This window comes from Cnephaeus nilssonii, assembly GCF_951640355.1.
Source record: "Cnephaeus nilssonii genome assembly, chromosome: 3".
NCBI classification, from domain to species: domain Eukaryota; kingdom Metazoa; phylum Chordata; class Mammalia; order Chiroptera; family Vespertilionidae; genus Cnephaeus; species Cnephaeus nilssonii.
The window spans coordinates 9,134,283-9,422,640 of NC_137074.1; the positions used below are offsets into that span (position 1 = coordinate 9,134,283).

A 288,358-nucleotide genomic window follows, 5' to 3' on the forward strand; every position below is an offset into this window, starting at 1 on the left:
TATTAAATGTGCTACAAAATACACATGAAAATGAGAACGGATGAGATAAAATGAAATAAGCAATATTTCAGAATGTTCATTTATCATTAAAAACATTTTGCACTCAATTTAACATTATTACTAATTTAAAATGAATAATTACAATACTATTTAGGGAGGCTGGTATGAGTGAATGTGCTTCCTTCCTCCCAACACCTGGTTTGGCCCACAAGGAAACGGCCATTTCCAGGGTCTAAGATGGGCTTGTTTCAATATGTGGCTGTCAGAGATCAAAAGAACCTCCGAATCAGATGTCCATTCAAATAAGAAGTGCGTTGCCAGCTGCACTTCCCAAATCATAATATTGTTTGTTTCAGTTCATTCATCAATTATGCAAAAGCTTTTGGTGAAATTCAGCTGGTACATGTTCATCTCCCCTGAAACTCACCATCACTGTTCTTGAAAACTCACTGGGAAGAGTTGCATTTGTGTAATTTTTAACCAATAGGTTAAAAACTCACTGAAACTTTTTATTTGGAAGACCTATTTTTTTTTTAACAGATTAGAGGAAATATGAGAATTGGTATAGACGGCACATATAACAGCTTTTGGCCAAAAGTCACATAAAATTAAAAGCAGTTCAAATATCTGTTTTCAGAGCACATGGCCTGTTTTTCTGGTTGTTTGTTTTTCTCACTGATTGTCCTCATTTACCTGGAAGGACAGATTCCATTGGGTCTTTTGCTTTCTGTGAGCGTATGCACTAACCTGATTAGAACATCATGATGGTTTAGCCTAATTTGTCCTCTGATGTGGCCTGTGAGCAGCTTGTGGGAACTGGCTAGGGTTGGCGATCTTGTCTGGCCGCCCCCTTGGGTTCATGCTAGCAATGCCATTTTCAGGCTGTGGGGTTTTGTGTGTGTGTGTGTGTGTGTGTGTGTGTGTGTGTGAGAGAGAGAGAGAGAGAGAGAGAGAGAGAGAGACGTGTGCATGTGCATGTATGCGTGCCTTTTAAAGCATCTACTTTGTGAAGAATAGTTATTAAAGTGAAGCAACACCACCTGTCAATCCAGGTACAGGTGACCTGGAATGCAGCCCTCAGACCTGAGGGCTACCCTCAGACCTCTCTGGCTCTACTCTGACTCTCCCTATAGAATCAGACATCGGGGGTCACTGAGGTGTTTCCACCTGGATCTCATGCCCCGCCTTTTTAGACTATATCCTGGGTCCCCAGACCCTGGAATTCCCTGCCCGACTTCCTAGGAGTGCTTCTAAGGTTTGTGTGGGCCTTTCCAGGCAGACCTAGTCACCAGCATGTGCCCAGGCCCATGGTGGGCTAATGGGTGGATGTTTTTAAAGTGTGGATAGGACTTGGCTGAATGAGCTGTGTCATCCACCCCCAGGGTGGGACAGGGCTGGGATGGGAAGAGAAGGTGGGGCTCCAGGCTGCTATGGGAGACTTAAAAGCCCTGTGGGCCTGCCACAAGAACTCACACTGCGAGGAGAAAGACGAGGGGAACAGAGCCACTAGTCTATCAGGCTCTTTGTGCAAAATAAGATGAGATGCCCCTCTGCTAGATGGAGCCTGTGGGGTGCTGCTTGCCGGTGAGGAGCAGCTGGGTTTGCTGCCTGCAGGTGGCTGTGGCCTAGGCCTGCAAAACAGCATGTGGTGTAGGGTGGCCGGTGGGAGAGGCCTCTGTCTACTTCTTCATGGCACGGAAGTTCCACTTGTTTCCATCCTGCGAGCGAAAGGGTGGCCTGGTGTGGGAGCTGTGCAGTCAGCACTACCATAGTGTCACATAGCTTGTCCTTATACGTTAAGTCAGGGGGTGACTGCCAAGCTCTGGTGTTTCTTCATCTACCTTCCCCTCCCCCTCCCCCGGGGTCATTTGGGGAAACCCAAAGGTTTATCTTAGTCCCACCTTACTTTCACATTTCCCCCGATCAATCAGTCACTATATTGTCTATTTTACATCCAAAGCTTATTTATAGCTGCTCACTGCTGCTTCTTGTATCCCTTGTCTTTCTTCTGGGTTCAGTCTCCCTCCTACTGAAGGCTCTTAGCAGCCGCCTCAGAGATAGTCTGTAATTCTCAGGCTTTGTTGATCTGAACTGCCTCCAGCTACCCTGCCGGCGGTGGTGTGAGGGGCATGCCTTCTTGTTGCCATGCAGCTTCTCTGGGTGTGGAGGTTCATTCCTTCCCTACACCCACGGTTGCTGATGATCGTCTGCGGACCGCATGTTGCCCTTTTCAGACATCAACTTTTTCTCTCTGGTTTCTCTTTTTATGGGGAATCTGTTTTAGTTTTGCTCAAGTCTCAGAGTGCTGCTTCCCTGTTTTTCAATCTTCAGGCATCTCTCTTGTGGGCTGAACTGTGTCCCCCAAAATTCATGTGGTTAGAGATTTTTTTAAAATGTATTTTTATTGATTTCAGAGAGGAAAGGAGAAGGAGAGAGTGATAGAAACAACAGTGATGAGAGAGAATCATCAATTGGTTGCCTCCTGCACGCTCCACAATGGGGACCGAGTCTGCAATCTGGGCATGTGCCCTGACCAGGAATTGAACCGTGACCTCCTGGTTCATAGGTTAACGCTCAACCACTAAACCAGGCCATTTGTGTGTGTGTGTGTGTGTGTGTGTGTGTGTGTATGTGTTGGAGTTTTAACCTCAGCACCTCAGAATGTGGAGACAGGGTCTTTAAGGAGGTGATTCAAGTAAAATGAGGTCACTAGAGTGGACCTAACCCAGCAGAATTGGTGTCTTTATAAGAAGAGGAGATCAGGACACAGACACACACAGAGCAACAACTATGTGAGGACACATGGAGCAACACTGTCTATACACCAAGGAGAGAGGCCTAAGGGGCAATCGGCCTGTGACACTGTGATCTCGGACTTCCAGCTTCCAGCTCGAGGAGTCTGTTGCTTGAGTCATCCCGTCTGTGGTACTTTGTTATGGCAGCCCCAGAAAACTACAGTACTACAGTTTCCATTCTGGAAAATTCTTAGTTATTCTCTCTTTGAACATTGCCTCCTTCTTATTCCCTCCTGAATGCGTAAGTTGGATAGTCTTATTCTATTTCTCATATCTCTTCATTGCTGGAGGCAAAGACCAACAGTAGTTAGCAAATTAATGCCAAAAGTCCCACTGGAAGGCCAATGGACTTTGCATAATATTGCCCTGCTGTTGGCCAAATGGCTCAAGGCAATTCCCTAACCTGATAATCCTTTTACTGTTTACCAAACTTTGCCTTTGATATGCTGTATGCATTCCTAAAGGGCAAATGTGTATTCAAGTGAAAAAAAGCAGGCGGGACCCAGAATTAGAGGAGCTTCTCCAGTAGAGGGAAGTTTCCACCTGGCTCCCCATGCCTTCTAAATTCATATTTCTTATCTAGTGTTTTCATTTGTGCGCAGCCCCTTCTTCAGATCCTGAACCCTAGCTGCAAATTGATGTGGCATTCATACTTCCTGGCCTGTATTTTAAGTAATTTTTAGTCTTTCTGTGATGTTTTTCTGAATGATATTCTTTTTTATTTTTCCAATATGTGCATTTATTTATTTTTGTAAAATATATTTTATTGATATTTTTTTACAGAGAGGAAGAGAGAGGGATAGAGAGTTAGAAACATCGATGAGAGAGAAACATCGATCAGCTGCCTCTTGCACACCCCCTACTGGGGATGTGCCCGCAACCAAGGTACATGCCCTTGACCAGAATCGAACTTGGGACCTTTCAGTCCGAAGGCTGACACTCTATCCACTGAGCCAAACCGGTTTCGGCTGCATTTATTTATTAACTAGAGGTCCAGCACGTGAAATCACGTGAGACCCAGACCCGCCGCGCCGCGAGACCCATCAATGCACCTCCTGGTGACTGGTCGTTTGGTTGTTATGGCGTTACAGCATTACAGTCACTGGCTTTTTATAATATAGATTCTTTAAAAGAAAAATGACCAAATGTCACCCACAAGGCCCCAGCCTGCATTGTACAGCCCAGAGGGGCAGGGGTGAGAACCCTGGAAACTTGCTCCGAGTTTTGGTGCTGAAAAGACAGGCTCCCTGGAGGTGAATTCCTGTGCGAGCAGCTCCTCAAATGTCTGAAGCAGGATTGGCGCAGGCCGGGTACGTCTTGTGCTCTCCGCATGTTTTGCTTGCACAGCGTGCTAGAATGTGGTTTTACAGGGAGAGCTGCAAAGCTGGTTCTGCACTTTCTCTATTTCTTCTATCCTTTGCCCCAGTGTTAACTCGCCTGGACTGAATGATATTCTTATCTCCACATTCTAGTTTGTTGAATCTTGTTTCCACCATGCATCATGTGTATTTAGCCTCTCCCCAGAGTTTTTTTATCTTTATAATTATATTTTTCATTTCTAGAATTTCTAAATGATTTGTTTCTTTAAAAATTTTGTTTTTTTCTTTGTTCATGTTGCTCTTGAACTTATTATTGTTTCCATTCTCTAATTTATCTTTAGTTCTGGGGGATACAAGTGGCTATTGCTTCTTACAGCTGTCAACTCTCTCATGCTGTTTCTGCCCCTTGTACAGCTTGAATATTTCATTGTAGGCTCATCTAGGTTGTAGAAGTGTCTTTACAGAAAAATATATGCTTTCTTCTTCCCAGGCACCAAGGATTTAAATCACTTAGACAAGTTTTTATTTAAGTTTCTTAGCTGGAGATCGATGCACCAAGAATGAGTAGAAATTTAGACCTCACACTGTCGCGTGTCATTTGCTCAGAGTTTTTATTTTTGGGGGAAGTCTTTTTCTTTTGCTATAAATCTGCTAATTTCATAGTGAAGTGGTTAGAATTTTTCTAATGTTTTTTCATGGGGGAGGAGGGAGCTTCAGGGCCCTAGTGTTGTATAGGAGGCTGCTATTCCACCTCATTCAGGCCCACGACCATATCTCTCATCTGACCTGCACATTAAAGCCCAAGTTGTCACCACTGCAGGGTCTGCCTCTGTCCCTGCTTCCCGAGGACTGCTCCAGCATCAGCTCCTGTGACAACTGTGGCTTTGACTTATCACTTATTTGAATAACATAAAAGTTCTCTTTCTTCCTTTTAACCACACTATGTAGTTAAAATTGTTATTATTGTTCTTGTCTATTCTTAGCCTAGTTTCCCTACAAAATAGAGCCTGAGGCAGTTTTATGTACTGACAGTTTCCTGGGACTGTGATCCCAGAGGAGTGAGGGAAGAGGGGGTGAGGCTGGAAGACAGAAATAAAAAGTATCAGGGAGGTTACCATGCATCACAGGCTGATACCTGCGTCTTCAGAGAGGCCACGTGGAGCCTCTGGAACTCTGACCTGTCTGAGCAGGGAAAGGAAGAGGGTGTTAGCTCTTATGGCTCACTAGTCAGTTTGCCTCAATAGATGTTTACTCTCTTTTACTTTCAGGTTACACATGCATGAGTGGTGTCATATCTTGATGTACTTCACTCCTCAGAGGCAACAAGAAAGTTCCAAGAAGGCAGGCAAGAGGCCTCCATCATGAACTTGGGAAAGGTGCCATTGGGTGTTTACCCATGGTATGAAGGATTGGCAACAGCCATCCTAGTAGATCCAATCATATGTACTGGGTACAGTGGCAACAATAGCAACCCAGCTCTGTGACTGCAGAAGCAAGGCCAGTATTGCCAGGGATGAGCTGGCCAAACAGCAAGGCAACTATACGAACCCTAAGTGATCCGCAAATGGAATCCATACAGTGCATCCCTTGCAATCTCACCTGAGAACAGATGCTCTTACATTTTTTCTGAGTGAGAGGGTAGGTCAAGTATGATTCTTCAAAATGTCTAGTCACAACTACTAAAAAGGTACAAAAAGGGTTAGCAAACAAGCTGTGGTCTCTGCTGCTGCTACTGCAACTGTCTCAGCGCTGAAAATGGTACTGACCGATCCTCTCCTTTCTCCACCCCTTTCTAGATCAGTCTCCCTCAGTCAGAACTTGGCAATTCTGAGTTGTTTGCTCTAAGGAATCAAGCCCTTGGTTGCCTTGCCTTTGCTGGACCATGGCTGCTGCAACTCCCCTTTTCTATTTATCACCCAGCACAGACACCAAGTGTCCCAGGGAGTCTGTCAGTTCCAGACATCGTCCTCCCTGACTGCACTGAGTGGCAGCAAACCTAACTCCTCCTGGGATTTGGGGTTGATTACCATCTGTACAACAAGTCCATTCTTTGCCTGCTTATCCAGTGGCATAAAACCCCAAAGTGGCCAAATGGTAGTTAGGCTTCCAGTCTAGTTGTAACTCTGACAGAAGCATTCCAACCCCTAACCAGGGAATCAGGACTTCTCACCCAGCGGAGCCCAAGACTGCAGCGACAGGACCACTAATCATGCAAGTGGTTCACCAAGAGTAATGTAAGAGGGGCAAAACCTGCCCCCGTGCCTTGGTTCCTGGAGCATGTATTCAAGGTACTAGGGACTCAGAGCCATTTACTGACTGCTGTTCCAGCACCAATCCTATGTTCCAGAGCACAGTGAGTGAGTCCTGCAGGATACTGACCCGGAGCTGGTGCCTTACCTGAGCCACTAACAAGCCTTTCTTAGTGGATTGGCTGCTTCTAGGTGATGGGGCACATGATAATACCAGCCAATGCCATCGTAATGCGCCAATTTTCATACCTTCTTTACTTTGAAATAGGTCTCGTGTAAGACAATGTTGTGTGAAATAGTTTTGTTATCTAAAGCAGCATAATTAACCATGTAAAAACGTAGTGACTTAAAACCATGATGTTAGCCCGGCTGGCATGGCTCAGTGGTTGAGCGTTGACCTATGGACCAGGAGGTCATGGTTCGATTCCCGGTCAGGGCACATGATTGGGTGGCATGTGCCCTGACCGAGAATCGAACTGTGACCTCCTAGTTCATAGGTCAACACTCAACCACTGAGCCATACCAGCTGGGCTCATCATTGATGTTTCTATCTCTCTCTCTCCCTATCCCTTCCTCTCTGAAATCAATAAAAATATATTTTAAAAATCCACACGACATCATTATCTCTAACCATTCTGGGGGTTGGCAGGTTAAGGGGAATGGTTCTCACTTTGGCCCCTCATATGGGTGTAGTCATCTGGTGGCTAAGGCTGGAACTATCTGAAGGCCTCTTCACTGGGCTGAAATGGCTGGAATTGCTGGGGCTGCAGGAGTGTCTCTCTTTCCATTTAACATCGACATGGGACAGTCTGGGTCTACTCGCAGCATGGCAGTGCCAGGGCAGCTAGACTTTCCTACATATTGGCTGGCTTCCCCCAGAGCAAGCATCTCAGGAAAAAAGAACTGAAAGCTACTTAAGGCCTAGCTGGAGAAACTGGCACATCACTCCTGTCATATTCTATTGGCCAAAGAACCCAACCAGTTTCAAGGAGAAGCATAAACTTCACCTTTGATAGGAGGAATATAAAATAATTTGTGGCCCTCTTTAATCTTCCATAGACAGCATGTCAATAAATTGGGAACTCTGTAAGTCATTGGATGGAGTGCTGGAAGACACATAGGAGAAGGAAGGAAAGCCTGTACAGAAGTACTGTATGTATCAATCGCTGTAAGGACAAATCACTCTCTCCTCCAAGGTCATTTGTCTTCCTCCAAGAAGTTAGCTGGCCTCCCTGAAGTATTGGCCATATCAGCATTGGTCTGCGCTGCTGGCAGGCTAGGTACTCAGCAGTGGCAGTCATTAGATCAGACTTGATGAGGGGAAGGCCATGCTGTCGGAGCCATGTATAGCCGTCATCCTTTTTCTCCTGGACACTCTGTTCATGGGACACTGGCATACACAGGGGAATAGCTGAGCACATGGGCTGGCTGGCATCCACTGATGAGTCATCTTGTCCACCGAGGTGTTTGGTCCTTCCTCTGGCTGGGGTGTATCAATATAAGGCACAAAGATCTTCATGCACTGAGTCTTCTTTGGCAGGGCCGTGCACATGCCTCTTCCCCCAAATTTCTTTTTTTCCAATTTCTGATCTTGTTTCCTGTTCCTTGTAGGTCCTTGATCCACAGCCCAAGTCATTTTGGTTGCTTGCCTGGGAGCCAGTGAATATCCTTACCTGTGACATTTATCACTCCATATAAATGGACTAATTAAGTGTTGTGCTCACAGTTTTTCTACTAGGAGGATTGCCCTTCACCACCTTTAGAGCCATTCAGAGGTTATCATGATGGGACAGTAGTCCATTTCTGCTGACAACAACATATTGTGCTGACCCATCTGTGTTTCAGGCTGGAATTTCTTCCTTGTCTATCATTTACCATAGAGAACCCCTAGTAGGTCATGGGTATAAGTGGAGGAAGAGGCACTGGTGTGATGGAGGTAGGTGATGTGGGGTCTAGACCACCAGGAACTTTCTTGTGCCTCAGATCCTGCTCAGACCCAATCCCCAATGCATTGTTTCCTTTATACGATCGATTGTGACTGCACTCACCCTGCCTATGGACTCAGTGGATTTGATAATACCAAGCTCAGGCTCCTGGCAGCTGCGTACCTGGAACTCAGGGTTGTAAAAGCAGAGCTGCTTCCACCTCCATCCTCAGTAACTGAGCTGGGACCCATGACAAAGATGGAAGAGGAGAGGCACCTGGCTGACAAGGGCTGAGGATTCTCCCCTGCAGGTGTGAGAGTGACAGGGAGAGGGACTACTGTCTATGTGTGAGTGGGATCACCAAGCTAGGCACAAAGGAAGGACAGACCTGAGGTGTCAGGGTGTCAGGCATGGGGAGGGAGAGAGCCTGCTTTTGCACTCTGCCCATTAGATTAATTTTAAAAAAAATATATATTTTTATTGATTTCAAAGAGGAAGGGAGAGGGAGAGAGAGATAGAAACATCAATGATGAGAGAGAATCATTGATCAGCTGCCTCCTGCATGCCCCCTACTGGGGATGGAGCCCTCAACACGGGCATGTGCTCTGACCCAAACCAAACCGTGACCTCCTGGTTCATAGGCCGATGCTCAACCCCTGAGCCACACTGGCCGGGCCCTCTAGATGAATTTTTCTGCTGCCAGCTTGGTCCAAAGGAATATGGGACCCTTGGCTCTGCATCTTGGGGAGTTTTTGACACACCACATTTGAGACCTTCTGAGGATTTGCTTTGTGGCCTTGCCTTTGTTCACAGGTTTGCAAACTCCTTAGCTCCCACTGGTGGAGGGGCTGTCATAATGCCTGGGCTGACCTGGCTCACAGATTCCCAGTTTGTGATCTCGGCTGTAGCAAAGGGGTTTTCCTCCTTGGTTTATATTTTAATGGTTTATTTATTAACATTTACATTTTTGCATTTTCACTTGAAGTCTCTCATCAGAGGTCTTTGATGGCAGGAATCAAAGACCAATAAAGTAAAAAGACAGTGCAATTAGGAACCAATGACATAGATAGAACCCTAAGAAAATAGGGGTTTCAAGTAAATAAGGTGTGAAAGATTGGGCCCAGCCTGTCCCCTCGCCCTCTTTCTCTGACAAGAGTGTTCTACTAGTCCCGTGGTCGGCAAACTGCGGCTCACGAGCCATATGCGGCTCTTTGGCCCCTTGAGTGTGGCTCTTCCACAAAATACCACGGCCTGGGCCATTCTATTTTGAAGAAGTGGTGTTAGAAGAAGTTTAAGTTTAAAAAATTTGGCTCTCAAAAGAAATTTCAATCGTTGTACTGTTGATATTTGGCTCTGTTGACTAATGAGTTTGCCGACCACTGTACTAGTCAGATCTATGTGTTTAAATCAGCTCCACTGATACTGACGGGAGATGCTTGTTTGTGTCAACAGAAACATTTCACATGACCCTAATAAAAACAGCAGCAAGTGAACAGAAGTCTGTTTTAGACCATTGGATAAGTGTAGACAAAGCCAGGGCCCCCACAGGGCCCCCACGTTCAGTCACACAACCTGGGGGCCCATTCTTCTCCAGATGTCAGAAGCCTTGCATTTCCCTCTTGGTCTTTATCTGCTGCCTGGAGTAGTGGGAGGGAGGGAGGGAGGGAGGGAGGGAGGGAGGGAGGGAGGAAGGGGAGTGTCTCGAACAAAGTTCTCACAGTAGAGCCTTAATGGTGCCCCTGAGGCACACAGTGGAGGGCTGGCATTTTGGCTGCCACTCTCACCCTGAAAGTCTTCTGAAAATAGAAGGAAAGTCCGGATGACACAAGTTATTGCTGCTACTGTGAGGTGCGAGCAGATGTGGTGGTTCTTCTCAGAGAGAAAAGAAGGCAGTACCTCTCTTGTTTAAGCAAAATATTAGAAACCTTGCATATTAAAGGAAAAAAAAAAAGATAAAAGCAGGGTGGGACCCAGAGCATGCTGGAAACAGTCCAGAGCCTGATAAGTGCTTGGGGGTACTGGGCTGACTGGACCAGTTTTCTCCCTCCCTCCTTCTCTGTTTTTTTTTTTTTTTCGTTGTCTCTCAATCTCCTTCTCTCTGTCTCTCTCTGCTACTCCGTCTCTGTCTTTGTGTCTCTGTGTGTCTCTCTCTCCCTCTGTCTCTGTCCTTCTTCCTGTGCCTCTCTCTCTCAGACTGTGTCCATGCTCACTGCTTATTCTGCAGCCCATTTCTGGCGACACCATCATGTGAGCAGGCACTGTAGAGGCCTGGTTGGCCCTGGCTTTGCTGTCTCTGGGACCTGCCCACAATTGTTTAGGAGGTGGGTTGGGGCATGGGAGGAGACCTATTGATTGCCCTGCCTAATAAAATTGCAATTGGATGCTTCGAAACCAGGTAAGACAAGTCAGGTGCTGTCTTTTGGCTCTGATGTCACAGGGAGGAACTACCTGCTTCCTGATTTTCCAGGCATCAGCATCACAGCATCATCCTGGCTACCTCAGAATCACCTCTGAGCTCAGCCTCCCCCAGGCAGCTTTTTGTGAGGACGGTGGTGGCAGTGCAGGGAGGAAGGGCAGGGTAGTGACACTTGAAGGATGGCCTGGGCGTGTGGTTCTAGAAAGAGGGCTTTCTGCCTCAGTGTTTTCTGAAGGGAAAATGCACCCTTTCCCCCCATTTCCCAGACGGTGCCCTGGGTTTCGGGGAGCATAAGGATGGTTGTGATGACAATGTGAGTTGTCACTGTGGCAGGCCCAGGGAGGTGGGATGGAGGTGGGGGTGGGGGTGGGGAGAGTTCCTGCTGAAAGCCATCAGGTGCCCAGCTCTCCACAGAAGACCTCTCCCCACAGCAGAGGAGAAGGGTCCCCTGAGGCTGCGGGTGCTGGGTACCCCATGCAAGGGCTCCTGGGGGAGATGACCACTGGGACTGTTTCTGGGAATATCTGTTTTCCCTCTACCCCTCCCCACACCTTTCTTGCCACCCGCCCTTTTAAGCCCTCTAACGTGGAGCCAAGAAGGCTCTCGTCCCCACCCCTCCAGATGCTCCAGCCTGTGATAACGTGGCCACCTCTGGCTCCCTGGTGGGATGGACGTGTGTAACAATCAGGAAGGCCGAGCGATGAGACCTCCCAGGGTTTGATCTGACATCATTCCAAGCGGATGATAATTATGTGGCTCCTTCCTTCCCCGCTTCCCGCGCCCCTCCACAAGACACGATGGAGTTATTTATAAACACGGGCCCCTGGGTGCACTTCTCCCGGGAAGGACCGCCGTGACGACGGGCGAAAGCGCACGCACGGCGCTAACGCCGGGGAGACGCTGCAACTCGGCGGTGGAGACCTGGAGGCGGCGGGTCCCGCTCGGGGGGCGGAGCCGAGCCCAGGCCCGCTCCGCCTGGCCCAGCTGCCACGGCGTGGGGGTGGGGGCAGCTCCGGCCGGCAGTTGGGCTTTCAGAGATCTGCTAATTTATGATAATATGCCCGCAGACACGGATTGTCTTGTGTGTCAAGGGCGGAGGCAGGAGATGAGCTGTTTTTTTTCCCCTCCCAGGAACTGGAAATAATTGAAAGTTGTTAGGGTCCTACATGCTGTCCTGAAAACACTATCATTACTTTCCTAATGACTAACTGTGTCTTTCAGGAGGCGAGGAAGGCAGCTGAGAGGCCGCGGGCTCCCGGAGAGGATGGGGAAGTGGGTGGCTGGCAGCCTGTAATCTGGGCGGGGGAGAGGCTGAGGATGCTCTGCCATTCCCTTCCCCCCTCCCCCCTCCCCCCTCCCCCTCCCCCGCTGTGCACTCTGGCCTTAGCAATAGGGTCTCCGGGGTTCCTCTGGCCCCTTTGCCGGCAGAGTCAACTGAAACCGACAGCCACGAAGTCGGGACGCTGCAAATCCTTGCAACCTTGATCTCATGGCCCAAGTCCTGGATGTGCTGCCATCATGCCTCCTTGTTTAATTCCCAGTGTCATGTCCCAGTGTTTCTACTGTGGGACAGCTAAACCAGGTCTCTGCCTCCCTCTGCTGCCACACCCTCCTTCCCACCCCCAGAGCGCACAGTGAAACCCGGCTCCCTGCTCTGAACATGACAGGGGCCACCCACACTGCTGGGAAACCCCTGCCTCCCCCCCCCCCCCCTTCTCAGGAAGTACGCATGGACCCTGCTGCTGCTGCCTTTCCAGGGGCCCCCATCCAGCCCCTTCTCACCCTCCAGCCAGTGCCCTTTCTTTACTAAAGGCTGTCTTTGAACTACACACGTGACACATGAGGACATGAGCACACAGCTCTTCCTGACCTTCCTCATACCCACCCGCCTCTGGTGTGGACCCTCCACCTCTCTGGGTGTTGCCCAGCCTTGCCTGCTTCTGGGTGCCAGCGGGGGGGGGGGGGGGGTCCCTTGTGTCCGGTAGTGAGTTTTCTAGTACTGGCCATTTCTAATGCTTCCACCAAAAACAGAGGTCATAATGGTGACCTCTGAGTGGGGCTGGCCTTCACCACCCACAAAGCAGTAGGGTTCACAGAGGGGAGGCCCGGGAAATGCCTGGTCTCGGGGGCAAATGGTGCCAACGGGGTCCTGAGCAGGGACACAGCCGTTCCCAGGCTCTTCCCCAAGCTTTGCTCTAGTGGCCCGCTGACCCCTCTCCTTGCTCCGGGGAGGAAGGAGGCCGAGCAAGACTGAGCACCGTCCAGGACTCCCGGGGTCCAGCGAGGGCGACGTACCAGGACTGTGCCTGGCCGGCTCCCCCAGCCCCTTGGTGATTCCCAGGGGTCCGAGGTCACCGCGATGCCTGTGATATGGCTCGTGCAGTGGATGCTGCGCTGGAAGAAATAATCCTTGCTGAGAACAGGCCACAATCCACCGATGGGGCACGAGGGTTCAGAGCCAACAGAATAGAAACAAGACAGCAGAACCCAGCCCAGGAGGTGTGGTGCAAGGGTAATGGCACGAAACACCAGGACATGCTCTGTCCCGGACAGGCTAGCTTTTCAGCCGGCTTCGGGCTTCGGGCTTCGTCCTTGGGCCACGTGCGGGCAGGTGTGCCGACCAGGCACCTGCGAACTTTCAAGCGCAAGCCCACCTGCTTTGGCCCCTGGGAGGGGTGGGGCAGACAGGCTCACTGCGGGACAAACGGACTCCGCGGCGTGGGAGGAAGAAGGGGGCACCTGCCGAGGCACTGGGGGGCGGAGGAGGGTCCCAGCGGGGTCTCGGGAACAGGCCAGGAGGCCGGGAGGACTTTGCTTTACTGACCACCAAGGGATCCCGGCCCACTGGATAGGAGGGAACGGGCACCAGCTGCGGGAGGGTCTAGGCCACCGGCGGTTTGCACGCCCGGGCCACCTAGGCCACGCCCTAGCCAGGGACCCGCCCCGGCCCCACCCCACCAAGGGGTTCCGCCCTTGCCCCGCCCCAGGCCCCCGTCCGGGCTAGTCACTGGCCAGCGCAAGTTCCAGCTCCGCTCCCATTATAGCCCCGCCCCGGCTCTGGCCACGCCCCCTTCCAGTGGGCCGCCCCCTGGACCAGTTTCGGCCAGTGACCGCCTCCCGTCCGCCCCAACTTTCTGTACCGCCCCCACCGCTATTGGTCCGGTTCAGCCCCCGCCCCCGCGACGCTGTAGGTTTCTTTCGGGGGAGCTTCACAAGCTCCAATTGGTTGCCCACTCGATGTTCCGTCGTTCGATTGGCCCGCGGCGCCCGCTTTCGCGGGACTCTGCTCTTGGGCTGGGGCGGGGCCAGCGGCGGCGCGCGGCGCAGGATTGGGTAGTCGCACAGAGGGGGCGGGCCCACGCCGCGCGCAGCACCGCGGCTGGAGCGCGAGGAACCGCTACCGCCGCCTCAGTCGCCTCAGTCGCCTCAGTGCCTCAGTCTCTTCAGTCTCCTCAGACTTCTCAGACTCGGTCGCCTCAGGCTCCGCCGCACCGCCTGGAACACCCTGTCCCCAACCCCCGACCCCGGCCCGGCCTCCCGCCAGCCCGTCCGCGGGCACGCCCTCTGGTGAGTGAGTGGTCGCGGGCGGGGCCGGGGGCGGGGTCCACAGGTGGAGCTGGGGACCCGGCCGGGAGTTGGGGTCAGGGCCAAGGGGTCAAACCCGGGTCGGGGTCCGGTCTTTGGTCGGGGTCCGGGCCAGGCGGTGATTGGGAGGCCGTGGCCGGGGCGGCGACCTCCCGCGGCCGCCAACTTTGGGTGGGGGCGCACGTCTCGGGCTGACCAAGTCCCGAGAGGCCGAGAGAGCGGAGGCCCCGCCCGGCCCGGCCAACTTGGGCGGCAGCTGCGGCGCCGGCGGGTGGGCCGGCGGGTGGATCGGGCCCCAGTCGTCCCTCTTCCCCGCGGCCTTCGGGGTTAGCGCCGCGCGGCCCACCTCTCTGAGGAGCCGGAGCTGGCCGGGGTCCGGGCGGGGGGTGGGTATTGGGACTTCGGGTGACGAGGTTCCGCCGGTCCCCCCTGCCCCCACTCCCCCAGAAGTTGTCGGCGAGACACCGCCTTCAGTAACGGCTGGATAGGCTCGCTTAGGGGTGAACAGCTGCCACGATTTGGTTCGTGAGGCTTAAGTTTCAAACGACCTAAACTTGCTCACATATGATTGGGAAAGATTGTTGGGGGCAGCGTCCCCGGCGCCCTGTGCGGCGGGACGCGGGAGCTGCCGCAGACGCGCAGGTACTGAGCGCCACGCAGGAGAGAGAGCAGGACCCGCGCGGTGCCCTCTGCGTCCCTCCCTCAGGCACCGCAGCCGCCCGCCCCGTAGCTGAGGTGTCTGCGTTGCTCCGTGGACCCTGTGTCAAAGCGAGGAGCACGCAGGTTACCTGGGGCAGTGCACGTTCCTCTTTTTCGGTCGCTGTATTTTCTTCTTTTATTTGCGGGTCCGTCAAAACCTGTTTCTTATTGTTCCCACAAGTGTTTTGCCCTGGAAGTATTGTTCAGTGAAAGTTTATTTTTTTTATTTTTGCCTGGTGGCTTTTCTAAATTTTCTCTCCCGACTCTGAAGTATATTACTCACATAACACATTTGAAAGTTAACAGAAAGTCACATCTTAAATCTTGTGTGTAGGGTTGGTTCTCTTCCTCCTGTCTTCCCTTGGAGGCAGCACGGACTCCAGGGCCTGTTCGCCCTGCCTGTCAGCGGACAGGACTCTCTGGGTTGATGAGGATTTATGGTGTGCGATTCACCAAAAGGAATACTAGGGCAAGTAGGCCTTGACCAGGTCTCTAGTTCGAGCCATTCTTCGGGCACAGGTCCTCACACGTCCTTCTGAAATTTAATTTGTTTTTAGGGGTGAGCTTTGTCCCTTTGCTGTTCTTTGAACTTGGCTTAGATGTGGGAACAAAAGAAGTGTGCAAGGCAGCTTTCCTATTGAAGATAGCTGATGGCCAGTCTCCTGCACAGGAACAACTCATCATCTTAAAATGTTTCAGAGAGGCCCATTTTGGTCCAAAGAGACTGAAGAACAGTGGCACTCTGCAGGGATTGTTGGCAAAATCCCCGCAGACCACATTGATCCTCACATTAGAGGAGTTGGAGAAGTTTTGGATGGTGTTATCAGACTTGGAGATCCGTGGGAAACCAAGGGGTCTTCAAATATAAATACAGTCACTGACCAATTGGTGTTGGTTACTTTTGAGTACTATTGTTTTCTCCTTGTATGTAGATGTTGCTGTTTATACACATGCAAGTTCATTACACGTGTTTTAAAATTTGTATAACTTCATGTATTTTCTTAGATAATACTCAATATTATAAAGTTATGAAAAGATTTGATAGTAAAAGGAGTATTTATAACTAAAAAGATTGGGTATCCTGTTTAGAATTCAGGGCTTTGTGACTAGTGTTGGCACAGGTGGTGCTGATTACTGGTGATATTGGACCTCGGAATGTCACTTTTTCAGATGTCATTATTAATACTCAGGTTTAGAGAAAATATACAGCTTTATTGTTACTGTTTTTAAGTACTTCTGAGAAAGTTTCAACACCTGTTAATTTTCTTAGATGTTTAAAAAGAAGCTATCTTTCTCTGCTGTTAGAGGGGAGCTTCGGAGCATGCTGCATTTATATTGGCAAAAGTCACATGAGGTCCTTGTAACAATCTAGCCATTCAAGACTGGGTGCTGTGTTTCAGTTTCAATAATTTCAGTTCCTTGACCTGTAGCCAATTTCTGGACTCATAGCCATGTGTCACAAAAATCTCAGTGCTCAACTGTAAAAATGATTACTGAATCAGACTTTGGTAGATAGAAATTGTTCCCTTTGGTGAAGAAGGCTGGTCCTTTGGGCCATAACAAAGAATAATACCTGCTAATGTGTTAGAATCACCCCCAAACTTAAACACTAGGATGAATACTGTGTATTTTGGGGGCGGGAGTTGGGGGTGGGGGGCTTTGATATCTCTTAGCCTTGGTGGCAAGGACTCTTACAGGCATAGGTGGATGTCCCTGTCCATGGTGCTGAATATGTGCTATCTGTTTTTTTCATCTTCAACGTTTCCAGTGTGAGAGTGGTTTTTGGAGTATGTTTCAAAATGAATTTCAGAATTCCCACTATTAAAGAAAAGTAGAACAAGGGAGTTTTATTGAACCTGAAAGGAATCGTGCATTTTAAAAACTCAAGCCATGTTATTGTCTCCTTTTTAAGTGGATAATTGCGCCGATTCAACAGTTCCATTCCCTTGCTTAATCTCCTCCCCAGGTGGAAATTTTCTTGCTAGCTATGGACATCAGGTAGCAAATCATTGAAATTAAACGAGAACCTGTTTGATTAAAACCACCCTCTTTAAACTGTACCTTTATTATAATATATACAGATATTTGTACATAGAGGAAATTTGTTCTTCCCTAACTGGGTTGATTATAGCATACCTCACACTCACTAACATGGTGCTTCTCACCCTTCCTTAAGAGCGAACGAGCCCTCTGAGTATGTGGTGGGGTTGTTGGGCAGTTGCCAAGCATCTCTGCTGTGTTGGAGCAACATCTACTCTCTCTTCTATAATTTTGAGAAATCTTTCTAAATTATTTAGATAAATTCGTCATTTCTCTTGAAATTGCTATACAGGTTAGCAATAGAAAATAATAGATGTTACTTGTGGTACAGAGATTCTTCCACACAATAGTAAATTGCGCATCAAACTAAGCAGTAGATTGTTGAGGTGTTTTTGTTGTGAGCATTTAAAAAATATTTCCTTTTATTGATTTCAGAGAAGAAGGGAGAGGGAGTCAGAGATAGAAACATCAATGTTATGAACATTTTAACTAGTTCTTTGGTCTGGTAGGTTGTACACTTAACCCAGGTTACTCTTTGCATCTGTTTTGTCGAAAGAAACCCAGGGCAGCTTTCTTCCTCCTCCTCCAAGGTTCAGAAATATTTTCTCTTTTTTTTATATATATATTTTATTGATTTTTTACAGAGAGGAAGGGAGAGGGATAGAGAGCTAGAAACATCGATGAGAGAGAAACATCGACCAGTTGCCTTCTGACACCCCCTACCGGGGATGTGCCCGCAACCAATGTACATGCCCTTGACCGGAATCGAACCTGGAACCTTTCAGTCCGCAGGCCGACGCTCTATCCACTGAGCCAAACCGGTTTCGGCAAGAAATATTTTCTGATGTCTACTCTTTGCCAGGCCCTGTGATATGATCTGGGAAACCACAGGGGAATGAGCCAGAGTTCTTATCATTGAAGGACTCACCACTTTGGACCTAAGAAAAGACATGTAAACAGATGGTTAAAGGGGGCCACGCCCAGTGCTGCAATTGGGATACACAGAAAGCTGGGTTAGTGTGTTGAAGAGGGGTGATTTATTTAGGCTGGGAATCTGAAAAGGCTTCAGAGTTGAAGTAGCCTTTGGGCTGACCTCTGGAAGATGACTTGTAATTGTTTGGGTGTGGATGGGTATAAATCGATTTGAAAAAGACAAGAAGGTTGATGTAATGGTAGAACAGGGTATGTGATGGTGCTGAGTCTGGAGGCATGAGGAGCATTTTGAAAGGGTTGGGACTCCACTAGAGGTGTGTGTGTAAGGAGAGTTGAGAAGAGTTTGTGTGGTAGACAGATAATGGCCTTCTAAAGCAGTCTACATCCTTATCCACAGAGCCTGTGAATGTGTTGTATTACCTGGCAAAGAGGATTTAAGATAGCAGATGGAATGAAGGTTGCTAATCAGCTGATTTTAAAATAAGGATGTTATCTGGGATTACACGGGTGGGCCCAAAGTAATCACAAGGGTCCTTAAATATGGAAGAGGGAGGCAGAGGAGTCAGTGTCGTAGTGATGTGAAATGAGGAAGATTACCTATCATTTCTGGCTTTGAAAATATGTAAAAGGGGTCATGGGCCAAGGAATGCTGAAGCTCCGAAAGCTGGAAAAGGAGAGAATATGGATTCTTCCCCAGAAGCTCCAGAAAGGAAAACAGTCCTGATGACTCCTTGATTCTAGCTCAGTGAGAACCATGTCTGACTTCAGATATCCAGAACTGTAAGGTAATTAATTTGTGTTAAGTCACTAACGTGGAAATTTGTTAGAGCATCCACAGGAAACTGATGCATGTTGGAACTCTGCTCTAGGAAGTTTTAGCTGGTGAAGTTTAAGGAGGAAATAACATGATCAGAGTGGCTGTAGAAGATAAACTGATTCAGCTGCTGTTTGGGAGGAGGTTGCCCCAAGTAAGAATGGTTCTGTTCCCGTTTCATCTCCTGGCAAGATTTGCATCTGATATTATCTCACCTGGCCTGTGTTCCACTTGAAGTTTTTCTCTTAGCAAGCTGCTGGGTCCTCCCCTCCTCCCCCCGCCCCCCGCCCCCCTCCCCCCCGCCCCAGCAGCTAATTCCATGTCCCACTGGCCTACCTTTCCTTTGTGCTGGGTACTCAGAAGAGAGTAGACTTGGTGTTCATCTGCAAGTGGGGTTGTAGGGTAGGCCCAATTCCAACCTCAGAGCTGTTGTTAAAGTACTTTCGAAGGGTTTGTTTCTTCACATCCTTGCTAATATTACTTTGTATGTTCAGATGTTTTAATTGTTGTCAGTCTAGTAGATATTAAATATTTCACTGTTTTAATTTACATTTCCTTGATTATTAGTGCATCTGAGGACTTCTTATTCATTTGGGTTTCCTCTTCTATATATTGTATTCATATAATGTTTGTCCGTTTGTTGCCAGGGTTGTTTTTTTTATAGCTTTTTAGAATTTCTTTATATGTTCTAGATTCTATTTGTGTCCTATTTTTATTTTTATCCTTTTAAAATGCTGCTTTGATGAACAGATGCTTAATTTTAATGTAGTCAAATTTATCAATTTTTTCCTAATGGTTTGTGGTTATTAAGTCTTATTTAAGAAATTATTTGTTACCACAAGGTCATAAGATATCCTGCTCTTTTAAAATCTTTTTTGAATATTTGCTTTTAATATTCTACTCTGAACTTATTTTTGTGTGAGGTGTGACATAGAGGCATAATTTTAGAATTTTTCCAGTACTTTTTATTTATTTATTTTTGTATATGTTTTTATTGTTGATAGTATTACAGCTGTCTCTCGTTTACCCCGCCCCCCCCCCCCCCCCAGCCTCTATCCCTCCCTCCAGGTCTTCACCACCCTACAGTATTATTTATTGAGTACCATCCTTTCCCCAGTGACCTGCAGTGCTACCTTTGAAACATACCAGATTTCATAAATGTGTGGATCTGTTTCTAATTTCTCCATGTAAATAATGATAATTTCATTTCTTCCTTCCTAGTCTTTAAATATACATTTTTTATTTTTTGTCTTATTCCCTTTGTTTGGACCACTAGGCAAAAGTTGTGATAAGGCTATCCTAATATTGTTTTCAACTTTAAACGGAGTGCTTTTAAAGCTTTCAATGTGGTTTGCTTTTTTAAATTTTTTATAGGTTCCTTATATTAGGTTAAGGATGGTCTCATATACTAAAAGTGTGATTTAATGTTTTTTTAAAATCATTACTAGATTTTGAATTTCATCCAATAGTTTTCTATACCTATTTAGATGATTTTATGTTATACTTTTCTTCTTTAAACTGTGACTGAGATGAAATATTTTAATCTTTGATTTCTTGGGATGTATATTGTCATGATGTACTACATTTAATAATTATTATGGGATCCAATATGGTAATATTTCATATAGTATTTTGGTACATATATTCTTTAGAAGTATTAACGAATAATAATTGTTTATTGTATTGCTCTTTTTTAGTTTGGTATCAAGGAGATACTTCATTATCTCTGTAATTGTTTCTGAGAAGGAGGGATTTTTATTTCCTAGAAGTTTGGCAAATTGCTTCTTAAATGTCCTAGATCTGGGTCCCTTTAGAACATGGAGATTCTTGTACCAGCAATTAATCACTTTATAAGGGTTGCTGGTTCATTCTGCTCACATTTTATTGGCCAGAAAGAGTCATTCTGGCCACACCTAGTTTCAAATGGGCCAGGGACATGGAGTCTTCCATGTCCTGGAAGTTTAGTACAACTGAATACTGGTAAATATTAGTAATATTTACCATACTGTGGAGGCTAATTGATGTCAGTGTTGTAAAGTTAGCCAAAACTCACATAGTGTTCCTCTCTAGGTCTTGTTTGTAGGTATTGCAAGTGTGTTGGTCATCCAGGGACCAATTAGAATGTGAAGTTAGATATCATATTGGTTTGTGTTCCTACTTACTCTCTCCAGAACCCACCTTAGGAATTCCTGCCTTTCTTCCTCTCCTTATTGCAGAGGAAAAATTTCCTTTTCTCATTCCTCCCCACTGATCTAAATCTTAACCATGCTTCAAGACTAGGTTAAGAGGTGAGCGGGGGCGCCAGACCAAGGCGGGGCGCCGGCTGCTGTCATTGGGGCAAGCCTCTGGTGGTTATTGAAAATTCTTTGCTCACACATGCCGCGGTCCCACCTGACACTCACACCTGCTGCCGGCACTGGACCTGCTGAAATTCTCTGTGTTAACTGTGACCCATGGTGAATTCTCCCTTCAATTCTTACAGTACTCTACTGCCTCAGCAATGTAGAGAGCAAGGTTCAGTTGTGTTTAGGGGTGGTTGGTTGATCAGAAGAGTCTTCACATCCAAGTGCAAGATTCCTCCCTTTGCTTGGGCTCTGTAGTGGGAGGCTACATATAGTGGACAGGTTCTATGAAGGTGGCCCCACCATGATCCCCACCTCTTAGTATTCATGCCCTTGTGTAATCAGCTCTGATTGAAGTGGGACTTGTGACTTGCTTCTAACAGGATATAGCAAGAGTGATGACATGTCACTTTCATGATTATGTTACGAATCCGTGCACCTTGAAAGGAACTGTGGGCTGTGAGGCTGCCGTAGGCACAGGGGCGGGTCTCGGCCCATCCTTCACACACACACACCCCCCCTCAGTCCCCTGTCTGCCGACAGCCTTGCTCCCGCCATGACCACTCCCACGCACTGACGGCGCTGACCCCACTTACACCCGCTGACAGCACAGAGCGATTGGGGCTGGCTTCAGCAGCGGGTGTGAGGGGGGCTGGTGCCATGAGCAGGTACAAGTGGCGGCTGCTGCCCCGATTGCCCCCTCAGGAGCAGGGGGAGGTGGAGAAGCCCTCAGGGGTGATCAGGGCTGGCAGCCACCACTTGCACCTGCTGATGGCACTGAGTGATCAGGACCAGCACTGGGCACCAGTAGTGGGTGTGAGCGGTAGCTCTGACACCGACTGCGGGTGCGAACGGGGCCAGCACTGGCAGTGGATGCGAGTGGTGGCTCCGGCAGCAGATGCAAGTGGGTCCAGTGCCGGCAGCAGGTGTGAGGGGCGACTAGGCCGGCAGGGGAGGGGAGTTAGAGACAATCAGGTGGGACCGCGGCACGTGTGAGCAAAGAATTTTCAGTAACCACCAGAGGCTTGCCCCAATGACAGCAGCCGGCGCCCCGCCTTGGTCTGGTGCCCCCGCTCACCTGCTCCACCATCCTGCCGGGGCCAGTGCCCGCCATGTTCCACACACTCCCCCTGGTGGTTAGCGCATGTCATAGTGACAGGTTGTTCTGGTTGTTCCACTGTTCGGTCTATTTGCATATTAGCCTTTTATTATATAGGACTAGAGGCCCAGTGCACGAAATTCATCCATGGGGGGGTGTCCCTCAGCCCAGCCTGCACCCTCTCCAATCTAGGACATCCCTCTCACAATCCAGGACTGCTGGCTCCCAACCACTCACCTGCCTGCCTGCCTGCCTGATTGCCCCTAACCGCTTCTGCCTGCCAGCCTGATCACCCCCTAACCACTCCCCTGACAGCCTGATTGACACCTAACTGCTCCCCTGCCAGCCTGATTGCCTCTAACTCCCCTCCCCTGCCGGCCTAGTCGCCCCTAACTGCCCTCCCCTGCAGGCCTGGTCACCCCCAACTGCCCTCCCCTGCAGGCCTGGTTGTCCCTAACTGTCCTCCCCTGCAGGCCTGGGTCCCCCCCAACTGCCCTCTCCTGCTGGCCCAGTCACCCCTAATTTCCCTCCCTTGCCAGCCTGGTCACGCCCAACTGCCCTCCCCTGCTGGCCTGATTGCCCCTAACTGCCCTCCCCTGCAGGCCTGGGTCACCCCTAACTGCCCTTTCCTATAGGCCTGGTCCCCCCCAACTGCCTTCCCCTGCAGGCCTGTGTCCCCCCCCCAACCGCCAACTGCCTTCCCCTGCTGGCCCAGTCACCCCTAACTTCCCTCCCTTGCTAGCCTGGTTGCCCCCAACTACCCTTCTCTGCTGGCCCGGTCACCCCTAACTGCCCTCACCTGCAGGCCTGATTGCCCCCAATTGCCCTCCCTTGCAGGCCTGATTCCTCCCAACTGCCTTCCCCTGCTGGCCTGATCGCCCACAACTGCCTTCCCTTGCCGGCCATCTTGGTCCACATGGGGGCGGCCATCTTTTGTGTTGGAGTGATGGTCAATTTGCATATTACCTCTTTATTTTATAGGATTATATACAACTAGGGTCCCGTTGCAGGAAGATTCCTGCAAGAACAGGGCTTCCCTCCCACCACCGCCACCTCTCCCGCCCCCCCCCCCGCGCTTTCCCTGCCACCTCTGCCCCCCACCCCCCACCCCACACTTTCCCTCCCGCAGCCGCCGCCCCCCCTGTGTGGCGGCGGCGGGGTGGGCGGCGACGGCGGCGGCACCTCCGCGCGCCCCGCCGCCGCTGCCGCCACCGCCTTTGCAGCTGCCGCAGCCACGCGTGCCGCCACCGCCGCCCGCCCGCCCCGCCAGCGCTTTCCCTCCCGCAGCCGCCTTGCTTTCAGCTTTCCCTCCATCTTCCTTCTATGCTGTCTTCAGTCTTCACTCCTCCCTCCCTCAGTGTATGCAAATTAATCGCCATCTTTGTTGGGTTAATTTTCATACCCACTCTGATTGGCTGTGGGCGTAGCAAAGGTACGGTCAATTAGCATTTTTGTCTTTTATTAGTGTAGATTCTGTCTTGTTAGAAACTTATTTAAAGACTCTCTTTGCTGGCTTGAGTAAGTGGCTATGTTGGGGAAGCCAAAATGGCAAGAAACGCAGGTGGCCTCCAGGAGCTGAGGGCAGCCTGCAGGGACAGCCAGTAGGAAGCAGGGGTCCTCAGTCCTACACAAGGAAACATCTGCCAATGGATTGAGTGAGCTTAGAAGTGGATTCTCCTGCAGTTGAGCCTTCAGATGAGAACATGGCCCAGCCAACAGCTTGATTCAGCCTTGTGAAACCCTAAGCAAACGAATCAGTTAAGCCTGCTCAGACTCCTGACCCACAGAAACTGAGATAATAAATGTGTATTGTCTTAAGTTTGTTATGCAGCCATAGAAAACTAATGTGTCCGATCTGTACTGACCTCCCAGTTATCTCCAGTAGAAGTGGGTTTGGGTTGATAAAGGGTGTTTGACTCTATTTGAGGGAGTCTGGTTTTTATTTTAAAAAATACTTTTTATATTTATAAAATTAATACAAATGTTTCTGTAGAAAAATTGGAGCAAGTAGAAAGTATGAAGGACAAAATGAACATTGTCCATAATCTCACTGCACAAAGATAGCCAATACTTTTTTTCGACTTTTATGTGTATATGGTATAATATCCTCTAAAAGTTGAAAGTAATTCCATAATGTGTTTTATGAACAACTTTTTTTCTTTGTACTATATAGTGACATTTCCTGTGTCATATTCTTTTAAAGTATGTTTTTGAATGGCTGCATACTATTTCAATGGGTGTCCCAATTTATTGAACCACTTTCCTATAGCTGGACATTCATGCTGCTTTAAAATATTTACCATCATAAATAATGCTTTGATAAATAGTCTATACAAAAATCATTGTGTGTATCACCAATTATTTATGAAGGATAAAATTTTAAAGATAGAATTATTAGGTCAGAGCTTGTAAATGGTTTTAAACCTTTTGATATTTAACCATCATCTTCCATTGTTTCTAAAAAAATAATATAAAACTCAAACGTCTGTTTCTGTAACTCACCAGGTTGGGATAGGACAGAACTATTGATTTTTGAGCATTTAGGTTTCTGTTTTCTTAACCCTGTTTGCAAAGTGCTTTTAAATTATTCATTAAAGTGCAGTATGGATTCTATTTATAGACATGTTTGTGTATGAGATTGCTCCCTTAATGTCTGGGCAAAAAGCCTATGAATTGCTATTATCACATCCCTATCTTTGTAAATCCTCTTCTACTCCTACTCACCCTTTCTTTGTTCTCAACCAGATAGACACTAGACACAAAAAATTCTGTGGCCTATGATTACTCAGATGAAATGGATATTTGGTGGTTAGTCCTTGTTCTTTTCTTCTTGTCATTCATTAAGTAGTTGACTTTGTAAAAATTAGAGATCTGCAGAATATTAATTCAGAAACATTTTTCTTGATTCATAAAACGAGTACTCATTTAGAAAATTTCTAAAGATTATTATAAAACACAGAATAAAAATCTTTAATTCTAACACCCCTAGATGACTTCTGTATAACATAACTTGTTCATTAGCTTATTCCTATAATATATTGATTAGATTCCAATGACTAATATTTTGTTTGGGATTTTTGCATCCAGACTGTGAGTGAAATTGCCCCATAATATTCTTTTCCTGTAGCTGTTCTCTCTCTAATTGGAGATGAATACTTAATTTGTTAATTTGCAATTTTTCTCTTTGACTAATACGTATCTGCATTTAAGGTGATACATTTCCTTATAAATAATGATTGACGTGCATTATACAGAGTTTGATTGAGGTTGTTTCATTATTGTTTACTAGGTACTATACACTGAATTGTGCCCCCCTCAAAGTCATATGTTGAAGTCCCAACCCCCAATGTGATGATCCTTGGAGATGGGGCCTTTAAGGGGTAATTAGGTTCAGATGAGGTCATGAGTGCGAAGTCCTTATGAGGTCATGAGTGCGAAGTCCTTATAGTGCGAAGTCCTTGTAAGAAGAGCCTAGAGAGCTTGCGTTCTCTCTCTCTCTCCCTGCCATGTGAGGATACAGTAAGAAGGCAGCCAGGAGGAGGCCCCTCACCAGAGCTTGACCATGCTGGCACCCTGATCTTGGACTTCCTAGTCTCTGAAACAGCAAGAAATAAATGTCTGTTGTTTAAGCGTCAATGCAGTGGTTGTTATAATAGCCCATGTAGACTGTGACAATGTAATTTTTAATTTCCATTATGAATTTTTCTTTGATTTGTAGGTCATTTAGAAGAATATTTTTAAATTTCCAAACATGTGTATTTTCTTATTTTATTCTTCTTCAGCATGATTGCATTGCCCAAAATTTTTAATCTTTATGATTTTAATCCTCTGAAATTTGCTGATGTGCCATATGCCCAGAATATGGATTGTAAGTTTTCTCAAATGTTCCTGTGTACTTGAAAAGAATTAGGTTCAATGTTCTATATCATCAGCTAACTTGATAAGCATATTACTCACATCTTCTTACTCCTATATTTTGTCTGTTTGTTATATGATATATATTACTAAGATAATTACACAGTTTCATTATGATTATGGATTTGTCTTATTTCTCTCTGTAGTTCTGTCAATTTCTATTTATATACTTTGAGACCACGTTTTTAGGGGCATGCAAATTTAAAATTGTTTTATCTTCTAAATGAATTGAGGCTTTAATTACTATAAGTGGTTTTCTTTATTTCTAGTAATAAATCTTTGCCTTTGTGGTATAATATGTCTGATGCTAATATAGCCATTCCAGAATCCTTTAGGCTCATATTTGCGTGATCTCTTTGTTATCTTTTTATCATTTTACTTTTAACCTTATTATATTCTTATACTTTAGATATGTCTCCTGCAAAGATTATGCAATTTTATTTTTTTCATCCAGTCTGATATCTTTTGTCTTCTAATTGGAACATTCAACTCATTTACATTGAATGTAAATACTCATCTATTTGAGTTTAAATCCACAATCTTATTATCTACTGGGTTGGGCAAAAGTAGGTTTATAGTTGTGAGTACATAGAAGTTTATTCTTGTAGTACAACTGCAAATATACTTTTGCCCACCCCTGTATTTCTCCTGTCCTATATTTTCTGTGTTATCTTTCTTGTATTATGTTAAACTACATGATTTTTAAAAATAATTCTGCTTTTCCACTCTCCCCAGTAAATTGAAGATTATATCCTATTTTTCTTTTGTGTGTATATGGTTACCATGTAAATTAGATAATGTGTTATTAACTTCTCCAGATAACGCAGTTATACCTTCCTCTGAGCCATGTAGAAATCATAGTTTCTTAAAATACTTGAACTCCATTCACCTCCTCAGATTTATATATGCTTGTTGTTGTGTATTTTAATTCCGTGTATCCTTTTTATTTTTTATTTTAAAACATCTGATGAAAGCCCAATGGGGTATACATTTGGGAAGATGCTCCAAATGTGGCTTGGAAAGTTCCTCTTGAGGGAGGTCAGTCCTCAACTCCCTGCTACTTCTGGGGTAAAAGGTCCAGAAATCGATGCAGGCTGGGTTACTGGGATACCCAAGCAAAGACAGGACAGATCCTTGCAGCCTAAACTGGGGCCTGGCCCGTTCTTGGGCTCACTCTCTGCTGTACCCTTTTTAAACTCAAGTAGCTGATATCAATATTAACAGTGTTATTACTTTTTTAAAAATAAATCTTTATTGTTCAGATTATAGATGTTCCTCTTTTTCCCCCCCATAGCTCCCCTCCACCTGATTCCCACCCCACCCCCACCCCATGCCCTTACCCCCCGCCACTGTCCTCATCCATAGCTGTAATTTTTTTGTCCAATCTCTTCTTGCACCCTCACTCCCCTTTCCCCCCCCCCCCCCCCCCCACACCAAGAATTGTCAGTCCACTCGCTTTCTATGCCCCTGGTTTTATTATATTCACCAGTTTATACTGTTCATCAGAAATTTTATTCACTTGATTTTTAGATTCACTTGTTGATATGTATTTGTTGTTCATAATTTTTATCTTTACCTTTTTCTTCTTCTTTCTCTTCTTAAAGAATACCCTTCAGCATTTCATATAATCCTGGTTTGGTGGTGATGAACTCTTTTAGCTTTTTCTGTCTGTGAAGCTCTTTATCTGACCTTCAATTCTAAATGATAGCTTTGCTGGGTAGAGTAATCTTGGTTGTAGGTTCTTGCTGTTCATCACTTTGGATATTTCTTGCCACTCCCTTCTGGCCTGCATAGTTTCTGTTGAGAAATCAGCTGACAATCGTCATATGGGTACTCCCTTGTAGGTAACTGTTTTTCTCTTGCTGCTTTTAAGATTCTCTCTTTGTCTTTTGCCCTTGGCATTTTAATTATGATGTGTCTTGGTGTGGTCTTCTTTGGATTCCTTTTGTTTGGGGTTCTGTGCGTTTCCTGGACTTGTAAGTCTATTTCTTTCACCAGGTAGGGAAAGTTTTCTGTCATTATTTCTTCTAATAGGTTTTCAATATTTTGCTCTCTCTCTTCTTCTGGTACCCCCATAATTCGGATGTTGGTACGCTTGAAGTTGTCCCAGAGGCTCCTTGCACTATCTTAATATTTTTGGATTCTTTTTTCTTTTTGTTTTTTTCTGGCTGGGTGTTTTTTGCTTCCTCATATTTCAAATCTTTGGTTTGATTCTTGGGGTCCTCTAGTCTACTGTTGGATTTCTGTATATTATTCTTTATTTCAGACAGTGTATGCTTAATTTCTGACTGGTCCTTTTCCATTTTTTTTTGGCATTCTCATTAAGATCCTTGAAGGTTTCACTAAGTTCCTCGGAGGTCTCACTAAGTTTCTCGGTGGTTTCTAGAAGATTCTTGAAAAACCTTATAACTGTGGTTTTGAACTCTATATCCAGTAGTTTGCTTTCTTCCATTTCTTTCATTCGTGACATGTTTCTTTGTCTCTGCATTTTGGTTGCTTCCCTTTGTTGATGGAGTGGCTTTGTGTGGTAGGTGACCTATAGGGCCCAATGGTTCAGCCTCCCCAATCACCTGAGGTGGACGCTCTTGGTGCACCCCTTTTTGGGCTGTGTGCACAGTCTTGTTGTAGTTAAACCTTGATTGCTGTTGTTACACTGGGAGGAATTGACCTCCAGGCCAATTGGCTGTGAGGATCAGCTGTGTCTATAATGGAAGAACTGCTGTGCTGGAGACACCTTTATGGGGCAGGACTTGTTTCAGTGGGGCTTTGGTGCTCACTGAGTCTGCCTCTTGAGTGTGTCACTTATGTATGTGAGGAGTTGAAATCTGGTGTCGTCTCACACTGACCTCTAGGTACTCTGGCTCCTGGATCTCCCAGGAGGTGCAGGTCAGCTACTGTCTGAGGCCACCCAGCAGGAGCTACAGCGAAATCTGCAGATTTCTCCTCTTTGTTTGGGGTTTGGAAGTTTTGGAGCTCTCTGACCCAGCTGCAGTTTGTTAGGTTAAGCTGCGAAATGGCAGGCCATTCATATGCAAAAACTGCTGTGCACAGCTCAGGTAGGTTTGTAAATTGGGTGGGGTGGGGTCTCAGGGAATCACTAGGGCGTGGCAAACAGCGATGGCTGCCAGTCAGAAGTCTCTGCGTCTCCGCATTTCCGTGTCTCTGCATTTCCGCATCCCCGCGTCCTGCACCCCAGCGCAGTAAACAACAATTCCTGCGCACACCTCTGTGAGAAAGCCACCCTCACTTTCCAACCCCATGCCAGACAGTCCAGTTTCTCCCCCTAAGAGTCTGGGTCCCTTGCCGAAACCGGTTTGGCTCAGTGGATAGAGTGTCGGCCTGCGGACTGGAGTGTCCTGGGTTCGATTCCAGTCAAGGGCATGTGCATTTGTTGCGGGCACATCCCCGGTGGGGGGTGTGCAGGAGGCAGCTGATCCATGTTTCTCTCTCATTGATGTTTCTGGCTCTCTGTCTCTCTCCCTTCCTCTCTGTAAAAAATCAATAAAATATATTTTTTAAAAAAAAGAGTCTGGGTCCCGAGAATCTCACCGGAAACGCGTTCAGAGCAGTTGGTAGCTTGTATCTCCCTTCCAATTGAAAAAAACACTGCACCCAGTCGCCAGCCCGATTCACGTGCCTCCGTACGTCTGCTTTTCCACACCTCTGCACCTCCTACACAGTCTCAATAAAACCTTTTTTCTTTCCTTCTAGTTATAGAACTTCTACTCTGCCAGCTTTCCCATGGTTCTGGGTGATAGTCGTTTTGTCTTTTAGTTGTAGTTTTGGTGTGGTTGTGAGAGGCAGCATGTACAGGTGTATACCTTATGCTGTCATCTTGGTTTCCAACAGTGTTATTATTTCACATGCTGTCAGTGATCATTTAGATTTATTCACATTTTTTTATTATTATTTTCATTGTTCTCTCTGACATTTCTGACCTTCATTCTGGGCATTTCTTCTTAGGTATTTTTTTATTGCAAGTTAGCTGCTGATAGACATTTCCAATTTTCTTTTCTAAAAATACTTTGATTTTACTTTTATTCTTTTAAAAATTCTTTTAATTCACTTAATTTACATGCCATATATTCACCCTTTAAAGTTTATGATTCAGTGTTTTTTGGTATATTTACAAGGTTGTGCCACTGTCACTACCTAAGTCTAGAACATTTTCATCACCTTAAAAATAACCTCATACCTGTTAACAGTAACTCCATATTCTTTCCTTTCTCCAGTGCCTGGCAAGCATTAATCTACTTTCTATGCCTAGGAATCTGCCTATAATGGACATTTCATATGAATAGAATCATAAATATGTGGCCTTTTGTGTCTGGCTTCTTTCCTTAGTAGTATAATATTTTCAAGATTCATTGATGTTGTAGCATGTGTCAGCACTTCATTGCTTTTTATGGCTGAATGATATTCCTCTGTATGGATACATCACATTTTCTTTATCCATTTATCAGTAGGAAGACGTTTGGGTTGTTTCCACTTGTTTTTGCCTATCTATATCATAAAAGCCTAAGCGACCATTATGGCAGAATGACTGGAATGACCAGTCGCTATGATACACACTGACCACCAGGGGGCAGACACTCAATGCAGGAGCTGCCCCTGGTGGTCAGTGCGCTCCCACAGGGGGAGCGCTGCTCAGCCAGAAGCTGGGCTCATGGCTGGTGAATGCAGCTGCCACAGCGTCGGGAGCCTCTCCTGACGCTGCGGCAGCATTACCGAGCCATGGCAGCAGGCTCAGCGGGCCAGGATGAGCACGAGCAGCATGGCGCCAGGCCCCAATTTGGACTCCTCCCTGGCCGCCTGCCGCTTGGCCCACTGCTACATCCTCAGGGGATATCCAACTGCCGGCTTAGGCCCAATCCCGGTGCCGTTCTCTGTAGGAGGCAGTCAGTCTGAAAAACTCAGTGACTCAGGGAAGCACAGGGAACTCAGGGTGAACCTGCCTCTATGCTTCACTCACCTACTCAATGGTGTTCGCCAGACAGACCGTGGTGGCCCAGCCTGTGCATGTGCAGCAGCTGCTCAAGCTCAAGCAGAAGGCCGTGCAGCAGCAGAAGGCCATCTAGCCACAAGCTGGCAGTTGGACATCCCCTGAGGGGTCCCAGACTGCAAGAGGGCACAGGACGGGCTGAGGGACCTCCTCTCCACCCCAGCACATGAATTTCATGCACCGGGCCTCTAGTTATGAATAAAGTGCCATGAAAAGTCATGTACAAGGTTTTTTAAGCATATGTGTTTTCAGTTCTTTGGGGCATTTACTTAAGAATGGAATTGCTGGGCCATATAGTAATTCTATGCTTAACCTTTTGAATAACTGGCAAACTGTTGATCGCAGAGGCTGCACCATTTCACATTCCCACCAGCAATGCATAAGAGTTCCAATTTCTTTACATCTTCACTTGGCATTTTTTGTTTTTTTTGACTCTAGGCATGTTATGAGTATCTCATTTTGGTATTGATTAGCACTTCCCTAATGACTGATGCCCTTGAGCACATTTTTGTGTGTTTATTGGCCATTTGTATATTTCTTTGGAGAAGCACCTATTTAGATCCTTTGGCCATTTTTAAATTGTGGGTTGTCTTTTTATTGTTGATTTGTAAGAGTTCTTGATAATATTTTTTACTAATCCCTTAATAATTTGCTATTATTTGCCAATATTTCTTCTCCAACTGTGAATTGTCTTTCCACTTTCTTGATAGTGTCTTATGAAGCACAAATGGTTTTAATTTTGATGATTCCAGTTTATTTATTTGTTTTGTTGCTTATGCTTAGGTGTCACATTTAAGATAAATTGCCTAATCTTAGGTCACAAAGATTCACATCTGTGTTTTATTTTAATGGTTTTATAGTTTTAGCTCTTACATTTAGTTATTTGATACATTGAGTTAAAATTTTTTTGTTGTTAATCCTTACCTGAGGATATTTTCCCATTGATTTTTAGAGAGAGTGGAAGGGAAGGGGAGAGACAAAGAGAGAGAAACATTGATGTGAGAGAGATACAACAAGTGGTTGCCTCCCACACTAGGGCTGGGGATTGAGCCTGCAACTGAGGTACGTGCCCTTGACTAGAATTCAACCAGGGACCCTTCAGTCCAAGGGCCGATGCTCTATCCACTGAATTAAACCGGCTAGGGTGAGTTAATTTTTATATATGGTGTAAAGGAGGAATTTTACTTTATTCTTCTGCATGTGGCTATCCAGTTGTCATAGCACTTTTGTTGAAAAGACCATTTCTTCATTGAACGGTCTTAGCACCTATGCTGAAAATCAGTTCACTATAAAATATGGAATTATTTCTGGACTCAATTCTATTCTGTTGATCTCTATATCTGTCTTTATGACAGAACTACACAGTCTTGATTAATGGAGCTTTGTGTTAAGTTTTAAAATTGGGAAGTCTGAGTCCTCCAACTTCGTTCTTATTTAAGGTTGTTTTAGCTATTCCTGGTTACATGAATTTTCATATGATTTTTAGGATTAGCTTTGCCAATTTCTGTATGAAAGGGATTTTTGATAGGGATTGCACTGAATATGCAGACCAATTTGGGAGTGTTGCCATTTTAACAATATTAAGTCTTCAAATCCATGAGCATGGGATTTATTAGCTGTTCCTGAGAATTTTCTATGAACTGTATAAGATTATGTCATCTGCATATATTGGTAATTATACTTCTTCCTTTCTAATGTGGATACCTATTATTTCTATTTCAAACCCCCGCTCCTCTTTTAAATCCTCACCTGAGGATATGTTTCTCATTGATTTTTTTTAGAGAGAGGAAGTGGGGGGAGGGAGAGAAAAAGAGAGAGAGAGAAGCATCAGTGTGAGAGAACCATAGATTGGCTATCCCCCAACCAGGGATCGAACCCACAACCTAGATATGTGCTCTGACTGGGAATCGAATCCACAACCCTTTGGTGTACAGGACAATGCTCCAATCAACTGAGACACCCAGCCAGGGCTGTTATTTCTATTTCTTGTGTAATTGCTATCCTTATGACCTTTAGTATAATGTTTAATTGTTCTGGCAAGGGTGGACATCCTTGTCTTGTTCCTATGACGGATAAGTTTTCAGTCTTTCATCGTTAAGTATGTGGTTAGCTATGGGTTTTTGTTAGGTTCAGGAAGTTCCCTTCAATTTTTTTTTTTTATTGAGTGTTTTTCTCTTATTAAAGGGTCTTTTCGTGGTCAGAATCTTTTTCTGCATCTATTGAGATGGCAATATGGTTTTATCTTTTATTTTATTAACTAGTGACCCAATGCACAAAATTCTGCAAGGGGCTCTGCCTGGTGGCCCCATGGCCCTTCCCCCCACCCACTGGTCATTCCAGAAAGTTGTTCCAGAAGGACCAATCTAATTAGCACATTAGCTCTTTATTGACTGGTTTTTGCATGTTGAACTAATCTTGCATTTCTTGAATGAATCCCAGTTGGTCATGGTGGATAATCCTTTTTATATATTGTTGGATTCAGTTTGTTAGTATTTTGTTGAGGATTTTTACATCTATATGTTTAAGACATATTAATTGGTCTATAGTTTTTTTTGTGTGTGTGATATCTTTGTCTGGCTTTGATATCAGGGTAATACTGGCCTTAGAATGAATAGGGAAGTATCCCTTTTTTTTCTTTTCAATTTTTGGGTAGAGTCTGTGAAGGATTGTGTTAATTCTTTAAATGTTTGGTAAAATTCACTAGTGAAGCCATCTAGTCTTGGACTTTTTCTTGTGGGAAGATTTTCAGTTATTATCTCAACTAGGGGCCTGGTGCATGAAATTCATACACTGGGGAGGGGTCCCTCAGCCCAGTCTGCCCCCTCACACATACTGGGAGCCCTCAGGGGATGTCCTACTGATGGCTTAGGCCCGCTCCCCATTGGGAGTGGACCTAAGCTGCAGTCTGGCCTCCCTTTGTGGGAGGCGACCGGGCTGATCAGGGGAAGGCACCAGCCCCATCACCCCCCTGCTGCAGCCACTGCCAGTCACCACAACCACCAAGGTATTTTCTTTTTTTAAAATATATTTTATTGATTTTTTACAGAGAGGAAGAGAGAGGGATAGAGAGTTAGAAACATCGATGATAGAGAAACATCACCTCTTGCACAACCCCTACTGGGGATGTGCCCGCAACCAAGGTACATGCCCTTGACCAGAATCGAACCTGGGACCTTTCAGTCCGCAGGCCCATGCTCTATCCACTGAGCCAAACCGGTTTCGGCGCCACCAAGGTATTTTCATCAACAAGGACTCCAGTCCCTTCACCAAGAAAAAATGGCAACTTTCTCTAAGCATTTTCAAGATGTGTCTTTCATAGGATATGACATTTCTTTCTTTATTTTTCTTTTTATCCTCACCTGAGGATATGTTTCCATTGATTTTTTTCCCCTTCCCTCCAATCCCAGGCTCGGCCCCTGCCCAAGCCTAAAGCCTCCAACCCAGGCTTTAGGCTTGGGAAGGGGTTCCCCCTGGCACCTCCGATCGCAGGCTCAGCCCCTTTCCCCCCGGCACCTCCAATCACAGGCTCGGCCCCTTCCCAAGCCTAAAGCCTCCGCCCGTTGGTCGGCTGGGAGTGACCTGGGTGCCGAGGAGGTTCCCGGGACTCAGGTATGTATGCAAATTAACTGCCATCTTTGTTGGGTTAATTTGCATACTCACTCTGATTGGCTGTGGGCATAGCGGAGGTATGGTCAATTTACATGTTTCTCTATTATTAGGTAAGATATCTTTGTTTATTTTAGGTATATGCAATATTTTTACTTATTGTTGGCTAAATTTTAAGTTAGTATCTTCCTAGGAATTAGTTTTTCACCTACTTACCTAATTTTTTGGCAAACAATTGTTCATAGTATTTATTTATAATCCTTTTTATTTTTGTAAGGTTGGTAGTTTTATTTCTGATTTAAGTCTTCTCTCTCTTGTTCAATCTAATAAAGATTTGTCACAAGAACCATCTTTTGGTTTCATTGTTTTTTATCTATTGTTTTCTATTCTGTTTCATTTACTTTTGCTCTAATATTTATTTCTTCCTTCTGCTTGCTTTGGGTTTAGTTTACTCTTCTCTCTGATTTCTTAATGTGGAAGGTTAGGTTATTTTTTTAAAAATATATATTTTATTGATTTTTTACAGAGAGGAAGAGAGAGGGATAGAGAGTTAGAAACATCGATGAGAGAGAAACATCTATCAGCTGCCTCTTGCACACCCCCTACTGGGGATGTGCCCGCAACCAAGGTACATGCCCTTGACCGGAATCGAACCTGGGACCCTTCAGTCTGCAGGCCGACGCTCTATCCATTGAGCCAAACCAGCTTTGGCAAAGGTTAGGTTATTAATTTGAGATATTTCTTCCTTTTTAATATTGGTGTTCACCGGTATAACTTTTTCTAATTAGTGCTTTTGCTGCCTCTCATAAGTTTTGGTATGTTATGTTTTTATTTTCAGTCGTCTGAAAGTATTTCCTCATTTTCCTTGTGATCTCTTGGCTGTTTAGAATTGTTTAATTTCCACAAACTTGTGAATTTCTTATGTTTCTGTATTGGCTTCAGTTTCTTACCCTTGTTGTCATAGAACATACCTTGTATGATTTCAGTTCTTTTAAATTTTGAGACTTGTTCTTCTGGCTGTACATTCGAAATCTCCTGGAGAATGTTCTATGTGTGGTTTAAAATAATGCATTTTCTATTTTATAAATTGTTTATAGGGTTGTTAAAGTCTTCTCTTTCCTTTGCAATCTTCTGTCTTGTTATTCAGACCTGTACAGAAAATAGTATATTGAAATCTCCAGCTGTTATTGTTTAATTGTCTAATTCCCCCTTCATTTTTGTTAATTTTTTGTTTCATGCATTTTGGGGGCTCAGCTGTTAGATACATATGTATATAATTGTTACATATTGTCTTTAGAAAAAAAAATTTTTAAGGCTGTTTTGCCTGATGTAAGTACTAGTATAGCCAGTAAAGCTCCTTTTGGTTACTCTTTACATGGTATACATTTTTTCATCCTTTCACTTTCAGTCTACCTATGTCTTTGAATTTAAAAGTGTCTCTTGCATATTGCATATAATTGGATCATGTTTTTTGTTTGTTTTTTCAAATCTAACACAATATCTGCCTTTAAATTGGGATGTTTAATCCATTTACATTTATTGCAATCCTAATAAGGTGGGATTTATTCCTGCCATTTGCTATTTGGTTTCTTTGTCATTTTTTAAAATTTTTATACTTTTCATTATTGCCTTATTTTGTGTTAAATAGTTTCTAGTGTGCATTTTAAATCTCCTAGTCATTTATTTTATTATTTTTTGTTTCTTATTTTCTCAGGTTTTCTTGGGGCTTCTTACTATTAACAACTTATAACAATTTAGTTTGGATTCCTACCAATTTAATTTCAATAATATATAAAAACTTTGCTTCTGTACATCTTGATTTTCTCCCTGTCCCTTGTGCTCTTATTGTCTTACAAAGTACATCTTTATCCATTCTGTGCACATCAACTCAGATTTATAAATATTGTCTCTTACAGTTATCTTATTTTAGGTAGGATAAAATAGTTACAAACAAACATTACACTTATATTGTCTTTTATAATTACTTCTATAATTACCTTTACTGGTGCTCTATTTTTTCACCTGGATTTGAGGTACTAGCTAGCATTCTTTCATTTTAGCCTGTAGGCATCATTTTAGTATTTCCCGTGGGGCAAGTTTTCTTGTAACACAGTCTGTCAGTTTTTGTTATCTGAAAATGTCTTAATTTCTCCTTCACCTTTTCCTCCTCTCCTTTGCTCTTGAAGGATAATTTTGCTGGATATAGAAATCTTGACAGTCTTTTTCTTTTATAATTTATATCTCTGCAAATATTTGTTGCACCCCTTTCTCTTCTCCTTCTGAGAGTTTCTTTATGCGTGGTATGCATAATGGTTTGCTTGATGGTGTCCCACAGGTGTACGAGGCTCTGTTCTTTTTATCTTTTATAAGGAAGACTTTATTCAAGGGGAGTATTATAATGGAGTTTTCTAGTTTTTCTTCCTACTTTTTAATTTCTGTTCCTTAGATGAAAATTTCAGTTGACCGGTCTTCAAGTTTACCAATTCTTTCTTGTCTGCTCAAATATACTTTTTAATTCCCCTAATGCAGTGGTCGGCAAACTCATTAGTCAACAGAGCCGAATATCAACAGTACAACGATTAAAATGTCTTTTGAGAGCCAAATTTTTTAAACTTCTTCTAACGCCACTTTTTCAAAATAGACTCGCCCAGGCTGTGGTATTTTGTGGAAGAGTCACACTCAAGGGGCCAAAGAGCCACATGTGGCTCGTGAGCTGCAGTTTGCCGACCACGGCCCTAATGGATTTGTCATTTCAATTACTGTACTTTTTAGCTCCAGGATTTTTATTTGGGTTCTTTTTATAATTTCTATATCTATGAATAGTCTCTATTTGTTGAGAAATAAGTCATATTTTCCTTTAATCCTTTAGACATGGGTTCATTTAGTCCTTTGAACATATTTAACATAGGTTATATATAGTCTTTGTCTTATAAGTCCACTAGAGGCCTGGTGCATGAAATTTGTGCACTGGGGGAGGGGGTCCCTCAGCCTGGCGTATGCCCTCTCGCAGTTGGACATCGCTCTTGCAGTCCAGGACCTCTTGCTCCTTACTGCCCACCTGCTTGCTGCTCCTTGCTGCTGAGCTCACTGCTCCTTAGCGCTTCCACGGAGGTGGGAAAGGCTTCTGCCACTGCTGCTGTGCTCACCAGCTGTGAGCCCAGCTTCTGGCTGAGCGGTGCTCCCCCTGTGGGAGCACACTGACCACCAGGGGGCAGCTCCTGCATTGAACGTCTGCCCCCTGTTGTCAGTGTGCATCATAGCGACCAGTCGTTCTGGTCATTCTGTCATAAAGGTCACTTAGGCTTTTATTATATAGATAGATTATTAGAGGTTCCTCAGGGACACTTTTTATTGCTTGCTTTTTTTTCTGTGTATGGGTCATACTCTTATTTTTTGTGTGTCTCATAATAATTTGTTGAAAAAAACATTTAAATAATATAGTGGTAACTCTGAAAATCCAATTCTCTCTCCCCTTGAATATTGTGTGCTGCTGCTTATTGTAGTAATTTTTGTTTTAGTTACTTTCTTGAACTAACTCTTTAAAGTTTGCATTATTTGTCATGTATTTCCACTGAAGTCTCTGATTGAATAGCTTAGTGGTCAGTTAATGACTGGACAGAGATTTCCTTAAATACCAGGAATCAATAAATCTAGTGTTTCCCAAGGGGCCTCTGTGTGTATATTGGGGCATACTTCAACATTTAATCAGGTAGTTTACAACTCTGCCTTTGTCTTCACTTCCTGCCTGTGCAGAACCTCAAAGTCAGCCTAGTGTGGATGGTTATAGGCATCTTGGGTCTTCCCTGGGCATTCATACATCCTTGGGTAGGTATACATCTCTGCATATACATACAGCCTTCTAGATTTTCAGGAATATATTGGAGCTTTTCAAATCCCCTGTAGACATCTCATTCCCCCGCTTTTTCTTTTAAGCTTTTGGGTTAATGTATTACACTGTTGTCCACTCTCTCAGGTAGTTTAAAAATTAAACAATTGCTTCTAACTGTTTTTACATATACCTCTTAGGAAAATGCTTTTTGGCACTGGGCAAGCTCTGACTCAGGTCAAATAAAAACAGTCTTGAAAGTGGAACCCATTATCCATGTCAAAAAATGACAGTTCTCTGGGCATAGGCTTTTCAGGGGTTCCAATCCTATTCTGTTCCCTACTGTGGCTGCCAGACTACTAGTTTTCACTATGATTGCAGGCTTTTGGTTTTTAAGACTACTATAGAGTTGAGGTGGCATTGGCGGGCGGGGGGGGGGGGGGGGGCGAGGATAGCAGTAGAGTAAGTTAAAACAGCACAGGTTTGTTCTTCTTACGGAGCTTCAACCATTTTTATTTAACAAATGCTCCCTAGATTACTGCAAGCCTTTGGTTAAATTCCAAGATTTCTAAAAATGTTGAGTCTGACAATTTTTGCTATATTTTTCATTGCTTTTATGGAAGGATGAATTTTTGGAAGTTGTTTATTTGCTATTTTCACTGACATCACCCTCTTACCTTTATTTTTAAAGTATTTTTCCCACATACTGAATTTTATGTCTGCATTATTTTCTTTCAGCACACAGAAGATACCTTTCCAATGTCTGGCTTTTATTTTTCATGTTCAGGAGTCAGTAGTCAATGTATCTGCTGCTCCTTTGGAAGTAATCTGTGTTGTTTCCTATTGCTTTTAAAAGATGTTCTCATTGTCCTCAGGTTTCTGTAGTTTCACTAGATTTCATGCATCTCTCCCCAAGGTATGTTGACTGATACCTAAGGTATGTTGTAAGGTATCTGTGGACTGATATCTTTCATAACCCTAGAAAATTTGCTGTCATTATCTTCATATATTGCTTCTACCTCATCTTCTCTCTTCTTTCAGGATGCTAATTAAATATGTTAGATCTTCTAACAATATATTCTCATACCCGCTCTTTTATATTTCCCAGATTTTGGTTTCTTCATAATTTAGTTTGAATATTTTCTTCTGACCTAGTTTCCAGTTTACCACTTCTCCCTTCAGTCCCACCTAATCTGCTCTGAAACCCGTCATGCCATTTCTACTTTTCAGTTCTAGATTTTTAAAAATTTAAAACTATGTTACTTTATTATTATTTTTTGTTAATGCTCACTTAGGATAGTTTTTCATTGATTTTAGGTAGAGTGGAAGGGAGGGAGGGCAGGAGAGAGGGGAGAAACATTGATTTGAGAGAGACACATCGATTGGTTGTCTCTTGCACGTGCTCCAGAAATCGAACCAGCAACCCTTTGGTGCGCATTTCGACACTCTAACCATTGATCGAGCACCACTGGCCAGGGCAAAACTATGTTACTTTTTAAAGCTTCTTATCTCTACTGGGGTGACACTGTCATTTATATTTTTGACCATAGCAAGTATAGTATATTTTGTTTTTTTTAATTGCTGTAAAATACATTTAATATCTTAACCATTTTAAAATGTACAGTGTAGTGGTATTATATACATTTATAATGTGCAACCATTACCACCATAATCTCCATAGCTCTCTCATCTTATAAAACTAAAACTCTATGCTTATTATTAAACAGTAATTCCCCACCCCACCTCTTTTCCCTGGCCCCTGGAAACTTATTTTACTTTCTTAATGATTTTGACTACTCTAAATACCTCACATAAATGAATTATACAGTATTTGTTCTTTTGTGGGCCAACTTATTTCATTTAGCATAGTGTTGCGGAGTTTCATCCATGTTGTAGCATATGTCAGAATTTCCTTCCGTTTTATTTATGAATAATATTCTACTGTATGGATATACCACAGTTTGTTTATCCATTCACCCATCAGTGGACACTGGGTTGCTTCCATGTTTTAGCCATTGTGAATAATGCTGCTGTGAATATGGATGTACAAGTATAAATTCAAGACTGTTTTCAATTCTTTTGGTATATCCAGAAGTGGAATTGCAGGATCATATGGTCATTTTATATGTAGATTTTTGAGGAACTGCCGTACTCTTTTCCACAGATCATAGTGTTTTTTTATTGTGGTAAAACATATATAACATAAAATTTACCATTTTAGGGTACACTTTAAATGTACAGTTATTTGGTATTAAGTATATTCACATCATTGTGCAAAACGATCACTACCATTTATCTCCGAGCTTTATCTTACAAAATTGAAACTGTTCCCATTAAACAATTTCCTTCTCCAGACCCCTGGCACCCACCATTTTACTTTCTGTCTCTATGAATACGACTACTCTAGGAGCCTCTCATAAGTGGAATCATACAGTATTTGTTCTTTTGTGACTGGTTTGTTTCATTTAGCATAATGTTCTCAAGGTTCTTCCATGTTGTGGTGTGTGTCAGAATTTCTTTTTTTTTTTTAAAGGCTGAATCGTATTCCATTGTAGCATAGAACACATTTTGTCTACCCATTCATCTGTTCATAGACACTTGGGTTGTTTACACCTGTTGGCTATTGTGAATAATGCCTCTGTGAACATGGGTGTATAAATATCTGTTTGAGTCTCTGCTTTCACTTTTTTGTATATATAATCAGAGGTGGAATTGCTAGATCATATGGTAATTATGTGTTTAACATTTTTGAGGAACCACCATACTATTTTCCATTGCAGTGGCACCATTCTACATTTCCACCAATAATGTATACAGATTCTAATTTCTCCACAATCTTGCCAACACTTTTATTTCCTAATGGATATGAAGTGATCTTTTATGTGGTTTTGATTAGCATTTCCCTTATTAGTAGTAATGTTGAGCATTTTTATGTGTTTATTGGCCATTGGTTTATCTTTAGAGAAATGTCTATTCAAGTCTTTTGCTCATTCTTAAAAAATGGAGATGTTTGTTTTTGTGTTATTACAAATGTGTGGTTTTTTTAATAGTCTATATTGGATAATTCTAACTTCTTATGTTTGTGGATCTGTTTTTGTTTTCTGTGACTTCTATTATTTCTTGCTTATGGAGTGTTATTTCTTTGTGTGTGCTAGACTTGTATTTGCAGAATTATTTTGAGGAACAATTTGAGATTTAGGATGATTATCTCTGCCTTTCTATTCAGGGTATTTGAAGGCATGGCTGTGGTTGGGAGAGAAACCCTGTAATCTAATCTGTGTGGACAGCTGCGCCCTTCCTACAGTCAAGGAGTCTTTGTGGGCCTTTGCTTCTCAGAATACTTTCAGTCGTTTATTGTATTCCTGTGGTGTAGACGGGGTGGCTTTTCCCACTAGGCGAATCCCTTGTTTCTGGACTATCTCTAGATACTATCCGGTCTCTCTGAAGTTGGCCAGTTTTTGCCTATGCTCATCTCTTTCTGTGATTCCTAGTTAAGTGGGTAACAGTCACCCAGACTGCTAGCACCCCCTTTCTTCTCTCCCTGAGCTGAGCACGGGTATGAGAGTGGTCTGCCTTCAAGTGATCACTGGAAACACTTAGCAGTGCTTAAAATAGTACTTCCGTATTATCAGCTGCCTGACAATGGCTTTATTATGGAATCACTCCTCTTCAAAGGATCCATTCTGTCTTAATTCATATCTGTTGAAATGTGTATTTAATGATAGGGAATTTTTAAAAGAGGACAGTTTTTTACCTAAACTCTTTCTTTGGGAATTATTTGACCCCATTTCCTATTTCTCTACCACTTAGAAATGAAGCTGTAAATTTGTGGCAGTTTCCCAGGCAGATATTACAAGGGCATGTCATGGTATTTCATCTTTCTTGTTTGTAATTATATTCACATTAGAAAAGCAAGTCTTTTCTGATTTCTTATAAGAAGAAAAAAATAAGACACTTCCATATTTTTTGGAATAAGTTGGTATATAAATATGATAAATAAAATTGATGAAGAAAACAATTTTGAGGCCCTGGTCTGGTAGCTTAGTTAGTTAGAGCAGTGGTTGGCAAACTCATTAGTCAACAGAGCCAAATATCAACAGTATGACGATTAAAATTTCTTTTGAGAGCCGAAAACCGACTTCTGCGCATGGGCCACGAAGTTTCAATCGCACTGTATGTGTGCGTCCGCACGTGGTATTTTGTGGAAGAGCCACATTCAAGGGGCCAAAGAACCGCATGTGGCTTGCGAGCTGCAGTTTGCCAACCACTGAGTTAGAGCATTCTCCTGATACTCCAAGATTGGTGGTTCCATCCCCAGTCAGGGCACATACAAGACTTAGCCAATGAATATATAAGTAAGTGGAGCAACAAATTGATGTTTCTTTCTGTCTTTCTCTCCCTCGCCCTCTCCCTCCCATCCCTTCCTCTCTCTCCCTCTTTCTAAAAAAAAAAAAAAAAAAAAAAAAAGGTAAGGAAAAACCATTTTGAATCCAAGTTGCTGTGATGTAAAAGACTCACAGGGTACCCCTCTTTGCCCAGAGGTAGCCAGGGCTGGGGGCCCATCCTTTGCTCTCCGTTTCTGTTTCTGCTTTGAAGGTAGGGGGTATGTATTTCTCTTGGGGCCATTGTGGAAGCGAAATGAGATGATAGACATGCAAACACATTCAATAGTAAAGTTCTCTGGTGGATAAGGCATTATTATTTCATCCTAAAGTACTTTTGGGGATTAATAATTTATGTAGCATGCTAAGTTCATCCTTTAAACCAACTCTGACAACTTATAGCTTCAGAGAGAGAAAAGGACCAGTGAACATGCCCCTTGGTTCTTATGGAGTTGGGTGCTTTTTCAGAGAGTTCTTAACTCTATTCATAATTATCCTTAAGCAAATAAGAAACAGTCCAAGGTGGTGACACTTGATAGAGAGTGCAGTTTATAGTTACCTATAGTTTGAGACAGATACTAATCATCTACAATACTTAGTTTCCCAGACTGGCAGTTTGAGTTTTGATGGAATTTTAAACACACATTTTATAATAGAACCATGTTTCTTAACTAATGTCTTCAACAACCCCTTTTGATTAAACTTGCTGAATTTTCTAGACCTGATTAGTTGCACCCTTATTAAACAGCTAATAATGAAGTAGATTGTTCTACTTTCTGAGAAATTGTTCATCTTGAGATAGTCTCTAGGTACACTTAGGAAGCTGAAAGTTTTGGTTTAATGGTCTTTTCAAATTCATGTATTATCCATGTGATTGGCATGGAGGCTGATATTGAGAAAAGATGTAATAACTGCATTTATCTCAGGGCATCAGAATGACATTGTGATATTCCTGAAAAGAGAATTAAATTCCAACCTGAGAGAGGAATATCTGATGAATAATCAAAAGGCACTTGGTTATGAACCAATTATGGTCAGGCTCAGGGCTAAGACATGTTAGACACGTTGCTTCACCTATGGAGGCAGACCTAGGTCTCCCAACCCTCTTCTTGGCTCTCCTAAGCATACCCATGAAATCTGTGACCTGTGGGCCTTTAGGGTGCTATGAAACCCTTTCAGGGGGTTGATGAGGTCACAACTGTTTTCCTAATGGTACTGAGACATTATTTTCCTTCTTACTGTGTTGATATTTGATCTGATGACAAAATCGATGGAGGGCAAAACCATGGGTGCCTGAGCACCGTCAAGGTTGGGCCCTAAACTCTGCTTACAGTGATGGTGTCCTTCACTGCCACCCCTTCGAATACAAAACGCCAACATCATTTAAGAATAATCTTGATGAGGCAATAAACATTATTAATTTTATTAAATCTTTGACCCTTGAGTGCCTGTCTTTTTAATATTCTGAAAGACAGAATAGGAAGTTTGCATAATGCATGTCTGCAGATGGAATTACAATTACTGTTTTGAGGGAAAGCACTTGTGTTTTTGTGTGGATTGGGAGCTGAACTAGCTTCTTATGAAGTACTGTTCTTACTTTAAAGAATAGCTGAGAAACCATAGTTAATCAGACTTGTGTTTTTGGCTGACACTTACCTGTCACTTCAAAAGTGAAGTAACTGCTTGTATTTGTTGTAACTGATAAAATTTGAGTTTTCAGTAAAAAATTAGAATTTTGGAAAAGTTGTATCTGCCAAGGTGAGCTTGTCAGCTTTTCAAACTTAAAGATGTTTCCAATAAACCCAGGTGGTGATATTAACAAATGTGATTTTTTGACCTTGTATATTGAAATGTGTTAGTATTTTGGAGATCTGTATAATTCAGTGAACCATTATTTTCCAGGTGACTAATGCGTGATGTTTAAACAGTTATACATGAGCAAAATATCTGTTTAGGGTACAAGACTGATAGATAATGGGTTTTAATGTGATACAGTCCTATAAGTTTATTGATAGGGTTTCAGATTCCGTCTTGCAACTAACCTTTAAGAAATGACCACTTGTCAAGTATTGATGTATTAATCTTTCAAAGAACAACATCCACAGTGATCTGATAAACCTATTAAAATATGCCTCCTATTTCCAACCTCACATCCATGTGAGGATGGATTTTCTTTACACACTTTAACCAGAACAACAGATCACAACAGATTGAATGCAGAAGCAGATATGAGAATCCAGCTGTCTTTTATTAACCCTGACATTAAAGAGTTCCAGAAATTCTTCTCACTAATTTATTTTTGTTTTGGAAAATAATTATTTATATTAAGCATTTTGCTTTTTATATTATGTCATGAATTTATTCATTGTGAATGAATTACTTAATAAATTTGAAATCTGTATTAATTTAAAGCACTGTAAATATCAATAGATAGAACCTATTTAAAAATAATTTGAGAAAATGGAAGGAGTCCTGAATTCAAAAAGTTTGAGAACTTCGGGTTTAGTGTCATAGTATACTGGCAGGGTAAGGAGGGCTTGAGTGGAAACACAGATGGCTTTGGTGAAGAGCCTCAGAGAACTGCCAATTTGATGAACTACACCAAACACTGAATCAGAGAGAAGACTGAGTTATTTGTTCGTTTATTTGTTTTTAGGTAAATGCTAATAGGAAAGTTGGTGGCACCGGTTCAACTGAAAGACTGACATTAGAAGGAAATTGAGTGCTTTAGTTCAACTTTAATATTGTAAATAATTTTAGAAATTGGTGTCAAAATTTGATTTTTAACGCAAAAGCCCTACAGGCGATTCTGCTCTGTGATGGAGCCTGACTCCAGACTGTTATTTCACATTTATCAATACCAACATTATTAGTGTGATATAGACCTCTGTGCTAAGCATTAAGATGAAGATCAAAGGTATTATAAATGGTTTTACTGATCCTAAGGTGGGTTTTTTTTGTTTGTTTGTTTTCATTTTTTAAATGAGGGAGAGAAGGTTGGTAGGACAAGCTCTCAACTGAAAAGCTGCCTAAGAAGATACAGTGGATCCTCCATATCCACGGATTCCGAATCCATGGGTTCAACCAACCTTGGATTGAAAATGTTTTTAAAAATGTTACTTTATTGCTGACATATACTGCCTAGATAGGCCTACGATGGTTGTGTCTATACTGAACATGTTCAGATTTTTTCTTGTCATTTCCTGAACAAAACAACTATTTACACAGCATTTACATTGTTTTAGATATTATAAATGATCAAGAGATGATTTAAGTATATGGGAGGATGTGAATAGATTATATGACAGTACTATACCATTTTAGATAAGGGACTAGAGCATCTGTGGATTTTGGTATCCTTGGTGGGTCTTGGAACCAATACCTCTTGTGGATACATAGGGATAATTGTATAAGACAGAGGAAACAGGAAAGTTGTCCCTCTGCACAGCAGCTGCAGAAGGGCTCTATCCTAGAGTGAGGTGGTGACTGAGGAGGAGTGAGTGACCCTCAAGGTTTGGGCCTATTGGCTGCTGGCTCACTTGAGTTTACTGGGTGCCAGTGGGGAAACAAAGGTAAAGAAGCATGCCTCTTAGGGATGTTATTGTCACTAGATGAGTTGCATTGCCCATTGGGGCATAGTCCCGTGTGTCTGCAGAGTGGTGGTGCTGTGTGCTCATCCCAACTCTGCCTCAGTACCTCTCCCTAGGTGGGAATTCAGCTGATTCCAGTGCTGTTTATGGAAAGAACAGCAAAGCTGCTTCTACCAGGAATCTGGGAGTAGGGAATTCTGATGAATTGTATTTCCCTTTCAGTTTCCAGATCATCATGAGAAGAAAATTTTAAACTATAAGATTTAGTTTCTAATTTATTACCTAAAATGTGTTAAACATGATTGAATCTTTCTAAAAAGAAGGGACTTGACAGGGCCATAGGGCATCAGAGATCATAGAATATTAGTAATCCAAGGCTCCTGAGAAATCCTGAGGTTTAGATCTCCTGTCACAGAGTACAAGCACATGTAGGGTAAACACTATCACTGTCATGAGTGGGTCTTGCCCCCAGTTCCTTGGGACTGGAAATGAAGTCAGAAACCTGGCTTCTTGTCTCCAATATGATAAGCTGTGTGTGCTTTTGGACTCTTTTAATGCCTGTGTCTCTTTCTGGAAACTGGTGTTAGTGACCAACAGGAAGAAGGGTGTGTGGGTGAGATCTGTGCCAGAGTGGAGTGAAGGGAGGGCAGACTGAACTTGGGCTTACCTTCTAAGTGCCACCATCAACTCGTGCTGATTAAGTCACTCACAGGAGTCTTACCTCCCCTTCTCCTCCAAGTCCCCCACCCCCAGGTCTCTAGAATGAAAGAATAATGAAAATGTGTGAAATAATGTGGGATTGTTAGCCTTTTCATCTGGGAGCCACCCCTCCTGGGGACTTATTTTCTGATGCCCTCAGTGGTGTGAATTAGGTGATATATGCCCTCTAACATCTTTCATTTCCTTGGTGTATGAAGATTCTTCTCCATTTGTGGCCCATATTTGAGTTGCTACATCAAGCACAGGGCTTTGGCAGTTGACGTTAATGAGCTAGCTGGTCTTTAAATAGCACAGCTCCTATAAACAGAATCACCTGTTTTATAGCCTGGTATTGAAGACGATTGCTCACAGAGGATTCTGAATGGCTGGTAGAACATTAGAAGGCAGTGAAATGCTCCTTACCCCCACCCCCCTTCCACTCCCCTGCCGTGAGACAAAACTGGCTGAGAACACCCCCCCCCCCACACACACACACACACATCAGAGCTGTTCCTTTGGGTTGGACTGGAATTATCCCTCACCATGCGTTAAACTCAGGTTGCATCAGAATGAAGAATGTCCAAGCCAGAATCTTCTCCTTGATTTATCAGAAACTTAATCATTTGTTCTCTGAGTCAGCTTAATGGCGGGTAATGCTCACATCACATTCTTTTGGGGCTGGGCCAAGAAACAGCATGCTTGCCAGCATTTCAGCGATGAGCTCATCAGCCTTTTGGCTCCCACATTCCTGGCCAAGAGCGCCGCTGGAATTAATACTATCACTGCAGCAGACTAGAGCCATCACAAAGATTGCTCTTTATTTTCCTGTGTCATGTGCTGGCCCTTGCTTTTATCAAGTGAGCCCTAAACCCCTTCTTCAGAAAGCTTTCCCAGGATGAGGCTCTAGGATGTGATGCTAGAAATTCAACCCAACACATTGTTTATAGAAAACCCTGTCATGATGGATGCTGAGGATACATTCACGTGAGCAATGGCCCACCCCTAAGGAGCATGTAATCCAGCGGGGGAGGGGATAATGCAAGAACACAAGTCTCAATGCCATCAAGTGTCAGCTATGTATGAGTCATCAGAGAAGAGCAAAGGAAGGACATGGAGCTTTGGAGAAGTAGGCACTTTGGATGGTTGGAAGAAGGCCTTGGAGAAGATGAGCATTTCAGTGTGATCTTGGAACCTGTACAGTGGGGCTGGCACATAGTAGTAAGTGTTGTTTACTGAAAAATAATATTGACTAGGTGTTTAGTTATGAAAAAGGATTTACTTGAGAAAACCTAAGTGTTGTAACCCAGGGCATGTAAACATGACAAGTCAATTGCACACTTTGGCCTGTGTGCCAAGGTAGAGGAGTGTTTATAAAAGGGATAAGGAAATAAAGGGAGGAGGGAGTATTAGAACCATAGAGCTTTATTATAAACAAAGTTCTTCTTATAGGGTTCTTGCAATTATGCAGAGTTCAAGAACTTCATAAGCTAGTTCCTCCCATAGACCCTCTCAACTGATTGTTTGCTTAAATTCTTGCCCAGCTGGTGGTTCAGTGGTTAAGTGTTGACCCGTGAACCAGGAGGTCATGGTTAGGTTCCTGGTCAGGGCACATACCCAGGTTTTGGGCTTGATCCCCAGTAGGGGGCATGCAGGAAGCTGATCAATGATTCTGGCAGAGAGCACAGGGAGCATTGAGTGGATGGGGTGACTGGTATCAAACATGGAGGATCCCTCAAGGGAGTCAATGGCAATGTGGAGTGGTCGTGACTGAGTAAAGGGCAGGTAAAGCCCAACCAGAGTTAGAGGAGAAGACAGCAACAATTGTTCACTTGTTTTTCTGCAAAAAGAATATGGTGGTGGTGGAGGTTGGTGGGGAAAGTGGTGATGGTTGGTGGGGGAAGTGAGACCAAGAGCAGGAATTTTAAAAATGCAAGCCATACTAGCTTACATTTGCTGTGGTCAGCCAGGTTGCTGCAAACCAGAGGCTGCAGTTGCCCTCCCCCTCCCCTTGTTCCCATCTACCCACACTCCCTCTGACACAGGCGCCCAGAGGGGCTCCGGGGAGAGCTGTCTGCAGCCCACGAGGTAATCGAATATGGGAAGAAGGTAGACATGGAGACATAAAACACTGTCTAAATGAAGGGCAATCGTATTTGAAGTAATTTGAAGATTGACAGGAAATTCATAAGGGGAATATGGAGTTCCATTTACAACAGCAGGAGATTGTCTTGTCCATAGCTCTCTGACCTCTGGAAGAACAGAAGTTGCTGCTGGCAGAGTTCCAAAACATGAAAATGCAAAATGGAATTGAATAATCTCTCCTAAATCAATTTTGTGAGCAGATGCCCTACACAGAGGGATGCAATATAATGCAAGGTATACGACACAGAGTGCTTCTGTCTGTTGAATACATCGTGGCAGTTGATTTGGGAGATAACCAAGTATTGCTTTCCTTTGGTTTCTGGGAGCCTGGTTAGTGCTCTTTAGTCAGCCTCCATGAAGACTGTCATAGGGATGCATGCCTTTTGTTCTGACTTTGGGGAGCTGATTGCAGAGTTGGTTAGAGGGGTTGCCAGGGCCTGGTTGGAGGAGCACTGACCCAGCAGGAAGGCCTCTGCTGGCCCTCTTCATCAGCACCAGGGGGTTGCTGTCTGTGCAGCATGGTTCTAGATTTTGCAGGACACCCATCATTAGTAGCCATGCAGTCACATCATTACATTAGCAGTGCTGTGTTGTAGAAAACCCACCTAGATTTTGCTTCCTGATTGTGAATCATCCTTGTGTGTCCTGTGTTCTGATGTTCTTCCTATGATCAGCCAAGTGCTGAGGTTAACTGTGGGGCCTAATGGGGACATAGCAGTTTGGACTTAGTCCCAGGAATATCTTCAACTCAAGGCTCACCTCAATAAGAGCCTCTGTGGCATCTTGAACTTTCCAGTACAGTTTGGCCCACTACACAGCAAGACTCAGTCTGGGGGCACAGCAGTAAGTGACTGCCAGGGTCTTTCACCTGGCAGTGGAGACTCATCCTCAGTCATTCGAATGGACTGTTCCCTTGTGATCATGAAGACAGGAGCCTTTCCCTGCTCCCTAGGGAGCTTTGCACTTAGTGGTTGTGTTTTTTCTTGAGATTCTTAGGATGACTGAGCACATGTTGGTTTCACCTTTTCTGGGCATTTCAGGCCTTTTCTGTCTGTGAGGTAGGCAGAGAAAGTGCCTGTTAGAGTGGACCCATGATAGGGACATCTGCACACCTATAACTGTCACAAGCCAGGAGTCTGAACATTTTCTGTAAAGGTCCACATAGTAAATATTTTTGGTATGTGGGCCTCATGTGATCTAAGTCTTATTTTTTTCCAACCTTTTAAAATCACAAAAACCATTCTTAGCTCATTGGCCATATGAAAACGGGCAGGGTGCCATTGTTCGCTATTTCCTGCCATACGCCCAGCAAGCAGAGATGAATGTTGGCCTGGCCATAGGTTCCCCAATTCGGTCCACTTAGAGGTAGGAGAGGCACAGAGGATGCCCAATGTTGGGACAGACCATTGCGTTTTGTACATGTGCATTTATGTTGTGGGAGCACCAGTCTTGGAAAGAACCTTCCGTTCATCTTAGAGACTTCCACCATTCAGGACACCCAGTAGTCATGCAGTCACATCATTACATTAGCAGTGCTGTGTTTTAGAAAACCCACCTCATTACTACACAATGCCAGTGGTAATGATTCCAGCAGACCCTTTCTCCTGGAGCCGTACTTCTCCCCTGAATGCACAGGAGAGTCACCTGAGGGCTTTGACAGAATAGTAGTGCTCAGATCCCCATACTAGTCAGGCCTTGCAGTGTCCAGGCTTATTCTTTCTATCATGTGCTGCCCAGATGCCTAGTAGCCAGAACTAGCTCTCTGGCCTGTGGTAGAGTTCATTATTGCTGCCTTTCCTTCCCCCAGTGCCTCCCTCTCCTTCAATCCCCACCCCACCCACCATGCAGTAAATGCTCTAGAATGAGGAAAGGTTTTGACTTAATCAGCATGCTGGTTCAGTTAGCACAATATCCAAATGGTATGGGAGGCCTTTTAGCAGCTTAGAACCTCCAGCCAGTGGAGGGAGTAATGCTGGTCCACTGTGGACAGTAAGGATGAGCTCACTGGCTTTCAGAAGATGTCAGAAAATGCCAGTGAACTCTTCTTCTCTTTCTTCTTCAATTTGAGACTGTTCTGGTTCCCAGTGGCACTTACATCTAGTAATTGAGTGTTTATTTAAAAAAGCACTATTTTTCTCTGCAAACTTTGATCAAATAGAGGAGAAAGTGCTTAGAGGGAGGTTGGTAAAAAGATGACAGGAAATCTCATGGTGATGAGGCATGTCAGCACACTTATATTTTCTTTTTACAAGTTTTATTTCTAGGCACTTGAGCCAGTCTCTGTTTACTCTTCATGCTGACTGAGTGTGTATACATGTTATTAATAGTAGCAGTGGGAAGAAAAGAATGCTTTCTAGTCTGAAATAGTCCCTAACAGAAACCTTGGAATTGAAAGACATTTGGTCTCTAGGGATCTAGGCCAGTGCCTCTCAAACTTTAATGTGCACATGAATCATTGGGATTTTTAAAACAGTAGGTGCGAGGCCTGGGAATATGCATCCCAATGAGCTTCCCATGGCCCCGTTTTGAGAAGCTCTTGGCCATTGTACATGATCCTACTTTCAGGAGGCATAATTAGATTGATTCCAAAGGCAGTTTGTAAATATAGGTTGCCTTATTAGGAGCTTGAAATACAAATGTTGGAGGTGATAGTCCTGCTTCAGTGTGCTTCCTGACTTTTGTTAGGCTCCTGGACAGGAAGTCAGAGAGTGGGGCTGTTACTGGCATGTGGGGCAGGTCTCCAGTGTCAGTAGACCGATGCACAGACTCATCTGCTAGGCTGCAGTGCTGAGCATTCACTTGTGCTGCCCTGTGACTGCTCATGCAGCTCTGGGAAGGTAGGAGGACACTGAGATTTAGAAGAGTCAAGAAGTTTGCCCAGGATTCATCTCAGGCTTCTCTGACTGCCAGGCTTAGTCCTGCTTCCCTATTTAATAACAGCCACAGGACTGAGAAAGGTTAGTATGACTCATAAAAAGCTGTTTCCAGCAGGAGAATCTGGCAGTACCCTTCTCTTCCTCCCTCCTAGGTGTTGGGTGCTGTTTGAAAGGCTCAGATTTGGAAGGATTACAGTGGTTCTGTTTGAAAGGAGCGCACTCAGGGTTAAGTGTTGCTATGGGGGGAGTGGCATCATGGGTTTCCATGAGGGTGAGGGTGGAGTGAGCAAGTAGGGGGCCCTGCCTGTGGTAGGTATTCTGGCAGAGGATGGGGCCACCTTGTGGGAGGAGGTGGCAGCAGGAGGCTGGGCACTGGGAGTCCCCATGCATGGACAGTTAGGTTAGATGACTTCTAAAACCCCAGTCCAATTCTTTTGGGAGACTTTTGAGATGCTGTGTATACCGACTCCCAAAACCATTGAGGTATCCAGTTGATCAAGAAGCTGGGGAGGGGAACGCCACTGTTTTTGCCATTTGAGGTTTGGGAACCATAGAACTTTTGTAAACTGAATGGAGATCATCCTAATATTCAGGAAATAAAAGTGGAAGGAATCACTCGCAAAGCATTGCTTTATCTAAGTAACCTTCATGAAGATAGGGGAAAAAAAAAATCAGTGTCTCATTTAAGTTGAAAAAAAAAAAAAAGCCAGCAAGTGTAGCTTCTGGGAGGGGGAACAATTTAATACGATAAAGGGTTAATCCTTTCAAAGGTTCGGAAATACTTTTAGGGAATTAATGTCCAGGATCTAATGGCATATTGATGACTATGATGCATGTGGTTCCGTAAAAGCTTTTAGACCCTGGCTCTGTTTCAAAGGCACAGATTCAAGATGACTCCTGATCTTTCTCCATGTAGGAAGAATCCTTTGTTCCCCTGGGAACATTTGCATTGTTCACAAAAATGTCTACCTGACCAGCGAGCTCTGCTCATAACCCGGCAAGGCCCTGGCTGGTAGGCCTCCTTGCTGTATCCTGGCTGTGTTTGGAGAGGCAAATGGGCCTCTGGCATGACCCAACTTTGAGAGAGAAGCTGGTCGGCCTAGAAGGCCAGAGTTCAAAGGCTGGCTCCTTTGCTTGTTCTCTGTGAAATTTTTGGACAAAGCATTTAGCCTTTCTGGGCCCCAGTTTCCACATCTGGAAAATGGAAATACTAGTCTGTCTTGCTGAGTTGGTGTGAGGATAGTGGCATGCTCTATGAAGTGTTTTGTTTGTTGGAAGTGCTCAGCAAAGGGAGCTATTGTTAAGGAGTAACCAGGAAGTGTGAAGACATTTTATGGTGTCCAGAATTGATAGCCTGCCTTCTAGAATATTCAGTGTCCCATGCTTAAGAATTAGAAATATTATTGAGGCAAAGCTGACACTTTGTTCTGCTTCCTTACCAGTAAGCAGACCTTTTGGTAGGAAATTCATGAGAATTTTTTCATGATTGATACTGAATTTTATCAAATGCCTTTTCTGCATCTATCGAGACGATCATATTTGTTTTTCTTTTTTTGGTCAGTTTATATAGTCAGTTTATTATTGCATTTCAGGTACACTATAAGTTACACGGTGCCCAAATGATAAAATCTTGAGCATTTTTTGTAATCTTGGATCTTCTTGCAAAAACTCTTTCCCTTAGACTTCTGCAATAATAAATCCCAAAGGTGCATGCAGTCTTTCTGAATTTGTCAGTACTATGAGAAAGTTGCTGTTTTCTCACCATGAACAGACTACTGAAAAGTTTGTGACTTTGGTCTTTTTCATTCCTTTTAATTGGCAGTTTTCTTAAAAAATAAGCTTTTTATTTTAGAACAGGTTTATATTTACAGGATTATTATAAACATAGCACAGAGGGGGGGGGGAAGATAGCACAGAGAATCCCTTATACACCCCACATCCAGTTTAACATTTTATATAGAATGGGGCATTTGTCATAATTGGTAGATCAATGTTGATACATTATTATTAACTAAAGTTCAACCTTTAGATTTCTTTAGTATTTTCCTACTGTCCTTTTGGTGTCCCAGAATCCCATCCAGGACACCACATGACATTTAGTTGTCATGTCTTTTTTGGCTGTGATAGTTTGAGACAATGTTTTTGATTACCGTGACAGTTTTGAGGACAACTTGTCAGGTATTTTGTAGAGTGTCCCTCTATTGGAATTTATCTGATGTTTTCCTCATGGTTAGACTGGGTGTAGGTTTTGGGAGGAAGACCACAGAGGTAAAGTGCCATTTTCATCACATAATCAAGGGTATATTTTATCAATATGACTGGTCATGGTGGGTGTTGGCTATGCTCCTGACAGAGGTGTGTCTGTCAGGTTTCTCCACTCCACATTATGCTTCCCTCGCACACTGCCTCTGTGGATTGAGGTCGAGGTGCATAGTGCACATTTAAGGAGTGTGGTAAGCTCCTCCCCTTCCCTGCGATGAAGCGGCCACAGGGAGTGCTGGAACTATCTGCAGAGGATTTGTCTGTCTCTCCCATTTATTTTTTTCAATCATTTGTTCATATAAGTATGGAACCATGGATGTTTATTTTATTCTTTGTTTCATAGTTCTATGCTAATTTATTTTGTTGCTCCAGTTATTCCAGATTGGGCCAATGGGAATTCTTTCAGTTGGCTCTTATGTCCCTTTGATATGCTTCTGTCATTGTGTATGTGTGTATGTTTTACATTGTTTTTTAAGCATCTCTTTCCTTTCTGGTACTACAGGAGGCTTCAGGTTCATTCTCTGTAGATCCTTCCCTGTCCTAGAATCAGGAACATGGTTCCTTTTATTGAAAATGATATAAAAAACTAAGACCTGGGTGCTGGTGTGAATATTGCTGCTGGGGTGTTGTTACTTCTAGGTGCTCTTAGCTGACAGAGCAGGGGAAATATGTGTGTATATGTTAACTTGTGCATACACACATATCTATAAATGCTTTTATATGTAGCCATCTATAAGCTAAACAGTTCATGCTGACATTTCCAGCTCTAATCCACCACCACATGGATTATCCCAGCCTCCTACCTTTGCTTATGTGTAACTCCAACAGTGAAACACCTGGCTCCCACCATCTTCCATCCACTCACTTGTTAAATTCCAGTATCCATGCACAGCAGTGTCAGAGTTGTTAACACACATCTCTGGAAAACAACTTTGTCAACTAGAGCACAGCGCTTAAGTTCAGTTCCTTTTGCTATTACTCTTACAGACTTCACTCATTTCCAAAGTGGCTCAGGTCAGCACCTTATTTTTCACCCCTCAGGGAGGTTGTTTTGTACATTTGTAACAGTGTTGAATTCCACATTTCATCCTGGGATTCCCCTAACATCCTAAATGACCTTTTAAGAAGTTGGATAATCTAAGGTTTACTTTTGTGCTATACAGTCTACGGCTTTTGAGAAATGCTTACTATCTTGTAGTCATCATTACAGTATGATACAGAATAGTTTCACTGCCCTAAAAATCCCTTGGGCTCCACCCTTCAGCCCCTTCCCTGAGCCTCAGGTATCCACTGACTTATTTGCTATCTACAGTTTTGTCTTTTCCAGAATGTCATACAGCTGGAGTCAGTCATACAGTATTTAGCTTTTTCAGATTGGATTCTTTTACTTAGCAATGTCTATTTAAGATCCATATATATATATATATATATATATATATATATATATATATATATATATATATATTGTGTGTGTGTGTGTGTGTGTGTGTGTGTGTGTCTTGATAGCTGATTTTTTATTGCTGAGTAATATTTCATTGTGCAGATGTACCACAGTTGTTTATCCATTCACGTATTGAATGATGTCTTGGTTGCTTCCAGTTTTTGGCAGCTATGAATAAAGTTGCTGTAAACATTTGTGTGTGGGGTTTTGTTTGGATATTAAGTTTTCAACTCATTTTGGAAAATACCAGGGAGTACAATCGCTGGATTATGTGGTAAGACTATGTTTAGTTTTGTAAAAAACTTCCAAAGTAGCTACACCATTTTCCATTCCCACTAGAAATGAATGAGAGTGAGTTCCTCCTGCTCTGAGTTCTTGCCAGCATTGAGTATTGTCATTTTAAAAAATTTTAACAAATCTAATAGGTGAATAATTGTATCTCATTTTAATTTTCAATTCCCTAACTTCCCAATTTTTTTTCATTTGCTGAGTCAGCTTTGAAGACTGACTCTCTTGTATCTCTTTCAAGTAAACTTTTTCCTTTTCAAATGATTTGCTCTGAGTCTTCCCTTGACATTATAAGCACTGATTTGTGATCAACATCTTATTAACTTGAGCTGTTTTCCAGATCTACATTTTAATACTAATTGTGATGACACTTTTTTTAATGCACAAGCTCATGGGGAGAGAGAGAGAGAGAAAGAGAGAGAGAGAGAGAGAGAAACAAACATCAATGGAGAGAGGGAGAGAAAAATATTAATCGGTTGCCTTCTCTATACTCTCTGACTGGGTATCGATCAAACCCTCAACCCAGGTATGTGCCCCAACAGGGAACTGAACCGGCAACCTTTTGTTGCACGGGAGGGGTCAGGGGGAGGCAGGGATGCTCAGCCAAATGAGCCACTCTGGCCTAGTAATGACCCATTTTTAGTGCAGGTTGCTTTGGTATAATTTACATGGAAATCTCCCAGCACCACATGGGTGTTTTGGGGTAAATACATTAATTATCTAGACTTTAGGAAGTTATTCCAATAATAATATAATTCTAGATTTCAACATGCCCTCAGTGCTCTGAGGTTGTCCTTGGCAATCTGTTATCTTTCAGATAAAGCCCGAGTAAGCAAGGCCTTTCCCACATGTTCTAGGTCTTCTGGTGTTGGCCTGCAAACACCAGCTCAACCTGCCACCTCTCCTTCTTATGTAGTATATATTCCACCATACTGGGCTGAGCCCCTGACCTGGTTCTTGCTTTCCATCCATTAGTACTGTCCCTTTGCAGACTCTGCGTACTAATTCTGCCACAGGGTCTGGCACAAACTCACCTGGTCTGGCAATGCAGCTTTCCCTATTTTCCCTATGTACCCAGGAGGAAGCAGTGTCCCCTTTTGAATATTGCAGCTCATTATCTATTACCCTATTGAGGCAGAGGGGTCTTTTGCTCTCTATGGCATTATGGCTATTGGTACTCAGCTGTCTCCTGACACAGTGTGGGCTCCTTGAAGCTGTGTCCCACCCTGTTGACTCCCTGTTCCTAACCTGCTCTGGAGGGCTCAGCCTGCCTGACCGGTGCAGGGAGCACAGTGCAGGCAAGACCCCTTAGATTGCTGTCATTCGAACCATCGCATGAGGAGTCCCTCGCCCCCCAGGGTGAGCGTCTACATTATCTCAGTTTGTGGGCTTTTCCAGGAGATGCCAATGAAAGTGACAATGAAGTGTGTATATGTGTGACTTCTGACCCACACTGATTTGATCTGAGTCAGTTCAACCCAGCAGTTCTCCTGTGGGCACAGGTGAAAATGTACCCTTTTAGTCATATGCAGACTGCTTTCTTCAAGGTCTAGTTCTTTGTCTGCTTCAGTGACTCCTCCCCAAACCTCTCCCAAGGAGGAGCAAACCGACTGTAATGGCTCTGTCTCTGATTTTTGTTTTCTTCCTTTGCATGTGGTGTCTCCTTGTTGGCTTGAGGCTGGGGGCCTGTTGCCAGGACAGCTGGGGGTGGGATATACATAGAACTAGATCAAACTCGAATTATGTTCCGACTTTGTCTCAGTTTCGGGGTTTTCTTTTTTTTTCTTTATTGATTAAGGTATTACATATGTGTCCTTATCGCCCCATTGCCCCCCCCCCCCATCCCAAACCTGTTTATGCCCTCACCCCCCTGGTGTCTGCGTCCATTGGTTATGCTTATATGCATACATACAAGTCCTTTGGTTGATCTCTCCCCTTTACCCCCACCCTCCCCTACCTTCCCTCTGAGGTTTGAGCATCTGATTGATGCTTCTCTGTCCCTGGATCTGTTTTTGTTCATCAGTTTATGTTGTTCACTATATTCTACAAATGAGTGAGATCATGTGATATTTAACTTTCTCTGACTGACTTATTTCACTTAGCATAATGCTCTCCAGCTCCATCCATGCTGTTGCAAATGGTAGGAGTTCCTTCCTTTTTACAGCAGCATAGTATTCTATTGTGTAGATCAGTGGTCGGCAAACTGCGGCTCGCGAGCCACATGCGGCTCTTTGGCCCCTTGAGTGTGGCTCTTCCACAAAATACCACGGCCTGGGCGAGTCTATTTTGAAGAAGTGGCGTTAGAAGAAGTTTAAGTTTAAAAAAATTGGCTCTCAAAAGAAATTTCAATCGTTGTACTGTTGATATTTGGCTCTGTTGACTAATGAGTTTGCCAACCACTGGTGTAGATGTACCACAGTTTTTTAATCCACTCATCTGCTGATGGGTACTTAGGCTGTTTCCAAATCTTAGCTATTGTAAATTGTGCTGCTATGAACATCCTTTCTGATTTGTGTTTCTAGTTTCTTAGGATGTATTCCTAGGAGTGGGATCACTGGGTCAAATGGAAGTTCCATTTTTAGTTTTTTTTTTTTAATTTAAATTTCTTTATTGATTAAGGTATCACATATTTGTCCTCATCATTTTTAGTTTTTGAGGAAACTCCATACTGTTCTCCACAGTGGCTGCACCAGTCTGCATTCCCACCAGCAGTGCATGAGGGTTCCTTTTTCTCCGCATCCTCGCCAGCACTTGTCATTTGTTGATTTGTTGATGATAGCCATTCTGACAGGTGTGAGATGGTATCTCATTGTCGTTTTGATTTGCATCTCTCGGATGATTAGTGACTTTGAGCATGTTTTCATCTGTCTCTTGGCCTTCCTTATGTCTTCTTTTGAAAATCTATTTAGGTCCATTGCCCATTTTTTGATTGGGTTGTTGATCTTCCTTTTGTTAAGTTGTATGAGTTCCCTGTAAATGTTGGAGATTAAACATTTATCTGTGATAACATTGGCAAATATGTTCTCCCATGCAGTGGGTTTTCTTGTTGTTTTTTTGATGGTTTCTTTTGCTGTGCAGAAGCTTTTTATTTTGATGTAGTCCCATTTGTTTATTTTTTCTTTAGTTTTCATTGCCCTAGGAGCTGTATCAGTGAAGATATTGCTTCGACACATATCTGAGATTTTGCTGCCTGTGGATTCCTCTAATTTTTTATGGTTTCCCGTCTTACGTTTAAGTCCTTTATCCATTTTGAGTTTATTTTTGTGTATGGTGTAAGTTGGTGGTCTAGTTTCATTTTTCTGCATGTACTAGTATCTGACCAAATTTTCCAGCACCATTTATTGAAGAGACTGTCTTTACTCCATTGTATGCTTTTGCCTTCCTTTGTCAAATATTAATTGAGCATAGTGGTTTGGGTCAATTTCTGGATTCTCTGTTCTATTCCATTGGTCATATGTCTGTTCTTGTGCCAGTACAGGCAGTTTTGAGAACAGTGGCTTTGTAATTCAGCTTGATGTCTGGTATTGAGATCCCTCCTACTTTGTCTTCTTTCTCAGGATCGCTGCAGCTATTTGGGGTCTTTTTTTATTCCAGATGAATTTTTGGAGAGTTCATTCAAGATATGTGAAATATGCTGTTGGTATTTTAATGGGGAGTGCATTGAATCTATAGATTTCTTTGGGTAGTATGGACATTTTAATGATGTTGATTCTACCAATCCATGAACATGGTATGTTCTTCCATCTGTTTACGTCTTCCTCTATCTCTTTTTTCAATGTCCTGTAGTTTTCTGAGTAGAGGTCTTTTACCTCCTTAGTTAAGTTTATTCCTAGGTATCTTAATTTTTTGTGTGCAATGGTAAATGGGATTGTTTTTTAAATCTCTCTTTCTGTAAGTTCACTATTGGTGTATAAAAATGCCATAGATTTCTTGGCGTTAATTTTGTATCCTGGTACATTGCCGAATTCATTGATTAAGTCTAATAATTTTTTGATGGAGTCTTTAGGGTTTTCTATGTACAGTATCATGTCATCTGCGAATAATGACAATTTTAATTCTTTTCCAACTTAGATGCCATTTATTTCTTCTTCTTGTCTGATTGCTATGGCTAGCACTTCCAGTACTATGTTGAACTGGAGTGGGGTTTTATGTTTTTGCCCTTAGCACTGTCTTTTCCCCTAAAAGGCTGGTGGTCTCCATACACTGCCCTGAGTGCACTGTTGGCTCCTTGTGTGATGTTTTGAATGACAACAATCTCTTCAGTGTGGCTGATTGCGCCTCCCCTCTCTCATTTCTTCTGGGGTCTCACCCAATCTCTGTTTTGGTGACTTCAGTCTTGGACCTTTCCCATCAACCTTTGACTGATTTGTTTTGTTGCCTATTTGACATCTCCACTTGCCATGCTAACAAGTATCTTAGATGTAACAGGTCCAAAACTGAACTTGTGAACTTCCTACCACTGTATTTCATTGGAACGTTTGCTGCTATTTGGACTTTATTTTAGGGCTCAATATGTTAAATATATATAATAATAATTTAAAAAATAATTTAAGCAGAGTTAGAAATTATTCTTTTAAATACATTAGCAGTAAAGGCATGTAGAAATACAATGATTACAAAATTTATTACTGCATGTAAATCTTAAAAAAATATATGCACGTAGTTTTTTCTTTATCCTCACCTGAGGATATTTTTTTCCATTGATTTTTTTAGAGAGAATGGAGGGGAGTAGGAGGTGGTGGGCGGGGAGAGGGAGAAAGAGGTGAGAGAGACACATCAACTGGTTGCCTCCCACATGCGCCTGGATCAGGGCCAGGGATGGAGCCTGAAACCGAGGTATGTGCCTTTGACCGGGAATCAAACCTGTGACCCTTTGGTCTGAGAGCTGATGCTCCAACCACTGAGAAAAACCGGCCAAGGCTATATGCATGTAGTTTTAATTAATTTCTCTAGCACCATTCCACTTGTAGGGTACAGTGATTTTATAGAATTTTACCTCTGCACCTCCTGGGGCACGACAGACCAGCCAGCAGGCGAGGCTTTGCACTTCTGAGCCATTATTTGTTAGGTTGAGTGACTTAAGGTTCTAAGAAGATTTGGACCTTAAGTTCAGCTTGAGCTCCTGTTTTAGATTAAACTATAATAATGATTCTGTCTTATGCTGAGCTTCCCACAGCCTGGCTTGGGACCCAGTCAGTTGCTGCCCCAGACATTTAAAGGCACCTTGCTTTCTGGTCAGAACTCTGTATTTCAGGCCCTTTGCTTTCTCCTGCCTCAAGTCATCAAAACAGCTACTTGGAAAATAACGTTTTTCTTGTGGAAAGCAGTGTTAGAGGCTAAAATCTTGACTTTAGGCTATTTATGAGTGTGGTGGCCACTTTTAGTGAGAACTGGAGACAGCTTTTATGGCCATGAGTTCACAGTGAATTCCTTTTAATCCAATTAAATTGTTATTAGGTCCATTAAAAATTCTTATTCTAATATAAAAAAACACCTGAATTTGTTCTTTTCTACAATATAGTTATTGAACCTTTGGCCAGAAATTAATTCTGTGTCCTCCCTTTTTATAATCCTCATATGTTTCATTAACTGTCATCTAGTTACTTTGCTGGTGAATGTTGAGTAGGCAGTTTACAAAAGGAACGTTAGTACAGACAAATATGAGAAGATGCCAAACTGAGTGTTAATGAATAATGTATTCTTGTCATTCTTGGACCCATCTTGTTGGCATATTTTGAGAAGGTTTATAAGAAGTTTGGCAAGGAATCACAGAGATCTAACTCTCACATCATCATTTTGTGACTGGAGGGAGATGAGTTTCTGGAGGGCTCTTAGTCCTGTTGTACCAGAAACTTTAGAAATATTCAGGCATTTTGGTTAAAAATTCTCTTCTTTAGAATTTATCTTCAGGAAATAATTAGATAACCACTAATTTTATGTACAGAAAATGTTCATTATATCATGAGTTCAAATCATTAACAATTGGAAGCAGCCCAAATGCCCAGTAGTAAAGGATTCAGTAAATTAGTTACTGTACTTTCACAGCACAATCAATTATTAGGTGGCTATTAGTGTTTACAGGAATGATTCATGAGGTGAAGAAATCTGCCAGCATATGAGGCCAAAGTGTATGTTTTTGTGTATTTTAAAGGTCTCAAGGAGGTACAACCAAAGGTCTATGGTATCTGCTTCTGCGAGCTGGTATCTGCTAGTATTTTTTTATACATACTGATAAGTTTCCTAAATTTTCTTAAATGAACATATGTACATCACTTTTATATTCATAGGAGAAACAACATATTTTTCTTTTAACCCTTTACTCGCTTGCTTTTTTCGATTCCTTTATTCTACTGCTAACCGTGTCGAGTCACACTCAACATCCGAGTGCAAAGGGTTAATTAGAGAATAATTATGTGAAAAGTAGTTTGATCTTTGATATATAGAAGCATTTTTCTAACCATAAAAACAATGCAAGCAATTTCAAATAATAGGTAAGTTTGATTTTCAGAGAAAATTTCTTTGAATATCAATAAACATTAGTAATAGGCTAAAAAGCTGTTATGGACATTTTCTACAAATATACAAATCTGGATATATTAAATTGTTTTGAAAGCACATGTGATCTATCTCATTTTGTTTTAAAAATTATAAATTTTATAATGAGAAACTACTAGAAGAAAATACTGCTGTCAGTGCTACTGTCTGGACATTGGAGGTGCTTTTAAATATATTTCTTGCACTTTCTGCACTTTTCAAACTTTATACACCAAGAGTTGGTATGTATTTTACAATAACAGGATACACACTCATCATAAAGAGTAGGGACTGAGCACCTGGCCTGCTGTCCCTGCCAGGGCCTGGCACTGGTTGACAACCTGCTCATGGGGAGGTCCCAGGAAGGCACATGCAGAGCTAATTCTCTATCACTGATTGAAAAAACTCTTATTCAGGGAGTTGTCTAGAAAGTCTAGTAGATGTATTTTAAGTAGCTTCAATCCCCTGGTGAGAGGCCAAACAGATTTCCCTTGTCTGATTCTGCTAACGAGAGTGACCCACTCAGAAAACTAAGAATGTAAAAATAATAAGGTTTAACATTTTAATTTAATAAGTCTGTGTGTGATTGACATAAAAATTATTTTATAAGTTATTGGAAGTTGATAGTGCATTAAGTTCAATATTATTCAAAAGGATTGAAACATGGATGTGCGTATCTGTATTCACACACGTGGAGTATGATAAATCTTCAATAGCAAATGAAACAAACAATGCACCCTCCTGGGTTGTGGCAGCTACTGTAAGCATAACCCCGAGCTTCTGAGCAGAGGAAACTTGCACTAGGGAGTGTGGGAAGATGAAGAGCCTGCTGTCCCAGGGCAGAGAGCACAGACATGCCACGTAGGACAAAGCCAGGCCCAGGTCAGGTGAGGGGCTCTCAGAGTCTGCATTCATTGGCCTTGTTGACCACATCACCACTAGGTATTGGCCTTATCCAAGATAGTATTTTTTGAGGTGGAGGAGTAAAGAAGTTCAACTGCCTGGCTACCTCGTTTCTTTTCTGCTGAGACCATCACCAAGAGTATAATTATTTCAAAACAGTAATTGCATTGGTGGGTTCTGTGGTAGGAATGAAGTTGAATCAGCTTTGCCTATCCTCCCCCTGCAGAAGCTCTTTTAAATTCTAATTACCCCAGACTTCTAGTTGGCACTGCAGAACTCTGAATCCACTCTGCTGCAGGAGGTGAGTTAATGAGACACTTGGTCTCCCAAATCTGGAGAAATTTGGAGTCAAGGCTGTCTTCCTTGTGACATCAGATCTTTGCTATGGCCTGTTTAGTTTTAGGTAAAAACAGTGATATTTGCTCTTCCCTTATTGAGATCTGTCAAGAATCAGTTGGGCCATATTTATATGTATGTTTTTAATGGTACATGGGACTTGTTTGAATCAGGAATGGTAAGACCAGCAGATAAGGAAAGGACTGTCATGAAGAAAGAAGTTGAGCCTCATGGGTCCCTAGAAATCGAAGGCACGCTATGCCATGCACAACTGCACAGCGAAGCACCAGGGTTGGTTAGGAGCCAGAGGAGGCTAGGTATGAGATTGATTGTGGTTTCCATGGGGAGGAACAGGTGAGACAAGGTCAGCAGGCTCAGGATGGGCTGATTTGATCGTCTAGCACAGTGGTTCTCAACCTTTCTAATGCCGCGACCCTTTAATACAGTTCCTCATGTTGTGGAACGTGTTGCGACCCTGCAGCCTAAGACCATCGGAAAACACAGATATTTACATTACGATTCATAACAGTAGCAAAATTACAGTTATGAAGTAGCAACGAAAATAATTTTATGGTTGGGGGTCACCACAACATGAGGAACTGTATTAAAGGGTCGCGGAATTAGAAAGGTTGAGAACCACTGGTCTAGCAGGTTCTGGAACAGAGGGGCTGTCCCTGATCATCTGGTACCTAGCCCTGGATGAGTAGGGGTTGGGGTTGGCATAGTATGAGAACCCATAGCAGAGGGGTGGAGTGTGGGCTCTGATTGGTGGGTTTGCATGTGAAAGGTACTCTGGTGCATTGTTTATCCTATCTCTAGGAATAGGCTAACACTAGGAGGGCAGACTTCCAGGATCAGCAAGGCCCAGATGTCAAAGCATAACCATAACACAGAAAATGTAAAACATGGTTAACAAAGTGTGGACTGTTTCTGGACTATCCATTCTGTTCCTTTGACCAGTTTGTTTATTTTTATGACAAGCTTTATCTTGAAGTAAGACAGTATAAGTTCTTTTACGTTGTTCTCTATTTGAAAGTTGTTTTGGCTGTTTTATTCTCTTTGTATTTCCATGTAGATTTTAGACTCAGCTTAGCCTGCTCTGATTTTGATGGATATTTTATTGAATTGATAGATGAACTTGGTGTGGTTGGCATCTTGTGCAATGGAAGTGCTGAGAGGGGACATCCTGGCTTTGTTCCTGATTTTGGGGGGTAAGCACTCAGTCTCTCACCCTTATGTGAAAGTGCTCTTATATTCCAAGTTTGCTGAATTTTTTCATGATTGATACTGAATTTTGTCAAATGCCTTTTCTGCATCTATTGAGATGATCATATAGTTTTTCTTTTCTTTTTTTGTTTTTCTTTTTTAGTCAGTTTATATGGTCCATCCACATAAAAGTCAATTACATTGATTTTAAAAAAACCCCACCATGAAACCAATTGCATCTCTAGTTGAAATCCGCTTTGTCGTGAATTTTTATGTTTTAGGATTTCATATGCTAAGATTTAACAATTTTAACATCTATACGAGGAATATTGATGTGTTAACTTGTGTCTTTTTGTGGTTTTGTTACCAGATTAATGCTGCATCATAGAATGAGTTGGGAAGTATTCTCTTATATTCAGTTTTCAGAATGAGATAGTAAGGAATTGGTATTATTTTTTCCTTGAATATTTGATAAAATTCGCTATTGAACCATGTGGTTGGCTTTTTTTTTTTTTTTTTGTGGGAAGGTGTTTTTTTTTTTTGTGGGAAGGTTTTTAGCTTGAATTCGATTTCTTGAATACATATAGATTTATCTAATTCTTCTTGAGTGAGTTTTTATAGCTTGATTCTTCTAATTTTTTCATCTAAGTTATTAAATTTATTGGCATGCAATAGTTTCTAATATTTCCTTGTTATATTATATTTTAATACTTATTTGTTATTGAAGTAAACTTTACATAAGATGCAATTAATCATTTTAACATGTACAATTCAGTGGCATTCAGTGCATTCAATATTGTGTAAACACCACCAGTTTCAGAATTTTTTAACTTGTCCATCACACCAAAGAGTCCATTATGTAGTCACTCCCTGTTTCTCCCTTTCCCCATCCCCTGGACACCAATAATCTGCTTTTTATCTGTGGGGATTTATGTATTTTGGATATTTTATATAAATGGAATTATACAATATGGTGGCCTTTTGTATCTGGCTTCTTTCACTTATATCACGTTTTTAAGGTTTATCTGAGTTGTAGTGTGTATCAGTACTTTATTCCTTTTTATGGCTGCAGAATGTTCCATTTTATGGCTATATCACTGTTACAGAATTTACCAGGCGACCGAAAAATACGCAGGAGTACCGGAGGCACAGGAAAAACCCATTTACTTTCAGATGTTTCACTGTACTAGTATAGGACTCAGGGGAGGCTGTTTCTTTCCAAATCCTGAACAAGCCAATATGGAGGAAGCTTTACCTTTATACCCTTTGGTTTCTTTGTCCCCCAAATATGGGATGGAACTTCCGGACTTTTCACGGGATTTACAAAAAGCCCCATTTGTTGGGGTTGGGGCTGTGAGACCACATCTAAAGGCCAGGCCTGGCGCCAGTGCTGATAACTCCGTCTGGGGGTTGTGTATTGTTCATGGTTTATGGCCTCTCTAAAATGGGAGTAGTACTTAGGTAAACAGGTCTTGCAGGACCAGATAATTAAAGAAGGGGCAGTGACTAGACTATAGGCTAACAAGAATGTGCATTAGGTTATTGGCACAGATTCAGATTGCTAGCCCCCCAAAAATGTCTCATTTTCCCCATCATCACAATTTATTTATTCATTTATCTGTTGATGGACATTTAGTTTGTTTCCAGATTTTGGCTATTGTGAATAGTGTTGCTATGAACAAGTATCTGTTTGATTCACTGCCTTCATTTATTTTGGATATATACCTGGACATTGTTAGGCAGTTCCTAGTTTAGTACACCAGTTTTGTCTGGTGTTAATATGGCCCTTCTGCTGAGGCGACACTCTTCCAAGAGCTCAGCCCTGTGGCCCCTGTGCCATAAGGTTCCCTGGTCTGGTTGTTGAGAGTGAACATATTTCTAGAGCTGTGGGAGCTACAATGCCTGTTGTCCTGTTTTGTTGTTGTTGTTGTTGTTGTTGTTTTTTCAGTTGGCTCTTTCTGGTTGCATGTAGCTACTCACTCACATGTGCTGATTGGTGTCCAGGTGAAGACTGAAGTGAACCACCTCCCTGCCCCGTCCCCACCCCCACCCCCACCCCCCCAGGTCTCTGTAACACTTCTCTGTGTGGCCCTCTCCTTTCTGGTACTTGGTCCTGCTCATTTTAGTCTCCGTGAATCACAACCTTGTTTCTTCCTCTCAGGACTTCCTTTACTTTACCTCCCCACCCCACTCCCTTCCCACATTATGGCCTGGAAACTCTCAATAAACTTCAGACTGGGCAATCAGGATGCATCACTTAGTTCTTTCCCTCAGGGATCATTTTCCTGTGATGCCTGTTGTCCCATGTCTGAACTCCCTGTCTCGGGTCTTTTATCTGTTTTTTGTTTTGTTTTCAAAAATTTGAAGTGGGATAGTCGATTCCTTTTCTTCTGTCATGGATAGAAGTGGATATCCTCCTTTGACAGTTTCTGACACCCCCATCCTCTTCAATCCTCACTGGACTGAGGTCTTTGGGCTGCCTAAAGGAGTCTCTGGTGTTGTTTACCTGTCATTGAAGTTTGCACAGGTAGGCCTCCTTTGTCCGGTTAGGGTTTAGGGAAATCTGGTCTCTGAGTATTCATTTGTCGGTATCTTTTAAGTTTCAGACTCAGTTTATACTCTAACCACTTTTTATAGAATTCTTTCTCTGGAAAACTGCCTTGACTTTTCAAATAACTGATTTATGATTATGTTTTAAAAATAAATTACTTTGGTTTGATGAAGTTTGATGTCTAAGGTAACAGAGCATTCTTTGTATTATTTTCTACATGTGATTTACAATTATAATATTTTTTAACCTGTTTACAGGGTTATCTACAAGAGAGACGGTCTTCACATGGTTCCATGTAAGTAGTGCTTCTTACAATGCCTTTATAGAGATTATGTCTTTAAATTGAGTGGTTCTTTCTATGTCAGTTGATTTTTAAAATCTTGCTTGCGTATGAAGCCACGTGTGTTGCTGCCCTTCATTGTGGCCTGGTTTTATGTCACATGAGGGACCTGTTATAGGTCAGGGTGCAACAACAGAGCCTGTGATATGCACAATTTCCCTTCTAGCTTTTGCAGAAACAATGTTGAAAAAGAAGCAGTTTTTTCCTTTTATATTAACCTTTCTTCTCCAAAGTTAACCTGATCAAACTGTCCAGCACTGGACCTCATGGTGAGTTGTTAGTGTGCCCTGCCCAGACACATGCCTTTGCCCCATGCTCCAGCAGTGCCCATCAACCAGGCAGTGATGAGTTTGTGCTATGACCATGATGGCATGTCTAGGTCTTGTGGATACCTCTTTGTGGCTGTACTCCAGTTTGCAAAACTACCTTGAAATTATTCCTTTTCAGTTTATCCTTAAGAGGTCTGTTTTTCTAAAATTTATAATAGTATTTTCTAAAAATTTTCAGCAGTCTTTCATGGGATACAAACGTAGTCATAAGAGCAGCTAATATTTATGAAGTGCCTGGTTTGTGTCAGCTATGCTGGTCTGAATACTTTGCTCAGTCCCCAAAGGACCCCATAGAGGTAGGTACTGTTCCACCCACTTCCAAGGCTCAGGAAGGTGATGTCACTGTGGTGGTCAGTGGTGAGATTGGGATTTGAGCTGAGGCCTTTAGACTTCACAAGCACGAGTCTTCATGGGGTAGGATAAGTGGAAGCTGCTTTGATGATGTGAGGTGGGCTTCGATGGCAGCCCCAAGTGGCCACCATTCTGGTGGGAGGGTGATATAGATACAGCCCACTGACCTTCCAAGGACTGTTTCCTGCAGCAGGGCAGTGACTTCATCAGCAGCCCCTTGGGAGATGGTGGCGAAGGAGTTGGGGGCACATGCACATAGGTATTTAGGGCTGGTGGTTAACTGAATCCAGACCAACATTTGAAGAGGAGAGTTTTTAATTAACAAATTATTTGAACAAAGACCTTGTTTGTTCTTTCCTTTATTCAGCAAGTATTTATGGAATGCCTGTGATGTGCCAGGCACTCTTCTGGAATGCCTTTAGCTTATATCCTTGTGGGGGTCATGAAACATAAATCTTATAAATAACTGTATCAGGTGGTAATGCTGCTGTGGAGGAAACGAAGAAGGGGGAGGGCCTTAGGAGTGCTGGATGCAGTTTTGAGTGGGCAGTCAGTGCGAGCCCTGAGAAGGGGGCATCTGAGCAGAGCCATGAAGGAGGTGCAGGAGTGAGCCCTTTGGGTGTTGGAGAGTGAAGGGCTCCAGGCCAAGGGGAGCTGGAGCAGAGGCTCTGGGCGGTGTGTCTGGCCAGTGTGGCTGGAGCCAAATGGAGTGGAGGAGCAGAGGCAGGAGATGAGGTCAGTGGGCAGTAGGGACACAAGGGCCTAGAGGGTCATCCTGAGGCTACTCTTGCTCCAAGAGGAATGGGGGCTGAGTGTTGGGGTGGGGAGCCAGGGAGTCTTTTTTCAGACTAAAGCTGTTTCATAGAGGACATCCAAATTCCTTCTGGCTTGGGACCAATGTTGTAATTGTGCAAATCTGAATCTAATTTTCACAGAAACCCAAGGGAAAGACCCCTGGAACTCAGGCATATAAACAACATTCTATATGGGCCTCTTTCCCCTTAGACTTTGGTGTTGTCCAAATTCCTCCACCTGAGTTCGGACTGGATATAGCTCTGAAGATGAATCAGCATGCCAGGGTAGGCTAGGCTGGCTGAGTTACCCAACCTGTCTGTGGTGTACAGCATGGTGGGTTCCGCATCAGAAGAGAGACAGAGACAAACAATGCGTTTGAACCATCAAGACTGTGGTTCCGGAGGGTTGCAATGGGGACTCTGGGAATTCCCTGAGGCTTGGTTAAGTGAAGGCAGCCAGCTTTTTATAGGACACCTGTGGCCTTTTCTGCAGGTTTGGAGGGGGCTATTAGGAGCACTTAGCTGGCTGGAACAGAAATGGCTCTGCTTCCCTTGGCAATCTTGGTTGAGTCCTGCAGTGTCTTCCGGTGGGATTCCTGGGGGTGGGATGAGCCAGTACAGAGCTCATCTGCAGTGGGTGATGCCCAGGGGAACTGGTGGCTTTGGAAGAACTTGAGTTTCCATTTGCATGTCTCTGAGAACTTGCCACACTTTCTTTGAGGTGAAGGGCATCTGAACATAGTGAAGCTGCAGATGGACTTCTGGCCTGTGCTTAGACAAAGCAAGGCTCATCAGCTGGCTGGGGGCAGAGCCCTTTCTGGGCCCAGCTCAGGGCTGGGCCTTAGACTACATTTAGAGCAGGAAATTAAGAGGTAATGATAATGAGAATTTGTTGAAAAATTTATTTACTTTGAAATCTTTTAGTCTTTGTAATATTGAATTGGTTATTTGCTTTTCACAGTCCCCCCCCCCCCCCCCTGCATTGTATTAAAATAACAGCTTTCTCTATAGAATTGGAAATTTTGGAACATTTGAAAAAAAGAACTTTAAAACTCACCAAAATGAGTACAGACAGGAGAACTGTGCCGATGAGCTGCTGACCGGGACTCCTCCCTCAAAGGACCCTTCCTGCTGTGTCCTCCTTGGTGACCCTGCTGCCCATAGCCAGCAGTTCACAGGGCCGCTCTGCGATCATTTTCTCACATACCACTGGCTCCTTCTTGTGTTTGAGTGTGTCTTCTGGGCACAAGAACTGCGTGGTATTTTGGGGAGACCATGCAGCCCTGCAGACTGGTCAAGGGCCTTGGCACAGCATCCATCCCTGCCCTGACCCTGGCCATACCTCTCCAGTGGATTTGCTTTTTTTTAATCTGAGACCATGATTGTACATCTGATCTTCCTTTCTCAGATTTCAGTCTCAACTGGTACTGTGCCTCTTTCCCATCTGGAATTCTGCCAACCCACTTCTCTGCCCAGTGCTCCCTGTGTCCTAGGGCAGGCCCCCTCTCCTTTACTTAGGGACTTGCTGCTACCTAAGTTGTGCCACCTCTCTCTTGGGCTTCAGGTTCTTCTCACTGACAAATCACCTCTGTTAGCATCCAAAATGATTCGATAGCCCCCATCTTAAAAAAAAAAATTCTTTCCTTGCTTTTCAGCCAAAATAGGAAATTAATTTCGCAGGGACCTCTGTTTCTTTTAAAAACTCACTAAAAGGGCACAAGCTACCAAGAGATTAAGAGAGAAGGTGACAGAATTTGGGAATTTGGGAGACAGATGGACAAGCAGAGGGACCTAGCAGATCTGAAAAATATAAAGCTAAGAGGCATGTGTGTGTGTGTGTGTGTGTGTGTGTGTGTGTGTGTGTTTTGGGGGGGCTGGGAGTTGAATGTACTGAATTGCAACAGTTGTCCCCTCCCCGACCCCCCATCCCCAAGTCTTAGGAATGACATCCTATATAATAAAAGGCTAACATGCAAATTGACCAAACAGCAGAACGACCGGTTGCTATGACATGCACTGACCACCAGGGCACAGATGCTCAATGCAGGAGCATCCCTCTGTTGGTCAGTGCACTCCCACAGGGAGAGCACCACTCAGCCAGAAGCCCTGAGCTGGGCTCACAGCTGGTGAGTGCAGTGGTGGTGGCAGGAGCCTCTCGCACCTCCACGGCAGCACTAAGGATGTCCTACTGATGGCTTAGGAGTAGGCCTAAGCCGTCAGTTGGACATTCCCCGAGGGCTCCCGGACTGCGAGAGGGCGCAGGCCAGGCGGAGGAACCGCCCCCCACCCTGTCCTGAGTGCATGAATTTCGTGCATCGGGCCTCTAGTTACCATATAACTCTGAAAATTGGGCTAGGGGTGGGATGGGGGCAGCAATAAAAATAGGGCTGAAATAGGAAATTGGTGTAAAGCCTGTTTAAGAATCAGTCAGACTCTCAGCCCCCTCCCCCATCTAGCCTGACAATCCCTTCCCCACCCTGGCTGAAGACTGTAGTTTCTTCCCCTGGGGCGTGGGCCGAAGTCTTTAGGCATAGTAGAGGGGACTGTTCTAAACAAAAGTGGAGCCAGCCCCTGCTCTGTTGGCCCAAGAACATTGGAAATCTGAGATGGACTATTGGATGTGAGTTAGTGGAGCAGGCAGGATGAGGCCTGGGAGCAGGAAGATGGTGCCTCCAGGAGAGGATCACAGGTTGTTCCCTGCTGTGTTTGAGTAATCCCTGGCTGAGAGTTTGAAGATAAATTGGCATGAGTACCGGGACACTCAGCAAGCCCTTATTACCTCCAGGATGCCCCTACATAGTACAAGAAGGGGGATGCAGCAGGAGGAGGAATAAGGTTCCAGAGCTCCCACGTGCATATCTTGACAGTGTCCTGAGAGTTGGTACTAAAGACTGATGGTCAGACCTGAGCAGGTGGAGAGGTGCATGGGTGGCTCTGAGGGTTAATTCTCATGTTCATAGTAGGAGGTTAGTGGATGACACAGACTGTAAAGTCAAGAAGAGTGAACTGAACCGGGAAATTAGAAATGCGAAGAGAAATATCAAAAGAAGAGAAAAGAACCAAGAGAGATGCTTGTGGGAAGGAACTGTTTTCATCATAAGCTTTATGGAATTCTTTGACTTTAATTATGTTCATTTATAATTTTGTTAAAAATAAAATTGAAAGGTTATATAGCAAATAACTGTTTTACAAAATAATAGTTATGAAAGCAGGGTCTCTCTATACCCTCCTGTGTTCCTGCCAGGGCAAAGCTGGACTGTGTGGCCATCTGGTCCTTGCCAGCAGGGCTTTGTCTGTACCACTGGGTTGGTTCACGTGGCCTCTGCCTCCTGAATCTGGTGAAAAAGTCTTTCTTCCGGGGCTTGAGCTCTGCAGCTTTAGACCCATAGAGCAACCCCTTCCCACAACGCCACACTCTCCTGGTCCCATGTTTGTTTGTGTCCTTCTCCCCCATGATTGTGTGAACAGCTCTTTCCTGATGCTCAGTGAGGACCCTGCTGGTGGTTGGTGCTTGGGGGTCTACTGGGCCCATGGCACAGCTGCAGATGTTTTGGTCTGTTTCACCGAAGACTTCATATCAGGGATTAAGGTGCATATGTCCTTCTGTGCCCTGCTTTTAACCAGAATGGAATACTGCAAAATGTTCCATGTCACCCAGTTTGAAAAATCTCATTTTTTAAAGGTTGCATAGTTTCCACTCTATGGATGGTAGGTATTAAATCATTTCCTTTTTGTTTAATGAATTTGGGTTTTTCTCAGCTCTGTTACTAACAACAGTTAGTGGAGAGGTGAGAATTGGCTTCCCCTCTTCGTGAGGCAATGTGTAGTATTCATCTATATAGAATTCCTGGGTTAAAGGACATAGATAATTTAAGACGTATAATGTGTAACTGCCAAATTGACCTCAAGGTGGCTAAATGAGAGCAACACACAGTGAGTGTTATTGTATGCCCAAGAATACAGGTGTACAACGGATCCAGCTATTCCACTATAGTTATTTAGTCTTTTCTTTGTTTTTTTTTTTTTTAATCTTTATTGTTGAAAGTATTATAGATGTTCCCCATTCTTCCCGTCATTGCCCTCCTCTACCCAGTTCCAGTCCTGCCCTAGGACTGTGTCCATAGGTAATGTATATATGCATATAAGATTTTTGGTTAATCTCTTCCCACCATCCTCCCCGCTTCCCTCTGAAATTTATTAAGCTGTTCCATGTTTCCAGTTTATTTTGTTTATTAGATTTCTTGATTCAACTGTTGATAGATATGTATATATTGCCATTTTATTGTTCATATTTTTTATTTTTATTTTTCTTCTTCCTCTTTTTAAAGAATACCCTTGAACATTTCATGTAATACTGGTTTGGTGGTGATGAACTCCTTTAGCTTTTTCTTGTCTGTGAAGCTCTGTATCTGACCTTCAATTGTAAATGATAGCTTTGAATATTCTTTGCCATTCCCTTCTGGCCTGCAAAGTTTCTGTTGAGAAATCAGCTGATAGTCGTATGGGTGCTCCCTTGTAGGTAACTAACTGTTTTTCTCTTGCTGCTTTTAAAATTCTCTCTTTGTCTTTAACCCTTGGCATTTTAATTATGATGTGTCTTGGTGTGGGCCTCTTTGGGTTCTTCTTGTTTGGGACTCTGCAATTTCTGGACTTGTAAGTCTATTTCTTTCACCAGGTAGGATAAATTTTTTGTCATATTTTTTCAAATAGGTTTTCAATATCTTGCTTTCTCTCTTCTCCTTCTGGCACCCCCATAATGCACTGTTGGTACGCTTGAATTTGTCCCAGAGGTTCCTTACACTATCTTGATATTTTTGGATTCTTTTTTCTTTTTGCTCTTCTGATTGGGTGTTTTTTGCTTCCTCATACTCCAAATCATTGATTTGATTCTCAGAATCCTCTACTCTACTGTTCCCTGTAAAATATTCTTTATTTCAGTTAGTGTGTGCTTAATTTCTGACTGGTCCTTTTTCGTATCTTTGAAATTCTTACCAAGATCCTTGAAAATCTCACTAAGTCCCTTGAAGCTCTCATTAAGATCCTTGAGTAACCTTATAATCATTATTTTGAACTCTATGTCCAGTAGTTTGCTTGCTTTCATTTCTTTCATTTGTGACCTGTTTCTTTGTCTCCACATTTTGGTTGCTTACCTGTGTTTGTTTATACGTATTAGTTAGAATTGCTTTGTCTCCTGGAATTGGTAGAGTGGCCTTATGTCATAGGTGTCCTGTAGGGCCCAGTGGCTTAGCCTCCCCATTCACCTGAGCTAGGAACTCTAGGTGTACCCCTGTGTGGGCTGTGTGTACAGTCTTGTTATAGTTGAGCCTTGATTGCTGCTGGTGTCACTGGAAGGAATGACCTGCGGGCCAATTGGCTATGAGGACCAGCTGCAACTACAGTGGAAGAGCTGCTTTGCAGGAGCTACCCCTATGGAGCAGGACTTGTTTTAGTGGTGCTTTGGTGCTCACTGAGTCTGCCCTTTGAGTGTGTTGTTTGTGGATATGTAGAGTTGTAATCTGCTATAGTCTGAAGCTGTCCACCACATGCACTGGCTCTGGGGCCTCTCAGGAGGTGCAAAGTCAGCCACTGCCTGAGGCCACCTGGCAGGAGCTACAGAGAGATCTGCAGATGGCTGCTACTTGTATTGGGTTTGGAAGTGCCCAGCAAGGCCCAGCTGTGAAGCAAGGCAGGGTGGTGTTAGTGCCAGGTCTTGGATCTTTTACTGATAAGTTTGGGGCACTCTGATGCTAGCTGCTGCTTGTTTGAGCAAAGTCTGAAGTGTGAGCCAGGACAGGCCATTCCTATGAAAAGCTACTGCAAACAGCTTGGGTGGGGCTGCAAATTGGATGGGGCAGGGTTTCAGGGAATCACCAGGGCTGAGCAAACAGTGTGGGCCATGCTGATGGAAACTCAGATATGGCTGCCAGTCAGCTCTGAGAAGGGGGAGGTCCTAGCACAGGAACAATGATCCCTGTGAGCACCCCTGTATGGGAGAAAGCCACCCCCGAGTTCCTGCCCCGATGCCAGACAGTCCAGTTCCTCCCTGTATTCCTTGGTTCCTCAATGTCACCACCTGGCACTGAAGCTCAGAAGAAGCAGGACTGTGTAAGTCCATGTGCTGGCTCTTTAAGAGGAGCTGTCTGGGTCTCCAGCAGTCTCCATGTCACTCAGCCACAATCCCCGCTGGTTTTTATAGCTCGAAGTTATGGGGATTTCTCTTCCCAACTCTGGAACCCTAGGCTGAGGGTCTGGTGGGGGCTGAGCAAACTGGCCAGGGCTTTAACCTGTTTTCTAACCAATGTATCAGGCTCTCGATTTTCTTTCAAGACACTTTAAACACCATCTCATTGGTGTGTTTTTTTAATATATTTTTTTTATTGATTTCAGAGAGGAAGGGAAGGGGGAGAGAGAGATAGAAACATCTATGATGAAAGAGAATTATTGATGGGCTGCCTTCTGCGCACCCCCTGTCGGGGATCATGCCCACAATCCAGGCATATACCCTGACAGGGAATCAGACCGTGACCTCCTGGTTTATAGGTCGACGCTCAAACACTGAGCCACACTGGCCAGGCCCATTGGTTTTTATATGACCTGTTCTCATCAAATGTTTGTTATTTCCAATCTTTGTTCTAAAATGTTCTAGGTGATTTTCCCCTGTTGAGGAAGACTATACTTTTGTTGTTGTTTACAATTTTAAAGCTTGACATTCAGAGAACGTGGCCTGTCTAGCTCAGTGAAGATGGGCACAGTGAACCCTTGGGGATGTGGTTGTCATGTAGGCGTGGTGACCCGAACTTGGCCAGGGCTTATGGTTGTTGGCTGGGGTCCTGCAGAGGAGGACACAGTGAGTCACTGGGGTGAGGAGGGAGCACACAGAAAGTGTGGTACACCCAAGAGTGACACATAGAGAATGTCACTGGGGAAATGGGAAGAGCACGTGCAATGAGAAGAGAGTCTGGAGTTTGGGAACTGATTCACTCCTGTGTGGGATCCAAGGGACATTTGTTCAAGGGTCTTTTGGATCCCCGCTATGAGCTGAGATGAGAGTGCGGGCTGAGAAACCTGAGAGATACATGTGCCGAGATCATAGCCGAACCCATGGGGGCTGCACTAGGGAGAGATCATCGGCTGAAACAGAGCTCCCAAACACAGCACCTTTAATAAGGAGAAGTTTGTCTCTTGGACATAGGTAACAGTCCTGGGGACTCCATGAGGCCTCCGGCCCAGAGGCCATGACCACCTAAGGTTCTGGGTAGCCTGCTCTTCTGTGTGTGGTTCTACCACACTCAGTTGGTATGACCTCTGGTACAACTGAATATACATGCATCTCCTGTGTTCTCATCCTGTAGAAGCAGAAAGGGTGCATGGAGGGTAAACAGCAGCACTTTAAGGATGTGAAGTGCAAGTTATGCCAACTTGAATCATGGTATACACTGGACAATGCAAAACAACAGTGTCATACAGGACCACTGCCCACCCATGATATAATTAATTCAGGACCACTGCAAACCAACAGTATCATATAGGACCACAACAAACAAATGGTGTCATCAGGATCACTGCAAACCAACAGTATTATACAGGACAACTGTATACCAGTGGTGTTACCTAGGACCACTGCAAACCAAAGTTGTTATACAGGACCACTGCAAACCAATGGTATTATACAGGACAATGCACACCAGTGGAGTTATATAGGACAACTGCATACCAATGATGTTATTCAGGACAACTGTATACTAGTGATATTATACAGGACCATTGAAAACCAGTGGAGTTATACAGGACAACTGCATGCTGAAGGAGGTGTATCAGACCACTGCATACCAATGCTGTTATACAGGATGATGTACACCAATGATTTAATACAGGACCATTGCTTACCAACAGTGTTACACAGGACCACTGTATACCAACGGTGTGATACAGGACCACTGCAAACCAACGGTATCATACAGGAGACTACTGCACACCAAAGGTATCATACAGGACCATGCACACCAAGAGTATCATACAGTACCACTGCTTACCAATGGTATCATATAGGACCACTGTATACTAAGGGTGTGATACAGGACCACTGAATACCAACGATGTTATACAGGACAACTATACCAGTGATGTGGCAGAGTGGTCCCTGGCTCTATTGTCATGGAGGTGGGAGAATGTATTTGGGAGAATAGCTAGCTGTCTGCCACATGGACTGATGAAGCCTGTGTAGCTTCATGTCATTGTACTTCAGAGTGAGGGAAGAGACTAGCAGGAGGAGTTGTTGTTTGACGGGTAGGTGTATAGCCCACATACTGTTAGGCCAGGATGTTGGCTTGATCTAGGAGTCTATAGTCTTGTGGGCAGTGTTGCTGGCCTCCTCTTGGACATCTGGCAGGAGTTCCAACATCCATGGTCACTGCCCACCTGCTTAACCCCCACACCAAGATACTATCTCATTGTCGAATTATGGGGCTTGGTATCAGGACGATGAGTGAAGGCGTGGAGGTACTAGTTCCAGGAATGAGGGGACATTTTTACATTCTCTCCAGGAGTGATGGTGAAGTGCATATGACTGCAGAGGGCCTCTAGCCTAGCTGACATCAGACCCCTCTGAGGTTTCACAGTCGCACCTTTTATTTTATACTCCTATTTACAATGGACATAGGCACTCCTTGTGGGGCTCTAAGAGGGAATGGAGAGCCATGGCCACAGAGACCTCAGGCATCAGGGTCTTTACCTTCTCCCTCTTAGCTTTCCTTTCTTTTGAGGTTGAATGGCATTTATCTGAGGCACTTGTCTTTTTTTGTCTTTTTCCTTTCACAGGGTTGTGGGAGCATGCTGTTCTCCCAGAGGTTTAGGTCGTATTGCATCCTGGCATGAAGGAGCTGGTTACTTTTCACAAGATGACTCATTCAATCCTCCCTATGCGGCTGCACTGCCAGGCTGTCTGGCAGCTCCGCATGCAGAGACAGTGATGGATCTAAGAACTATTGTCATAGGTCTGTGGTGGCCATGAATGGTGTGCGGAGGTGGAGGACGAGTCCCCTCTAGGAGACATTCAGACAAGCAGGAGACAGCCTGTCTGTGCACGGCCTGTTCAACTCACACACGGACTCTTGACCAATACTCTTTAGCACAAGTGAGTCAGGTGTTTCCAAGTGTGGATGGCTACAAATAGCCTGATATGTTCTACCTGGGGAATGTCATGCCCTGTCAAAAGAGCCAAGGATGCTCTATTTTTATGTTTAAGCAAACTCATTCTGCTTACTTCAGGCTTCCATTTTTTTCTTCAGAATTCCAGTGGCACTTACAGATTATACCATTTGATTTAGTGCGCACTCCCCTGCTACCATGGATCTTGTGTTACTTTTATCAGGGAGGCCACCTTATCTTTGGTTATGAAGGGTAGCAATGACACTGCAGTTATGCTGAGGCAGAAGGAGGCTTTCAGCATGAGCCTTGACCTTTTCCAAGTACTCTGGCTACTTTGCTCTTTCAGGGCACAGGACTAACCCACAGTTTTGTTCCCCATGTAATTGAGGAAATGTCCTGGATTTTACCCACCATCTCCTGCCTGCTTCACACGCTGGTTATTAGTCTGCCTCTCAGCTCCACTGAATGCATGGGCACCATCTTTGCAGGGCCTGGGTCTCAGGCCAGAGCTAGCAGGATTGGTGGCAGCTTGAGTGCAGCTGTTACAGGGAACACAACAGTGAGCTGTTCTCATTATCCCCTTGATTGAATTTGGCAGAGCATGAGCAGAAATCATGGGAAAAACTTTTTGGTTGGAGCTCACCTGGGCTGGTGGAGCCAGCCCGGAGATCCAAAGAAAGCGTTCTGCTTCCAGCTCTGGCCCCGAACACCCTGTAACCTTGGCTAGGTCGATATTCTCATCTACACTGCTTCCCCATCTGTGAGACTGGATCACCTTACCTGTCTTGCCTAGTCCCAGAGGGGGAACAATGACCTAGCCAAGAGGATGGCAGGTTCTTCAGGTATTTAAGCTTTTGCCAGAGGGCGAGAGGGTTGGTGTCTTCCAGTAATAGTATGTGACCATGTGAAAAAATGGTTTCCACAGTCATTGGTGTATTTCAAGCCCCAGTTCCTCACTCAGTACCCACAATTCTCCAAGGTCTTTGATTATCCTGCTTCATCAATAAGGATACCGAAGTTAGCACCAGAGCAGAGACAAGCCCAGAGCTCCCATTCTAGAACTTTTCTTTTTTTAAATTTTTATTTATTTATTTTTAATTTAATAAATCTTTATTGTTCAGATTATTACAATTGTTCCTCTTTTTTCCCCCCCATAGCTCCCCTCCACTGGTTCCCACCCCACCCTCTGCCCTTACCTCCCCCCAACTGTCCTCATCCATAGGTGTACGATTTTTGTCCAGTCTCTTCCCGCACCCCCTGACACATTTCCCCCCGAGAATTGTAAGTCCACTCCCTTTCTATGCCCCTGATTCTATTATATTCACCAGTTTATTCTGTTCATCAGATTTTTTATTCACTTGATTTTTAGATCCACCTCCACACACCATTTGTTGTTCATAATTTTTATCTTTACCTTTTTCTTCTTCCTCCTCTTCTTAAAGAATACCTTTCAGCATTTCATTTAATACTGGTTTGGTGTTGATGAACTCCTTTAGCTTTTTCTTATCTGTGAAGCTCTTCAATTCTGAATGATAGCTTTGCTGGGTAGAGTAATCTTGGTTGTAGGTTCTTGCTATTCATCACTTTGAATATTTCTTGCCTCTCCCTTCTGGCCTACATAGTTTCTGTTGAGAAATCAGCTGACAATCGTATGGGTGCTCCCTTGTAGGTAATTAACTGTTTTTCTCTTGCTGCTTTTAATATTCTCTCTTTGTCTTTTGCTCTTGACATTTTAATTATGATGTGTCTTGGTGTGGTCTTCTTTGGATTCCTTTTATTTGGGGTTCTGTGCGCTTCCTGGACTTGTAAGTCTATTTCTTTCACCAGGTGGGGGAAGTTTTCGGTCATTATTTCTTCAAATAGGTTTTCAGTATCTTGCTCTTTCTCTTCTTCTGGCACCCCCATAATTCGGATGTTGGTACGCTTGAAGTTGTCCCAGAGGCTCCTTACACTATATTCAAATTTTTGGATTCTTTTTGCTTTTTGCTTTTCCGGTTGAGTGTTTTGTGCTTCTTTGTATTTCAAATCTTTGATTTGATTCTTGCGTTCCTCTAGTCTGCTGTTAGGTCTCTGTATAATATTTTTTATTTCAGTCAGTGTATGTTTAATTTCTGGTTGGTCCTTTTTCATATCCTCGATGGTCTCACTAAATTTATCGGCCTTTTTCTAGGAAATTCTTGATAAACCTTATAACCATGGTTTTGAACTCTATATCCAGTAGTTTGCTTTTCTCCAGTTCTTTCATTTGTGACCTGTTTCTTTGTCTCAGCATTTTCACTGCTTCCCTGAGTTGGTAGAGTAGCTTTGTGTGCTAGGTGTCCTATATGGCCCAGTGGCTCAGCCTCCCCAGTTACCTGAGGTAAACACTCTTGGTGCACCCCTTTGTGGACTGTGTGCACAGCCTTGTAGCAGTTAAGTCTTGATTGTTGTTGGTATCACTGGGAGGAATGACCTCCAGGCCAATTGGCTGTGAGGATCAGCTGTGTCTATGCTGGGAGAACTTCTGTGCTGGAGACATCCTTATGAGACAAGACTTGCAAAATTGTAAAAGCCTCTGTGCTCAGCTTGGATGGGGTGGAGTTTTAGGGCGGAGCAGACAGCCTTGGCTTCCCGTCAGCCCTGCCCTATGAGGCCCCTAGGTCTCAGTGTCCTTTGGTAATCGCTGCAAGCACCTCTGAGAGAAAGCCGCCCTCAAGTTTTGCCCTCTGCCAGACAGACCAGTTTCTTCCAGAATGAGTCTGGGTTCCCAGAATCTCGCCCGGAACTGGAGTTCAGTGCAGTCGGGAGCTTCCATCTCCCTCCCGCTTGAGAGAGCAAGCCGTGCACTCAGCAGTCAGTCCTCTCCGCACGCGCCTCCGGACCTCTGCCTTCCGCAGCTCCCCTGAGTCTCAGTGTGCTTTTCTCTTTTCCTGACAGTCCAGATTCCCCCCGTATGAATCTGGGTTCCCAGAGTCTCGCCTGGAACTGGAGTTCAGTGCAGTTGGGAGCTTCCATCTCCTTCCCGCTTGAGAAAGCCAGCCATGCACTCAGCTGCCAGTCCTCTCCACGTGCGCGTTTCTGGACCTCAGCCTTTTGCAGCTCCTCTGAGTCTCAATGTGCTTTTCTCTTTCCTTCTAGTTGTAGAATTTCCACTCAGCCAGTTTTCCTGTGGTTCTGGAGGGTGTCCGTTTTGTCTTTTAGTTGTAGTTTTGAAATTGTTGTGCGAGGCAGCAGTTTAGGTGTTTACCTATGCCGCCATCTTGGTTTCTCCAGAACTTTTCTTAACCTCCTTCATTTCATTAGTATTAAATTGTAAGAAGTTCAGACTTCAAGTTCTTGTGGCCAAATTACCTTCCAGGATATTGGAGCATTTTCCGTTTTCATGAGCAGTTTGGGAGAGTACCTGTTTGAGTGTGCCCAGGGTAACACCATCCATTGTCACAGTGTTTTTTCTTTTTTCTAGGTTGAAAGAGGAAAGTACAATAAGATGAGAATAAAGGTGTCATTGGCTTTGGTGTGACTGAGAAGGAAGCTCAGTTCAGTAGTATGGGAAGATGTGGACTGACCAGGCTGGCATTGATGGTGGAAGTGCTGTTCATGTGTCTGATTCTGAATATACAGGTTTAGGAGAGAGCTGTTTGTCTGTTTTTTAATAGGAGCTATTTGAATTAAGTTTGAAACCTGAAGAGGAGTTAGCAAAGAGACAAAGGTTAAAGATTAAGAGACAGAGTGTGGGAAGCTTCTTAGAAGTCAGTCCCCAAGGAGTCAGCACAGATTTGGATGCAGAAACAACAGAGCTATTGTTTTTTTTCTTTTTTCCCCCCAAACAATTATTTTATTTTTCCATCACCATTTATCCCACCCCCCTACCCTCTTCCACCACCACAGAAACCACACCGTTGCCCATGTCCATGAGTTTTCTCTCTCTTTTTTCTTTTTTGCTCAATCTCTCAACCCCCTCCAACAACCCCTCCCCAAGAGCTGTCTACCTGCTCTCTATTTATGAGCCTATTTCTATTTTGCTTGTTAGTTCAGTTTGTTCAATTAATTCCACTTATGAGTGAAATCATATGGTATTGTCTTTCTCTGACTGGCTTATTTCACTTAGCATAGTATTTTCCATGTCCATCCATGCTGTCCTATCGCAAAAGGTAAAATGTTCTTCTTTTTTACAGCCAAGTAGTATTCCATTATGTAAATGTACCATAGCTGTTTTATCCACTCATCAACTGATGGACACTGGGGCTGCTTCCAAATCTTGACTATCTTACATAATAAAAAGGTAATATTTAAATTACCATCACTTCGCTACGCCCATGATTGGGCCAGCGGGTGACACAGGGGGCGGGACTCGGGGTGACTGGGGTGGTGATTGGGCCGGCAGGACGCTGAGCTCGCGTTGCCAGCGGCGACGCGAGCTCAGCGTCTGCGCCATGGCTGTGCTGCGGCACAGACAGGCCTCTGGAGCAGCGAGCCGAGCCGGCGTTTTGGAGGTTTGGAGGCAGCGGGCAGTGGGCGGGCGGCGCGGCTCCCCGGGGAGGAGTCTGGCGGCAGTTGGCCCGCAGGAGCATGTGGCGGCGGCCCCAGCCTTCCTGGGCGGGAGGCAAAGGCAAGACCCTGGCCTGGGCTCCGGCCGCAGGAGGACCACGCCCCGCCCCGCCTCGCCCTAGGGGCCCAGGGACTTCGGAGCTGCCGACCAGTGGACAGACAGCTTACACGTGCATGATTAAATCATGCACTGGGCCGAAACCGGTTTGGCTCAATGGATAGAGCGTGGGCCTGCGGACTGAAGGGTCCTGGGTTCGATTCCGGTCAAGGGCATGTACATTGGCTGCGGGCACATCCCTGGTAGGGGGTGTGCAGGAGGCAGCTGGTCGATGATTCTCTCTCATCGATGTTTCTAGCTCTCTATCCCTCTCTCTTCCTCTCTGTAAAAAATCAATAAAATATATTTTAAAAAAAATCATGCACTGGGCTTCTAGTTATAAATAACACTGCAGTGAACATAGGGGTGCATATATTCTTTTGAGTTAGTGTTTTGTATTTCTTCAAATAAATTCTCAGAACTGGAATCTCTGGGTCATAAGGCAGTTACATTTTAAAAATTTTGAGGTAACTCCATACTGCTTTCCATAGTGACTTCACCAATCTGTCTTCCCACCAATAGTGCACAAAGGTTCCCTTTTCTCCACATCCTTGCCAACAATTGCTATTTGTTGATTTATTGAAGATAACCATTCTGACAGGTGTGAGGTGATATTTCATTGTGGTTTTAATTTGCATTTCTAGTAGAGCTGCTGTTTGCTAAGAATAGGACTCCTTGTTTGTGATTGCCAAGCTGACAGTGTTCTCTGCACTGCATTCTAGTGTTCTTGATGGGCTCAGCCATATCTTCCACAGCACTGGTTCCTCTCCAGGACTGAAGCCAGTCTAGGCTCAGGTGTCACACTTAACTAGTAGCTGTCTTGGGCCTTTAGTCTCCTTCAACCTGGAACATATTCACAGCCTTTTTATCACTTTTATGACATTGAGTTGTGAAGAAGATGGTCCTTCTCTTTTCTTGGTTCCTCATGATGAGGTTCCAATTGTGTTATTGGCTGAACTCTCCACGTGTGAGATGGGCCTTCTCAGAGCTTCACGTCTGAACACAAAATGCCTGGCTGCCCTTTTGGGTACATTAAGCTGTTCACTTGGTCAAGGACTTGCCCAGTCTCTCCCCAGGATACTGACTACTTTCCTTCTTGAACTAATAAGCAATCAGTGGGAAGGCATTTTAAGAACATGCAGATATCCTGATCTTCAGGAAAACTGAGAATCCACTGATTGTTTTTGGTTAGACAAGTCTTTACTATGATGGTTGCAAAGTGATATTTGTGTAACTCGAACACTCTCTATGTATACCTGTTAGTGCTTGACCATCTGCTGTGAGTAGGAGTCCTTCCCTCTTCCCTTTCTGTTTATTTATCTGTGTATTATCATTTTAGTTTCATAGCTTCCTGTTTTTAAATTTATCACTGTTCTACTTTATAATTCTTCACTGTCCTCGATGACTTTGGAGCACAAATTGTCCCAGATCAGCAAGAGCCCTCCAGGCTGATTCCTGGTCCTGGGTATGTTCCTGTGATTTCATTCCTCCTCCTTCCCTTCTTATATTAGCCCTATGTCAGTCTGTTTAGGCTGCTGTGACATAGTACCACAAACGGGTGGCTTATCCACAACAAACATTTATTTCTCACAATTCTGGAGGCTGAGTCCAAGATCAGGGTGCTAGCATGGTTGGGTTCTGGTGAGGCCATCTTCACTTGCAGCTAGACACTTTCTCACTGCCCTCACATGGTAGAAAGAGCCAGAGAGCTTTCTGGGGTCCCTTTTATAAGGGCACTAGTTCCATCCTGGGGCTCCACCCTCACAACCTAATTACCTCCCAAAGGCCCTGCATCCTGATACCATCACATTGGGGGTTAGGATTCAACATATAAATTTGGGGACATACACATTTAGACTATAACACCCTACCTTCTTTCTTTCCTTCTGCCTTCCTTCCCTTCCTTTTCTTCCCTCTCCCTATTTATTTATTTAATTTTTATTTTTTAACATGTCCTGTATCATATTTCAGGCTCATTCAGTGCCTAACCTGCTCAACCGTGCAACCAGCATTTCTTGGAAGGGCTCTGCTTTCTCGTAGTATGGGAAATGTTATTAAACAAATCTGGGTACTAGGTGTGCTTATTGCTCCTAACCCCTGTCCATGGACATATATGGAAAATACGTGCATACACATGTACAAAAACATATGTGTGCACATATATACATTCAAATGTACAAATGCACATACATATATATGTATATGGGCATATGTAATAAATACAATATTTATTGTATCGACAATATTTACAATCCTTTTTCTTACCATTAGCCCACCCCTTGCAGGTGATGGTGGTGTTGTAAATAGTCTTTCACCAGCTTCTGAGAACCACTTCTGCACATCCCTGTTCTACTCCACATTCAGTGACATCAGGTTGGTAGTTTGAGTCACCCATGGTGGTTGGATTGGGCCTCTCCTTCCATCCCTAAGGTCCATTGGTTAAACTGTCACCAACAAGTCTCTCTCTCTTGCTCTTTTTTTGTGATTTATTCTTCTTGTATTACTTTTTTTGGGGGGAAAACATATATATACATTTTCTAAGTTTTTCTTCTTTCTGACACAATATATATATAACATATGTTGTTATATATGTTTTATATGTTTTTTTACTATTTTTATTGTGGTAAAATATGTAACAAAATTTGCTATTTTTACTATTTGTGAGTATCTTATTCAGTGGCATTAATTGCATTTGCAGTGTCATGCAACCATCTGTATGTACTCTTTGCACTTGGTGTTTTTCGTCTGACAGTATCTCCTGGAAGTCCCTTTACACCAATTCACAGAGAGCTTCTGGATCCTTTTTTTCCTGCTGTCTGGTGCTGCTCCATTGTGTGGATCTCCCATAGTTTATCTCATCACTCCCCCTGATGCTATTATAGCTAAGTTTATGTTATTTTGCAGTTATAAACTGTGATGAATAGCCATGTCACTGCTATTTTTTATTATCATGTCTTCTAGAAGTGGGACAGCTGGGTTTAGTGGAAGGTGAATGTGTGTTGTTTTGCTAGATGTTTCCAGATTCCCCTCCTTAGGGATTATCCCCATTTGCCATCCCCCTCCACCAGTATATTAGCCTGCTTTCCCACCATAGCCTGCCCTGAAGAGTGTGTTCTTAAGCCTATCAGTTTTTGCTAAAGTGACAAGAAAGCCATGGTAGCTCAGTGTAGTTTTAATTTGCATTTCTAGTCCTATGAATGAAATGAATCTCATTTTCAAAAGTTTAAAGACAGGTTTGTGTAATTTTTTATGTCTTTTGCTTATTGTTCTATAAGATTTTTGGTCTGTTTTTGCCTCTCAATTTAAAAAAGTTTGGGTGTTGGTTTGTTTTTTGTATATTAGGAATATTATTTCTTTTTGCTGCTGTTAGAAATAAGGCAAGCCCCTAAAATCAGGGGTCCTGGTAGCACACAAAGCATACTTGGGAGCCAGGCAGCAAGACAAATATCTTTACTTTTGCAGAAGGATACACACCAACACAGAGTCTGGCAGTATATACACTGAGCAGGAGGTCCACTCAGGCTTTTATTCCTGACACACATGATCTGTTCCTCACTCTTGATTGGAAGAGCTTAGGCTCACAATCTTGGGCGATTGGCTAATTTAAAGGAAGGGGTTGACCTTTGCTATTTCAAAATGGTGGCCTGCAGGGGAGCTACAAGTCATGGGAGCCAAAATGGCAGTTGCCTAAACTCCCTTCTTTGACAGAAAAGATTACTTGTTTATTCTCACACTGCGATATATGTTGCAAATATTTTTTTCATTTATTATTTGTCATAAATATTTTCTCAGGGTGTTTTGCCATGCCAAACGTTTTTATTTGTTATAAAATCAAATTTATTTATCTTTTCTTTTATTGAATCTAATTTTTTTTAAGCCTGGTTAAATAGCCTTTTTTTTTAAAAAAAAAAACACCTCAGATTAAAGAGAAAACTACTCATGTTTTATTCTAGTACTTATATAGTTTAATTTTTATTTATTTATTTTGAAATAAAATTTTTAGTATGTTGATTTTTTATAGAATATTTATGTTCCTCTTTCATTAATTTGTTTTTATTTCCTTCCTTTCTTGCTTTTCAAGGTTCATTTTGCTGTTGTTTTTCTAATTTATGTTGAATATTTGCTCATTCATATTCAGCTTTCTTTCTTATAAGTAAGCATTTAAAATTAAACATTTCCTCCTAATGTAGTTTGTTGCAGTGCACAAATTTAGATATCTAGTACTTTATTACGCTTTACTCATAAATATTGTCTGTTTCCACTATGATTTTTTTGACTTATGAGTTTTTTAGACATTTCAGTGCCAAATACATTGAGTTTAAAACTATATTCTATGTTAAAAATATACATATACTAGAGGCCCGGTGCACGAAATTCGTGCACAGAGGGGGGAGTGTCCCTCAGCCCAGCCTGTACCCTCTCCAATCTGGGACCCCTCGAGGGATGTCCCACTGCCCGTTTAGGCCCGATCCCACTGGGACTACTGGCTCCCAACTGCTCGCCTGACTGCCTTCCTGATTGCCCCTAACTGCTTCTGCCTGCCAGCCTGATCACCCCCTAACCACTCCCCTGCCAGCCTGATTGATGCCTAACTGCTCCCCTGCCAGCCTGTTTGCCCCCAACTTCCCTCCTCTGCTGGCCTGGTCACCCCTAACTGCCCTCCCCTGCAGGGTTGATTGCCTCCAACTGCCCTCCCTTGCAGGCCTGGTCCCTCTCAACTGCCCTCCCTTGCAGGCCTGGTGCCTCCCAACTGCCCTCCCCTGCTGGCCATCTTGTGGTGGCTATCTTGTGTCCACATGGGGGCAGCCATATTGTGTGTTGGAGTGATGGTCAATCTGCATATTACTCTTTTATTAGATAGGATAGAGACCTGGTGCAGGGGTAGGGGCCAGCTGGTTTGCCCTGAAGCGTGTCCCGGATCAGGTTGGGGGTTCCCTTGGGGCATGGGGCGGCCTGAGCAAGGGGCCTGTGGTGGTTTGCAGGCCTGCCACGCCCCCCGGCGACCCAAGCAGAGGCCCTGGTATCTGGAATTTATTTACCTTCTACAATTGAAACTTTGTAGCCTAGAGCGGAGCCAAGTCTCCTGCTCACTCCTTGGCTGGCAGCCATTTCTGTTGGGGTTAATTCACCTTCTATAATTGAAACTTTGTAGCCTGGAGTGGAGGCCTAGGCCAGCCAGGGCTGGTGGAAAGCTTGGCTTCCTCCATTGCCGGGGGCAACACTGGCCTGCTCTCTCCAGCTCCGTGGCGGCCGCCATTTCTGTTTGGATTTGTTTACCTTCTATAATTGAAACTTTGTAGCTTGAGTGGAGGCTTAGGCCTGCAAGGGCAGGCGGAAAGCTTGGCTTCCTCCATTGCCTGGGAAACCTTGCTCTCTGTGGCTGTAGCCATCTTGGTTGGGTTTATTTGCATATCTGCTCCTGATTGGCTGGTGGGTGTGGCTTTTGGGTGTCGTGGAGTTAGGGTCAATTTGCATATTACTCTTTTATTAGGTAGGATATTTGTATATACAATATTTTATTTATTTATATATATATATATATATATATATATATATATATATATATATATTATTGATTTTTTACAGAGAGGAAGGGAAAGGGATAGAGTTAGAAACATCAATGAGAGAGAAACATCAATCAGCTGCCTCCTGCACACCCCCTACTGGGGATGTGCCCGCAACCAAGGTACATGCCCTTGACCGGGATCGAACCTAGGACCCTTGAGTCCGCAGGCCGAAGCTCTATCCACTGAGCCAAGGATCACTGTGTTGTGGACAAAGTGGTCTCTGTGTGTGGTCTTTATGTGTGCTGAGGGTGGCTTGTGTGTGGTCAAGCACAGTAAATGTTCTGGTTTCAAAGCTGAGCATGTTCTGCTGGTGTGGAGTATAAACTCTGTTCAGTAGATGAAAACTGGTAATCCTATTTAAATCATTTCCGTCCTTAGAGATATTTTTCTCTAGCTGATGTATTGAACCCTGTGATAGTTGTGTCCAAATCTGCCTGAATAATTGGGGATTTATCTATTTTCTGTTCATTTTGTTGTATAATAAATGTTGGGACTTTGTTTTGGGTGCATGCAAGGCTGGAATCATCGTATCTTGCTAATAAATTGAGCCATTTTATCTTTATGTAATGTGGTCTATCTCTGATAATGCTTTTTTGCCTTAAATTAAATTTTTCTGATGTATTTGCCCACTATCTATTTTTCTCCCTCTTTCTTTCAGTCTCTCTGTATCTGTATGTTGTAGACACATCTTTCAAGATGGTGTCTAAGAGCATTTTATTGTATCCTCTCTTACAATCTTTGTCTTTTAAAGACTGGAGCAGTTAATTTACTTTTATGTACTAGATTTGGACTTCTCCCTATAATCTTATTTTAGTCTTTCTGTTTAGCTCAACTTCTTATATTTAATTTTTATCTTCTCATTTTTTGATTGACAAATGATTTTTTTCCTCACTCAGTGTTCTCCTTCATTATATAAATGTGGTTTCTCTTGGGTTCTTTTTTGTCTTATGTGTATACTTGATTTATCCATGTCTAAAGTGAATCAGTTTCTTTAGCCACATCCCAAATGATACTAGAATCCTAAATTACTTTATCTCTGCTGTCTTTGTCTTCCATTGCTATGGAGAAGCCATATTTTGATCTAAATGGTGCTCACTTAAAAGAATTTGTAAAACTCTGGTTACTTTTAAAATCTTCTCCGTCTTTTGCATTTTCCAGTTTCATCATCATATATCTAGATATAGATTTATTTATGTTTATCCTCTTGGGATTCTTATTTTTCACATCATTTATTGAGGTATGATTATATAGTATAAAATTCACTCTTTTTAGGGATATAGTTTTACAAGTTTTTACAAACATATGCAGATATTAGCTAGCAACACAACCATTTCACCACCCCAAATTCCCTCCTGCCCCCTCTCTTTCTTCCCCTCAAGCGCCTGACAAACATGGTTCTGTAATTGGATTCTACTACTCAACATATAGAAGTGGAGTCATTGCATGCAGCCCTGAGTCTGGTTTTCCACTCCCCTATCATGCTATGAGATGTGTCTTTATTGTTGTGAGTGATATTTAATGAATGAATCACATTTGTTTATTCACTTACCAATTGGTGGAAATTTAGAGATTTGCAGTTTTAAAGGATTATGAATAAACCTGTTATAATCTTTTCTCATTTTTCATAAATACCTAGAATTGAGCTTTCCTAGATCCTATAAGTATGTGTTTAACTTTGTAAGCAACTACCAAGTGGTTTTCCAAAGTGATTCACTATCTGCACGCCCACAAGTGATGTGTGAAAAATCTCTGTTGCTCTTGTAATTGTAAGTACTCAATGTCAATTTAAAATTGTATTCTTTCTAGTAGAGGTGCAGTGGTACCTCACAGTTTTCATTTGCATTTTCCTGATGACTAATGATACCGAACATTTTTTTATGTCTATTTGCCATCTGCATGTCTTCTTTGGTGAAGTGTCTGCGCATTAAACATTTTGTATTGTTTGTTTTTTTCTTGTTGTGAGGGTTTGTTATATACTATAGATACCAGTCATTTGTCAGACATATGTTTTTTAAATGTTTTATCCCAGAGTGTGGTTTATTTCCTTAACACTGTTTTTCAAAAAAGCAGAAGTGTTTACTCTTGATAAAGTTAAATTTGTCAATTTTTTTTTATGGTTTTGCTCTGTGTCCTGGCCAAGTATTCTACACTTTCCCCAAACTCACAAAATTATTTTCTATGTTTTCTTCTAGAAATTGTATAGTTTAGGCTTTACTTTTTAGTCTCTGATCCATAACCACCCCCCAATCCACTTTGAGCTAATTTTAAAAAATATGGTACAAGATATGGGTAAAGTTTATTTTGTTCCCTGTGGGTGTAATTTATTTCAACATTGTTTGTTAAAAGACTGTTATTTTCTTCATTGATTATCTTTGCTCCTTCATCAGTCGACTGTCTATAGGTGGATCTATTTCTGGACTCTATATTTTGTTTAATTACTCAATATACCTATCCTTTCACCAATACCTCAATATTTTGGCTATTATAGCTTTAGAGCCAGCCTTGAAATTAGGAGGATGAATCCTCAATGTTAGTCTTCTTTTTCAAAATTGTTTTCCTATTCTGAGTCCTTTTCTTTTCCATGTAATTGATAGAATCAGCTTGTCAGTTTCCACAAAAGAGACAGCTGGGATTTTTATTGAAATTGATTGGATCTGGATAGGCTAATTTGGGAATAATTGACATCTCTTTTATTTTTATTGAGGTAAAAATCACATATCATAACATTCACTATTTTAAAGTGTAAAATTGAGTGGGTTTTTTTAAGCATGAGCACTAGCCTATGCAACCATCACCACTGTCTATTTCTAGAACATTTTCATCACTCTTAAAGGAAACCCCAGACCCATTAGCAGTCACTCCCCACTCCTCCTAACCCCCAACCCCTGGCAATAGCTAATGTACTTTCTGTCTCTTTGCCTATTCTGGACATTTCATATAAATGGATTCATGTAATATTTCACCTTTTGTACCAGGCTTCTTTCACTTAGAATAATATTTTTTTCTTTTTCTTTTCTTTTGTTTTTAGCATAACATTTTCAAGGTCTGTCTATATTGTAGCATTTATCAGTAGTACTTTATTCCATTTTGTGGCTAAATAATATTCCATTATGTGGATATGCCACATTTTCTTTATCCAGTCATCAATTGATGGACATTGGGTTGTTTCCACTTTTGGGCTATTATGAATATTCATGTGTAAGTTTTTTTTATATGAATATGTTTTAATCTATGTTGAGTTTATGCCCACATGGAGTTATGGGATCATATGGTAATTCTATTTCACTTTTTGGGGAAATGTCAAACTAATTTTCAAAGTGACTATAACATTTTATATTCCCACCAGCAATGTTTGGGTGTTTCAATTTCTTTGTATCTCTTGCTGTTTTCTGGGTTTGTTTGTTTGTTTTGGTTATACCCATCCTAGTGGTAGGTGGAAAGTGGTATCTCCTTGTGATATTGATTAGCATTTCTCTAATGACTAATGGTGTTGAGCATCTTTCCATATGCTTATTGTCCATTTGTATATCTTCTTTGGAAAAATGTCTATTCAAATTCTTTGCTCACTTTTAAAATGGGATATATTTGGCTCAGTGGGTAGAGCGTCGGCCTGTGGACTGAAGGGTCCCAAGTTTGATTCTGGTCAAGGGCACATGCCCGGGTTACATGCTCGATCCCAGTGTGGGGCATGCAGGAGGCAGCCGATCAATGATTCTCATCATTGATGTTTCTATCTCTCCTTCTCCCTTCTTCTCTGAAATCAATAAAAATATATAAAAATAAAATAAAATAAATAAAATTGGATGTCTTTTTATTGTTGAATTATAAGAAATCTTTATATATTCTAGACACTAGAACCTTAGATATATAATTGATATAAACTTTCTTCCATTATTTGGATTGTCTTTTCTCTTTTTTGGTAGCATGCCTTTGACACAGAAAAGTTTTTAATTTTTATGAAGTGCAATCTATTTTTTTTGGTGGTTACTTGGGCTTAAGTTACTTGCCAAATCCAGCATTATGAAACTTTTGCCCTATGTTGACTTATATTTATAGTTTTAACTCTTACATATAGGTTTTTTATTCATTTTTTAAATCTTTTTTTAAAAATAAATCTTTATTGTTCAGATTATTACAGTTGTTCCTCTTTTTTTCCCCCATAGCTCTTCTCCACCCGGTTCCTACCCCACCCTCTGCCCTTACCCCCCGCCCCTCACTGTCCTCATCCATAGGTGTACAATTTTTGTCCAGTCTCTTCCCGCACCCCACACACCCCTTTCCCCCCGAGAATTGTAAGTCCACTCCCTTTCTATGCCCCTGATTCTATTATATTCACCAGTTTATTCTGTTCATCAGATTTTTTATTCACTTAATTTTTAGATTCACTTGTTGATAGATATGTATTTGTTGTCACTTTGCTGTTCATAATTTTTATCTTTACCTTTTTCTTCTTCTTCCTCTTCTTAAAGAATACCCTTCAGCATTTCATATAGTACTGGTTTGGTGTTGATGAACTCCTTTAGCTTTTTCTTATCTTTGAAGCTCTTTATCTGACCTTCAATTCTGAATGATAGCTTTGCTGGGTAGAGTAATCTTGGTTGTAGGTTCTTGCTATCCATCACTTTGAATATTTCTTGCCACTCCTGTCTGGCCTGCATAGTTTCTGTTGAGAAATCAGCGGACAATCATATGGGTACTCCTTTGTAGGTAACTAACTGTTTTTCTCTTGCTGCTTTTAATATTCTTTGTCTTTTGCTCTTGGCATTTTAATTATGATGTGTCTTGGTGTGGTCTTCTTTGGATTCCTTTTATTTGGGGTTCTGTGCGCTTCCTGGACTTGTAAGTCTATTTCTTTCACCAGGTAGGGGAAGTTTTCAGTCATTTCTTCAAATAGGTTTTCAGTATCTTGCTCTCTCTCTTCTTCTGGCACCCCCATAATTCAGATGTTGTTATGCTTGAAGTTGTCCCAGAGGCTCCTTGTACTATCTTCATATTTTTGGATTCTTTTTTCTTTTTGCTTTTCTGGTTGGGTGTTTTTTGCTGCTTCTTATTTCAAATCTTTGACTTGATTCTTGGGATCCTCTAGTCTGCTGTTGGATCTCTGTATATTATTCTTTATTTTAATCAGTGTATGCTTAATATCTAATTGGTCCTTTTTCATATCCTTGAGGGTCACACTAAATTTCTCAGAGGTTTCTATAAGATTCTTGAGTAACCTTATAACCGTGGTTTTGAACTCTATATCCAATAGTTTGCTTTCCTCCATTTCTTTCATTTGTGACCTGTTTCTTTGTCTCTGCATTTTGGCTGCTTCCCTGTGTTGATAGAGTGGCTTTGTGTGCTAGGTGTCCTATAGGGCCTAGTGGCTCAGCCTCCCCAGTTACCTGAGGTGAACACTCTTGGTGCACCCCTTTGTGGGCTGTGTGCATAGTCTTGTTGTAGTTAAGCCTTGATTGTTGTTGCTATCACTGGGAGGAATTGACCTCCAGGCCAATTGGCTGTGAGGACCAGTTGTGTCTACAGTGGGAGAATTTCTGTGCTGGAGACACCCTTATGGGGCAAGACTTGCTTCAGTGGGGCTTTGGCACTCACTGAGTCTGCCCCCTGAGTGTGTCTCTTACGGATCTGAAGAGTTTTAATCTGGATGGTCTCACTCTGACCACTGGGTACACTGGCTCTTGGATCTCCAAGGAGGTGCAAAGTCATCGACTGCCTGAGGCCACCCCACAGGAGCTAGAGAGAGATATGCAGGTTCCTCCTCTTTGTTTGGGGTTTGGAGGTGCCCAGATGAGGCCCAGCTGTGAAGCAGTGCAAGCTGTTGTGGAGCCTTGGGCCTTCTTTTGGAAGTTATGGGGCTCTCTGACCAAGCTGTAGTTTGTTAGGTGATTTTAGATCACAAAAGGCCAGGTCATTCATATGCAAAAGCCTCTGCGCACATCTTGGGTGGGATTGTAAATTGGGAGGGGCGGAGTCTCAGGGAATCACCAGGGCGGAACAAACTGCAATGGCTGACCATCAGCCCCGCCTCAAATAGGCCCCCTGGTCTCTGTGTCCCGCGGCACCATGCAGGAACAATGATTGCTGCAAGAACCTCTGAGAGAAAGCTGCCCTCGTGTTCTGGCCCAATGCCAGACAGTCCAGTTTCTCCCCGTATGAGTATGGGTCCCCAGAATCTCACCCGGAACTGGAGTTCAGAGCAGTTGGGAGCTTGTGTCTCCCTCCCGATTGAAAAAGACAACAGCGTACTCAGTTGTCAGCCCCTTTCCGCGCGCGCGTGCGCGCACCTCTGTACCTCTGCACTTCACTTCCGCACCTCCACACCTCCTCCGAGTCTCAATGTGCTTTTCTCTTTCCTTGTAGTTGTAGAATTTCCACTCAGCCAGTCTTCCCATGGTTCTGGATGATAACTGTTTTGTCTTTTAGTTGTAGTTTTGAAGTGGTTGTGCGAGGCAGCAAGTTCAGGTGTTTACCTATGCTGCCATCTTGGTTTCTCTCCCTCTTTTATTCATTTTGAGACAATTCTTGTATATTGTGTGAATCAATGGTTTTTGCATGTGGATATCAAGTTGTTCTAGCACCACTTGTTGAAAGAACTATTTTTCCACCATTGAATGGTCTTAGCATCTGAATTGAAATTCATTTAGACCACAAATGAATAGGTGTATTTCTGAACTCTCAATTCTAATCCAGTATTTATATGTATATCCTTCTGCTGATAACACATAGTCTTGAATCCCATAGGTTTGTAGTAGGTTTGGAAATTCTCAAGTTTGAGTCTTTCAACTTGGTTTTCAAGATTGTTTTGGCTATTCACTTATTCTGTGGGTTTGGCTATTTGATTATTCTGTGGGTTTTTCAAATTCCATATGAATTTTAGGATCAGCTTGCCCATTTACATTAAAAAATGGCAGGTAGACATTTGACAGTGGATTGCCTTGAATCTGTAGATAAATTTGGGGAGTATTGCCCTGTTAAAAATATGAAGTCTTTCAGTCCAGTAACATAGGATGTCTTTATATTTAGTTAGCTCTTCAATCATTTCTTTTATTTTCAAAGTACAAGTCTTGCATTTTTGTTAAACTCATTTTTAAGTATTTTATTTTTCATGCTATTATAAATGTAATTGCTTTCTTAATGTCATTTTTAATTTTTGCTATTGTATATAAACACAACTGATTTTTTGTATATTGATCTTGCATCTTTCAACCTTCCTAGACTGTTCTCTTTCTTTCTTTCTTTCTTTCTTTCTTTCTTTCTTTCTTTCTTTCTTTCTTTCTTTTTTTTTACAGATTTCAACCCATATGCTCTTTATTTCTTTTTTTTTCCTTTTTCTTTTATTTTCTTTATTGCATTTATTTAGGATCTCCAATATGATGCTGATTAGAGATGATAGAATGGGCATGCTTCCCTTGTTTCTGATTCTGGAGGGAAAGCATTCATTTTCTCACCATTAAATACAATGATAGCTATGGGTTTTTCATTGATGCCTTTTATCAGGTTAAGCATTTTGCTGAGAATTTTTGTTATGAAATCTTTCTGAATTTTGTCAAATTCTACATTTGTTGAAATAATGGTTTTTCTTTTTTTTTTTAATAAACCTTTATTGTTCAGATTATTACAATTGTTTCTCCTTTTCCCCCCCCCCCATATCTCCCCATCTCCCAGTTCCCCCCCCCGTTGTCCTTATCCATAGGTGTATGATTTTTGTCCAGTCTCTTCCCATACCCCCCACACAGACACCCCTTTCCCCCCTGAGAATTATCAATCCACTCCCATTCTATGCCTCTGATTCTATTATGTTCACCAGTTTATTCTGTTCCTCAGATTTTTAATTCACTTGATTTTTAGAATCACTTGTTGATAGATATGTATTTGTTGTTCATAATTTTTATCTTTACTTTTTTCTTCTTTTTCCTCTTTTTAAAGAATACCTTTCAGCATTTCATATAATACTGGTTTGGTGGTGATGAACTCCTTTAGCTTTTTCTTATCTGTGAAGCTCTTTATCTGCCCTTCAATTCTGAATGATAACTTTGCTGGGTAGAGTAGTCTTGGTTGTAGGTTCTTGCTATTCATCACTTTGAATATTTCTTGCCATTCCCATCTGGCCTGCATAGTTTCTGTTGAGAAATCAGCTGACAGTCGAATGGGTGCTCCCTTGTAGGTAACTAACTGTTTTTCTCTTGCTGCTTATAAGATTCTCTCTTTGTCTTTTGCCCTTGGCATTTTAATTATGATGTGTCTTGGTGTGGTCCTCTTTGGATTCCTCTTATTTGGGGTTCTGTGTGCTTCCTGAACTTGTAAGTCTATTTCTTTCACCAGGTGGGGGAAGTTTTCTGTCATTATTTCTTCAAATAGGTTTTCAGTATCTTGCTCTCTCTCTTCTGGCACCCCAAAAATTCGGATATTGGTACGCTTAAAGCCATCCCGGAGGCTCCTTATGCTATCCTCACACTTTTGGATTCTTCTTTCTTTCCGCCTCTCTGATTGGGTGTTTTTTTCTTCCTCATATTCCAGATCTTTGGTTTGACTCTTCGGGTGCGGTGGTCTACTCTGTATATTCTTTATTTCAGACAGTGTATGCATAATTTCTGACTGGTCCTTTTTCATTTTTTTGGTATTCTCATTTAGGTCCTTGAAGGTCTCTTCAAGTTTCTCAGTGGTTTTTAGAAGATTCTTGAGTAACCTTATAAATATGGTTCTGAACACTGTGTCGTCCATTAGTTTGCTTTCATCTATCTCTCCTACTTGTGACATACTTCGATGTCTCCACATTTTGGCTGCCTCCCTGTGTTGATGGAGTGGCTTTGTGTGGTCGGTGACCTATAGGGGCCAGTAGCTCAGCTTCCCCAATCACCCTAGGTGGTCGCTCTTGGTACTTCCCTTTGCGGGCTGATTGGAAAGTCTTGGTGTAGTTAAAAGCCCTGATTGCTGTTGGTACACTGGGAGGAATTGACCTCCGGTCCAATTGGTTGTGAGGGCCTGCTGTGTCTATAACAGAAGAATTGCTGTGCTGGAGACACAGTAGGGCTTTGGTGCTCACTGAGTCTGCTTCTTGAATGTGTCCCTTATGAGAGTGGTTGGAATCTGGTGTCGTACACACCAACAGAAAAGTCACTCTCACTCTCCGACCAATGGCCGAGAGTCCCGTAGGCGTCTGGGTCCCCCACGTGTCCCCAGAAACTGGAGTTCAGAGTGGTTGGGATTGTTGGTATCACTGGCGGGAATTGATCTCCAAGCCAGTTGGCTGTGAGGATCAGCAGTGTCTCCACTAGGAGAGCTTCTGTGCTCAGCTTGGATGGGGCAGAGTCTCAGGGTGGCGCAGACAAGCTTTGGTTTCCCGTCTGCTCCGCCCTAAGAGGGGCGGTTTCTCCGTGCCCGAATTAACGGCTGCGCGCCTCTGAGAGAAGGCAGCTTTCGAGCCTCTCCCGCTGCCTAACAGACCAGTTTCTCCCCAGCTGGGGCTGGATTTCAGTGCAGACCAGAGGTTTTGTTTTTCTCCTGAACGAGAAATCCAGTCACTGGGAGGGCTCTGCTCAGCTTGGATGGGGCGGAGTCTCAGAATGGCGCAGACAAACTTGGTTTCTGTCCACGCCACCCTAAGAGGGCCGGTTTCTCCGTGCCCTAATCAATGGCTGCGCGCCTCTGAGAGAAGGCAGCTTTCAAGCCTTGCCCGCTGCCAAACAGACCAGTTTCTCCCCGACCGCAGCTGGATTTCAGTGCATTCGGGAGGTTTTGTTTTTCCTCCCAAACGAGAAAGCTAGCCACACAGCGTCTGCTGCCCTCCCTCTCCGCGCGCTGCGAGCAAGCCTGCCGTGTATTCAGCCGCCCACCCTTTCCACGCTCACGGATCTCCGCACCTCCACAGCTCTTGAGGCTCAGCGTCCCCCTCTCTTTTTTTCTCTAGTTGTAGGTTTTCCACTCTGCCAGCTTTCCAGTGGTTCTGGACGGTGTGCGCTCTGTTTTCCAGTTGTAGTTTCAAAATTGTTGTGGTAGGCAACAATTAGGTGTTTACCTTATGCCGCCATCTTGGTTTCTCCTGAAATAATGGTTTTTCATTTTTAGTTTATAAAAATGGTAAATTACATTGGTTGATTTTCCACTGTTAAACTAACATTACTGGGTTAAATCCTTCTTAGTTATGATGTATTATATAAAAGGGATTTTGGTATGGATATTCATGAGGGATTTGGGTCTGTAGTTTTCTTTCCTTGAAATGGCTTATGTGGTTTTGCTGTTAAGGTAATTTTGACCTAATGAAATGAGTGGGGAAGTATTCCCTCCTTGTTCAGTTTCAGGAGGAGTTTGTATAGAATTGGTATTTGTCTCTCTTAATTGTTTATTAGAATTTTCCATTAAAACCAGTTAGTATGGAGTTTTCTTTGTTGAACAGTTTTAAACTGTGAATTCAATTTCTGTAATTGCTATAATACTCCTTATTTATTTGGGTAAATTCAAGTTTCTGCTGGAGTAGCTTCCTTTAATATTTTATATGATTTATCTTGTCAGATGTTACTTATACATTTTTTTCTTCAAAACTCAATTGCATTATGTCGGACTTTCTTACTTTACACTTCTTGCCACTTAACTTCTTTCCCGTATTCACCATCCTTGTAAGGTGGTTTTTGTGGTTTTTTTTTGGTGTAATTACAGTAATTATCCACAATGCGGCACAGAGAGACAAAGCAACATTAACAATGAAAGAGAATAAGAGACTTGGAGAGAGATTGAAAAGGCATAATAGAATTCATTGGTGTTTTGGAAGAAGTGAAAGGACTGGGGTAGCAGTAATACTTGAAGAGATAATGGCTAACAGTTTTCCAGAATTGATAAAGGCACTATTGTAGTTTCAAAACCCTAACAAATACCAAGCAAGTGAAAGGAAGAGAAATTTGTATATGTTCAGACATATTATGATGAACTTTGGAATAATAAAGACAAGTAAAAGATCTCCACAGAAAGAAAAAACAATGTTCAATGTAGGTACATTAGGCCATCAGATAACTTTTAACTGCACCAATGGAAACAGGAAGTTGGGTAGATCTTCCATGTGGTGGGACAAGAGAAATCGCCCAGCATTCTATACTTCACGGATAGGTCTTTCAGGAACATGGGCAAAATAAACACATTTCATGCAAATAAAAATTTAGATAATTAGATAGCTATAGGTCTTTATTAAAAGCATTTCTAAGGGATTTATTTCAGGAGAAAAGAAAGTTGTCGCATATGGAAGTTCAGAGATTTGAGAAGAAATTAAAAGCAGAGAAAGTTTTATGCATGTGAGTTAATCCAAACATATATTTAATGTATAAAGCAATAAGGCAAATGTCTTCCAGGATTTACAACAAACAGAACTAAAATAGGGGAGGGAGTAGAGTCACAGGGTTTTAAGATCCTGGGTTGCTTGATGGGTAAGGATATCAGACTTTGATAAGTTAGGTTTTCATGTGATCATGTTTAGGGTAGAAATAAAAGAAAATATAAAACAGTGGAGGGAAAAATCTAAGAATGCAAGAAAGGAGACTTACAAGAAACAGAAATACAAGAAAATAGAAAAGGCAATATAAAATGGTACATAAATCCAGATATATCAGAAATTTGTATAAATATTAATGGGTTTACATACATTAAAAAGTTCCATGGAAAGAATTTTCACTCAGAACTCCACTGCCTCGATGTTCAGTGTTGTCATGCTGAAGTTTTAGAGCTCTCTATTTATCCTTGGATTTCATAAATTTAATCAGAATATTGTTTATTGGGTTCTCGGTGTTTATTCCTTCTGGAACTTAAAGACCGCTTCTTAGTATCTTTCATACTTTCTTTCTCTCTCTCTTTCCCCCCGCCACTCTGCATTCTAGAAAGTTCTTTGGCTTCATCTTTCCACTTTGCCCTTAAGCTGTGTCATTTACCTGTATACTCACATATTATATTTTTATTTTGGTGATATTTTCCCTCTTAAGGTGTCTACTTGTTTCTCTCTCAAGTGTGGAACACTACACTCATTACCTTGAACATACATATTATCATTATTGTTGGATTTACAATTTCTCAGATAACCATTCTTATTTTGAGTTTGTTGTGTCTCTTTGATCACATCCGTTTTCTTCAAATATTGTTTCTTTATTGGCAGAGGAGGTTTGCATTTTGAGAATGCCTGTCTCTGGTGACTGGTAGAAAGTGGAGGGGCATGTGGCCAGGCAAGAGTGTGCTGGATAGTTCCTCTTGTGGGGATGTGTGCCAGCTGTGCCTCCAGAAGTACATTGGCTGCCAAAGAGCTGTCCTGCCTCTCTCCCGGTCAGCTTTCACTGGAGCAGACATGCAGCCCAGTAAAGACGTTACTGCACATGGAGCACCCCCTGCTGTTGGTTTGGGCAGCAGCTCCCTGCTCAGCTCGCAGGATCTGATTTCTCTCTAGTTGCTTCCCCACGAAACTCCCTGACTTCCTGACACAGGCTTGAATGTGGTATTCTTTACAATTCTTTCTCCATGGATCCCACCCCATCGGCTCTTTCTATATTGTGTTTTATTGCTGGTTACCAAATCAACCCACATGAGTAGCTTAAAACAACAGCTATGTATTATCTCACAGTTTTTGCGTATCAGGAATTTAGCAGTGACTTATCTGGGTGGTTCTGCTCGAGGTCTCTCATGAGGTGGCAGATGTTGGCCAGAGCTGCATCACCTGAAGGTTGACTAGGGCTGGGGAACCTGCTTCCAAGTTGGCTTCCTGTGTAGTTTTGGGCAGGAGACCTAGTTCCCTATCTTTAGGCCTTCCTCCAGGGCTACTTTAGTGTCCTTATGGCATGGCAGCTCATTCCTCTTGAAGCTGGTTATATAAGAGAGGGAGTAAGGAGGAATATCATGCTTGTTATATTCTAATCTTGGATGTCAGCACACTGTATTATTTTTTTGTTGTTAATCCTCACCTGAGAATATTTTTTCCATTGATTTTTAGAAAGAGTGGAAGGGAGGGGGAGAGATAGAGAAAGAGAAACATTGATGTAAGAGAGACAGCTCAATTAGTTGCCTCCTGCACATGTCCAAACCAGGGCTGGGGATTGAGCCTGCAACTGAGGTATGTGCCCTTGACCAGAATTGAACCCAGGACCCTTCAGTCTGAGGGCTGATGTTCTATCCACTAAACCATGTTGGCGAGGACAGCACACTGTATTCTTTGCAAGTGTGTTACCAAATACAGTCCATTCTTAGGGGAGGGGAGATGTATTCTCATCATAGAATTATAGGAAATAAGGAGTATCATAGAATCTGTGGACTTCATGAAAACCCCTCACTCTCACTGAGGAATTCCTCCAGTGGTTTTCTGGTCTGATGTGAAAAAGTGGCCCTGGAGATCTGTCTCCACATCATCTTTGTAAATCAGACCAGTTGTAGACCTTCCAAGTGGTAGCATGAGACTGAGCTTTTCCATGTCTTATAACTTTTGTGATTATTCTCATCATCTTTTCTTTTGTTATGGGCTTTTGTCAAGGTAATTTAATTTAAAAAGAATTATGTATCTAACTTCTTTAATGCTTTCTTTCTCGCTTATTATTGAGTTTGACACACCTTACTTAGAAGCTTGGCAAGTTTAGAATCACCAAATTAGGTCACTCTTGGGCAGACAGTGTTACAGCAGGTTCTAAATCTGCCCTTCCTCTAACCCGCTGCTTCACTGGCAAAACAATTCAGGTAACAAGGGCATTTCTAGTATTGGGGGCATATTTTGCAGAGCTGAGGTTTTGAAGTTTGAGTCATTGAGTGAAACCACATTCCCCATTTCTGGCTTAGATGACAGTTGGATGATAATTTATTCCACATTCATTGAGCTCTCGCTGTGCTCTGATCATGTACCAGGCCTTGTGTGGGCTCTGGACACAAGGTTTCCTGATACAGGCTCAGGGTTGATGGCACTTTATTGTTAGCACTGTAATAACTGTGATGCATGTGGGAAAGCCATGAGAGAGTGCTGTCTGGATGTGGGTTTGTTACTGTTTTCCTTTCATTTTTGGCCTTCTGTCCTTTCTTCCCCTAAACTCTCTCTGCATAGAATATTTGAAAAACAAATGGGTAGCAGGTGGCAGAATTAATTGCAGGGAATCTGTTTGGTTGAATCTCCTGTCAGAGAAGAGGAATAGAAGGAAGGAGGGGCATTCCCAGATATGAAGGGGGTGACAGTGGTTGGGCTTCAGCCATCTTCAGCTTAGGTGTGTTCATGGCACAGAAGCAGAGGGTTGTGGGAGGGGCAGGCCCACTGCCCACTGCCCACTGCACAGGTTCCTGCATGGCAACCCCAGCAGTCCTGTCATCCCCAGGGGGAATGTGATTTGTTTTACACATACTGCTCTGCAAGCATGGGACACATCTTTCAAACACAACTGTCTTTTCTTACCCTCCGGTGGCTTCTTATAGAACACTTACTCTTTCCTCCCCTGTTTATCATGCTTCTGGAAGCCTTAGTCTGGTCACTGGCTCATTTTGGTCTGGCCTAACCTTGCTCAGATTTGCTCATTAATAGTTAAGTTTGATTTTATTTGTATCAACCAGTTAGTTTAGCTTCTAATCATACAATGTATGTAATACTATACATAGCTTTCAGTATTGAAATAATGGCAAAAAATAGCTTTATTATTAGGAATGTGAAAATCTAGCTCATAAGTCTCCTCAACCATTTTTTCTTATAGAAATAATTGTTTCGAAATACAGAGTTTCACGAATGCCATTGGGCTATAGCAAAACCAGCTGGCTGTCTACTGGCTTCCTGTCGTGTGGGGTAGTGTGGTGGTTCTGACCCTGTTTCTGCTTGTTTCAATTCATCTTGCTGCTTTATGAAGCCCCTGCAGAAACCCAGCTGTGGAGGGGGTAGGTTGGCCACCAGGCAGCTTCTACTGGACACGGATGTAGATCTGGATGTGACCCAGCAGACGAGCCCTGAGAGGATTTTCTGGGAGGGGGCAGCCAGATGTGGTTAGTGCACGTGGGGGCACATAGAGTCAGCCAACTCAAGGGTTTTTTCATGCTTTTAATTTAAATAGTCACAGAGCCTAAAAGTGAGATTTGAAATGTTTCTTTCTGTGTGCTGCATTCTGGTGAGGGAAAGAATGGTATCATCGTTCTCTTTGCTAAGTGATAATTACAAGTGTGGAAACAGATGTGAGCTTCCTGGGAGCGGGAGGGGGTCATGCCTGAAATGCAACCATCTAGGAAGGGAGGAGGTTGGCGAGTTTGGCTCCTTTGACTGGAACAGGGGGTGGGGGTGCAGCAAGGGCTTAGAGCTGAAGGGGAAGGATCGGTGGTAGAAGCTCAGGGTGGGCCAGTCAGAGCATCTGCTCACTGCTCTTGGTAAAGCCTGGCATGCCCAAGTACCTCCTTCTCAAATATGGCACGTGCCCGGTAGAGGAGGAGCCAGTAGGAAAGCCCATTCCAGGGAACTGCAAGGACATGCTCCCTGAGGAGGCCAACGACTGGGGCTAGTTTAGGGCCTTTCTCCTACTTTTACACCTGCCTTGCTCCTTGAGAGAGGCCTTGGGGTCCCTTCCAGGGGAGACCTGCTCTGGAGGGCTGCAGCCTCTCTAGCTTGGGTTTGGGGAGAAGCCAGAGGTGCAGGCATTTTTCCTGCTCCAGCTCACACTGAGTTCACTTTGGTCTGGGTAAGGCCTGCCTTGCAGTGAATGGGAACTGGTTTGAATGGGGTCTTGTACTGACCACATGTGACTGGGAGCAACTTGTTTAGTCTTTCCAAGCCAAGGGTCTCATCTGCCAGGGGACCATGGGAAATAATTAGGCAGCACAGGTGTCTGGCAAAACCTGGCCCACAAGGTGCCTTCAGTGTGGCTCCTTCCTCCCTGCCCAGGGCTACTGTCATCATAGGAACATCTACCAAACAGAATATGTGGGTCTCTCTTGAGCCTTGGCTGGCCTGACTTGGTTCAAGTAGAGTGACCCTGTACGTAGATTTTCGCTATAGGTTGGAACCCACCTATATAAGCACCTATGTCACTCACATGGAGCACATACACAGCAGTAATGAAATGAAACAGTAAAAATAATTTAAAAGAAAAATAACAATTTCTGACCTTTACTTGTGGTAAATAAATAATAAAAAACATAAAGCACATATGTACATACGTCGAAATGACAGAATTTTTTTTATAAATAAATGGGAGATGGCGACATAACCACAAAACGACGTACGTAGAGTCCGACATAACCCAAGGACTGCCTGTATTTATATGTACATCAAAATATATACAAACTCACACACACATTCATGATCATCAGTCATCTAGATAAATGCGCGCTCTTTCTTTTGTTTCTAACAGCAACTCTGAGGTAGCCACTTTCTTAATAATTTTTTAAATTGAAGTCTAATTCACATTACATAAAATTAACCATTTAAAAATGTACAGTTCAGTGGCAATGAGTACTATCACAATGTTGTACCATCACCACATCTATTGAGTTCTGAAACATCATCATCATCATCATCCCAAAATAAAACATCATACCTATTAAACCTCATACCACCCTTGCTCCCCTAGCCACACCAGTCTACATTCTTCCTCTGATTTTGCCTGTTTTCCATGTGGTACATAAACAGAATTATACAGTATGTGGCCTTTGGTGTCTGGCTTCTTTCACTTAGCATGTTTTTGGGGCTTTTCCATATTGTAGCATGTATCACAATTTCATTTTTATGGTTGAATAATATTCCATTGTATGGAGACACCTCAATTTGTTTATCCATTCATTAATAGACATTAGAATTTCCCCCCACTTTCTGGCATTGTGGATAATGCTGCAATGAATATTCTTGTATAAGTTTTGTTTGAACATCTGTTTCCACTTATTTTGGGCACATCCCTAGGAGTGGAACAGTTGGGTTACATGGTAATTATTATATGTTTAACTTATTGACAAACCACCAGACTCTTTGTATAGCAGCTGCACCATTTTACCTTCCCAAGGTGGCACTCTTCTATTCCCATTTTAATAAGTGAAGGATCTGAGGTGTGGGAGGTGGAGGGACATGCACAAGATAAGTAAGACAGCCTTCTGGTAACAGAAGCAGGTCTGTGTTGGCCCCATCCTTGGGTGTCTGCCACCAGGCTCTTGCTCCCTGGCATGCATGCTGGTCCCTGGCTGGGTACTCCCCAACCAGAACAATGAGATGGGGCAATGATGGGCTCAGAGAGGAAGGGTGTCCCTGCTGGGCCTTTTCCAGAGCAGGAGAGGGAAGAGTCCTCTGAGAGATGAACAATGTGAAGGAGGACAGAGTCTTAGGGAGTTTAATGAGTTCTGGGGATTGTGTTTGATTGTTTGATAAGGTGCTTGTAGTTTTCAGTCCCCGCCCCTACCCAGGTTGGCCAAAGCCACTGCCAGTGCCCTTGCTTGGCAGGATGTGCCAACTTCTGTCTTCAAACTGCTCCCTGACACTCACCCTGGTGGAATTGTCTTCTAACTTCTTTAAAGGGAGACCCCTAGGCCATGGGGCCACCCTCTGTGTGGTGGCCCTGGTAGAGGCGGAGCCCTTTTGAGAGCTGTTGCTGTCTTTCCCCTCAGAGGCACCCTCATGTTCCCCAGCAACACCCTTAAACAAGATGATTTCTGCCATTGGAGATGCTTACTTTTAGATATGGTGTTACTTGGCTTTGCTTTTACTGACAGTAAATTGCTGAAGGCATTTCAATTACACAGTGAAAATCATTAGCAGAATTCTTGTTACTTAGCATCAGACTGTGGGACTTAATCGTGGTTTCTATGGGTGGTAAAGCAAATATATCTGGAGACTTATTCAGATTTCCCAGTATATCATTATCACATTCTTGTGTGATAGTTTCCTGGTAATTCAACTGGATTTAGTATATCAGCATGACTTTTCTTTATAAGTTGTGGAGATTTAAATTTATTTAGCAAAGGAAACATTGAAGACCACTCAAAACACTCCTGTTTAATGTGTTCATTGCACAAGAAGTGGATAGTTTTACCTCCTGGAAACTTTCATTCCATTGCCCAGAGGACAGAAACAGGTGGAAGTCACTGGTGTGAACCTGGCCACCCATCACTCCCTGCTCCATCGTTTGCTCCTCTCCACCACTGCCCTCTGACCCAGGTATAAGAATACCACTACATTGCCCTGTGTGAGTACAAATTCGTAAAAGGCAGCAGCAGCAGTGGGCTGTTCAGAAAACAGGCCTCTGCTTGCCTCTCAAGTTCAGGGGACTTGTCACCAGTAGCAGCATTCCAGGTTTTGGATGACATCACCACAGGCCCAAGGATGCCTGGACTGTCACAGTCTCCCACCTTCCTTCATCCTCACTAGTTCCTTGATTTCACTCACTGGTTGTGGCCCGGCTGAGTTTCAGGGCCCATGAGGTGCTGGGACTACCAGTGCCTCTGAGGCCTTTTCCCACAGTGTTCTTCTGCATCTCTTCTGTGATTTGAATCCAGCGGAAGTGTTTCCACCATTGAGAGAGTGCTATAAGGAAGACCTACTCCTCAGGAGGTGGGAGGGAGATGGCTCTCCCAACCCTGGGCTGGAGTGCAGGTGACAGTATGCCCTCTGTTAGAAGATGTGGGTGTGCCTGCAGGCTCAAACTGCCCTCAAAGGGCCTGTTGAGAGCACCACTCCCTGTGTGAACTGAGGGCTGGCATGGATCTCCAGGGAGTACCTCACTCCCATCCTTGCAGCTGCCTCCCAAGGCATCTATGCATTCCCATCAATAGAGAGAGAAATGGCATTGAGCTAATTTCAGTAACTTCTCTATAATGCTAGAAAATACTAGTGCCCAATCAGAATGCAGGTTGGCCTGGCTCTGTGTCACCCCTGATCACAAGTTCTTTAGGTTCCAAAGTCCTACATTTCTTTTACAGTTTGTCTAGACTTCACTTTGTCTAAAGCTGTTTTAAATTCTAACTTTGTTTTGTGATATTATTTCCCTTTATTTAAGATGGCCAGTTTAGTTTTTTAATCTCTTGTTTTGTGAGTTTTTGTTTTCTTTCTCCTCTGAAAGCACATGGCAGGCTGCTGACTGAAACCACTCATGTTTCTTTTTGTATATATTTCTGAACATATATTCTTCTACCTCCTGCTGTGTTTTTGTGTCTTCTTTATGTGGCAGGATGTTTTAATGGCTTCTGTGTTTGTTTGCTCCTCCCTGAAAGAGAAGCCGATACTGGTCCTACCTCGGCCCTGAAGTGTGTAAACATACACTGCAAGGCCTCATTTCTCTTAGGGCCTTGGACTTTGAACAGACAGCTCACTTGGGCCAGGCCTCATGTCACTTTAGAAACCAGCAGCCCGGATATGGTGTTGAGATGAAGCTGCATAACCTCTGGCTCTTACATGGCACCCCATTTGGTTGGGGCCAGTGTCCCCCACCTCTCCCTCCAGGGCCTTTCTGGAAGGTCTTCGTAGGGTCTTCAAGGCTCCCAGTCATCCATGCTGTCAATTGGAGCTTGCAGAAAGACTTCCACATTTGTGGCCCTAAGTGGTTTGTTTTTCTGATTTCTTTGCAGGACTCATGGGCAGTTAGGGAGATGGAGAGGGAAATGCATGTACTTGGGCCACCAGCCTTTTTTCTACCAGCCCTCGCGTCCTACCTCACAGTGCTCGCTCTTTCCGTCTCTCTCAGCAGGAGTCTACATCACTGTCCTCAACAGAATTGCACCTTCCTTACTACACTGCTGTTCTTGTTGCCTTGAATCAGGCTTTGGACTTTGTAACATTAAGCTTTTCCTGTGCTCGTGTCCAATAGATGATATGTCTTGAGGTCAGGATGACGGGCTACCTAAAATCCCACACAGGGTCCCATAGGTGTGACATATTGAGTGAATTCATTAAAATTTGGTGAGTATTCAATGAACACTTAGAGGTTTGGGTTGATTGAAAACTTAATTAACAGTGTAGTGTGTTGGTGACTAAAAAGTAAATTTCAGTTTTGCGTGCTTTTTGAGCAGCATATTGTTCTGAATAAAGGGTGGGGGCAATGTCACTGGAAAAGAGTGCCCATAATAACAATTATTAGTGTATCATCTACCCACTTAAGCCAGGCTCAGAGCAGAGCAATAAGAATTTGGAAAGCCCAGCACACCAGGTCCTGTAAAACATTATTGTCCAATTCACAAGCCCTTAGGTGGCTCTGCAGAGTGTGTGGATGGGTAGGTGGGTGGGGAAGGGGAGGCAAGACCAAGAGCAGGGCAGACAGCAGGGCTGTATGCAGTATAACTGGAGCCCATGGTAGAAACTAAGGGATCTAGAGTGAATTATCCTATATAATAAAAGGCTAATATGCAAATAGACTAAACGGCCGAACAACCAGTCACTCTGACGTGTGCTGACCGCCAGGGGGTGTGCATGGAACATGACGGGCATCAGCTGCGGTGGGATGGTGGAGCAGGTGAGCGGGGGCGCCAGACCAAGGCGGGGCATGGTCACTGTCATTGGGCAAGCCTCTGGTGGTTACTGAAAATTCTTTGCTCCTGTGCACTGCGGTTTTGCCTGGTGCTTGCACCTGCTGCCAGGGGCCAGAGCTGCCACTCGCACCCACTGCCTGCGCCCAGTGCCCAGGGCCAGCCCCGATTGCTCAGTGCCTTCAGCGGGTGCGAGCTGTGGCTACTGGCCCTGATCACCCCTCCGGGCTTCTCCACCTCCCCCTGCTCCTGAGGTGAGATCAGGGCCGGCAGCCACAGCTTGCACCTGCTGCCAGCGACAGCCCTGCTCATACCCACTGCTGGTGCCAGAGTCACTACTTGCATCCACTGCCAGCACTGGCCCCACTTGCACCTGAAGCCAGTGCCAGAGCCACTGCTCGCACCCACTGCTGGTGCCCGGCACCGGTCCCGATCGCTTGGCACCATCAGTGGGTGCGAGCTGCGGCTGCCGGCCCTGATCACTCCTGAGGGCTTCTTTACTTCCCCCTGCTCCTGAGGGGTGATCAGGCCCGCTGCTGGCGCCAGCCCCAATCACTCTGTGCCTTCAGCGGGTGTGAGCGGGGCCAGCTCTGTCAGCGTGTGGAAGCGGCGGCGGCGGGAATGGGGCTGCTGGCAGATAGGGGACCAGGGGCCATGGCAGCGGGAGGGGCTGGGTGGGGGCGCAGATGATGGGCCGAGATCCGCCCCTGTGCCTACTGCAGCCTTGCAGCCCACAGTTCCTTTCAAGGTGCACAAATTCGTGCACTGGGCCCCTAGTAATCTCTAAAATGAAACATATATACATACAATTGAAAAATATAGGATCAAAAATGAATAATTCACTGGACAGAAGACTGGACACAACAGAAAGCAGGCTGAGTGAGTGGGCAACAGTTCAGTGTATCTGTATTGAAGCACAAGAGAAAAGAATAGAGAATACAAAATAGAAAGTGAGTGGCCTGTGGACAGTCAAAAGGTCTACTGTAATAGAATGAGTTTCTGGGAGTGGGGAGGCACATTCAAAAATATTTGAATAGATAAAGGCCATAGATCTTTCCAAAGCATTGAAAGATACCCATGCTGTCTTTCCATGCTAGATTCAATTCATGCTAGACTCATGAAACAGACTACACTTACATGCATAAGTCAAAAAGCAAGGAAACAAACAAGAAATACACTTCTCACATCTAGGCACATCATTATTGACACTAGAGACAAAGGCAATCTGAAAAGCAACCAGATTTCAAGGTGGCTGAGCGCTTTCCCAGGAGCCACAGTCTGCATCTGGCACGTGTCTCGTGGCCATGCCTTTCCAAGTGGAGGCCCACTCCCCTGCTCATCTGCTTTGCTAGCTCATCTGTTCTGTTTTTTTCATAGTTTGTACTTAGACCAGCAAAATACAGACATAGTGATTACTCAGGCAACTACTTTTCTCCACAATTGCTTTTCAAAACTGTACCAAATTTTAGAGTACCATCTTCCCCCCTCCATACAATGACCTTTTTATCCACCCAAAATTAAACTAAATAAATAAATTATAGCCTTATATACCAATTTCTTGATATAACCTTTCCCACCAAAAGAATATAGAACAAATGTCATTGTATATAGTGTTTGGATGAACCCCAAACAGGTTCATGTGTGCATCTTGTGAAAGATACCACAAGGGTTGCATCTCCCATCACACTTTGTTCTGTTGTGAATCTGTTTCCATGTGCCATCATGTTGTCATAATGATGTTATGCTGTGCTGAAATTCAGTAAATGCACTCAGTGCACAATAACCATGAGCCTTAAAAAGGCATATAAGTTGGTGAAGAAAATACACTGAGTGGCCAGATTATTATGATCTCTGAACACAGAATAATCTGGCCACTCAGTGTATATCCTATATAATAAAAGGGTAATATGCAAATTGTCCCCTTGACCAGGAGTTCGACCAGCAGGCAGGCTGGCCATCCGCCCATGTCCCCTCCCCCTGGCCAGGCTGGCCGGACCCCACCTATGCACTGGGCCTCTAATCCTATCTAATAAAAGAGTAATATGCAAATTAACCACCATTCTGCTACACCCACAAGCCATGCCCACCAGCCAATCAGGAGCAAGTATGCAAATTAACCCAACCAAGATGGCTGCAGCCACAGAGCGAGCAGGAGGCTTGGGTTTCCCCGGCAATGGAAGAAGCCAAGCTTTCCGCACACCCTGGCTGGTCCAAGCCTCCACTCAAGGCTACAAAGTTTCAATTATAGAAGATAAATAAATCCCAACAAAAATGGCAGCAGCCACTGAGCTGGGGAGAGCAGGAGGCTTGAGTTGCCCCCGGCAATGGAGGAAGCCAAGCTTCCACAGCCCTGGCCAGCCTTGGCCTCCGCTCAAGGCTACAAAGTTTCAATTATAGAAGATAAATAAATCCCAGATACCAGGGTCTCCGCTTGGGTTGCCGCGGGTCGTGGCCGGCCTGCAAACCACCACAGGCTCCTTGCCCAGGCCACCCCACGCCCCAAGGGAACCCCCACCCTGATCCAGGAAACCCTTCAGGGCAAACCAGCTGGCCCCCACCCATGCACCAGGCCTCTATCCTATCTAATAAAAGAGTAATATGCAAATTGACCATCACTCCAACACACAAGATGGCTGCCCCCATGTGGTCAAAGATCCTGCCCCCATGTGGTCAAAGATCCTGCCCCCATGTGGACACAAGATGGTCACCACAAGATGGCCAGCAGGGGAGGGCAGTTGGGAGGGACCAAGCCTGCAAGGGAGGGCAGTTGTGGGTGATTGGGCCAGCAGGGGAGGGCAGTTGGGAGGGACCAGGCCTGCAAGGGAGGGCAGTTGGGGGCAATCAAGCCTGCAGGGGAGGGCAGTTAGGGGTGACCAGGCCTGCAGGGGAGGGCAGTTAGGGGCAATCAGGCTGGCAGGGGAGCAGTTAGGCATCAATCAGGCTGGCAGGGGAGTGGTTAGGGGGTGATCAGGCTGGCAGGCAGAAGCAGTTAGGGGCAATCAGGAAGGCAGGCAGGCGAGCAGTCCTGGTAGGTAGGATCGGGCCTAAACGGGCAGTCAGACATCCCTCGAGGGGTCCCAGATTGGAGAGGGTGCAGGCTGTGCTGAGGGACATACATCCCCATGCACGAATTTCGTGCACCGGGCCTCTAGTATATATACACACACACACACACACACACATACATATATATGTGTATATATATATATGTGTGTATATATATATATTTACATATACACACACACATATATATATACATATATATATACACACACACACATATACATATATATATGTGTGTGTGTGTGTGTACACACACACACACACACACACACACACACATACACTGAGTGGCCAGATTATTTTGCGTTCAGAGATCATAATAATCTGGCCAATCAGTGTAGTGCAGAAATAAGAATGTGCCTTCCAAATAGTGACTCTCTTGCACCATTCTCCTCTAGCCGGACCTCTGATAATTCCCATCCTCCTCTTCTGAGGTATACTGTCCACTTTCCTTATATCGCATTTTGTGCAAATGCAAATTGTGTTTATTTGCTTTTAAATTATTTATTACTTTATAAGTTTGCTTTTACTGTGTTTTTTTAATAAATTAGTTTTATTTCATATTTACCAGACAAGTTACCAAATATAATGGGGAGCTGCTGCTGCTGCTTTTCATATTATTTTTTAAAAATATAGTTTTATTTATTTCAGAGAAGAAGAGAGAGGAAGAGAGAGATAGAAACATCAATGATGAGAGTCATTGATTTGCTGCCTCCTGCACGCCCCATACTGGCGATCGAGTCCACAACCCGGCATGTGCTCTGACCGGTAATTGAACCGTGATCTCCTGGTTCATAGGTCGATGCTCAACAACTGAGCCATGCCTGGCTGCTTTCACTGTGTAATTGGTATATATTCTACCTGTGAAAATTGTTTGATTATCTTTGGTTGGGATTGAACACATCATAATTTTCCATTACAATCAGTGGATACATTGTTCTCCTGTATAGTAGAAGGGTTTTTAGAACAAAATAACAGCCAAAGTGATGGGAAGGTATTTAAAAGTTCCCATTACTTCTTGTCCTTGCCAGCACTTGGCAAGGAATTGCCAGACTGTTATATTTTAGGCAGTCTGTGGGTGTGTATTTACATCTATTTTTGTTTTAAATTTGCATATCTTTGATTACTAATGAGACTCGAGTACCTTTTCATGTGCTTATTGGCCACTTGGATCTCTTTTGTGAAGTGCTTTTTTTCAGTTTTACCCATTTTTCTATTTATGTCTACGGGCCCCAGATGTTTTCACAGTGATTTTCATGCTAGATAAAAGTGTAGCAAAGTATACAAAATCTTTAGGAAAGAGAAAATGTTCTCAATAATATATTTTCAAACATGTGAGGACTTAGGGGAAAGTGATGCTCACACACCCTTGCTGAAAGACCTCTTTGAAGATGGGACCAGATTCTATTCAAAGCCATGGAGTAAGGGGGTAAAAGGTGACAGAAAGCCTGGTGGAGACCCCATGTGCATGATGTACAGGGAGTATGGATGTCCATGTCGAAGACCTCACAAGAAACAGCAGTAGCATACATGGCAGTGATGGAAGAGGAAGATGAGGGGTGAGCAGGCAGAGGGGAGTGAAAGCACAATACATTTGCTTCATGCTGTTTCAGACCAATTGACCAATGCAGAAGGCATTTAAGAACATTACATAGAGATTATCAGTAAAAGAACCAAAAATAGCTAATAAGGACTCACACTGGGCAGTCGGAAGGGAGTAATGTGGTAATTCCTGCGCGCCATTCATGGTGAGTCATCAGTTATTCTGCTTTGTGGACAACGGCCATGAGCAGGCCCTTCACACACACAAGGTCCAGATGTTTAGTGAACATAAACAAGAGCTTAAATTCTTGAACAGGTAAACTGATGAGGTATCATTTCACCTCTCAATTTGTCAGAGATCAGAATGTGAACAGTGAATCATAGGCAGTGAGTGGCTAGAGAGAGAGCACTCTTGAATTTGATAGGGTATAATTTGCAGAGACCTACATGGAGAAGATTTTGGTTAACTTCTCTGAAGTTAAAAATGTGCAGTATTTTACTTCTTATGTTGAGGTACCTCGAAATGTGCTTATTCAAGAAAATACTAAGATTTATGAAGGTACTGTGCCAGATGTAGAGTAGGCATGTGTGCGTGTTTACCCCCACCCCCACACAGAAAGAATATCCTGGATGGACCCACAGAGATGGTGACAGTAACTGTGAGCTCAGCAAAGTAGGAGTCTGACTTTGCTTTGTTTATTTATGTTTTTACTCTATATTTAAATATCTATAGTTTTGAAGAGTTATGAAAACCACCTAACACCAGAATGAATTTTTATTGTTAATATATTGTTAAAAGAATATATGTGTATTGCCAAGCTTATCCAGACTCATGGTTTGTTACTGTTATTTAATCACTGAGAAATTTACCCACCACTTTGGGAGCATGCAGAGCAGAGAATGTTCTGGCATATTACTGTTCCTACATAGAAGGGACACAAAATAACAGTCATTAAAATGCTGTAAATAGCAACGTGTCCTGGATTTACCCTCACCCTTGGAAGGAATTATCTGTCCTGCTCCTTGCACAGGGGCATGCCCCAGAGGCCAGAGTGCACCAATGGAGTGATGGAGCAGGATCTTCGTTTCTCACAACCCTGACAACTAGGTTCCCTCTCTGAGCATTAAGCCTCCTCTGTAAAAGTGGTGATAATTATACCTGCTTCCTAATCTGGCAAATATTAGGTGTAAGAGAATAATAATGAAAGTGCTTGTAAATAATAAAGTGCTCAAGAATTGTTAGTTTCTCCCTCTTTTAGGGATTTGGCATGTCTTTTATAATCCAGTGCCTATTTCTGGAATATAATTCTTTAGGTATGAGTAGGATATTGACTATATTGTGAGATTTCATCTGAGTTTTTTGGAAGTGTGTTCTTGCCACCCGAATTCTATTGAGGAGCCTTCTGAGACCCAGGCCACTCCCCAGGAGGGTTGGGGTTGGTAGCACTGGGTTACTGCACATGGAATCACAGGGAAGACCTCCCAAGTGGGTGACAGGCAGGGCCTCCTCCTTAGTCACTTTGCTGCATTGAAGTAGACAGTGGTACTTGGCTGGGATCCACAGCACTCTGAGCACCTCTGAACTCTTCCAAATGTGTTGCCAGATTTTTTAAAATGTATTTCTGCTGTAACCAAGGAAGCATCCTGTTCCAAGTGTGTTGTAAGTCAGAAGCCACACTGAGCAGTTGAAACTTCGAGGTGCCGCTCCGGGTATACTGGCTATTAGGAAAGGGTAATGGTCTTTTGAGTAGATCAGAGCAGAGGCAGAGGGGGTACCTTGGGATACAGTGGGAGCATCCACATAGGGTGTGGACAGGAGCATACAATTCGGCACACACCAGGGAGCAGCACCGTGACCTATGGAATTGTGTCTGACAACTGCTGATAGCCACAACCAAATTTCAAGTATACCAGGTGTTCTGTGAACCCCTAAAATGTGAGAATGATAAGGAATTGGGGCCGAGTGGGATTTTGAGGTGTGCCATAACATTGGCCTTGCTGAGTTCATCAGGTAACATGACACTTTTCCCTTGCTTTTTGGTAGATGGACAGTGTCCTCACCCTCGGGGGAAGCAGGTGGGCTGGCAGGACAGGCGTCCACAGGCCGGGAGAAGGAGACACTCCCAGGTACTCTCATCTACCCCGCTGGTGACCTGCCTGCCTGGCCCCATCCTATTGCAGACAATGACTCACCTGTGACCCCTGCTTCTCCTGGTCTGCTTTGTCCACCTGTGCCCTGCCTGCACCCAACCTCAGTGCCTGTTGGTTGACCCACCTCAGCCCAGATCTTGACCCTCCCTTCTCCCACCCTGACTGAGGGCCTGGTCCTCACTTCTGGTTGCTCCCTTAGCTTGACCACTTCTTTTGAAGTTCTTAACCAACCCTGAATTGCACCCTGGCTCCCATTAACCTCCTGACAGGGAGAATGTCATCTGCTGGTATTCATGCCTTTTGGATGCAGACCTGCTTCTCAGCTGTTCGTTTCCTTTAACAGGGTCATTGGTAGTGAAATGAGAAAGAACGTCCTGTTCCTTCAGTGATGCAACCTCGAGTGTGTGGTGATGTTACTGTTCATTTGTACAAAATGTTAATGCTTTCACTGGCTACAGGTCATTCTCTTCAGGTTAGAAACATAGTGAAGGTAACGAGACACTTCAGAATCAGAATTGATTTTAGGAGTAATTCTAATGAAGCTGGGAAAATTGAATTGTGATCTCACATTCAACAGGTTCCCTCAGCAGACAGATCAAGCATGCTTTGTTCCAAGTCCTGGTTCTAGGCTGGGTCAGGTTCATCAGCAAACACACTGACAGGCTCTGCCCCCAGAGACTGTCTTCAAAGGTAGACTGCACACCTGAGAAAGCAGGTGATGAGGTCCATTGATAAAGGAAAAGAGTGAGCAGGAGTAAGGGAATATGTGTGAGTATGTGTATGTGTCTGCATGTATGTGTACACATGCATGCTTGCGATTGGGGGTTGTAGGTGATCAACAGGACCTTCAGGGTTGGCCTTGCTGAGCAAGTGACATTTAAGTAAAGGTAAGGGTATAACTAGTGGAGGGAGAATAGCATTCCAGGCAAAGGAATAGCCAATGTGAGGCCTCAGTGTGAGGATGGCTAGAAAACAGCCAGGGGCCAGTGTAGTGGGTTGGTGAGCAGTGGGGAGAGGTGTGCATGGGTCATTGTGGCCTGTAAGAGCTCAAGTTCTACCACACCTGTAGAGCCAGCCCATAATTTCCAAGATGAAAAAGGCCTTTCCTACTTCTGAATTACCATAGCAAACTAGCCAAGTTGCTTCTCTGATACCTCTACTTGTGAAAGGGGTAATCCAGCAAAATGTGCTAGAGCTCAACAGGATCCAGCTTAAATGGCAATGCATGAAGCACTGTGATAAGAGCAGACAGCCCCACAGCAGGCCAGGCACTGTGTCAAGCACTTTATACATGCTAACTCTTCAAATGAACAGTTGCTGTTATTACCTAAAATGATATCCGGGCAGGTGAAGCCACTTGCCTTGAGTAATGGCTACCTACAAGGCTAGTGGTGCAGAGTCAGGAAGCACAGACGGTCAGGCCACAGGCCCAGGGGCAGTGGCCACACAGCCTCTACACAAAGCCTTGTGGGGCTCAGCCCCAGCCACTCTCCTATCTGCTTCTTATCTCTCTGCTCAGAGCAGGGGCTGTTTTCCAATCTCTGCATCTTGTGTTCCTCCTTCCCTGTGTTTTAAAGGAGCACGAGATGGCCCCTAATTCCCATCCCCAGATACCCTTGGCTGACTACTTACTCTTTAAGTCTCGTGTTCATCTTCAATCAATCCAGGCAATCTGGCAATAAACAACCTACCAGCACTTGCTCTTGTAGTGGTTGTTTGAAAAAAAATCTAAACACTCTCTGAAAGTAGAGGACATGATGTAGATTAACAATTGAGAAAAAGAGAGGAGGTGAGGGGGGGGAGGATAAAAACCAGATTGCCTTGGTTCATTCTACTTTAACAGAAACCCCACAGAGGAGAGCATGCATGAATTAGCAGCAATGATAGTCAGTCAAACAAGGATGGCTATTTTCTATTGATATAAAGATCATGTTTCCACAGACGAGCAAGCATCAAAATATGCATGGACAGATGGATTAGAAATAAACAGGAAAATGAACATAGCATTGCTAGCATAACATCCCATTGTGTTTCTAACAATGTAACATGATTATCAAAGTGTGCAAGTGTGCTGTCCTGAGTTCAACTTAGTGTCACCTCATATGTCATTTTCTTCTGTGATGTATGACAGTTTGAATGATTGTTCCCCACCTCACTCCCCCTCACTCCACCTGCAGCACAACTATGGCTCCAGGTGGTGAAGTGACCCTCCAGCACCTCCGACCCTAAGAGGTCACATGACTTGTTTGGATTGGTGGGACCTTAATGGACAGAGGAGGCAGGACACAGGCCCCAAGAGTTCCTTCCCAGGCAGCTTGCCCTTTGTGCTCCTGTGACCCTCCAGGAGAGAAGTATGCTGCTGCCCCTTCAGCCCAGGCCCAGAATGAATGCAGAACAGACCTGAATTGAGGGGCAAGTCTGGGTCCCGCCTGGCTAGCAGAGCAGGCAAGTTCAAATAGCATGCCATTTCACCAAGAAATTCTCCGGTATGCATTTAATCTAGGAATATTTCTCATAACTATTATGCAGTTCTCACATATAACAAAATCAAGAAAATTTCTTTAATGTCACCTAACAGTCTATATTCAAATTTCCAATAGTCTCTAAGATGTCTTTTTATAATTGCTTTGTTCAATAATAATCCAAATCAGGTTTACAGAACGACTTTTCTTATGATATCTAATATTTTATTCTGTAGCTGCCTCTTCTCTTTTTATATGTTTTTTATTTACTGAACATACAAGCCATTTTAGAATCTTCTAAATTCTACATCTGGCTGAGAGCCTATTCATGATATCTTGGCATGTCCTCTGACCTTGAGTTTCTGTAAACTAGCAGTTAGCTTTAGAGGTTTGCTTCAGACTCAGGTTCAATTCCTCCTTCATGCTGGGCTGTGACCTCCCCATGGGGTCAAAGCACAAGGCAGAACAGAACCTGGGTCGGCCCCTCTCTTGATGTTGTGGCTGGCAGCAGGTCTAGTGGTCTCTCTGAAACAATAATCTATATATATAAAAGCCTAAGCAACTGGCCGACCAGCCAACTGGCTGGCCGGTAGCTATGATGTGCACTGACCACCAGGGAGCAGACACTCAATGCAGGAGCAGAAACCACAGGCATGGAGGCATGGAACAGACTGATGAATCTCAGAAGGGAGGGGGGAAGGGGAAAGGGGGAGGGGGGAGGGCGGGAAGAGATTAACCAAAGACCTTATATGCATACTAGAGGCCCAGTGCACGGATTCGTGCACCGGTGGGGTCCCTTGGACTGGCCTGCGGGGAGCGGGCCTAAACCGGCTCTCCGACATCTCCCCCAGGGGTCCCGGATTGCGAGAGGGCGCAGGCCACGCCAAGGGACCCCACCGGTGCACGAATCTGTGGACCGGGCCTCTAGTCTTCTATAAGTAGAAACTTTACCTCATCCATGGTCTGAAATACAGTCTCCATAGCAAAAGACAAATGTGTGCGGGATTCTTTCATTTTTGTGTACTGATGATTAAAATACTGAGTAGGTTTCACCTAACAACCTCCAGAGAAGAATGACGTTTCTGTTCTTGTGATTCAGATTCATTATGACTCATGGATTATTATGTATTTGCTGTAATTCAGTCCACTGCAGCCCCTATTTTTTTGATGTTCACAATGTTATATATCTCTGGCACCCAGAGCCCTTCAAGGTGGCCCATGTGTGATTTTGAAATTACCTCATTAGTCTTGTGAGTTGCCTCCCTTTTAGTGCAAACCAGATGTTTCAGGCCCAACTTGTATATTTACTTGTTTGTATAATAAACCACTCCTCTAAGAAACCTGCCTTTTTAGGGTCTAGACTCTGAATGGTAGAGGTGTTCATAACTCCTAGAACTATTCCCACAAAATGTGCTAGAATACATTTTTTAAAAAAGTAAAACCTGTAGTTCATCCAGACAATGGAATACTGTTCAGTGACAAAAACAAATGAGCCATCGCCCAGCTGGTGTGGTTCAGTGTTTGTGTCTACCCATGAAGCAAGAGGTCACAGGTTTGAGTCCCAGTCAGGGCACATGCCCAGGTTGCAGGCTCTATCCCCAGTAGGGGGCATGCAGGAGGCATCTGATGGATGTTTCTCTCTATCCCTCTCCCTTCCTCTCTCTCTAAAAAAAAAAAAAAAAAAAAAAAAAAAATTAATAAAAACATTTTTTTTTTTTTAAATGAAAGAAATGAGCCATCAAGCTATAAAAAGTCACCACGGAACATGAAGTTTGTAATGTTAAATGACAGAAACCAATCTGAAAAGGCTGCATACTGTAGTATTCTACTATCTCAGAAAATTACACAATAATTTAGAAAGACTGAAATCACACAGGTATATCTGTGGCCACCATAGAATTAAATAAAAAACAACTAATAAAAAGATATCATGAACTTTAGCAAACATCTGAAAATTAAGCAACACATTAAATAACTCACACAAAGGTCAAGGAAATAAATTGTAAGAGAAATTGGAACTTCTGATAATAAAATGATTTTAAAACAACAATCAGTATCTGTGGGATACAGCTAAAGCTGAGCTGAAAAAAAATGTAGAGTTGTATTAGAAAAGTCTAAAATTCATGATATAAGCTCCTATCTTAAGAAACTAGAGAAAGTAGAGCAAATTAAGTCCCAAGTAAAGAAGGCAGATGTGGTAGGCACAGTGATGCCCGTGCCCTAGTCCCTGGGACCTCTGAATATGTGACCTCACCTGGCAAAGGGACTTTGCAGATGTCATTAAGGTCACAGACCTCAGGACAGGAGATTATCCCAGATTATTCAGTAGGCCCAGTACAATCACAGGCATAATTTAGAGTGGAGAACCTCTCTGAGCTGGGTTAGAGAGAAAAGGGATGATGAATGGAGGTTCAGAGAGACATGTGGTCTTGCTGAGGTGGGAGGCAGAGGAAGGGGTCACAAGCTGGGGAGTATGGAAAACCTCTAGACACTGGAAAAGACAAGGAAGTGATTCTCCCGCTGTATTCCACTCGGTACAATGGCAGCCTTCTCAGAGACATCTTCTAGAAACCCCAGATCCAGACTGAAACTTGAAGAAGGGAAGAGCTCAGGGAGAAGGGTTCAGCCAGCTCGGTGACTCGCATATTATCAGGCCAGGGAAAGGGGACTTGGGAGAGGGGCAGCCCAATCCTCGCTGAGCAGGGCCCACAGGGAGTTCCTGGTCACTTCTCCTCAACCCACAACCACGGTGAGGGTGCACATCTCAGTCCAGGGACAGGGCCCTGCATCCCCTGTGAAATCCAATGAGCAGTCTAAACCCTAACCCTCAAGCCGAAACCGGTTTGGCTCAGTGGATGGGGCGTCGGCCTGCGGACTGAGGGGTCCCAGGTTCGATTCCGGTCGGGGGCATGTACATTGGTTGCGGGCACATCCCCGGTGGCGGGTGTGCAGGGGGCAGCTGGTCGATGTTTCTCTCTCATCGATGTTTCTAGCTCTCTGTCCCTCTCCCTTCCTCTCTGTAAAAAATCAATAAAATATATTAAAAAAAAAAAAAAGGAGTAAACCCTAACCCTCAAGCCCAAGGCCACATAGGGCCAGGATGTGCTCCAGGTAAGGGGGCAGGTTTGAAGATACTAGTAAAGCTCTTCCATGAGATGGGTCATCAGATTTACAATTTGAAAAATAGTTTTATTTCTCACTATGAACTATTTCAAACCTAGAGACACTAAAAGCATTGAGAAACCAATGTACCTGATATTAAGGATTAACAAATGGTAACACTGTGTTATATTTGCTTCAGCTTATTTTTAAACTAGAGGCCCGGTGCATGAAATTTGTGTGTGTCCCTCAGCCCAGCCTGCACCCTCTCCAATCTGGGACCCCTCGAGGGATATCCGACTGCCTGTTTAGGCCCGATCCCAATAGGATCGGGCCTAAACGGGCAGTCGAACATCCCTCTCACAACCCAGGACTGCTGGCTCCCAACTACTCACCTACCTGCCTTCCTGATTGCCCCTAACTGCTTCTGCCTGCCAGCCTGATCACCTCCTAACCACTCCCCTGCCAGCCTGATTGATGCCTAATTGCTCCCCTGCCAGCCTGATTGCCCCTAACTGCCCTCCCCTGCAGGCCTTGTCACCCCCAACTGTCCTCCCCTGCAGGCCTGGTCCCCCCAAGCTGCTCTCCCCTGCAGGCCTGGGTCCCCCCCCCAACTGCCCTTCCCTGTAGACCCTGTCGCCCCCAACTTCCCTCCTCTGCTGGCCTGGTCACCTCTAACTGGCCTCTCCTGCAGGCTTGATTGCCCCCAACTGCCCTCCCTTGCAGGCCTGGTCCCTCCCAACTGCACTCCCTGCTGGCCTGGTCCCTCCACAACTGCCCTCCCTTGCAGGCCTGGTCCCTCCCAACTGCTCTCCCCTGCTGGCCATCTTGTGGTGGCCATCTTGTGTCCACATGGGGGCAGGATCTTTGACCACATGGGGGCAGCCATCTTGTGTGTTGGAGTGATGGTCAATTTGCATATTACTCTTTTATTAGATAGGATGAATAAAACACAAAACACTAAAGAACAAGGGCCCGGCAGCCTCTTCTCTGCTCCCGTGCCCCCCAGGCCCTGCTACCAGAAGTGGGCGTTGCCTCCTGCATAATCATGCTTCTTCATGATGCATGAGCTCCCAACAACATGCCCTGTCATACCATCTGTTCAGAAAGCCAGCAGCAATGGTATAACACTGCACATGTCCCACTGCTGCTCACATTCAAGACTTAACAGTGCAGATGCATGTGGATCTAACTTTTCATTCCACAGAAGGTATATTTATACACACTAGCACTCACTAAAGACCCCCAGGGGGTTGAAACCATGGGTAGCACTAACCATTGCATATACAAGGTTTTCTCCTATACACACACACCTATGATAAAGGTTAATTTATAAATTAGGCACAATAAGAGATTAACAATAATAACTAATAATAAAATAGAATAATAACAATATACTGTAATAAAAGTTATGCAAATGTGTTCTCCCTCTCAATTTTTATATTTCTCAGTCTGCACCTATTTCTGAGTCTGTGTGACCATCCCTTAATTTCAGTATACGGCTTAGTGTCACCTGTTTCAAGGGATCCCTTGCTGAAGTCCTCGTAGAGACTTAATGCTTTTTGGAACAACACATTGCCATCAACCAGAATACATTTTTGGTTCATGTCTTCTACCCACAAATTAATGTCTTCTTTACCTTAACTTAGCACTTATCACACACTGTGGCCATAATCTCTGCAGTTTGAGGTACTACAGCAAAACTATCACGAATATCTTTCTCCTTCCTCACAATTTCACAGATAGGAGAGTCATTCTTATCATAAATCTCAGCAACCTCAGCATACAATCTTTTTTCTTTCCTTATGAAATTGAGAGCATTTACCTTTTTACTTAAGGGAAGTACTTTACAGTGTCTCTTTGGCATCTTGATTGGAGTTGCCAGTATCACTGCTCTTATGCTTTGGGGCCGTTATTAAGTAAAATAAGGGTGACTTGAACACAAACACTGTGATACAGTTGCGATATAGTCAATTTGATAACCCAGACTGCTAATGGACAGAGAGTATATACAGCGTGGAGATGCAGGACAAAGGGATGATTCACATCTAAGATAGGACAGAGCAGACGATGTAAGATTTCAACATGCTGCTTAGAATGGCATGAGATTTAAAACTTACGATTTATTTATTTCTGGGATTTTCCATTGAATGAATAAGTTTGGACTATGGTTGACTGTGGTAACCACGTGTAACTGAAACAGTGGAAAGTAAAATCATGGATTGGTGGGGGCAGGGAGGGTCCTGCTGTATCTAGTCTCATGTAAACTTGGCATTTCTGAATATTTGCACAGGGTCTTGCTCAGATGTGTCTCCTTGTACATATGTGCCTGGTTTTTCTCGTTTGTATTACGAGGAGTGGGAATGCTGGGTCCTGGGGACATGGCAATCCTCCATTTCCCTGGACACTGCCAGGCTGCTCTCCCAGGTGGAAGCCACAGTCTGGCTACCCACCCCCCCTCCACACACACACACACACACACACACACACACACACACACTCTTACCCTCACCCAGCAGCATCTGAGGGCCCTCCAGCATGTTAGTCAGCCTTCCATAACCTCAACCTATGTTTGCCAGTGAAGTTATGAAGCGGCCCCTCCCTGTCCTACTTCTCATTCCTGGAGCTGAGGGGAGTGGTGGGGCTGAGGGAAGCTGGGCCCCTCAGTGGACACTGGCCAGGCATTTCCTCCACCATGGCTTTGGTGCATTCTCTGCTTTATTTTCTTTATAAGAACCATTTTTCCTTTGACTTCCTGATCTATAGCCTTCTTTGCATAGTTTGCATGCAGACCGAGCTCCCGAGTGTATGAGGAAGTGCTCAGAGGATACTGAGGACCCTGGGCTATGCTGAGACGTGGTGAGGGGAGGGGAGGGCAGGCAAGGAAACAGGGCTGGAGGGCTGGTGGGCCCTGCAGGAGGACAAGAGCAGGTTCCAGGGTCAGGCTCCTGCTGTGTACCCAAGAAGACACTGTGGGAGGACTGGTGGAAGAGAGGTTCCCACATCCACATCCCTGTCAGCAGAAGGCCCAGGAAAACAGGCAGAATAACCGAGCTTTCAGACACTGCACCATTTAATGGTGGACAAGAAAAAAAATGTGTGTGGAGTCAGAAAAGGAGCATTCCCAAGGGCAGAGAGGGCTGGGCTGATGTGGCAATAGCCACAGAAAGAGAGGTTTTTCAGAAAGGAACACAAGAATAGTCAATAATTCATTGACTTTAAAAATTGGCAGGTCATGCATAAGTTGTGTCCACAGCCTCAAGGCAGGGAGGAGATGAAAGGCTGGCCAAATGTGGACGAGACAGGCTGCAGCTCAAAGTTTTTTCCAAAAATGCAGTTAGTTAAAGATAACTATGACTATAGATACTAAAAAGGGTGGCACTAAAGTTATTTGTGATAATGTGATTCTCTACATAATACATCCCGACTTATGAGACTCAACAGGACATAGTTTACTGATGGCAGATTATAAACTAAAGGTGAAAAAATAAATATCTTTACTATATATAATAATTACAATAGAAATAAAAATATAAAATGATCAGGAATCTTCTCTAATAAAATGGTAATGTGCAAATTAACCATCACTCCGCTACATAAGCCACACCCACCAGCCAAGCCACGCCCACCAGCCAATCAGGGCGAGTATGCAAATTAACCCCAATCCAAGATGGCTACAGCCACAGAGAGCAAGGTTTCCCAGGTAACAGAGCAAGCCAAGCTTTCCATAGCCGTTGCAGGCCTAAGCCTCCACTCAAGCTACAAAGTTTCAATTATAGAAGGTAAACAAATTGAAACAAATGGCGGCAGAATGGAGCTTGAGAGAGCAGGCCAGGGTTGCTGGCAGCAACAGGGGAAGCAAAGCTTTCCACACACCCTGGCCGGGCCCACCCGCTTAAGGCTACAAAGTTTCAATTGTAGAAGGTGAATTAACTGCCACAGAGATGGCTGCCGCCCCGGAGGGAACAGCAGGCTTGGCTCCGCTCCAGGCTACAAAGTTTCAATTGTAGAAGGAAAATAAATCCCAGATACCAGGGCCTCCCCTTGGGTTGCCAGGGGGCATGGCCGGCCTGCAAACCACCACAGGCCCCTCGCTCAGGCCGCCCCACGCCCCAAGGGAACCCCACCCTGCTCCAGGACACCCTTCAGGGCAAACCAGCTGGCCCCCACCCGTGCACCAGGCCTCTATCTTATCTAATAAAAGAGTAATATACAGATTGATCATCACTGCAACACACAATATAGCTGCCCCCATGTGGTCAAAGATCCTGCCCCCATGTGGACACAAGATGGCCACTACAAGATGGCCAGCAGGGGAGGGCAGTTGGGAGGCACCCGGCCTGCAAGGGAGGGCAGTTGAGAGGGACCAGGCCGGCAGAGGAGGGCAGTTGGAGGTGATCAACCCTGCAGGAGAGGGCAGTTAGGGGTGACCAGGCTGGCAGAGGAGGGACGTTGGGGGCAAACAGGCTGGCAGGGGAGCAGTTAAGCATCAACCAGGCTGGCAGAGGAGTGGTTAGGGGGTGATCAGGCTGGCAGGCAGAAGCGGTTAGGGGCAATCAGGAAGGCAGGCAGGGAAGCAGTTGGGAGCCAGCAGTCCTGGATTGTGAGAGGGATGTCCGACTGCCCTCCAGGAATCCCAGATTGGAGAGGGTACAGGCTGGGTTGAGGGACAACCCCCCGCCGTGCACGAATTTCGTGCACCGGGCTTCTAGTAACTTCAATAAGGATCGTGTAAGGTCTATACCAGAAAACTATAAAACTTCACTGGATGGAACATGGGCAGACAGCCCTGGCATGTCTCTGAATTGGAAGACCCTCCCAACATAAATGGATAATTTTAATGGGAGGCCAACCAAAATCCAACTAGGTTTTTAGAGGGACTCTAATGCTCATTTGAAAGTACAGAGGAGTGAAAGAGAGTTTGGGGAGGGGGGATAATATGGGTCATAACATGACTTTTTTATAGAAACAGAAAAATAGCCATGAGATGGAATGTATCCAAACACTCTAAAAGGGCAAGACAAACAGTAAGTTATTGTGATAAAGGTGGCACTTCTCGTCAGTAGGGAAATTTTGATTAATTATAAAAAATCTCTGAGATGACTGGCTAGTTCTTCAAAAACAAAACATAACAAGGCACAGTCATCACTTGGCTTTGTGATCTATCCCCCAGCCCCGTGGTCGGCAAACTGCGGCTCGCGAGCCACATGCGGCTCTTTGGCCCCTTGAGTGTGGCTCTTCCACAAAATACCACGGCCTGGGCGAGTCTATTTTGAAGAAGTGGCGTTAGAAGAAGTTTAAGTTTAAAAAATTTGGCTCTCAAAAGAAATTTCAATCGTACTGTTGATATTTAGCTCTGTTAACTAATGAGTTTGCCAGCCATTGTCCCAGCCCCATTTGCACTCCTTTGTGCTGCTGGGGCTGAGTCTGCAAACAGCACCTCCAAGGTTCACCTGGGCTTTGTTTCTCTACTGCTGAACAATAAGTGTCCAAGACTTAGGGCTTAAACAGCAAGCACTTATCAACTCACAGCCCTGAAGGGAAGAGATCTGGACACAGGATAGTTGGTTCTCTAGGGGAAAGGCTCACATGTGCAGGAGTCAGTAGGCTGGTTCCCACCTGGAGCTGGAGCCTCTTCCTGGTTGCTCAGGTTGAAGTGAGGCTGAGTGCAGCTCCCCGTGGCTACAGAACTGATGTCAATAGCCTCAAAGTTGGTCAGCTCCCAGAAGCTGCCTGCATTCCCTACAGCACGGCCCTCCTCTGGAATCTTCTTGTGCTTCCAATCTCAGGCTTCCTCCATCACTGACTTCTCACCCAGACTTACTGGTAAACGACTCATGTGATTGGATCAGGCACCCAAATCACCTGCCTTCTGATTCAGTCAGCTGACTAGTAGTCTTAATTACATCTACAAAATCCCTTTGCCAGGCCACACAACATAATCAGGGGACCATGTCCCATGTCCTACTCTCTCTCATGGGGAAATCAAGCAAGGTTTGCACACCAGGTGAAAATCTTAGGGGCCATCCTACATTTACACCCACCATACCTCAAAGGCTGGCTTTCTGTCAGGTTCTCCAGCAGGAGGTCCTGGAGGGAGGTCTGGAGGCAGGAAGGCAGACAGGCTCCTTCTCTGGCTCATCAGGCAGTGGGAGGAGGGACCTCGGCAGAGGCAGCTCCTTTTCCAAAACTCAGCCCCTTCAGCATCTCCACCAGCACTAGAGCTGGGGCAGCTTCCCTAGGTGAGAGGACACTCCCTGAGGCATGGTGACTCCCAGCGAGGCATTGTGACTGCCAGCTGGTGGCCCTAGCCCTGGGGACCTGCTCTGCAGAGACCACTGGGCTAATCCCCATGACTCAGCAGCTCTCAGCCTCAGCTCCTCATTCTAAATAGGGATGAGAAAACACCTACCTTTCAGCTTTTCGAAAAGTACTCTGTAATTTGCAAAGTGCTATACAGATGGAGAATTTTAAGCCTTATTTTCCCAGGATGATTTTAGAGTAAGAATAGGAGATAAAAGAAAAGAGCAAAGTAAGGAATGCATTTCCTGTATTATTTCTGAAGATGTCCAGGTCCACACAATGCCAAGATCTGAGTATTTGCTGGTGGGGCTGGGAAGAAAGGAAGACCTATGCCACATGCTCTGGGGAGGAAACATCTGACCCCTCCCGTACGCTGAGCCAGGAGCCTACATCTGGCTCAGGTCACCCCCACAGACATGCCCTCACTCACTGGAGTGGGAAATAAGGGGCGAGGAGGCAGCGTTATCTTCAAGGTCTCCAGCTCAGGTTTAGCCCCTTCTGTGTGCCCTTCTCCACAGTGCTGCCTCAAGAGGCTCCAAGCACCCAATCCAGAAGGCTCTTCATGTCTGGGAAGCAGCAAGATGAGTGAGGGCATCGGGGCTCTCAACTCACAATGGGAATTAGCTGGGGAGTCTAACCTTGGCTTCCTCTCAAGGTCCAGCTCTGGGCAGGAAGGTGAGGTAGAGTGGAGAGGGGCTTCTGGGACCCCAGCAATAACCCCAGTCACACACAAAGAGCTCCCAGGGGTCTGTAGGCCCTCCCTTGCAACAGGCACAGGCCTATGCTAAAATAGCCCTGGGTTCATCCACAAAGCCACAACTGAGAGAGTGCGATCCAGCCTGCCACAACCAGAGATGGAGGACAGCTCACTTCATCCTTTCCTCTGCAGACACCTGGATACCAGGTGCGCCAGCCCAAGAGATTTGGGAGTGAAACTCGAAGTCAGGCACACTGAGTACTTGACTGTGTGGCCCCCATGATCTTGGCCTCATCTATGTCATCAAACCTCTTGGAAAAGGGCGATGGCAATCGGCACCTTGCTCCCTGCACTCCTAGGATGAAACCAATCTGGGCTTTTCAGGCAGAACCCACGGGAGTCCTGGGAACAGTGTCACTCTACTTCTACCCCAGGAAAGGAGCAACAAAAATGACTATTGTTCTTGGCCAAACTGTTCTAAGGGGTAAATGATATAATAAAACCATTAACAATGAATAAATTTTAAAAATCATAAGCAAAATTAAGAATAAGATTATGGCTAGCACATAAGCAAAAAATACTGAACCCACTTGCACGGTCACCACACTCAGAAGAAAGGGGGGGGGGGGGGCTCTGTCAGCTCAGAGACTCCTAGCTTTCCTTTAGCTGCAAGAAGTGGCCAGAGGAACTGTTTGCACAGAAACACAGGTTCATAGGCAGGACCAGTTTACGAAGGAAAGAAAAATACAATTCAGACTCAGCCTCCATTTTTGAAGGGGCTTTGCAATGGATTTTCAATGACTATCTCCTTGAAACTAAAAGATCAGAACAAAAGTTCTCACAACAATATAAAGATTTTTTTTATTTCAAATTATAACTCTGTCCAATACAAAGTAAACGTTTTACTCTTTATTGAAAACATGAAAAATAGTTATAAAGAACCCATAGGAATTCAAAAGAAATATATGAGTATCAATTAAAAGTGGGGAAAAACCCTAACCTATCCTGGATACATGAGGAGGGCACACCCAGTGTCCCTGTGGTTGCCAGCCCTGGCACCTCCAGACTTTCCCCCACTGTATTCTCATGCCTCCACCTGCTCCCCAGAAGCCCTACCCTGAGTTCCTCGGAGTGCTATGCTCCCACCTTCCTGCAGGCCTCTACTCCCTCTGAAGCCAAAGGGACATTACAAGAGCACAAACTGGTCTGCCTGCTTATAAGCCCCAGGCTTTCCAGTATCCAGGAGAAAGTGTAAGTCCCCCAGCTAGGTGGCCCTGCCCCTCAAACCTCCCCACATCATTCATGCTCCATGTCCCCTCCCCTCACCCTACTGACCCCACCCTCAGAACCCAACCTCAAGGTTCTGGGCCATCACACCCCTTAGCTCTCACAGCCCAGGAGGCACTACAGGCTCGTAAATGTGATTATCTTTCATGACTGTTAAGCCAAGAGACAAGGAAGGGAGGTTAAGCCATCAGAGCTGTTTTATGTTTTGAAAGATTATCCTGACTACAGATGACAGGACCTTGGCTCTGATGAGGCTTTGCCACCGGCTGGAATGCCTCAGGCCCTAGTCCATCTGCAGGACTGGACAGAAAGGTCCCCTTGGTGGAGTCCTGTAAGGAGGAATGGAGCAATGAGAGCTAAGCAGCATGTGTACCCCTACCAGGAGGCACCCCAAAACAAGGAGCTTCCTCTAGCCACCCAGCTGAGAGGCCACGGCTGGCTTATGAAGAGGCCTTTGAGGAATAGGAGGGAAGCTTGCAGATGGATGGTCAGCACCACAGGGCAACTAACTGGCCAGCTCAGTAATGTCATTAAGAGACACCGGAGAACACGTACCATAAGAATTACAAAGGTGATTTGTTTTTATATTATAATTCATTTAAATTTTGGTAGATCCCAGACAATAATCATATGGATTTGAATCTTTACATGCTGTTTCCCTGCTGTATTATCTGACTGGCATAAGTCAAACATTTGCTAATGTGATGTTCAGCAGATGCAGTGAGGGGCCCTGATTAGCAAACACTGTTTAGAATTCCTTCCAAAGAAAAAGGTAGTCCAAAGCAGAAGCTGTGCAAGAAGCACACAGCAGTGAGATAAAAGGTATGATTTTCAAGTCAGACAAGTGAATAAAATGGAGGGACCAGTGCAGTGCCAGATGTGAGTCACTTCCTGTGAAATCTCCTGGAGAAGAGCAGATACAGTGAGGAGGTATTGTGTTGTGTGTGATCCTGACTGGGCCGATTCCCTTTTCCCATGGTCATCTCTTTTCCCATCGAGAGGTCACTGCAGCCAGCAGGTGGCTGGCCTGGGACAGATGGCAGCCTGTGCTGTGGGGGGGAGAGGAGCTGGTAAGGTCAGGCCAGGAGCTGAGGCATCACAAGGACTCACACAGGCTGGACGTCACAGATATATCAGTCCATACAGCTCTCCTCCACAGTTTGGTCCAGGATGAGACTTCTGCAGGCAGGCATCACAAAAAGACAGGATGACGACCATGCCATGGGCAGAGCTGGAGAGCGTTCCAGGGTCAGGCAAGTGGGCATGGCAACAAGAATGGACCAAGACTGGGCCTTTGAGTTCAGATGTCCTATTTCCTGGAAGGACACCAGGGTCGGGAGTAGAGGGTTATCAGAGCCTGGATAGGTGAGGGTATGGGGGGAATAAAGGCTCTGTGTTCCCTCCCCTCACCCTGCTGACCCTACCATCAGGCAGAAGGCAAGATTCCCTCCTGGACATTGACCTAGGAGTGAGGCTGTATGGGAGGACACAGCTATGTGCATGGCAGTGCAGGTGCTGAGCCTAAGGTCACAATGCAGATGACCAGTTGATGACCATGATGAGCAGCAGAGAGCCAGCTGTGTGGCTGGAGTAGAGGCCTGGTGATGGGGCCTCAAGGTCAAGATCCAAGTCCACATCTTGATGTGTCTGTGCCAGTGAGGTCAGACCGAGGCCTGTCTCAGGAACATCAGTGCCACCAACATGCCTAGTGCATCACCCACTTCATGCTCGGCCAGCTGAAGTCACAGCTTCCTTGGTTTTGATGGGTTTCTCCCTTTGCCACAGCCCTTATCTATAAAAGGAGACATTGTCTCCACTTCAGAGAGACGTGGTCTGAGGTCACTGCCGGAACATGGTCCATCAGGCTTGAAGCCCACAGGCCAGCTCCTGTGCCCTGCTTTCCATGGCCATGCGGCATGGCTTCCAGGGATGTCTGGCTTTGCTTGGGGTGTAAGCAGAAAGCTCTACATGAGAAGCAGCTGTGTGCCCTGCACCAAGCCAACTTTAGAGCTTTGCTGAGCCCATCTCTCTTTGCCATTGGCCCTCCGACCTCCCCATCACCCAGATGTCAGCGCTGCTTCTGACTGCATGTGAACCATGAGTCCACAGAGAACCGTGGCACCACGGCCAGTTTACACTTCACACTGAAGAAAAGTAGCCACAGTGACAGTATGAGGTGCTGCAACAAGAAAGGCTGCCCCGAGATACCAACCTGGGCAGTGAGCTCAAGGCCAACTGCCATTCTGGGCCTCTTGCACTTAAAAGCCAACGTCACTTCAAAATCTTCTCATCAGATTTTTAAAAATTATATTCCAAGATATTTATTTGTTTTAATTAAAATTCCAGTTTGAGGAAATAATGAGGAACAACAACAACAACAACAACAACAAAAGCCTGGTTCCAGCAACGCTGGCTCACCTTCAAGTCCCCACTCAGCACATTCAAGTGTCACCACGTTCTTCCAAAGTCTCCCAGGACGTCTGTCCAGAGGAGAAGGGCCATCACATTTTCCACTGAGGAATTCATTGTACTTATTTATTTGAACAACTTTTTATTGTGACTTATCTTGAGAAAAATTGTATGAGTATTACAAAGAATGTCTATATATACTTAATTGTTTCTCCAACTGTTCACATTTAGGCTCACTTATTTGTCATGTACTTATTCATTCACTCATTCATTTATTCATTGCTTCTCCCTATTGATCTGCAGTTTCTAAGAGTGATTAGCAGACATCATGCTCCTTGACTCCAGATACTTTAGTGTGTATTTCCTAAAAACAAAGACATCCAGATTTATTTTTAAAGTATAATTATCAAAACCAGAACATAGCACATTGATGCAATATTATTACCTAATTCCCTGGCCATCCAGTCACAGTGCCCCATCACCAGACACACTCTAACTTCATTTGAGCCCATCATAAACATAAAAAAAGAGGGCATTCTAGAACCATGAAATTAGAAATGCTGTTATCAACCATGCCTTCCAAGAAGTTCAGGAAAATGAATTTTCATATGAGGTCAAACTCCATGGAAGGTTTTTTTTAAAAGACAAAAAAAAAAAAATAGAAACAAAATAACATCCCTACTGACAATAAACACACACCATAAAAACATGAGTACAAAAAGAGAAAAACCATAATCTAATACCTTTAAACTGATTAAAAACATTAAGATAATAAAGCAAGAGATAAAAAAAAAGACATAAATCAGAATTAGAAAACCTCAAGAATGAGTTCATAGAACTCAGGAAAGAATCTGGAGCAAAAGAAAAATATTTAAAAATCAAGATGAAATGAAGACACAAGATGAAATAAGCATCGCAGAGGAAAATATAAAACTTTTAAAAAGAAAAAAGAAAACAAAGCCATGAGAATTCATGAGACATGGAAAAGACAGAAAGAACAGACACAGAGAGAGGACTAACGAGGGGCCAGGTGGCCTTCAAACCACAGCTCAACCGATTCTTAAGTTAAAAACGTATTTAAGACTAAATGCTTGCCCGGCAGGTGTTGCTCAGTGGTTGAGCGTCGACCTATGAACAAGGTTCAATTCCCGGTCAGGGTACATGCCCAGGTTTCGGACTTGATCCCCAGTGTGGGGTGTGCAAGAGGAAGCCGATCACTGATTCTCTCTCTCTCTCATCATTGATGTTTCTCTCTCTCTCTCTCTCTCTCTCTCTCTCTCTCTCTCTCTCTCAACCTCTTCCTCTCTGAAATAAATTACTAGTAAACAAGATTTTTAAAAAAAGACTAAACACTTCGTTGTATTCCATCTGCTAACACTGTATTTATAGTTTATATATCTGGAAGGTAGAGTTACCTATAGATCATTTTAAGATTACTTGCACAATTTTTGTGTCCAAATACTGCTGATCTCATAAACTGATTGGGGGAGCTTTGGGTCTTCTCTGTACTTTGAAACAACTTAAACACCTTAAAAGTTTCATTTCCTTTAGGATTGAGTCTGGTGAGTGCAGATCTCTGAACACAGTTTCAATCACTCCCACAGTGATGGATTATTCAGACTTTCTACATCATATTGAAATAATTTGGTTTGCATTTTTCTAGAAAATTATTCATTTCATCTGGATGTTACAGTTCATTTGCATAGAGTTGTAAATAACAATCACTGAAAGTTTTTTTTTATTGGTTATTGTTTAAAGTATTACATACTAGAGGCCCCGTGCACGAATTTGTGCACAGGTGGGGTCCCTCAGCAATAATTTTTCTGTGGCTGTTAATTCTTGATTAACAGTTATTTAACATTTAGTGCACATCATAGCGAGTGATCGAACTCTCGGTCTCCTGGTCAAACTCCCGAGGAGACAATTTGCATATTAGCCTTTTATTATATAGGATAGTATTACATATGTCTCCTTTTTCCCCCATTCCCCTCTCCCCGGCCACCCCCCAACCCCCAGCACATGCCCTCACGCCCCTAGTGTCTGTGTCTATTGGTTATGTGTATATGCATGCACACAAGTCCTTTGGTTGATCTCTTACCCACCCCCACCCTCACCTTCCCTCTGAAGTTTGACGGTCTGTTTGATGCTTCTCTGTCTCTGTATTTTTGTTCATCAGTTTATGTTGTTCATTATATTTCACGAATGAGTGAGATCATTTGATATTTATCTTTGACTGGCTTATTTTATTTAGCATAATGCTCTCCAGGTCCATCCATGCTGTTGCGAATGGTTAGAGTTCTTTCTTTTTTACAGCAGTGTAGTATTCCATTGTGTAGATGTACCACAGTTTTTTAATCTACTCATCTGCTCATGGGCATTTAGGTTGTTTCCAAATCTTAGCTATTGTAAATTGTGCTACTATAAACATAGGAGTGCATATGTCCTTTCTGACTGGTGTTTCTGATTTATTGGGATATATTCCTAGAAGTAGGATTACTGGATCAAATGGGAGTTCCATTTTTAATTTATTTGCGGAAACGCCATACTGTTTTCCACTGTGGCTGCACCAGTCTGCATTCCCACCAGCAGTGCATGAGGGTTCCTTTTTCTCCACATCCTCGCCAGCACTTGTTGTTTGTCAATTTGTTGATGATAGCTATTTTGACAGGTGTGAAATGGTATCTCATTGTCATTTTGATTTGCATCTCTCAGATGATTAGTGACTTTGATCATGTTTTCATATGTCTCTTGGCCTTCTGTATGTCCACCTTTGAAAAGTGTCTATTTAAGTCTTTTGCCCATTTTGTAATTGGATTGTTTATCTTCTTTTTGTTAAGATGTATGACTTCCCTATAAATTTTGGAGATTAGGCCCTTATCGGATATAACATTGGCAAATATGTTCTCCTATGCAGTGGGTTTTCTTGTTGTTTTGTTGATGGTTTCTTTTGCTGTGCAGAAATTTTTATTTCGATGTAGTCTCATTTGTTTATTTTCTCCTTAGTTTCCATTGCCCTAAGAGCTGTATTGGTAAAGATATTGCTATGGCATGTGTCTGATATTTTGCTGCCTATGGATTCTTTTATGATTTTTATGGTTACCCATCTTACATTTAAGTCCTTTATCCATTTTGAATTTATTTTTGTGTATGGTGTAGGTTGGTGGTCTAGTTTCATTTTTTTTGCATGTATCTGTCCAGTTTTCCCAACACCATTTATTTAAGAGACTGTCTTGACTCCATTGTGTGCTCTTGCCTTCCTTTGTCAAATATTAGTTGAGCATAATGGCTTGGGTTGATTTTTGGATTCTCTGTTCTGTTCCATTGGTCTATATGTCTATTCTTGTGCCAGTATCAGGCAGTTTGAGAACAGTGGTTTTGTAATATAGCTTGATATTAGAATTGTGATTCCCTCCAACTTTCTTCTTCTTTCTCAGGATTGCTGCATCTATTTGGGGTCTTTTTTTTTTTTTAATTCCATATGAATTTTTGGAGAGTTTGTTCTAGGTCTGTGAAATATGCCATTGGTATTTTATGGGGATTGCATTAAATCTATAGATTGCTTTGGGTAGTATGGACATTTTAATGATGTTGATTCTACCAATCCATGAACATGGTATATTCTTCCAGTTGTTTATGTCTTCCTCTATCTCTTTTTTTCAATATCCCTTAGTTTTTCGAGTACAGTTCTTTTACCTCCTTAGTTAAGTTTATTCCTAGTTATGTTCATTTTTTTGGTGCGATGGTAAATGGGATTGTTTTTTGGTTTCTCTTTCTGTGAGTTCATTATTGGTGTATAAAAAAGCCATAGATTTCTGGGTGTTAATTTTGTATCCTGCTACATTGCCAAATCCTTTTATTAAATCTAGCAGTTTTTTGATGGAGTCTTTAGGGTTTTCTATGTACAATGTCATGTCATCTGCGAATAATGACAGTTTACTTCTTTTCTAATTTAGATGCCTTTTATTTCTTCTTCTTGTCTGATCACTATGGCTAGCACTTTCAGTACTGTGTCGAACAGGAGTGGTGAGAGTAAGCATCCTTGTCTTGTTCCTGTTCTTAGGGGAAATGGTTTTGATTTTTGCCCATTGAATATGATGTTGGCTGTAGGTTTGTCATATAAGGCTTTTATTATGTTGAGGTATGATCCTTCTATTCCCACTTTGCTGATAATTTTTATCAAGAAAGGGTGTTGGATTTTGTCAAATGCTTTTTTCTGCATCAATTGATATGATTATGTGATTTAAAAATATATATTTTATTCTTTACAGAGAGGAAGGGAGAGGGATAGAGAGCTAGAAACATCGATGAGAGAGAAACATTGATCAGCTGCCTCCTGCACACTCCCTACTGGGTATGTGCCCGCAACCAAGGTACATGCCCTTGATTGTAATCGAACCTGGAACCCTTGAGTCCGCAGGCCGATGCTCTATCCACTGAGCCAAACTGATCAGGGCGATTATGTGATTTTTATCTCTCAATGTGTTTATCTGATGTATCACGTTTATTGATTTGCGGATATTGTACCATCCTTTAATCCCCACTTGGTCATGGTGTATGATCTTTCTAATGTAGTGCTGGATCCGATTTGCTAGGATTTTGTTGAGGATTTTAGTATCTATGTTCATAAGAGATATTGGCCTGTAATTTTCTTTCTTTGTAGTGTCTTTATCTGGTTTTGGAATTAAGGTATTGCTGGCTTCATAGAAAAAGCTTGAAAGTGTTCCTTCTACTTGAATTTTTTGGAAAAGTCTGAGGAAGATAGATTTTTGTTCTTCTTTGGTTGTTTGGTAAAACTCCCCTGTGAAGCCATCTGGTCCAGGGTATTTATTTGCTGGAAGTTTTTGATTACTGCTTCAATTTCTTCCATAGTTATTGGCCTATTCAGATTTTTTTTATTCTTCCTAATTGAGTTTTGGAAGGTCATATTTTTCTAGGAATATGTACATTTCTTCTAGGTTGACCAGTTTTTTGGAATAGAGTTGCTCATAGTACTTTTTTACAATCCTTTGTATTTTTTGAGGTGCGTTATTTCACACCTCTTTCATATCTGATTTTGTTTATATGGGTCCTCTCTTTGCTTCTTGGTGAGCCTGGCTAGAGGTTTATTCATCATGTTTATCCTTTCAAAGAACCAGCTCTTGGTTTCATTAATCTTTTGTAATTTATTTTTTTTGTCTATGTCATTTATTTCCACTCTGAAGTTTATTATTTCCTTCCTTCTGCTCACTCTGGGCTTTTCTTGTTGCTCTCTTTCTAATTCTTTAAGTTGTAGAGTTAGATAATTTATTACGAGTTTTTCTTGTTTTGTTTTTTTTGTTTTGTTTTGTTTTGTTTTTGAGGTAGGCCTGTAATGCTATGAACTCACTCTCAGGAATCCTTTCACTGTGTCCAATAGATTTTGGATTGTTGTGTTTTCATTGTCATTTGTTTCCAGGTATGTTTTTTATTTCTTCTTTGACATCTTTGGTCACCCAATCATTGTTTGATAACATGTGCTTTAGCCTCCAAGTGTTTGAATTTTGTGATTGTTTTTATTGTAGTTTATTTCTAACATTATGCCATTGTGATCTGAGAAGATGCTTGATATGATTTCAGTCTTCTTCAATTTGAAGAGACTTTGCCTGTGTCCCAGTATGTGTGGTCTATCTTTGAAAATGTCCCACATGCAATTGAAAAGAATGTATATTCTGCAGCAGTGGGGTGAAGATGTCAATTAACCCATTGTACTCCATAAGCATCAGTAGACGCAAGTGACGGACCTTCCCCACATGCCACGTGCATTTATTAAAAAAAAAAATTTTTTTTTCTAAGTGGCAGCCCTGACCAACTTTAAAATCATTTTTTGTGAGAATTGTCAGCTAAAGGTGTTCAAGAACACCTAAATTGTGAGTAATATATTTATTTTTATAATATTCATTGCAAATTGATTTTTTAAATTCAAAATATTGTGGCATGTGAGGATAGTTTCCATTTTGGATGCGTGGCAGTTAACTGGTTAAGTCCATCTGATCTAGTGAGTCGTTAGGATTGCTGTTTCTTTGCTGATTTTTTTTGTCTAGAGGATTTATTCAGTGATGTCAATGGGGTATTAAAGTCCCCTACTATGATTGTATTGATGTCGATCTCTCCCTAGATATCTTCCGGAAGTTTTTTATGTATTTGGGTGTTCCTGCATTTGGTGCATATATGTTTACCAGGGTTATTTCTTCTTGTTGTATCAAACCCGTTAGTATTATGAAATGGCCTTCCTTATCTCTTGTTATGGCCTTCACTTTGAGGTCTATTTTGTCAGATAGAAGTATTGCTACCCCAGCTTTTTTTTTCCTCATTTCCATTTGCCTGAAAAACATTTTTTCATCCCTTCACTTTCAGTCTGTGTGAGTCCCTTGTTCTGAGGTGGGTCTCTTGTAGACAGCATCTATATATGGTTCATGTTTTCTTATCCATTCAGCCACTCTATGTCTTTGGATTGGAGCATTTAGTCCATTTATGTTTAAGGTTATTATTGATAGCTACTTGTTTATAACAATTTTTATTCTTTATGCCTGTGTTCCTTCCCTATCTAGTTCTTCTTTTTATGGCAGTCCCTTTAGCATTTCTTGCATTGCTGGCTTGGTAGTGATAAACTTCCTTAACCTTTTTTGTCTGTGAAGCTTCTGATTTCCCCTTCAATTTTGAATGATAGCCTTGCTAGATAGAGTATTCTTGGATTCAGTCCCTTGCTTTGCATCACTTTTTATACTTCATTCTATTCCCTTCTGGCCTGATGTGTTTCTGTGTGATAATCTGATGGGAGATCCTTTGTAGGTAACTCTCTGTCTCTCTCTTATAGCCTTTAAGCTTTTCTCTTTGTCATTAATGTTTGCCATTGTAATTATGACGTGTCTTGGTGTGGGTCTTTTTGGGTTCATATTGTTTGGGACTCTCTGTGCTTGTGTGACTTTTTCTTCCCCAAATCAGGGAAGTTTTCTGTCATTATTTCTTCAAATAGGTTTTCTAATCCTTGCTTCTCTTATTGTCCTTCTGGCACCCCTATTATATGTATGTTAATTCATTTCATGTTGTCCCAAAGCTCCCTTAGGCTCCCTCCTGCTTTCTAATTTTCTTTTCTCCAATTGCTGTTCAGATTGGGCATGTTTCTCTGCCCTATCTTCTGACTCACTAATTCGGTCCTCTACTTCTTCTAGTCTGTTGTTGAAACCTTCCATCATGTTTTTTATTATAACTATATCATTCTTGATTTCCTCTTGATTCTTACATAAGGTGGTGATTTTCTCATCCATCTGGTTTATGAACTGTATGACCATGACTCTGAATTCTTTTTTTGACATATTTTATGCCTCCGTTTCATTTAGTTCTTTTTCTGCTGCTGCCTCCTTTTCTTTCCTTTGGGTGTTGTTTCTTTGTCTCCCCATTTTTGATATCACCGAAGGGTCCAGGCGCTGAGTTGCGTGGGGCTTGCAACTGAAGCAGAGGGCTTGGTGGGAGGGTTGCATACCCCAAGAGTCACTGGAGAGCCCAGGCTGCAGGACACAGGGCCTGTGTCCGCAGTGGCAGATCAGCAGGAGCGTCACGTGCCTCAAAAGTCACAGGAGAGCCCAGGCATTGAGACACGCAGGGTGGGGCCTGTGTTGTGGTGGCAGGTTGGCGGGAGCACCGCACGCCCTGTGAGTCACAGGAGATCCCAGGTGCCGAGACATGCGGGGCCTGTGCTGTGGCGGCGGGTTGGTGGGAGTGTCATGTACTCCAGGACTCACAGGAACCGGTGGCCAGGGAGGCTGGAGTCCCGGTGTCCATGGGTCTGCAGCTGCGGTAGCAGGTCTTTGGCCTGAGTGGCTATAGGGTCCTGGGTGGTGTTTGAGGCCAGTCTGGATTGTGGTGAGGCTGCGCTCCTAGTCACAGCAACTCTCCCCTTCAAGATGGCATAGTTTCTGTGCCAGTGCTGGCCACCTGGGAGTGCTTGCAGCAGTAGCAGGGGCTCCCCATTTAAGAGATCTCAATCTTCCAGCTCCTGAAAGTCCTGCAGGATCTAACTGTCACACACACACACACACACACACACACACACACACACACACACCACATGTCCACATATTCCCCTTTCACTCCTTCACTCACTCACACTCTCCCCCTCACTGCCATCCTGCCATCTTGACTCCTGGCTATCTGAAAGTTTTAACAGCAACCACATCTGTAGTTATAACTACTTTCTGATTACCCAAGTTTTACATTTTGCCTTTTCCCCCTTGCTGGAAGTATGGTTCTCTTCCAGAATTTATTGCACCAACAAGTTTTCAGGTTCTACTGCATTTATCTCTATTTTGTCTTAAATTATTTTGTAACTAGAGGCCCGGTACACAAAATTCGTGCACTGGGGGGGTGGGAGTGTACCTCAGCCCAGCCTGCGCCCTCTCCAATCTGGGATCGGGCCTAAACCAGCAGTCAGATATCCTCCTTGCAATCCAGGACTGCTGGCTCCCAACCACTCGCCTGTCTGCCTGCCTGATTGCCCCTAACCACTTCTGCCTGCCAGCCTGATCACCACCTAACCACTCCCCTGCCAGCCTGATTGATGCCTAACTGCTCCCCTGCCGGCCCGGTCGCCCCTAACTGCCCTCCCTTGCCGGCCTGGTCGCCCCTAACTGCTCCCCTGCCAACCCGATCACCCCCAACTGCCCCCCCCCTGCCAGCCCAGTCGCCCCTAACTGCCCTCCCCTGCCGACCTGGTCGCCCCTAACTGCTCCCCTGCCAGCCCAATCGCCCCCAACTGCCCTCCCCTGCTGGCCTGATCGCCCACAACTTCCCTCCCCTGTCGGCCATCTTGTGCAGGCCATCTTGTGACCACATGGGGGTGGCCATCTTGTGCGAGGGCGTGATGGTCAATTTGCATATTACTTCTTTATTATATAGATTGCTTTCTCTAACATTTAGAGTCACAGGGTAGTTCATTTATTTTAAATGTTTCTGATTTTCTGACATTTTCTCCTAAGAACCGTTTTGGCAATATCCTTCATGGTTTGATATGCAGTATTATCTCATTTTCATTACTTTTTAAACAGTTTATGCTTTATGTAAAAGCACTCCAAAATCTCCATGTATATAATGGAGTCTGGGTTATTTTTAGATATGACTTTGTGGTTAATTTCCACTTATATTGTACATAATGACTTCTGCTATTGAAAAATAAAATTTCCTTAAAATCAAATACATAGTTAATATATATATATATTTAAAACCCCTTTTAAAAAAAAAACCATGGTGAATGGTCCTGGTGTGCTTGACAAAAAGTAAGGAGGAAGGGAGGGACAGGGAAGGAAGAAATGCGAAAGGAAATAATATTCTGTTTGGAACAGAGTTTGTTAAGAATGCTATTCAAATCATAACTGTATTTTTTTTGTCTTCTTGATTTTCTTAAATTAAAGTTTCCCATTATGGTACTGGATTTGTCCACTTCTTGTTCTACAAGTTCTTCATAAATTTTATAGCTATGTAATTATGTATATAAAAGATCATGAATATCATGTCTTCTTAGAGATTTATTATTTTCAAAATGAAGTATCTTTGTCTCATTTAGTACTTTTCATCTTTTTCTTAAAAATAATGTTTGTCCTGCTTTCCAGTGATTAGCATTTTCTTAGTACACTTCCCATGAACACATTTTGTTTCTGTGTCATTTTTAAGATAATCTGAGTTTTATTTCTTAAAAGAGAAAATTAACATACATTTGTACTAATGCCTACATGATGTCTTGCCTTATATATTTTCTGATTTCTGTTTCCCCCCCTTCTACACTACCTTTTGGTGACTTAATCAAGTTTTCTTTGTTCTAGAGTTTTTTCTCTACAGGATTGAAATTGTACCATTTGTGCCTCTGACTGGCAACTCCTTATAAGTCATTACTGTGTTTAAATGCACAGTTACATAGACTATAAGAGTAGTATCTACACATCCTTAGGGAACGACCAGAATTTTAGGGAACTTTCACTTTTCTCCTTCTCATCCCTATATAAATACATATACGTAAGATTTTTCAACTATTATTCTAATTTGTACCACAATGTGCATCAATAATTATTTAGAGCTAGCTACATGTCATACTGGATTCTTTCCCCACCATTATTGGTGAGATCAAACATCACCCTTTTTAATAGATGGTTGTCCTTTTGTCATTTTGTTAAGAGTCTTAAGCAGGCGTCCTCAAACTACGGCCCGCGGGCCACATGCGGGTGTTTTTGCTGTTTCGTTTTTTTTTTACTTCAAAATAAGATATGTGCGGTGTGCATAGGAATTTGTTCATAGTTTTTTTTAAACTATAGTCCGGCCCTCCAACAGTCTGAGGGACAGTGAACTGGCCCCCTGTTTAAAAAGTTTGAGGACCCCTGGTCTTAAGGCTAGTGAACTGAGTCCTTGACTGACTGGAAAAAACTTTCCTTTGCCCTTCAATTTGAATCAAGTCTGGCTGTGTCTGAAATTTTAGGTTTGGAGTCATTTTTCTCAAAATAGTTTGACGATGCTGATCCAATTAATTCTAGAATAATAATTTATCATTGAGAAATTTGATGCTAATTGCTAGCTAGACCTTTGTTCCTCCTGATGACTACTTAGGGGGTTTTCTCGTATTTAGTAATGTCTTGAAACTGTGTCTTAATATGTCTGGGTAGTTGTGGTGTCTCAATACTTAGTCCTCTGATACATTCTGCACTCTGAGAAGAGCCTTCCAGTAGCTTTTCATTATTCTTCCTCAGCCGTCTATGTTCTCTCCTTTTCAGACTCCTATGCAACAGAAAATGGAGCTTCTCAAACTTGCTTTGGCCTCACCCTTTTCTCTTACACTCTCCACTTCTCAGTCCTTGATCTTCATTCTAGAAGAGTTCTGGGTCCTCTAGGTCTGCATTTGTAGTAGCTCTAGGTCCTCCAGGGTTGCATTCTGGAATAACCCTTGGTTCATTAGTCCAATCACTAATTCCTTCTTCATTTTGTCTGTGTTGTGATTCAAGTCATCCTGATTATTCCATTTTAACTAACTTTTCTTTCTAAAATCTTTGGTGGTTTCTTTTGAAGGAGCAACGTTTTCTTTATGAGTATTCTTCTATTTGTGTCACTAACTCTTCCCTTGAGTATCTTCTTTTGTTGCATTTGGTGACTCTTTCTCCTGTGGCTGGTTCTTCTGAAACCCATGACATCTCTTGGCTATGCCCACAGCTTTGCTTTTGAGAGGTTTGATTTGCTTGTCAAGGATATGAGTTCCATTCACTGTAGTCTGCCTCTGGTACTGGGGGAGAAGAGGTGGGGATCTTTGGACTGCATCTGCCAAGATTTTGTTTTCTAGAGTAACTCCTCTCTGGAGTTGGTTGCTGTTGAGACACAATGCCTGCTGCCCTGGCTCAAAGCACACACCAGCAGTGGGAGTCAGGATACATGGCAGAGGTTGGGAGGGGCCTCCGATCAATCCTCTTAAAGTCCTTGTGTCCAGTAACCCTGAACTGAGTGTCCAAATTCTCATTCCTAGCACACTAGATGTTTCTACATGTCTTCTGGGATTTTTTGATTCCATAAACACTATCTACCTTAATAATTAATCAAAACATCTGACCCTCTACCTGCAATCATCACTGTTTCCACAAATGTCATGAGTTGCTTTTATTGCTGCTGTCTTAGAGTGTCTGCCTTTTGGGGGATTCTGGTACAGGTGACAGCAGATGAATGCTCTTGGGTAACCATCTGTAGAAGACTGGTTTGTGTATTGACTTTTACTGTCTTTTTAAAAAAGAAAACCCTTCTTAGGTTTTCTTTTAATTGGCAGTTGATAAACTAACCGAAGTCCAAATGCACCCTTCCTATTGTTCTGGTTGATAAAATTAATCTCAATAACCACAGCCTGGAGCCCCATGCATGACTTCGACCTGCTTCCCAGCCTGGTCCTGGGAAGGGCAACCCCACAGAGGCGCAAGATGTGGGGTGGGAAAACTTGAGGATGACCTGCCTGAGATGCTAGTGAAGAGAGGAGAGAAGAAGCAGGACTCACACCTGAGTGACTGGCTATTGGCTGGAGAATGGGAACTGCCCCCGGGCTGGTAACGAGTGAAAGGTGGGACTTGGAGCAGATGAGGCCACAACCAAATCACTAGTCACTTTGTATTTATTTAATACTTACTCTAAAATTTTCCTGTTGTCTGTAATTACCTTATGTCACTTCATAATACTTGCCATGTAGTTAAATGGTTGACAGTTACTATGGAAACCAAGTACTGTTCTCAATTTCTAGTTTGCTGAGAATTTTTGTCATGAATGAGTATTGAATTTTGTCAAATGCTTCCCATGCATCAATGATATAATAATGTAACTAGAAGCCCGGTGCACGAAATTCGTGCACGGCGGGGGGTTGTCCCTCAGCCCAGCCTGTACCCTCTCCAATCTGGGACTCCTGGAGGGATGTCCGACTGCCCGTTTAGGCCCGATCCTGGGATCGGACATCCCTCTCACAATCCAGGACTGCTGGCTCCCAACTGCTTGCCTGCCTGCCTTCCTGATTGCCCCTAACCGCTTCTGCCTGCCAGCCTGATCACCCCCTAACCACTCTGCTGCCAGCCTGGTTGATGCTTAACTGCTCCCCTGACAGCCTGTTTGCCCCCAACTTCCCTCCTCTGCCAGCCTGGTCACCCCTAACTGCCCTCTCCTGCAGGGTTGATCACCTCCAACTGCCCTCCCTTGTAGGCCTGGTCCCTCCCAACTGCCCTCCCTTGCAGGCCGGGTGCCTCCCAACTGCCCTCTCCTGCTGGCTATCTTGTGGTGGCCATCTTGTGTCCACATGGGGGCAGGATCTTTGACCACATGGAGGCAGCTATATTGTGTGTTGCAGTGATGATCAATCTGTATATTACTCTTTTATTAGATAGGATAGAGGCCTGGTGCACGGGTGGGGGCCAGCTGGTTTGCCCTGAAGGGTGTCACAGATAAGGGTGGGGGTTCCCTTGGGGTGTGGGGCGGCCTGAGCGAGGGGCCTGTGGTGGTTTGCAGGCCGGCCACGCCCCCTGGCAACCCAAGGGGAGGCCCTGGTATCTGGAATTTATTTTCCTTCTACAATTTAAACTTTGTAGCCTGGAGCAGAGCCAAGCCTGGGGCTCTGGCAGCCATTTCTGTGGCAGTTAATTCACCTTCTACAATTGAAACTTTGTAGCCTTAAGCGGGTGAGCCCGGCCAGGGTGTTCAGAAAGCTTTGCTTCCCCTGTTGCCGCCGGCAACCCTGGCCTGCTCTCTCAAGCTCCATTCTGCCGCCATTTGTTTCAATTTGTTTACCTTCTATAATTGAAACTTTGTAGCTTGAGTGGAGGCTTAGGCCTGCAACGGCTATGGAAAGCTTGGCTTCCTCTGTTACCTGGGAAACCTTGCTCTCTGTGGCTGTAGCCATCTTAGATTGGGGTTAATTTGCATACTCGCCCTGATTGGCTAGTGGGCGTGGCTTGGCTGGTGGGTGTGCCTTATGTAGTGGAGTGATGGTTAATTTGCATATTACCATTTTATTAGAGAGGATTTTTCTTCTTTAGTCTGTTAATATGATGGATTACATTGATTGACTTTTAAAATATTAAACCAGCCTTGCATCCCTGGTAATGCTCATGAGGAACATTAGTCTGCAGTTTTCTTTTTATGTTCTGTCTTTGGATTTGTTGTTAGGGTAATAGTGGCATATTGAAAGAGTTGGATGGAATCCCTTGTCTTCTGTTGTTTGGAAAAGATTGTATAGAATTGGTGCTAATGTCTTTAAACACCTCATAGAATTCCCCAGTAAAGTTGGCTTGGCCTGAGGATCTCCTTTTCAGGAGATTTTACTAGTAAAACCAAGTTAATTTTCTCTAATAGTTTAGAGTTAACCAACTAATCTCTTTCATATTGTGTGAGTTATGGTAGTTTGTAATTTTCAAGAAATTGGTGTATTTCATCTGAGTTGTCAAATTTATGTGTGTAAAGTTGTTTGTAGTAGTCCCTTAGTGTCCTTTTCATGTCTGTGGACTCTGCAGTGATAGCCCTTGTGGCATTTTTAATATTGGTAGTTTGTGTCTGCTGTTCTCTTTGTCAGTCTAGCTATAGGTTTGTCAATTTTATTGAACCTTTCAAAGAACCAGCTTTTTGTTTCATTTATTTTCTCTACTGTTTTTCTGTTTGCAATTTCATTGATTTTTACTTTTGTAGTTACTGTTTCAATCTTTCTGTTTGATTTGTGGTTAGTTGGTTCCTTTTCTAGTTTCTTAAAGTGGGATTTTAGCTTACAGATTTGAGACCATTTCTAATTTAGACACTTAATACTAAAATTTCCTTCACAGGACCAGTTTAGCTGAGTTCCATAAATTTTGATATGTTGTATTTTCATTTTCATTCAGTCCAGCATACTTCTTAAATTTTACTTAGCTTCCCTCTGTGGCCCATGGATTATTTAGATGTGTGTTTTTAAATTTCCAAATGTTTAGAGACATATACCTGTTATCTTTCTGTTATGGATTTCTAATTTGATTTCATTGTAATTAGAAAACACACTCTGTGGGGTTTTAATTTATTTAAATTTGTTGAGATTACTTTTATGGCTCAGGATGTAGTCTGCCTAGGAGAATACTTCATGGGTGCTTAGGAAGAATGTGTTCTGCTGTTGTCAAATAGAGTGTTTAGCACCTCATTTTGGTGGGTGGTGTTAAGTTCTACATTGTTGGTGATTTTATGTCTAGTTGTTCTACCAGTCGGGATATTGAAGTCTCCAAATGTAATTGTGGATTTGTCTATTATTCCTTTAGTTTGATCAATTTTTACTTACTGAATTTCGTGGTTTTGTTGCTTGGCACATACAGATTTAGGATTGCTTGCTTTTTGATAAAGAGACTTTCATGAATCATGTAATGTCTTGATTGTGGAGTGAATTGAAGTGAAGATGGAGACAAACAAGAGGTCTTGCAAGTGTGTGATTGGATTTGAGAAGTTGTGAGTAGGTGACTGTCATGGCCAGGGAGGGAGCTAAGGCTTGCACCAGCGAAGTCACCATGTTCATGGCAATGGTGTAACACGGGATGGCTCACACCTGGCAGGGGGCCTCACAGACAGTCTCCTGGTGGTTCAAGCGGCAGGAGCTTAACCTCCAAGGGCTCTGTGAGCCTGACAAGCCTAAGATGAGAGCCCATGCTTGGAGGGAAAGATGCCCAAGGGGAGTTTGTCATCTGCAGTGTGTTGGGTATCTGGTGGTCCAGTAGGGTCTGTGGAAGTGTACCATGCAGCCTTGCTTTTGTACCTCTCTAGACCTGGGTCCTGTAACATCTTTTTCCCTTGTGGTCCAATCCTGGCATTCCAGTCCACTGAAATGGTGAGCATTCGACCTGTAAAATAGATAAACAAGGCCCCTGCCATGTGTCCTTCTTGTGTGTTCACCAAGATCTGGTGACTAAGTGTCAGTGGGTATTCCCAACCCTGTGGATGGCCCCGGGTAGTGGCTGGGCCCATTGTGTTTTGTTGGCATCTCTGGAGAAACCATTTTCACAAGAGCATTGTAATAAGAGCAGTTTACTTGAATGTTATTAATGGGAGTAAGAAAGACTGACAATAAGCATTTTCCATAGTAATTAAAGTATGTTTTCTCTCCAGGTTGAATTTATGTAGAGTGTTTTATTTTAACATGATATGGTGAGCATGGATGCTCTGCTGGGCTCTGTGTTCAGAGCATGTGCTCATCCATTACCTCATTGGGTCCTCACTGCAGACCGTTGATGGGTGGAAGTGCGCCCATTTTCCAGATAAGACAGTACTGCTCCTGGGCCTCAGTTGGTGAAGGTGCTGGGACTCTGACCCTGGTCTGAGGTGTCAAGTCCTCGCTTCCTCCTATTCCAGTGCTTTACAGAACATTCTGGGAAGTGCAGGGACATCTGCAGGTGTGGTGAAGCCGTGAGGTGGCCTCTGGGTCCCATTCGGGCTTCTCTCAGGGCCGTCATGCAAACTGATGCATGTATTGAACATTTGCAGAAATCTGCTTTTAGAAAAAAAGATTCTGTGGCTCAGAATTTGAAAACACAGTGCCACCTTGAAGAAATGTTTTTTTGCCCACACTTACAGGTGTGCCTGGAAGTCATGGAGAACATTTCCATGTAGTGCTGTGCCTTCTGGGGCAGGCTGTGTGGGGAGCGCTCAGGGGACTAATGGCTGTGAGGGGGAATGAAGGTGAGTGCCGCCATGTGGCAATAAGGCTGACACCCAAAGGGTGGCAGTGACTGGGAGCAGGTGTGCCAGAGGTGTGCTTGCTTCACTGGGAAGCATGGTGTGTAATATGCAGACCAAGCATAGTGTGAGGACCATGCATGGTGTGAGGATGGGAAGCTCCTGGAGGGCGGGGGGAGCAGCCTGGATTCAAGCAGTTCCCAGCAGCTATGTTGGAGCCCAGCAGTGGACAGTTGTCCTTGAAGTTGGCAGCTGGGAAATGGGACCAGTGTATATAGACAATAAAAAATGGCAAGTCCTGAATAAAGAAGGTATTAGATAGGATGGGAAAGGCTGCAGTCTGCAGGCCCCTGGGTGAGAGACCAAACCTCCTTGGGGGACACATTCTGTGTGTCTTCAAGTTCTCCTTTGAAGGACTGCCATTAAACCACAGAGCTTTGCTGCCACCTAGTGGCCAGATTCTTGCATCCTCACAGTTCTGGCTTTGTTGTGATGGGGAGACCCAGGCTTCTAGCAATACTCAGATTGAAAGTACTGTCCCTTTTGACCAATGTCCTTTGAGTCTCTTTGGAGAAGACCCCGCTCAGGATGGGGCAACACAGCTGAGGGAAAACCGTGTGGGGACAGCTAGCCGATAGGCCGGAGTGAGTGTCCGTCTCTGCCATGTGTCGCCACACCGCCATGTGTCTGGAGTGTGCTCTAAGGGGGAACAAAAAATCCCCCACTTATCCTATTCCATCTACTTCTTTCCTGACAAACAATCCTCATGTCCAGAGCTGGCAGGTCGTCCCTTACAGGTGAACTTGGTGTGTCTGATACTATTCGAAGCAGAATCCGCCCTCAGAAAACATGTGGACTTCATGCATGGTGGGTCCTAGCTGTGTTACCTCCTCTTCTCCTTTCCGTCCACATTGCCCTGGGGCCTGGTGCTAGACTCTGCTTGGGGCCAAACACTCCGTTTCATCTACGCGCAACAACTCCGGTTCCATCTCCAAACCTCACTCTGAGCTCTAGCCTGAGTGCCCAGCTCCTGCTCGTGCCCAGGAAAAGGACCAGCCTCTCACTTACCATGTCCAGGATTGACCTCCCACTTCCTCATGCTCACCTTCCACTTGTACTTCTCCTCTATCATCCATAGCTGTGTCATGTACTCAGTGTGTCCACCTAGAAGCATTATTTCGTGGTCTTGCCTCTGTGGAGCAGCCCCAGCACAATAGGCAACTCTCTTGGCTTCGGTTTCTCCGTAGGTTTGAAGCAGATATGGGAACTTGCTGTCTTCTATTAGGTCAGACTTAAGAGATTTACAAAAATAGAAAACAATGTCACACTTCTCACTAACTTTTGGAAAACATTGCTCATAAAATGCTACTTTTGTTAACTTGTATTAGGTTTATTATTATTTTAAAATTATTATATAAAATATATAAAGTTCCTCAGTTTTCATCTAATAAGGCAAATAGTGATGGATAGAATCCACACAAACAAAATCACATCGGTATCCTCAGTAATTTTTTAAGAGAGTAAAGGGGTCTTGAGATCAAAAGTTTTGAGAGTGGTTGCCCTCCTGGCTGTGGGGAAGCTATACCATCCACTCTCCAGGCCTTCCATCAAGTTCTAGTGAGACTCAGCAGGAAGAATAAGGAGAAATATATCTCCTTCATCTTGTCCAGAAACAGGAGCCCTTGTCTTCCTTTAAATTCCTGATATCATCTGTACCTTCTGGATTGTTTTTCCTGATCAATGTCATCAGCAGGTTGTGTATTTTTGGATCTTTATTGAAGAAATAAATTTTATATTTGTTCATTTTTCTCAATTGCCTCTTGTTTCCTTTCTGATCTATTCTTTATTAATACCTTCTTTTTACTTTCTGTGGATACTTTGTTATTTTTCTAACTTCTTAAAATGGGTCTTTTACTTACTAATATTTGCCTTTCTTTATTAATAATATATGCTTTTAAAGCTGTAACTTTTCCTGTGAGCTCTATCTTAGCTGTCTGCCTGAGATTCGGGCATGTAGTAATTTTATTATTGTTGTGGTCTCATTATTTTCTGATTTCATTATGATGTTGTCTCATTCATTTCTTATTGAGAAGCATGGAAAAGATGTCCTGTCTAGGGGGATTACAAAGTTATCTTTTGCTAATGATCTCTAATTTAATTGCCAAGTGGGTAGAAAGCCTTGTCTGTTGATTTCCTATCTTCAACATTTGTTGAATCATGCAGTGACTCAGAACATGGCCCTTTTTTTGTTGTTGTTCTCTGACAGCTGGGGGAGATGGTGTAACCTCTAAATGGCAGGTGTGGCATTGTACCCACACACATTATCATGTTTGTGTGTTTTCATGTATTCTGCTTCTTCATTACTTTGTCACTAGACTGTGTGAACTGTAACAGAGTGGTATGTTGGCATCTCCCGCTGGATAGGCCCTTTGCTGGATTGGCTTGGGTATCACTAATCAGACTGATTTCCCAGCCGTGGGCCCTCACAGCCACTGCATACTTCCTCGTTGCACATACAGTGATATCTCTTTACTGGATTATTGCTTAATTTCCTAAATTCTCTCCTGGCTTCTTCTCCTGCTTCTCTACTTTCAGCCTGTTTTCCACACCAGCAGCCAGGTTGCTCATGATAAAATATCATGATTTATCATGCCTCCTTTTTTCTCAAAACCCTTTCAGATCCTGGTTTTCTGCAGATTCCACCTGCTCTCATTCTTAAAATGGCCTAAAATACCTCACCCAACATGGCCTCTCTCTCCACACCATTCTCAGCTGCCCTCCCCTCATTCACCCTCTCCTGGCAAGATGAAGGCACAGGGGAAGGCCAGTGGGAGCATGTAGGATAGCACTGGGCCTTGTGATTATCTGATGTTTCAAACTCCTGGTGGACCCACACCCTGTATTGGAGCACAAATAACTATGTGAGCTATGCATGCCCTGTGTTGTGTGCACACATGTGAGTGTGTGTCTGCCAGCATGTGTGGAGTTTTCAGCTTAATGGGCTGCTTTTGTCTGGACTGTGTCCAGGAGCGGATGTGATGCCCTTGGGGACTAGTCCTTTGAAGCTGATTTGTTGTGGCGGCTTGTTCAGCAAGACATTAAAAACCATGGCTTCTGCTGTTCCTAAGTGGGTCGTGCAGTGAGGGAAGGCCATAGAGGTGAGGAAAGGAGTTGTGTCCCTCATTCAATCTGTCTTTCTTCCTAATATCAAGTGCGCGCGCGCGCGCGTGTGTGTGTGTGTGTGTGTGTGTGTGTGTGTGTGTGTGTGTGTGTGTTAACAGTTAATGGCTAGCAGGAGGTCACAGAGCAGATCCAGCCTCCCAATTCTTTTCTAAAATATGTTTTTATTGATTTGAGAGAGAGAGGAAGGGAGAGGAAGAGAGAAACAGAAATGATGAGAGAGAAACATTGATCAATCCACTGCCGCCTGCAAGCCCCATACTGAGAGGATCAAGCCTGCAACCTGGGCATGTGCCCTGACCAGGAATTGAACCGGCAACCTCTAAGTGCCTGGGATGATGCTCAACCAATTGAGTTACACCGGCCAGGACCCAATTGTGTTTTGAGAGCAAACAGCAGAGCCTCTGAGATTTCATCATTATTTATATCTAACTCCACAGGGTGCTGGGGGCCCTGGCTCCCTGGTACGTGTTGGTGATGTTGGAAGAAGTGTGTCATTGCATGAATGTGTCTGTCACATTACTGTCCAGATTTCTGATCTTGGGGTTTTCCTTACTGATTTCGTGACATAAGGCTATTTATATTTAGTAAACTAGTTTCCTTTAGATCGGGGTGGGGAACCTTTTCTCTGCCAGGGGCCATTTGAATATTTATAACATCATTCTCAGGCCATACAAAATTATCAGCTTAAAAAAATAGCCTGCTATATTTAGTCAAACGTTTAATTAACTTACTCCTAATGACTTGGCAGGGCCAGACCAAATGATTTCACGGGCTTTATACCACCATAGGCCAGATGTTCCCCACCTCTGCTTTAGATGTTTCTAAAATGATGTTAATTGTCCTTTGGTTAAAGTACATTCATTTCTGGTTTGATTGCATTGGTATCAGAGATTGCTATGTACACTGTTTCTGTTGTATGTAACTTATTGAGGGAATAATCCTTGTCTGCTAGCATTTTGAGATCCTCTTGAGAGAAGGGGGCAAGAGATCTCATTGTTGGTCTGTTTTCTTTCATATGGCACCCTGGTTTTAATCTCGGCATTTCCCTATCTTAAGAATTGCTAGTTGTCATACCCTGAGTGAGCCATCCTCTTCAGAGGGAAACCTCCAGTTGTCCATGGGAAATGAAGAGTACTCACCTGTGATTAGGATTTCTGGGGGCCTGAAGCTTCCTTCCAGAAAATGTAAATTATGATTTCTGTTTTTATTCCCTAACCTCCACGTCTTACCTTGGGTGTGCCACGTGCCAGCCTTCTAGAATCCATGATGTAAACCAGTGTTTCCTAGTGGCATCTTCCTTACAGGCTTAGTTTCATCGCTCTTTGCTTGGTCATATTAGTCACCACTTATTCATCCACTGTCCAGATTCCAGGGTTGTGTTGACAGAGCTTGTGGTTGTTTTCAATTCTCCTGACTTCTTAGTGCTTGTGAGTTTGTGCCTTTTTATCTTGTGTCGTCTTAGTGCCGTTTCTGTAAGTTGGAGATAAATACATGCTAATTTTTCCACTTTTAGTGAGAGGTTTCTTCCATTGCTTTTTTTTTTAAAAAAACACACACAACTTTTAAGTATTTATTACCTTTAGGTTTTTTTAGTTGAGTATTTTCCACATACCATAAAATTCACACTTTTAAAGTGTACATTTTAGTAGTTTCTAAATATTTACAAAGTTGGGCACCTATCGCCACTATCTAATTACAGAACATGTTCATCACCCAAAAAGAAACTTCATGCTCATTATTAGTTACTCCCATTTCCCTCTTTCCTCAACCTTGGGAACCACTAGTCCACTTTTTGTCTCTGGATCACCTGCTCCGCACATTTCATGTAAATGGGATGAGACAGTTTTTCTCTGGCTTCTTTCCCTAAGCATAATGTTTTCAAGGTTCATCCATGTTGATCTATCAGTCCTTCATTTCTTTTTTTGTTGCTAAATAATATTTCATTGTATGGATATACCACATTTTATTTGTTTATTCATTAATTGGTGGACATTTGGGTTTTTCCACTTTTTGGCTATTATGAATAATGCTGCTGTGAACATTCATGTGCACGTTTTTGTGTGCACATATCTTCAGTTCTCGTGGTTATACACTTAGGAGTAGAATTGCTAGGTCGTATGGTAACTCTGTTTATTTTTTGTGATACTGCCAGACTGTTTTCCAAAGTGACTATACCATATTATATTTGCACCTGCAATGTATGAGAATTCCAGGTACTCCATATCCTTGCTGACACTTGTTATTTTCTCCTTTTTTAAATTCCTCTTACATTTTGAGTTAATTTTTGTATATGGTGTAAGGTAAAGGTCCAAGTTCATTCTTTTGCATGTGGATACCCAGTTTTCCCAACACCATATGTTACAAAGACTGATCTTTCCCCATTGAATTGTCTTAGCCCCATGTTAAAAATTCTTCCATTGTTTTCTGGTGAATTCTCACTTATTGACCTTAGGCCTAAATAAACAAGCAAGGCTTCTCTGATCCTCGATCAGTAACTTTTTGAACATTTGATTGCACTGTGTATGACTGTCTTCCCAAGTGAAATGCTGTGTGCCCATATGAAAGGGAGGTTTTACTCAATGTTATGTTATACTAGAGGCCCGGTGCACAAAATTCATGCATGGGTGCGGTCCCTAGGCATAGCTGGCAATCAAAGTGCGAGCATCTGGTGTGGAAGGGCAGGTCCCAGCTGACCTCTGGGCCCTGGGCAACACCTGGGCCCCTGGACCACCGTGCGATCCCCTCCACCTGAGTCATTGGGCCCCCACCCGGCTCCTTTAGCACCTGGGAGCTGGGTGGCAGCCCCACTCTCTGCTGCTGCTGCTGCTGCTGGTTGCCATCTGAAGGGCAATTGGCAGCCCCACTCTCTGCTGCTGCTGCTGCTGGTTGCCATCTGAAGGGCTCGCACCTGCCTTGGCCTGGCACTACCTGCTCACCTACTCCACTATCCCACCACGGTCCTGCTTTCGTCAGGGCCCATTGGGCTGACAGCACCTCTGCTGCTGCCCGCTGCCAGCGCCACATTGCTGACGCCCGCCATGTTCTGCCCCACCCCCTGGTGGTCAGCGCATGTCATAGCAAGCGGTCGAACTCCTGGTCAAGGGAACAATTTGCATATTAGGCTTTTATTATATAGGATGGAATTTCTTTACATGTGGGTTTTCTCATTTATTCCATTTTGAACCTCAAGTTGCTGTAAAGTATCTTTTGTTTGCTCACTTGTTTGTTTACCAAGAATGTTGAAAATGGAATAAATGAGAAAACCCACATGTAAAGAATAAGGAGTCTGCTTATTATATGGATGAGAAATTTTAGCTTGAGACATACACAGACATTGCTGTTATTTATTGCCTAAAGTGGTTACGTGATTGACTCAGAGAAAGGCAAAGCAGTTTAACATAAGTTTCTAATTATTTTTGGTGCTATGATCTCACAATTTCAAATGTTGGGACACTGTTATAAACAAGCCTTTTTACGATGTCTAGAGCAATAATTTGTAGTGATCATAAATATACACATATGGAATAGATTGAAAAATACAGCAAAGAGTATAATATTATGAAAATAGATACTTGTGACTGAGGATTAAATTTCCAGTTCCAGCTACAAACATGATTCAAAATGTAAAAGTAAAGAAACTTAGGTAGACCAAGGCAAAAATGATACAATCTGGAAAAACATCAGATGGAGGAGAAAGTGGCTCTATTTGGACAAAATTGAATGCTGAAATGGGAGAGTTTTAATTAAATTATTATACTAGCCATGAAAATGGAATATCAGCTATGTATTTAAATTTATATATAATTTCATAAATGTTATTTTAAAATACATATAAATATATTAAATATTATAAGTAGAAAGTTAATTGTTTTATTTACATTCTCAAAAGTCTTCACAGTTTTACAAAAAAATTTCTTTTGGACTTCTCATTTATAAAATGGAAGCCTCCTCATGTTTTGAGCTGCCTCATTTGGGTTTAATAGGGCAGTGTTCCAGGGTAAGTCCTCACTGGCACTGCGTTTCCATACCCTGCGCCTGCCTTGTACCTGAATGCTTACTAGTAAGACACATTTGCTACTCTGTTGAATGCAAAAAAAAAAAAAAAAAAAAAAAGCCATTCTGTTGACGCTAATGGATAGGGTCATAAATTTGTGAGCTCTTATGCCCTGTGTTTTTGTGTTTTAGGTAGGTGGGACAAAAGCCAGGCCTTCCATAAATCACCAGTTCCAGTTATGGTGCTCTAAGTTACCACAAGTCTGAACATTTGTGTCTATGGATCTGCTCTGACTCTTAGAGCCGCTTATGGGGGAAGGTGAGTTGCTGTAAAGTATCTTTTGTTTGCTCACTTGTTTGTTTACCAAGAATGTATGTAACAAAGCCAGACTCATCTTTAAAAAGGAAGTTTGTTCCATGTGGTCCAATCTGCATTTCAGTCTCTTTAGTTCATAACAGGGTGTCAACTGGGGAATAGTGCCAGGGAGAGAGTCAGACCATGAAAGGGAATGTTTAACAAAGAAAGACAGTCTAGTTCTGGCTGATATTGCTCTGTGGTTAGAGCATAGGCCTGTACACTGAAGGATTGTGGGCTCAATCCCCGGTCAAGGGCACATTCCTGAATTGCAGTTTCAATCCCTGGCCTGTTCAGGGCACGTGTGGGAGGCAACCAATTGATGTATCTCTTTCACATCTCTCTCTCTCTCTTTCTCTCTCTCCCTCCTTCTCTCTCCTCCTTCCTCTCTCCCTACCACTCTCTCTAAAAATCAGTGGAAAAAATATCCTCAGGTGAGGATTAACAAAACAACAACAACAAAAAAGAAGACAGAAAAAAGAAAGGCAGTGGATGCAATGATTATGTGGGAACCTCTTGCCAGGTCAAGTGTTGCATTGACTTGGCGTTTGAAGAAACTGGTCTGCGTTTACAGGAGCAGGTCAATGCTGAGGCAGAAATATTTTTCCATGGCTCTTTCCTTTGAATTTATGAGAAGCATGGGAATCCTTTGAACTAATTCCTTAGTGTTCCCTGTTTTTACCCTGTAGATCTTCATCTTACTATTTTGTAAAGAATGCTGGGTGGGGAATCTGAAGAGCTGGATCTGTTATCAGCTTCTTAACTGGTTCCCTGTGAGTGAGCAGGAGAGTATGTGTGTGTGTATACAGATGGAAGAACATGTGTGTATGGGTATAAGAATGTGTATGCATGTGTGTAGAACAATGTGAGCATGTGTGCCAGTGTGCAAAAGAGTGTGTACACTTCTATAGAGCACATCTATAGAAGCATGAGTGCATGATTGCAGAAGTTTATGTGCATGTGTGTTCGGATATAGGAATGTGTTTACATGTGTGCAGAAGTGTGTGTTCTGTGTGCTGCTTGCTCCAACTTCCTGAGGTCCACATTCTCTCTGATGGACCTCAAGATTCTGAGCCTGCAGGACTGACTTTCTTTGGCCTTAGTTTCTACCTGTAAATCAAGCCCTCGGAGGTTTTTTCTGCAGCTCACATGCCTCAGTACTCTCCAGCCCAGTTCTAGATTATTCCCCATGAGTTTTACATTATGAAGCTCTGCCAAAGCCTTAAGAATACTCAAGAATGCTTTATTCACTTATAGCCATAATAGTGGTGGCCATGGGGAGTCTGCTTCAAGCTGTTTCTTGTATTAATTCAGATTCCCAACACAAACATTCCATAAGTTCTGAGTTACGTATTTCCCAGGTGCTTGTCTGAGAAACATGTGCATCTTAAGAAGTCACAAGACTTAATACGGACTCTCTTGTAAACTCTCTGAAGGTTTGCCATTCCCCTTAGCACCAGCTTCCTCGCCCTCCCTGCCCAGATGCTGTCTGTCTGGTTTTGGTGTGTTTTTTTTGAATTGCAGCTCAGCATTTTTAATCCCGTGGTGCTTGACCCAATTCTGTAAGCCTGTGTCCTATGCTGTTTTGATCTTTGCTTTGTTCCTCTTTCCATGGAGGAAGGTTAAAACCATTTCAGCTTCCAGGTGTCTGTGTCAGCTGCACGTCAGTGACTGGTCACAGCAGACTACAAGTCCGTTCTGGGTTTGAAGAGGAGCCTGAGGAAATGGCTCCTTTCACATGACTGGCATGTCCCAGGCTGTGGTCAGGAATGAGGATGGTTATGTAAACCAGAGCTGGGACTGACCAGAGTTCTGAGGACACATGTGGAAGATAGGCTTGGAGCACCCTCAGGCCAGGATGCCACCATCCCCCATTTTTTCTCAACCTCTGGGCCACACCTTCTCATCTCCTTTGTGGTCCCTGCACCCTCAGCTTTCTCTTCAGCTGGTGACCTTGGTCCTTCATGTCCCTTTTGCACATTGCTTCCTTTCCTCTCACCTTTTCAAGGGTTTGGCTCCTGCCTTACTCCCCCTCTCTGCTTCTACCACATATGAACACATGGGCATGCCCTTTGGTGGCACGCCCACTTGCAGTAACCACCCATCTCTGTCCCTTTAACAACTGGCCTTGCTGTCACCACTTGTTCATCTTGAACCAGACCTGCCTTGTCAAGATTCACAGATCTGCCCCTGCCAGACCCAAAAGTCGGTGTCCAGTCCTCCCTCACAGTCTCTCAGTAACACTGGATGCTATCAGACACCCGGTGGGCAAGAGTGTGGGCCCTTGATGTCCTGGGCATTACGACCCTAAGCAAGGCGTGAGTGACCGTGCTGCTGTTTCTGGAGGAATAAGAGCAGATGCTATGTGGAGAGCTACTGGGAGGAGTGAGCCACAGTGCCAGACAAACTACAAGGCTCTCTTAATGTTCACTATTAGCATTTTCCTCCTCTGCTTGAATGCTTAATGTTGATGTCCCCAGGACTTGGCTCAGTTGGGCACCGATGACAGAGACTGCCCCAGAGTGAGAGGTGGGGCACCGAGAATGCGGCTGGCTGAGCCAGTTTGTCACTGTGTGTGAGAGCTTCAAACACATGTATCCTTTAACCCAGAAATTATAACTATAAACATGTATTCCAAGGAAATAAGAGAAGGACATGAAGAGGTACACCCAAAGATTATTATTAAAACATTGTTTAATGTAACAATTCAAAAACCTGGATACAAAAACATAGCAGATTGGTTATGTTCTTATGCATAAAAGTGCATAAAATCTTATGCATAAAATAGAATGCCATGGGAATTTGATCACTATTATTTAGATTTAAACATATTGACATAGGAAAATATTTTGTATATAGTGGTAAATGAGAAAAACAGGACAATCATGGGTGGTTTGGTCCTATTTTTGTTAAAAATATAGTAACACACACCTACTGGAAAAAAGTCTGAATAGGTAGACTTCACAAATATGTCACTATCCCTGGTGGTCTTTCTGGGTATTTATAGGCTATTTTTTTATATTGTTTTCTGTAATGAGCATCCAGTACTTGTGTTATTCATTTATTTATTTACTTTTATAATTTTATCAAATTTATTGGGGTGACATTGGTTAATAAATTTATATAGGTTTCAGGTGTACAGTTCTATAATATATCATATGTATATTGTATTGAATACTTGTGTTAAGTTTTTTTCCTCTAAGGAACAGAAAGGCTGACCTTGGTCAGTGATACCTGCATACGCCATCCGCTTCTCTCTGTGTGCCTTTGCGGTGTGAGAAAACCACCACATAGTTTGTAGGTGTGCACAGTGGCCAGCTCAGTGCCCCTTGGCCAAATCACACCTGTCTTCACAGCCAGCAAGTACACTCTGCATCCATGTTTTTACCACTACCTGATACGTGTTTTGTCATTTATTTGTGCCTGATTTTGTATGAGGTGATAAGATATAGGTAATAACTCAGTAAAAGATGGAGCTAGAGGGCAACCTTCTCCTGCTTGGTGCAGAAGTACCTGTCCTGATGGGTGGACTAGTGTGCATTCCCTATGTTCTCTCCTGAGGTCCTGGTCCACCTTTCCATCCTACACTGCCCAGATCAGAGCCTTCGCTTCTGGGTGGCTCTGAAGGACGCACAGGGCTCATCAATTGCTGAGCTTCTGTGTGCGGCTTGCTTTTAGGACTGGACCTGGAAGCTCTAGATCACAATGAACAAAAAATGGTAGAGGCGAAAATTCACTGTTGGTGCTGTTTCAGGCCCCTCATCCTGGTGACCCTGTAGTCCCAGGGCCATGCCCGCTATTCGTAGGTAGGACCCGCTTTATGTGAGACCCGTTCACGGCAGACAGCAGACAGCGGCAATGACAGCTCAAGTCTTAGAGTTGCATTTTGATTAATATTGGTCCATGAGGTCCCCCCACCCACCCCTTCCTTTCCAAGGGCTTAGCTCCTGCAGGCATTTGTGCAGTGGCTGCTGTTTGGGGGAAGGAGTCATTGAAATGACAGCATCCGTGCCAGGCGCACCCCTCCAACAGAAGGAGGGGAGTTGGGCAAAAAGTAGGTCACATGTGCCTGGTCCCATGTCACGAGGTTTCCAACCTGAGGCCAATGGGATTTGTAGCCTCCTTTGATTTAGAACAAAACACCACTCTAATTTTCTCTTTCTCTAAACGGGGAGAGTGACCATCTGTCTGATAGCGACATCCACCCAGCCCTGCCTGACCTCATAGCCGCTGTGTTCGGAGGTAAGGGGTTGCTAGGGCCTGGCCAAGGCTCACTCCACACAGAGCCCACGGTGTCCAGGGCAAGAAGTGGGGTGGGTACAGGTCATCAGGAAGTGTTGGGAGGTCCTGCTGCAGCAACACAGTCCTTTGCTTAGGGATGGGAAAATGGACAGGGTGTCATACTTATAGATAGTTCTAGACGTTCAGATGATAGTATTCACATGGGGTCCTTTATTTCAATAATCTGGTTCCTTTTTAAGGATCAGGGTCAACTATTAGCACTCTAATGATAAAGTGTTATTATGTAGAAAAATGCATAGGTAATTTTACAGATGTTTGTTGCCAGTGATACTGGGGTAGGTGTGGGAATACGATTCTCATGCTCAGAAACATCGGCCATCCCTGTGGATTGGGGCTCTGTGCTCTCAGTGTGGTGAGCGCCTTTGTTTGGGAATGTCAATCTCTCAAGGAAACAGGTGAGCTGTTGGCTTCCAGTAGTATGAACACACAGTGAGATCTGCATATCAGAATAAGGATAATACTTCTATATTACTACTGGATGGACAACATGCACTTTTGGAGTTCGATACTTATCTTGAGAAATAACATACTTGTTTTGTCTCTGGGAAGGCCAGCGAATGTGATTGCTTTGTGATAAAGCAGATGTGGAACGTATAATAGTTTAAAAGTGTTTGTAAAACTAACCTGAATTTTTTAGCTTATAAAGAACAAAATATTTTGGGGTTTTTTCCTGTCCTATAAATGAACTAAGGTATTTTATTAGTTCAGGATCCTTAAACATATTTTGGCAAATAATGAATAGAATAAAATATCTGCAATATCTGTATAGTGAACTGATTGCTGGTGCCATACTGAAACAAGTTATATCTCCTCTTTGAATTTGCTGGGAAAAAATACTTCCAGAAATAGTTTCCCTGAGTCAAAATCATAATGGTACTCAATTTATTTTTTATTGGGAAAAATGTTTTTTACCTTTCATAGATAAAATATTTAATATTTTATTTGTAGTTTTAACTAACTTTCCAGGAAACATGGGTCTATGGCCAAGTTCAGAAAAGTAAATGTAAACACTTCAGATTATGTATTTCTCTACATTTTAGATGTAAAAAAAGAGCAGTTGCACCCTCGGTAAGAAAAGAGGCTTTTCTCTTCTTGAAAGTAATGCCTTTGCGCAAATACTATTCATTTTGGGTGATGCCCACTTCATTCCAACTGCAGCCTTTGAAGCAATCTCATGTAATGTTTCTAAAGGGCTCTCTCTTGCCCATTTTCCAATCTTGAAGAAAGGGAAGTCTTTTTTCTATTTTATTACGATAGGACAGAAAATTTCAATGTTTTTCAAAATTTTCATGCCTGGAGAAGATTCCCCGTATTTTGATGCAGTTTTTACCAGTCTCCTTTTCCTGCTGCACCTGACATGTGTCCCCATTGTCTAAGATAATGTGACCACTCAGTCATCTCATGTGGAAGAAGAATGAGACACTCTGGTGTGACAAACATGTATGCTTTTATGTTAATAAAATTACAAAGTTATACCCCCAAATTACTGCCTTCAGGGGAAAATGAGAACTGCTGTCTGGGGCCTGGTGAGTGTTATGGGATGTTGATTTTCCTTTCTTATGGCAGAATAGACAATTGTTTTTCCAGAAGTAACATAAATACAACAATGGAGAAGCAACTGGCTATGACCCCTTTCCATTTCTCATAAAGCATGAGGAGGGGGCGCATTGGTCCTCACAGCTAGTCTCTGTCCCCACCTGTCTCCAGCGGGCATGTCCTTTTCTTTCACACTCAGCTGGGAGGGGAAAACACGGGGCTGGTCTCTTAACAGCATGCTCATTGCTTTTGACCTTGACTCATTTGGGAACTGAAAGGGCATTGATGGAGTTGGGCCTGGCTGGCCTTCTGCAGGTCCCTCTGACCTTCAGCGCTTTGAATGTCGGTGGTCTCATTTAAGACCCCCAGCTCTGCATGAGAAGCAGAAACCCACCCACCATAAAGCAGATTGTCACCCTGTGAAGAAGCCTCAGGAAGGTTTGGTGTCTTGAGCACCTCAGAACTAGAACTCTTGAAGACACGTCTTTATTCTGGCCAAGATAGGAGCCTCAGAGGTCAGGGACTAAGGACCAGCAGGCTAGCATGGTCATGGGGGGCTGTCTTTTGGCACAGCTGGTGTGCCCGCCGGAACACTGGGCTTCCTTCTTTCTGAATGTCGGCTGCATTATTTTATGTATAGTGCAGGGCAGTGGTTCTCTGAGGGTCCTGGACAACCACCATCACCTGAGAACTTCTGGAGAGGCGGATTCTCAGCTACTCCCTTCCCCAGACAGCCTGAGTCAGAAACTCTGGCGGGGGGGGGGGGGGGGGCGGGGGGGAATATGGTCCACTTACCAAATCTTCTAGGTGTTGCTGATATCCATATAAGTGTGAGAGCCAATAGGTCAACCACACAGGAGTGAAAGTGTAGGCTATGGTCACGTGGCACTCCTGGTGTAGCGGGCATGTGACCTGTGTCTGCAGTGAGGCAGAGCAACCGTGTTCTTGAGTAATGGTCCTTTTGGTCAGATATGAGCCAGGGGAAGTGTGACATGGTCTCTTGGGTTTTCCATTGCGTGTGACCTGGTGTACAGGTCAGTCCTATGGTTGCTGAGATCTGGCAGGGCCTGGTCCATCTAAGTCTGTGCCACACAGCAAGACCCCGTTGCTAAGCAGTATCCATCTGCCCCATTGCTAAGCAGGAGTCTCACAGAAAACCAGAAGAGATGAGACTGTGGAGAGACTGTGGTTCTGCTTACTGGGGCTCAGGCAGGAGCCCATACCTCATGGCACCCTCACCTGGGAAGGGGGTGGCCACAGGCTGTCTGCTGGGTAGCAGGGGGACTACAGGAGCCACTGTCATATCTGGACATCAGTAGGGGCATGGCTGGGAGCAAGGGCTGCACTCTAGAGCGACAGGGCAGCCAGCTTAGAAGCCAGATGTTCACACCCTCTGCCAAGCTCTGGGCTCTGTCTCCTGAGCTTGAAACCCCCATACTAAGGTGTGTGTGGGGCGGGGGGGGGGGGGCGGCATGGCGGGGGGGGGGGGTGCTGCCATTGTTAAAAACAATCCAACAGAATCTAAAAGAGAAAAGGGAAACCTGTGTAAAAACAGCCTACCAGGTGAAACATGGAGCCATCAGACAGGAGTCCTGGATGAGTGGGAAACTGTTCCTATAGGGAGGTGGGCTTTGTTCTGGTCTGTTCTGTTTTGCTTTCATAAATTTGGTGTGTATTTAAGAGATTTTAAAAAATATATTTTTATTGATTTCAAAGAGGAAAGGAGAGGGGGAGAGAGATAGGAACATCAATGATGAGAGAGAATCATTGATTAGCTGCCTCCTGCATGCCCCCTACTGAGGGTCGAGCCCACAACCCAGGCATATGCCCTGACTAGGAATTAAAACTGTGACCTCCTGGTTCATAGGTCGATGCTCAACCTCTGAGTTACCGCGGCCGGGCTGGTGTGTATTTAAATCAGTAGGAATGGGCAAATTATTCAGTGAGTGGTGTGGGGTCAGTTAGATATCTATTAAAAACAAACACCCAATTTAGAACCTTACCTCTCACCAAACACCAATGTATGTGAGACAAAGTGATAAGCTCAAGGATTCACAGAAAACGTGTGTTTTCTGTGTGTTTTGTGGGTTTTTTTTTAAGGAACTATTTAAAAAAATTATTTTGGGATGAAATATATACAAGTGTTAAGAACACAGAGATTGAGACTTCTCAGAGTCTCATTTGTATAACATTTTGATTTTTTAAAAACATGTAAAAGTATTACTGATTTAAAGTTTTAAGTATATTTTTATTTTATTTTTTTGTTAATCCTCACTCGAGGATATTTTTTCCATTGATTTTTTATTTTTATTTTTTTACATGTATAAGCATTAATATTTCAAGAAAAATGACTTTAAATATAATAATGTTACATGCAATAAACATTAATATTTCAAGATTTTAAATATAATAATATTACCAAAACTGTGCTAACATAGTATAATATCACACAGGTTGTGGAAATATTAAAAATCTGCAAATAACAGGATTATTTCTATTATATTCTAAAATATTTTTTTCCTCTGACTCTATTTTTGTTCATCAGTTTATGTTGTTCATTATATTCCACAAATGAGTGAGATCATGTGATATTTATCTTTCTCCGACTGGCTTATTTTGTGTGTCGAGTTTTTAAAACAGTTTTTTTCAGGGAAGAGCACCAGCAAAGCACACATTCTGAATACAGCATCCTGGAGTGTCATGCTCTGGATGGCACCATTTGAGCCTAGAGCAAGGAGACCCGGCAGCCAGACAATAGCGACTCAGGGCACAGGCCTTCCACATAACTTAGGAATCTGCCTCACCACACATGTGTATCCATGATGCTTATAAGGGAGAAACGGGACCCGCTGTGCTCCCATCAGGACCCGCTGTGCTCCCATCAGCGCTATGTCCCATAGAGACTTTTGAGGATGCCCCATCCTGCAGCCCCAGCAGGGCCACATCCCCACGCAGACCTTGCTCCTCCGCCACTGTCAATTGACAGGATAAGGGTCATCCTGTGGCCCCACTTCCACCATGGAGCCCCAGTCAGCGGGGCAGTCAGTAGTACTAGAGAGGCTGACTCTGCTGCACAGCACAGGCGGAACTCAGGAGTGAATCGACAGCAGAAGGAACTGTGACAGCAGCAAGCAGCACTGCATGGGGCTGGCTGGGCTGCAGGACAGGCCACAGGCACTTCTCTCTGGGTCTAGAATGTTTTGTGTCATGAACTGATCACACGATAAGTGCCCGTGTGAAAATCAACCTGCACACCTAAGATTTGTGCATATTTATGCATGTAAATTAGACCTGCATTTTAAAGTCTTGTCACAGAACACACATACTGTGATATTTATGCAAAACAAGAAGGTGTTGTCTGTCTGGAAATGGTAAGAAAAGGTGACAGTGACTGGAATGGAGAAGGATTCACAGTGGCTCTGTCCCTCCATCTGCGTGTTTTTCAGAGCCTCTGGGGTCTTGTCTCCCCAGCTGCAAGGGGGCTGCTCACTCACCAACCAGAGCAATTCTGCCACATTTGTTTTGCCTTTTTATTTTGTGCTTTTTACTGCTTTTAGAAAGGATTCTGCTGCCGTTACAATCAAATCTTTTAAAAGCCACTGGTTTGAGTGACTGGGAAATGCATATTTTTTACTTTTCTAAGCTTGAAATTTTCAAAGAACCCTGGAGTGGCATCTGGGAATGGACAGCAGGTAACACCCTGGGTTCCAGAGTTCCCTACACTAGGCCAAGGCGCACAGGGAGGAAGCATGGCAGGAACGCTGGCCTGTCACCTGGCTGCGTCTGTAGCACCTGTCTTGGTCTATATTCCGCCTGTCTCCAGTTCAGCCATCTGGCCTGAGTTCCAGAAGCACAAAGAGCCCATCCCCTGGCTGGGCTTTTCTGACCATAACCACAATCTCCATCCCCATCCTTATCCCCCACATGCAGTCCCAGTTGGCAAAGACCCTGGCCCGTGGTGTTGAGGAACCAGGGAGGCAAGTTGGGACACAGTGGCTAAGCCGGGGAGGAAGCCCAGGGCGGCGTGTCATCTCTGGAGCCTGGACTGCTGCCTGCCAGACTGGTGGCAGGGTGCTGGGGATGGCTGTGGGCAGGTCAGTGGAAACCTGTCTTCTGATAAATTGCAGGTCCTGCTGTTGCAAAGCCCTTTTTTTGTAGTAGGACCATATCCGAGAATGTGGACCCGTCTGGTTGTCCTGTTGGCTTCCCCAGTACAGCATCTCTGCATGGGTTTATAACTCTGCCTTTCTGTCTTGGCCATTGGCAATACTGAGCTCAGCCGTCCACACACTGTATCATCCTTCAACACACACAAATAAAAACAACCAAACCCATTACAAGTAAATGAAATGTGTGGCTGCTAGACAGTTTTCGGATTAAGGGACCATCAGCAGATTAAAGTCAGGGGATTAAATCTCAGCAGGAATACCAGACACCCCTGCCCCCCACGCAGGAGCCATAGTCAGTGTAGTCACTACTGTGAGAAAGTGGTGGCCTTGCTGCGCACCCCCACAATCTCTGCTGAGGCTGCCCCCACCCCTGGAAGCCGCCAGGACCCCTCAGGTTTCCAGGGGTCATCTTCAGTTCTCCCTTCCCCCCCGGGAGAGTCTAGCAGAGGGAGGAGACAGCCAGGAGTCTCAGACTGTGTTCAGGGCCCCCTCCTATGGGACCCTCAGTTGGCTCCCCACAGGGTGGGCTTCCCAAAGAGTGGGACCTCACTACGAGTTTTAACCCCTTAGCACAGTGCAGGGCTCAGGGGAATGAGCCCGCCACTGCTCCCTCCACGTCCCCTGGCTGCTCCTCCTCCTGCTCTCAGCTTCCCTCTCAGGACAGTGTCAGTGCCCCGTCCTCAGTGGGCAGGGCAGCTCACACCCAGTAGGGGACATAGGGTAGGGACTTTAGAGGGGGGTGTTTTCCCAGCCAGAACACAGGTGTGAGTATGTGTGTGTGTTTCTGGAAACTGACTCTAAGCCGCTGCCTCCTGTGTCTGAACGCCGGATCTTTGTGGCCCAACTCCATCTGCAGGCAGGGCCCAGCACTTGTGCTCTCACCTGTTTATCAAAGTCACTTTCAAACCAGGGGCTCCAGGCTCAATTTCCAACTCATGGTATTCTTAGTTTTTAAATCTGATTTTTTGTAGCCTTTAGCCATATTTTAAACATTATTATTATTATTATTATTATTATTATTATTATTATTATTATTTTGGTCCTTATAGTTTCTTATCTAAGTTGTCTTGCTCCCCCCCCCCGAATTTATTTTTAATTTTTAGTTCGCTGATGCTGTCTCTACCTTCTTAACCTTTTAAAATCTTGTCTATTTTTAACTATTGAATCACTTATTTTTCTTGTATCACTCTCATTTTTATTCCCTTTAGAGTTTTACTCACATTTTTTGTCTTTATTTCTATACTCCCCCGCCCCCCTCCCCTCAATTTTCCTTTCCTTCATTTGGGAAGATTCTTAATGGTTTAGCTGCTTTAGCACATTTTTAAATATGTTTTATTTTTAGCCGATGCCATTTGTTAATATTGTAACTATATTATTATTAAAATATTATAACACCAACCTAGCTGGTTTGCTCAGTGGTTAGAGTGTTGGCCTGAGGACTGAAAGGTCGCAGGTTCGATTCTGGTCAAGGGCATGTACCTCAGTTGCAGGCTTGATCCCTGGCCTGGTTGAAGCAGGAGGCAACCAATCGATCTGTCTCTCTCACATTGATGTTTCTCTCTCTTTCTACCCCTCCCTTCCACTCTCTCTAAGGATCAATGGAGAAGATATCCTCGAGTGAAGATTAACAACAACTAAATACACACACACACACACACACACACACACACACACACACACACCCCACAACATTGAAAGGAATGACCTGCTAAACTCATGAACCCATGTTAGGTTACTTCTCCAACATGGCTAAGAGTATCTGTGATTCTGTTTGTGGCTCTGCATGAATCTTGTAAGAACATGAGCTCACGCATCCAGGAGACCCAGCAGCAGGCAGCCAGGATCTGGGGCTAGTGAAATGGAACGAATGATATGGTCCCCTCCTGCCCCACCCGACCCCACAAAGACTTAAGTAACCTATAGACTTGATGTCTATGCCTCGGGCAGTTGCACAAGGACTGATCTGGGCTGGGAACAGTGTGGTCTGGCTGGAAGCTCCTGAGCCCTGTGGTCACAGGCTAAGCCACTAGGTACCAGGCCCTTCTGCTGCACATGGTAGGGTAAGAAGTGAGGCCAGGGCCTGGGCCAGGCTGCCTAGGGCTGCTGGTGTGTCCCCATCCCACCACCCACTGTCTGCCCACAGCCCACCCTCTCAGTGACCATGGGCAAGCCACTCGCTGCCTCTGGCCCTTGTGTCTAGTCTGCATAACATACAGTTGGCTGTTCTGTGAGTAGTGAAACCACATCTCTATGCCCACTGCCCTTACTCTGGAGGCTGAAATGACCCTGTGCCCTTTTAGGAAAGAGAAGCCGGCCTTCTCAATAAGGAGAACCCCAGTGACACCTGAGGTACACTGGCCCACTCCTGGGAGGACAGGTGCCAGTGACCAGGCCAGGCCTCTGTCCCCTGCACTCAGAGTCCTCTCAGGTGAGAAGACCCTCCGCTGCAGAGGTGAGCCTGCCGCACCCCTGCCCTCTGGGCCAGTGCTGAGGATGTGCATGGAGTCCCTGACCCTGACCAGACATAATGATGGGGCGCTGCTGCCCTGACCACCCCTGTGGCCTAGATGGTGACCCATGGACTTCCTTGTGGGTATGAACTCTGGCTCACTCCACTGCTCAGAGCCCTGTGTCTGGTTGAGAAAGGACAGTTCCAGGCAACTGCTGGCCACAGGCCTCAGCAGTGCTGCACGTGGGGCTCACTCAAGATGCCCCAGAGGGAGGGGTTGAGGTGTCTTTGGGGGGCACCACATTAATCAGTGGACGAATCAGTGCCAGAGGGTAATGAAGAGCATTGTTCCTACAGGAGCACAGCTGTGTGAGCACCTGGTAACATCTTCTTAACAGGAATCAGTGCTTGCATCCTACATGGATGTGGGGGGAGTGGACTCAGTTTCAAGGTCTGCCTCTGTACAGGGTCCACGTGGACCAGAGCAGCCCTGCCCTAGCCTTTTCCTTTATAACTGGCTGGGCTTTATTTTTCTTTAAAAATCTCATGTGCTTAACTAATCTTAGCCTCCTTTGCTTTTTGTGCTATAGTGCAGCACCCTTTCTTTTGTTATGTTTACCTAAAATTCTTCCTGATTTCCACATTTCTCTTGGTATAAATTACTATCTCTGTCCCTTTGTTGTAATAAAAGCTCTATGCCTCATCCCCGCTCCAGTAAAAAAAAAGGGGGGGAGGGTAGGTCACAAGGACACAGATTCAAAATCAGTGCTTTGCTTTTTGGGGAGATAAACGATCTTTACCTTAAGACATTTTCTCTTTCCCTATTTTATTTTATTATTGGTGGCTGTGGAGTTTTATTAAGTGCTTTCCAGCTGCTGTTGAGAAGCAGCACATGGGTGTTCAGTGCAGGGATATGGAGCCTGTCTCTGGACTGAGTTCTGGTCCCCCACTTCTCAGCTGTGACCCCTGGCCCTGTGTGTGGGGTGAAGTGGGGACGTGCCTTCCTTGCAGAGCTGCAACGAGGAGTGTACCTGGACAGTAAACACAGTATCAGCATTAGGTGTTGTTTATTGTTATTTGTATGGTTGTTGAATTTCTCCTTTAATTTATTAATGACATGGACAAAATTCCTGATATTAATCACTCATGCATTTCAAGAATAAACCTCCTTTCGGTCTTGTGTATTATCATTCTTTAAACATGCTGATTCTGGTAGTGTTTAATCAGAATATTAGTTAGAAATTTCTGCTCAGAAGCTGGAAGTGCTGGGTCATAGTACAGGCCTGTGGCCAACTCAGGGATGTGGCCAATATGAATGTGTAAGCTGCTAGTGGCTGAGCCTCTAGCACAGGCTGTGCTCCCCAGGGCTTTGGGTAGGGGTTGTGTTGAGTGTTAGTCGTTTTAGTGTCCAGCCTGTGACTGTAACCTGCATTTCCTTCATCACTGATTAGCTTCGCTGCCTTCTGATGTATTTATCAATCTTTTGGGATGTGTGTGGTCAAGGCCTTGCCCACTTCTCTACAGGCAATCAGTATTTTCTGGATAGCATCCCTGAGTGATTAAGTGAAGTGCAAATATCTTCGCCCACTCTGTGGGCCCCTTTTCTCTCTCCTAATGGTGTCTGTTGATAAACAGACCTTAATTGTAATGTGGTCCATTATATCAGTCTTTTTGGAACCATTGAGCTTATTATGTCTAAGTGATCTGTCCTTGTCCCCACTTCATATAGCTAGTATCCTATGTTGTCTCCTCATGTCAAGCCACAGTCCACTTGGAATTTATTTGGGAGTAGAATCAACAGAGCAGGGTTTCATTCTGTACCTGCCGACCCTGCCAACCAGTGCCACTGATTGGAAAATCTGTCTTCTGCCTACTTGCACTGTGAGTGCCTGTCTCTGACTTCCTGTTGTGGTCCATCGATTAGTTGTCTGTTCCTGTGCCCGTCACACAGACTGAACTGCCTTCGCTTTCTGGTAAATAGGCCTCACTTGGTTCTTTCTCTCAGGAATGTCTTGGCTACATTTGGCCTGATGAATTTTTCACATGCATTTTAAAACCAGCTTGTCTGTTGGAGTCAATCTGCAGATCAATTTAGGGAGATTTAATATCTGAAATTATTGAGTGTTCAAGTCCATGAACATGATGCCTTTCTTTAATTCTCAATTTTTCTTTAATTTCTCCTAATAGTGTTTTATAGATTTCTACATACAGGTTTTATACATCTTTTCTTAGAATTATCCGACTCTGATTTTCTTTAGGTTCTTGTAAATTGAAATTTTTAAAAAAATGTTTTTTAGCTTTGCTGGTATAGAGATGCATAATGCTAATCACCCTATTAAACTCATCCCTTCTTATAATTATAGATTTTTCTGGATCTTATGTACCCAGTCTTGGCATCTATACCTGTCTGTGCTGGCTTGTCTCTGTGTCATGGGGGCGCTCACCTGGAGAGGGCCTGCAGGGGCCCTGAAATTCAGGAAGCACAGACCCACAGTGGAGTTGTAGGTCCCCACACGGGAGCTTACAGGAGGCGGGTTTGGGGCATCTGTCCCTGGGCAGCCCTCTTCTCTGCTGTGCTGCATATCTGACCCATGGTGACATCTGTGTGGTTACCCAGACAGACACCTTTGTCATCAGGTCAGGTCCCGGCCTTGTACTGCCATGGACTCATTCAGCATTTTTCTGTCCCTGCTGCTGTTCTCACCGTCAGTGTCCATCAGGCTGCATTGGGCCCAGTCATAGGACATCAGAAAGCTCATTAACTAGGGCCTGCAGAATGCCAAATCGGGCAGGCCCCGCATGTCTGCCATTCTCTCTGACTCTCTTACTGGCACTCACTCATGCCTAGCTTCTCCCTGTGGTCTCAGATGTCTGCCAGCAATGGTCTGGGCCAGTGGTCGGCAAACTCATTAGTCAACAGAGCGGCAAACCGTGGCCCACGAGCCGCATGCGGCTTGCGAGCTGCGGTTTGCCGACCACTGGTCTGGGCAATGTCTTTTTTCCAGGGCAGTGGCAGGAGGGAGGGGTGTGCAGTGCAGTGTAAGCATGGGGACCATTCCCCAGCCTTTCCCCTTCAGTTTCTTAACCCTGACGCCATAAGCAGCTTTCCTTTCCTTCCCTCCAAAAGAGGGACTTTTGAACCCCCAACCTATCTGGAACACGTTTGAGGGCTGAAGTAGGGATGGTGGATTTTCAAATTTTGGAATTGCCAGCTGTCCCAGGCTGCAGTCTGAATTTTCTACTAAACTGAGAGCCGCTTGAGAGTGAAGGCTGTGTTCCTTTGTCCTGTCCCCGGTGCCAGGCTCCGAGTAAGAACTGAGTGTTCAGTTGAATGTCCCTGCCATGGTTGGCCTCCCATTCTGGCCAGTGGGTCTGTAGGAAGATAGAGTGTGTGCAGACTGACTGAATGCCTGCTGTGTGAAGGTGCTAGTCACACAAGCTCATCATTGCAGAAGCAGACAGGCATGGCAGAGCTAGGACCAAGACCTATGGCTCAAGGAGGCCTGCCCTGTCTCCACAGCAGACCTGTTATTCACCTTAGAGACATTCTAGGGTGGATCACACCCTAGACCCTGGGCACTTCCTCAGAGCTAGGACTGGAGGAAGCCCACACTTTGCTGGGAAGAGAAAAGCTCCACACTGCTGCCAACATGAGGCCAGCATGCCAGGGCCCCTGAGCAGGGAGGAAAGAGGGCCAGGCCACTGGCTCCCAACCCCATCACGTTTGTGTGAACTCGAGTGACAAGCCAGCAGGCTGTGCAGAATGCTCACTGAAGTCAGGTTGTGTAAACCCTGACCATCTTTCCAATGCTAACCGTGACTGGCAAGAGCATTACAGGACAGAACTCCCCTCCCCTCCATGGCCCCAAGGACACAATCTGCATTGTGAGTCTCTCTAGGAGCAGAAAGCAGCTAATAAGTTCTGTCGGTTTCTGCTGTACTGGCTTATGCAGCCTGATGGAGCACTGAGCTATTAAACATAACAAATCAAGTGTGTGCTTGTCCCCTGAGGTTCTGATCACAGCCATCTCCTCCCGACAGCTGAGGCCTGGGTACAGCCTTGGACAGAGCCGACTTGCACTCGCTGCAGCCATGCAGTCCTTGGGTGGTGGTTTGCTGGCAGGACTTCTGCTCCCTTCTCTGAACAAGAAATCTCATGTTGGAGAGGACAGGCTAGTGCATTTGTCATGAGTGTGATGCTGTTATAAATCACAGATAGCTGTACACTACTTCTATTTTAATATCCAAATCTATTTACTGCCCCCCGCCCTGAAAAAAACTTACAACTTGGAAGTTACATGCCACTTTCAATCATCAGACTCCTTCTTTCAAGTCTGAAACAGTAATCTTCATTGGTTTTTATATTTGACTAGCATGAAAATAGAGTTTACCTGTCTGGTGGTCGGGAGCAATGAACTAGCTGGTTCAGAGCCCCTCTTTTTCTCATATCTAAACAGAGATGGCCCTGTCCCTCCTGCCTTAGCACAGGGGGTTTGCTTATGTAGCAGCTCCTGGGACATGTGCACCATTTATTGCTCCTCCTGTTGTTATATCTATACATCTTATTATAATAATATTTATTTTACTAGAATTCTGTTGATTTAAATATTATTTTTTTAAAAGAATGATTGGAAAATTTGTCTTATCACTAAGTACTATTTCACTAAGTAGTATTGATTAAAGACAGATTTTGCCAATTTAACTATTATAAAAGATCAAATGAGGTTCTGGTCAAAATGGAGTAAGGTACAACTAACTAACATCATAGTTAATGGTGAAAGAATAATGTTTTCCTCCTAAAATCATTAACAAAACAAGGGTTTCTGCTCCCACCACTCCTATTGAACAGTGTGCTGTAAATTTGACAGTTCAATGTGACAAGAAAAGGAAATAAAAGGCATACAGATTTGGAAAGAGGAAATAAGCCTGTCTATATTTGCAGATGACATGATTACCTACATTGAAAATCCCATTAAAGCTACAAAAACCTTCTAGAACTAATAAGCAAGTTCACTTGTTTAAGAATGAGAGGTCAACATTCAAAGATTAATAATAATCTATATGCAATCAAGAAACAATCAGCAGAATTAAAAACACACCACCATTTGCATGAATTCCAAAGTTATGTACTTGCTATACGTCTAAAAAATATGCACAGAATTTATATATTAAAAACTACAAAACACTGATTAGAGAAATCCAATAAGACTTAAATAAGAGACATCCTGTGTTCATAGATTGGGCCACTCACCACAGCAAAGATGCTAATGCTTCCCAAATATATCTATAAGTTTAATGCAATTCCTATCAAAATCCCATCATGGGTGATTATAGATATAAACAAGGTGACTTGAAAATTTAAATGAAAACTCAAAGGAACTAGTTAATGCAAGTGAATTTTTAAAAGAATAAAGTTGGAGTAATTTTAAGGCACTCTGACACTACAGTAATAGAGACATTGTATGTTGGTGCATAAACAAGCACATACATATGGTATCCATGGGGTGCCCTCTGTGTTCCCACCTGTTACTGGTAGAAGTGGAATTCTTGGGGTGCTGCAGGGAAAGGAATTTCCTGAGGCTCCCACGGGAGGATGTGGTATCATAGGAAGCTTTACTGATGTAAATTTAAGGGGTTCCCTTCCAAGGTCCCATCTCCCTCTGTCCCCCCATGGGAAAAGTCCAATCTTGTCTTTGGCAGGACTAGGATTAAGGCCACTGCCCAGAGTCTCCACTCCATATTAAAGCGAAGTCCAGTCCAGAATATGGCTAGGTTAGTTTGTGTTCCCAGCTGCAGTCCATTGTGGGATCCCATAACACTGCTTAAGGCCACATGGTGGGCCTCTGCAGGTCATGGAGCAAGAAAGTGCCAGGGAGCAGGAATGAAGCCAGGTAACTAGAGAGAGAGAATTCTTTGTCTGGGAATTATAACTGGAAGCTTAACCAAGTAACCCTTCAGGATTTTGCATGCTTGCATTGGCTCCACGCTCCTAGCCAATGATCTTTGTTCCATAGACTAGACTGACAGGGAAGCACCTTCCCTATAATATCACCCTGACTTTGCTGCACATGCACCAAAGTGGACCCTTTTCCCCAGTGATTTTCAGGGAATGGATCTGCAGTTCCCCATGGGTGTGTGAAGTTGTAGCTTCCCAGTGAAGCTGCCCAGATGACCATGCTTATAATGTCTGACCTCCCCTTTGCTCTTTTCCTATTATTAATATTAAGAACTAGCTAATTATGATGATAACATATAGATGAAACATAACAGAGCCCAGGATTCATCCACACAAGTATGGACAATTGATTTTTGACAGAGATAATAAAGCAATTTAATGCAGAAAGGAAAGTCTTTTCAAGAAATGATGTTGAAACAATTGGATATTTATATAAAAAAACAACAACAACCACTCAATAACAACCTTGACTTAAACTTCAGACCTTATACAAAAATTAACTCAAAATGGATCAATATCTAAATGTAAAACATAAACTATTTAGAAGAAAAAGAGTTAAGAGCATCTATAAAAGATAAGAGTTTTAAACAAAAGCCACTAAAGATAAAATTGAGAAATTACACTTGCTCACAAAAAAATTTAATTAGCGTAAGACTCTGTTAAGATATGAAAAGACAAACCAGAGACTAGAAAAAAGTCTTTGTAAATCATACATCCAACAAGGGCTATACCCCCAGTATCCCAAGAGGTAGAGAACTCTTTAAACTCCACAGCAAGAAAACAAACAGTCCAGTTAGAAAATGGACAAAAGACTGGACCACACACTTCTCCAAACAGGACAAGTGGAAGGGAAATAGCATATGAATAGATGTTTGGCATCCTTCGCTGTTAGGAGAAAGCAGACTAAACCATAGCCAGATTTCACTACCATCCTATATAATAAAAGCCTAATATGCTAAGTGTCCGGTCAACCGGTCAACCGTTCAACCAATCAAAGCGTAATATGCTAATGATATGCTAAGGCTGCTCAACTGCTCCCTATGACGTGCACTGACCATCAGGGGGCAGAAAGTTGACCAGTAAGTCGACCAGTCACTATGACGTGCACTGACCACCAGGGGCAGAGAGTCAACTGGTTGACCAGTCGCTATGACGTGCACTGACCAGCAGATGCTCCAATCGGTAGGTTAGCTTGCTGCTGGGGTCCGGCCAATCGGGACTGAGCGAGACAGGCCAGACACGCCCTGGAGCCCTCCCGCAGTCTCTCCCCAGCCAGCCAACCTCGTGCATTCTTCCCCAGCCCCGATTGTGCACCGGTGGGGTCCCTCGGCCTGGCCTGCGCCCTCTTGCAATCCGGGACCCCTTGGGGGATGTCGGAGAGCCGGTTTCAGCCCAATCTCACAGGCCAGACCGAGCCCCCCCACCCCCAATGCACGAATTCATGCACTGGGCCTCTAGTCCTATATAATAAAAGGCTAATGTGCAAATAGACGGAATGGCAGAATGACCAGTCGTTATGACACTCACTGACCACCAGGGGGCAGACGCTCAACACAAGAGCTGCCCTAAGTTGGTCAGTGCGCTCCCACAGTGGGAGCGCCACTCAGCCAGAAGCCTGGCTCACGGCTGGCAAGTGCAGCAATGGTGGCGGGAGCCTCTCCCACCTCCATAGCAGTCAGACATTCCCCGAGGGCTCCCAGACTGTGAGAGGGTGCAGGCCAGGCTGAGGGACCCCCCTCCCCCGAGTGCACAAATTTTGTGCATCGGGCCTCTAGTCTGTTAACATGGCTATAGCAGAAACACTGATAGTCCCAAGTGCTAGCACAGAGCTGTGGGTCTGTCTGTCCCAGTGGGAATGGAAAATGCTGCAGCTACTTGGGCACATAGTTTGGCATTTTTCTACATACGCTTAAATACAGAGATGAGAGTTCTGGGTATCACAGAAAAATGAAAACTTATGTTTATACAAAGATATGTGCACTGTTGTTCTTAGCTGCTTTATTTGTAATAAACAAAAACTGAAATTGACGCAAGTGTCCTTCCTGGTAACTGGACACACAACTTGTGGTGCAACCACTTGGTGGCATGCTACTGGACAACAAGTCTCTGTTATGTCCAACTACTTGGCAGCTCGAGAGAGCATTATTATGTGGAATGAAAAAGGCCATTTTCAAACAATTACATTTGTTTGATTCAATTTATGTAAAGTTCTTGAAATGACAAAGAATAGTGATGCAGAATAGATCAGTGGTTGCCTGGGGTTCGAATTGGGGCGAATGCGTAACTATAAAGAGAGAATATACAGGAGTCTTTTCCTGGTGATCCTGCTTGTGCAGGTGGTTAGACAAATCTGTACATGAGATACAATTTCACAGACCCATACATGACAAGCAAACCAACAAAGGGGTGTGTAAAAACTGGGGCAGTTTATTAATAGGGTCTTACCCATGTCTGGCACTGGTTTTGATAATGTCCAACAGTATGTCAAGTGGAAGTTGGTGAGGGTACAAAGCAACTCTATGATTTCTGCAACTACTCATGGATCTAAAATTTTTTCAAAATGGTACAGTTGATAATTATTAAATCTGCAAATATAAAAAATGAATTGTATCAACAGACCAATTAAAATCTGAGAGATTATCAGAGTGGGTAAAAAAACAAGATCAATCTCTGTGCAGTCAACAAGACACCAATGTGAAATACAATGCTATTGGTGGGTTAAAAGTTAAAGGACAGCGGCGCCAAGTGATCACAAACAGGAAAGACGCACTTAGGCAGCTGGGAGTGTGTGATGGCCCAGTACGGCCATGCAGACCCTGGAGGTCTTTTCTCCTGGCACCCTGTATTCATGGCCTTGACGTTCTGCGTCTGCATGGCGAGACTATCCTCTCTTCTCGCCTGAGCACTCCCTGTTCTTCTGCTGCTCCCAAAAGGCCCAGATCAGACTGCACTGAGTGGGGCAGACCCTACCCCTCCTCTGTGCAGCCCTGGGCCTGGGCTTCATCATCGCCAGCAGGACCCACAGTGAACTGCCCCACCTGGCATCCTGGCATGGCTGGGTGGGGGCTCTGACGCTGCTGGCCACAGGGGCCAGGCACTGTGTGGGCTCTGCCTGCTCTTTTCCCGGGCAGCCAGGCTCTCAAGGGTGGCTCGCCTCAAGCTCTTATCATCTGACGTGTGGACTGGTGGTCTACCTGATGGCTACCGTGATGGTGTTCCTGGGCATGTACTCGTTGTGGTTCCAGGCCCAAATCAAAGGTGCGGCCTGGAACCTGTGCCTGGCACTGCCCCTCTATCCAGCCCTGGTGATCATGCACCAGATCTCCAGCTCCTACTTGCCGAGGAAGAAAATGGAAATGTGACTCCCTCCGAACTCTGACTCTAGCTGGAACCCTTGCCTTGGACTTCAGTGGTTTCTTTGGTGACCTTCAAGGACTCCACTTCTGAAGTAATAGGGTTTTTATACTTTTAGCTGGGCTAGGGGCTGCAGAAGCCCATTGCTCCTACCGATGGGTGACTCAGTGGACTGAAATGGGGAAACATCCTGAGTGCAAGTAAAACGTGATGGGGAGCTGGATCCGGAAGCCTCCACTCTGAATGGGAGACAGAAGGGTTGGGTACTGGTGGTGATGGTGGTGCTGTCATTTCTTGGTTGCATGCCTGATGGAGGGTTGGGTTCCTGCAATTATGAATAGCAGCTGTGGTTCTTTGAGTCTCTTTTGAGAAAGCAGTATGGTGTAGTGGACAGAGCCCTTGGTCTTTTCTATGGGTTATGGTCCTCGTAGGCTCTATTATGTGACCTTATGCAAGCTGCATGTCTCAGGAGCTCGGTTTCTTTATCTGTGTGGTGAGCGTTTCTAAATGTTCTCTAACATCCTGTGTCTGTAAGGTTGACTTCACAGCATACTCTCCAGCTCTGGACTGGGGCTGGATCACTTAGAAGACTCGAGATATAATTCTTACATCCATTATCCCTTCACCACTGTGGAGGAACAGATCTGCCCTCGTGGCATGACGGGAATCTATGCTGATTTGGCCTCAGATCAGAGCACAAGGGGTCAGGCACTGTGGGGGGAAGGGTCCCAGGTGAGGATCTCCTGAACTGCAACACAGCAAAGGCACTAAAGTCACTTTAAAACTATGGAAGAGCCCTGGTTGGTGTGGCTCAATAGATAGAGCATCTGCCTGTGTACTGAAGGGTCCCAGGTCAATTCCAGTCAAGGACACATACCTCATTTGTAGGCTCAATCCCGGCCCTGGTCGGGGCACATGCAGGAGGCAACCAGTCAATGTGTCTCTCTCACATCGATGTTTCTCTTTTGTCTCTCCCCCTCCCTTCCACTCTCTCTAAAAATCAATGGAAAAATATCCTCGGGTGAGGATTACCAAAAATAAAAATAAATTTTAAAAAAAGTTAAAGGACAGAAAAATATGTCAAGTGAACACTAGTCAAAAAAAACCTGAAGTGGCTACTTGAATGTCAGATGAATGTCAGGATTCAGGACAAGGAATATGATCATAGATAAGGAAGGCCATTGCATGAATATAAAGCATCAGTTCACCAAGAAGAGATGTCAGTCCCAAGTGTACATATATACCAAAGAACAGAGCCTCAAAATACATGAAACAAAAACTGATAGAATGCAAAGAAGAAAAGAACAAATTGACAATTACAGTTGGAGATTTCAACTCTGCTCTCTCGGTAACTGATGGACCAAGAAGACGGAAAGTCAAGATAGATAAATACTAAACAGCACAGCCCACCAGCTAGAATTTACAGGACACCCACCAACAACAGAAGGGCACACATGGTCTTTGTGTGCACATAGGATATTTGCTGAGGTAGGCCATATTCTGTGCAAAAGAATAAAAGCCAAATAGGTTTTAAATGATTGAAATAATAAAAATTATATTTCCTGTCCAGTGTGGAATTAAACTAGAAATCAACAACCAAAGATAACTAGAAAATTTCCAAATACCTGACCATTAAAACACCTCTAAATAATGTGCTGGTCAAAGAGAAAGTATCAAAGAAAATTAGTAAATATTTTGAACTCGTATACATAAATTTGTTAGATACAAGTAAATCAATGCCGTTAGTGAAATTTATAACATGAAATGCTAACATGAGAAAAGGTTTCCAAACAATCTAAGCTTCTACCATAAGAAACTAAATGAAAAAAGCAGAGGGATGAAATAATAAAACATTTAAAAGAAATAAACCAGTGAAACTGAAAACAGAACTAGAAGCCTTTCAAATTAAAGAAATTCAAATACAGACAGACAAAAACAGTCCTGTATTTTGAGAATTTAGAGGGTGTGGCAGTCCTTTGTTTTGTTTTCTGAGGTGGGATTCATTCTTTTTTCTTGATATTTTTCTGTACCCTTTTATTGGCCTTAACAAGACCTGTGCTTTATATGTGTTTCTTCTGCCCTCTGCTGGGAATTGGTGGGTTTGCAGATCAGACTGAGCCTGGGATGGAGGGAAGGTCATCTAGCTTGGATATGGGAACAGCTTCCATTTTCCCCTGGAAGGCCCAGGGCTCTCCAACTCTGCCTGGCCAGCTGGGCCATCTGCTACCTCCAGCTGAGTGTGTCCCTCCCACCCCAGCACACAGAAACCCCCAGCAAACCCTCAGTGACCAAGTGAATAAATAAGATGAGAGGACAAGGAGGGATGGAAATGTAATCTTGGCTGTTTCATGAGTATCTGAGTTTAAAAATCACTAAGTTCTGATTCATATTGGCTTGTGTAGCAGTGGAAATGGAGCTAGGCTCAGTGCTTATTATATGTATTCACCCAATCTTTAAATCTGTACTGAATTTGCTCCTGCCCTCCTGTAGGCTCAGAATGGTGCTAGGAACTGGGGGTTCAGCGTTGAATGAAGAAGATAAATGTGTCCTCTGCCCACAGTGCAGCAGGGCCAGGGCTGTGGGGGAGGATGGAGCCCAGGGGAGATGGGGCACTGGCAGGTAGTGGCCTAGCAGGGAGTTCTCTCAGCAGAAGGCCCCAGACAGCAGGCAGGCAGGAGAACTCAGCCTGTCACAGAAAGGGAGACCAGTGGGTTAGGTGGGGTTCAGCAGATTGGGGGGGGTGGTGGCACCTATAAGCCGGGGGGCAACACTCTGGAGAGGAAGGAGCCTGGATTGAGTTACATAGGCAATTGGAAGATATCCATGGGTGTCAGCAAAGGAAGGACAGCCTGATTTGAGGTCCTGGAAGGTCACTGGTGATGTAGGCAAGATGTGTCTCCATCACATGTTCCAGAGCAAGAGCTGATGGCCATGGAGTGTGACTGAAGGGAAGCCATGTCCTCTGAGCACTGCAACCAGGACAATCAGACACCAGGCATGAGCTCCTCCATCTGCCTTGGAGGGAATGGGTGCAGAGTCTCAGTGCCTCCCTGGGGCATGCAGTGCAAGGGCTGGCCTCAGCTCAGTGCTTCCAGGAAAGGCTGGGAATTCTTTTTGTTCGTGATGTTTGGTGGCACCTTCACGTTGCCATCACAAACTGGGCAAGGCGACACAGGCTGGTGCAGTCCTCAGAGTCATGGGTACACTCTGTGGGTTCCCAAACATTCCATTTACACCCATGGCCCCTGAGCTATGCAAAACGGCTGATGGCACACAATGTCCTCTCACCAGGCCAGCGCTGTACAAAGGCTGTACACATCTCCAAGTGCTGTTGGGCCCCAAAATAACCTGCATCTCCCTGGGATAGGCTGAGCCCAGGTTGTTAGTAGAGGTTCTCAAGGGACACGTCTGCCATAGCCCCTACATACCCAATACCAACACACACTGAAGTAGGCACCAGGGAAACACCCATGTGCGAGAAAGAGAGAGTGTATGTGTGTATGTGTGTGTGTGTGTGTGTGTGTGTGTGTGTATGCATGTGCGAGTGAGTGGCTGAGTAGGTACTTGTGAGTGCATATATGAGTGGTTGAATGTCTACATTTGCAGGTGGGTGAGTGTGAGTGAGTGCATGTATGAGTTGGTGAATGAGTGTATGCATATGTAAGTGGATGAGTGTGTGAGTGTGTGCTTGTTTGAGTGAGTGTGCATATGTGAGTGGATGAGTGAGGAGGTGGGTCTGAGTAAGTGCATGTACAAGTGGCTGAGTGTATGGGTGTTAGTGGGTGCTTGTTTGAGTGTGCATGTGTTAGTGGGGAGGTCTGAGTACATGTATGAGTGAGTAAGTGTGTATGTGTGCAAGTGGGTGAGTGTGTGTGTGCAAGTTGGGAGTATGTGGGTGAGTGCATGTGCAAGTAGGTGAGTGGGTGAGTGTGGATGTGAGTTGGTGTGTGTTTGAGTGAGTATGCATGTGCGAGTGGGTGAGTGAGTGGTTATGTTGGGTGAGGGGATTAGTGTGTGTGAGTGTGAGTGGGTATGTGGATAAGTAAATGGGTGAGTTGGCAAGTGGGAGTGAGTAAATATGTGTGTGAGTGAGTGGTTGCATGTGAGTGGGTATGTGTGTGAGTGGGTGCATGTGTGAGTGGGTGCATGTGTGAGTGGGTTCGTGTGTGGGAGTATGTGCATGTGAGTGAGTAGGTGAGCATATGCAAGTAGGTGTATGAGTGTGAGTGAGTGGATGAGCATGTGTAAATGGGTGCATGAGTGCATGGGTGGCAGGTGGGTGAAGGAAGGAGATAGGCCCTCTGACTTAGTGTAGAATCCAGGTCAAAATGCTGCCCTTTAAAAGGAGCTAATGATTTTTGCTCTCTGATCTTATTTATTTTTAATAACTTTCATGTCATCATACAGTGTCAAGATGGTTATTTTGTTTGAATTATCAGAGGAAATAATTGGCCCCTTAATCTGTTGAGAGTTGAAAGTTGCCTGGTACCATCTCAGTCATGGCAGCTGCTTTTTAATATAAATTTTATACTTGAGGTGACTAGATTAACATGCAGTTGTAATGCTTCTCAACTTCCCTCAGAGATAACGTTTAGAATACAGTAGTGGGGATATCAGAACCAGGACGTTGACACCAATACAGACAAGACAGAACATTCCATCCCCACTGGGCCCCCATGCTGCCCTTTCATAGCCACAAGCATTTTGTTCTGTCCATACCTCCTCCTCAGCCCCTGACAACCACTAATCTGTTCTCCATTTCTATAATTTTCTCATTCGAAGAAAGTTATATAAATGGAATTATACAGTGTGTAACCTTTGGGGATTGACTTTTTCTCTTGTCCTAATTCTCTGGAGATTTACCCCGGTTGTTGAGTGCATAAATAATTTGTTCCATTTTATGGCTGAGTGGTGTTCCTTTGTGAAAAACAGCCCCACTCCAACGCTCTGGGCCATATGGTCACAAATCTCCCGGCCCTCCTCGGCCTAACGCATAACCTCCCACGGTCTGCAACCCCCCTCCGCCAGCTCACTGCCCCTTCCCAATTTCTTTCTCAAGAAGAAAAACAGGCCCTGAGTACCAGGTCACTTGGTTGTGTGGTTGTTGGTTCCTGTTTGGCAGACTACCAGAATTCCTAATAGATAGAGTAGGAAAAACACTGGGGCAGGAATTAGGACCAGTGGTTCCCCAGTGTAGCTTTGCTCAAGAGAAATCTGGATAACCTGAAAATACTGCTTCCAGGCAACCTGGGTCTCCTGGATCAGGCCCTACGGGGCAGCACACCCCATCCAGGTGACTCCAATGCCTAGGCCTCCCGGCTGTATCAGTGCAGGATGGCCAAGTGAGCACTGGAGTACAAGGTGTGCACTGGGTCACCAGGTGGGCACTGCACAACCAGATGAGACACTGGGCCACCAGGGGAGCACTAGGGTACAAGGTGGAGCAGGGCCTCCTTTCCTAGACTGGAATCTCGCAGCTGTGCTGTCATCCTAGGATAGGACACCTGCATGACTGCTGCCCTGGAAGCAGTTCTGGAAAGTAGGGGTGACAGTCCTTCTCAGAGCTTCCCCCAAGAGCCCTCACAGTCCCCACATGCTGCTGCCTGAGGATTCATCCTGTGACTAACTCCCAGAGGGTTTCACATGGGTGAGGAGGGTGCCCTGCTCTGTGGACCTACCTCCTGTTCTGACTCCTGTATCTCCTGTCACTGTTACCATGATTATTTCTTTTCTTTTCTTTTCTTTTCTTTTCTTTTCTTTTCTTTTCTTTTCTTTTCTTTTCTTTTCTCTTTTCTTTTCTTTTCTTTTCTTTTCTCTTTTCTTTTCTTTTCCCTTCCTTCCTTCCTTCCTTCCTTCCTTCCTTCCTTCCTTCCTTCCTTCCTTCCTTCCTTCCTTCCTTCCTTCCTTCCTTCCTTTCTTTTTTCTCTTTGTTCCCATAATGGTTTCTTGACAGGCCCATCCTGTTTATCTTTGTAGGGACAGCACAGTGCCTGCAGCTAAGTAATTGCCAAGGAAATACTCGTTGAATTAGCAAAGTTATTAATTACCAATTACAGGCAGTCCTCGGGTTACATCGGGACTCCACCCATGTACATCGTTTCGTGGTAGGTCGCCATCTCCCATTTCTTTATATAAAAAAAAAAAGTTCTGTGATTTTGACGTATGTACATATGTGCTTTATGTTTTTTATTATTTATTTACCACAAGTAAAGGTCAGGAATTGTTATCTTTTTTAAATTTTTTTTACTGTTTCACTTCATTACTGCTGTGTATGTGCTCCATGTGAGTGACGTAGCTGCTTATGTAAGTAGGAAAATCACGTTATGTCGCACTGTAGGAACAGATCTCTGACGTAACCCAAGGATCTACTGTACCTATGAGGCAAATATCAGTCTGCTTCTTGCATTTATGTGTTCCTGGAGGAAAAAGCTGGGGTGAGAACAGCCAGTTTAGGCTCAGGACCTGGTCTTTGATGCCCATCTCCTATGCCTCATCTGGTCAGGCTGTGCCACACTGGGGTGGGCTGTGTTACAGTGGGGCTGTCTGTGCCACATTGGGGCAGGCTTTGTGGCTCCACCGAGCTTCCCAGGAGGGGCCATCAGCAAGCATTCTCCGGTGACTTTCCCCTTACAAGTGCCTCCTCGGCAGCAGAATTTTCCTGTGCAGTGGCTGGGTGTTTGGCATCATGTGCACTCTACCACCGCCTCCTAAATGCAGTTTCAGCAATGTCACAGAACCACCCATTGAAACTGACTTCTTAAATCCATCAAGAGTTTTAAGTGAAATTTAAATGAATATGTTTTACACATGTGGAAATAATCTATACATGTGATGGTTATAAGGTTTGTACGTCACATAGGTAACATTTAAGTGTGTGACAGTAACAGTGCAGGCGAGAGCAGAAGTGGAAGCAGACTGCTATGAGGTTCTTGTACTCCATGTAAAGTGACCAATACCACTGGACATTGTCCTGTAATAAGTTAAACCCTAAAGCAACAACTATGATAACAAAACAGAGGGTTGTAACTAATAAGTGGATAAAAGAGGTAAAGTGGCATCATAAAATGGGTGCATTTAATCCAAAAGATGACAGAGGAGAATAAAAAACAATAGAAATGAGGGACAAAGAACAGATAGTAAAAATAGAAAACAAATAAAATGATCAGTTTAAACTCAGCCATATTAGCAATCACTGCAAATAGTCAGAAATTGTCAAATAAGATAAAAAGAAAAGCAGGCCTAAGTATATGCTGCCTATAAAAAACTCACTTAAATACACAAAGTTAAAAATAAAAGATGGAAAAAGATCGACCATGCTAACACTAATCAAAAGAAGGCTGGTGCAGCTATGTTAATAACACAAAGTAAATTTCCAGCCAAGAATATTACCAAAGATAAAAATGATCTTTCATGATAAAGGAGTTAGTACATTGACAGAACATGACAATGCCAAACATTATTATGCTAAGGATGGAGCTTAAAAATACAGTGAACGATTAGGAGAAACAGACAGATCCACAATTATAGCAGAGATTTCAACACCACTCTCTCAATATTTGATAGAACAAGCAGACAGAAAATCATAAGATAATGGCAAACTTGGACAGTATTACCATCCAGCCACTCTAATTGATATTTTAGAACTTTCCACCCTTAACATAAGAACACACATTGACTAAGATGAGCCACACTCTGGTCCATAAGCAAGTCTCCATAAATTTAAACTACCTCAAGGATTACAAAATATGTTCTCTAACCATAATAGAATTAAATTAGATATCAAAAAAAGAAAGATATCCCGAAACCCCCAAGTATTTGAAAACTCAATTACACTTCTAAATATTTCATTAATCAAAAAAGGAATCAAGAGGGAAATATAAAAGTATTTTGAAATGGGTGAATAAAAAGCACAAATATAAAATTTGTGGGATGCAGCTGAAACCATATGTAGAGAGAAATTCATAGAACTAAACACCTTTGTTAGGCAAGAAGTAAGGTTTTTTTAAATATTTTTTCTATTGCTTAAAGTATTGCATATATTAGTACATATATAAGAAGTAACATATAAGAAGTAAGGTTTTAAATTGATGCCATCAGCTTCTTCCTTAAGAAACTGGAAAAAAATATGAATATGTTAAACTCTGTATCATGTGTCAGGATTTGCTAATGAATGGAATGGGGGCAGAGAAGGGAAGTACTGTGGTTGTGGGGGTTCAGGTCTGAGCAGTTGGATGTCAGGAGTGCTGAAACAGGGGAGACAGACAACTGAGGAGCCTGGGGTGGGTCAGGAGTTTCGGTCCCACGTGCCGAATGTGAGTATCTCTTAGGGATTGTGGTGGTGTGGGAGTTGGGTACGAGTGTGTTCAGGGCTGAGGCACATCTATAGATGGTGTCAGCACAAAGTGGTGTTTGCTGAATGGGCTTCCTCTGGCAGGCAAGTGCAAATGGACAAGAAGGGGAGGGCTCCTCCCAGCCCTTATAGGGGGATCAGGCCTGCTTCTCTTCCTCCAATTAAATGAATTTAAAATATATTAAATCCCCAGCAACAAAGAGAAAAGGAGGGGTCCTCATTGGTGAGGGAAATCTGCGGATTTGTGGAATACCCTTCCAACTTTTTGGGGTGACTGTGACCACAGGAGTCCAACTGCTGCTTCCCCTTGATTCCCCAACTTGCTCCTGTGTGTTCCCAGGCAGCAGCGGCCTCTGAGGTGGGAGCCCAGACACTCTCAGGGTTGCCTAGAATGAGCAGATGTCCAGGGGCCTGGCAGGACAGCCAGGATGCCTCCATGCCTACCAAGAGGCCCATGATCCTGGGGAAGCCACCTGCCCCGTGCTACTTGCTGGCTGGCTCTACTCGCTAGCTGGCTCAGGGTGGGTTCTTCAGGGTCAAGGTTACTGAGTCACAGGTGACCCTAACGACTACCCTGGACTGCTTTTTGTTCCCACCAGTCTGCAGAGAGCACTGTGACACGCCCTTTTGACATGTGATGAAGGCTCTGGCCTCCACAGCAGCTCACTGGCCTGTGTCTGATGGCAGTTGACAGCCTACAGCACTCCTGGCACTCACTGACCCACTTTCTCCACCATGGGCTGGAAACGTTTACATAACAGATGGCCAGGGGGGCCTGCTGTCCCCCTGACACAGGAGGAGGTGTTTCTAATTAAAAAGGAGGCGGGCGCCCCTGCCTGGCACCACGAGATTCAGTTTAGGGGTGCTGGGAACTCAGCCTTACACATACTGGAGTCCAAAGGGCTTGCTGCAGGGTGCCTCTGTAGGAAGGAGTGCTTTTATCTGATACCACACCAGTCTCTGCAGCTAGAGCCTCCTCTCCTCCCGAGGGTCACATGCACTGCGCTGTTCACCAGAACTCTGGGTGACAGAAAGGGTCTCTATCTGTGTTCCTCCATTCACAGCCAGGAGCTACAGGAGACTGTTTACTTAACACTTAAATGTGGCCAGTGAATCTTTTTTTAAAATTTTTTTAATTTCTTTATTGATTAAGGTATCACATATTTGTCCTCATCCCCCCATTCCCATCCCACACCCCTCCCCACACATGCCCCCACCCCCCTGTTGTCCTTAACCACTGGTTAGGCTCATGTGCTTGCACACAAGTCCTTTGGTTGATCTCTCCCCTTTACCCCCACCCTTCCCTACCCTCCCCCTGAGGCCCGACAGTCTGATCCATGCCTCCTTGAATCTTTATGTTAACTATAAATAGCCACATATGGCTAGTGGCTACTGTACTCGATAGAGGACATTCATATGGAAGGATGATTTTATTAAAATTCTCTTGCTATGTATTATACCTTCATGTTAAAATCCTTGCTATTTAAATGTTCTGATTATGAATAATTAGAACTAATAGTTGGAGTGTGTTGAAGTTGCCTGTAAATGTATTTTTAAATGTGAGTGCTTATTAATGCAGAAATAGAATTAGAAACTGTCATTTTGCCCATGCCCGTGACTGCCCTTTGCAGGAGTCCCCTACATATCACATAGGTGATGGTATGTACTTTAATTCTGTGCTTTATTTTTGTGTTTTCCTTTTAGCATATTTGTAGCAGAAATATTTTTACAAGAAAAAAAATTTTGCCTCATAAAAACCTCTAAGTTTAAAGGAAAAGCTTGCTTTTTTAACCTGTAGTCTCTCCTGTGTGTGGACAAAGCCTCTCATCTTTAGAAGTTACATCACAGGGGCAATGTCCGGACAGCCTGCAGGTGCATGGGGACACATTCAGGTTTCACAGGACTGTTGTTCTTGAAGGACTTAGGCAGCCATGAAGGCAATGTGACACTGTCGTTAGTGAAGGGACTAAATGTGGGGTAATGTGTGAGCAGCTCTTGCAGAACCAGCCCTTGGTTCCTTTCAGGGCTTCCAAAGCCTCATCCTTCATTGTCCTGGCACACTCTCAGGTATGCACCTGGGCAGGTGGCAGCTCCTGAAGGCCTATCGTACTCTCCTGCAGAATCGGCCCAGGGTCCCTCCTGGCCCTCTCGTGGAACCCCTGGGCCCTGGCCTGCACCATGGTTCACCCAGAATCTTCCCCCAGCCAGTCCTTCCTTCCTTTCTGTCCAACAAAGACACTCTGCTGTCAACTCCCTAAGGCCCCCATTCCCTGATCCTTCACCTGCCCGCGTTCCCCAAGTAGGGTCCCTTGCTCCTATGGGGGCCACTCGTGCCCACATTTCCTCTTCTTTCTGCAGGACCCCCGTGACCCTGTGATGTTTCTGTACCCACATGCCCCCTAACCTGTGCACCCTGCAATATCCCTATATATACCACCCACACCCTGTCATGTTCTTGTGCACTCAGGCAGGTGGCTTTTCACCTTTCCCCCCACCCCAATTTGTGCACTGCACAGACAGGGGCCCAGAGAATGCCTGCTTAAACTCCCAGAAATGCCTGCTTAAACTACCACCACTCACTTATGAACCCTGCCCTCAGTGCGAAGTAGCACCTCCCAGCCCTAGAGTCAGGGTCTGGTATGCCCCAGCCATACCCCAGTATCTGGGTTGTGCATACCTGGTTCTCCTAGACCAGTGGTCGGCAAACTGCGGCTCTGTTGACTAATGAGTTTGCCGACCACTGTCCTAGACCAAGCATGTCAAACTTGTGGCCCATGGGCCACATGTGGCCCACAACGAATATTTTTGTGGCCCAGCCAATATAACAGTATGTAAGAAACATTTTCATAAAAATTTTGTAACTTAATTTTTACAATATCCTGTTATACATAATTATTAATAACGAACTACAATGTTCACTAATGACTGATTTCTATAATCGTGTTGCATTCATTTTCCTTATGTGCTGGCGCACCATTTCTCTCCATTAATACTAGCAGCGAATATTTTAGCAGCCGATTGCCACTTGCCACGTCATTAGTCTTGTACTGACTTGTTTGGTGTGTGCAACAGGAAATACTTTACTTTCAGAGAACAAGAAAAATAGGTTTATTTGCATTATGCTTATTAATTTGTACAGTTATTCAGTGCCTGGTAAGTTAATGTTAAGAAAAAATAATAATTTTTATTAAAATGTTCCATTATTTTATGTTAACAATTTCAGTCCTTTGTATTCAGCATGTCTCTATCGAAATAAACCTATGTTTCTATGAAAATTGAAGCTTTTGTTTTTTTGCGACCCACATAAACTTAAACCTTGTTTATTTGGCCCATGTTAGCCTTTGAGTTTGACATGCTTGGCCTAGACCTCTCCCTGTCTGATCTGAGAGTCCCCTCCCCACTGTTCACTCCAGCCCTCACCTAACCTTATTTTAAATCCTTACTGGTGCCTGTCTTGTGAGGCTGCTCCTGTGAGGGTGAGGGTAACCTGTCCTCAGAATCCAGCCCAGGCAAGGATCTTCCGTGAGAAGGGACTGAAGCCAGGACCCCCATGCAGCTGGGTGTGGGGCTCAGGTCACTGCTTAGTCATTGTCCTCCATCAATCACCCATTCAGGCCAAGCCCCAAGGGCCTGAGTACAGCAGACAGTCTTGGGAGCACATTGTACTCCTCCCTTTAGTACTCTAGGCCCACTGCCTGAAATCACTCCTTGCCTGTAATTTATGAAGTAGAGCCTTCATTTTGCCTCGTGGGCTAAGCGCTGAGCCAGCCATCTGCAGAAAGTATACAGCAAACAGACCAATGATATGGGGGGTTAAAGCATTTTCTGAAAACTTATAAAGGGTGACACTCAGCTATTTGGAAATTTAATTGATATAGTCTAAATCCACTTTATAAGTGAGAATTACCAAGGAATCTTGGCTCTAGATGCCAAAGACATACCACTACCTGAACTTTCCTGACGTTTTAAGGGTGAAGGGTATCTCAGTGGGAGGCTGGGGATCCTGGCACCAATGTGAAGGAAATGGGCAGAACTAACCTCACAGCAGAGGCGGCACTCACTGGATGCACATGAGGGCATCAATGCTTACTGGGGACCCTGCTTCCCCTCCGTCCAGCATGTAAGAGAGCTGTTCCTTTGTTACAGAGGGAAACTGAGGCCAGAGGGCAGTTACTGAGCAGTGGGGCTGGATCTGTTGCTGGAGGGCTTTCCTAAGGCCCATCCCCCCACTGCCCTGTACCCCATGCCCCAGCAGGTCATTCCACAATGCTCTGGGAAGCCTTTCCCCGAGCCTCTGCCTCTCACCAGCAGCCTCCTGCCCCTCCAGAGGCCGGAACATCCTCTAGTGCATTGGCGGTTGATGTTCTCAGTTAGCAGCAGCTGTGCCTTTTCTTTACAGGTGACACCATCTGGGCCCCATCTATCCTTCCTCTCGACACCCTTGGCACCTTAAGCTACCACCCCCAGACGCATTTTGGGAGAAAGATGGAGTCCAAGGTCTCAGAAGGTGGCCTGAACGTGACCCTGACAATCCGCCTGTTGATGCATGGAAAGGTACAGAAGCACAAGCCCTGCCTTTGTCACTCTCCTCAGAAGGAAGGAAGCAACCCAGATGGGAGGAAGGGAGGTCTTGCCCAGAGCTGGGGCCTTTGCTTTGTATTACGCTTTTAAAAATTCTAAGCAATCTCAGACTTACAGAGCAGGAGCAGTCCAGCCTAAAGTACGCTTCTCCTGGAACCATTTGAAACTAATAAGTTGCTCAGATGACGTCCTATCCCCAAGTACCTTAGTGTGTATTTCCTACATGCACGGGCATTCTCCTCCATCACCACCTGCACCATCAAGTCAGGACAGTGATGCTGTTGTGTTCTGGCCACCTGACCACAGACTTCATTCACAATCCTAATCATCCCAGCACTGCTCTTCCTAACAGGGCACTCCGAAGTGTCTTCCCACTCCATGTCCTTGTCATGTCTCCAGCCTCTTTTAACCTGAAGGACTTGCCCTGGTCTTTCTTGGCTTTTCACCTTTGAATGTTTCTGTCCAGTTCTTTTGTAGAATGTCCCTCACATTGGCTTTTTCTGATGTCAGGAAAGTCACCAAAGCTTTCCTATCAGGTGGCCTAAATTTCAGGGTATCTCCCATTACCAATCACCTAGTTAGAGAGATACCTGCCAGGTGTCTCCGACTGGAGCTGCTTTTCTCCCACTGATAGGTAGATGCTTTGTAGATACCTTATTTGTCAGCAGGCTTTCAGTGCATCCACTTATTCATGTCTGCATGGACTTAGGGTTTGTTGTATTATTCTATTTCCTGTTCTATCACTATTTATTTTGATACTCGTATTGTCCATGACTTGGCCAATGGGGGTCCCTCCAGACTAGCTCTTATGTCCCTTTGATGTGGCCCATCATTTTTATGCCTGGCTTCTGGCTCAAAACGCTGCTTGTGTTTCATCTGGTGCTTTCCCTGCCACAGCCCTGGAATCAGCCATTTCTCCAAGAAGCCTGACTTCTTTGAGGGGAGGACTGTGTTCGAGGCCCAGATCAGAGCATGTGGTGTGATCATCACCCTTGGTCTGTCATTGGTCCCAGACAGAGCTGGAAAACATACATGTGTGCCTATGTATAAATGTGTGTATGTACATGTGTGAATATTGTATTATCATACACATCTGCATATTTATTTACATATTGATCTCTCTAGATTTTGGGCCCCAGTATCTTATACCCCCAATTCTAGTCCAATGGCATAGGATCCATCCTAGCTCCTCCGCTGTCCCATATTTGTGCCTCGAGAAGCCTGACTCTCAGGGGGCTGGCAGAGGCGCTGGCCTCATGCCTGTGGCTCTGCCCACCCAAGATTTCCAGGAGGGAAGGTGCTCACACTGAGAGCGTCCCTCTCTGTGATGGAGAGATGACCACCAGCCTTTCCTTCCCTTGAATGGGCTGGCATTTGGTCAAGGCTGTGGAAGCTGGGTGTGCACCATGGCAGGCAGTCTGTGGGGTCAGTTATATGGCCCCACCTCCAGCTGCAGCCACCACAAGCACCAAACCCTGCCCATGGGAGGTGAGGTCCCTGACCAACCACCAGAGGGGTCACAACTTTGTACCCAGTTGCCTTTTGCTACCTCATCCCCACTGCATACCCCCTCCCCATGGCCCGGCGAAACGTTGTAATTGCTGAGGACTTGGTTGTGATAAGAACAATGAGTTTTATTTTGAAAGATGTTGTTCTCTGTGGCTAGAAGCGAACTGACCCTGCCTCCATGTGATGCACAGTAGCACCATGTGGGTCTGTTCTAGGCAGAGAGGTGTGGGATGAACAGGCCTGGCTGGGACCATGTGTCTGAACTGTCACAGGCTCCAGGCTTTAGCACCGTGGTGGCGAGTTCAAGGATGTCTTTGAATGTTCTATCTTTTTAAAAAGTCAAGTAGCAAAGGCAGTGCTTATTTTTCTTTATATCACAAAATCAAGGGAGATTTTATTTTTCATCCATTTCTTGCAGGGTTTTTTTGCTGCCTTAAGTGCAAGGAACTTGTTTAGCTGGAAAGTAGCTGGCCATTCTCCTCTGCTTGGCTGTCTGTCTGTCAGTCAGAAGTACCAGTGGTGGTCAGATGGGCATAGAGGGACCCTCTAGACATAGGGCCTGCAAGCCTTTTCATGACCACCTAAATGTCCCTTCCTCACGCATAACAGTGTCTGTCACATAGGGCCTTTCTCCTTCTGCTATATGACGTCAGCTTTTTGTGATTTTTTTTCTACAGGAAGTTGGAAGCATCATCGGGAAGGTAATTATTAAGTAAACTCCCTGCCTCTGTTGGGGTTTCTGTGCTTGGGGCGGGGACGGGGGGAGGTGAGGGGGGTTGTCTCCAGGGCAGCAGCTTCTCCATGCAGTGAGGATCCCAGGAGAATCCCAAGACTCTCACTATGAAGCTGGTCTGAGAGCAGCCCCACCTCTTGCCACCCTGATAGCCAGACCTTCCTCCCGGGTGTGAGAGCTCAGTAAGAATTCCTTTACTTCCATTCATTACAGTGGTCACCTGCCTCTGTGAGTGGTAGTGAGTCTCTTTGCATTTCCATTCCAAAACCGAAGAAACATTCCTGTGGGAAAGTCAGAACCCATTTGGAGCCTGTGCCTGTAGGAGAGGTCAGGATTGAGGCACTGCCCTCCTGTTGGTCCCATTTGAACACCTCAGGACCCCTGGTTCCCTAAGTGGTCCCTTTGCAGTGGGGGCACTCCAATGCTCAAAGTCCAGCTCTTTCCACATGTACCTCAGGGTGTCTCCCCATCCCCGCACCCATGGACCTGGTCCTGCTTTGCCTGTGATGAAGATGGGGATGGCTGTGACCTGGGTGTATCCCATCTCCACTCCATGGAGCAGGTGCCCTGGCCAAGTGTGGTGCCCAGTCAGGTTCCTGGGTCTCAACCCATCTGCCCACAGAATCTCGTGCCTCTGGGTGAGCAGCTAGATTTCCTCCCCTGTGGGCTCACAAGCCAGATATGCTGAGGGCTCAGTAAATTACATGTGTCAGGCTCTGTACGGCACCTGTAGGGAGCCCTGCTTTCTGAGGACCTGCTGCCCTCTTGCCCCGGGGCATACTCCTGACACTTCGTGTGGCTGCACCAAACTTTACATTTGCCTGAGTGACCTTTCTTCCTGTTGTCTAAATCTTTCTTCCAGAAAGGAGAAACTGTGAAAAAGATGCGTGAAGAGGTAAGTTTGCATGCATTAACTGCATCCTCCAGCCTCTCCAATAGGCCGGAGGGCCACAGCAGACACTGCACTAGACAAGGTGCACACAACAGCTCAGAGGCCCCTGCCCTCAACACCCACACCCCCGCGGTTCCTGCAGGAGCTGCCATGGGCACAGTGCATCCTTACTGGTCACTTGAGTCCTTTCTCTAATTAAAATCTCACTGTACAGGGAAGTACTGGAGAGAATTTTACTGTTTAGTGCTGAGCTTTGCCCTGCAGGGGCCAACTGGATATGTTTGCATCAGTTATTGGAGAAGCCAACCCATTACTGGCCCCACGGCTTTAATCCATTTTCTGGGGTTTGTTCAACTCCCTTCTAGAGTGGTGCCCGTATCAACATCTCGGAGGGAAACTGTCCAGAAAGAATCGTGACCATCACGGGCCCAACTGATGCCATCTTCAAGGCCTTCGCTATGATTGCCTATAAGTTTGAGGAGGTAAGATGCACCCGCTCGAGATAAGCAGTAGACAGGGCTGGACTCAGCTGGTTCTTGGGCACCTGTGTCAGTGAGTCACAACTTAAAGTTTGTATGTATTTTTATTTTGAAATTGCCTAAAATTATTATTATTTTTTTAAAATATATTTTATTGATTTTTACAGAGAGGAAGGGAGAGGGATAGAGAGTTAGAAACATTGATGAGAGAGAAACATCGATCAGCTGCCTCCTGCACACCTCCTACTGGGGATGTGCCCGCAACCAAGGTACATGCCCTTGCCTGGAATCGAACCTGGGACCCTGAGCCAAACCAGTTAGGGCTGCCTAAAATTATTTAAAGATACATTTCATATTTTTTATTCAGAGGGTGATCAAGCTGGAGAATACATTTAGGAAAATGTGTCACCCTGTCTGTCCAAACCTCCAGGCTCTACCAGGCCCTAAGGGCAAATATCAGGCCCTGAGTCTAGGTGCCCTCCAATCTGTGCCCTGCCCTGTCCACAGCAGCACTGTGGCTGCTGTGACACATGTCTCTGTGGTCCCCCTTGTCCATCCCACCATCCTCTCCTTGGCCTTCAAGCCTCTGTAACCAGCCACCCTGGCTGCTGTGCCCTCTTTCTGCACACTCAGCCATTTTCCAGGGTGTGTGCTCCTCCATCTAGAAGCGCATGCATCTTTACCCTGGTCCTCTTCACCGTGGACTGGAAGCTGCTCAGGAAAGGGCCCTCACCACTGGTCTCTGCAGCCTGTGCCCCCTACCCCCTGGCTTGTCAAGGGCTCCACGCAGAGCCTTGCTTCCACACTCTTGTTGTTCTCACACAGGCTGTTAGCCAATAGTCACACCTTCTCCATCCCCAGGACATCATCAACTCCATGAGCAACAGCCCTGCCACCAGCAAGCCCCCGGTGACGCTGAGGTTGGTGGTTCCCGCCAGCCAGTGCGGCTCCCTGATTGGCAAAGGCGGTTCCAAGATCAAGGAGATCAGGGAGGTAACAGGACCCTTCCCAGCCCGGTGGGTGCTGAGCCACTGGGTGGGTAAGGAGGTATGTGCAGAGGTACCAGGTACTGTGAGGGAGGGGCATATGCCCCGACTGAGAATAGACAGGGGACAGAGCAAATTATAGCACCCCATCCCAGTCATGTGGCTCTGAGGCACAGAGGCCCTACACAAGGGGCTTGTGGTCTCTGCCCCAGTTTCCTGGAAGAACAGCTGGGATGGAGTTGGCAGGAGTTGCAGACTCTCTAGTCACATGTTCATTCATTTCAAGGAAAGCCTAATCCCTCCCAGAAGGAGGGTGGCCATCCAGTCTTCAGTCTTTCAAGAACAAGAGGCCACAAATTTTATTTAGGCCCATCTAGAATCCATCTTTCTCTGTGACCTAAAACTCCACAGAGGAGATAGAATTCCACACATTTGAAAAAAGATGACTCTCTTTCATCTCATGCAATTGCCTGTCTGCCCGTTAAATGCCTCCTAGGCAGTGATGCTTGTCATGCATGACCTCTGTGCTGGACAGCAGTGGGTTGAGATAGCTGAGAGCAGCCCACAAGGGCTCCCCAAGGGAACATGCAGAGGGCCTGCATGGAGGGGGCGACATGGGGGTAATATGTGGGTGGCTTCCCAATGCAGTGTGCCTTAGGCACACCCTTGAGAGAATCCAGGAAGTGCTACTTCGGCATTCACTGCCTCCGCCTCCCTCTGCCATGCCCCTTCCAACATCTGGTTTCTCTAGTCCACAGGTGCCCAGGTCCAGGTGGCTGGAGACATGCTGCCCAACTCCACGGAGCGGGCAGTGACCATCTCAGGGACTCCTGACGCCATCATCCAGTGTGTCAAGCAGATCTGTGTGGTCATGCTGGAGGTACAGTTTCTGCATCCGTGCTCATGGCCGGCCTTCCTTCAGTCCAAGCTGGCTGTGGCTACTTAGTGTCGGTGTTGGCAAAGGCTTTGGTTCCTCAGGGGCCCTGAAGATTCACGAGATCAGGGTTGTATGGGGTCCGGGTGTCAGAAATGTGTCCCAGGTCCCTGATCTAGGCCCAAGGCCACGTGAGTGGAAGCCATGCTGGGCACTGTGAGAGGGGCAGTGCTGGTGCCTGCCCCTGTAGGGTGGGTCTGTCATCTTCACTGGGAAAGCAGGGGAGAGGACACCTGGGGAGGCATGTGCTCCTCACTTTATTTCTGGAACTGGATGAAAAGTTATTAGTCCGTGATGTGAGGGTCCTTTAATAAAGGTTTGGGCCTTAAAAACAGTACAAGTCTGCAATGGAGACAGGTCTGCTCTGGATACAAGTTTGCACTGGAGAGGGATCTGGGTCTGCACTGGAGACGGGACTGTGCTGGAGATGAGCACTGGAGGTGGAAAGGCTGCTTGCTGTGGACAAAACTCCTCCCGCTGAGCTAGCTGAAGTTATCTGAGCCCCCACAAAGGGCAGGACTTAGGAAAAGCACATAAAAATGCCCAAATTGTAAAGACAGAATAGTATACAAAGGAATTAAAAGCCAGAGTTGAGAAGCAAAGATGGTACAACCTCTTTGAAATTTTTGGGAAAAACACTGAAATTTAAATTTCAACCAATACCCAAAATGCAAGAGTCATTGAAGCAATCAATAGTTCTCTTTTTAAAGCTAAAATGAAGTCATCCTGCCTCAAAAGAAAGGTTCCAACAGTTGTGCTGGTGGCCAGGCTGCCTGGCCCCTGCTCATGGTCCCTGGGCCTGAGGATCTGCTGGAGTGACCACCTCAGCAATCTCCCATGGGAAATGAAGCCTCGCTGGCCACTATGGGCTTATCTCTCTTTTGTACTTGGCTTTGTGTTAAAATCCATGTCCAACTCTTTAAAAAAAATTGTATAGTTTTTATTTTCTTAAAGTATGATATTTTATGAAGTCAAAATATTTTTCTAAATGTTGTTCTGAAGTTTCCACAACCATTGGTCATAGTGACAGTTGGTGCTGGCCATGTTCTTTTTAGTGTCCAGCTGCTGGGACCCCAGAGGGCCACATGGACAGTGGCAACTGGCCTGGGACTCTGAGTGTGACAAATGGCCATCTGTTAAGCAGCACTGGGCACCTCAGGGTGGCAGAGTGATATGAACAGTTCCAGTATTGACACAGTTACCACATAACTGATCAAGGGTCAGAACAAAACTGGTCTCCTCAGAAATCCTCCCAAGTGGCATTGCTTGTGCCACGTTCATGGTCAGACAGCCCCCGAAAGCAGGTTTGACCCTCACTGACTGTGCGGTGCTGGCACCCCCAAAGCCATGGCTGGAACTGCCCTGTCTCCTTCCTGATGACTGGAGGCTTATGTATATGGTGAATGGTGAAGCGCACGTGGCAACATGAATGATAAACATTGAGTGGAGGTAATGCCTTGTTCTTGTCGGTGTCATGAAGCTCTCGGAGTTTGGGAGCAGCCCTCCTACCTGGGGAAGAAGATTCATTGCACCTGGTAACAGTTGGGTCTATTTCTAACTGAAGAGTAACTGGACAAATAGAGCAGAAGACCAGAGGGTTTCCAGGCATGGTTACGGGGTAGGCCTCCCAGCCTTGAAATTACCACTGAGACCCTGGGTGCGGGCAAGTTGGGTGGCACCCTGTGGAGAACGACCCACAGCTGCACTTTTCCCAGCGGGGAGCAGGTCATGGGGCTGTACTCAGCCTCTTCTTCATCAGAGGAAGTCGGTAATCAGGAATCCCAATCCAGAATCGGCAAGATGGCCTGGAAGAGCTCACAGTATCGGGATTGCAGATGCTGCCATTGATGGGGTCAGAGGGCACCATGCAGCAGGGATGATGGGCCGAGCAATGGCATGAGTAGCACAATGCCCAGCTCAGGGATGGGAGCAGCAGCCAGACTGAGTCTTCTGTTTGAAGCAGTGAGAACAGTCACTCCTTCACTCTTGGTTTAGTCATGATTCTTCCACAGTGAGCCCTGAGTCCAGTCTGAGACCACAATGAACCTCAGTTTGCACAGAGACATTTTGGGAGGCTCAGTCATAACTACCAAAGTACTGAATCCCAAACACCAGCTGGGGTCAGCTCACAGGTCTTCCCAACACCCCTTCCGCTTTATGGCAAGGTTGTACAGTACTACCAGGGTCACACAACTGAACCAAAGTTGAACAGCACAGCCAAGGTCACACAGCATGGTCAAGTTCACACAGTCTGTTCAAGGTCTCATAATGTGGCCTGGGCTGCAGAGTTGAAGCTGCTACCCACACTACTGTCCCCACGTGGGTGTGTGTTTTGGGTGGAGGCACTCTGATATCACGCCCTACTAGCCAGGTTGTGGGCTGGGCCTGTATGGGCCCTGGCCTCCAAAACTCCAAGCAGGGACTGGCTTCCCTGCCCCACTCCCCCTGCCTCTGGCTGGTGGTGCCACTGACTCTGGGACTCCCGACGCGGTCACCAGGCCTGGCCTATGGCCTCTGCAACCAAGGAAGACTACCCACCAGAGGGACAAGGAGGGCCTGATTGCCTCTGACCAAGGTGTTAGATCGACTTTATCGGAATCTGGCAGAATATCATTCACCAGAAGACAAGAATTCTATATTTTTGGACACAGAATAATCTAAGGAAATTATAGCAAACCTCATCATGACTGTGGAATATTTCCTTTGGACTTGACGCTTTTACAAAAATGGCTTTCACTCTGTAAAGTATATGATTGTCTAACCACTATGTTGTACACCTGAAACTAATACAGAATAATATTAAATGTGAACTATAATTGAAAAGAAAAAAAGTATGGAAAAAAAAAAAGGAGCAGGGGAGGTCACTTACAAAGAACTAAAAAGAAAAATGGCTTTTTTTTAAAAAAATAGTGAAATTGGATGTTTCTAACTTTGCTATGATGTCAACTGGACATCACCACAGGTCAAGCAAAGCCTTTGGGGCACTGGGCCTGAAGGGCCCATGGTGGAGCTATGCACAGCCCAGCTTATTTGGGAGGATCCAAGGGAAAGGGAGAGTTTTTCTCTCAGGACAACCCCAGGCTAACACACATGTGGAGCAACAGCGTCCAGGCCTGGAGGCAGCTGTCTGTTCGTCTGAACATCGTTGGGGGGTCCCGCGAGCAAGGACAGGGTCACGTCTTTCCTTCTTAGCCCGTTCTCAGACCCATACTCCTCACTGTCCTGCTGGGGTGATTGGTGCCCATGTGGGGTGATTGGCACCATGTGAGGCGATTAGGGCAATGGTTAAGAGGAGGAGGGAGGTGACCTGGAGGAAACTGGGGTGGTGAGGGCAAGATTTCAAGCAGGTGCCCTCCCACTCTGGGGCATCCCCTCACCCCTCTGGCACTGCAGGCCTGGGGCACTGGGAAAAGCTGCCCAGTACAGTGGTGGGCGGGCTCGGGAAGGAAGTCTCCCCACCCTCATGACTGCCACGCTGTGAGACTGTCTAACGATCTCTCTTCCTCTCCTGTCCCTTTTCCTAGTCCCCACCGAAAGGTGCCACCATTCCCTACCGCCCAAAGCCCGCCTCCACCCCTGTCATTTTTGCAGGTGGTCAGGTAAGAGCCGACCCGCTCGCGGCCTCCACTGCCAACCTCAGCCTTTTACTGCAGCCCCCGCCGCTGCCCGTTAGTGCACTCAGGTTTTCTCCCTTCTCACGTGCACGTCTCCTGCCCCCAGGGCGCTGGACGCAGAGCTCTCCCGGCCCACTGCCAGGCACCAGCAGTGGGCAGTGCGGTGGATGTGGGCTGCCATGTGAGGAAGACTGGGCTGCGCAGTGTCCAGCAGACAGAAAGGGCCAAGGAGGATGCCCTGTGGAGTCTGGGCATCTAAGAAACATCTCCCTGACTGGGCACAGTCTCACACAGTTCTGCCTGGGCTGCGCCTGCTCAAATCTAGCTCTCAGGTGTTTTTAAGCGAAGATAGGAGGGCCAGGAGCATTACAGGTGACTTTTATGACTCCTGGTTGAGACAAGTAGGACTGTAAGAGCTAGGATCCTATTTTCCCCTGAAACACACATTCCCAATTTTCCACAGATGAGTTCCTAGGAGCACATGAGGGAAGAGTCATGCCTCTAAGGAAGGAAAAGCTGCCCAGTCAGATGAGAGCCTTCCTGATCACAGCAGGCCATGAACGTCTGCTTTACACACCTGTTGTTTTGGCCGGAGCCACTGTCCTCTTTGCTGTCCTACCAAGAAGGGCTTAGAAGGCCAGGGGTCACAAATAAATTTTATGCAAGACCAGGTTAACTTAGTAGGCCTAGAGAGAGCTGAAGAGATGGAGCTGTGCCCAGAGATGTCTGAGCAGGAGCTTTGTCCCACTCACCTCAGGGTTGCTTGGCTCCAGTAGATGGATGGACTTTGAAAATGCCCAGCCAGTGGTGCCTGGAGGAGCTCTGCGTCCAGTCGGCAGTGATGTGTGTCTTTGTTCAAGGGAGAGTTAAGACAGACTTACCACCGGGGATCTAGGTCAGGGGAGCACGGCCATGGTGTTCTACATTATTAAAAAAGAAAGAGGCAAACAGCGTTCTACGTTTCTCTTTACTATGTAAAGGAATCTTATCTGATCTTCAGCATTGACTCAGAGGTTAGGTGAAGGACAGGGCATGTGTTTTTACATTTTTAATAGCCTCTAAGTGATGCAGCGGCTCCCACTTGTTTCCCAGCATCTCCATCCAGATACTGCCACCCCGCCATGTCCATATTTGTGGCATCTCTTATCCGCTGCCTGACTCACATTGTCTCCCAATGTCCATGGCCTTTGCCAGGAACCTTCACACTCATCCATCCTCCTACTACAGCCCCAGGTTGGAAAGGGAGGCCCTGAGGCAGGGACCTAAGGACCCAAGGCTATGCCCCTCTCCTCACCAACCTTGGCTTGGTGATGGGGAGTCACAGTGGACCTTGTTCAGAAGTCTGCTTTCTTTCCCCCAACAGTTGTGGTTAAGTTAGCAGGTTAGTTACCTGTGTGGTTTGATGCTAAAGTAGGAACAAACCCATGATCACCCCTCGGTGAAGTGTGGGACTTTATTCAAAAGGGAGGCACATTAATATTATCAGGGGCCCAGGAAGACCTGGCTGGGGTGGGCTGTGGTCAGCACCTTGCCACCCATCTCATCTTCTTACCTGTAAAACAACGGCAGCAGGCCCACCTCTCAGTCACCGCCATCATCGGCATCTGTCCCGAGGCTTTCGCCAGGCTGTCCATCTTAACCCGGCACCTGTGCCCTTGGGACAGTCTGGTCCAGCCAGTGGCCAGTCCTGGTCATCTGTGGGGGAGGGGCAAAGTCACATGAGAGTCACCACTATACTGCAGGTAATGAGGCAGAGGAGCCACAGTACAGACTCAGAAATGAAGGTGTAAATGAGGACTAACGCAACAAGGGGTCCCCTCCAAATTCAGACCCTACACTGCCCACATAGGGCACACTGCAAACCTGGACTTTAGAGATGTGTGGCCTGAGAATCACCCTGACTTATCTGTGTGAAGATACCCCTCCCTGCAGGTGGCCTACCTGTGGTCATGACACGCCCCTGGAGGTCTTGGGGGTAGAGAGTGTCACAGCTTGTCCAGTAGGTGCTCTGCTACAGAGAGGTAGTTCCCACTTCTCCAGTTTGTGACAGATGACACAGGTTTCATCTCGACCGAACATTTGATCTGTCTGTCTACCTCTACCTCTCTCCAGAGAGAATAGTCAGCTGCACAAACAGTTTAAGCAGAACTGAAGACCACAGCCACCCAAGTGAAGGGAAGATGAGTCAGAAACTTAAGATGTCGGGGCAAAGACCTGCCCTGTCGGAACGCATGTGCAGTTCCACGCAGACATGCAGGGATATGGTGCAGCAAGTCAGCCCTGTCACCCTGCCTGCTCTGTGGGGGCAGTGTGTCCCAGGTCAGTGTATGTTTGGTGACACACGGGACCATGGCCTGATGGCACCTCCAAAAACCCTGAAAGTGAGGTGTGGATACTGTTCCTGTGGACTCATAGCACAAGCACAGGCAGCACCCCACTGCCCTTTCCCCAGGATACTTGCTCTATCTGATAAGATTCCTTTACTTCCCAGGAAGTGCCAGACCAGGGCCTCTCCTCCTGTGGTCCCTGTCCAATGGCTGGCTGGTCTTTAATTCACAGCCATGCTGTTTATGATGAAAATTCAGCAGATGCAAAAAAAAAAACAAACAAAAAACAACAACAACACAACCATTTGGCAGGACCTTGGAAACCACCCTCAGCTGGGGGTCCATGGAAGTGACTCTTGGATGGGCTTGAGGTTTCCCTCTCAGATTCACAGAGACCCATGTGAGTGGGCATCAGATGTGCATGTAGGACATGACATGGGGGCCCCACATGGCCAGGTGCTAGAAGCCATGTCCCTCCACACCTGAGCCACCCCATGCCTGTAGGAACAAGTGTGGCTGGCCTGGGGCTGGTGTGCCCATTCCATGTCACCGAGGCTTAGTCTTTGGTCTTTACTCTCCCTTGACTCTGTGTGATTTGTTTTTTGACCATGAGTTTCTGGAAGCATCTTAGTTGATAGACTGTTGAGGCAGGTGGGGTGGGTGGGGTCTCTGTCTGTCAGGAGTGGGTTGGGTAGGGAACAGGTGAGAGAGGCTTCAGGGCCTCACACTCGCTGTGGCTGATCCAATCACTGCCTTGAAGGCTAGTGAAATTGTGAAACCAAACGAGGCCTTGGGACCCATCCTGGTCCCCCTGGGAGCTATGCCATGAGTATGCTACCTCTCAAGTCAAATAGCCACCCTGTCCTCAGAAGTTAGAAGATGAACTGGTTAATCTCTGAATGATTTGGGTGCATTTCTTACTTAATCTGGCTTTTGCAAAATTGGTTTTGAGTCACCTCTTAAAGGTTTCTTTTGTTTGTTTGTTTTTCTTGGCGTAAATATTTCCTAAAAATGTGTACTCATGATTGATTAAATATTCAAAAGGTTAATGATTAGTAAACTATAACAGGGGTCAGATCATTCTTAGTTTTTTCCTTTTAAGAAACTGGGGGTGTGGGAGTCAGAAACATTGAGGGGGTGAGTCATTTCCCTCTCTCCCCACTGACTTGACTTCCTGCAGGCCTCTAGGAAGTGGGGTGCAACTCCCTGGCTTATGTATGTGATTGTATCTACAGCCAGCAAGGGGCGCTGTCGAGGCTTGACTCCAGTTCACTTCCCTTTGTCCTACAGGATTGGGGCAGGTGGCTTGGGGCCGGTTCACATGAAAGTCTCACCCAGGAGAAAGCCTGTTCTGCAGGGGAGGGTCTCTACTTCCCAAGCTGACAGTGTTTATCTCTCTAGGCCTACACGATCCAGGGACAGTACGCCATCCCGCACCCAGATGTGAGTTTTCACTTTGTTTGCCTTCCCTTCTTTTCTTGTCACCATTTACTACCTGCATGTTGCTGTGAACTGCTACAATATTAATATTACTCAATAATATTAATACCGTTCTCTCAGTGTTCCTGACCTCTGTCGTATCCAAATGACCTTGAATAACCTTTAACCTCTTAGCACTAATTCTACTCATGTGGAGGACTTGGCCTGATGTCAAATTGTTTTAGTTGTTGCTGCAGTGGGGGCTTTCCTCCACACATGGGGCGGGCGGTAGCTGCAGGACTGCCTTGAAACTGGCGCCCGCCCCGCCCCCTATAGGCAGGAGTAGCAGTGTCTTACAAGCATCTAAGAAGTGAGATGATGGTGATGTCAAACAAGTCTGAGATGTGTTTAAAAAAAAAGGGGGGGGGTGGTATTTGAACACCCAGGGAGGCTACACTCTCCCATTTTGAAGCCCTAGTTGAAACAGGGTCCACACGTGTCAGAAGGCCAATGGTGACAGGCCTTGGTTTCATTCTAGAGTTAGTAACATCAGTGCTGGAGAACAGTGACAATCCTAATTCACTTCAGGAAGAAGCATCCTGAACTCCTGTGGCCTAGAGGCCAAGGGGGATACATGCAACTCTCAGGGCCAAGATATGGGGCAGCAATGGAGAGCAGAAGGGCTTTCTTCCTTGGGTTTAGCTATAGCGGATAAAGAGGGAGACACTAGCTGTGCCAGGAAAAATGGGAGGGGGAGTGGGGAGAAAGGAAACAAGAAAGAAATAAGAGGCTAAGGTCAGCTGTTGGTTTTGCTGCTTTTGGCAGGTGGAGCAAACTTGCAGCCAATTTTAAGAAGACTTTTTCTTCTCTATACCGTCCTGCACATTTGCCAAGCTCCACATCCTCTGACTCTGTTCCTGACAGGGAGGGTCTCCAGGCAGGCGAGCCTGTATAGGGTTTTCTTCAAACCCTTACACTTTGAATTGTGCAAGTGAGGGAGGGTCATCTGAATAAGATGCAAAGACAGGGCAGGAGAGAGTTTTTAAGACATAAGTAACAGTAAGCATTGGAAATACAGAGATCAATTCACCATCACTGAAGGAAATTTCCTATTGAGTAGAAAAGAAAGACTGATGGTTTTTCTCTTTTAAAAAAAACACCTTATTAATCAGAATTGGAATTAAATGATGCGGTAAAGAGAAGTCCCTCCCCACTCATGACACCCCATGGCCATTTTTAAAGGTTCCTGGTTTTAACCCTGCTGTGAGGACAGTGTAACTCTAAATCAGTGGTGGGCACACTTGCCTGTCCCCACTGGGAAGCCATCTTCCTCCTGCCCAGATGTGCTGTTAGGGCCCCACTTGTGAAGTAGAAGCTTGGCGGAGGTGGGCGGGGCACAGCTCTCCATCCTCGGGAGGTTAGTGGGGCTCACTCCAGTCCCCCCACCTGCCTGCTTGAGACCACTGCTGCAGCTGCCTATGGCCACCTCAGCCTCCCCCTTGAGGACGTGTGCTGATACCTGGCCCTGCCAGTGATATCCCCACCTACCACATTCTCTGTTATTTGGGATGCTCTTCACCTTTCTATGAATTTATTTTAATTAGATCTCAATGGTGGGTTGAGGGTGACGGTGTGAATCTTCTCAGTCTTCTCCAAAGTACCATCAGCAGCTTTAAAAAAAATTGATGTCTCATACTCCCAGGCATTGCCTGTGAAAATCAGAGCGGGAATCTGTGAGACCCCAAGAGCTGGTTGGAGCCGCCCTTAGCCCAGGAACCTTTCTGATGCTGGTGATGCCTGTCCTGCATTGTCTTTGCCCACAGCCCACGGGACTAAGGGAGGCATATGTTAGCACCTAGGGGAGGGCTGGCCCGGCCCCATGTGCAGGAGTGCCGTGCAGGGAGAAGGGTTGTGTGTGAGCCCAGGTGGGGTCAGTGGCACTGCTATGGGCAGGTTCCACAGCCTCTAATGGAATGCTCCCAGTGGAGGGGTCGGGATATCAGAATGGATCCAAGAACCCTGGTTTCTAGTATGGCACAGCCTTCATTTAACCTGGGGCAAGGCAGCCTTGTGCCCTTAGAAATTCTAATGTGTGCAGCAGCAGGCATGAAGACTGGCTCTTTGACCTTTTTATAGCTGGAAAACTCAACAGTGGTCTTGACTTTAGTGAAGGGCACCAAGTCGATGCTCAGACCCACAAGCCCACTGTGGTCTCACAACTGCTGCCTCCTAGCTCAGGCTCTGAGCCGACAGAGAAGGGTTTCTGGTCTGAAATGTCCACTTGTGAGCATAAACGCCTGTGTGAGGGTGAGGAATTTTGATTGGTTTGGTTGATTGATTTTTATATCAATCAGTTGTTTTGCTGTTTCCATGTGATTTTCTGATTTTCTCAGTTTCTCTTAAAAGTGGGGAGTTTGACAGGTTTTTTATTTTTTCAGATTAGTTTAAACTCTTTGGTTGAGATGTGGAATAGGTGGCTTTCTGTGCGGAACATTCTGCTCTCGGAACCAGCAGTGGAATGGGGAGCAGCTATTGGGAGCAGACTAGGAGGAGCTTTTATACTAGTAAATGCTTTTCTTGCAGGCACAGAATGTTGAAGACTTGGACAATCACTTATAATCCATCCAAAACAAAAATAAAATTACTGTGATAGCTAGGAAGGCATTTTTAATCTGAGCTTATTATTTAGTAGTAATCTTAAAAGCTTCATTTCTTAGAACCCAAATATAATTATTACAGGAAATACTAATTTATTTTATAATATAACTGAATGCACATTTAAGTATTTCAACCACAGTGACTGACACATACACTATAGTCATATTTTAGCATCTTAATATCTTACCTGGATCAGACATATAGAACTAAATTATACGTATTTTTTCTGTGCCCAATTTTAAAGAAGGCTTTCTGATTTACCCTAAGAGTCATCAATACCTCCCACCTATCCCGCCACCAGTTTCCTTCCAGGTTCTCTCATCCTTTCACCAGAATCCTTCTGGAAACTTATTGCTCTTGTACATTCTGGAGAGGCACAGAGACCGCTGGGTGTCGGGAGGACTATAGCTGCTGACCACTGGAGTGCTAGGACAGCTGCCCACTAGTCCCAGATGTTGTCTACCCCCTTCCACATGCCCTGCCTTTGGTGTCAGACAGCGAGGACTCCAGACATGGGAGCAGATGCAGAGAGCTTGGAAGCCTGGACTGACAGTGCAGTGACTGTCCCATTCTGTCTCTCGTCCGATATTTTAGCACTTTAATATGATTACACCAGGAATTGTTTTCTTCTGAAAGAAATGAGTCAACTTCAAGCATACCCTCAAGTGCAATCTTTAGTCTAGTTTTCACAGTTTCCACATCCCTCCCAGACGTAATATCCCCTCATTTAAAGAGGGTGCTGAATGCAAGCAACAACAAAACCAACATGTTAGTGCCGACAAAGCACTGACCACCTCTGCTTTCTTACCTGAGCTTTCTTACTACTGTTAGTAGTTTGAGTGGTCACTTGCCCAGAGCTGAAGAGCCAGTGAATGGAGGAGCAGGCTCACTCCCCACACCACTTGGTTTCAGCAGAGCATCTTAAGTAACTGGGAGTAATAGGGCACCAGTATCTGCCAGAAAGCTTGTCCTTTAGAGAGAATGTAAGGAAACCATAGCAACATGTGAGTTATAATAGAAGTAAAGAAAAAAGTGGAAGGATGCATGGTTCCATCTTCCCAGGGGCTACTAGGCTTCACAGTTCACTGTGGACACACAAAGAGCAAATGTGGGTTTCCTTCCCCCACTTTCTCAGTGTCTCTAGAGCCCTGTGGGAAGGTGGTGCTGAGGCTGCTCCTCAAATTTCATAGTGAAGTAAGAATAGTCAGTACTGCTGCACTCCATGGCCTCCAGCTGATGGCCACACATCCGTCTCTATTCTTTCCAGACTGAGTAGCTCCAAGTGGTGGAGAGGTGTTCATGGCCCACCTGAGGTCAGTTCAGGGCTACTGCAGTCATTCTCATGAAATAGGAAGTCCTGGTTAAGTCAACATTGTTGGCTTGAGTTAAATCTTCCTTTCTCTTTCCCCGCTTCCTTGGGGTTAAACATACTAGATCACACCCTCTCCTACTGAGCCACTCAGTAGCAGGGCTCTGGGCAGGCCTTTCCTCCCAGCCTGCTCTTCAAAATCAAGACTCCTAGGTGACCTGTTTGCACATAAAAAGTCTGAAAAACACCAATAACAAAGACTGAGAGGGAAGAACATACATTTTAGTTGGAGCCCCAGGAAGAGATAACAGAATGGAGAGAGGGAGATTCTAAGAGAAAAGCAGTAAAAAAAACACACACACACAAACACACAGTTAATAAAAGGAACTGATCCTTGCATTCAGGAATCCCAACAAATTCCAAACAAGATAAACAAAACAAAAAATCCATCCTAGACAAATCAAAGCAAAACCACACAGCATCAAAGACCAAAAGTAAAGCTTCAAAGTGGTCAGAGACAAAAAGAATATTACAAAGAACAAGAGAGAGAATGAGTGGACTTCTCACTGACAACAGTGGGAGCCAGAAGATGGTGGCTTAATGAAAGCAAGTTACTGCCTACATAAATTCTACCTCAAGAGCATCTTCCAAGGACCTAAATATGGACATTTTCAGACAAACTGCTGTGACCAACAGTCTTTTTCATGGAGGCTTTCCAGAGAAGGGAAATGATAGAGAAGGAAGGCTAGAAAAACAAGGATAAGTGTAAGCAAAGACAATTACCATTTCTTTCATTAACACAGCATACACCATAAAGAAAATATTGACTTTGACTACACTAAAATTTAAACATTGGGTAAATGAAAACACACTTTGTAAAATCACTATCAATGCTATCTAATTTGTGGGATTAACAACATAACAGAACAAAATTGACAGGGATAACATACATAAGATTAGGATGGGTTGAGGGGAATTAAAACATCCTATAAGTCACTGTATCATCAGGAAAAGGGTAAAGATGTTGAAGTTAGGCTTTAAATATGCATGTTAATAACAGCTTCAAAGTGACCACCAAAAGAAAAGAGTTCAATTACATAAACTCCATAAAGGAACAGAGAAAACTAGGTGAAGGGAAAATTTATTAATCATTACAGAAAAACAAAAAGGATTAAAAAATAAAGAAAACAACCCTAGAAAATCAGGACACTTAGAAGTGCAACAAAAAAAGATGGCAGAAATTAATCTATATTTATGGGTAATTGTGATCAAAGTAAAAGAGATTTTTCAGTAAAATAAAAGCTGGATTTTTTTTTCAAGAGAGACCCCTAAAGAATAACAAGGAGAAATTAAAAAAAGAAAAAGCTATTCTAGGAAAACACCAAAAGAAGCCCAGTTTACAAATATTAATATCAATAGGGGGGTGTGTGAAAAAAAACAAGACTTAAAGCAATTCATTATGTAGTCATTACATATTGATAAAAGGTTCAGTTCACTAGAAGTTACAGCAATTTAAATTTATATGCACCTAAAACATAGCTTTAACATATATAAAGAAAAAATGACAAACCATAAAAAGAATTTGCTAGTCATTGTAGTGAACCTTAGCATACCTGTCCCCACAGGCTGCCCCACAGTGGCCTTGACCAGCACCACTCCATAAAGGTCAAATAGTCAAGAATAAATAAGATATTAACAGTACAGTAAGTAATACTGATATAATTGATCTATATTGAACACTGCACCTAACATAGCTGTAGAACTCATGAAAACATTTACAAAATTTGATCACATTCTAGACCATAAAGAAAGCTCATCATCTCTCAAAAATTGGAATCATATAGACCACAAAGCAGTTAAGTTGAAATCAATAATTAAAAGATGTCTTTAAAAAAACTTGTCTTTATGGAATAAATGGAGACATACCATGTTCATGGATAAGAACACTAAGTATCTTAATTATGTTGAGGTACAAAAATGCAGTACAATTGCAATCAGAATCTTGACCGGTTGTTTTAAATATTTCTATGAAAGCACAAAGGCCAAGAATCACCAGTGTATTCATGAAGAGGATGTATGATAGGGAGGTTTGTCCTAGTGATAGGAAGACCTACAATAGGGTGGTCCTAACTGAGACAGTGTGGTTTGGGTGCAAGGATAGACCATAGGCAAGTGGATCCGACCAGAGAGTCTTGATCTGACCTGTATGGGTGAGGGAGCCTGGTCTGTGACAGATGCCAGGATGGATTTTTACAACATAAACTAAAAACCACTCCTTATGTATGAAGTACTCAACACAAGAGACAAATGTAGCACTTTTAGAAAAAAATATATAGTAGAGTATCTTTCTGTATACAGGTCAGGGAATGATTTCTTAAAATATAAACATATGCTATAAAGAAAATATTAATTTAACTACACTAAATTTAAAAATTCTGTTTCTCTAAAGACACCATAAGGAGAGTGGAGAAGAGATCCTTTCAGCAGATATAACTAAAATAGGATTAGTGTTTGAAATACATATGGAGTTCTTGTGAATCACCAAAATCAACCCAATAGAAAAATGGGCAAAAGACACAAGCAAGCATTTTTACAGAAAGGAGACATGAGCACATATCCAGCTGCCAAGGTGGTGCAATTCCTGCTAAGGGAGGTAGTTGTATGGTGTGTTTTGTGATAACTCTTGAGTTGTTTATTTATGGATACTTACATTTTAGTAATTGTCTGTATTTAGTATTTGTCTTCTGACACAACGTTTAGTGGAAACATCAAGCCACAGAGAACGATCTGTAATATGATACTTCCACTGTTCCCTTCCTCTCCCCTCCTCCCATACTCTTCCCCTCCTCATGATTTATAGGCACTGGTGGGAACTAGAAGTCTGATTTTTTTTATGACAGAAATATCTCTCAAAGTGGGAATTCCCCTTAGCACTTTGTCCTGCTCCCTCCTTTAAAAAATGTAGAAATTAAGTCCCAAAGAGGTGAAGTACTTGACTAAGGGCAGAGCCTAGAGGAGAGATTCCAGCTGACATCTGTCCATTAGCCCCTCACCAGGGGTGTTTATCTAGGCACCACGGTGGGTACTGGTTCAGCACTTCCTCAAGATGTCACTTTACACTCGTGGGTGAGTGAGGACGGGGATTTGTTTGCTGGTGTGGCCCTTGCTTCATAACAAGCAGCAAGTACATTACCGGGGGAATTGCTGAACTCAGGGTGTCAGAGTCCTGGGTGCGAGTGGAGCTGTGCCTGTAACACACGGTGGCTCTGGAGCAGAGCCTGCTTGATGCACCTCCAACTGCCAGGGAGGCAATGGAGAGACCTGGGGGCCTCCCCGGGCGGAGCCTGTGGACAGTGAGTGCGAAAACTGCTGGTAGTTCCATGACTCTGCCCCAATTAACCTGGACAGCACTTCACAGCCTGCCATTTACATGCGTGGGTTCCCCTACCTTACAAATGGAAGGGTGGCCCATGGACACCAGCTGGGCCTGTCTCCACAGAGCTGTCAGGGTTGTGGCCCTTCCAGAGCCCCATTCTTCCCACTGACAGACCAATGCACAGCTGTGCACTCTTGGGGATGCAGGGACATAGGAGAGGGCCTGTCTCATGGGAACATGCCAACCTGGCCATCAGGCACATGAACAGGTGACAGTGGTAAAGTAGGAGAACAGGAGCAGAGGGCAGTCTGTCAGGGCTTTTTAGGCTCCTTGCTGGCCTCCTTCTCCCCACACCACTGGGAAGCACTGGAGCCCCCAAGGGGCTGGTCACACACCAGGCCGCTATCCCTGTGCACTGTATCTGCATGGAAATCCCAGTCCTGGTCAGAGCCAGCATGCCCGGTCCTTGACGACTGCCTGCCCTGAGCCAGACTGAGCTGGCCTTCGCTCTCCAACTTCACATTTGTTGTCTCTAGAAATGGGGTTTTCTTAGCACCCTGGGAACTTGTAGTTACCTCCTTGTGAGGAAACCTTAGGCCTAGTATGAACTCTCCCGTGTGGGTGGATTCAGAGCACAGCACCCTCCAAATGTCCCTGTGACTCCATGTGACTTGCTGTACACAGGGCACAGCTGCACTGCCCCAGGTCCATCAAGTGGGAGTGGGGTTTGCAGGATCACGCCGGTGCAGTTAAGTCCCCAGGAGGCCGAGAGTGGTTTCGTGCACTCCTTAGCCCTCACACCCCAGGACGCCTTTGGGTGTTTGCTGTCTTCCTACAAGGTACTTTCTTGTCCCTGGAAAGAGGAGCCTTTGTTAGGCTGCCCAGCTGTGCAGCAGGCTCTCAGGCCCCTTTCCTGCAGGGTCCCTTGGCCTCTTAGCATCTCGCCTGAGGCACAGGGGGTGCAGCCAAGTCTCATTGCTTGTTCTGTGATAATGTCTCGCAGGCATGCTCTCATGGCACCTTTCTCAGGGGCTTTGATGTCTATCCATTCAGGCACTCTGTGCCTAGTGAGGTTAGATCACGGGGCATATGTGCAAGGCAGTAGGTAACCATCAGACCCAGCCCCTGCTTGGCCTTGACCAGCACCACTCCATTGATGGTGAACTCTTAAAACTGAATCTGACCCCAGGTCACCAGATCCCCTAACCTTCTCTCCGCAGGACCAATAACTGTGCTTGGGGTGGCCTCGTGGGGTCTGGAATGTGGCCAGTTGTTCCTGAGCAGTCCCACCCAAGTGCTGCAGGTCAGGGAGCACCCTAGAAGACAGGGAGACACCTGAGAGGTACAGGGCTGCTTTCTAGATGCACTTAGGATGTCCAGGAGGGAGGGAGGAAATTGGACAGCTCCATAATGGTAATGCTGCAGGAGCAGCCTAGGAAGATGGACCACCTGCACCCCAATGGCTCACACTGCCAAGAGTCTCCTTCAAAGGTGTGACCAGGAGGCCACATGCTGGTTGTGGCCCGGCTTCAGCTGAGGACCACGCGCCTCCTCACGCCAGGACCCTGACCTTTGGAAGCAGTAGGTGGCCAGGTTGACAGCCCAGCCCACCCTGTCCCCACAGGCTGCCCCACAGGGCTCAAGGACAAGGATGGAACAGGAGGCTCTGGGGTAGGCACCGTCTGGGGGCAGCAGTGATTCTCCATGCACTGGGAAGGGGCACTTGGCGTTTATCTTAGTGTTAGGAGAGCATGCCCGGCTCTAGGAGGCCAGCAGCAAACCCACTCATCCATGGCCCCAAGGTCTGGTCTGTATAGGTCCTGCGATATCAGAAACCCAAGTGCAGCCCTAACCGGTTTGGCTCAGTGGATAGAGCGTCGGCCTGCGGACTCAAGGGTCCCAGGTTCGATTCTTGTCAAGGGCATGTACCTTGGTTGCAGGCACATCCCCAGTAGGAGGGTGTGCAGGAGGCAGCTGATTGATGTTTCTCTCTCATCGATGTTTCTAACTCTCTATCCCTCTCCCTTCCTCTCTGTAAAAAATCAATAAAATATATCTTTTTAAAAAAGAAGAAGAAGAAACCCAAGTGCACAGTCTCTGTTTTCCTGAGACATTTTTGTGGAGCTGCAGGAGTCCAGATCCTACAACATGGGACAAATGTGGGCACCAGGTCAGATCTTCATGTCACCTGGGAACGCCAGCTCTGCTCCCTGAAAGCCCCACCTACTGGCCTCTGAGGGACTTTCAGAGGCCCCTGTTTTTGCCTCCTGATGAGGCCAGGGTCGGCTCTGGAAGCTGTGCTTGGAGCATTCGGGCTGGTCTTCCTGCTGGGAGAAGGCTGGGGGTTGAGGACAGTTCCTAGAATGTGTTAACCCACCCTCCAAGGCAGCTGGAGGCCTGGGCTCTATGTCCCAGTCAGGCTTGAGAGTGTCCAACCCCAACATCTCCAAAGTGGGGGGAGGATGCAGCCACCACTTTTGGCTCCCAAGTGTGGCCAAGTCTCATCACATTTATTTTTATCTTTTTTTATGTTTACTTTTCACTTAAAAAATGAGACTCAGATAAAATAACTAAATAAATTGCATTTCAGTGCTGCTTCCCCCAAATTCTAGTGGCTGAGGATGGGGACAGGTAGCCGCCTGCTCAGACACAGTGGGTGCAGGTACAGGGAGCCTCTGGGTGCTCTCACTTACACCCTCCACAGAACCTTCCAGCACTACATCCTATAATCTTAGAGTCAGGAGGTGGAGTATGAGGCAGGGCTGGGGCAGGGCAGGTCTGCAAAACTTTAAGAGGCCCAGCTTGGTGGCTCTCAGACCTTCCCTGTGAAACCCAGGGGCCCAGCAGCCTCCACACTGGTCTGCGGTCACTCTTCCACCCAGGCCCATGTGATTGGAATAGTCTTGCTGGTTCAGGCCAGAGCTACCAGGGAGCCAAAGAGAGGAAAGGAGCTCAATGCGTCTGCTTACAACAGTCCATTGGTTTTCCCAGGCCAAGTCCTTGAGTTCCGCTGCGTCTGCCATGTGTCCGCATGGCCTCTCTTTGTATCTATTTGTAGAGTTCTGTTACTGCCTTTTTTAATTTGGTGTGACTTGTACTCGATGACAATAACCTTCTTAGCTCTCATGTCCCTCCTACCCCCAGCAGTTGACCAAGCTCCACCAGTTGGCCATGCAGCAAACCCCCTTTCCTCCCCTCGGACAGACCAACCCCGCTTTCCCCGGTACGTACCCAGCTGCCCTTTCTGACCTCCTCTCTTCTCACCTGGGGACTTTCTCTTTCTGAACTGTCTTTATTCAGGGCAGCGACAGAGCAGGTACAGTTCTAGTTGTGAATGCCAAGGATGTGTTAACACATTGCAGTGTGCACGTTGCTGAGGGCCAGGCGGGAGACCTGTGTGTCCCCCAAGGTGGGTTAGTCACCTCACAGCTGGCCGTCTTGTGAAGGGACATCGGCCCCCTCCAGGATACAGGCCTATTCTGCGCTGCCCACAGGCATCGTGGGGGGCCCTTTCTGCTGATGCACCCATCCGGCCAGCCCTGGAGCCTGTTCTCTCCAGGAGTGGGGGCTCACTCAAACAAGCATATAGGGATGCTCTTCTGCAGGCCAGTGCACGTCCCAGGACTGGCACCCATCCAGGGCGGCACTGCCCTGCCCCTGGGATAAGCCAGTCCCCAGCCCAGGCCACAGTGGTCCTCAGCTCCCCTCTGGACACAGGGGCAGGGATGAGTTCCTTCTGATGACACACAGAGCATTGACTTGGCAGCTGTGGCCGGTGAGAGCCCACCAGGCATGCTGGTCTGCCACGCACCAGTCAGATTTTGAGCTTCCCTAGTTGAAGTGACCTTGCTTATCTCCTTGAGGGCAAAACATTAAAATCTGTTTCTTCTTTGCTCTCCAGGAGAAAAGCTGCCTTTACACTCCTCCGAAGAAGCTCAAAATCTGATGGGCCCGTCATCAGGTAAAATGAAGCACTCTAGTGGACAGTGGAGGCCTGGGCACGACCCGGGAGGAGGGGGCAGCCAGCGCCTCGGCAAAGGGAGGCCCGTGCCATGGAGCCAGAGCCCACACCAGAGTCACAGCCGCAGTTCCCAGCCTTTGCCTGGGTCACTCCTGGGAGTGTTGTGGTGGGTCATGGGCTCCAGCGGTGCTCAGAGCACGGCTGCCTGTCACCCAAAGTCCCTGAACATGGCAGAGTCACCATCTCTGTTGTCATTTTTCTTCCTAGTGGGGGCCTGCAGTGCAGACTTTACTGTGATGTGTGCCTTCCCCAAAGGTATTTCCTAGGAGGCAGGAGCACACTATCTTGGATGAGAGCACTCTGGGCACCCCTTCTGAATCTAATTAAAACTGTGCTGGGACACCACAGGGCAAGGCAGAGATTATACATCCCATTACCCAGTGCAAGGAGCAGTGCGGCCACTGGAAGCCTGTGGCCTGGCATAGTGGGTTTCCTATGGGGGGGGGGGTGCTGCCCGCTCTCCCATCCCCTTGAAATCCTGGGTCAGAGCAGAAGAACAAGTGTCTAGCTCTAAAGCAGTGATGGTGAACCTATGACACGCGTGTCAGCACTGACACGCGTAGCCATTTCTGATGTCACGCGGCCGCTGAGGCGGCCGCATGCCGAGGATGAAACATTTGCAAAATAATGTTTTTTCCTCAAAGTGACACACTACCCGAGTTATGCTCAGTTTTTTGGCGAAGTTTGACACACCAAGCTCAAAAGGTTGCCCATCACTGCTCTAAAGGGAAGACACAGGGGAAGAGCGTTTCCAGTGGTGTTGGCTGTCACCCCAGTGGTGTGTTCTGAGCCCCAGGGCATAGCTGAGGCTGGAGGAAGCCCCAAGACTTTCCCACAGTCTGCGACTGGGCCCAGCTGTGCCCACTGGGACTCACAGGTGTCTTGAGGCTGAGACACTGGCCTCGATGCCCCATGCACTAGTGATGGGTTCCATAAGTTAATGAATAATTTAATGAATGAAACTTAAAGAAAACATTTATAGAATATTTTGATTATGGAAGTGGATATCAGTCCTTACAAAGTTAATATCTGGGTGATACATGTGTGTCTGTATAGCCCTTAGCAGTTTATAACGTGATTTCCTATGCTTACCCAGCGAAGGGCTCCTGGAGATGACCTGGTGACCCCTAGGACCTGGCTTGCCCAGGAACTCAGCCCCCACCTTCCCCCATGGCCCCTCCCCTTCAGGCCTCAGGGATGGGGTTACTCACTCCTATCTGTGACGACCTCCTTCCCCAAGGCCTCAGGTGACCTGAAGTTCATGCACTCTCATGCACATAAGAACTTGCACACATTCACATGCACTCACATGTGTGTCCCCCATTACAGCAGGATAAGCAAGGTAGTCGTGAGAGGCAGTGGCTTGTTTGACAGGACCCTAAATGGCCGATGTCAGCATTGTTTCCAAAGCAGGCTCGGGCTTTGTTGGGGAAGCATTGTTCCTGTCCCAGAGTGGAGGTGTTACTTCAGGAGGGAGACACTCATGCCTGGGCACAGAGCCCTGACACAGGAATACAAGTTTTAAATGATGTGTTCTCACATTATTAGTTGAATTTTACTTTCCTCTTTTAAACAAATCTGATACCTTCCTCCCCTCGATCAAAATATACCAAGTTAAACAAATATGACTCGTGCCTTTATGTCCATCCCAGGCCAGGCTGTTAGGAGTTCTTGTGTAGGACTCAGGACTAAGGAAATCTCTTAAATGCATTTTAAATGTCATGATTTATGGAATGTGTATAGATGGTTAAACAACCAAATAATCATAGTGAAAATACCCTTATTAAAAGAAGACTAACAACAGAAACTATTGGTTTAGCTGCAAAAGAAAAATAACAGACAATTCAGGATGAATTGGTTCATGCAGCACCTGCCACCTGAGTGCCCATGCTCGGTGGGTCCCCAGGACAGTCCCGCCCTCACTGGGTCACTCATGGCAACAAAACAGATGGCCACAGTGCATCTGATTTTGGGGACACCAGTGCCGTAGAGGAGGAAGCAGGAAGAAGGGTGTGGGCTGTGAGAAGGTAGGAGGTGAGAGTGGGCACAGGCTAGCCCCAGGTCCGGGGTTGGAGAGCATGGAGCGCATCCTAGGGGCACAGAGAAGATGCTGGAACCCTTGGTGGGTTTGGAGTATTAAAAGCATCTGACCTGCGTTTTGTTGGGATCTCTCTGGGCCATATGGAGATTAGACTGAAAGGCAAGAGAAGAGGAAGCGACCAATGTGGGATGGGAAGAAGGCTCAGGTTGCAGAATATTCTGAAGGTACATGAGCCTGGTCTGTGTAGTTAGCTGTGGGTGGAGAGAAGCAGGGGAGCCAGGGGGCTTCAGGGTCTGGGCTGAGCTGCAGGACCCAAGATGCCGGGACCATGGGGGGAGAATAACAGGGTCTTAGCTGTGGACTTTGGGTTTGAGATGTCTCCTGAGAAGGAGATGGAAGGACTGGATACAGGGAGCCAGCCTGCCTTGGGCCTTTGTCCCCATGGTTCCCCTACCACAGTCCCTCCTTGTGTTTTGTTGTCAGATCTTGTCCTGAACTCTGAAGAGCTGTCTTGATTTGGCAGGTCCTAAGCTAAGATTTGTCAAGATAAAGATTGAGGCGTGGTGACAAATTAGGCCTGTGTCTTCATCTCCAACATAGGACACCCATGCAGTCTTCCAGTGGCCCGGCAGTCTATTTTAGAATCAATGATGCGCAGGCTGGAAGAACTGCCCACCGGGTCTTGAAGCAGGCTGTATAGTGGCTGTATAGGGTCAGAGGGCAATGAGAGACAGCTGACACCAGTGGGGCTATTCAGTCAGGGAGAGGGAGGAGCAGAGTGGACAGAGAACCCATGGAGGACAGGGACCAGGTCGCAGGGTTGTGCCCTGGGTACTCCATGCAGCCCCAAAGACATGGCCACATCCCGAGAGCTGCTTAGCATGGAGTTTCCTGCATGTCTGTGAAGGGCTTCGAGAGTTGTCCCTCCACATGATGTGCCCAAAATGAAAAAGTGAAACATCATTCTGCTGGGTTTTGTTTTCCTTGTTTTGAGAGAAGCTGGCACTCAGGAATTGCATTGCAGTTGAGCAAAGAGCTCACAGAGCCCTTGACCTCCAGCTGCACTGACCCTACCCCTTGGGCCAGCCCCTGGCCTGCCTGGGCCTAGCATGGACTGGGCACTGGGGTGTAATGTGAGCAGCCTTCCACCAGCCTAACCATGTACCCTTGGTGTGCCCAGGTCTGGATGCCAGCCCCCCGGCCAGCACTCACGAGCTCACCATTCCCAATGATGTGAGTATGCCTGAGCCCCCTTGACCTCACCTTATAACCTGCCCGTCCCTTCTCATGTTAAGCAGTTGAAGGTCCATAAAAGCCCCAGAGGTACTATATAAGAAAAGAACAAATAGGGCACTTCCGGGTTTACTTAGAATTTAGATGCCAGAGCCGGCAGGGAAGCCGAGGCCCCGCTGACCCCATGTGAAGGCACTGCCCTGCTTCAGGGTTGGCCCTTGAAGAATGGTGGCCCAGGGACGCTCTGGAGTGGCCCTGTCCCATGCTCCCTCGGTCTCTGGAGGGTTTGGGGTTCTCTGGGAGTCTGCAGGATATGGGGATGTTACAGGTTTGTCTGGATTCCTGGATCTGGCATCCACCTGCCTGGACTCTGAAGAGGTGGCCTTTTGAGCTCCCGTCACACTCAGTCCTCCCACATCATCCTCTGAATCCTTGGATCATATAAGAATGTTGACGTGGATCCCCAACCTAGGATACCAGGGCGGATATGGGGCATGTGTACTGGAGGGGCAGCTGCCCTGAACAACACAGAGAGGCTGCTATGTGGGGGACTTGGACTTTCTTGCCCTAGGACCACAGCCCTCAGTAACCTTTACTGCTCTGCCCTTCTCACCAGCCTGGCAGGAAATCCTGCCTCTTCCCTTCTGTAGATGACCCACAGGAAGGAGATGGGCAGCTGGACAGGAGAGCCCTCCAGAAGAGACCACTCTCGTCAGGGACCCTGTGCAGCTGCAGGCCAGACTCCTGCACGGGGTGATGTGGTTCTGCATTCTCATGCAGAGCCAGTTTCTGCTTTCAAGGACTCCAGACATGTCCTCCCACTGTGGCTGGTCCTCGAGCAGCGACTCTGGGCAGCCTGCCAAGTCTTTTCACCCACACGATACGTGCAAGTCGCTACTCTCCTGTGGGCTCCCCGCTTTGTAGACTTTCCTTAAACCCCCTTTTCACCAACCAGGTATCCTGCTCTGATCTGGGCCTTTGTTTTAAAACTGAAATGAACCTAACAAGCAAGGAGATACGCTTGTTTGGAGAGCTGACGTGCCTGTTTCCTGGGTCCCCTCCCAGTGCACGGCTGCCATCCTCCTGCTGGGGGAGCTCCTCGGAAGGAGGCCGCCTTCTGGGCCCAGTGTGCCCTGCAGAGCCCACTCCTTGGCCCTTCCTCGCAAAGGATCTCATGCAGGAGATGTGTGGCCCCAGGACCTCCTGCCACCTGGAAAGAAAAGAACAAGTAGAACGTGTATCTGTTGGGACACTTGCCTATCATCTTGTCAATCTCTGTCTCTTGGTCAAAATTAGATTAGACAAAGGAGAATTGCCGACACCTACATGTCACCACGACGTACCTGCAAAAAGGAACACTGGACAGTGCAATAAATGTGATGCCCTAAATGACACACAGGGTCCACAACATGGCCAGCCCGCCCTTGTGGCCGTGGGGACCCAGGCTGGGTCAGGGCTAAGAGCCCTGCAAGGAGCTGCTCCCAGCAGCTGGCAGCCTTGGGCTCCATCTCTGATGTTCACCACTGTGCCCTCACTGCCTGTTGCACAGCTTGCCTCACTCTTGTCACTGTGCCTGTGGGGACCCCACGCTTGGGCCCCTTCTGCTGGGACGGGGAACCTAAGGGCTCACACAGGCAGCTGAAAGAAGTGTGCTAGGGTAGTTGTGCTCCCGTGGTTCCTGTGGGGTTTGGCTTGGAAATCTGGTTAGGAGGGGGCTGCATTATCTGAGAGTACCTCTGTAATCTTTCTTTAAATGTCCAATGGAGGCATGAAAGGCTTAGAAGAGAGCTGGTCTCTGGACTGAATGTCCAGGGGGCCCGGAGAGCCAGAGAAGCGTGTGAAAGGGCAGTCCAGGGCAGAGCTGATGTGGGCCTTGCATTCCTGTCCAGATTAGAGAAGCCTGTGACTTGTCACATCCCCCTGTAGCTACTTAGAGGAGCCTTATGCTCAGCCGGCGTCAATGTTGGGGGCTGCGCTGACAGCTGTGGTTTCTCATTGGCACTCAGACTGCATGGTTTTATCTGGAAGAGAGATGTTCCATGTCAGGGGTGAGGAACAGCTCAGGAGGTGTGAAGTCTCAGAGGGAAGATGCCCTGAGGGCAGGGAAGAAGAGAGGTGTGGGTGTGAATGTTTTCAGTAAGAAAACGGGAAGACAAACATGTTTAAGAGAATGTAGGGAGGGCACACAGAGGAAATCTACCTCAGATGGCATTTACTGGAACAGAAACAGGCAGGCTGGGCAGGGCCACTCACACTGAAGTGCAAAGGAAGTGGACTTCCACACGTTCCGTTTCTAGTGGCCGAGGAAGGTGTGAGGACAGTGGGAGGACATACCAAGTCAGGGCGGGAAGCTCAGGCGGGCCTTCCCAAGTGGAGTGCCAGCATCGGCATCTTCAGGGAACTTAGCTGGCCCCACATTCTTCCTCCAGTGCTGCTGCCCCCACGCTGCCAGTCAGCTGTCTTGACTGGCCCTGTCAGAAAGGAGCCCTCAAGATTTCTCTGCCAGTGGGAGGGTGCCAGGGAAGAGCGAGTCAAGGATTTCAGGCTGGTACCTGTGGAAGTCACTCTCCCTGACCTCAGGGCCAGGTACAAAGGAGTAAGGGGTGCAGCCGGTGAGATGTGAGCAGAGCCTGGGCCCGGTAGGTGGGACCAGGAGTGTGTGAGCAGAGCCTGGAGAGATGTGAGTGGAGTTGGGGGGACTTGGGCAGGAGGTGGAGGAAGCTGAACAGCTTGGTGAAGTTTGTCTGGACAATTGGAGAAACTGTGTTAAGGTCTAGTGAGGCAGCTGGTCTAACCTAGGAGAGGAACAGAGATGGCCTTACAGATGAGCTGAACTGAGACGCTGGAAGTCACATCAGGGACAAGAGCTAGTTGAGGTGCACCTGTGTCCCCAGTGAGCTGTTGTCATCTCACAGGTTCAGAGTCACTTCACTCATTTGGAAATGGATTTCCTCCAGCTCTGCACCTGCTGCTGCTGACACAAGAACAGGAAGTGCTGACACACCGTCCAGGCTGCTACATGAGAGGTGGATAGGAAACCAACTGCCCAGGCCCCACTTGTCTGGTCTCTTCTTTCTCTGCTCATGCTCAGAGCTCTCATCGGCTGCCCCCATGTGAATGAAGAGACTCAGTTCTGTCCATGGGCTTGGACTGCCATGCACAGCAGGGACCTCAGGCTGCAATCTGGCCCCATGTGTGGCTGTCCTGTGTCTTGAGGAGGCCCTGGCTCTTGTCCCTCTGACTGTTTCATTCCCGAGGACTGTCTACTCCTTCAGAGGCCACCGTATCCATCCTTATACAGAGATTACAGGATGGGAAGAAAAGGGAACACTTGACATGTCCTCCGAATTTCACCCAAGTTTATCAAAAGAAATTTCAGGCAGCAGTGAGCTTTACTCTGGCTTCAAACAAACATCCCACTACCCTGAGAACCCAGCCCAGAAGGTACCAGCATGGCCCTAGCCTTGGTGCTGGCACTTGGCCTCTGGGCTTCCAAAGGACATTGGGCAAGTGGCAACCACGAAACTCTCTGGTCTCCTGATTTGTCAGAATGGCTCACAAATAGGGCACCAAGCAGAGCCCTGGTGCCCACAGCTCCCATCCCTCCCACAGGAAGACAGTGTCTCTTCCTCCTGGAAGCAAGGAGCTGGTGGTGTGGGGTGGAGACCAAGACTGGGCCATCCCCACAAGCTTCCCCCAGGGCTCTGCACACTCTGCTCAGGGCTGCCATGGGCTCTTCTCTAAGAAATTCCTCTGTCCTTTTTTCTAGCTAATAGGCTGTATAATTGGACGCCAAGGGACCAAAATCAATGAAATTCGACAGATGTCTGGAGCTCAGATAAAAATTGCCAATGCCACAGAAGGGTCATCAGAGCGCCAGATCACCATCACAGGGACCCCAGCCAACATCAGCCTTGCTCAGTACCTCATCAATGCCAGGTGAGTGTTGCTCAGTGGCTAGGACTCTCAGAGACTGGCTAGCCCTGGGTGTGGAATGTGCCTCCTTCGGGGCTTCTCTTCCCTGCCTGGGCCTAGGCATGGAAGATGCTGGAGTCTCCACACACACATGAGGCCTTTTTCACTTGGCCTTTCACCCTAAAGGATCTTCAGTGAGGGGCTAGGTGGTTAGAGGCAAGAGTATTTTCAGGAAGGCAGTGACTATGCCATCCAGGGCCTGGGGTCAGCCACACACCCAGGTTATTTGAAATTTAGCATAAAGGGTGTGTAGTTTCAGAGAAGTGTTACTACTAAATCACTCTGCTCTCACATGTCATGTGATTGTAAAGACCTCCCAACCCAGACATTTGCAGAGAAGTGCATGAGGGAACTCTGCGAGGGTTCAAAGTTACACATGGTGGGAGGTGAGATCCTGTGACCTGGCCAGGGCACATGGTGAGGAGCCCAGAGCAGTGACAACTCTCCTGGCCATGCCTGGGCCACTCACCTGGCACATTGGAAAACACAGTGTGACCACACCCAGGGAGATGGGACCTCTCCACCTTGGTCCAGACCCTCCTTCCTACCCCACAATATTGAAGGGGCTGGAGGGATGCCCAGGGGGACAGGGAGGCAGCCCCTGTGGGCAGTGTGACTCCAATGCCCCTCGCTGAGTGGTTGCTGTGGAAATGGTTGTGGTGGCCTAAGATTGTCCAGGTGGTTCTCATCGTGCCCCTGATGTGATGACAAGCACAGGGACCCCTGGTGGGTCCTTCTCCCTCTGATGGGCTTTGGTCTCCAGCTCAAGGCTACTGAGCAGCGACCTGAGACTGACTGTCCCAATAAGGAGGGAGATAGATGCCAAGGCTGTGAGGATGCCACAGGGCAATACATTTCCTGTCTAACCTCATTTTGTGAGAACGCTGTAACCTGTCTCCCTGTGCCTCTCTCTCTTCTAGGCTGACGTCTGAGGTCACTGGGATGGGTGCGCTCTAATCCTGCCCAGCATCTTCCACACTGCGAACCCTGGCGTCCACGTGGCTCGCACGCTCTGTACAGACAGCCCACCCTGTGTCACAAATACAAATAGAGGTTTTCTTTACTAACAAAATGGTCTATAGAGGTACACATGCCAACAAAGCAAGTCTATATCTACAGCTGTCTGTGAGCTCCAGGCCTGTCCCTGACTGTGCATTCAGTAACTTCTGCTCCAGTCTTCTCACGTGTCCGCATGCAGCGCTTATTATGTTCAGTGTTGGGGGCATTCCCATCTGTGACATTTTAGAAATATCGCTCCTTAGTGTCAGTGTAACTGTTTTAAGAGTTGGTTTAACATTTTGACAGCACTTCCTATCAGTCATCCTCTCCTTATCCATCTAGACCTGTGGCTGCCCCTCTCTCACCGGGCCCCACCTGCTGACTTTGTTTCCCCTCGTACCCTTGCTTGTCTTGGTCCACGTGTCCATGCAGGTCTTGTGCAGGTCTCAGGCTGTACCCTTTCCCTTATTCCGAGGGAAGGAAAGCAGGTGCCGGGACCTGACCTGAGAAGTGGGATGATGGAGGTGCTAGGCTCTGACTTAGAGATTTTATGTGTGGGGAGGCCACACATGGGCCTTGGGCAGCTTCCGGGGTGGCTGGAGGATTTGGACTGGCCAGGAAGTGCCAGTGCACCATGTCGGAGTTCAATAAATGTCGTGGGCTGCCCCCACTGGCTCTGGCTCCTGTATGTGCCCCTCGCTCAGACCTTCCTTCCCCCACCCCTTGCACACACGTGCTCACGCGCTTGGTCACACACTCATCAGACCTGGCTCTGCAGCCACCTGCTGTCTAGAGAAGCTAATTCATTCTCAAATTAATACTTTGTCCCCTCTCTCCCAACCCTTTCTTAAATGTTTGGCTTGCACAGGTCTTTCTAGTTTTACTTTTGCAGAACTGCTTAAAATGATAATAATGAAAACTCCATTCTTGCCCTGGCTACAAAGTACAGTTTCTAACGTGTGGAAACAGCCTCTCTCACTGCCTCCGTGGGCGTGGGAGGTCAGGCCCCACATGGTGACCCCAGCCACTTCCAGCATGTACATCTCACTCTTTCACAAAACTGTCTGCTTGCTCACTTGTGCTCACCTCAGTGAGCCCTTGGCCCCTTCTAGACGCTAAAGTCCTGGTTGGGACACAGGCCCCTGGCAGAGGGAGACTCATGGGCAGGCAGAGCCATCTCTCCCAGAACCCATCAAGCATGCAGTGGCTGGGATAGTCTATCCCCCACACCTGCCTCTCAGCAGGAGCCCCCTTTCTGTCTGCCCAAACTCCCACCAGACCTCAGGTGCTCGCCCTGTATGCCTAGGCCTCTGGGACATGCTCCCATCACCACCCAGGAGTCGCCTGGTCAAGGTTAGGAGCACAGCATAGCAGCGCCTGGTCACTGCACACCGGACAGTTTAAAGCCATGCGATTCACAGGACATGTTGGCTACATACCAGCCACCACTTGGGGCCTGAGAGGTGGCAAGGATGTGGTGGACACAGGTCTTCCTCTGAGCACCCCCATCAGCATGAGGGCAGCGGGTGGCCAGTAGACAAGGTAAGTGCCTTAGAAAGCAATAGATGCCTGTGATGAGAAAGACCCAGTGATGAGGAGGGCGTCAGAAGTGCAAGGTTAAATGTGTGGCAAGGTGGGCCCAAGAAGCTGCAGCCCACGTGGGCCCGGATTGAGACTAGCAGACGGAGGGGCAGCTGGAGCCAGGGTATTGCACCTGAGCTGGTGCAGGTAACACGAGGACAGGGTACAGGCTCTGAAGGCTGCAGGCACTGCCGAAAGGTGGGGCCAGGACAGGGAGCATGAGTTCTGGAGGCATTTTGAAGGAAGAACCAACAGGATTCCTAACATAAGATGTGGGCTGTGAAAGAAAGGGCCTCAGTGGGCAAAAGGCTCTTAATCTAAGCTCTGGAGAGGTTTGGCAAGGTCTGGGTCAGGCTGAGGTTGAGATATGCCAGCCCACCATGGAGATGGGAGCTCTGAGGTATGATGAGCCTGTTGGGTGGCAGCAGGAGTCCAGGAGCATTTTGGGGAGATCTAAGGGGGCTCCACGCAGTACACCCAGTAGGAGTCAGCACAGGAGGCTGTGTCCAGATGGGATGACCCTGTGCCAGGTAGGTCACCTGCCTCACATGATGTCCAGCACCCTGAGGAACTGGGCCCCCAGACCACAGTGAGGAGGTGTTGTCAGAGTAGGCTCATCCTTGAGAGTCTACATATAAAACTGCTATGAACATTCATGTACCAGGCTGTGTGAACATAGTATTCCATTTCTTGTGGGCAGACACCTAGGAGTGAAATGGCTGGATCATTTGATAGGTGTATGTTTAACTTTTTAAGAAACTTCTCACCTGTTTTCTACAGTGGTTGTACCATCCTCCATTCCCCTCACGTGTGTGAGTGCCCGTTCCCCCATGCCCTCAGCAACATCTGCTAGCTCAGTCTCTAATTCTAGCCATCTCAGTAGGTGTGAAATGGCATCTCCTTGTTTTAATTTGCATTTCCTGTGACTAATGATGTTAGCCATTTTCTCATGTACTTATTTGCCATCGTATCTTCTTTGTTGAAGTGTTTGTTCAAATCTTTTGCCAATTTTAAAATTTGGTTTCCTTATTGAGTGTTCTTTATATATTCTGGATATGAGTCCTAAGGTACCTCTTTTGCAGATATTTTATTCCAGTCTGTAGCTTGTCTTTTCATTCTCTTGATGTCTTTTGAAGAACAGAAGTTTTTAATTTTGATGAAGTCCCAATTATCAATTTGTTCTTTTATGGGTTGTGCTTTTAGTGCCATATTTAAAAAATCTTTGACTAACCCAAGATCACAAAGATTTTCTCATATGTTTTCTTCTAGAAGTTTTGTCATTTTATTCCCCTTCTGAATTGCCTTTGCACCTTTATAAAAAAAAAATCAGTTCTCCATATATGTGTGGGTTTATTTCGGAACTCTCTTTTTCTATGCTATTGATCTATTTGTCTGTCTTTATGCCAGTACCACACTGTCTTAATCACTGTAGCTATGTAAATCTTGAAATCAGGCAACATTGGTTTTGGTTTGGTTTGGTTTTTTCAAAATTGTTTCGACTATTACTCTAGGTCTTTTTTGTATTTTCATATAAATTTTAGAAACAGCTGGTACTTTCCCACAATAAAAGCCTGCTGGAGTTTGGGTTGAGATGGTGTGGACCTATCGATGAATTCAATTATAATTGACAGCTTTAATGATATGAAGTCATTTGACACATGAACAGGTATATCTCTCCATTTATTTATATCTTAATTTCTTTCAGCAACATTTGTAGTTTTCAGTATACAGGCTTACAAATATTGTGTCAGACTTATCCTGAAATATTTCATATTTTCTATAACTGTTTAAAATTTTTAACTTTAGTTTACAATTGTTCATTGTCAGTATATAGAAATACGATTGATTTGTGTATCTTAATCTTGTATCTTACAACCTGTGCAACTCACTATAATTATGGATTTATCTATTTTTGTTAGGAATATAAATGTTTAGTGTTGTTATGTCCTCTACTGACTCCTTGATTATTATGAAGTTGCCTCCTTTGCCTCTAATATTCTTTTCTCTGATATCCACTTTGATATTAACACAGCCACTATAGATTTCCTTATATTAGTGTTAGCATGGTATATTTTTTTCACCCTTTTAATTTTAACCTAGTTGGTTTTTATATTTAAAATTGTCTTTTTAATCCAATCTGATCATCTCTTTCCATTGGAATATTTAGACCATTTACATTCAGTGTGATTATTGATATATGTAAATTTAAATCTACCACATAGCTCTTTGTCCTACATATTCTTTGTTACCTTTTTCTTCATTTTCTGACTTTGTTTCTGGACTCTCCTAACATTTTTATGATTCCATTAGATCCTTTGTTGGTTTATTAGCTATAACTCTTTATTTTGTTATTTTTGATTTAGGGTTTGTAAACTTCTCACAATCTACCTTCAAGTGATATATCACTTCACACATCCTATATAATAAAGAGGTGATATGCAAATTGACCATCACGCCCTCACAAGATGGCTGCCTACAACCAGGCTGGCAGGGGGGTTAGTGAGGGACGACCAAACGACTGAACAAGCAGGCTGCATGGGGCAACCAGGCCAGCAGGGGGGTTAGTGAGAGACGACCAAATGACTGAACAAGCAGGCTGCGTGGAGCGACCAGACAGGCAGGGGGGTTAGTGAGGGATGACCAAACAACTGAACAAGCAGGCTGCATGGGGCAACCAGGCCAGCAGGGGGGGGGGGGCTAGTGCGGGACAACCAAATAACTGAACAAGCAGGCTGCATGGGGCAACCAGGCTGGCGGGGGGGGGGGGGGGGAGGGTAGTGCGGGATAACCAAACGACTGAACAAGCAGGCTGCATGGGGCAACCAGGCCAGCAGGGGGGTTAGTGAGGGACAACCAGACGATTGAACAGCAGGCTGTGTGGGGTGACCAGGCCAGCGGGGGGCTGTGAGGGGCAACCAGGCCAGCAGGGGGTGCAGTTGGGGGTGACCAGGCCGAAGGGTGGGGGCAGTAAGAGACGACCAGGCCAGCAGGGGGGCAGTTAAGGGCGACCAGGCCAGTGGGGGGGAGGGCAGTTAGGAGCAACCAGGCCAGCAGGGAGGGGGCAGTTGGGGGCAACCTGGCCAGCAGCGGGGCGGGGGGGCAGTTAGGGGCGATCAGGCCGGCATGCAGAGGCAGTGAGGGGCAATCAGGCTGGCGGGGGGGGGGGGGGGGGGCGCAGTTAGGGGCGACCAGGCAGGCAGGCAGGTGAGCGATTAGGAGCCAGCGGTTCAGGATTATGAGAGGGATGTCCGACTGCTGGTTTAGGTCCGATCTCCCTAAACCGGCAGTCAGACATCCCCCAAGGGGTCCCGGATTGGAGAGGGTGCAGGCTAGGCTGAGGGCCCCACCCATGCATGAATTTTGTGCACCAGGCCTCTAGTATATCTATGAGAACCTTCACCTCTCCCCTCCTGGCTTTTTATACTGTTGTCTTACATTTTACTTATACATATATGTTATAAACTCCACATTACGTTGTTATTTTTGTGTAAAAATTCATCTCATATTTTAAAAAGATTTACATACAAAATAATCTTATATATTTACCCATATAGTTACCATTTTCAGTGCTTTTCACATCTTTATATAAATCTAGATTTCTGCCTAGTATTCTTTTCCTTCTGCATGAAGAAAATATTGACCGTTTCTTATAGTGCTGCTCTGCTGGTGAGGAATTCTTTCAGGAATATATGTGTGAAAAAACCTTTACTTTTGCTCTTGAAAGAATTTTTGCTGGGTTTAGAATTCTATTGTGACAGGTTTGTTTGGGTTTTGTTTTGTTTGTTTAACACTTTAAAGGTGTTGCTCCACTGTATTGTTTCCAACAAGAAGTCTGCAGTTATCTCATCTTTGTTTTTCTATGTAGAATATGTCTTTTTTACTCGCTGCTTTTTTTTAAAAGTTTTTATTGTTGAAAGTATTACTTGTGGAATATAATGAACAACATAAACTGATGAACAAAAACATATCCAGAGACATAGAATCATCTAGCAGACCATTTACTCACTGCTTTTAAGATCTTTCTCTTTATTGCTGGTTTTGTCATTCAGTTATGGTGTGCCTTGGTATAATTTCTCATGTGTCTCATGCTTGTGATTTCTTGAACTACTGGGACCTACATGGATTGATAGTTTTCATCAAGTTGAGGATTTTTTCAGTGATTATTTCTTAAAATATGCTTTCTGCTCCCAACCCCATGCCTTTCTATCCTTTATGGCAGGGGTCCTCAAACTTTTTAAACAGGGGGCCAGTTCACTGTCCCTCAGACTGTTGGAGGGCCAGACTATAGTTTAAAAAAAAAAAACTATGAACAAATTCCTATTTGTTCATAGTTTTTTTTTTTTAAACTATAGTTTAAAAAAAAACTATAGTTTAAAAAACTGCACACTGCACATATCTTATTTTGAAGTAAAAAAACAAAACCCCATGTGGCAAAAACACCCCCATGTGGCCCGCGGGCCATAGTTTGAGGACACCTGCTTTATGGTCTCCAATTATACATATACTAGCAGCTCGTTTGCACGAAGATTTGTGCAATAGACCTTCATTCACCTGGCTGCCTGCACTAGTTTTCTGCCAGCACCGGGGACCCAGGCCTTGGCTGTGGCCACCACCTTCTGCCTTCTTTCAGGGTCGGGGCTTGGCCCCGGGCGGTGGCCTTGGGCTCGGCTGCACCCAGCGTCCCTGCTACGGATCGCAGGAGCCGACCCCCGGTGGTTGCCTGCGATCCATTCAGGCTCCCCGCTGGTGCCCAAGGCCGGGAAAGCCTCCGCCCGAGGCTTTCCCAGTCTTGGGCTTGGCCGCACCCCAGCGTCCCTGCGACGGTTTCCTGGTGGGCGTGGCTTGTGGGTGTAGCGAAGGTACGGTCAATTTGCATATTACTCTATTATTATGTAGGATCAGGCCATTTAAAGTTGTCTCACACCTCACTGCTGTTATTTTTATTTTTTAAATTCTTTTTTCTCTGAGAGTTTTAAAAATACCAGTTGATACTTTTATTGGAAGTTTATTAAATTTATTAACTTAGGAAGCATTGACAGCTTTATGTGTTGAGTCTACATTTCCAAGAACATGGCCTATCTTTCACTTGTTTCTTGTGCTTCTTTTTTTTCTTCATAGAGATTGCACATATTTCTTGTTAATTGTATTCCTAGACATTTTTTTTTGTTTTGTTGCTGTTGTAATGGGGTCTTTTATTTCATTATATGTTTTACCTGATTACTGCTTGTCCTGTATATCAATTTCATATCCTGCCACCTTGCTTGATTTATCATTTGTAGTTGTTTTTCAAGTGATTCTCATGGATTTTCCTAGTATAGACTGTATCATCTATAGCTCTGGGGGGAGGCTGCCAGGATTCCATCCCAGCTTTGCCACATACTGGCTGTGTGAAGCCATTTGACCTCTATGTTTCAGTTTCCTCTTCTGTAAAATGTGATATCGCAATACCTCCCAGGTAGGATTTGGGTTAGGATCAAGTAAATTACACATAAAGCACTTAAGACAATGACTGACACAAGCATATGTTGTGTTCAATATTGTTCAATGAAATACATAGTTCCAATGGTCAGCAAGTAGTGTGGGTTTTAGCTACCGCGTTTCAATTTTTATATCTCTAATTTGCTTCTCTTTCCTGATTTCATTGACTCCAGTACAACAGCACATTCTAGTGGAGGACATGGGTGGTCTTCACCTTAGCAGGAATGCTTCTGCTGTTTCCCCCGAACATGATGCTGGCCTGTGGACTGAGACAGGGGTGTTGTTGTTGTATATAGTTTTAAAGTATCTGTTCTTGTTTTATTGGGAGTCTTACTGTAATCAGTAATAGCGCTTATATTTTGGCAAATGCTTTTTGTTAATCTATAAATACGATCTTCTGATTAACATATTGAATTCTACTAATAGATTTTCTAATAATGAACAGTCTTTGTTAGAGCTTAGTTATTATGTTCTTTTCTTTTTGATGTACTGCCTGTCTTTGTTCTCCAATATTTTATTTGGGATTTTTGGACTGATATTCGTAAGTAAAGTGGCTCTGTGCTTTCCTTTTATATTTAGCCTTTGTTAGCTCCAGTAATAGAAGGCTCCCAGCTCCCAGGGCAGCCCTGCCATCATGAGTCTTCCTGTCTTCCTTACAATTTAGGAATTTCTCTGGCTTCTATTTTTTTTACTATAATTAAGAGATGGTGTCCATCTGTTGATAAATATGCCTCCAGGAGTCGTGTGTGTGTGTGAAATTTAAAGGTGGTCATTGAAAGAAAGGTTTTCTTCTGGCTAATTGTGATTTGGAAAAAAAAAAGGAAATCTTTCAAATTGCACACTTGAAAATAGGAGTTTATACAGGTTTTGAAAGCACTGGTGAAATTTAAATAAACAATAAAGTCATTGGTCTTTCCATGCCATTTGAAATTAAGAAAAAATTATCCTAAATTTGTAAGAGCCAATGAAGTTGAATACAAATGGCAGTCTGGTCAGCTGCTAGTCAATATGGTAACCAAAACCAACAGCTCCGACTGTGCTTCCTGCCCCATGGGCCCCCAGGTTTCCTGCCATGCCTCTCCTTGTGGGTGTTGTGTCTCAGGCTATCCCCCATACTTCTCCATCCAGGGAAGGTGGAAGAGCAGGTGTCCAGATCATAGCTGCAACGGAAGAAGCTTCCTGCTCAGCGCCTTGCAGTACAGTACAAAGGACAGAAGCAAGACTGAGCAAAATACATTCTTGGTTTAGTTTATAGAACTTTCCAAACAGATGCAGAGCCTATTAACAAGGAGCGCATCCATCCAGCTTGGAAGGAGCGATTGGAAAATACTGTTGCATTCTCTTGGCTTAGGAATTGAGAATTTAATTTCAGTCCCAGATGTTAAGATCTGTCTAGAGTTTATTTTCCCCACAGCATTTAAAAATATATACCTTTATTATAAATAAAAGATATGGAAAATTTGAAAAATTGTATAATGTTTGCCAGGGTTCTGCCTTTGTCTCTGAATATCTGCAGACATCTTGACACTGCTCCCCTGATGGGTCAGAGTGGATCTCCTTTTCTGAGGACAAGAGAACTTTCTTACAGAAACATGGAATCATCACAGCTAACAAATAGTTTCTAGTCTATGTTCAACTTCACCTAGTTATCCCAAGGACGCCATGTATAGCTGTAATTTTCTGAAATGGGGTCTACCGAGGTTCATACATCGCATTATTTTTATGTCTATTTACTCCCTTTTAAAACAGCTTTCCCAGCTTTTCCTCCCAGGACGTGGACTTTTTACATTTTTATTTTAGCTTACGTACTCTGAAATTCAGTCTTCATGATGTTCAGTTCTGTGAGTTTGGACAAAGCCACCACCCTCAGATTTAAGTCAGTTCCATTAGCCCCATAAAATGTCCTCATGCTGCCCCCTCTAGTCCAACCCTCCTCCTAATCTTAGTCCACAGCAACCACAAATCTGTTTTCTGTCTCTACAGTTTCATCTTTGCCAAAAAGTCATTTAGATGGAATCATACAACATGTAACTGTAGGCACAGAAACATTTTCTCTTTTCCCTTCTAGGTTCTTTGGCTGGTCTAATAGTTAAATTGACATAAAAATATGAGACCAAAGACAGCCAGGCAGCTGAGGTCTATAGCCATCCATACGTTAGGAGAAAGGGGTATCTGTGGCTTCAGAGGGGAGGAGGGTAAGTCATAGGACGAGAAGAGCAGATGTTTGGTAATCACATGTCTGCCCTGCCATGCAGGTGAGTCTTTCACATGAGAAAGTTAGCTCTCCTCCTCCTGGTACAGGCCCCCTATCAATTCTTCTAGGGAGTTAGGGGGAGAGGTGAAGTTTTTTCTGGAATTGGCTGGGTCTTGATTGCCTTCTACTCACAACAGCCCACACACAAAGTGGCACATCTTGGCTGCTCCCTGCCTTGACCTTTGAGGCTGGTTTCTTTCTCTCCTGATACTTTTGAGATTCATCCAAGTTATTGTGCCTCTCAGTCATCCGCTCTTCTCCTTCTGGGGCATATTCATAGCACAGTTGGTTCAGCACTCACCCCTGAAGGACATTTGGGTTGCTTCTAGCTTTAGGCTGCATAATAACGTTGCTGTGAACATCGTATACAGGTTTTCTGTGTACATAAGTTTTCATTTCTTTAGGAGAAATGCCCAGGAGTGCGATGTCTGAGTTGTGGTAAGTATAATGTAATTTTAAAAGAAATTGGCAGACCAATCTTCAGAGCGCTGTGCTATTTCACATTCCTACCGCTGTAAAGCGAGCTCCAGCCCGCGGTGTGCTCACTTGCCGGTTTTGTGTTTAGCTATTCTGATAGATACACATGATATCTTACTGCAGTTTTCATGTTATTTCCCCAACCCCTGGAGGACATTAGTAAATGATGACATCTTGTCCTGTGCTTATTTTTCATATACATATCTTCTTTGGTGAAGTGCGTATTAGAATATTTTTGCCCATTTTTATTGGGTTGTTTATTTTCTAATTGCTGAGTTTTAAGAGTTCTTTCTGTATTCTGCATATAAGCTCTTTGTTAGAAATGTGATTTGCAAGTCTTTTTCTGACTATTTACTTTTGAGTTCTAAAATTTCCATCAGGTTCTCTTTATAATTTTTTTCTCTGCTGAGAATTTCCATCTTTCCACTCATTTCCAGTATTCACTTGAACCTGATGGAAGATAGTCTTCACTGTGGGGTTAACCAGCATCCGGGTTGACTGGGGTTTCACCTGCTCATTGTCTCTTCAGGGTTGCTCATATTTGCCTGATTCTCTAATTGTTGAGTCGTTTGGACTGTGTCTGGACATTGGATTATGTTTGAGTGTCTGGGCCTATAAAGGCCTCTGGGGAATGTTGGATCTGCTGCTGTTCTTAGCAGACAGTCAACCAGGTTAGGTTCAGACCTACTGTGTGTAGTGGTCCTAACTCAGTTCAGTTTTCAAAGCCTGTGCTCTGCTATTTGAGTCTTCCCAGCAAATGTGCAACTCGGGGGTCGGTCCAGAACTTCAGTTCATAGGTTTATTCATTAGTTCTATTATTTTTCTGCTTCCGTCACTCATGTTCAATTTATTAATTCCTTCTGATATTGTTTTAAAATTTGTTTTCTTATCACATTAAAACCCAATGTTGGTGATATCCATTTGTTTTCTCCTTTAGTAATGTAGCTTTCTTAGGATGTGCATTTTCTGCTATTTTAATACATCCTATGGCTGCAGTGCTCACTCTCAGGGGCTTTCTTTCTTTTTAGAACCAGTGACTGTTGAAAAGTTTAGGTGGGCGGGGGCGGGGGAACTTTCCTGGTCACATTCTTTCCCCTATTTCATTACTATTGCTTTTGAAAAGTTTTGCACTTCAACTACAGAATGTGGTCTCTAAGTGTACTGAGGTTTTCTTTGTCTCCGTAAACACTTAGACGGAAAACGTCTTCTTTCTCTCTGGGTGAGGAATTCTCTGTTAGATAATGAGGCTGCTCCTTCACAGCCTGGGCTCTGGTGTGAACACAGCAGGTGGGATCTGGGCTCCGGTGTGTGCACAGAAGGTGGGACCTGGGTTCAGGTGTGAACACAGCAGGTGGGACCTGAGCTCAGGTGTGAACACAGCAGTTGGGACCTGGGCTCAGGTGTGTGCACAGCAGGAATAGTCCAGGATGTGTTCAGAACACACGTATTCATGGCAGAGGACATATAGTGCTGATTTGTGGAGTCAGGGATTTTTATGTGAAAACTCATGTTGGCACCTAAATTGACTATTTTTACCGGCAGGCTGGGACACCTCTGGGCGACATCTGTACCAAAGAATTTCACATACCACCTCTAGACTGGGTCCTGAAGTGTGCTGGGCCCAGCTAGCAGCTCACCGGATAGTGTGGAGGTGGCCCCACCCACGCACAGGCAAGGCCTGGGCCCCATGCCACTCGGGTCTCACAGCAGCAGGGGACATGAGTAGGTGGGAAGGGGCAGTGCCCCGTGTGTGGCTGGAGGGCACAGTGTCCCTCTGGGATTATCATGAGGGAGTTTGGGTGTTGTCCAGAAGAAGGCCCTGAGCTTCAGCCAGCCCCCTACCCAGCGGGGCCTCTGGAGAACACTGAGTTCTGGCCTAAGTCTGAGTCCGGAAATGACCGCCCAGCCAGCGCTGCCGGCAAAGGGCTGGAGGAGGAGAAGGAGACCCAGTAAAAGGAAAATCTGTGTCCTCCCTTCCCAAATAGCAACGGGTGGGTGGGGCTGGCGCCGAGGCCGGGGGAAGCCCAGCCCGGGTGGGCAAGACGGCTGGGATGCAGCCCCCCCTGCTGTCTGGGCAGACAGGGGTCCAATCCAAGCAGTCGGGGCAGCATGCCCAGGCCTGGCGAGCCACCCGACTGCTCCCAGCGAGGCCCAGTTTAGGGGGTTCTGATGGAGGCAAGGCCCTGTGGTGGGCTCTGCACAGACCCCGCTGAGTCAGGTCTCCTGTGGTCTTGCCACCTCCAGGAACAGCCACAGTGGTCAGCCACACCACCCACGTACCCCCATCTCCTGGCTGCTGTCTCCACACACTTGGGGGCCACTCAGACACACCCAAGGGCCCTTGTAGTCCTGCACAGGCAGCCCTTCCCTGCCTCCCTGGCCTTGTCTGATCTTGATCATATGCAGGGCTTCCTCTCCTCAGGTGACAGACAGGATTTGGGTGACATCATAGCGTCAGGAAGGAGCATAGGAGCCAGGCTGGCCAAGTGCCTTCAGTACTAACCCCTGCATCCCACCCTTTCAGGTGCAATTCGTGCTGACCCCTTCAGACACACACCTGAGAGCATACACATGCGCACACATATACACTCAGGCCTGAGAAGCCATCAATTTACCCACTTTACAGATGGGCAGGCCACACTCCACATGGCAGGAGAACCTCAACCCCAGAAAAATGGGCTTCAATGTCAAGAGGGCAGGGACCTCAGAGAGCAACTTGGTGACTCAGGGGCAGCATCCACAGCTCTGGTCCTGGGTGTGGGCCAGGCATTGCCTATTTGGGTGGCAGCCTCTCAGGGTCCCACCAGTGTTCTGTCCCCGAGCCTTTCATACAGCACCCACTCTGTCTGCAGCATTCCAGACCCTTCTGTCCACACAGTCCCTTGGCCCGGGGCCTCGGGCCACATTTCCAGACCCTCTACCTCTTGACCTCAGGAGGAAACAGAGCCTTATGGAGGCCCCCTCAGGAGTGGCACCAGGCGTGTGGAGCAGGCACCCTTGAGTCCTGACCCTGTCCTGTCCAGACCCAATCACTGGTGTCCACCGTGTTTGAGGGCAGCAAAAGGATATGAGGAGGCCTGGGCTGCATGGAGAATCAACAACAGGAGTCGGACATCACTCTGAGCTCACCAGGACGAGAGTGCAGATTCAAAGGCCAAGCCCCGAGGGGACTGATCACTTCATCTAGATTCCTACCACAGCCACCTGGGGACAGACAGGAATCCTTGTCCATTCGAGGGCCTGTGGCCACCCAGAACATACAGAACCCAGGAAACGTGTGCCGAGCACCAGGAGGCAGGAGGCCACCAACAAGGAGGATGGAGACCTCAGAACCATGATCCTGGTGACCAGGTGGGGATGGGGAGCCGCCTGTGTAGTGGGTGTGGTTTCTCTGTTCTTTTCCTGAGGGGCACCACACTTGCTGATGAGGTAGAGACATTCTCTATTTTAGGGTGCAGCTCAAGTCATATCTCTCCCCCTGAGGAACTCTGCTCTTCAGCTGGGGGCAGAGCCAACCACACACATGCACGTGTGTGCACACGCACACACACACAAACACACACACACACACGGGAAAGAAGGAACACTGCAATTGATCAGGACCAAGCAGAGAGTGTGTGGGGCTCCTGCGAGGATTCAGCCTGTGTCTGCTTTCCAGGCCCATCACTGGCGCCCTGCAAGAGCCTGGCTGTAGCGTCATAACTTTTACATAAATCCTGGTCATGTGTTTCTGGTTAATTTACCGCGGTCACAACAAAAATTCACAAGTCATTTAATCCCAGGATCATATATATTCACAAGCTCTGTTTCTATTTATTCCTTAAGAATTACCCCAAATGGGATCCAGCCAATGTGTAAATTTGGGTCTGACTTTGTTTGAAAATTTGGCAACAACCCAACCGCCCCCTTTCAGCTGCACTAGCTCACAATGGGATTTTGTGAGCTGACAGAGGAAGGGAGGTGCCCACATTCCCAGTCTCCCTGAGCATATTTTTGATCTTCAAATAAACAAGGTCTAAAATGCATGCAGTGAGGACCAGGAGACACAATACTGCTGATACAAATAACCCAAGTGAAAGGGTGAATTGAAGACGGATCAGGGCAGGCAGGCGTGGCTGCTGGACCCAGTTCAGATTCCGCTTGAGCCTATCCCTCCCTCCTCGGCACTGACCTTGTCCAAACACTACAGCTTCCTCCAGATGGGGCTGGTTTCTACTTCCCGGTGGCTCCCAGCCAGCCAGACCCTGTTAATTGAGGACATGATAGGGAGTTGCCTTTGTTCTCCTGGAGGGAGAGAATGAGGACTCGTGGTGACTGTCAGGCACGTCCACCAACCCAGTCAGAGAAATCACTTCACTCCTAGGGTCCCAGCCTGGGGCAGAGGGCTGCATTGTTGGTGCCTAAGTGGAGCCCCAGAAAGGAGGGGGAGCCTCTTTCTTGCAGGGGGCCTTGTGTCCCAGCACAAACCACACAGCTGAAAATGCACCACAACTAATCCCCCAAGCTATAAAGATGTATCAACCTGACTTCAGGTCCACCAGGGGGAAGAAAGACGTCTGAGAGACCCATCTTTTGACACAAAGAGATCCCAGGAACTTGGAGGATAAAAATTATGAAGAGCTCTGGCTGGTGTGGCTCAGTTGGTTGAGTGTTGTCCTGTGTACCAAAAGGTTGCCGGTTTGAATACTGGTCAGGGCACATGCCCAGGTTGCAGGCTCGATCTCTGGTCAGGATATGTGCAGGAGACAACCAATCAATGTTTCTCTCACATCAGTGTTTCTCTCTCCCTTTTCCTCTCTCTAAAAATCAATAAAAACATATTTTTAAAATTATGAGAAAATGCTACCAGTCCCAAAATAAGTGGGACTGGAAAGGGAAAGGTTGTCAGGTGGGAATCTTTGTCAGCAGGAAGGGGGAGCAGTCACATAGAATTACATGCAGGGGGAGGTGGGGACAGGGCTGACTGCTTCAGCACCATGTGTTCTAACATTTATAAGTAAGATTTTATTATCTAAGCAATATATGTTCATTTGGAAGATCAGAAAATAGAGATAAGCCAAAAGGAAAGAAATGAGTTAAATATTATCCCTCACTCGGAGATAACCCATTCTTTGTTGTTATTGTTTTCCTTTTAAAAGTACATACATGACCTGGGGGAGAGAGAACTCCTGAAACGGCAATGTGAGGAGCTCATCAAAACCTCTCCCCCCAAAAATATCCAATATGTTAGTAAAAATTAAAAAAGGCAATCATTTAAAGTCTTTGGGGATTAAGCAAAGGGCCCAACTGGCAAATTTAGAGGCATTTATGCCATAAAATTTATGGAAACTCAGTAGGAGCAGTGGAAGGCAATGGCATTTGAGCTATGGACACAACCACTCTGCTCTGGGTTGTGTAGAAGCCATTCTGGGTGGTTCAGCAGGAAAGTGGCAAAGCCTATCTCCCAGGGCCCCAGGGTGGAAGAACCATCATGGCAGCCAGTGGACATCAGCACATCCCATTTCTGCAGTATGCGCTGTGGGAGAACTATACTGTGTGGGTGGTTGCAGCCAGGTTGGGGGGTGCCCATCTCTCCCACCCCCATAGCTAGAAAACTGGTGAAAGGTGAGTGCCCTCCTCAGTTTCCACTCATGCCAAAGGACATAGATTCTGTGGAGGAAGGCAGTCATTGCAAGCTGCAAACATCTCCCCAACTCAGCTTCTTGTTCTTTTGTTTGTTTAGTGATGTGGTTGGACTAATTCAGTGACTAAAATGCCCAATTTCCAACAACAACAAAAATTGAGACATGCACAGAAACAGAAAAATGTGACTAATCAGGCAACAGAAACTGTCATTGAGGGAGCGCAGATGATGAATTTAGCAGACAAAGATTTGAATTATATTTCCAAAGAACAGAATGAGACCATGCTTAAAGAAGTAAAGGAAAACATAATGGCACTAACTTATCAGATAGTGAATATACATAGAAATGATAAGAAAGAACCAAGTGGAAACTCTGGAGTTGAAAAATATAATACATAACTAAAATAAAATTAAAAAGTCACTAGAGGGATTCAAAAGTAGATTTGAGCTGACAGAAGAACAAAATGAGTGAACCTGAAATAGATCAATAGAAATGATTTAACCTGAAGAATTGAAAGAAAAAAAAGAATGGAGAATGAACAGAGCCTCGGGAAAATGTGGGACACCATTAAATCCATTAAACAATGTGCATAATGGGAGTACCAGAGGTGAGAGAGAAAGGAGTAGAAAAAATTCAAAGAAACAATGGCTGAAAAGGTCCCAAATTTGATGAAAAACAATAATCTACATATCTAAGAAGCTTAACAAACTCCTAATAGTATAAACACAAATACATCCACACCCAGGTGCATCAAAGTGAAAATATAGAAATGCAAACATAATTAGAAAATTTTGAATGCAGTAAGAGAAAAATGATTCACCACATTCAAGAGAACCTAAATAATATTAATAGCTGACTTCTCATCAGAAACAGGGGCAGCCCTTCCACCATGTGAGGCTGCAATGAGAGTTCTGCAACCCAGAAGAGGGCCTTCACTCAATCCTACTAGCACCCTGATCTTGGACTTCCAGTCTCCAGAAATGTGAGAAATAAACACCTATTGTTTATAAACTAAGAAAGAAAGAAAAAGAAAAGCAGAAGGCAGTTGTATGACATGTTCAAAGTACTGAAAGTAAAAATCTATCAACCAAGAATCTTATGTCCAGATTCAACTAAATACCTATCAAAATCCCAGTTGGCTTTTTTATTTTATTTAAAAAATTAATCAACAGCTCCTAAAATTTATATGAAAAGCAACCTTCAAAAAGAACAAATTTGGAAGACTCCACACATACTGATTTCAAAACTTACTACAGAACTACAGTAATTAAGACATGTGGCAGTGACATCAGGGTAGACACACAGATAATGCAGTAGAACTAACAGTCCAGAAATAATCCCTTACATTTATGGTCTATTGGTCTTCAGTAAAGCTGCTGAGATGATGAAATGGGTGAAAGGACAGTCTTTTCAACCAATGGTGTTGGTCAACTAGGTATTCCCATGAATTTGACCCCTGCCTCACACCAAACAAAATATTAACTCTAAATAGTAGACCTGAATGTGAGAGCTAAAGACTCTAAAACCCTTAGCAGAAAATATAGGAGCAAATTTGTGTGGCCTTGGGTTAGGCAATGATTTCTTAGATATGAAACAAAAAGCATGTTATAAAAAAAATAAGTTGGACTTCAACAAAATTTAAAACTTTTGTGCTTCAAAGGACACCAACAAGAAAGAATACCCATAGACTGGGAGAAAATATTTGCAAATCACATGTATAATGAGGGATTTGTATCCAAAATATATAAAGAACTCTTACAACTCAACAATTAAAAATATAACAAATAAAAAGGAGCGAGTGATTTGAATACACATTTAGCCAGTGAAGATAAACCAATGGTCAATAAGCGCAGGAAAGCACACAACATCATTGGTCATCAGGGAAATGCAAATCAAGACCACAATGAGACCACTTCAAATCACGAAGACGGCTAGAATTAAAAAAGACAGACAATAACAAGTGCGGTGAAGGCGTGGAGAAATGGGATTCTTGTATGCTGCTGGTGGGGATGTAAAATGGTGCCATCACTGGGAAAGGCAGATCGCAGTTCCTCAAGAGATTAAATGTGGTGTTTCCACACGACCCAGCAATTCCACTCCTAGGTCTAGCCAAGTGAAATGAAAACATGTCCACTCAAACATGTGAGCAGAAATGTTCATTCAGCATTATTTATCATTGCCACAAGGTGGGAAGAGCCCAGGTGTGTGCCTCAGGGAGGGTGCATGGCTGTGCCAGTGTGCTCCCATCGCTGGGTTTGAGGGGTCCTTAGGATTAGGTGGCTTTTTACTATTTCTTCTCTGGTGGGTGTAAAATACCTACTGTAATTTTAATTTGCATTTCCCCAATTCCCAATATGGTTGATCTCTTCACCTACATTTGAACATCAGCCTCATTTCCTCTTAGTGAAAGGCCTGTTCATGGATCTTGCCATTTTCCTGTTGGGTTGTCTTTCTCATTGTGTTTTAGGCGTACTTTCTATATGTTGGGTGCTGATCATTGTTAGCTGAGTTGCAATTACAGCCCCAGTTTTCGGCTTGCTCTAGGAAAATCTTCAGTGACTTTGATAATTATACCAAAACCAAGTTTAGCCATCTCTTCTTTATGGCTTGTGAACTTTTGAGTCTTGTTTAATAAATTCCTTTCTTACACAAAGAACATTTGCCCCTGGACCATAGTGACAATGTGGATGCCACACAAAACAGCAGGAGTGCAGATGCAGGGACTTAAGGAGTGGCCAGCAAGGTGGTCACAGGCCACCTATGGCCCGGAGGGCCAGGGTCACCACAGAGGACGGGGACTGGGGGATCCCTCTTGTCTTTCTGGCCCCAATTCCTGCCAACCAGATAACTTATTCTTTCCAGAGATGTTAACCTCTTAAGAATAAAACATGGTGGGAAATTGGGGTTGCGTATGTAGGATATCAACAGGTTCTAGCTGAGCTGACTTTCAGGATCTGGGAAACTATGATTTGCACACGTGTTTAATGGAGGAAGTGTCCTGTCCATCCAACTGGCCTAGAGAGCAAACGCAATGCTGCTCACTGTCTCCCGCAGATCCGCAGCTGCGCTGAGAGCCAGGGCCTCCTGACCTGGGCGCAGGCCAGCGAAGCGGGTGCATCTTGTCCTCTCTTGGCTCCGGCAGTTAATGTCCACGAACTACTTCCTTTGTGATTCTCCATTACGCTGTCTCGTGCCAACATCCACTGAAGAGGCGGAACAGCAATTCCTCTGGTGGGAGCCTATCATGAGAAAACAATCACTAATGGACTTGAATATTTATGTGCAAAGATAGTGATGAATTATTTTCATAGCAGTGAAAACAACAGGACTCTGAGAAAATGCTGACACAGTGGGACAGCCCGCTCTCCCTGGAAACCGCCTTCTCCAATAATAGAGGAAAACACCAATGATTTGTTCTTTGGGAAACACAAGCTTCAAAGGAGGTGATACAACGTGACTTCACTTTTGTCTAAACCGGGTGCATATTTTAAGGACAGTTGGCCTTAGTCGTAGCTCTTCCAGAGCCTGTGATTCAGGTCGGAATCTAAATTTGACTGGTGTCCATCGCTTGGCTTTTCTGTCACTCACCTACTTTTTACGTAAATCAAGGTCAGAAGCATAAACTTCAACACGTTCCATCTGGACGGGGCAATTACAGACGTTAGGTTCCTCTCCCATCTGCCAAGTTTTGTGCAATAACTATATATTATTCTCTGCCACCAGGAAAGACGGCAGTGAATGTTACTCTAAAAGCGACAAACAGGCCCAGACAAGGAGCCACTTTTAGGACCCGCAGCCACCTGCCCACACCCCATCCGAAGTGCGGTCCCCTCCTCTCATATGTGACGTAGGGAAGCGATTTGGGTTCAGAGGATATGGGACGCGTGGTGTCGGGGAGTTTCAGGTGGGTGTTTCTGGCTTCCGCATGCTGAGTGGAAGGCCGGATGAGTGGAGAGGCAGGGCCCAGCTCACTGCCGCCTTTGGACGTTTGATGGGAGTGTCCCACTTCCACCCTCCGGAGCCTCTGTGGCCGCACAGAGAATGAGGGGTCTCTGGATGGAGTTGGGAAGGGGATGGGGCAGGCAGCCCTGTTGGCTGCAGTCTTCAGAAGTTCTAGATGTCAGAGTGTGTTAGTGTTTCACATACTCGGGAACATGAACAACTGAAATAAAAAAGGAAGGGGAGCCAAATGGAATAGACACCTAATTGTATTTCAAATTAATATAAACACACTGACAATGAGGGACAGTGTGAAACTGACCTGAGAATGTTTTGAACAGAGTATTTTGTCTATGTATTCTCAGGCTAAAGACCAAAAAAAAAAGCAAACAAATATTAAACTCTAGTTAATAGGTTTGCTTTTCCCATAGGAAGGGATTAGCAACTCAGAAGCTACTTCATGTGTGTTTTAGGATTGACCAAGTAGATACATATATTGCGTCTAAGGGGTGCCAGGTTCCCACGTCAGAGATGAGTTACCATTATGGAAATGAGGAGGTCAGAATAACACTGTGATGGATGGCTGATGGGTGTGTATGTAGGTAGGCAGGTAGGTAGGCAGATGACTGATAATAGATAGAGATGATAGATAGGTGATAGATAATAACTAGAAAGATGATAGATACATAGTTGATGTTAGATGATAGATGATAGATATTAATAAATGAGCACAGAGGCCTGGATGAACACAGAGAACTCCCAGAAACACCCCCACCCCACCCCTGCTCTGACTCTGGTCCTGGGGCTGAAGGGGGCTAACCTCTAACATCCTGCCCCCCACAGCCTCTGGGCTCAGAGCACTGGGCGAGGCTCTGGGCACCTGGGCTGGAAGTGTCCCTGTGGTCCAGGGACGCTTGGCCTGGCCAGCTCAGGACCAGGGCAGAAGCTCCTGGGGCAGCTGGCTGGAGGCTGGGAACAGGGCCGCCAGGCTGACCAGAGCTGAGGATGACCTCTGCGTCCTGGGCTGGGCCTGCTGGTGGCTGACCCTGGGTGGGGTGGGGTGGGATCAAAAGATTCAATCCTGAGGACTGTGTGGGACTTTGGGGCAATGCCTGACCCAGCCTCACTGCATCTCTGGCAGAACTGGGGTCGTCGGGAGTCACAGAAATCCCTGTCCCCCGTGGAAGCCCGCCCCGCCTCTATCTCCTGGTGTATCTCCAGGCATGAGGTGGTCTCAGAGCTGCTCCGACTGGTCAGTGCGAATGCCCGGGCCGGCAGCAGAGGGCGCCCGGTCCTCCTGTCTTTTCTCCTCCAGGATGTTCAGGGCAGGTTTGGGGGAAGGGGGAGGAGGGCTGGGTGGCTGTGCGAGCATCAGGCGCTGTGGGCCCCAGTCTGGGCTGAGCCCTCCGGGTGGAGAACAGACGACGGCAACCCCAGCCCCTCACACCCTCTGCACAGTCTCTGCTCATCTGCCCTGTGCCCCTGGGCCACCCCAGCCCCTGCCTGCTGCCCAGGTGATTGACAGTGGGGGACCCTGGAGGCCTCGGAGCAGGGTGCCACCCCTCTTCCATGGGACAGCAGCTCTGGGGTTTGACTGGAGGTCGAGGCCTCGCAGGCCCACGCGTGTTCCTGAGAACTCCCAGGGCCACAGCTCCTCCCTGACGTGGGCTCACATGGAGAAGCAAGAGCCACAGAGGGAGGAGGGGCTCAGCTCTGATGTCCACGCCCTCCTCTGCCTCACGGGAGCCCAGCCTGGACCCCGGGCAGCCACCCCGTCCCCTCCACCAGCCTCCACCCCCTGAGCACGGGTCGGGATTTCTCTGGACAATTTCTTCTGGGAGCTGGTCACACAGTCAATAGGTGACAAAGCTGGAACAGGCCCAGTGTGACCGCCCCGCTTCACTGGGTGCCAGGCCGCGGGAACACCAGAGAAGAGGCAGAGATGCAGTGGCTTCCCTGAACTGTGGATTGTCTGAGTGGCCCGGGATGCTGTCTGGGAAGGAAGGGGGCGGGGCTTGCTGGGATGGGGCCCAGGAGGAGGAGCAGTGCTTCTCTCCAGGTCCAGGGTCTGGAGGAGCCCAGGCGTGGAGGGGCTGCTGGTCTGAGGGGCCCTGGCCCCTCTCCCTCTTCCCTGTGAATGGGGCCTCAGAACTGCTGAGTGACTCAGAGGGGACAGGCTATGGACCCGGCCATGGCGGCCCTGGGTCCACACCCCCAGAGGACCAGCATGGGGTTAACGCAAGTGATCCCTGGGCCAGGCCCCAGGCCCTCAGCCCCAGTGCCCCTCCCTGGAGGAAGCGGAGGGGAGAAGAGAGGACCCTGAGGTCTTCTGCTGAGGAGGGCAGCCTGTGGGGCTGGGGTCCTGGCCCCCACGGTATCACCTATTGGATAAAAGTGAGAGCCCCACCCTAAAGGCTCTCAGGGGGGCGGGACCCTCACCAGTCCCTTCAGGCGCCTCACTGTACTGCATGGGGGGCAGGGAGCACCCAGGGCCAGCTGTGCCAACTGCACCCCCACTGTCTGCAGGACCCCGGCCCCGTCAGCAGCACAGGAAGTGACGCTTGCTCCCAGGAATGCTGGGCTGCCTGTGGGACCCTGCTGGGTGGCTCTGGGCCGCAGAAGGCAGGCCCAGTGGCTGGCGCTGCCTAGGAAGCCTCCTCCCCCACCCCTCGGCTCCCCCACCCCTCGGCTCCCCATCCCATCTCTGTGGAAGTCGGCTAGGCTCTGAGGAGAGCAGCCAAACTTCCCCCGCAGGCTCAGACGGCCGTTAGGAAAGATCAGTGCCAGATGCTCTGCTTTTTCCATAGAACCAGAGGCCATCGTGAGGTAACGGGAAAAGATTAACCCGTCCAGACCCACTGCGGAGTCACCACGGCTGGGGCGTGTGGGGCAGGTCCCTGCCCGGTGGCCCCAGTGAGGAGTCATGTGCCAGCCAGGGTGCTGCGAGGGCCTGGGTTCTCCTGGGGCCCGGCCTGCAGCTCACAAGCCACTACCCACCCCCACACATGATGGCCTCAGGGTGGGCTTCTCTGGAGGGTGCCTCTCTCCCTCTGCATCAGGCCTGAGGCCTGTGCTGCAACCCACTGGGTACTTCAGGGTGCCCGGTGAGCTCTGTCACCCTCAACCAGTCCAACTAGGCCCACCCCTCCCCCAGCTCACTCAGGGCAGAAATACCTGCTCATCAAAGAGGTGGGTGGACACCCTCCCTGACACATGACGCTGCCCAGGACGCTGGGAACTTTGTGCAATGACAGCTGTGGAGGGTTGGGGTCTGACTGGCCCCTGACGAGGGCTGCCATTGCTACCAGCCCATGCCCACATGCCAGGACCGTTCTGTGTGACCTGAGAGGGCACAGTGGCCCTGGGGCCCAGGTTCCCCTTGCAATTAGACCAGCAGTGGCCGCCCACCACCAGGACACTCGAGTCGGCCACCTGTATGGTGTCAGTCTGTCCCAGATCGTCTCATCTGGACAACACCCCTCTCCCCTCCTCCCCCTCCTCCCTCCCTCCCTCCTTTTTTAATGTTTCTTTCAGATGATGGTGCTCAAAACCACAACCTCTATGTCTGATTCTGACCAGAAAATACAATTCTCAGCTCCCAGCAACAGAACGAGGATAAAGTCAGCCGATGCACGTGGCCCTGGGAAGGGGGCCAGAGGGACTCACTGAGTTTCTAAAGTGCAGCTGACGATGGCTGCCCTGGCCAGTGTCCCAGGAGGGAGGGCAGGGGAGGGGTGCGAGGACTGAGCTTCAGTGCCGTTTACACTGAACGGATGCAGGCCGTCACAGCAGAAAAACAAGCAGCGGCCAGCAACGCGGTGCCCCGGTCACAGTCGACGTCTCCTCCTGGGCCCGGGCCCACCTGCCCCATAACCAGAGGCGGGTGTCCAGAGATGTCCCAGACACCCAGGGGCGGGGCTCTGCACAGGGGACCCTGCGGTCTCAGGGGACGTCCTGGAGCCAGCTGAGCGCTGTCTTGCGGCCTCCCCGTCCCGCTCCTGCTCCTCCCTGCAGCCCCCAATCTACTGAACAATCCCCCTGTTGAGTGTGTGGGGTGTTACCGCACTTTTTCAGTAAAAACAAACAAACATGCGATTTGGTGCGATTTTTGCAAGTAAGTCTGGAGGCTGCGTTCCAGTGAAGAGCTTGGTCTCACCCACACCCTACGCGTGAGAGGCCCATCCCTGTCCCGGCCAGCAGCAGGCTAGCAGCCAGGCACCCTCCCGCCGAGCAGCAGCCTCAGCATCTCCTCCGGGCGCTGGCACACGTGGGCTCCGCCAGAGGCTGCCGCCCCATCCTGCCTCTCTACTGTTGGCTTTGGCTGCCTGAGCCCTCTCCAGAGGGACCTGCCTGCAGGCCTGGTGATTCAGATGCCCCCTCGGGCCCGGCCCTTCCTCCTGGGCGGCCAGTCTGGCCGTAGCCAGTCCACCCAGGTCCTTCCCACACCTCTCAGCCCTGCCCCACCGACCCACCGACCGCAGCGCGGACGTGACCACTGGCGGCTCCTGTCCAGTTGACTCATTGTGCCGTCGGCAAACATAGGCTGGGGAACGGACTGCCCTGTCCTGGGTGCTCAGGCCAGAACGCCGGGCCCTCGTGGTGGAGCTGGCCTGGGGAGGGGCTACCCAGACACAAGAACAGACAGAGGCTGTCCAAGCTGAGGGCAGGGACGGCACCAGGACAGAGCCTGCCATTCGGGGTCTGTGCCCGGGAGGTATTGGGGGGGTGAGGACCAGGCTGGCATCCGCAATCACATTGCCATGGAAACCACATGTGTAACCTGTGGGAAATACCGTTTTCCTTGATGAATCATGTTCTAAGTTGGGAGGAAAATTCACTCAATAGTTGAGGCATTAAAAAGAAATAAAAAAGAGTTTCATTCAGCAGATGCTAAGAGGGTTTGTCCCGACATTGCCCCAGCTGTGTTTGTCTTCCTTTTCTAGAAAATTCTGTCAGGTGGAGTCTGAGTTTTTGGAGTCCAAGGAGGACGACTTGCCTATGTCCAAGCTGCCCTGGGCAGGGCAGAGAGGTGGGCTCAGCTCAGGGAGGGTCAGCCAGGGCCACTGGTCTGGGTCTGTCTCCACGGCCGCTCACCTGCCCTGTGGCTACGGGGAAGATAACCTCCATCAGTCTCCCCGTCTGGATAACTGGGTCAACTCTGGCTGAACATGGGGTGGATGTGGCCCAGGGGTCCAAGCACACCCAGGTCCCGACTGGGGCTGGAGGAGCCGGCAGAAGGCCGGACCACCCTCTAGTGCTGGGAGGTTTCCTTGGAGCAAAAGTAAAAGGGTGGAGGGAGGGAGGAGGGGGGAGGACAAGGATTTTTTTCTTAAAGGAGGAAGGCCCTGCCCTAGGCTGGGGTCTGCGTGTCACAGGGGGCGCTGTTGCTCCACGGAGAGAGGTCGGGGCGGGAGGGAGGGAAGGTGGGAGGGGGGGAAGGAGGGGCTGGGGCTCCAGCCTGGCCCAGCAGGCACCGCCCCCCGCCACTCCCCACTTCCCACCCCCCTCCGTAGGGAGCAGGCCTGGCAGCACCAGAGTCTCCTTTGTCACTTTCCCGGGGACACAGGAGGTTTCCATCAGGATGTCTCTCCTTCCTGCTCCCACCACCCTGACAGCAGAGCTGTGGGTCCTTCCCCCACCCCCAACCCCCCACCCCACCCCACCCCACCCTTGGCCCCACTGACTTTTCCAGGCACCAAGAGCCGCGGGACATGGGAACGAGGGGGAGAAAGCAGGGGCCTTCCAAGGGGCTCGTGGAGGCTCCTGTCAGGGGGACTGACTCCAGGCTCCCAGTCCAGCCCAGGGGGTGAGCAGGGGACTGGCTGGGGCTCCAGGGTTCAGATCACCTCCTGGGCACCATCGGACACACACACACACACAGAGGCTCTGTGCATTGCACTCTCTGGGTGCCTCCGACTGCCACCTCTTCCCCCCCCCCCCGCCCCCCCCCCCCCCCACACACACACACACGGCACCCAATGCTTCCTTGAAACAGCCACCCGGAGATGAGCGGGGGTTTCTCCCTGTCACCAGCCCCATTCTTCCCTCAGGTCCTCAGGGACAGGCCTGTCCCACAAGCCTCCTGGACACCCAGCCCATGTCCTCATTCTGCCCCCGGGCCTTGATTCCTCTCACTTGAAATGGGACCGCCCTGTCCTAGGCTCCTCATGGTGGAACGGGCCCAGAGAGGGGCGACCCAGACACAAGAACACAGACAGAGGCTCACCTTCCCGGCCAGGCCCTACCCCGGTCACCTGCCAGTGTGCCACCAGCTGCTCCAGAAGGTCCTTCAAACCTGCAGTAGCCCTGCTGCTACCCCCACAAAAGATCCCTGCACCCTCAGCCCAGTCCCTGCAGATACACCCACCCCCCCCCCCACCCCTACCAGCTCATCTCTCACCAGCTCTCAGGAGGAGCTGGGACAGGTTTTGTGCATGAACATTGACTACTGACTGGCCTGGATTGGGGGGGTCCATGTTGACACTTTCAGAGGCAACCCCACCATGCGAGGATCCAGCAGCGCTCCCGGAGAGAGAAGGATCTGGAGAGTGAGGAGTCAAAGACAGCCTCCCCGCCGCCCCCACCATGTGAAAAACACAGCAAGCCAGCTGTGCACATCTGGACGTAGGGTGCAGGGTGGTTTTTAGTTTCCTTTTTATATTTTCTGTATTTTTGCATCTTTTCTTTAGTGCCTACATGTCACTTTTATTATCAGAAAAGACCAGGTGTCTAAACAGGTATATAGCAGGTGACCATATGTCGGTAAACATGTTTAAACAGAAAGACTGTAAGAGAAAGGGAAGTGTTAGCTCTGGTTGCCTCTGGGTAGTGAGACAAAATGGTGTTTTTCTGTGTTTGTAATCTCTTTATGATGAGCATGTATCTTTTTTGTTTAAGGAAAAATAAAATTTTCTGAAGGCACCTCCCATCCATCTGGGCCGGGTGGCCCCTGAGCGAGAGCAGCCTTCCGCTCGGCAGACCCACACGGCGCTGCCCTAGAGAAGTTCAGGCCACACAAAGCTGCCCCGGCGTGAGCAAGGTGGACGTTTCTTTCCATTGTATAGACAGTGTGCTCTTGCCTGCTGGGTAACAAATCACTCAACCACGTGGCTGAGCCCAGTGCCCAGCTGCCATCTCGGAATCATGCATGGCCTGGCTGGGCCTCGACTGTGTTCGTGTGACACACAACCTGCAGGAATGTCAGGGTTGTCGCTCTTTGCAAACAAAACAGCTCAGACTTGGAGAGGCCGAGTGAGCAGGTCACAGCCTTGCACGTGGATCTGACCCCGTGTGAACGGGGCGCCCGTAAGCTGGACGCCGCAGCACCAAGCCCCAGGGCACAGGGAGAAATGCCCTCGGCACAATCCGGAGGAAATCAGCTGCAGCAAGATTACCCGTCAATTAGTTTATAAAAATCCTATAACGTAGCTGGGGGAAACCAAGAAAATATTGGAAGAAACCCTAGAACAATCCCTGAGAAGTATAATTTCTGAAGTTTTTTCTCAAACGCTTCCTTATGATGGTTATACCCGTTTGTATGTTTTTAAACGATAAACCATTTAGGCTGATTTTAGACAAGTGTCAACAGCTCCAGCTCCAGCAAAGATCTTCTGGAACCTTCTCTGAGGCAGGGGTGATCTGACCACATCTGGAACCCACCCCCACAGGGTCTCGAATACATATATTTGTTGACTTTGTTTTCTCACGGTAAAAATTGAAATGTCTTTTCCAAATATGTATTTGACTAGACTGAAGAAATATGTACATGAAAAATAACTCAGAAATCCGACAAAGCAAAGGATTTGAAACCAACGGCTTCTCATTTGAGGAAGAGTTAGTGTGGGGATTGGTAAACATGCAGATCAGTTCCACAAGAAGATTCTGGATTGGAAGCAACCAAAACACACCGCAAGGAAATTCATTTGGGGTGACGGTTCTTTTTCAGACATCTTGAACTCAGCTGCACTACCTCCTTCAGCTGAGCAGTGTCCTGGCCTCAAAGCTGCTTCAGACCAGACTCTCTCTCTCAGTGACTCACTCCTGAGCCGGAGGAGACCCCGGCCTCCACTCCAGCCCTGGGCCCGCCCCAGCCTCCTCCTCCAGCCGCTCCTCCTCCCTCGGCCCCTCCCTCCCTCCTTCCCGGGCAGTAACTCCCGCAAGAGCAGAGGCAACTTTTCTCTCTCTCTCTCTCTCTCTCTCTCTCTCTCTCTCTCTCTGGCTGTCTTCAGCCCACCCTGACCCCTGCCCTCGCTCGATGGTGACACGCAGGCCGGGGACATGAGGCTGGCCCACGCTCTGCTTCCCCTGCTGCTGCAGGCCTGCTGGGCCACCGCGCAGGACCTCCCGGCAGCCGAGAGGGCCATTGCCTTCCAAGGTGAGTGGACTAGCCGCCTCTCCCACTGTGCTTCGGCGGCAGCTGCTGAGACAGGGCTGGGGCCTGGCTTCTTCCCTTGACGTGAGAGCTGTAGATGGGCCTCGCTGTAGATGCTTGAAACTCCCCAGCTCGGTGTCCAGTTCCCCAGGCTCCTCCAGCACGGCCCCTGGGCTATGGGCACCACGGGCGGGTCCAGAGGGCCCGGTGGGAGAATGAACTTCATTTGGGTCCCAGCCTCCAGCACCCCGTGAGCGGCTGTCCTGGCCGTCGAGTGCCAGTTTTGCTCCCTCTCAGTCAAGCCCATTGGTTTCCTTGCCTGGCAGTCAGTCAGGAAACATGGTTACCTGTTCCCACGCACCTTTTTCTGAAGCTCATGCCCCTGGGACTTTTAAATTCGACTCGGACACCGAGTGGGAAAGCAGCCTTAGCTGTCCAGGGCGGGGCTCCCTGCCTTCCGGAGGCCTGGCAGGATTCTCAGGACCGAATGTGGGGGTTCTCACGGTCACCCCACCCCCTCGCTGGGTGCCAGCTTTCCTTGATGAGGCCACTGGGTGCAGTGGGAGTGGCTGCCCGGGGAGGTGGCTGGTGGGGTGAGAGGGGCTGGGAGGGAAAGTGGGTGCAGGTGGCCTCAGTGTGGCCTCAGGGCACAGGGCATGAGCTGACGGTCTCCTCTCCCTGGCCCAGACTGCCCCGTGGACCTCTTCTTCGTGCTGGACACCTCCGAGAGCGTGGCCTTGCGGCTGAAGCCCTATGGGGCCCTGGTGGACAAGGTCAAGGCCTTCACCAAGCGCTTCATCGACAACCTGAAAGACAGGTAGGAGGGCACGCCTTGAGCTCTCTCCTGCATTTCTACAGCCGCTCAGAGGAAAGGCCAGCGGGCCCAGGGCACCGGCCGGCCTGGTGCCAGGCCTGCCACAGCCCAGCAGGCAGAGCCAGCCTCAACTTCCCTACCTAAGCAGGGAAGTGCTGGTCTGGCCACTCGAGTCCCTTCCCAATGTCCTCGGTGGTTCAGATGGGCCAAAGAAGGGCTTGAGGTGGACCAGGCTACGGGGAGGGCACTGGTCAGCAGGGAGGGCCAAAGGGCCAGAGCTGTGATGTGGGGCTCCTGTCACCCCAATACATACAGGGAACTGCCTCCCACACCAAACTGAGCAGGTTTAGGGAGTTGGCCTGAGGCCCTGACCGACCCTGGAGGGGGCGCACCTTGCCAACCATCTGGACACTAGCCGCTGCCCACATGACTGGTCAGAGCCTGTGTCCAGATGCAGTGTCCCAGTGTACCCAGTGCTGCAGACAGGGGGGCCTGGGAGGGCTGCCAGCTCGGTTGTCTGGGTTTGGGCATGGCACACTCATTCATTCACTCCCTCCCTCCCTCATGGGTGTGACCAATCAACAGCACTGGGAAGGTGGGGTGGGGAGAGCCTGGAGCAATGGGTGTGGCCAAGGACAGGACACGCCCACGGTGAAGGACGGAGCAGAGGGGGGAGGGGCACAGGTCAGAACCCAACTCTTCCCCGGCCCATCTGTGCAGGGCCCCATCCCTAGACCCTCTCTGTCCCTGCTGACCTGCTGGCCAGGCCCAAGCCTCCCGTACCAAAAGGGGCTGCAGGGACAGAGGGCGTGGCTGCCCAATGCAGAGCATTATGATACCTGAAACCCCGCACTTACCCCAAATGCCCAGGTGCTGGGGGCCGGGTGGACGGTGCCTGGGGAGGAACACTGGGGCAGCCATGTGGGCCGCCATCTCCCTCCAGGCGCCTTGGCCCCTATTCAACCTCCTGTGACTCAGTTTCCCCACCTGTGAACTGGAATAGGCTCCTCTTGCGGTTGTTACTGTTAGCATGACCACAGGAGCCTCAGTCACTCCATCTGCTTAATGGGCTGCCTGGCAGGCCACCCCCAGCCTGGGCAGAACAAAACTGAGAGCGTCAGGGTCCAGGTGCACACAGCGGAAGAGGCGCCCAGTCAGATCATGGGGACCCCTCACAGTGTCCTGCTTAGAGCTGGCCTTGCCCAGTCCCCCTAGTCTGCTCCCATCGCCCGACCCATCACCGTCCAGGCCCACACAGCTTCTCAGCCGAAGTCCCTGGAGATCAGGCGCTGAGGCTGCTGTTGGCTGGCTGGAGCCCGTGCCTCCTGACCTCGCGGGCCTTCCCAGGCTTGGCCACCAGGCCAGGGAGCAGGCGTCTCAGGGCCCATGTGAAGTCCAGCCCACGGCTCCGTCCTCTGGGGCGGAATGGGCCGGGTGCTGCTCCACCTGTGAAAGGCGGTCACCTTGCGCTGGATGGACAGCCCAGGAGCGGGAGGCCGCCCGGGTGCCGGTGAACACAGGCGTGGCCGGAGGCTCGTGCTCACCCCTCGCACCCGCAGGTACTACCGCTGCGACCGCAACCTGGTGTGGAACGCAGGTGCGCTGCACTACAGCGACGAGGTGGAGATCATCCGCGGGCTCACGCGCATGCCCAGCGGCCGCGACGCGCTCAAGGCCAGCGTGGACGCGGTCAAGTACTTCGGCAAGGGCACCTACACAGACTGCGCCATCAAGAAGGGGCTGGAGGAGCTGCTGGTGGGGTGAGGACCACACACACACACACCCCCCCCCCCCGGGCCCGTGCACATGTGGGCCTCATCCCAGGCATGACTCCTGCCTCTGGGAGCCGCCCAGGCCCCTGTCCCTGGAGGGTTCCATCTCCCTGACCCACGTATGGTCACTGCACCCAAACTCGCCAGGTGCCTGGGCTGCCCACTGGCAAACCAAGCTCTGGTGCCCAAGATCCCCCAGGACCAGTCCCAGTGGCCAAAGGGATCGTGCCAGTGACCGCTGCCCAGCCTGCCGTCATGGCCACCAAGGGTCACTGAGTCCATTCATCCCCCCGGAGCTGTCCTCTCTCTCAGCCAGTGAAAGCAGAAGGGCTTGGAATGCCCCATCACTGCCACCCTCGGGCCAAGCAGAGGTGCTGTCTGCAGTCAGGGCCACGGAGACAGAGAAACAGAGAGACGTTAGAAGACAGGGACAGAGAGCCCAGCGGTGAGGCTCAGTGGTAGAGCATCGACCTGAACTAGGAGGTCACGGTTCAATTCCCGGTCAGGGCACATGCCCGGGTTGCAGGCTCAATCCCCAGGATGGGGTGTGCAGGAGGCAGCCAATCCATGATTCTCTCTCATCATCGATGTTTCTATCTCTTTCTCCCTCTCCCTTCCTCTCTGAATCAATAAAAAAATATATTTAACAACAACAACAAAAGACAGGGTCAGAGAGGGCGACACAGAGGGGAGGGGTCCCTGTAAGAGCATCCCTTCGCTGGCTGTGCACACTACGTGGAATCTTGGCAGCGGTGAGCAGGCAGCAGCCACCATGTCCAGAGAGCGGGCTGGTTCCTGGCTGCGGCTCAGCCCAGCCACAGCCCCCGGTGCCCCCACTCACAGAGGGCATACCTGGAGCCGACCCCCACCCCCCACTGCCTGTGATTGAGGCTCCAGGTCAGGACGCCTCAAGGTGCATGAGGACCCGTGCTCTCCCCTGGCTGTATGTGCATTTGCCAAAATAGTCTTCGAGGGAAATGTGACCCCACAAAACTCTGTTTTCTGCTTAATGTCTGTTTTTATGATCCTACTTTATAGCAGGATCAACAAAGAAAAACATTATTCAGTGTAACAGGTAACACGGCTTTGCAGAGCTGGGTCTGGGTCTCCCTCGGGGTGTCTGCCCCCCCTCACTTCCCAGCACCAGGTCTCAGCTCTCCAAAGGGGTCCTGTGCTGTCAGGGTGAGAGGTGGCCGGAGGGAGCCAGGCTGAGTCTCACGCTGCCCACCCCCTGCAGGGGCTCCCACCTGAAGGAGAACAAGTACCTGATTGTGGTGACCGATGGGCACCCCCTGGAGGGCTACAAGGAGCCATGCGGGGGCCTGGAGGATGCTGTGAATGAGGCCAAGCACCTGGGCATCAAAGTCTTCTCAGTGGCCATCACGCCCGACCACCTGGTAGGAGCCCCGTCCTGGGCCTATGGCCTGGGAGGGGGCACAGGACACAGCCTGTGGGTGCAGAGACCAGGCACCAAGCTGCAGCCAGGGCGTGGGGAGGAGCAGAGACGGGGAGGGGTCTGCACTCCCAGCCGTCATCGTCACCCTGGTTCCTGCCATCGCCCTTGTGCTTGCTGTGCCCACCCCAGGAGCCACGGCTGAGCATCATCGCCACAGACCACACGTACCGGCGCAACTTCACGGCGGCGGACTGGGGGCAGAGCCGCGACGCGGAGGAGGTCATCAGCCAGACCATCGACACCATCACCGACATGATCGTGAGTGGCCCCGCACTGTCACCTCCCGTGTCCGGGTGCCGGGAAATCCTGTGGCCGCAAATGTAAATTAATTTGACTTTTTCATTTCATTTTCAGAAAAATAATGTGGAACAAGTGGTAAGAGCCCCTCCCCCCACTCCTACCCTCCCCCACTGCCCAGGGGGTCACCACTGGTCCCTCGCTCCCAGCTGGGCGCCCAAGCCGAGCCCTCTGAGCACCCGCAGGCATCGGGGGCGCGGCAGCTGCGCCTCGGCTTTCTGACGTGTCACTCTGTCCCCTCTCCGGCAGTGCTGCTCCTTCGAGTGCCAGGTGAGTGGGTGCCCCCCGCCCAGCCCTGGGGCCTCCTGGGAGGGTCTGTCTTGGGCTGACAGTTCTCTCTGCCGTGCAGCCCGCCAGAGGACCTCCCGGACCACGGGGTGACCCAGGGTACGAGGTGAGTGTCTGCACCCCACCCTGGCTTACGTCCAGGAGAGAGGTGTTGAGTAAGCGTGGGAGACGTGTCCCTGCAGCCTGGCGCCCAGGTGTGAGGGACACGGTGGTCCCCAGGCGGCCGTCCTGAGCACCCACCATGCACCTGCCACTGGGCTGGGTGTGGGGATGGTGAAAGTATCCCTACCAGAGCGGTGCCCCAGCCATGGGGAGAGAGTCCAGGCACAGGGACCCCCAGGCCCAAGGGGTGGCCCAGGGCTGGCGTGGGGGGCGGGGGGCTGACAGCACCCTTGCCCCCTCCTGTGGTGGAGGAGCTGGCCCTTTCTGAGTGTCGCCTGAGTGCTTGGCTCCTGAAGATGGGCCTCGATGGGGGATGGGCATGCCCTTGGGCCCCCGCCAGGGTGGCTTATGCAGGGAGGTTTGGAAAATCAAGATGCGTTGCTGGTATTTACAAATTGGGACGTTGCTCAGGAAAGTCCAGATTTCTGGCGTCTCCTAAAAAATGTCAGCTTCCGTGGCATGGAGCCATGTGGCCACTGGCCACGGGAGCTGAGCCAGCCTCTCCCAGGGGGTCTTTTTTAAAAATATGTTTTTATTGACTTCAGAGAGTGGAAGGGAGAGAGAGAAGCATCAATGATGAGAGAGAATCATTGGTCAGCTGCCTCCTACACACCCCCTACTGGGGATCAAGCCCAACACCCAGGCATGTGCTCTGACCTGGAATCGAACTGTGACCTCCTGGTTCATGGGTTGATGCTCAATCACGGAGCCACACCAGCCGGGCTCCCTGGGGCAGGGGGGTAGGGAGGCGGGGTCTTTGTGCCCATGTGGCGGCCCGCCTGGGAGGCCAGCACAGCAGCAGGAACGGGGCATAGGATGGTAGGGAGGAAAGATTCGGGGGCCTCTGTCCAGCCAGCAGGGCAGCCCCACAGCCTGGTGGGGTGTGAGGGAGGGGACACATGGAACTGACCTCGTATGTCCCAAGACGGGCCACGGGCGGTGGGGAAGGTGCCTGAAGACCATGCAAGCAAGCAGGGCCCTTTCCGCAGCTTTGCAGAAACACACGGGAAACTGCCCCTAACCTTGATCTGCTTTGTGTTCCAGGGAGAACGAGGGAAGCCAGGTCTCCCAGGAGAGAAAGGAGAAGCCGGAGACCCCGTGAGTGCCAAACGCCTGACCCTGGGGTGGGAGCGCTGGGAGCCTGAGGCTGGGGGACCAGGCTGCGGAAACTTCCAGAAGGATGGCTGGTGTCTGAGTGTCATGGTCACGGTCCTCAGAGGACATGGCCACACGGGCAGCCAGGGCCGGAGGGTGCACTGCACGGACATCCCGTCTAGCATATCCCCTCAGGCCTCCCCATAGGCCCAGCCTGTGCTCCGTGGGGCAGGCGGGGGGGGGGGGGGGAGGGGGGGAAGGGTGTGGGGGTGGTGGCCAGCAAAGTCCCACGCCCTCTGCCTCAGCCATGGCCAGTCTCCCCACAGCCCACCCCTACCTCCTCCTGGGGACCCTTGACCTCCCCCTCCCCTCCCTGGAACTCCCTGAGGAGCCCCCCAGGAGTGGAGGTGGGGCCTTCACAGCAGGGCTGCTCCCTCAGGTGCCAGCCAGCAGGGGGCCAGTCTCTCTGACGGACGGGGCCTGCGTGGAGTGGGCTATAGGAGGCTGGGTGGGGGCTGCCCTGCCCCCCGGGGTGTCTAACGCGCACCCTCCTTTGTGTTTCAGGGAAGGCCCGGCGACCTGGGGCCCGTTGGCTACCAGGGGATGAAGGTATGTCTCCCCTCCCTCCCCAGCGGCCTCTTCTGGGGCTGAGCCAAAGGGCATCCAAGCTCCCCCAGGGCATCGGGTGTGGGACCCCAGTAACAGCCCCCTCTCCTCCTCTGTTTGCTGTGTAGGGAGAAAAAGGAAGCCGAGGGGAGAAGGTGAGTGAGGCACAACTTGGGTTGTGCAGCCCCCCTCACCTGGACAAGGACGACATTGCCCGTCCCCAGTGTGGCTGGGCCCCATCGAGCTGGTGGGGGGTTGGCTGGTGCTGCCCTCCCCGGGGATCTGGGAGGCCCACCCCCTCCTGGCTGTCCTCCTCCGCCTCTCTGGCCAATTTCTGGGGAACTTTCCCCATGACAAGGGGGACCACGGCCCTCACCCTTCCTTCCTGTCTCTACAGGGCTCCAGGGGACCCAAAGGCTACAAGGTGAGTTTGGCGGTGGGGACGTGTGTTCTGAGCGTAGGTGGGTGCTGTCTGACCTTCATCTGACCCTTTGGCCTTTGCACCTCACAGGGCGAGAAGGGCAAGCGCGGCATCGACGGTGTGGACGGCATGAAGGTAACCCCCAGGCAGGGGAAAGGGCTGGTGGCCAGGGCCACAGGTCAGACAAGGGACGGTAGGCAAAGCCAGGTATCTCTCCAGACATCGGCAGGTAGAGACCCCATGTGGGCACCTCTGGGCAATTTGGAGGTAGTGGGGAAGGTAGGAGATGTTTCTTGCCGAGCCCGCGGTCCCAGTGGACCCCAAGCCACCTGGCCAAGCTCAGGGTGTCTTCTGGAGTGGGGCTTTCCTGGGAGGGGGTGGGTGAGCCAGAATCAAAAGACTGGACCACCAAACCTGCCTTCCTCCTTCCAGGGGGAGATGGGGTACCCTGGCCTGCCAGGCTGCAAGGGCTCGCCTGGATTCGATGTAAGTCACTTTCTCTCGCCGATGCTTTAAGACTGTAAGTTCTCAGGTGTGAGCACTGGCTCATACCCTTCTGTCTCTGAAGAAGTCACCAGCGGGCTTGGTTAAGACCCTGGACTGACCTCTGCCATCTTCTCACCAGGGTGTCCAAGGACCCCCGGGGCCCAAGGGTGACGCGGGCGCATTCGGACTGAAGGGAGAAAAGGTGGGTGCCGTGAGCCCCCTGGGGGCTGGGTCTCGGCTTCATTGGCTGCTCTGCTCAGTGGGCAGGCGGGGAGGCTGGGGCTGGGAAGGGCAGAAAACAAAGCTTACGGGTCACATCACAACTCAACTGGTGGGCAGGTGAGTTTGCCCAAAGGGAGCGCTCCCTGCCACGCATCACTGAGCCTCGGACCCTCCCGCCGCCACGCACCTGCCCTCTGCCTCGGGAGCGTCGGCACAGCCTCCCTGCTCACGTGGAATCAGAACTTAAGAGCAGGCACGACGCTGATGGCGGCCAGCGGGCAGACCAGCGAAGCACAGCTATCCTGTTCGGGGTTGAGGCTGAGTTTTGTTGCTGGCGTTTCCTGGGGTTTCTCGTGGCCGCAGGAAGTGCTAGGAGAGACGGAGAAGCTGTGTGGACCCCGCCCCACACGCTCCAACCCTCTAACCGCATGGGTTTCCGGGAATGCATTTTCGGGTATCACCTTCCAGCTCACGGATTACCGACTGGGCCCCGAGCCGAGTTCCCGGAAACTGGGCCTCACTAATGAGAACCTGGGTTGTCCCTGGGAGGAGTGGGCGGCAGGGGAAGCGACCGGGCGGAGTTGTGCAGGGGCACGGGAGGAGCGTGGGGCTGGCCGGGCAGCAGCCTGACGTCTGGGTGAGCAGGGCTGGCATGGGGTCTCTGGTCCCCCCAGCAAGGACAGGCGGGGCTGACCCTTCTGATCTTTCCAGGGTGAGCCTGGAGCCGATGGGGAGCCTGGGAGGCCAGGGAGCACAGGGAGCCCCGGAGATGAGGTGAGCATTCACGGGGCGCCCACCCCACCCTCCTTCCACCACAGCCAGGGTGGGGCCCAGGCCCCGGGAGGGGCCGCCAGGACCGGGCCAGCCGCAGTCCGGGCACTGGCCAGGCCAGAGATGGACAAGTGTGCATTGTTCCCCCCAGGGAAACCCCGGAGAGCCTGGTCCCCCAGGAGAGAAGGGCGAGGCCGGCGACGAGGTGAGCACCCACGTTTGGCCTCTGCTCCCTGTTCCTGAGACTCAGGCTGAGTTCCCTTCTCAAACTAACTCTTCTGTTCATTCCTCTCCATCCCAGGGCAACGCAGGACCAGACGGCCCCCCCGGAGATAGGGTGAGTCCAGCGGGGTGGGCTCTGGGCTCTGGGCCTCATTGCTTTGTGCCAGGTGTGGCCACATCGCCAGCTGGGGGCCCGCAGGGGCATGGGGATCGGTCCCGTGCCCAGCCCTTGGGTCCCTCCCACATTGAGGAGTCTGGAGCTGCAACCTCACCTCCTTCTGCTTCTCTCCACACAGGGTGGCCCTGGGGAGAGAGGACCACGGGGGACCCCAGGCGTGCGCGGCCCGCGAGGAGACCCAGTGAGTCACCGTGCATGAAGCTGGGACCCCACTCCGCTGAGGGGACAGGCTGAAGACAGGCTGTCAGAATCGCAGGACACATCCCCTTGGCCCCTAGATTTCTGTTTCAGCTCCTGCCCTCGGCCCCACCCAGACCTCAGGGAGCCAGGCCTGGGAGGAGGCAAGCAGGGCAAAGGGCAGGGTCTCGCCCTCATCACCCAGGACCAGCTCCTACGGAGACGGCCACCTAAAATCACAGGGAGACACAGTGGTTCGCTCCCTGAGGTTTTGTCGGGTGCACAGGCGTTTTCTTCAGGACGCTGACTGTGGGGTCTGGAATGTTCCACAGCAGCGCGTTCTGCGTTTCCAGCTCCGTGTCTTCCCCTCAGGCTACCTGTCTGTCACTCACCTAGCTGTCCCTTATCTTCCATGGGACATGGTTCCCTTAGCCCCGAGCCCTGCCCCACTCGCCAGGGCTTTTCTAAATTCCTGCAGCCTCCCACAACAACTCCCTGCACATTTCTGCAGACAGCTTGTGTTCTTGGGAACAACTTTTCTTTGTTAAACCTGCAAGAGCAGGAACAGTGGGAAGCCGCGCTGCACAAGCCTGTGGCCGAGGCTGCTGGTGGCCCCGTGGTTGAGTGGCATGGCTTTGCTAGACCTAGAGGGCGGGCACTAGGCAGACTCTGCCTGATTTGTGGGGGGCAGGCCCCAACCCACATCCGGAGTTAGGGGAAAGGGTGCTGAGCTCCCAGCCTCAGATGTGGGCCGGGCCGTCCTCCCCCTCCTCCCCGTGTGAGGCTGAGGGGCAGGTGCGTGTTCGGGTGCCCAGTGGGGAGAGTGAGTTCACTGTGAGGCCCCAGGCGGGGCTCGGGGGGGGACATCAAAGCAGGGGTAACTTGGCTTTGACCCCCTTCCAAACCCACCCCTTTGAGATCAGGAAATGGGACCAAATCCAAGCCTGGCCTCCATTCCCAGGAAGCACCCCTGGCAGACAGGGTCAGAGCACCTGGGATGGGGCCCCGCTCCCAGGACCCCGCTAGTGAGCAGCGTAGGGACGGCCTTGGGCCCCAGGAGGAGCTGCAGGCCCCCTTGCTGGGCCTCCTGAAACCAACACGTCACTGCCCAGCTGAGCACGTGGCCACAGCGTGGTAAAAACTTGGGAAGAGTGAGAAGGATGCGGCCCAGGCGCACGTGGACAGCTCTAGCCCCCCAGGCCTTACCCTTCCCGGCCTCCGCCTCACCGCCTTATTCCTCCCCAGGGTGAAGCTGGACCCCCAGGTGACCAGGGACGAGAAGGCCCTGTCGGTGTCTCCGGAGACCCGGTAGGAAACCCGGCGATGTGAGGGGGTGTCCATGTGTGAGGAATCTGTGGGGAGGTCTCTCTCCCAGGGGGGATGACCTGGGAGACCTCGGGATATGGGGGTCTGGAGCCAGCTGCAGGAGGCTGGGGCAGCTGGAGCAGCAGAATGGGGACCGATGAGGGCGGGCCCAGCCCCTGTGGCCCCAGATGCCCAGTACTCACAGAGGGACCCCTTTGCCATCTGGTGGGCATTTGGCAGGACACAGAGCCGAGTGAGCAGACTCCCACTTCGCCCCCAAGCTCTGCCCTCAGAGTGGGTGGGGAGGGGCACCCTGGCTTGGATGGTGCTAGAGGAGGGACGTGGGGGGTGGATGCCAGTAATTACATGGAAGGGGGTGGCAGGGCTGGCAGCAGAGGGAGCCCAGGGCCCTGGGCACAACCCCCGCCCTTGCCTGGCAAGGCTGGGTCACTGGGGACGGAGCCCTGGATGGAGGTGCCCCACATTAGAGCCCCAGGACACACAGGCGGTGGGGGAGGGGAGGACTCACTCAGCTTTTGGAGCCCAGATGTGAGATCCAAAAGCTGAGCATCAATTTGGGCGTGTAGGGCATAGAAGGTTCCAGAATTCCTGGGTGCAGACTTCCATGGCCATGCTGGGGAAGGGGAGGAGAGTGGGACCTGAGGAAGCAGAGGTCTGGCCTGCCCTTGTGCTGGGCTGGAGAGGAGTCGGGAAGGGGTGCAGACCTGCCCTGCACCTCTCACTTGCCCATGTGTAAACTCACTGAGTGGCCCGTCTCTTCTTTAGTTAACACATGGGTTTTCCCCAGTATTTGGCTTTATAGGAAAACTAGTGGCTCCTTATGGGAACTTGGCCTCAGCTATGGGTGCAGCCATCTTTGTGACAGAGTGATGGTTAATTAGCATATTCCCTCTTTATTAGATAGGATACTGTCATAAATATCCACACCCGTCTTCTTCGCACTGTCAGCTCCTCTGTCTCTCCATCTGTCTGTTTGCCCATCCATCCACCCATCCATCCATGATCTATCTACTTTGACATTTATCTAAGATATATCATCCATCCATTATCTATTACCTATCTATCCATTCACCCAGCCAGCCACCCATCTACCTATCCATCCGTTATCTGTTTGCCCATCTCTGTCCGTTATCTATTATCTATCACCTATTCATCATCAATTTATCATCTATCTATGCCTATAATTTATCCATCCATCCATCCATCTCTCCATCTACTCATACATCCATCCATTCATCCATCTTTCATCCATCTTGAAATACATCCAAGACTATACCCAGAATGTCAATTCTCTAGAGAATTTCTTGGCCAAATAATGTGTGTGTGTGTGTGTGTGTGTGTGTGTGTGTGTGAGTAAGAGAGAGAGAGAATTGCCAAATACTTCTACCTGTCTGTCTGTCTAGCCCCAGCTTACATTCCCCTCGGGAGTGTACAGTGGAGACTGTACCTACACCTTTGCCATGGGATCTCAGACTCTGAGTGTGCGTTTTAGCTCCTCAGGTGAAAACCGTGTCCTCTCTTCATGGGACAGCTGAGCCTGGTCCCGGGTGTCGCCGCACCTGGTGGTTCACAAGGTTGTTCCTTCCCCGCTGGAGCCTGTGTCACAGTTGCTGTGACGAGCCTGCAGGCACTTTTCAGATCCGTGGTGTGGTGTGGATGTCCTGCCCATTTACAGGATTCCAAATACGCCCACTCCTCTTACTGTATTTTTTGCGTATATCTTTGATTCCTTTGGAGCATAGAGGAGTTAGCAAAAGTAGGTTTACAACTGTGAGTACACGAAACACAGAATTTATTCTTGCACTATTAGTTATTATTGCATTATTTGTATCACAACTAATGAAAAAGAGAACCTACTTTTGCCCACCCCTGGATATTGTATGGTTAGAAGCAAGCCCGTTGTTACAACACAGTTTCTCCATTACAATGCACTTTCTTCCTCTATTTCCATCCCTTGTCCATGTGTCCTTCTGGAACTGCTGTATCATGCCCCTGGTCTTCCTATTTCTGCTGACACAGCCCAACGTGCCTCCACGCACCAGGGCCAGGACCTCGGGCCGCAGCTGGACGCGTGCATAGCTGTGGCAAGGGCAGCAGTATGCCCGCTGCCTCCTGGCTGCCCGTGGTTGAGGGAACAGGCTGGGTAACAGGGGGCTGCACACAGTTGTGCAAGGACCTTGTCTGAGAAGGACCTCTTCTGGACACACCCACCTGACAACAGGGCCTCAGTGCAGGGTCTCAGCGGGGCGCATGGGGTCCAGCAGCTCCGTGAACAATGTGCGCTTGTCCTTCCTCCGGCCTGGCCAGGGATGTCTGTGAAGTACTCAGGGGACCCCAACCTTGGGCCCAGAAGGGCAGGTGATGCGCCTCCAGGGAGGGCGTGTGGAGCAGGCCAGCCGGTGAAGCCAGGAAGGCTGGTGTGGGCAGAGAGAGGGTCCAGCGGGCATGTCTATCTTTCTGCAGGGTGACGCGGGCCCCGTTGGACCTAAAGGGTACCGAGGAGATGAGGGGCCCCCGGGGCTTGAGGTGAGTAGCCTTGGCCCCAGGAGGGGCCGACCCTGACCCCAGACCCCCTCCCCTCCACCAGCACTTCCCTGGGAGAGCCCCCTGCACCATTAGCACATATGAATGTTTCATTTCACTTCAGTACTTGGGACTTTTAGAACATTGGGAAAACGCATAAAAAATAAAAAAGAGAATTGAAATTTAAAATAGTACCAACCATGATAGACCAACAACACTAAATAAATACAATAGAGCCACCCAGAGATGAATAACATGAGCATTTTGGCTTATCTCTTTGCAAGTTCTTTTTCTTTCTTTGCATGTTATGCCTTACAGACTTCACCAGGTCTGTTTTTATTAATTTTTATTGTCAGCATTTCCCTAAAACCCTAACAATTTTTCAAAACACTGTTGACACATGCTTGGAGCCATGTTTGGGTCCTTTGGTTTCTCCGAACGCCCTTGTTGGGCTCATGGGCTGCTCCGGATTCCCCGTGGGCCCCTGTCCATTTCCCGTCAGGTCCCAGGTGCCCCTGGGTGGGTCACAGGCGGGAGGTTGGACTCAGCCCCAGGACCATAGGGTTAGAATCCTTCCTTTAATCACTGCCCAGCTGCTATTTTATCTATTTTTAACATATTATTTATTGCTGACAGTAGTATAGCTGTCTCCCATTTTCACCCTCTTTCCCCGCCTCCGCCCAGCCCCTACCCACCCACCCCCGGGTCTTCCCCATCCTGTTGTCTGTGTCCATGGGCTATGCATTTGTCTGCTGTTTTATTTCATTCTCCCTCTGGTTTTCCTCTGTAAGACCTCGTGCCCCAGACCTGCCTTGCTCCTCCTCAGGTGCCACTTACTCTTGTCAAACCTACTCCCCTCCTCCTCAGGGTCCCAGAGGTGCCCCAGGGCCTGCAGGACCCCCCGGAGACCCTGGACTGATGGGTGAAAGGGTGAGTGATGGGCCCGAGGGCACAGAGTCCTGGAGGGGCTGACACCTGGTTGGTTGCCTGAGACCCTGGGAAGCCCTGGGTTCGAGCCCCAGGCTCATAAGGTCTAAATGAAGGTCCTGGTCTGGTAACTGGATGGGGGCATCCTCCGCAGGTGGCTGTGCCCTCAGTCACTGTGGTCTCTGCTGAACGCTTTGCCTGCCGCCTGCTCCTGGGACCGGGGAGAGGTGGGCCCCCAGGGCAGTCCGGGCAGGGAGACGCCTTCCAGGCTGACGAGGGACTCAAAAGCGCCACCCCTGTGCCCACGCTGTCTGGAGACATCCAGGCCTGCGTGGTTCCCACAGTGACAGGACTGGTCTCTCCCCCAGGGTGAAGATGGCCCCCCCGGAAATGGCACTGAAGGCTTCCCCGGCTTCCCTGTAAGTGCCCCACCCCCACCCCTTGGCCAGCTGGACAACTTGGGCCTGTGGGTTGTACCAGGGATTGGTAGCTGGGATTGTCCATCGGGTTGTACCAGGGATTGGTAGCTGGGATTGTCCATCGGGTTGTACCAGGGATTGGAGCTGGGATTGTCCATCGGGTTGTACCAGGGATTGGAGCTGGGATTGTCCATCGGGTTGTACCAGGGATTGGAGCTGGGATTGTCCATCGGGTTGTACCAGGGATTGGAGCTGGGATTGTCCATCGGGTTGTACCAGGGATTGGAGCTGGGATTGTCCATCGGGTTGTACCAGGGATTGGAGCTGGGATTGTCCATCGGGTTGTACCAGGGATTGGAGCTGGGATTGTCCATCGGGTTGTACCAGGGATTGGAGCTGGGATTGTCCATCGGGTTGTACCAGGGATTGGAGCTGGGATTGTCCATCGGGTTGTACCAGGGATTGGAGCTGGGATTGTCCAGCGGGTTGTACCAGGGATTGGAGCTGGGATTGTCCAGCGGGTTGTACCAGGGATTGGAGCTGGGATTGTCCATGGGGCCCGTGTCAGAGCCGGGTGTGACTGTCCTGCCTTCCCCTGCAGGGCTATCCGGGCAGCAGGGGCCCTCCCGGGATAAATGTAAGTACATGCCCATCCCCAGGCTACTGGTATGTGCACACACATGTACACACACACACGTGCATACAGAAAACCTGTACACAAGGACAGACACTCTCACATGGACAAACACACATGTGGGGCAGACAATATCTCCATTGTCTTTTTCCTTTTGAAACTTATTCTTAAAAATGAAATGAAGTATATAAACTGTGCCTTAGTGAAGCTGATTTAAAATAGAAAAGTTGGTGAAGAAAAGGAACAGCCAGGAGGCCTCTGGTGGACGAGTTGCCTTGCCATCCAAGGAGCTCGGCTGAGCGCCCACGGGAGACGTGGGCCAGCTGCTGCCTCCCGGAGACCCTGGGCTGCGTCCCAGCCATATGCCTGCTCAGGGACTCTGCACCCCACTAACCCTGGGCCGGACCCCAGCCCAGCACACACACCTGCTCAGGGACTCTGTACCCCACTAACCTGGGCCGGACCCCAGCCCAGCACACACGCCTGCTCAGGGACTCTGTACCCCACTAACCTGGGCCGGACCCCAGCCCAGCACATATGCCTGCTCAGGGACTCTGCTCCCCACTAACCATGGGCCAGGTCCCAGCCCAGCACATGCCCCTGCTCAGGGACTCTGCACCCCCTAACCCTGGGCAGGACACCAGCCCAGCATGTGCCCCTGCTCAGGGACTCTACACCCCACTAACTGTGTGTTCCTTGTCCCCTTGCAGGGCACTAAAGGCTACCCTGGCCTCAAGGGGGACGAGGGAGAAGCTGGAGACCCCGGAGAGGACGTGAGTGCAGCCACCTCCCCCGCCCCCACACATTGTGAAATCCCAAGGGAGGACTCTGGGGGACAGTGGCTGTGTCTGTGACACAAGCTCTTTTCTTCCAGAACAACGACGTTTCACCCCGAGGTGTCAAAGGCGCAAAGGGGTACCGGGGCCCTGAAGGCCCCCAGGTGAGTGGAGGCGTGGTTGGCCCAGGGGGGCTGGTGCGGGGTGGATGCACCTGCGACTCTGAGGCTACAATGGGTGGAGAGGGGTCTGGGGAGAGGAGGTGGGAATTTGGGGAGCAGGTCTCTGGGGAAGTTGGGACTTTGACAGGTGGCATCAGAGGAGACAGTTCTGAAGGGCACATTGGGGGTGCTGAATGGGGAGAGAGAAGGGGGCCAGTCACCAGGTGACAGAGACAGAAGCACAGCAAAGCCCAGGGCAGGGCCCGGGTGAGGTCTGGCACCCAGGCCTGGGGCCCCTGCCCACGGAGGAGGTGCCATTGCACTGGATGGGCCGTGAGCGTGAGCGGGCTGCACACAGGGTCACAGCCAGCACACCCGCTGGCACCAAGAAGAGACTGTGCTGACGTGGTCGCATAATAGACGGCAGTTACCGGTTCTCCCCAGCCCTTCATGCTCAGAAGCCGCCGCTGTCCCTGGCATTCAGGGGGCTCCTGCTGGGAGGTGGGGTCCCGAGGGCCAGGGGGGCTGGCCAAGAGCTCCTGTCAGACCCACAGTTCAGGAACCTGGCGAGCGGGGCCCCAGGGCAGACCCTGCAGCCCTCCTCCCATCTTCTCCCTGACAGGGACCCCCGGGACACACGGGACCACCAGGACCGGATGTAAGTGGGTGTCTGTGAACATCCTCAGGGGCTGACCACTCAGGATCCCATGGGGGTGGAAACCCTTGGCAGCAACAGGGGGACATGCAATGGCCACTGGAGGGACATGTGACAGCCACCGGGGACATGACGGGCACAGGGGAACACGGCCACGGGGGGCACATGATGGCCACATGTCAGTGACCCCCTCAGGTACCCGTGCCCTGGAAGCAGGGGCCTAGGTCAGAGCAGGGCACACCCTGGACAGTGAGAGCCCCTGCCCACCCCAGCCTGGCTGAGGTCCCCGGGAAGGTGACCCAGAGGGCCGGCCTCACCCAGCACCCGGGCAGCCCTGGCTGGCTGGCTGGCCAGTCAGCCCATCATGCAAGTGTCTTCTCCTCCCCAGGAATGCGAGATTTTGGACATCATTATGAAAATGTGCTGTGAGTGTCTCCACTTTGAATAACTATTAGAAAGAGCATGGGGGGGGGGCGTAGGTGTGTGTCCCACCTGCGAGAATGTCCCTGGGGGCTGGGCCACTCTCAACCCCACTGCTGGCCTCCCTTCCCCTCCCACCGAGAGGCACCAGGAACCCTGGTGAGGGAGGCCCAGGAGGTGGGGAGCGAGTGGGGGGTTCACATAAGACTCGGGGTCTTTCGTCACCTAATCTCCTCTTTCTCCTCTTCCCCAGCTTGCTGTGGTGAGTGTCACTCTCTAACTCATGTGGTCTTAGCTCTGGGGTAGACGGCCCTGTGGGTGGTGGGGCGCCCCCATACCTCCTCTGCATGGCATAGAGCAGCAGCTGCCCTTGCCCCCACCCCCTGCAGAGTGCAAGTGCGGCCCCATCGACATCCTGTTCGTGCTGGACAGCTCCGAGAGCATTGGGCTGCAGAACTTTGAGATCGCCAAGGACTTCATCATCAAGGTCATCGACCGGCTGAGCCGGGACGAGCTGGTCAAGGTGTGTCCCTCCCTGGACTCCACGCACTGGGGAAGGTGGTTCCCAGGAGGCAGGAATCTTCCCTGACACCGAGCTGGAGAGGGGCCAGGTCCCGGGGGCTCTGGGAGACAGGGCATTGTGTTTCTCAAAGCCAAAACCCCAACCACCAGCATGTGAGAGCCACTACCAGGCCTGGCCTGGGACGGATGGAGGGTGAGGGGCAGCCGGGGCACACCTGACCTCGGTGCCTGTTCCCGTGCAGTTTGAGCCCGGACAGTCGCATGCGGGCGTGGTGCAGTACAGCCACAACCAGATGCAGGAGCACGTGGACCTGAGGAACCCCAACATCAGGAACGCCCAGGAGCTCAAGGAGTGAGTGCAATGCAGCCATATGTGCAGTTCCAAGAGCCCACCCAGCCCCTGCTCACCCTGGCCCTGGTGCTAACCCAGCCCCTGCAGCAGGCCCAGGCTCACCCCCGACCCCAGTGCTGACCCTGTACCTGGCCTGGGCCCTGGCCCAGCCCTGACCCCGGTGCTGACCCAGCCCCTGCAGCAGGCCCAGGCTCACCCCAGACCCCGGTGCTGACTCAGCCCCTGCAGTAGGCCCAGGCTCACCCCCGACCCCGGTGCTGACCCAGCCCCTGCAGCAGGCCCAGTCTCACCCCCGACCCCGGTGCTGACCCAGCCCCTGCAGCAGGCCCAGTCTCACCCCCAACCCCAGTGCTGACCCAGCCCCTGCAGCAGGCCCAGGCTCACCCCTGACCCCGGTGCTGACCCAGCCCCTGCAGCAGGCCCAGGCTCACCCCCGACCCCAATGCTGACCCAGCCCCTGCAGCAGGCCCAGTCTCACCCCTGACCCCAGTGCTGACCCTGTACCTGGCCCAGGCCCTGGCCCAGCCCTGGCCCCGGTGCTGACCCTGCTGTGGCCCCACAGAGCCATCAAGAAGCTGCAGTGGATGGCGGGCGGCACGTTCACAGGCGAGGCCCTGCAGTACACCCGGGACCGACTCCTGCCACCCACTCAGAACAACCGGATCGCCCTGGTCATCACAGACGGCCGCTCGGACACCCAGAGGGACACCACACCCCTCAGCGTGCTCTGCGGCCCTGACATTCAGGTGGGGCCACGGCCACGCCGCACACGGCCACCTTCGCTCCCTGCAGTGTGGGCACTCTCCCCACTGGGGCTGGCTGATGCGGTCCCTCCCCACAGGTGGTCTCCGTGGGCATCAAGGACGTGTTCGGCTTCGTGGCGGGCTCTGACCAGCTCAACGTGATTTCCTGCCAAGGCCTGGTCTCCCAGGGCCGGCCGGGGCTCTCGCTGGTCAAAGAGAACTACGCCGAGCTGCTGGAGGACGCCTTCCTGAAGAACATCACCACCCAGATCTGCATAGGTGGGCGCGGGGGCCAGCGGGCACGGGGCCCCACCCAGCTGGGCTGGAAGGGCATCACAGTGCTGGCCGCAGCCAGAGCTGCCGGGGTCAGACTTGGGCCCTCTCCCCACACAGTGGGCTTGTGATCCACGTGCCTGGGGCTAGTGTGGCACAGGGGCAGCCCATCACGGGGCGTCTGCCCTGCAACCCTCTCTGAGCCTCGGTTTCCCCATTCTCAGAGGGTCAAGACTCTGCCTCACCCCTCACTGGCTTGGTGTAAGGACCATGAAATAATGCCTGGGGGCCACTCCATCCCCTCAAAGATCTGCCCTTGAATAAGGGGACACCCCTTCCTGGTGGGGTGGAGGGGCCAGGTGGGGTGCTGGCGAGGCATTCAGGGGCGCCGCCTATTTGCATGGCCACACCGTGCCGTCCACGGAGATGCGCTGGTGTCATCTGGGGGAGGGGGTTACAGACAGACCAGTCGTCCCTGTGATCGCTGGGTTCATGCCGCGTGGGGTTTTTCTCTTACAGACAAGAAATGCCCAGACTACACCTGCCCGAGTGAGTACCTGGGTGTGGGCAGGGCGTTGTGAGTGTACGTGTGTGTGTGGGGGGTGCCCGGTGGGGAGGATCTGGAGATAACAACAGTCTGGCGGGCTCTGGCTCTCCCAGGCTCGGTGCCTCTGGCCGGTCCCCCTACCCCTGGCCATGTTGAGGCCCTGCCATGTGCTAACAACTCGCCCATCCCCTACCCGCCCGCAGTCACGTTCTCCTCCCCGGCCGACATCACCATCCTGCTAGACGGCTCGGCCAGCGTGGGCAGCCACAACTTCGAGACCACCAAGCGCTTCGCCAAGCGGCTGGCCGAGCGCTTCCTGACGGCGGGCCAGGCGGCCGCGGCCCACGACGTGCGCGTGGCCGTGGTGCAGTACAGCGGCACCGGGCAGCAGCAGCCAGAGCGCGCCGCCCTGCAGTTCCTGCAGAACTACACCGTGCTGGCCAGCACCGTGGACGCCATGGACTTCTTCAACGATGCCACCGACGTCAACGACGCCCTCCGCTACGTGACCCGCTTCTACCGCGAGGCCTCGCCGGGCGCCGCCAAGAAGAGGCTGCTGCTCTTCTCCGACGGCAACTCGCAGGGGGCCACGGCGGCCGCCATCGAGAAGGCCGTGCAGGAGGCCCAGCGGGCGGGCATCGAGGTCTTCGTGGTGGTGGTGGGCCAGCAGGTGAACGAGCCGCACGTCCGCGTCCTGGTCACCGGCAAGACGGCCGAGTACGACGTGGCCTTCGGCGAGCGCCACCTGTTCCGCGTGCCCAGCTACCAGGCCCTGCTGCGGGGCGTCTTCTACCAGACGGTGTCCAGGAAGGTGGCCCAGGGCTAGCCGGCCCCCCCAAACTGAAACCAAGTGAAATGTGACGTAGATCTTCCTGACCGACCCGATTAGCTAGGTCTTTTTAAAGGAAAAGCTTGAAAAGCTGCCATGCGAGCGGGGTCCTGCCACCTCCCCCGCGCACCTGAACCCGAGTTAACATCCCAGACCTCCCGCAGGCTCCCGCCCCAGCCCGTCAGGACCCCGAGACCTCACTTCTCTGGGGTGTCAGTTGCCCGCTGCTCCCACTCCCTTCAGTACCCCTACACATCCCTCCACGTAACATCTCATTTACACTAAAGTCAAAGCCACTACTCAGTTCTCGGGAGATGACGGACTGCGTTTCGCCTGGGCAGCCAGGGTTGAGAGGACTTCTTAAACCGTCCTCGGAGGGTCGCGTCACTCGTCGCCTGGGCCGAGCCTCAGCCCGAGGGCTCGGGGCAGCGGGCCAACGCTGCCCAGCATCTCCAGGGAGCTGCATTCAGTAGTGTCTCCTTGACCCCGTGTCCTGGCAAACCCCAAGAACAAAGGTGCTATCCCATCGACCCCACCACCACCACCCGTGTACGGCGAGGCCTGGCAGCCGGGCCACCCGGTGATGTGCCCAAGCTCTCTCCTCAGGGGAGTGAGTGGTTCTGCATCTTACTGAAGACCCTCTTTATTGGTTCGTTTTATTTTTTACTCCTTCCTGTGTTTTTCTCAACTGTGTTCTCAACAAAGTTTCCAAATAAAAGTTTCACTCTTCTCTTTGTGGTTGTCCTTCCGAGGAGTGAAAATCCCCACCGTGTGTGCACGTGGTGCCAACAGGGGGACGTGGAGGTTAGGGCATCTGGTGGGATGCCCGCCTCCGACTCAGTGCCAGCCAGGAGAGTGGCTGCCCTGGCCAGACACCACCCATCCACCCCTCTTCTGGGCCCAGGGCACGACCCCAGTGCCATGAAGACCATCTATAGTTGGGGAGCAGCTGGGAGGGACCCCGACACCCTGGGCTGCAGAATCACAACTTGGTTCGGCCTCAGGGGGCTGGGAGAGCTGGCCACCCAGAAGATAAAACCCCCAAAGGGCCACATGCTGACACCAAAACCACCCAGGAGTTCTGGAGGGCGGTAGGGACCCAGGAGGCCCCATGGGAAGGCAGACCCTGGGAGACTGGGCCCTGGATTCCAGGGAGACAGCAATGGGACGCGCCTGCCCCCATCAGGGGAGTGGCCGCTGCCTCAGGAGGGGTGAGGTGTAGGGGAGCTGAGCCCGTGCACACTCATGGGAGGAAATCACAGCCATTAGAATGCCCTGCCCATCTCCCCTGGCAGGGCTGGCAGGGGCCGCGGGGAGGATGTGGGTCCCGGCTGCGCTCGGCCAGCAGGTAAAGGAGGGCAGGCGTGCAGGACAGGATGCCCATGGCGGCAATGCCTCCACTCAGTCCTCGCCAGGAGGGAGCCTGGTGAGTGTCCCTCGGGGGTGGCAGGGCACCGGTGTCTGAGGGGACTGAGGGGACGCCCCTCGATCAGATGCCTCACAAACATGGCCCTGAGAGCTGAGCTGCAGGAAAGCCATCGGTGATGCAGGGGACGATGCCCCAAATGCGCTCTGATTCCTGCAAAGAGCAGCACCCCACATGGAATTAGCCGGTGTCAGGCCCAGTCAGCTGCCAAATTCACGTCACATGCAGACCTGCTAGGAGCCAGACAGCTGCTAGGTCGTCGTTCATGGGGCCCACATATGTGCCCAGCCAGCCCTGTGAGCCCCCAGCCAGAGGGGCTCCCCACAGCGTGGATCGGTCGCCCTGGGCTGGTTACTTCCCCACTGCTCACAGCTGTGTAACCTTGCGCCCGTCACCTACCCCTTCATCTCAGCTTTCTCAACTGCAAAATGGGTTCATAACACCTTAGCGCCTGCCTGAGAGGGTTGTGGTGGGGCCCTGCGCCCTCATCGGAGCAGACATCACGCACCTCCCTGCTTCAAGCCAGGGCAGCTGGGGCCTCCTGGATGTGCCAGGGGCAGGGAGGCCAGAGGGCAGCCTGGAGGGGGTGGCGTAGGGGAGGGTGGCTGGGCATGGACGGGGGAGGAGGACGCCTGCCTCTCCCCAGCCTGCAGTGCACAGTCTCCTTCAGGTGGGTCTGGGGTTTCTCCTGCCCACCTGGGGGTGGCCACCCAGGGACCTCTTCCTGCAGGAAAGTGAGACTCAGAAATAGGCATTCCCCCTTTAAGAAGGACGCGCTCCTGTAATCCATCCGTGACTCATCTCTAACCGGAATCCTCTCTCTAACTGGAACCAGCTGGCTGAGAACACAAGTCCAAGACCAGCAACACGCCTGCACGCTTCCTTCTCAGCCCCTCGCTCCCGCCCCCACAGGGAAAGATAAGGGTCCCTGCCTTCTACGGAAGTCGGCTTTTTAAAGTCGGCTTTTTAAAATAGGTTATGAAGGAAACCTCAGGCCCATCACGCCCGAGTCCTTTCCAATCGGGGCACAGACCTAGGTTGTATTTTAGATCATGGCGCCCCCTTTTTCCCAGCCCAGAATTGCAGGGGCAGTGCCCAGGCCTCTCTCCCAGGCCCTGCCACCCCACTTAGGGCCCAGGGGCTGCAGTTCCCTCCTTCTCCCTGGAAGGGCATTCTTCGGAGGAAAGGGGGATCCATGGGGAAGGACCCCCAGCCCCCACCTTCTCCCCCATCAGGTCAGCCCCACAGGCTGACCCTGGAAGCTCCCAGGATCCATCTGCCAGTGCTGGGGACAGGCAGCCCACCCCGTAATCTCTCCACGTGTGAGGGGGCAGCCAGTCCTGCCGGGAGGGGTCCCCAGCCCAGAGTCCCTGTCTGCAGCTACTTTCCAGAGAAACAGAGCTGGTGACATTAAGGGTGTGGTTGCTCTAGAAGTGACATCCTCCCCAGGGCAGGATCTTACACGCAGGGGCTCCTCTGTCTCTTAGCTGCGAGATGGGGACACTTAGAGTCCCTAGGGACAGGTCCACCTCCCCCGGTAAGACTGGACGCCTCCTCGGGGCAATGCAAGGTGAACACTACGAGGCTACCAGAACGGCTGAAATTGCACCAACACCAGCGATGGTCAGGAGGCTGTGAGCCTCACATGCTGCCGTGGCTCTGTGAAATGGGACAACCACTTCAGCACCTTCAACAGTTCCTAAACCACACACGCACCTACCCTACAACTCCCCCACCTCCTCCCGAGCATTGGACAAGAGCAATAAAAAAAAAAAAACTCTTATGTCCAAACAAAGACTTGTAGGTGGAAGTTCATAGAAACCTTTTTTGTTTTTAAATCCTCACCAGAGGATATGTTATTGATGTCTAGGGAGAGAGGAAGGGGGGAGAGAGAGAGAGAAATATCGATGTGAGAGAGGAACATCAATCAGTGGCCTCCTGTACATGCCCCAGTGGGAGATTGAACCCGAAACCTAGGTATGTGCCCCAACTGGGAATTGAACCCACAACCTTGTGTGTGTGTGTGTGTGTGTGTGTATGTGTGTATGAAACGACACCACCCAACTGAGCCACCTGGCCCAAGACCCAACCTTAATTTAGAAGATGGGGTGGGGGTGGGTGGAGAGCAGGGTAGGTAGGAGCTGGGAGGAGGGGAGGAGAAATGGGAGACATCTGTAATACCATCAACAATAAAATCCTATATAATAAAAGGGTAATATGCAAATTGACCGAATGGCGGAACGACCAGTCGCTATGACACACCCTGACCACCAGGGGCCAGACATTCAATGCAGGAGCTGTCCCTTGGTGGTCAGTGCACTCCCACAGAGGGAGCGCCACTCAGCCACAAGCCAGGCTGACGGCTGATGGCTGACAGCTGGCAAGCGCAGTGGCCTGCCTCCGCGGCAGCGCTAAGGATGTCTGACTGACAGCTTAGGCCCGCTCCACAGGGAGCAGGCCTAAGCCGCAGTCGGACAACCCCTGAGGGCTCCCAGACTGCAAGAGGACACAAGCCAGGCTGAGGGACACCCCCCCCCACCCCGCAAGTGCATTAATGTTGTCGTGCACCGGGTCTCTAATATATATATATATATATATATATATATATATATATATATATATACACTAGAGGCCCGGTGCATGAAAATTCATGCACTGGAGGGGGGAGCATCCCTCAGCCCGGCCTGCCCCCTCTCACAGTCCGGGAGCCCTCAGGGGTGGGAGGTAAACTGGCGATCAGGGGGAGGCGATGCCCCCATCACACCTCCGCTGCTGCCACTGCTGGCAGCACAAGCGTCGGCCAGCCCTGGTTACCTGAGCCTCAGACAGCCCTGGGCAGCTGGGCAGCCGCCATCCGAGGCTTGCCTGCGCCTCGGGCCGGCCCTGGGCAGCTGGGGGGCTGAGGGGACTGGGGGACTCTGGAGGCAGGTGCACGGAATGGCTGGACCCGCCTGGGGGCGGGCCCAGCGGTGCTGCATGCCTGCTACCCCAGTGGGGCTGAGGGGACTGGGCACCACCCTCTTGTGGCTGTGGGGGCCGACATCTTTGAGGGTGTGGCAGTCAATTAGCATATTCCCTCCTTATTGGCTGTGGGCACTGCCATCTTTGTGAGGGTGTGATGTCAATTAGCATATTCCCTCTTTATTAGATAGGAGATATATATATATATATGAAAAATAAATAAATAAATATTTTTAAATTATTGATGAGAGAGAGAGAGGAAGAATAACATCGATTTGCTGTTACACTTCATTATGCATTCATTGGCTGGTTCTTGTATGGGCCCTACCCTGGGATCGAACCTGAAACCTTGGTGTGTTGGGATGACGCTCTAACTAACTGAGCACCTTGTCTACCTTGATGGTGTGCGGGTCACTTGGGTGTGCATTTTGTCAAAATTCTTAGGACTGTACCTAGAAGATCTGCTCATCTCCTTGTACAGACACTCCGCTCTAAAAAAAAAAAAAGCATGGGGGCAAAATTGCTACCACTGGTTCTCCCGTCTGCATCAGCTCCGCAGGCGCTTGAACTCTCCTTCTTGCTCCCTGTGGCCATGTGTCCGCTCACCCCAGAGCATGTCCAACCTCCCAGGGTTGGGAATCCTGTGAGCACCCCTCCCTCTGGGCTTCTATGAATGCAGCCTTTTCGTGGGTGGAACATGGTATTTAGTTGTTTACCTTGACCCTTCCCCCAGTGTACACATACTGCCCACACCTCCCATGAGTGTGACCAGGATGGTATGTTACATTGCGTGACACAGGGAGTTTGCAGAGTAACTAAGGTCCCTAATCAGTTGACTTTGGGATGATTCTCCTGGGTGGGTCCGAAGACGTCCAAGGGCTTTCTCCTGCTAGCCTTCCTATGAAGTGCCCGTGGAGGGGGCCAGGCAGCCAGAACCTGAGGGTGGCCAGCAGCAAAATGGGACCCCAGCCCCACAGCCTCGAGAAACAATCCCGCCAACAACCAGGGAGTCCAGAAGGGGCCTGACCCCCAGATGAGATGGGCGGTAGCTTGGTTTCAGGCTGGGAGACCCTGAGCAGGACCCAGCTGGGCTGTGCCCAGACCTCTGACCCACAGGAACCAGGAGATGGTCCGTTTGCATTGTTTTAAGCTGTCAAAATGCTGATCACTTGTTACACAGTTGTGTTAGTTAGAAAACGGTCTTTACTTCTTATCCCCAATCCTGTAAGCTCTTGTCGTATTTTGAGACCTCCCCCTCTCCACACTCCTGGATTCAGGCCCACCAGCCCCTGCTGGCTACACTCTTCCTTCCTCCCAGGGGAGTGGGCAGCTTCTTCCCCCTGGGATTGCGCGTTGGGCCGTCCTCCTTCCAAAGGTCTCAGGTCACAGCCCTGAGACTACCCCCTCTGGGCGCCGCCCTGCAGCCAGGTTCCCTGAGCAGGGGCCACTCCCATCTCGGGCTGCAGTGCCCTCCTGCTGGTTCCCACCCTCCCTTTGCAGTTCGGATCCTCTGGACTATCTGCGGGGCAGGTAGTGTCATCACCAGGGTCCTCATCAGAGGCAGGAGGAGTGGTCATGGGAGAAGGGGAGAGAGTCAGAGAGCCTGGAAGATGGGAGGCTGCTGGCGTTAAAGATGAAGGAAGGGCCCACGAGCCAAGGAATGCGGGGCTTTCTAGAAGCTGTAAAAGGCAGGAAACCAAGTCTTCCCTGGAGGCCCTTCAGGAACCAGCCCCGCTGACCCCCTTTGGACTTCTGACTTCCAGAGCTAAAATTTATGATTCTGAACAAATAAATGTGTGTTGTTCCAGGCCACCCCGTTGGTGGTGTTTTGTGATAGCATCAGTAGGCCACACACTTTCTCACTGAAGTACGGCGTCCTTTCAGCCCTGCCCCCGCCATGAAGCCAGGAGTTGGACACTCTCGAAACTCTTTTCCTGTTAAAAATCTCCCAGAGGGCAAAATTGTGCTTGGCCAATAAATAATAAATTGATGAGCTTATTCGTTGATTTTGTTCCTCAAATCCTGAACGTGGATGATATCACTTTGGCCCCAAACACTCTGGATTCTTCAGAAAACACTCGGCCGAAAGAACACGAATTGCGTGCCCTCGGCCCCACGGGTGGGCGGAGAGGAGGCTCTGGGCCTCCAGCCCAGCCTCAGCTCCGTGACAGGACGACTAACTGAGGAAAGTCTCCATCATCCAGGGCCAGTCCCCTCAGACACGTGCTTCATGGGTGTGAGACCCATCGGTGTGGTGCCTTCAGGTCATGTCCCACTAAGGGAGGAGGAGGTCTCCACTTGACCACCGATACACCAGTGACTGGTTTCTGAAGCATCACAGTCTGCGTCTGAGACCTCACATCTCTCTCCCCTTGCTCTGCCCCCTACACCCTCCCGCTGCTCGCAACCCCACAGATGGGTGCTCCGCTGGGTCAGAGAGGCAAACACAGGTTCCCTTTCCTCCTGGGGGCCCAGAGGAACAGCTGCACCATCCCCCAGGCGCCTGTCACGGTTTCCAGAGAAGCCGCTGGCTGACGCTGAGAGCATCTGGTTTATGTAGAAGGCTGAGCTCAACTTGGACTGTAGGGAAGAATGGCTTCTTATGAAAACAGGCCTCCGAATAATGGGTTAGTTTATTGAAGGAATGCTTTTTCAGGATAAGAAAAGACAGTCAAAATAATGGGTAGGGAGACTCTGTCAACTGCCTGTGACCCCAAACCCCTGCTCCTGCTGAGACCCAGCCCCCTACTCTCTCCACGCTCACTTCTTCATTCTCAAGGATCACATTAAATGGCCTCGAACACACACGATCCCCTTGTCTAAATTACATCCTTCCTGTTCGTTTTATAAACGTCATTTTGATTTTCATTCATGGACCATTTCGAACATACAAAAGAGGAGCGAGTAGTGCAGGGACCATCCCTGCACCCACTTCCTAGGTGACCCCGTTAACCATTTGCCATACTTGCTTTCACGACTTTATGGTGGAAATATTTTAGAATATATTGCAGGCATTGTGACATTTCACACATAAATACTTCTGTGTTCATCTCTAAAAAAAGACTGCTTTCTACATAGCATAATACCACTACTGAATCAAGTTCAAAATGTAATATACCAAGCTAAAAATATCTCCTAAACATCCTGGCCATATTTTTCCACAATTCTCCAAAGTTACCTTTTAGAAGCTGTTTTTTCCCAAAAAACACTGAAGTTTAAGGCTTCTTTTATAGTATCTTTCTCTCCTATATCACACTAAGGACATTCTGAAAGTACTTGAAAAGATTTTTTCCTTTGGAGGTCGTATTATCAACTAGAGGCCCGATGCATGAAATTCGTGCAAGAAAGAGTAGGCTTTCCTTCCCCCGGCTGCCGGCACCAGCTTCCCTCTGGCACCTGGGACATGGGCTTCCCTCTGGCCACCGGCAAGCACCCAGGACCCAGGCAGCCCCGGCTTCGTCCAGAAGGTCATCTGGAACGATCTGGAAGGACATCCGGTCTAATTAGCATATTACACTTTTATTATTATAGATAAGATACACAGTTGGGTTTACCTTTTCTCAGTTTGTTTTCAATGTCGGGAATTCTTTCTTAGTAATTTAATTGTTCAAATATGTAAAATATTGGCCTGATTCAAAAGTCAAAGGTTAAAGGGTACCCTAGAGAGGCTATGCTCCCCGGCCTGTTCCTCCACCCCACTCCGGTCAGCTCCCCACAGGCACCCATTTCCACTGGTTTCTGGTTCGTTTTTCCAGTGTTTCTCTTGTCAACGTCATCCTATCTAATAAAAGAGTAATATGCAAATTGACCATCATTCCAACACACAAGATGGCTTCCCCCATGTGGTCAAAGATGGCTGCCCCCCATGTGGACACAAGATGGCCACCACAAAATGGCCAGCCGGGGAGGGCAGTTGGGAGGGATCAGGCCTGCAGGAGAGGGCAGTTGTGGGCGATCTGGCCAGCAGGGGAGGGCAGTTGGGAGGGACCAGGCCTGCAAGGGAGGGCAGTTGGGGGCAAACAGGCTGGCAGGGGAGCAGTTAGGCATCAATCAGGCTGGCAGGGGAGTGGTTAGGGGCTGATCAGGCTGGCAGGCAGAAGTGGTTAGGGGCAATCAGGAAGGCAGGCAGGCAAGCAGTTGGGTGCCAGCAGTCCTGGATTGTGAGAGGGATGTCCAACTGCCCGTTTAGGCCCGATCCCGGTAGGGCAGTCGGACATCCCTCGAGAGGTCCCATATTGGAGAGGGTGCAGGCTGGGCTGAGGGTCACACACCCCCGTGCATGAATTTCATGCACTGGGCCTCTAGTTTCTGTATAAAAGAGAGAGCACTGTGCTCTCAGATCCTTACTCTACATTTTCATTTAGCAGCATAAGCTGGAGGTTACTCCAGCTCCCTCTTCATTCCTTGCAGCAATTGGGTTTTCCATCTTGTGGATCCGCCATGGTTTCAAGCAGCATCTCAAGAGTAAGACATTTGGGTGACTTCCAATCCTAAGGCTGCAAAGAAAACCCCCATGCATGTGTCATTTCCTGCTGTTGCACATGTGTGCATCCCAGGACAGATCAAGGGAAACACATCTGTAACTTGGTTAGATCCGGCCAATTCCCTCCATAGGCTGTGCCGTTTTGCACTGTGGCCAGCAACGTAAACAGCCTCTCCGCACAGCCTTGCCAATGAAATGAGCTGTCAGACCTCTGGGGTTTAGGCAGCCTGATGGCTGGGAACCGGGATTTCGGAGCACGGGTCTGCCTTTCTCTCACTGCAGATGAAGCTGAGCACTTATTTATGTGTTGAGGGACATTGGCACCCATTTTTCCTGAGAAAAGGCGTATCCGTGGCTCTTGCCCATTGTTCTTCTGGTCTCCATTTCTGGGAACTCTTTTCACATTAAGTACACTAGCCTTTAGTGACAACTTGCAAGTGTTTGTTCTCAACTTACTCGTTGTCTTTTGCTTTTTGTTTTGTTTTGTTTTGTTTTGATCAGGGATGCTTTATATTTTAATATAGTTGAATTTATTGATTGTTTCCCCTATGGATACTGAATTTTAAACAATATTTAGAAAATATTCCCCCATTCCCAATTACAAAGCAATTCACATGTTTTCTTCTAGTACTTATATGATTTCATGTTTTATATTTAGATCTCTGATCCATTTAAAGTTTATCCTATAGCATATAGTGTAACATATGGACCCAATTTTATTTTTCCAAATGGCTATCCAAATCACCCACTACCATTTATTAAAAATTCCATTGTCCCCCCAACTTGAGGTGCTGTCTTTATCTTACTTCAACTCCACATCTGTATGTGGGTCTCTTTTGGGATCTTCTAGTCTGTTCCACAGATCAGTCTATTTATAGACCAAAGCCGCACTTTTAATTATAGACACTTTCTAGTGCTTTTAACATCTGCTAGGGATAGCCTCATCCCCCTGCCATTGCTAATATTTTCCAGCATTTTCCTGACTCTTCCTTTTTATTTTTTCATATGCGCTTTAGAATCAAGTTTTCTAGGCCCTGAAGGAGAGGAAGAGCCCTTTGGTATTTTTAGTTATAAATGAAGGAATTTGACCTTTTCAGGATACTGAGTCTTCTTGTCCAAGAACACGCCTTGCACTTTCATTTGCTCGTCTACTTTAGTGTCTTTCATATTAAAGCTTTCTTCATGTACGTGTTGCATATTCATTTGTAATTCCCATTTTATCTATTTTTACTGTTGTTTGGACACTGTTTCTATGAGGACTACTTATTTTTCTGCATTAACTTTATATCCTGCTACATTAGTGAATTCTATCATTTCAGTAGTTTCTCAGTTGATTACCTGGATGTTACCAAAATAACAATACTACAATCGGCAAGAGATCGTTTTAGCTCTTCCTTGCCAATTCCTGTGCCTGTGCGGGTGCCTGTGTGTGTGTGTGTGTGTGTGTAACTGCATATGATGATGTTTCTGATAGGATATCAAATATAGGCGTGATGATAGTAGGAATTCTGGTCATGGTCCTGACCTTGAGAGGAATGCCTCATTGCCCTCCATTAAGACACAGTTTTAACATGTAGCCATAAAAGATGAGGGAATAAATCTTCTTTTGCATATATGGGGATGATCATATACTTTTCTTTTTCGCTCCCTTTGAAGTCTGGTGATTTGAAGAAGGGAGGCGGAGAGGAGCATGTGAAGATGTCTGCTTAGTCATTTTATATTTATGTACTCGATTTTGGTAACTTATGGAAAGTTATCTTTTCATCCAGGCTTTCAAGTGTTTTGGCCTCGTTATAAGTAATCACTTAGGATTTGTTTAATTTTCTCTATCTAATGGCCATTTCCTCCTCTGTTTAGTATTTTTGTTATGTGTATTTATTTTTTACTTTTTTCTGGATGAGTTATCTACTGATTTATCTATTTTGTCAGCTGTTTTCAAAGAGCCAGGTTTTTATTTGTCAATTCTACTTTATTTGTCATTTTAAAAAATTTATTTGTCATTTTTCCTGTTTTCCAAGTCATTTTCTGACTTTGCCTTATTAATGGCTTTCAGTTTATTCAAGTTTTCTTACTGTAAATTTTAGAGTTGACAATTAATTCATTTATTGTTTCTCTTTTATTTTTCTTGGTATAAATATAAGCTATAAGATTGTCCCTGACACTGCCTGAGCTACACGCCCCAGATTCCGATATGTTTTTCATTATTTCCTAGCAATTCTGAAAATGGTTTGCATTTATCCTTTGACACAAGATTTTTTTTAAATTTCTTTATTGATTAAGGTATTACATATGTGTCCTTATTCCCCCATTACCCCCCACCTCCCACTCATGCCCCCACCCCCCTGTTGTCTGTGTCCATTGATTAGGCTTATATGCATGCATATAAGTCCTTTGGTTGATCTCTCCCCCTTACCCCCACTGTCCCCTACCTTCCTTGAGGTTTGACATTCTGATTGATGTTTCTCTGTCTCTGGATCTATTTTTGTTCATCCGTTTATGTTGTTCATTATATTCCACAAATGAGTGAGATCATGTGATATTTATCTTTCTCTGCCTGGCTTATTTCACTTAGCATAATGCTCTCCATCTCCATCCATGTTGTTGCAAATGGTAAGGACTCCTTCTTTTTTACCACAGCGTAGTATTCCATTGTGTAGATGTACCACCGTTTTTTAATACGCTCATCTGCTGATGGGCACTTAGGCTGTTTCCAAATCTTAGCTATGGTGAATTGTGCTGCTATGAACATATGGGTGCATATATCCTTTCTGATTTGTGTTTCTAGTTTCTTGGGATATATTCCCAGAAGTGGGATCACTGGGTCAATGGGAGTTCCATTTTCAGTTTTTTGAGGAAACTCCATACTGTTCTCCACAGTGGCTGCACCAGTCTGCATTCCCACCAGCAGTGCACGAGGGTTCCTTTTTCTCTGCATCCTCGCCAGCACTTGTCATTTGTTGACTTGTTGATAATGGCCATTCTGACAGGTGTGAGATGGTAACGCATTGTTGTTTTGATTTGCATCTCTCTGATGATTAGTGACTTTGAGCAGGTTTTCATATGTCTCTTGGCTTTCCTTCTGTCTTCTTTTGAAAAGTGTCTATTTAGATCAGATGCCCATTTTTTTATTGGATTGTTTATCTTCTTTTTGTTAAGCTGCATAAGTTCCCTGTAAATATTGGAGATTAAACCCTTATCGTTGATATCATTCGCAAATATGTTCTCCCATGCAGTGGGCTTTCTTGTTGTTTTACTGATGGTTTCCTTTGCTGTGCAAAAGCTTTTTATTTTGATGTAGTCCCATTTGTTTATTTTTTCTTTAGTTTCCATTACCCTAGGAGCAGTATCAGTGAAGAAATTGCTTTGGCATATGTCAGAGATTTTTCTGCCTATGGATTCCTCTAGTATTTTCATGGTTTCCCATCATATATTTAAGTCCTTTATCCATTTTGAGTTTATTTTTGTGTATGGTGTAATTTGGTGGTCTAGTTTCATTTTTTTTTGCATGTATCTGTCCAATTTTCCCAACACCATTTATTGAAGAGATTGTCTTGACTCTATTGTATGTTCATGCCTCCTTTGTCAAATATTAATTGAGCAAAGTGGTTTGGGTCGATATCTGGGTTCTTGATTCTATTCCATTGGTCTATATGTGTATTCTTGTGCCAGTACCAGGCTGTTTTGAGAACAGTGGCTTTGTAGAACAGCTTGAAATCTGGTATTGAGATCCCACCTACTTTGTTCTTCTTTCTCAGGTTTGCTGTGGCTATTCTGGGTCTTTATTTATTCCAGATGAATTTTTGGACAGTTCGTTCTAGGTCTGTGAAATATGCTGTTGGTATTTTAATGGGGAGTGCATTGAATCTATAGATTGCTTTGGGTAGCATGGACATTTTAATGATGTTGATTCTACCAATCCATGAACATGGTATGTTCTTCCATCTGTTTACGTCTTCCTCTATCTCTTTTTTCAGTGTCCTGTAGTTTTCCACATATAGGTCTTTTACCTCCTTAGTTAAGTTTATTCCTAGGTATCTTAATTTTTTTGGTGCGATGGTAAATGGGATTACTTTTTTAGTCTCTTTCTGTAAGTTCACTATTGGTGTATAGAAAGGCCATAGATTTCTTGGCGTTAATTTTGTATCCTGCTACATTGCTGAATTCATTTATTAAGCCTATTAGTTTTTTGATGGAGTCTTTCGGGTTTTTTATGTACAATATCATGTCATCTGCAAATAAGGACAGCTTTACTTCTTCTTTTCCAATTTGGATGCCTTTTATTTCTTCTTCTTGTCTAATTGAAATGGCTAATACTTCCAGTACTATGTCAAACAGGAGTGGTGAGAGTGGGCATCCCTGTCTTGTTCCTGTTCTTAGGGGAAATGGTTTTAGTTTTTGCCCATTGAGTATGATGTTAGCTGTGGGTTTATCATATATAGCTTTTATTATGTTGAGGTATGATCCTTCTATTCCCACCTTGTTGAGAGTTTTTATCAAGAAAGGGTGTTGGATTTTGTCAAATGCTTTTTCTGCATCAATTGATATGACTATGTGATTTTTATCTCTCAATTTGTTTATGTGATGTACTGCGTTTATTGAGTTGCAATATATTGTACCATCCTTGCATTCCTGGGATAAATCCTACTTGGTCATGGTGTATGATCTTTCTGATGTACTGCTGGAGCCGATTTGCTAGAATTTTGTTGAGGATTTTGGCATCTATGTTCATGAGGGATATTGGCCTGTAATTCTCTTTCATTGTGTTGTCTTTATCTGGTTTTGGTATTAGGGTGATGCTGGCTTCATAGAAGGAGCTTGGAAGTGTTCCTTCCTCTTGAATTTTTTTGGAATAGTCTGAGGAGTATGTGTTTTAGTTCTTCCTTGAATGTTTGGTAAAACTCCCCTGTGAAGCCGTCTGGCTTCGGGCTTTTGTTTGCTGGAAGCTTTTTGATGACTGCTTCAATTTCTTCCATAGTTATTGGCCTATTGAGATGTTTAGATTCTTCCTGATTGAGTTTTGGAAGGTTATATTTTTCTAGGAATATGTCCATTTTCTCCAGGTTGTCCAGTTTGTTGGAATAGAATTATTCATAGTATTTTGTAACAATCCTTTGTATTTCGGTGGGGTCTGTTGTTATTTTTCCTCTTTCATTTCTGATTTTGTTTATTTGGGTCCTCTCTCTTTGCTTCTTGGTGAGCCTGGCTAGAGGTTCATCAACCTTGTTTATCCTTTCAAAGAACCAGCTCTTGGTTTTGTTGATCTTTTGTATTGTTTTTTTGGTCTCTATGTTGTTTATCTCTGCTCTGATCTTTATTATTTCCTTCCTTCTGCTTACACTGGGCTTTTCTTGTTGCTATTTTTCTAACTCTTTGAGTTGTAGGGTTAAGTAATTTATTACCATTGTTTCTTGTTTTTTGCAGTAGGCTTGTAGAGCTATGAACTTCCCTCTCAAGACTGCTTTCGCTGTGTCCCATAGATTTTGGATTGTTGTGTTTTCATTGTCATTTGTTGCCATGATGTGTTTTATTTCTTCTTTGATCTCTCTGGTAACCCAGTCATTATTTAACAGCATGCTGTTTAGTCTCCATGTGTTTGAATTTTTTGGATTGTTTTTATTGTAGTTGATTTCCAGTTTTATACCACTGTGATCTGAGAAGATGCTTGATATGATTTCTATCTTCTTGAATTTGAAGAGACTTTGCCTGTGACCCAACATATGGTCTATCTTTGAAAATGACCCATGTGCACTTGAGAAGAATTTCTGTGGCTTTGGGGTTAAATATTCTGAAGATGTCAATTAATTCCATCTGGTCTAGTGAGTCATTTAGGATTGATGTTTCTTTGCTGATTTTCTGTTTAGAGGATTTGTCCAATGGTGATAGTGGAGTATTAAAGTCTCCTACTATGATTGTATTGCTGTCAATCTCTCCCTTGATATCCTCCAGGAGTTTTTTATGTATTTGGGTGCTCCTATATTGGGTGCATATATGTTTACCAGAGTTACTTCTTCTTGTTGGATTGCTCCCTTTAGTATTATGAAGTGGCCTTCCTTATCTCCTGTTATGTCCTTCACTTTGAGATCTAATTTGTCAGATATAAGTATTGCTACCCCAGCTTTGTTTTCATTTCCATTCGCCTGGAAAACCTTTTTCCATCCCTTCACCCTCGGTCTGTGTGCGTCTTTTTTTTCTGAGGTGGGTTTCTTGTAGACAGCAGATATATGGGTCATGTTTTCTTATCCAATCTGTTACCCTATGTCTTTTGATTGGTGCACTTAATCCATTTACATTTAACATTATTATTGATTGGTGCTTATTGGTTGCCATTTTTATTCTTTACCCCTTGGTTCCTTCTGTGCTTCCTGTTTCTTTTTCTTTTTTTTTACAGCAGACCCTTTAGCATGTCTTGCATTGCTGTTTTGGTGGTAATAAATTCCCTTAGTCAGTCCTTTTTTGTCTGTGAAGCTCCTGATTTCACCTTCAATTTTGATTGATAGCTTGCTTGGTACAGTATTCTCGGATCCAGTCCCTTCCTTTGTACGACTTTGTATATTTCATTCCATTCCCTTCTGGCCTGATGAGTTTCTGTTGAGAAATCAGTCACTAGTCTGATGGGGGTTCCTTTGTAGGTAACTTTCTGTCTCTCTTTGGCCGCTTTTAATATTCTTACTTTGTCATTGGTGTTTGCCAATTTAATTATAATGTGCCTTGGCATCAGACTTTTGGGGTTCATTTTGCTTGGGACTCTGTGAGCTTCTTGGATTTGTGTGGGTTTTTTCTTCCTATATCAGGGAAGTTTTCTGTCATTATTTCTTCAAACAGGTTTTCTATTCCTTGCTCAGTTTCCTCTCCTTCTGTAACCCCTATTATGCGGATGTTGTTTTGTTTCATGTTGTCCCAAAGTTCCCTTAGGCTCTCCTCCTGCTTTTTAAAAAAAAAAAAAAAAAAAATTTTTTTTTTTCTAGAAGTTGCTCTACTTAGGTATTTTTTCCTACCTTGTCTTCTAGCTCACTGATACGGTCCTCTGCTTCTTCTAGTCTACTCTTGATGCTTTCTATTGAGTTCTTTACAGCAGCGATGTCATTTTTAATTTCTTTTTGGTTCTTCTTCATTTCCTCTTGGTTCTTACACATATTGTCGAATTTGTCTTCCATTCTTTTCAGCCACCTTATGACCATTTCTCTGAATTCTTTCTCTGGCAGGTTGCTTTCCTCCATTTCGTTTACTTCCTTTTCTGGTGATGCCTGCTTTTCTTTCACATGCAGGCTGTTTCTTTGTCTCCCCATGGTCTCTCTTCTCTGGGTGTCTGGTTATGTAGTTCTCTCTCTCCTGTGTTGTTTTAAAGGCACAAAATACAACACAACCAGGTAGAACACACAAGGCACTGAACAGAAATGTATTCACAATATTAATAACCCCAAATAAAGGTGACCACCAGAGAAAGGCAAATTAGCGGATAGGAGAGAAAGAAGAAGAGAGGAAAAAAAAGAGTGCAAAAATGAAATTGGGAAAAGGAAAAAAAAAAGTAAGAGAGAAAAGAAAGAGAATACGAAAGAAGAGGGGAACAAACTATATATATGGGGAGAAAACTCCAATAGAGCAGCCACTAATCCCAACAAATGCCAGCAACAAGTACCTGGAGATGAATACAAACTACAAACAACAACTAATATCAAGCGAGGTGAGGGAAAATAGAAGGAAAAAACAAACAAAACAAACAAACAAAAAAAGAATAAGCAAAACAATCTCACAAACAAGCATAAAAAATCAATATAATCAACAATCAAGCAAACAACAACAAAAGGACAGAGAAAAACAATTTTTTGGATAGTGAAGACAAAGAAGAGAGAGGTGTGTATGGACTTGGAGCAGGGGATGGGAAATTAGATATATAAGTAGGGTGAAATTTTAACAGGGGGTAAAAAGAAAGAATAGGGAAAATCTAAAGCAGGGAAAGGGTAAAAAAAAACAGGACAACAAAAGGGGAAAAGTTAGGAAGAGAGTGATGGCATAAAGGTAAAGTTGAGATAGAGTAAAATGATGCTAAAGGGAAGATGAAAATAGAATGTAGAACACGAATCCCAAAGTAAAATAAAGATAAAATAAAATGATACTTTAAAAAAAAAGTAAAATAGTAGTAGTAATAATACTGATTGAAAATAAAAATATAATAATTAAAAAGGTAAAATCAAGTGAGGAAAAAAGAAAAAAATTAGTTTCTTAGGTAAAAGATGAAAAAATAAATAAAAAATAAAAATGTGCAGTAGTGAAGGTCACTCACTTCCTCTACTGTTCTGTTTGGCATGCCTGTTTCCTAGTCAGGATAGTATTGCAGTTCCCTGCGTTCCACTGCTCCTCAGTGTTGTAAGCCAGTCCTGATTTTTAAGCAGGCAGTGTGTCTTACTTTCTTGTATTCCTTT

General features: G+C 46.5%; 2 protein-coding genes and 1 pseudogene across 14 annotated transcripts; all 3 read left to right on the top strand.

The window, feature by feature from the left end:
• The first annotated feature begins 14,064 nt into the window (after positions 1-14,064).
• On the top strand, positions 14,065-227,489 carry PCBP3 (poly(rC) binding protein 3). Of its 12 annotated transcripts, XM_079762700.1 has the most exons (17): positions 14,065-14,271; positions 68,033-68,070; positions 115,986-116,068; positions 155,906-156,032; positions 190,584-190,738; positions 192,952-192,975; positions 193,870-193,902; positions 194,265-194,381; positions 195,240-195,425; positions 196,116-196,244; positions 199,823-199,897; positions 203,641-203,682; positions 214,146-214,224; positions 214,903-214,962; positions 218,244-218,296; positions 222,066-222,235; positions 223,192-227,489. In XM_079762700.1, the coding sequence occupies exons 4-17, from the start codon at positions 156,023-156,025 to the stop codon at positions 223,226-223,228; spliced, it is 1,170 nt and encodes a 389-aa protein (XP_079618826.1). In that variant the 5' UTR covers positions 14,065-14,271; positions 68,033-68,070; positions 115,986-116,068; positions 155,906-156,022; the 3' UTR covers positions 223,229-227,489. The 12 variants fall into 12 exon arrangements, with proteins under 12 accessions (XP_079618826.1, XP_079618822.1, XP_079618830.1 ...); XM_079762696.1 differs by lacking the exon at positions 115,986-116,068; XM_079762704.1 differs by lacking the exon at positions 115,986-116,068 and having other exon boundaries at positions 214,149-214,224.
• On the top strand, positions 176,793-177,842 carry LOC307097199 (putative transmembrane reductase CYB561D1; annotated as a pseudogene). Its single transcript has one exon. The product of its transcript is annotated as a putative transmembrane reductase CYB561D1 (transcript).
• Positions 227,490-250,742: 23,253 nt separating the features above from the next.
• On the top strand, positions 250,743-271,798 carry COL6A1 (collagen type VI alpha 1 chain). The gene is made up of 35 exons (XM_079767321.1): positions 250,743-250,997; positions 251,682-251,811; positions 253,368-253,568; positions 254,818-254,977; positions 255,166-255,294; positions 255,391-255,411; positions 255,583-255,603; positions 255,683-255,727; positions 256,828-256,881; positions 257,443-257,487; positions 257,613-257,639; positions 257,882-257,908; positions 257,996-258,040; positions 258,338-258,391; positions 258,531-258,593; positions 259,325-259,387; positions 259,536-259,589; positions 259,686-259,721; positions 259,903-259,965; positions 261,207-261,269; positions 263,751-263,813; positions 264,678-264,740; positions 265,106-265,156; positions 265,758-265,793; positions 266,501-266,563; positions 266,665-266,730; positions 267,350-267,385; positions 267,771-267,807; positions 268,056-268,064; positions 268,192-268,325; positions 268,567-268,676; positions 269,239-269,422; positions 269,518-269,698; positions 270,212-270,241; positions 270,443-271,798. Exons 1-35 carry the CDS (start codon positions 250,901-250,903, stop codon positions 271,063-271,065), a joined length of 3,084 nt encoding a protein of 1,027 aa, XP_079623447.1. The 5' UTR covers positions 250,743-250,900; the 3' UTR covers positions 271,066-271,798.
• Positions 271,799-288,358: the final 16,560 nt, after the last annotated feature.

Coding starts and splice junctions, on each gene's coding strand:
- PCBP3 (XM_079762700.1), top strand. Junction 195,426..196,115: donor GCCACTGGGTGGGTAAGGAG/GTATGTGCAGAG, acceptor TGGTTTCTCTAG/TCCACAGGTGCCCAGGTCCA. Junction 214,225..214,902: donor GACCAACCCCGCTTTCCCCG/GTACGTACCCAG, acceptor TTTGCTCTCCAG/GAGAAAAGCTGCCTTTACAC.
- COL6A1 (XM_079767321.1), top strand. CDS start 250,901: ATGAGGCTGGCCCACGCTCTGCTTCCCCTGCTGCTGCAGGCCTGCTGG. Junction 255,604..255,682: donor GCTGCTCCTTCGAGTGCCAG/GTGAGTGGGTGC, acceptor TCTGCCGTGCAG/CCCGCCAGAGGACCTCCCGG. Junction 259,966..261,206: donor GCGGCCCGCGAGGAGACCCA/GTGAGTCACCGT, acceptor ATTCCTCCCCAG/GGTGAAGCTGGACCCCCAGG.